Below are 242136 nucleotides of genomic sequence, written 5' to 3' on the forward strand. Positions count from 1 at the left end.
GAAACAGAACGCGGAAAAATTTTCTTTACTTCTTCATTGAGATCCCTTTAGCTTTGATCTATCTTTTAATAAATCTTGAGATAAATATCTTCACCCAGACTCCACACAGAATTCAACTTGTGCATTTCTGCATTCAAAATGATGATATGAAAATATTCATTTTTTAAAATCGGGTGAGTAAAAAAATATATATATTTTTAATAATATCATTTCGTATATGTGGCTGTACATTTTGTTTATTTACTCTGATATAATTAAAAAAAATTGGCACAAGCATCGAGCGTGTTGGAAAAAACATTCTCATTCCTTTCATCAAGAAAGTTAAATCATTGCAAGAATTTCTTTTATCGCTTCCACCCCTTAAATCCACCCCTTAATAATTCTTAAATTCCTTCCATTAGTCCAAAATATATTTATTACAAAAAAAAAAAAATCCTCGATTCATCTCAAAGAAATATAGTTTTTCAAAATTTACACAAAAGCTTCACAAAGGAATTAAACAACTACTACAATTAAATTTACTTAATTAATTAATGAATTGCATTACAAACGACGCCATTAAAAATTGCAATTTACTTCTCGAGTGCAACCTAATATTTATCGAATAACAAGGCTTTTACAACGAAAAGCGCAGGGAACAATCAGGCCAAATGAAAGTCTCGTTTTATATATATATATATATATATACACACGTCGAACAAAAGAAACACGGAGAGAGAATCTTTGAAAGAATCTGCCAAAAACTAGAACTGTATAGTCCGGCAGACGAAGCGGAGCCAGAAGTGGCGCAAAATTTCTATCCCTTGTCCTCGTTGGAAATCGAATGGAGATTCGATGTGTTGTAAAATTGTTGTTGGGGGAAAAAAATATTTTGGAATAGTTATTTAAAGAGGATTCAATGTTTTAATTGGACGACGAATTTCCTCGGATTAAATTTTCTAGACGCGATTCATAGGACGAGGAAGATTCTACACTTAAGCCGAGGTTTAACATTTTAAACAGGACACTCGAAAACTTTTGGAAAGTTTAAAGTTCCTTATGAAGATTCGATGAATAATCGATTTATATTTATGATACGAGTGAAGAAGGGCGAGAAATTTTACTTCTCTCTTGGAATTTTCATCGGTTTTACAGATTTTCGTGTATAAATAAAATTCTTGTTCATGCAGCTTCTGCAGCTTCATTTTAAAGATAACATTGAATCAAAGTTTATCGTCAATTTATATTTTATATTTCCTTTCCTCGGAATTTTTTTCTCGGTTTTTTTTTTACACATTTTCGTGTATATCGTGATAAATAAAATTCTCGTTCATCCTTCTGCAGCTTCGTTTCAAAGATATAATATTGAATCGAAGTTTATGACGACTTCCTTCTCGAAAATTTAATGCTGCAATTTTCAATCCAGTAATTTTCTCATCACTCGTGTCTTAAAATACAATTCATTACCATATAATACATAATTTTTTTTCTTAATGAAACGTTACAACTTTAAAAAAAATGTATCCTCTTTTTGCAAAACCTTTTGCTCCAAAAAAATCATATCATACTCGTCTATCTACAATCCAATCCCCGTGCATTGGTAGATATTGGCCAGATGTTTCGGTCTCCCGGCTTAATTCAATTGTGCAGAAGGGATGCGCATGTTTGGCGAGCTGTTTGCATTCGCGCGTTCAGACGTGTAATTTAAAAACCAAGAAATTTCGTCGTGTAAAAAAAGAAAGAAGAGAGACACAATTCTCGGACGATAAACCGTTCTCGATGGTGATTTTTCCACCATTAATGGAGCGCACAATCGCTCCGTTGTGTTATCGTTCAACGTATTTACGTTTTTTTTTTTTTTTTGCAATAAAATAACTTGATAAAAGTTTAAATTTCTGCTTCTACTTATTATACAAGAAAACGAAGTTATATAGGAAGCAAACGTATTCTTTCGTCAGAGAAGTTGGTGAAGAAGAGAATTTTAGGATTAGAATTTGAAATCGAGAAACATCAATTATCAAATGATGGTCGCTACGATACGATAAATTGTTGCTTTATTTAGGGCTTGGGTGACTTCGACAATTTTTATCGCAATTTAAGTCAAGTTTCCTGGTAGTTTAATTATATTGTTTGCACACAGGATGGTAATACATTCTTGTTGACCCTGTTCGTAGTCGATTCAAAATATCGACAGAAAAGAAAAGAAGCTCGTTTATTAAATTATAATTTAACTTTAAATCGGGATAAGTTTTACTCGTAATCTTAACTTTAACTTTTCGCTTCTTTTGCGTCTTTGATCCCCTTCAAAGGTGATTGCAGATATATTTTTTTATTCTCACTCGTCCACACATGTTACACACATCGCTTATACGGTTATTCGTATCGACTGGCGTCGCTCAACTGGTGCGCCTTTCGGAAAACGCGCGCACGAACATGAAATTAAAGTAGGCAATCGCGTGTGAAATGTGAAACTCGTGTAAAATCCTGGGGAATTGAAAGGTCGGATAGGATAAGAGTATCATTGGAAAAATGAACAGACGGGGAAAATTGAAAATGCTGGTTCAAAATATACTTTTAACGCTTTCATGGAAATCCTAAGTTTAATTTCGTTTCAACTATATATGTATTAATGAAACGTTATGAATATAAAATTGAATCAATCGACGCGAAGTGGAAAAACTTTTTGATCAACGATCAAAATGAGTATATGCATATAAATTAAGAATAACTCAAAAAGTTTGAACCCACCACCGTTGAAAAAATTCCATTATATTTTTTTCACCATTAAGCGGCTTAAAAGTTAACGCCATCGAACGCCCCCCCCCCCCCCCCCCCCCCCCACCTACCTACGCTCGATTAAACGAGAATCCGCGGCCAAAAAGTTGTTCACCGAGAATTCCTTAAGAAAACCAACGTGTAATTAAACGAATGAGAAGAAGTTTTTTTACCTGACTTTTTTATTCAACCCAGTCTCGTTCGTTACGTAGCTTTTATCAATCTACCAGATTCACCAGATATATATATATATTTACAAAGTGGTTGAATTTATCTCGAGGATTCCGCCCTTATAAAACTCCAGAGGAGAGGATAGAATAACCGAGGGGGAGGAGATAGGATAACGGCGAGAGGGAAGGTTTAAAGCTTTTTGCAATTTTTTGTAGACCGGTTTGCAAAGACGAGAGTAATCGTGGACGACACGATGACAGAAACGCGATTCTTCCGAGTTTCTCGAACCGAAACGCGGGCAGCATGCCAACAGGGTTAAAAGGGAAACGATATTTTTTCAGCGGTATTCCCAAATGTATTTTCCACGTACTTTGAATGCGAAAAGGATTTGCCGGGTGAACGATAATTTTTCCAACTTCGATACGAGTATTAAGAGAGCAATCCGTTTCTAGGTTATGTTCGCCATGTTTTGAGATTGATACTCGTTGGAGAATAGTTTTAGTTTATTTAACTAATGTTGTTAGAAATTGTTGTACGTCAGATAGGTCGTGGAAATATTCATTGATTGTATCGTTAAATAATATTTATAATATTATCGATAATAATTTAAAGCTTGAAATTTAGACTTGTAATACAAGTCGAATATTGTTTCATCAATTTTATCGTAAGAAAGAAAGATTCAAGTTTAAAATTTTAAGAGAGCAATTCATTTTTAGGTTATGTTGGCCATGTTTTGAGATTGATTGACTCGTTGAAGAATAGTTTTAGTTTATTTAACTGATGTTGTTAGAAATTGTTGTACGTTAGATAGATCGTGGAAATATTTATAGTATTATCGATAATAATTTAAAGCTTGAAATTTAGATGTAATACAAGTCGAATATTGTTTCATCAATTTTATCGTAAGAAAGAAAGATTCAAGTTTAAAATTTTAAGAGAGCAATTCATTTTTAGGTTATGTTGGCCATGTTTTGAGATTGATACTCGTTGGAGAATAGTTTTAGTTTATTTGACTAATGTTGTTAGAAATTGTTGTACGTCAGATAGGTCGTGGAAATATTTCTAGTATTATCGATAATAATTTAAAGCTTGAAATTTAGACTTGTAATACAAGTCGAATATTGTTTCATCAATTTTATCGTAAGAAAGAAAGATTCAAGTTTAAAATTTTAAAAGAGCAATCTGTTTTCGTTTTTAGGTTATGTTGGCCATGTTTTGAGATTGATACTCGTTGGAAAATAGTTTTAGTTCATTTAACTATTTTCAATAATAATGTAAAGTTTGAAATTTAAATGTAATACAAGTTGAATATTGTTTCATCAATTTTATCCTATGTGTAATATTATATATGTGTAATGAATTGCGATTTAATCATCGTCAGATTCAAGTTTAAAATTTTAAAAGAGCAATCTGTTTTCGTTTCTAGGTTATGTTGGCCATGTTTTGAGATTGATACTCGTTGGAGAATAGTTGTTTATTTAACTGTTGTTACAAAAAACTGTTGTACATCAGATAAATCGTGGAAATATTTATCGTTATATTGTTATTCGTTAAACGTATTTGTTAAATAATATTTATCTTAATGTGAAGCTTGATAAATTGAAGTTGTAATACAAGTTGAATATTGTTTCGTTAAATTTATCCTAAGAAAGCAAATTATATACGTGTAATGAATTATGATTTCATAATCAGATTCAAGTTTAAAATTCCACGATTGTAACGATAATTGTAACGATAATTAAAGATAATTTTAATAATTTGTTTTTCAATGAACAAGATTTGTATCAATCAAACTTTGATCGATACATCATTTTCAATAAAGCTGTAAAACGTTAAAGTATTAAGAATTTGATCGCTTCATCAACAATTCAATATTAAATTACAAGTAATTTAAGTTTGCGCTGGATGATGTGGCGAGATGATAAAACGAGACGGTGCTGCATCTCCTTCCTTTTAACTTATATATCGCTTATAACTTAATAAATAAGCCTCAACCGATACTTCTTTATACCAACTTTTGCGTTTGTTTTCTTCGTCTCTGGAATCGATCTTTCAAACGTGTTCCACAAATACAGATATTGTAATAACACCATTACGTAAGCACGTGATGTATTCACTTTTTTAAGATCGCACCACTTAAATTATTATCTAGGTAGCCACTGTTGCACGTCTGATTGGGTAAAAATTTAATTTATGCAAAGTTTTCGTCGAAAGAATTTTTTAATCTCTACGTAGAAATTCGAATATTTCATTTCGGATTCGATAATTTCATGATCAATTATTTAATCGAAGCACTTACGACAATTCAAATTAATATTAAATTTTTTAAATATTTAATCCTTCTTTATTTCGAGACTATTGCAAACATTTTCCAATTTTCTCGATCTCTTTCTAAACTGATGAAAATATAAAAACGAGGTAAAAAGCAACTGAAGCACGACACGAATACAATAATAAGTTTTCAATAATTTCGACAATTTCAAGTAAAAAAAAATGTGCGAGGAACTATGAAAATTCTCGAGAATTCGCATCGAGATTACGATCAAAAAGCACGAATGCACGATTTTCTATGTTCAAACTTGTCGCAGATTCTCTGCATTTTCGATTCGTGTACTAATTTTTCATCGAGTTACAATTTATCGAACTCGTTCTAAAAAAATGACGCAGTAGAGATCTCCTTTCATGAATTATTCCAATATTTCGTCCGTTGAGTTTTTTTTTTATTAATGAAAGAAACACAAATCGAAGTTACAAATTTCCGAAAAATTTGAATACGATGTGATAAGTTTAATTTCAAGATTGAGATATGTACGAGTGAGAATGTTTTTTCTAAATGGAGGAATGAATGGTGATAAAATAATTGAATATTAATATTAAAGAATAACTAATTATAATAGTTACTAATAATAAACGATTATTACGAGTATCGATCCACACGATATATATTTCTATGTGAAATTATTGGAAAATTACTGAGAATTTTCTCGACAGAGGTCAAATATAGATAATAAATTACCTCGCTGCACAATAATAATATATCTCAATTAATTGAAGCGTCAAAGGATACCTTTTTCCTCCCAAATCATCCCAAATTCTCGTCCATTTCATAATTTTTCCCTGCCTCTTTGCCCGCCAAATTCCTCGACAATAATCCATGAAATATTAAAATCTTTGATTCGTCACTGAACACAGTGTAAAATATACTTTAATTTTATAACGATTTTATTCTCGAGGAAAATTATGAAAGGTCAAGATAAAGAGGACACTGTGACATATATATTACATCTTCTCTTTGATACTCTTAATCCTTTGAAGATTACATTTTCTCGGGATAAGTAAAAGTTGCTTGTATGAAACTTGTCTTATATTAAATATATTTATCATCTAATTATTTGATAACCAGAAAATGTATGCGAAACGTTGACCGTAAAAAGAGTAAGAAAGAATTTACAGTATGCGTGGAAACAAACTGGTTACAATTAAACAATTATTGTATCATACCGTTATATCAAGAAGCTCAACGAATAACACCGAGCATAAAACTTATAAAATGGAATGATCGATGGAATACAGCAATAAGAATAAATTCGTACGATAAAACAAGTTCGTTTGGAAAATTTTTCAGAAGGAAAGGAAGAAATCCACTCACAAAGATGAACAAACTTGGAAATTTTTTCGCAAATTATTTTTATAAAAAATTCGCGTCACGTATCGTGAAAGCATATCGAAGATCTATTTTTCTTTCCGTGCATCGCTTTAAATACGATATGCAACTGAGTTTACATACAGGCAAATCGATTCTTAATGCAAAAATATTTGCACACTGAATTCCGGAGCTCTGGCTGGCGCGCATATTACTCGCCCATCTCCCTATCGATATCCAATATTTGCACATCAGCGAAAAAAAAACTACACAACATAACATCAGGCAAGCTGCAAAAGGCTGTACAATACGAAATCTCTGTAACGAATCGATAATTGCGCGCATACGTATGATTATACATTTGGATATACGAAGGAATATATACGGCAATAAGCTTTATTTTATCTCTCTCTTTTTTTTTTATTGAAACTGGTTCACGTTGGAACGAGACGTTTCTGAATAAAAGTATAAAAAAATATAATCCAGAGAGTTGTTCATAAAGTATTCGAAAAGAAGTTATTTTAATTACAAATCAAACGAGTGTTCTCGTTCCTTTACGAAGGGACGATCTCTTGTTGTTATTGGAAAAGAAAATGCTCGATTATTCGATATATAATACTTGCTAAATAACCGAATAACACACGTTGATTAAACAGGATTACTGGATGTTACAGTTTTAATTAAACGCTCGATACAACTTCGTTAATTGTTGCCCAATCACGATACACGGTTGTCGTAGTAAGAAATTCCGTTTCCCCTTTTCGATTCGATTTCAGTAACTTAGGCGAGCTGTCCACGCCAAATGTTTGTCCGTGCTCTCGTTCCAAGCTTTACGAAAATTGATTGTTTTTATATAATTAATTTTTCAGCTTTGAAGTTGAATCAAAAATTTTTATTTCGTACACGCATTTTCTATATGCTGATTGATGATGCTGATGAAAGATTTTTGTGATGATCTTTTGAGTTGAGAAAAAAAGATTTTATGACTGAATAAAAATTCTCCTCTGAACGAAATATATAATCTCGAAAATATTAAGATCAACCTGATACGATCAAGTGAATGAATCAAGCAATATTTAATAGAGGGGAAATTAACATTTTTCCTGCATATGGAAATCGAAGGAAAATTATTGTATCTGCATTTCCATTCTCGCTTTTCGAATAAAATCAACGATTAATTCCGAACTTCCACTTCCTTTTATTGCACTCGACCTTTTCCCTTAAAATGCACATTTCGAACGTTATTCAAGATTCGTGTTTGCACGAACGTATAAACCCATGGAATGCAAAGAGCCGTGAGTAACGAGATATAAGATCTTACACGATTGTTGTGTTACACCTCTCGCGTCTAATGTCGAGTTGAAATGCAATTTGGAAAGCGAGAACGAAGTTAATGGATGGGCAGAATGAAATTCGAATTTACGAAGGAAAGGGAATTAAGGTTGCAGTCGAAAAGAAGCCATTCCCTTCTTTAAAGCGGCGTGAAAAGGTTCGATCGAGCCAGTTTTTGACGATGTGTAAAAAGTGTGCTTCGAATTGTACGAAGGATGTTTCGAAAATGATTAATTATAAATCGTAATTAATTAATTTAATTTACTGCTTGTGAAATTATTGAGATATAACAAAATTATCGATTGGAATAATGAGGTATCGAAGATTGTAAAATCGATAGATGAATGGAATAATTTTCAAGTAAAGAGATCGATTTGATCAAGTCGAATTCAATCGAGAGTCGAATTGAATCTTGCAGATGGATTTTCCAAGCCGTGATAAAAAACAAAAAAAAAAAAAAAATAAAAAGATCGTGTTTTCTCGATATTCAAATCGATCATATTTTATATTTGCTTAAACTGGAATCGAAATTAATTCGATTCGAAATAATCGAATGAAATAAATATATGATATATGCCAACTCGATCGAGACACGAATGTTCTCAGCGATTTTATTATCCGTCTGTACGCAACAAATCGACGAAAAAAATGTACGAATGGGTGAACATTCTCCCCATTCGAATGTAGGACAGCTGAAACAGCGAAAAGAACGGGCGATTTTCTGGCAATATGTACTTTGGGACACTTTTTCGGGATTGCTGATTGTCGCGCTATTTTAAAATTATCCGTAAGAAAAAAAATTTAAATATAACAAATATGTATTGCATTTGTTATTGGATTGCAAAGTGTTATTGGCCCTTGTGTGTATTTCTTGATTTTTTCTTTTGAAAAATCGTTTACAATAATATTATCGATTTGTTGAATTCTCGATGCACGTTATTTTAGAATCGACTGTTAAAAAATATTCTGGAAAACATGTAACAGCATCTTTTTCATACGTGTATGACCGGATTGTTCAAATTCCACGCATTGTCCAAATTATTATTTAAAATGTGGACGTGAATAATTCCACGACGTTGGAAAAAAAATATTAGAAAATAAAAGAAATTTCCATTTTAGACAAATTTTAGATTCGTATTCGCATATTGAATATTAAAAAACTATGCTCGATATATTTTTACTAGCAATATAAGCATATACATATTTCATTCTAGTCTAATCTTCGAACTACAGTAAAATTGCAACAATTCAAAATTCACGTAATTATCATCATTTATGAATTATAATTATTTGTTTAATTTTTTTACACAATTACCAATAGATATTGTTTTAATTTTATTTTAGAAAAAAAAAATTGCATTATTACAGCGTTTCTATTCTCAATAATTCTGTAATATTTTGTAACTAGACATTTTCCTCTAGTAACTTTCCCTAGCTCCATCGAAATTTCACGTAATCCTTTTCTGCGTTTGATATTCTTTACCATGTACGAAGAAATTTTTATTTCCAACCAAGTTATGAGCATCCCCCGCGAATATTCAACTCGAATATATTGAAATACCTCTCTTTAAGCTTGAATTTAATCTCTAGATACAAGAAGAATTCGCAAAACTTCAAATCCTTTTTTTTTAGTAAAAAAGGATATGCGAGATAACTGTTGTGCAAGTTTGCCTCGAAAAAGATTTCGTATTTTCTTCTTGTGTTTCGAGAGAAGATTCAAATTGAATCGAATTGCAATCTCTATTATTATATCTATTAAGAAATAGAGAGGAGTGGGGATCAAATTTAGATTGATCGAGTTATAATATTTTAATTAACTTTAATCAACTTTTATCAAAAGAACAAGTCCAGTTTTTATGCATTAAACAAGCTGTTATCGCGGCCACATTGATAATTAAAATCGTAATCTGGCGCATTATTAATTAAGAAAGTTTGCTGGCAGGAAGGTTGCAGTGCGAGATCGATTACGATATCAAAGTGTAACTGATACCACTTCCCTGTGAACATGACACCGCTGTTAAGCCAACTTTTACTTCCCCTTTAATGATAATAGCCTCGATTTCATATACTGGAATCGTCACGTTTCGCTTCAATCTGCTCTTGTATATCCTATATCAGAAGAATTAACTTCAAAAGTTTTATCGTCAGTTTTTGCTTATTATCTCTGGCCAATAGTTTTTATAATGTAATAAGTATGTAGGCTTAAAAATAATATAATATTGACTATATTGTGCTTTGATAACGAATAAAAAAAATGACTTTTTTCTTATTTTATTGTAAAATAGAAAGACGTACAAAAGAATATAACGTGCCTTCTTTTCATCAGTCTACTATATTATCTTATTATAGTAGCTCCATTATTATAATGTTAAATCTTATATGGAGAGGATTATTGGACAGAATGAAACGAAACACCATGGATCCACAATTTTTCTTTTTTAAATTAAATCCTAATTTAATAGTGTACCAAAAAAATGTTTTTCATTTAAGCTTTGTTGTAAAATTTGAAGTTGTACAAATGAATTTTTTTGTGACAAGTCAAAAATTGTTTTTCCAATTAAATTACATTCTAGTTTCGACGAATATAATAAATAGCTTCTCACTATTAATAACAATGTGTCTCAATGAAGACAATTTGATTTGATTTCATTTAAAAATTTGAAAGATGCAAAAATTCTTTCTTTTCTCTTGTGATGTAATTAATCGTAACCTGAAAGATCCTGTTCTCGTGTCCGTTATCAGAATGTTAATAAAAGGGTTATCAGAGTGATAAAGAAGGGTGTGGAAATGACCAGCGTAAAAAAAAAAAAAAAAAAAAAAAGGTATCGAAAATCTTCGAAGACACGAAAGTATTCCTTCCTTCTTCTTTTCTTCTTTGCTTGTGAACGCGATAAGAAGAAATTTCTCTTCGAATTCGATCGTTACGCGGATCGCCGACTCGATTCCGTTCAAACAGCAAGAAGAGAATTTTATAGAAGATTCCTTCGTTCGACCAGAAAGAAGGAAAGTTATTGAACTTTTTTGAAGAAATGTTACGAGACAGCTTCTTCTTTCCAGATAAATGTTGTAATCATTTTGATCATGAAGGATTCAAGAGATCTTTAAGATTTACTTAAAGATATCTGATCACTTCGACTTAATTTAATAAATTTATTAAATTAAGAGATGATTTAATTGATATTACTCTCTTCGTTTATAAGAGTGAATTATAAATTGATGGAACTTGATTGTTTAGAAGAAATAATGTTAAGAAGCGACGAATAAATTATTTAATCGCAAATGGATTTATCGTAAAGTAGTTTCAAACAGTATTTCACGTTCTTGTTATTATTTCATCGAATAATTCTGAAAAGGAATTTTAAACGAAGTTTAAAATTCAAAATTCACCGAGTGAACTGAAAAGTAAGGAGATTACAAAACAAAATTGCAAGGTTATCCGGAATCCTATCTCTTAATTTCTCTGAATTCAATTCGAATCAATTAGCGAGGAAAGTTTAAAACGTACGAAATGAAGGAAGATACGTTTCTTCCCGAGTTTTCTAACTTTAAAGAAGTCAAATGTAAAAGCTCGAGGGAGGAGGGAAAAAATTAGCCTCTCCTCAGGTTAGGACTGGTTTTAGATTCTCTTATCAATTTTTAATAATCAGAGAAACGCTCGTAAATCGTAGAAAATTATCCGCTTTCTCGGCTGCCGAAAGATATAAAGGATTTGCAAAACGACTTCACAGGTTTAATGGCTTCAGGAAAGTATTCGAGTTTTACAAAGAAATTCATCTAATCGAAATTTTCTGGGCAAGTAATTTTAAATTATTTCTTCCATCGAAAATCAATTTTCATAATTTTTTCACGAAGATATTTGAATTCTATTGTGATCTGTGGTAGACAGCAAACTTTCTTCTTTAAGTTTTAAATCTTTTACATCTATTCATAGCAATTTGTTTCTATTCTCTAATCATATAAGACGATCTTTAAATTTCATCAATTGCTTTTAATATTCGTATAATTCTTTAATTCTTTAATTCTTCACTTTTGATCCATACTTCTGATGGCGTAAATAATATTTAAAATACCTATAAATCCAGATAAACTTTTTGATTGACAATTCGTGATTCAAGATAACGAAACAAGTATTTAAAAATATCGGTATTTTATTTGTAACACCAATAAAAATTTTTCGATTGAGAAAATTGTTGTTTCAAATGTTTCTGATAGATTATTATTTTGCAATTTATTAAAAATATTAAATCGCGATTGAAAATATTGATCTGTTAACAATGCTTGATGAAAATATCACTGACGAGAAAATGATTTATCGCACGAAGAAATAAACTATCTTTCGCTATATAAAGAAATGAAAACTTTATTTCCTTCGAATAAAGAAATCGACAATATAATTTTTATGAAAATATATTCGATGAATCAACATAAAATTAAAGTTGTAAAAATTGAATTTTCTATTCAATCTAATTACTTCTTTACTCGTACATCGATAATTACCTTGTGTTATTTTTATTGCCTCGTCACACGAATTGACACGAATTTACAAAATAAACGTTTCAAAGAACGTGAGAGAGAGAGAGAGAGAGAGAGAGACTTTCAGAGGTAAAAAAGTATCACGATTAAAAGATTAATCTCGCCCGTTTAAATTCGCCTCGACGAATAGCAAAGTTCAATATCGCGTTTGAAATGAAGAAAAGCACGATCGTGAGGCGTGCTTTGAAACAGGAGTCGTCCTTTGTGCCACCGTGCACACGGACGAAGTTAATGACGACAGTTATTAACAGGGCCAAAGCTAATCACGTTACGATCGATTCAAGTACAATGATCCAACCTTGGAAATAGCGCGAAGGCTGGCGAAACGAATGCGTGACGAAAATAACGCGAGTGCGAAATTAACTTTCGCTATTTTGATTTAATACCAGCCCATCACCTATCCAACTTATCGATCGACCTACGAAACGCGTGACGAAGGTTGATTATTTTCAGATCTGATTATCACAGCAACGTTTCAACTTCGAAATTTGCCGGGCTTGAATTTTAAACGCGTATTCGAGACAGGTGGTGCAACTTCGTGAGAATTTTCTATAATCGCGTTACTACGAAACTTTTCTGAACGATGAAAAAGAGATTTCTCCATATATTTTCCGACTTCTCTTTTGCACATTACTTGATTCACTGTTTCAAGCGTCGTCGCCAATACGCCGCGTGGCCATATTGGATTTTATCGATAACTCGATATATCGACAAGATGGATGAAAATAATCGAAATTTCGTATCCTCTTTTATTCGAGGTTATTGTTAAACATGATATATCGATAAGATATCGATAACACATCGATAATCGATGTTCGCAGTTTTATTATAGAAACTCTCTTGGATTTTTGGCGCGATTTTTCGAATTGGAATTAATCGATCGCGAAAGAGTTTCGCGTGTTACGGCGCGAGATTTTTTAACGAACGAACGGATTAAAATGAGAAAAGTTTAGGAGGTGTGATAAAAGCCGGTGACGTTGAAACTGTTGTGCGTCATTCATTTCCTTCTTTACCGTACTTTTACTCCTTATTATTCTTGCTTGTGGCACAGAGAAGCGTGATGGCTCGGTCCACACACCTGGTGTTGGTTAATTAATGTTGCACATTAATGCAAACGTCAATGAATGTTGCGAGACATGTCATGGAGACATTGTCGAGCTACTTTCATCTTTCATGAAGGAAAAATGGAATGATGTATACTCTTGTGTAACACAGAGCCAACAATTATTAGAAAAAGAATAGGGCAGAGAGGAAGAAGTGTGCAGAGTGTTAATAATTTTTGTTTGCACTGAAATTCTTCTACCGTGATTCTACCGACAAGAAGACTGGTGGACATTTTGAAGTGAGATTGTAATTAAAAGTTATAAAAAAAAAAAAAAAAATACTACAAAAGTAATCTTTTGACATCTTTTTCAATTGTTTATTGCTCGTTTCATTTATTCGTTTTATTATTATTACAACTTTTCAACGATATTTCTAATAATACATATCTATATTTTTTTCTTAATTTTGTATTATAATTTTAACAAAGAGATCGTGTAATGATGATAGAAAGAATATATATATATTGGTCAGGTAAATCTGTTTATAATTTAATTAAATGTAATAAGAGTAAGTTATTTTTAATGTTATAATGTTTTCTGCTAGAAAAAAAAAAAGTCTTCCTTATTTAATATTTTAGATTGAAAACAAGAAAGAAAGAAACGAAAATTCATTCGGAACCGACGAAAAACAAAGAGAGATTAAATTTAAAATTAAAATTGTTTTCATTTCCTTTGGCATTGTTGTACGTTTTATGGAAAATTTTGTTTCGCAAAATGAAATATTAAATTTTTAAAACTTTAGGGAAAACGTAAGATGATTAAAAGAGACACGTATTATTATTTTTACAACGATTATTATAAATTTTCTTCCGTATTGTTATAATGATATAAATAATAAAACTTGATCAAGATATTATATTCATATTTCTTTCAAGAATTTTAAGATTATATACCGTTCTGATTGAAATAATTTTCAATATAAATTATGTTGTTACTTGCACATTTATTTAAATTGAGAGAAAATTAATAATAACAATAACGATAGAAAATAATATTTATACGTTTATTGCTAAAAATCTTATGATTACATTTATTCAAATTATATGAAGGTTAGGTTGAGTACAATATAAAACTTATTTTATGTGGGTTTATAAAGGCTTTATCGGTCGGGAATCTGGAAAAATTGGGTGAATTCGATTTTATTGAGGCTACGAGATAAAATCGTAAAATCAAGATATAAGAAAATATTCCATAAAACTTTTACTTTTACTTATTTATTTTTCTTTTCCTTCTTTAAGACTTTAGACAAAAGAAAATATCAATAAATTGAAAAAAGTGAATACTTAAAAAGTCTTATGAGATACTACATTCAAATAACTGGAAGAATTCAATTACTACAAATTATTCTCTCTATAGAATAAGAAATTTACAAAAATTTATCAAATGATCTTTTCATCTTCTAAAGCCATTTTCTTTAATGAATATGAACCCACCAAAATTGAAAAACAAGGGAAACTGCCGCTAGACATCTCCTCTATAATCTCTAATGCAACTCTGAGCCTCTGTATCGTTCGAGAGAGGGGTTGTCTAAAAATACCGCGTCGCGTTTAATTCCGGTAATTGGGTCGGATGATCTTCGGTTCGAGGGTTTTCTTACGCGCAGCCCTGAAACATGGCGGGAGGACGGATGCGGAGCATTATTTTATAACGGTTTGAAACGATAAATACAACGGGTGTCCACGCATTCGTCCGAGTTTGCACGAGTATCGTTATATCAGATGATCTTCTCGAGTGACAATTATGCGGATTCGCTCGTTTTTCTTTCAGTCTGATTGGTTTACGGATACGTTTACGGATAAATTGATCGAATAAAAATATAAACTCGCAATTCGTTAGATATAGATATCGCAGAAATTTCGTCAAAAAGGTTCATTGTTCCGAGAGCTCGATTCGCATCGAAATACGATTCCTTCTTTTTTTTTTTTTTTTTTTTGAGAATCGTCAAAGGACGATCGCGATCAATTGCAATCGCGATCTCGCATTTACGTTTCATGAACGCGCCAATCAAATTTCCATTGCGGCAGCGACAAACGCGTGGCACGAGTGCAACGCAAATACCAGAGATAACATGGATCGGATCGATGAACGATATTCCCTGTGGCGCACGTTATGCCGGTTGGAAATTCGCTTTATCTTGAAGCTCTTCCGTAGACTCATCCCGTAATTATTTTGTTTCGTTATCATTGTTATCATCGCGTATAAAATACTTTTTCGGGGGGAAAGAACTCTGAGGATTCTTTCGTAGGAGACGAATTTTTTAACGGGGAAAAAAGGGGAGGGAGGGGGAGGTTTGGATTCCCGATAGAGGAAAGTTTGACGAGGCAATATTTCCCGATAAACAGTTGTTTTCCGGGCAAATATTTGAGCATCCATCCGATATGGGGCAACTCTTAATCGAGTTTCGCGAGGGAATCGTTCGATTTGTCATCGAGAGATAATCGTGGCAGGTTGAAGAAATTTTTGAGAGAGAATTGCAAGAATTATTTTCTTTTTGAATCTTGAACGTTTATTTTTGTAACGAAATAATTATTGAAACATTTAAAATCGGAAAAAATTATATCCAAAAAAAAAAAAAAATGAAAAATAGTAAAATATTAGGATCGATTTATATTTTTCTCCGAGTTTTATTTTCCGCGTAATGAAAAAATTGCTGTGCAAACGGGAAAATTTTAAAGACAATTATAGAGAATAAAACAAACATGAAAGTTGGTATACAAAAATGCCGGATGAAATTTATTAATTAAGTTACAAGCAATTTAATTTTTCAATTTTTTAGATGAAACAAGATGCATATACAAGATGCTTTCTCAACTATGATTGAAATATATTCCAGAATTAAATTTACAACAAAATTTTTTAAATTAATAATTGTTCACCAATACTTTTTAAAAAACATTCTAAAACTTTTATAAAATTTAATAAATTTCTACATATTTAAACAACTACTTTTAAACTTCCTATCTAACCCAATAACTAACCTAAAAACCAACTTAAATGCTTGCAATATTCCATATAAGATAGAATTATTATTCAATGTCGGTTGGTTAAACTTCTTACTTAAAATATACATACACATACATACACTGGCCAGACAGATCAAATTACCGGTAAAGCGAGGATCGTGTTTTCGTTGAACCGTCCGTCACGAGGCACCCAACCGACCGTTTCATATCTCGAGTCAGAATCGAGAAGAATACTACCACCACATCTCTGAAACGAAATTCGGGATTTGATCGGAGATTTTCCACGCACGCGTGGATTCCCAATCCCTTGATTTCCATCGTCGAAACTCGATGATGCCCAAATTCCAAACGAGTTGGGCTTTGCTTGATCCACCATCGCGTTTAACTCGCCGATTAACTGCGATTAATCCACACGATGCGTGATCGATCGGCGAATTTCTCGGTTGTTCAACCTCCCTTCCGTATTTCAGCCAGGTAAACGAGTTGTCTTACCGGGATTAGTGGATTGCGTGGGAGGGTGTCTCGCGATAGGAAAAACGGATCGCTTCCTGGAGGGCGGGAAATTGATGACGAAGGGAAGAGTAAATGAAGGAAGAAGGGGAGGATCCGTGACGTATCATCCGGATTTTCGGGCGGTAAAAGGTGGAAAGGACTCTCGAGTATTCGAGTGGCCTCTCCACGTGCACTGCATGCAAATTGTGTTTAGACGTATTTAGATTCGTAATTGTATACCGTTGGATGTAGGAAGGATCCTCGGGATACTTTTGAGTGAAATAATAATCTTGATTCTATGTATTTCTTTTTTTTCTATAAAGATAAAATCTGTAAATTTTGGTTGCTGTTAGACGTTTTCAAAATTAATAGACGAGGTTAGATGTTTAAAGGAATTTTTTTAAAGGTAATCCTTTTTGCGTCCAGCGATACAATTGTCGAGTTTTTTTATTATTAATTTATAAATTGAATCGGATATTTTATTAAATTTATTTTATCGTTATTTTAATTTTATTAATTAGCAAATATAATCTTGCAATTTTCATGTTTATCTTGTAAATTTAATTGCATTACATTTAATTTTAAGATGAAGTTTATTTTACACATATGTAATAACATTTATGAATTGTAATTAATTAAACGATATCTATTGTAATTAAAGTTCTTTCAGATCATGTTACATTGAACGATAGAATATCGATTATGTATAGAATATGAAATTATGTGTGATTTTTCTCCCTTTTCAAAAAGGTATTTTTGTAGCATGAGAAAAAGAAAAAAAAGTGTCGAAAAAACGATCATAAAGCATGACGTGAAATCTATCAAAAACTGTTATAACAAATATAAAATATTTAATACAGGATGTCGTTTCGATAATTACAATTTGAAATTAAAAGATCCCAAAAAAAAAAAAATGTAGAAGCTTTTTTATTTTTATCGCGTTTTATAGTAAAATACGATACAACGAAAAATAAAAAATTTGTTGACTCGACTTTACACTTTTTAATTTCAATATAATTTAAAGAAATTTCATTGAAATACACGAGGATGGATATACATCGTTCTTCCTCCTCGTTTTTGACAATTGCTTTGGATGTCACAAGTTGGAAAACGCTCTTAACCTTACAACCTAACTAAATTTCTTTTCCAATTACATTTCCACCAATCTATCAACTAAATTCGTATCAATCCCAAATTACCTGTCTTTGAAAAGCACAAGAAAATTGGCGGGAAATATAAACGCAACTCGTCATCGCTCGATCAGCAGAAAACAAACAACGATCCAACTCTATCTTCACGAAACATATATATATATATATATATATATATACATATATACTTACAAGATGAATCGTGAGAAGGTGTCGACGGAAGGAACACGTACGAATTTAATAATCGAAGCGTGCCGCTGGGTCAAGTACCGTGCGCATAAGCGTCGATCTCTTTCACCGTCTTCGAACGCTATGAATGAAAGCGAGGATATAAAGAAGGACGGGGAGATCGCGGGTGGTGGGAGAGAACGCAGCGAAGAAAACAAGGGGCGAAAAATGGAGATTGAACAGGAGGAAAAAGGACAGCCTGAAACAGAGACAGGAAATAAAAGAACGAGGGGGAGAAGAAACGTTGGATAATGTTGTTCGAGATAAGCTCGAGAAAAGGCGACGCGTTAAAAATGAAACACGACGAGCGAACGAGGGGCAAAAATTTTTTTCTCTCTTTCGTGGAAAAAGAAATGGGAATGGGAAAGCGACGATGACGGAGAAGAAAGACGGATCGGCGTGAACGAGTTGAGAGAGGGAGCGCGAGAAAGAGAGAGAGAGAGAGAGAGAGGAGATTCCGCGCAGGCGGAATCCACTGCCAGGGTCACTCGTCTCTCCTTCCGCGGATCGCTCTTGTTCTCGGATCATTCTCTTCGGCGGAGGAGCGCTCAGTGCGCTGCAAGCGCTTCGAGGTTGCGTGTCGACTTTGCCGCTTTTCTCGCTGGCGAATGTCGATCCTTCGATCCCGACGAGTGTGAAAAAGTTATTTTTTTTTTTTTTTTTTTACGAAAAGCGAAAGAAAGGGGATCGTAAGAGAGTTCGTATTATTCGCGCTAATAAAAAAAAAAGGAAACGAGTGATATCGACGCGAGTGCGTAATTTTGGAGACGCAGCATTTGGTGGCAATGAGATAAGAAGAGGAGAAAAGTGTAAACATCGAGCGAAGATCGGCTCGAAAATTCGTTCGAGTAACTCTTGAAACAGCGAATCGAAGAATCTTGAAAAGTGCGAGATGAAGTGTGTTTGAAAATTTTGAAAAATTGGGAAGAAACAGAAGAGGAGAATGGAAAGAGATTGAACCTGCGTAAAAAAAGTAACGATACGTTTCATTAACGAAAAAATTATTCTATTCCTCGAGATCTCATAATTTCGATACAATTTTCGGTGTAATTGATAATAATGCAACTGTCGTTTCTTGCTCCTTCTTCATTCTCTTTTGGGAGCGCGCGTGTTTGAACAGAGAAAAAAAGAACTTGTGTCAGGATTAAGTGTAAAATCCTCTTAACTCAAACTGTTGACCCGAAAAAGCGTTTTTCCTCGTTACGGATAACTTAGCCTATTCTTCTCGCCCTCCGAATGATATATCTGACTCCTCCTCGTCCAGATCAGATTGACGCGTCGACATTTTTTAATATCTCTATCTCCACCACTCGACTACTTACTATCCCCGTTCTACGAATCGTTTATTAAAATTGGTTTTCCCATTTATCCACTCAAGTTTCATCAGAAGTTACGGTGAATATTAATCCGGTTAATTCCGAGGAAAATATCTGTTTTCTGGCGCGAGGCGAAGTTTAACCAACGTTAGTATTCCGTATCACGTATCTGACATTTAGAGAATCGTGTCGAACGAGTGATAAAGTGACGACTTGAATGTAATTTTATCGTCAAAATCAATTTCTTAGAAGAAAAGAAGAAGAAGAAGAAGAAGAAGAAGGTATAGGTTTTCGTCACAGGCGTCGATGCGTTAATTAAAATTTGATAAACCGCATTGGCGACAAAGTGGCAAGAAGGATAATTATTAATGGAAGGAATTGATTTTTGCTGGGCGAAATAACAAAGTTTCCTCGCAAGCGGAGAAAGAAATATAAATCGCGCGGAATCAGCTTCATCCGAATGAAATTATGTTTTTAACTAATGTGAATCGAAGAGAAGAACTTTGAAATTATTCAGGTATTTCTTTCATCTTTAAATAACCATTTAAGTCCAAATTATTAATTTCGAAATAATTGGAAATAAACTATATTTAAGAATAGTTTCAAAACGATTGAGACATAAAAAAATTGTTAATTTCAAATTTACTGCTTTTGAATAATTCCTCAAGAATAATTCAAGAAAATAACCGAATCGATGAAATAGATCGATAAGCAAAAAAATGAAATAACAACGAATCTCCATTAAAGAAAAAAAAGTGGTGTTGGTCGAAGCAGAATAATAAAAAAGATTATCCCGATCATTTTCGTGATTTCGAGACGGTGGCGCCCTCACAGCGATTCGATCGTGGCTGTCAACGATCGTGAAAGAAGAACCGCCTCGGTTTTGTCTCGTTATCCCCGACAAAGGAATAGAAGGAAACGAGGACACGATCTATTCGATGTTTGGACTTCCTGCTATTTCTCTCGAGAAACAGTGGAAAAGAATGCGGGAGAACGGAGAAAGAATTGTAATCGACTTTCGTAGCGAGCGGTTTCGGATCTCTTATGTATAGCGTCGTAGTAAAGGGAATAGCTGTACGAGAAAATAAAGTTGTAAAATTATATTTATCCGCAAGAACGAGAATCGTTCGTAATTTTGAAGAAGAGAGAAAAAAAAGGATTAAACCTTTGAGTATTTCTGTACAAATGAACAGTGATGAATGGACGAAAATACGAGATGAACAGTGTGTCTATAAAAGAATAAAATAACCGGAATTTTTGAGGTTATGATCGACGAGAGAAATGCACGAGGCATGGGATTTCGTTTGAATTAGTCATTTAAACGATTTTAAAGACGAGTGTAAAGATAGATCTCCTTTAAGCGAAAGATATATGAGACTGCAGGGAAATTATATGGAACAATGGCAGATCTCTATGTGCGGTAACCGACGTAAGAGATTTAATGTGCAATCTCGAATTGTTTCTTTGTGATCAAAAGAAACTCTCTCTTCGTTCCGTTGGCGGAGATTAGCGGCAAGATTTTTCTTTTTTTTTTTTTTTTTGTGTGTGTTTTAAGAAACTTTAACCAAAAGTTGATCGTCCTGCAAAATCGAATGCAGTGAATTCTCTTGCCACTGTATTCGCTTCGAAATATTTGAAAGAACGGTGTTACATGCTATACCAAAAATCGATAGGAGGGGCACGCTACAGCATCTGACAAAAATCTCTGACAGATTGTTCAACGCGACATGATTCACGATTTTGATTACTTTTGCGTACAACATTCCTATTGTGATTCGTTCTCATATATTCTAGTGATGATTGTCATGGAGAAACGAGTAATTATGTCATGATTTCGGATACGAGTATTTGGAAATGCGAGTTAACACGTTCAGCCAGGTGAGAAAAAATGTAAAACGGAATATTTTTTCTCTTATTTTGATTAAGAGCTTTTTCATATTATGCGGTTTTCGTTGATTGGAAATAAATGTAAAATAAATGATCGATCGAATCAATGCTCATTTTCCACGCCATCGTGCCGTATAATCGAATGGCAAGAATATACAAGAAGAAGAAAAAAATAGAATAACAAGATCATTATATCGATAAATAATTTTCATGACGATATAAAAAGGCTCTAACTATTTTTCTATTTCTAATCAAATTGTTACCAAAAAGTTGTGGAAAAAGAAATAGATGTTTACGTAGAATTTTCTTTATTTTTTTTTTCGACTAAAGGAGGAATATAATTTATAAATAAAAATAACAGAAAAAAATACCATAGTGAAGATATCAATGTTTCAAGTTTTATGGAAAATTCAAATGTACAAAAATCTACAGAATACATATTTATAATATGCAAAAAGGCATAAAATCCGAAGCAAAATGTGCAAAAAATTATAATATGAAAAATGGATGAAATGAATCTTAAATTTAATTTCATTTTATAGTTGCATTTATATAAACAATGTACTAAAATCAAAATTCATATTTTCTAACGTATAATTTTGTTTTCTGCTTACAAATTATAGAATTCTGAAATTTTCAGGAAAATTTCACCCTGTACATTTTATCATATATCAAAGTTGAAGTTAATATTAACTTAAATTATTTACCATATTAACCATCACATTATTATCTAGATACAACGTTGTTTACCTTAGAAGAAAGTTTGCTTCCAAGTTATATACAAGTATATTACACAAGCAATCTCTGAAACAAGTTCAAAATCACTCATATATATTGCATTTTAATCGGATAAAATAAACGGCACGAGTTAGACGAGTTGACTTGAAAGTTGCTTGGTGTAAATACAATTTAAAATCTCGTTTAGATTAATCAAATTGAATTCGAGGATGTTGAACCCGCGTAATTTAAAACTATTTGAGAAATATAAACCTGTTGTTTATACGACTTGCAATATCCTTTCTACGCTTGTTCCCAATCATCGATCAATTTGACACTTGTATTTAAGTAACTTGATAACACTTTACCAAGCTTGTTTGACTTGACTTGAAATATTCTTTCAAGCGAAGTTGACGTTCTTCCAACTGTTCTTTATTTCAAAATGACACGTCATGAACGATCAATTTGCATGGCGTCCACTTCAAAGAAGCTGGCAGACGAGTTATTGAAAAATAAATGATTATGATAAATATATCGATACCGATCTAAAGTAAAAAATTGTAATTTTAAAAATGGAGCATTTTGGATTGTCTTTTGAAATTTATGTTTTTAAATTAATTCATTTTGACTGAACAATTTGAATGAAACTTTCAAATCGAGTTACTTGTATCAATTTGATCAATTTGAACGAGATTTAAAGGCGACAAGAAAATTTGAAAAATCTTCATTGAAAATTATTTTAATGATATAGAAGAATTTCATCCATATTTTGAATTAAAAAGACTTAAACACAAATATTTTACAATAATTTACAATACTTTAGAATCGTATGCAATTAGAGTGTTATTACAATAAATAATTAATACAATAAATTATCGTAATTAAAACACGATTATCCATTGTTAAAATTAATTATTCAATCTACCTACATATTCTAATATAATTACCTTTCAATTACGAAATAACGTGTAATTTGACGAGATATTTGTCTCTATTAATTTTATATTTTCACGAGAGAGTTTATCATAAAATATCGTACCAATTGTGTCGATTATATCTGACGAGTGAAACTCGTGTAGCTTCAATAATCAATTGCATTGATGTTAAATTATGAGAAAATGTATATAATGCGAGAGATAAAAAAGAAAAAAGTAATGTGCAGAAGCTTCGTTGTGCGAATTGAGGTAAAGTCGTATATTTGGACCGACAAATTCACCGTATCAGGGTGAATTATTCAATCGGTGTGAATAGCTAAAACAGCGAGAGATTCGCTCGTCCAATACATATGCAAATACCGATGCGTGCCAGACGTTTATTCGACCGCGAATTCGAGCATGATCGTTATTCAGACGTGTTATAGAAAATTATTTCATATTTGATTGTATCATCCGATATCTCGTGTTTTGTTATTTTAATGGAAATTTTGAAACACTTTTCACTCTTTTCTCGCGAATCACGGAGTTGAATATTTACAATTTCTTCTAAAATTATTATTTTTTCTTTTTTTTCCAAACATGCTTAAATATTTCGTTACACGAACTTTATATAATATACAGCTCCGTTATAGAATATTTTACACGCGAAGGGTACAATAATTGATGCGTCACGAAATGCTCGACCATTTACAATGATAGATGACAGAGTCAGAATTACTTATAAATTTGAAGCGGATTTTTATTAAAATTTTTATTTTATCATCTAACTTAACTATTTTATTTCTTAATCGATATTATTCGATTCTTCCAATAATTTAAATAAAAGCAAAATTATCTTAAGCTTCGTTTAATTTTGCTTTTTTTTTTTTACAATATTCACAAACAAACGAAAAATTATTAACAATTTCAAATTCTCATTTTAAAAAATTCTTTACCTTCGATGTTAAAAAGAAGCAAGCACCCAGAGAAGCACGACAATCCATACAAGTACGTCCCCACTTCGATGGAAATAACAATGAAAATGTGAAACGAATTTGATGTAACGCTTCCGTGAAAAGCAATAATCATCGTGTGTGTAATACGACGATGGTGGGTGAAAAATATTTTCCCTCGGAATAACACATTTCGACGTAAGTACACTCTCGTATAACGGTATAGCCAGATCGAGAGGATCACGTTTTCACGATAATGCGAGGGCAGGGAAAATAAAATGGCGGTTCTACACCGTGGAGTAACGTTCCTAAATTTGCGATTTACGATCGAGATTTTCGACATCGATCGGCTTTATTCGGGGCTGGTCGTTGCCCAGTCGTTGAGCAGAAAGACTGAAAAGCCGATCGCTGGGTATTTTCCTCTTATAAAGGAGAATTCTTTTTTTTTTCTTTTTTTCTTTTTTTTTTTTTAATGTCGATTTTATGGGAATGGAATTTTTTTATTTGGGCTTTTAGCTTACTTTTATTACGAGTTGTCGGGAGATGAGGAGGAGGGGGAGGGAAGAAATGAGAAGGAATGTGAATTCTAGGATATATCTTTCTTTCTATGTCAAAAGCACGAATATATATATATATTTTTTTTTTCTTCGAGTAAATATATAAAGAATGTTCCGCGAATCGAGGACAATTTAAATTGGCTAAGATTCTGCGTGCAACAATGAGTTAAGAGAAGAAATAATAATAAAATTTGTTTGTTCGAAATGAGTTAATTCATGAATATGAATCATATCGAATTATCTAATGTTATCGATAAGAGATTGCTCTATACGTGAAAATAAACAAAAGATAGATAGAATAAAATATTTTATCGCTTGTTTCGCCCTCGATTTTTAAGAAAATCGGCGTTTTATATATTGGCACGATTAAAAAAACTTCGAATCTCTCTTTTTGTTCAATGTTCAAGATCTGAATTTGTTCTTAAATGAATTTTGCAATAATCGATAAGACTTGTTGTTGAAGAATGTTGATTTTTCACAATTATTTGATTTTTTTTCCCAGAAAAGAGGAAAAATTTCCTCGAGGAAACATAATCAACTATTTTACAATTTGAATACAATTTTGCACTAAAATGTGAACATTTTATATAAATCTGAACTTGTACTTCGTGTATCATTACAAAGTTTTGAAAATTGTACTCTCTCACAGTGTTGTATTCTGTTAAAAAAGATTTATACGTATATAATCTCATTATTAGATTGCCTCATAATAATAATACAATACTTTCAAAATAGTTTGAGCGTAACGCATGTTACATATTTTTATCAGGAAAAAATTTTATTCACAACAAAACTACAGCACGTAAAATAACCTGATCGTTTCCTTCTACTTTCCTTCTAACGTTAATTTAAAATTACAACAATTAAATATATTGATATTTCATAACAAAAGTTGAGCATCTCTAAAAAATCTCTATATCAATAAATATATCCTCTTGCATTTAAAATACAAATTTTCAAGAACTGCATATTCATGTCTCTGGCATAAAGTGGGCGATATTGCATGGAACATATGTGCCCGAGTTTAGTTTTTAAAGAAGATCGTTAATGCGTTACGTTAACGTTGAGAGCCATGTGTTGTGTAGCTTCAAAGTCGTTCAAAAGCGACTCGAGTTTATTGTTGGACTACTGTTATTTTAAAGAATTATTAAATATGGAATATGAGAATTCTTCAAAGTGATTTTTCCTTTTTTTTTTTTTTTTTTTTTTGATTTTTGAAAGATATCGAACAAATGATTCGAGAGAATTAACTTTGAAAATTGATCACGTGTAGGCGTGCACTTATTATTAGACAAAATCTAAAATTTCGTTTACTGAATCTGGCCAACCATTGCCATCCGTGTTTATAAACAATGTCAAAACTGTTGATATTGCGATAGTTTGTCTGCTGTCAAAGCAATGCCAAATAGTTTATTTTTCAAAAATCATTAAATCGATTTGAAGGAATAATATTCATTTAAACAAGTGAACGATTCGAATACGTTATTTTGAAATTGATGTTAAGAAAATTATCTCGATCGAGATAAGTAGATTCGTCAGAATTCCTTGCTTTTTTACTTCTTAAAGTCGTAAATTATCAGAATAAATCTTTACTGGCATCTTAACTTGCTTATAAATTTAACTGTCTCGAGTGAATGGATGAAACAGAAGTGTGCCTAAATGCACACTTATATATACTTTTGGGAGCACTTTTGCATAAATTTTTATCTACCTTGTGATATGCCTTGCCTGTATTAATACTTTATCCATCGAAAATTTCTCTTTATATTAAATCTGCACGACAGGTTTCGATTTTTTTTATTTTTTATTGGCAAATCTCTTTATCTTTAACCATAACAAACATACAATTCTAAACCAACGTTGTTCTTTCAATCTTTTTGAAAAACTGTTCGACGAACATCGAATTTGAGAAATTTTATGAAATCTTAGAACGAAGAAGGAAGGGATGCGTGTCTTGCATTAGGCATTAAATTTTTTTCAGTAATTTTGTAAAATAAAATATAAATTAACTCGTTTGGAACAAAATTTAAAGCGTGTGTGAATGAAGAGTGTTCATATTTGATACATCATTATGCACTTTAGAAATTGTGCTTCGCGAACTTTCCTCTTACATAAAATACGAATTCTCGTTAATCGGTGGAAAAATCATAAATAAACCCTTACATGAACTCGTATGAACAAGCTGGTTACACGAAATTGCTTGTTCGACAAGTTAATATAAATGGAGTTCTACTGTACAACACGCAACTTTCCTAGCTAGAAACGTTAATTTCACGTTTATCACATCATCCTTAATATACCATGCAATTTAATAATTACATTATTTTACAACAAAAAATGTCAATCGTATCGTTGAAAATTAATAAAACAATTAATATTTATGGAAAAACAAGAAATCATTCCAATTTTCATCTAATTTTCGTTTCGTTGGAACAATTGCTTTGGAGGAAATAAAGAACGTTAATATTTCTCCATGGTGAAATCCATTTAAAAAAGCTGTTATTAAAACTTTTTCGCCGGATAAACGATGCTCGTAAAAACGAAAAATAGGAAGTGTTATCAAAAGCAGTTTACATACAGAGTGTGGGAGATACATTGGGTGCATTTTAAAGATTCTCTCACGTTTCATTATTGTGAGAGTATTGTGAATTTTAGGAAAATTCTTGCCAACTAGAATGTTAACCGCACTTATCTCACGTCTGAATTTCATCCTATCCTGTGATACACACCGTGTATAGTATACAAATTCTTGTCAAACTCGAGCTCGTAATTGATCGTAATTTATTAATTATCGATCGATGACAATCGTTTAAATGTAATACAGGATCTGAGAGTAAACATGATTATTTCAAGTGAATTATTCCCTTTTATGGGGGGGGAAAAAAATGGGTAAAAGTTGTATGGTATAGAATTAATTATTTTGGAATTTTCTTTGAATGGAATCACGTATTTTTTAATATGGTTTATAGTGAAAAATTATTGTTCAAATTTTGTAGAATAAAAGAAGTTTGGAAAAAAAAACTAGGATACCCTGTATACAACGAACAATTAAAAGAGAACATTTTTCCAATCACGTTATACTCGGCAATGCTATCGGACTGAACAGTTTTCCAATAGAAATAACAGGAATTGTGTAATTCGTTGCCATAATTAATTGTGATTATTGGTTAAACTTAATTAACTAAGTTAGGCGATAATTCGATTAAATAAATAAATAAAAATATATAGCTATAATATAATTAAATATTCTGCGATATTCTCCAGTTCGCTATTTCTTTTAAAAATACATTGTACGTATGGATAAAAATATTTTTCGCATATTCAATTTTGGCCATCCATTTTATTCTTTTAGATTTCCAAGAAATTTGAAAAAATATTGAAGTGTCTATAAGTTCATTATACGATCATTTCGGAAGGGATATTCTTCAATTTTTTAAATCTAGTAATTTTCTAGTAATTTATTCTTTATATGTATATAAAGCTTGAAAGAAAAGCTCGATGAAAAAGATTTTTCAAACAGAAAATTTATTTCACAAAAGTGGGGAATCTTAATCTTGAAGTCTTAAATTATTGACGAAGAATTTTTAGATGCATCCAAAACTGGGATATCTCTAAATTTTTATTTGAAAAATTTGATTTGACAAATCAAAATGGAACAATATTAAATGTATTGAAAATTAAGAAAACTAAAAATAAATCTGAAAATATAATACTGAAAAAATGTAAAATACAACTTTTTTATTTCATATCTAATCATTTTTCAAACAGCACGAATACATGATCAAAAAAGATTATTCTACTATCACTCTGCTCACTAAAATTATCAAAAAAAAAAAAAAAAAATTGTATTTAAAAACATAAAAGAAACTTTGGATACAATATATTTCAATTCCTGCCTTTTACATATACAAAAATTTTTACTCGAATCAGAATTTTTAAATCAGACTCCCAATAAAATGATGTTCGAATATTTTTACGATATTTTAACTACTAATACTAATATATTTTTTTTCTTATCCTGGATCGAACTCTTCTCTATATTTGGACTTATCCGCTGGGATAAGTAAACAGCTTTAGCTCCAAATTCTATTTAAGAGCTATTTCATGGTTACCCGAATAAGAAGTTTCCTCTTTATCTGATAGATCCAATTTTCAGCTACTCTAACGCGTAGATTCCCAAGCTATGGAGGATTCTCAAGATGATCCCAGAGTAGTTTTTCGAAAGAGTCGAAGTAGATAGATTTTTATTTAGAATCTTAGCACATAGAAAAATACTACTATTCATTTCAATATGCAGAAATGCAAGAAAGGAAAAGTGGCTTGCGTGATAAATGCAGATAGAAAATTTCCATAGAAAAAATAACATCATGATGATTCTCTCTTCGTAAAATGTGACGAGGAAGCCAAATGGTGTCTGATTGAAGAAAATTAGAGAAAAACAAGAGGAGATAAGATGGATGAAAACGCATCTCCCTGGCGACACTTCGTCCATTTTCCTCACAAACTTTCTCTCTCTCTCTCTCTCTCTCTCTCTCTAAGAGAGGAAAAAAAAAAAAGAAAGACAAACGAGAGGAAGATCCACCCGTTCAAACGATAAAGGCGAAGATTAACCAGGTAAATAAGCGTTCTTGATCTCCCTCTCGAGAGTCCAACTATCGTTGAAGGTAATCAGGATAACGGGACGATCTTAAGCGCCATCAGATCCACGTCTTTTAGTCGACAACTTAAATTGTGTCCTTGCAATAAGTGTCTCAACTTTCTCAGGTTGACGAGAACGGTGTTCCATTAGGCGCCGAGTGTTTCGAATTCGGTGGAACTTCGTTTGCGCGAGGAACTTACATACTTAGGGGGTTGTTGATTATCTCTAACTCGAGATGAATTTCTACTGTGTCTGGACTGCTATAGGAATACACGACACGATATAATTAAAAAATTATTGTATTTGAATTTATAACATTTTAACATTGTGCATTTTAAATATTTTTAAAACGAGCATGGGTCATTCCATTGATCGGACGAAAAATTGTAGAGACTTTTGTCGCATGAAGACTCCTTTCTCCTTGTTCCGGCAAATTAATATAAATGGAATTCCACTGTACCATTGTAGAATATCTAGAACTTTGTATACTATGAATATTAATTTCGTGATATATATTCCTTGAAGGTGCAATATTTTGAATATAATATTTGGTAATAGAGAAAAAAAGATTTATGTAATTTCATTTAAACGAAAAGAGAGACGAGATTCTTATTTCGAATAAAAAGTTTTTTGTCAGTTTTCGCTATTGTAATTAAAATTGATTAAGTTTGTCACTTCAATCTACAGCAAATGACACATTTTTTGAAAAAAAATGGTCCAAATTTTGTACTCGATTTTTGCACTTGATTAATATATAACTTGTAGAATTTCACACAATATTCAAAACTACGATTAATATGTTTGCAAAAATTTTGGTGATTTTTAGACTTTGGATTTTGGATTTTCCATTTTAAATTTTTCAAATGACTATCAATGTTGTAGAAAATAGGTATATTTATATTTCAGATGTTTGGAAATTTTCTTGAAAAATTTGAAATTTATTGGAATGGAAATTTTAAATTAAACAATGGCAAAGAAAGATAAAAGATCGTGCGGCTCGACGGGGGAGAAGAGAAAAAAATATTCTCTATTTTTTTCCGATTCTGAGATTTCACTTTAACAACGAGTAATGTCTAAAATATTCGTGATATAAGAATTTATTTTCATTGAAAATAATGTCGTGAAAAAAAGAAATCAGATAGAACGAAGAAGAAAAGAACGAATAAATACGTTCAATAAGATAAAACGAAGTACAGATTATTTTTTTGAATCATTCTTGAATATTAATAATAATATAAAAATTCTATTCTATATCTGAATTTCATCAGCAAATTTTTTTGCCTCAAACCATTTGAAAATTATTTTTTGACACCAGATAATTTTGTTTCTCATTGTATAAAAATAATTTTCAAAAAGAAGAAAATTTGGAATTAGATTAAAAGTCACAAGAACTCCTAAAGAATTCTTAGCAAAATTCTCATTTATAAAATCATTAGAATTGATAACATGATAAGCATAAAAAAATAATGCTTAAAAAAAAAGAAACAAAAAATTGATTGCATTAAAAAGCAACTTGCAGCACTCGTTAAAAAAAAATTTATTATAAACTTTTCCATCGTTAATTTGAAAGATTAAATTACAAAAAAAGAAAAGAATATATAAGAAATAATATACTTATACATAATTAAAAATTTCTGATTTATTTATAAACAAAAAACAATTACCTCCTATAAATGAATTTATGTATTTATAAATTGCATACTTCCAATTTGGCACTATGACATGATATCCTTACACGTTCTCATAACGATTCAAAATATTGTCTCGCGAAATGATTTTCTCTAAAAAATCCCAATTTTTTTTTTTTAATTGCAGCGATGTCAACATCGATTAACACGTTACGCGCATTGTATCACGCAGTAATATCGATCAATTAAATTCGAAAGATGAAAAAAAGTAAGAATTTTTATTTTTTTTCTCTACCCACCTCAACATTCAACATATGAAAAACCTATCGTCGGCTCGATAAAATGATCAGCTGCTGCTTTCGTTATTGCCAACCCACTAAAAATACGTCTAGCTTCTAGCTTCGGGTGTTCTCAACTCTGACTCAATTGTAGGAACTTCTTATCTAATTTTAAACACTGTGAAACACTGTCCACTAAGAGCGAATCTCTCTTGAGACAGACAGAGAAAGAGAGAGAGAAAGAGAGAGAGAGAGAGAGATCTGCGCGGCCTTGGCGATTGTGAAATTTGGATCGAGCCTGGTGAACTCGCCAATCTCGCCACATTTACGTGAAATTTTACCGATTCAACCGATTCACTTGCCGTATACAGTTGCATAATTTAACCGTGACATCACCAGAAATCCCGCTCCTCGCTCTCGAACGATCAAATGCTCGCAGATTTTCCGCTCGAGTTTCGAACACGACATTTGGGAGCCCATTCATACAATCGTATTTCGCGATTGGACAGAGTTAGACTTTTTTGCTAAGAAAAAGTAAGATGTTTATTAAGACGAGAGATTTCAAAATAATTTTTAACGAGGCTTAAGTTCGAATCTTATTATTAAATGTTTGTTTATACAAATTTAAATGTACAAGAGTCATAATTTGATTTGATTTTGTATAAAAATTTACAAATAGAATTATTATATATCCTCCCTTTAAATTAGACTAAGTTTATTTTCTCTTTAATTAACTACTAGTCTGTATTATTGTATAAAACGATCAAAAGATTAATAAGTATTTTTAATTTTATTTCAATTTTAATTCTTAAAAAAATTTTTTAAACGATTTTTAAAATAGGTGATATCATTAAACGACGAGGATTCTCTAAAAAATCGCGACAGTTCAAAAATGGGTCGTGCGTAAGAACGACGAGAAGAGGTTTCGTAGAACTCGACCACGGTGAACCGAAAATAATCGCACATGCTATCGTGCAATTTACAATCTGGATCTTTTTTAAAAAAAAAAAAAAATAAAACGAAATATCACGGGCTAAGTGAAGCATAGTCATAAGGAGCAATTATACGTGGATTCAAAATTTCGAAAACTGCTGTTCTCTCCCTTTTCTCTCGAGTATCATCGAGGAAGTAATAATAACAAACGAATAGAATGAAATTTATTTTTCTTCGCGCGAGTAAAACGAGACGCGCCGTCTGATCTTAAACGACTGTTACCACTTATCGCATTCCCATCTCGTGGCGCGGTTACTCCACTTTCTAAACGAAGGCTAAACGACATTTCAACATCTGCGCCTCTTTCTCCGCGTCTCTTGTTGCAACGAGTTGTTGTATTTTTGACAATGATGGGCGCGAAGCCTCGACTCGTCCCATCTGTTTCTGTTTGAGCGGGAAAAATGGTATTTAAAAGTGGAAAAAAGAATTAGACACGCGGAATCACGATCGTAAAAAAGTAAATTACGAACAAACTTGGCCTACTTAACGAACATTGACAACGACTTGTTTTTGACTAAAGTACGTTTATACTTTTTAATTTACAAAGAATCAATTGGACAAATTGTTACTGCATTTATCTATTTTTAATTTTTAGAATAATAGAAACTTTTTTTTAGCGTTTGTAATATTTTTCAAATCAATTTTCCACATTTTTAAAAAAATATCCAACAAAATGAATAAAAGCTTCGTTTCTTTTTCTTTCTCTATTGCAAAAATCATCATTCCTAATATATTTAATTCCACGTCCCATATTAATAAAATTTTCCCCCTAGATATTCTGTTTCTTTATTGAATCAAAATGAAATCTAAAACATTAAACTAACAGAATTACTTCTCGTTTCTTCTTTTTTAAAAAAATTCATCAATTAAGGAAAAGCACTCGTTTAAACTTATCCTTATTGACTTACAAATTTCCTTTTACGACGAAATGCAAATCTAAAAGCCTGACGACACGATTCCGCTTGTCTAATGGGCGATATAAGAGGAGACACGTTAGATGTTGTTCACACTTGGAGGTTATTACTTATAAGTGACAGTAATACCGTCTCATTTCCTGGCTGCTCCACTTTGCAACGAGATCAGTAGCCTCGACACCATATGACCGATTTACCAAAGTCGATTTAATGCAACTGTTACTCTTGTCTCGGGAAATTTATGGAAAAAGATTGATAAAGAAGAAAAAAAGGGAAAAAATAAAATGTTGATCGAAATGCTTCGCGCTGTTGTGTATTGGGTTTATTTAATAGTCAGCCAACTGGGCCGAATCTATTCTGATGAATGTGACGAATGTTCACTGTTGCGTGCTGAAGGAAATATAATCTCTATATCTACGTACATTTTACAAGCTTCGATGAACACCAATTTATAATACCGTCAATTTGGCAATCGATGATACTTCTACGTCATTTTTAATTCTCTACTGATGCCATTTTTGCCAATCTTTAAATGATTCCCGCAAATAATTTTCATGCTTGCAACAAATTATGTATATTTTATAATAATTAGGATTTTACTTTTATTTTATCACATTTTTTTCGTGTTATTAATAAAAGTGCAATATTTCCATTTATTTTTAATTTTCAATTTATTTGATATCTAATTTTGGCTGCGAACAACAATCGAGATTTCACAAGTCGAAATTTTCTGCCGAAAAGAAATTTTACACAAAACTCTTTTGAAATAATTAAATTCTATGAATTCTTTTTTATTTAGAATTATTAGTACATCTTTTATTTTATTTTATTTTTTTTCTTTTTTATATTATGCTATTTCTTTAAATATCATTTAATTACACTATAAAATAACTAGATGCATCCTAGTGATATTTTGATTTTTGCACAGTGTATTTCGTTTTAAACGAATATTAACCTTGAAATAACAGATTTATAATATAGTTTACTTCTTCTTGATAAAAAAAAAAAAAAAAAGAATGAATTTTTAAAAAACTCTGCAGTTCAACATCCGTTGAAATTGTAAAATATCACCAGAGAATAATTTTGACATTTATAAATATTATTTACATAATGGGATATTCATTTCTTATAATAGATTTGTGTTACAATGACAGAACGAAAGAGGAATGCAAATGTTGTTTGCAAATGGCACAGCGGTTAATAATTTTTTTATCAATCTATTCCATTTTACTACATCAAGATTTTAATTATGCTACTTGATAAGCGAGATGTAAATACAGATTTTTATCAATGAATTATTCTTCTGACCACGTAAACATGTTTCATAGACGTTAGAACAGGAAAGATTTATGTCTAGAAAAGTCATATGGAGTATTTATACGCATGTTTACTCCTTGATTGAATTGATCTTATGAAATGATTAAGAGATGTAAAGCAATAAAAAATCGACTCCACTTTATATATATATATATATATTCTTCTTACATATTCCATTTTATATTATTTATGTATAATATTGTAAATATATTTAAATATACCTAATTTTACTATTCGCATATTAAAAGTGCATATTTGTTGTTCTATCTTTAAAAAAAAAAAAAATACAAGCATTTTACAAATCATTTGATATAAAAAGCTCTGTGTAATTATAACGATCTTATAATGTGCAAAAATGCAACTTTACACTTTAATAAAATTAAAACTTGTTAAATATCATAAAACATCGATTACAACGATTGATTTATTTTTTAGTCGTCTTATAAGAAATCACTATTATTAAAAGTTGCAAGATTTAATAACGTATTAAAATTGGCGAAAAAACATTGGAAAAAATAATGCTTGGTTTTACGATGAACCGAAATAATAATTTTATAATAAACATTTATTCTGTAACAGTAATTTCTAACTAATTTTTAAAATTACAACAAACCTTTTTTCAATATTCAAATAACTTGCCCCTCTATACATAAGTAACTCATTTCCATGTAAGGTAAAGAAAATTGAAAAGCTAATTTTATGATAATGACATAGACGACACTGTTTTTTGAGTCAACTTTAAACTTAACTAAGAAAAGCATATCTTCATGGAATATGGTAACGAAATTATTATTAATTCTTAATGGTTGACACATTTTTTTTATTTAGCATACGTTTAATGTGCATTTAGTACGTTCTTTCGACTGTGAAGAGTTAATATAAATAAATGCTAAGAGCACTCGAATGAACGAGACATAACTCTTTTCCTCGAGCTTTGTCGCATTTCTCATCTGACAAATCGTAATAAATAACTTATAAATGATAATTTAAGGTCGACGATGTCTTAACGAGTTTATTAGTCCTCTTCCCGAGTAATTATAACTCGTTCATTAAATTAATGATAGCGACCTCGGTTCCAGGGTGAAACTATTGATCTCGTTATTACATGTTATTGCATCCACACTTTTGAATGATTTCACGCGTAAATTAATTATTTAACTCCCTGTTACTATTTAGTGAAAAAAATTAACAAAATTATATTGCTAAATCGAGCAAATAATGATAATTATATTATATTCAGAGAAAATATATATCGTTTTCCAACTTCATTAGCATTATTCTTGATAGAATATTTATTCAATTTTCACCTCTTTAAATTTTTTTAACGTTAAATAAACTATGATTAAAAATAAAAATAGATACGATCTATTTTTCATAAACTGTAATTATTAGAATATGAGATATCCTAATAACTTTTGAATTCATAGAAATTTAAAATTAATGTTATTTAATAAATTTATAACTAATTTAAACTAATGTTTAAATTTATTTACACATGAATATATAATTATAAGTAAATAAAAATAGATATATATGGCATATATCTTCCGTAAGTGATACGTTATAAAATTTTACTATACGAATCTTGAAAAAAAGTTAAATTGCTAAAAATTTTCTATTATATACAAATCTTAATACCGTACAACAGAGTACAAGAAACTGCAATGAAGCACAAGCATTGTGATATAGTAATGTAGGACAACAAAATACTGCCCTATTCACTTTTATATGCGAGATGCCGTAGCAACGAGTCGTTTTCATTAAACTGTTAATTCAGACAACAATGTATGCAGTCGTTAGCCTTAATCATGATTAAAGAGACATTGCTAATGCACCATGTACTTACTCGGTCTTACTTGAAATAATTCTCGAATAATTTATTCTAACATATCTTTGAACGTACGTTCCTTTCAAAGATATTATTTCGCTACTTCGAAGACTAGACTACGACTAAAGAATATTTAGTAGAAAATGATGATAATTTTTATTCTTTGAAGAAACTTATTGCATTACAATAATACAACACAATAACAATTTTTCAAAATGTATACAAATACCTTGAAAGCTAAAATTTCTAATAATTTGGTTTTGGTTTTTTTTAGGTTAGAATACCGTTTCTCAATATTTGTGAGTTAACAAGTTTATTATTAATCTTTTCGCTGCCAAAAATGAGATATCAAATCCATGATAAAATTATATATAGATTTTTTTTACTACGATATGATGAAATATTTCACGAGGTTATGTTTATTGTACAACTTTATCCCTTTTTGATAAGGTTGTAACATTTCGTTCTATGTTCCTAATTAAATTTATCAAATTTAAAATAAAATTATTTTACCAATATATTATCTATATTTAATCATATACATCTTATTGTTCTTACATAAAATAAATATATAATATAAGTTAAAATATTGAAATCATATTGAATCAATTATTAATGAAATATTATTAATAAATTCTATGTTCAATATTATCGATTTGATATATTATATCATATCAATATTCAATAATATTAAAACATAGGCATTGTTTTTATAAAAAAGTATCATTTATTAATAATACAAAGTAATTTATTATAAATTATTATCGAAAAAAAAGAAACTTGTAACATTAATGCAAATAATAATTTTCAAATAGCTTACAAATTCTATCATCAAATATATTCAAATATTTAAAAAAATTTATTGATAAAATTTAGATTTTTATTAAATAACTAACTATTATTATAGAAGATCATTTTTTTTATTAAAAAAATTGTAGATTTATATTTCGTCAACATACTACATAAAATTCACATTTCAAAATTCACACTTCTGTGAATCTTGTTTAATAATTTTAAATAATTTAAAATATTAGTTTACAATGGAAAAATTTTCAATAGTTCGCGATATATTTAAGTTTTTAAAATAAAAGCTCTTAAATGATCTTCGTTAAAAATATGTTGGAAATATTAGTCTTTATTAACTTGGCATTCACTTTAAATTTAAATGAAAAAAAATACAAAAATAAAGAAAAAAAATCTTAACGTTATAAATTAGATTCTAGAAGAATTCTATAGACTTTATAATGATTCAAATAATATAAAACTAATATTAAAACTATTTATTTCTAAATAATAGCATTCAAAATAACGGTCCAAAAAATAAATTATTTATAACAATTATTTCTTATTTCAATTTCAAATTAAATTTGTATAAATTTGTAAAATAAAATTAATTTTCGCATTATATAACGAAATTTATTAACGATAAGTAAATGAATATTAAAACTAAAATAGATATCTATATTGCTATCAAATTGATTTTTTAGTTTATTAAAAAGAAAATAAATTAATATTACTTGAGACAATTTATTAATTGAATAAAATTTAACGGCATATCCCTCAAAATTAAGGATTTAAATATTGCCAATGAACTTTTGTAAAACATATTCGAAAAAATGCAAAAAGAAATTAAATTCCTTCTTATGTGGATTTTCATTTTATAAATTTCTTTTGTTTATATATTAATTTTAACCAGAACCAGAAATAAATCATTTATTTGCTTCTAACTAAGCATTTTTACTCTGTTTTATTTTTTAAAACAACCATTATTACGAAATTGCATGCAAATTTTCTAAAAAAGATTTAAATTGACTCTTTCAAATTTTCATGATTGAAGAAAATAATCGAACATCGATATATCAAAAAACATTGGAATTATATTGACGCACAAAATTGAAAAAATGGAAATTAGGAAAAAACAAATTAACGATTGAAACATGCCAATTGATACTTGAAATGATGTAATGGCGATCGATCAAATTAACAACGATATCATGCCCTTTATATCGTTCGAACAAATTAATATTTATCAATAAATGTAATCTTAACCATTAATTTTTTAAAATTTTTCCATAAACAATTATACTATCTTTTGAACATACAATTATATGTACTTAACACTAAAATATTAAACAATATATATATTACATATAAATTTCGAAGATAATGTTATTCTTACTATAATAATAGCATAAAAGTATTAAAATAATATAACATATAAAATCTCAAGTGAATTAATTAACATTTATAAAAATTACGAAACAACAGTACGAAGATATATTGCAAAAGAATCATAAATATATTCGAATCATTAGTTTATTAATATTAAATTATATTAATATTTAATTAGTATATCTTTGGTTTTCATAATATCATAATATCTCTGAAATTAATTTTCTTATGATATTTATATTAATAACATTCCATATTTTAGTAATTTTCCATTTTAATGATATTTTATAATTTATCTTAATCTCTATTATTATCTTTAATTATTTAATCTTGTGCATATTTCAATCATAAATGTTCAATCGAATTTAGGTTATATAGTGAGATGCTTGTTATGTATAAAACTTATATATACTATAGTACATTATAACATTACCTTCGAAATGAATTTAAGATATGTATTTTTATTGTTTAACATTTCTATAGGAAGAGAATAATTTATCATATGTTATCGTACATATAATGATTAGTCGCCTCAAAAGATGTATTCTATCCATGTATTATTTATAGAAACTTCTAAGATTTCTAACTTACAGTTCAGTAGAACGTCACAGCTTCTTAATCCGATCGGCCTTCTTGGTATACAATAGCAAGCAAACTTTGAAACACTCTCGATATAAAATACAGTTTCGTTTTCATTCTTATTACGTTTTTATATTTCATTAAAACTCGTTTGTTTCACTGAGCCGTTAATATCAAAAATTTATTATTAGTTAAAATATCATTCAAAGTCACGAAATCACTGAATCACAGGTATTGGATATCTGCGTATACATATCCTCCCTTCCCTCTGTGCTACTGTTTACTTAATAAGGTCAAAGTTAATGTCTACATATATTCGAATATATGTTAAGCAGTATATGTATAAATATTTCTCTTTTACGTTAGAGAAGAGTCAACAAATTTGATAATTTGATGATCATCCACCACAAAACTTGAAAACTTTTCACGCGCCGTTTTTAAATGTTTCGCGATAAAGAACACGGAATATAACTTTCGATACACGTCGTATTGAGTTTTGAACAGAAACATAATGCGACACTCCCGATCTCTGGCGGTATTTGTTAGAATTTTTTCTTTTTCTCTTTAGAAAACATGTGAATAGATACAGTGACTAAGATGTTTGTACATCATTATCATAAAATTTATATATTTATAATTAATTATATTCGAATACATTATATTTAATAGTACTTTTATAAGTTTACAAAAATTTGATACTGTTAAAATTTTACAAAAAAATGTTTCATCAAAAAATAAGGATAATATTTACAAATACTTTTTGTAATCATGATATATGTGTACATACATGTATATTATGATGATGAGATAAATACTTATTAATTATAAGATAATATTTTATTCTATTCAATAAAAGTGATTTTGATATTGCATTTTAACATACTTCGCAATTTTTGATTACAGATTTATGAGAATAGAAGCCGAAAGGAAATCGAATTATCGATTGCTGCAAAATTACGATACGTTACAGATGCAAATACAAGAAGTTTACGAAACTTTCATCAAGACCAAGCAAATTGAATTAAATTCAATAATATTTAAGAAAATAGAGGAACAACAAGAAATAAGATAGCATTTTAAAGTTTTGATAAAATCTTGTTCATCATGTTACCAAAACCATTGATTCTCGATTCTTACAAGATCAAAAGATAGTGAAAATAATGAAGTAAAATAATAAATAACTTTTCTAAAAATTTAATGCATATTGAAATCATATAATGCAGAATTGAATTATGCATAGATATAAAAGTGAAATAATAAAGATAAATTCATGTGAGTAAATATTTCTTTAATATAGGAGAAATTAATTGATATATAAAAAGAATATATATGTATAAATATAACAAAGATAAAAAATAATCAAAAATGGTGACATAAAAGCTAAATGAAACGAAGAATATTAATGAAGAATCGGGCGAAAAAGTGAAACGAAGGTAGTTGAAAACGATGGAAATAAACCTCGAAGTTTTGAACTTGAATCCTAGTTACTACAATGCTAGTCAATTATCGAAAAATTTATCAATCGAAGAGAATACGATAGAACCATATGAGTGTTCACAAAAAATCAATTCAAGCGGTCTCTTCGATTTCATTATTTATGGTATATTAATAAATTTGATCGGAATTTTTGGGATATTTGGCAACACGATCTCGATGATCATTCTTTCGAGGCCACAAATGAAATCATCGATTAATTATTTGCTAATTGGTCTAGCCAGATGCGACACCATGTTAATTATCATTTCGGTAAGTAATATTATATCAATCAAAGTATATTATATCAATAAATATTTAAAAAATTAATATATTAATATGTTAATAGATTAATTAAAAATAAAAGTAAAATAATCATGTTCGAAAAAATATTGCTAACAGTTGATCTTGAAAAGTTTCTAAAAATTTATGCAGGCATTATGTTCTAGATACGAGAAAGCTTAAAAAGTTTGCTAAAGTAGAATTTTAAATCATGACTATTTATGAAATAAATAGAAGATAAATAGAATTTTTTACACAATACACAATTAAATCGGAATGTTTTTATTATTTGAAAAAGAGTGTTAATTGAAAAGAATTTTTTTTTTATTCTAATTTCAATTGTGTTCATTATTCCACTTGAAGAATGAGCGGAAACAAATAAAATAAGTGAAAAAAAGCTTATGACATTTTCAGATATTGATTTATGGCTTAATCGCAATTTACACATATACTGGCCTGCTGTTCGACTATAGGTTCATCGTCTACCCGAAGATAGTCCGATTCTTATATCCATTATCGTGTATGGCACATATAGCAACGGTATATTTGACTCTGACTGTAACACTTGAGAGGTATATCGCTGTATGTCATCCCTTACAAGCTAGATCTTTTTGTACATATGGACGAGCTCGATTAGCTGTGGCGATTATTTTGATATTTTCTTTTTTTTATAATTTACCAAAGTAAGTAATTTTGACATTCATTAGATCAAAATTTGAATAATTCTGTTAATATACTTATAATAAATAATTTTTCTTTTTTCTATAGATTTTGGGAAGTAGAGTACTACACAGAAACTCACTGGAAATACAATGTTACTATATATTGCGTGTATCCAGCTGATTTAAGAAACAACAATTTATATGTCACACTTTACGTCCATTGGATGTATTTCTTTATTTGTTATCTTTTTCCTTTTCTCGCTTTAGTGATCTTCAATGTAGCTATTTATCGAAGGGTAAGCAAAATAATCTTTTTTTTATATTATCTAAAATGCGCAAAACTTTGATACCGAATATTTCATATTAATAGAATCATATAAATTCAATATGTTTTAAAAAAAATTCTTTTAATTGTTATTACAAAGTTCTCTAAGATTTTTATTCGGCATATTGTATATTTTATTTTCTTCGTGAATATTATATTTGAATACAAACAATTTTAAAAAACTATTATTCTATTATTTGATAAATCAATCGTTCGAAATATAATAATATTTTGTATCTATTTGATAAAAATATTAACATTATTAAATAAGTAAAATTACATTTTAACCACGAAATTTAAATCCAACACGATTTATTTAAATTATTTCATTCAGATATTATCAAGTAGCAGGTAAAAAGCAGAAACTATGATATGAATGCATCATTACAACATGTTATCACAAAGAGAAAAAAAGACAAAAATAAATTTATGAATGCATAAATAATTTAACTGGAATATATGCTTTAAAGTGGAACTATGAGTATACCTTTTATCATGGCCAATTTGTCTTCTTCTTTTTTTAAAATTTATTCATTCAAAAGCTCACGAAAACAAATACGCTTTATTTTATTACGATTAAAACAAGTTTTTATTAAAACAAGTTATTACTTATACACAATGCAATTTGTACGAATCATTCATTTCTTTAATGAATATGAACACGATAATTTCAAGAACTGTTAATGAAAAAATAAATAATAAACTTTTTTATTTAAAAAATAAAAAAGAAAAAAAATAAATAATAATAAATAAATTTTCACATAGCTTCGTACAATTTCTTACAAAAAGACAATTTCTTAAAAAATTGTCTTAATAATATCACAAAAAATGATTTCTCGAAATTTTTGATATCATAAATTGCATTTCTATTTTTTTTTCTTTTTATTCGTTAATATAAATAAAATGAAAAAACAATTCATTTCATTGAGATTTTGGAAAAATATGTTGTAAATTCGAAGAAGATTCAAAACTTTAGAACAAGTAATAAAATAAATGACAAAATTTCTACATATTACATTTATATTAATTATACATCTACATCTATATTAATTATATATATTATCTATTTTTGAAATTAGTTAATTAGCTAATCAAAAAATATATATATTTTTTGATAAATGAGAAATTTATATTCTTTTGTCATCATCTTTTAGTATATATTATTTTATTATTTTAATTTAAATTTAATATTTTACTTTTTTTTTTTTTAAATTTCTTACTGTTTCCATATGTTTAAATGATAGTATTATGTCTTTAAATTTTTGTGATTTATCATTATTATATTTTTTAAAAAAATTTTTATAATCAAAATTAAAATTAATAACAATAAAATAGAGAAATAAATAAGATTGAAAGATAACTTTACTTGTATTTTTTACCATTTAAAACTAAGAAAAAAAAAACATTATAAAAATCAAATAAAAATAATAGTTTGAATACATAAGATTTAGATTATTCTTAATGCATGCTCCTTTTTGTATTGTAAATTAGTAAAGAGAAAGAGAACTGAAAAAGAACAAAAGTGATAACAAAGCTATTACGCTATTTGATTCTACTTAAAGCTTGCATATTTTTCGTAAGTTTATTACATTCATTAAAATAATATATAGATCATGCAACAATCTAAAAAAGTAAAAATATTCAATCATTACTGCATTTAAAATAAACTTTAATTATTTTTTAATTTATTTTTTCTTTTATATTTTTTTAATTGTTATTTATATTTCTATTATATTTGTTTCGATAAATGTATTCCACAATAAAAAATATTCATTTATATTTTTCACAATTCGTATAATTACAGAAAAGTAAATTTTTTTCTATAATTTAGTTTTTATGTTTATTTCAATTCAAATAAAGTTAAAGATTTATTATATTAAAAAAATTAATTAAAGATGTTGATAAAAAATTTTAAATACTAATAATAAAATTATAATATCATTTTTCAGGTGAGAAAAGCGAATAGAGATTTGCAACAGCTTTCACGACATCAGAGACGCGAAATTGGATTGGCAACGATGTTACTTTGTGTGGTGATCGTTTTTCTAATTTGCAACATCCTACCGCTCGCCTCAAATATTCACGAGACTTTCCTCAACGATCCGCCACTTTGGCTGGTACAGACAGGCAATCTTCTTGTAACAATTAATAGTAGTATCAATTTCATTATCTACGTGATCTTCGGTAGAAAATTCAAGAGGATATTTCTAAAGTTGTTTTGCAGTTCAAAACTATTCGGGCCTGGAAGAGATAGTCCAGAATTCCATTATGACGAATCAATCGTTACTAATATGACCAATATAGAATTAAAAAACTCTATCAGACATCATCTTAACAGATCGAGTACTATCAATAGAAATAATAATATCTCAAATGGTAGTACACGACAGAGTGTCAAAATGTCGGGAAGACCTGCCAGTCCAGGACCTTGTATTTATTATCCTGCAAGAAGTCCTAGTCAGATGTCCAGAACATCAAGTGCGCAAAATGGATGGAGTAAAAAAGATATAGATTCTACGCTATAAAAAAATTTCAAATAATTTAATTCCAATAAGTCGACCAGTTATTAATCAACAACAACGAATACTTCTTTATTAGACAAAATGAGGAAATTTTTTACAAATGAAAACCATTTGAATCGAATACATTCGATTAAGTTTGAAAGTATAGATATTTATCTTTATCATCGATAAATATTGATATTCAAATAAAATCATCGAATAATTTTAAATTTATTTTTATATGCCATTAAATCTAATAATAATCCTATTAACTTAATAAAAACTAGAAATATCTTAAAATTAAATTTATTAATTGATTAATGATTTGATTTGATTAAATTTTTGTTGGAATTATTAACATTGCGATATATTTTATTATATTCATAAAATTGCTTCATAATGTATATATTGTATAAGAAACATCTGATCATCAAAATAAATGAAATTATAATATGTAAAATTATTATGTTTAAAAGCATAATAAATATATTTAAAATGAAAATAAAGTTTAAAAGATATAATTGTCGATATCAAAAAATATTTAGAAAAAAAATATTGTGATAATAAACTTAATATTAATTAGTGTGTTTATGTATCTATTAACTAAAACATATGTAAAAATAAAATTATTTAATATAAATAGACAATATAATCTTTGTGTAAAAAAAAAATATTTTTTCCTTTTTCATTAAAATGCACAAAGATTTTAGAAAATTGTAAATATATTCATAAACTATATTATTTTGATATTTGGTGATAAAATCTTAATGAAATTTTTCATTCATATATACTTCATATATGAAGAACGAAATATATTTCTAATAATTATCTTTTTAAAAAAAATTTGTGAAAAAATAAATGATCAAAAAAATATTAAAATATTGGAATTATAATTTTTTAATAAAATTTGAACATAAATATTATGCAAAATTTGTTTATTCATTTTGGAATGATTAAAAATAATATTGTAAATAAATATTCAAATTCAATTTAAATAAATGTTAATTTGTTTTTATATTGAAAAACAATAAATAAAAAGATAAGTAAATATTTAAATCGTATAAAATGAATTCGAATGTTTCAAATATTATTTATAATAAAATATTTATATATGTGCGCGAGTTGTCTGTGTCTATTCGAAATATTAATCACAGAAAAATATTATATTTATTATAATTCGCTTATTATAAATTACTCTAAAATACTAAGGTATATTATACTATCAAAATTATACAAAATTAAATAATAAGTGATATTTATGTTTATCATTATAAGATATGTCTTATCTTTATATAAAATAAATATATTCTATACATTCTTCTTCGTTGATATTCTTTATTCAAAATATAAAATAAAAATGTATATATATATGTTTCAATAGATTTTTATTTTAAAAAATATTTTTTATAAAAATCTACGCCTTAGTAGTTTAGAATATAATTCAAATATGTACCTGAAATCATTTATTATAAGTAAATCTTTTAGATTCTTTTACATTCTTTCGAAATAAATTCTTCTATAAATTTCGTATAATTTTGTTAAATATATTTAACATATTGAGGGAAACATATTAAATATTAAATATATATTTCGTTCCAATCCTTGTAACTTACAAACATAAATTTTTATAGTTAATACAAAATGTTATAAATAACGTATAAATATAGTAAATAAATTAAGTTTAATTTTCAATATATATTAAATAAAAATAAATATAATTGATTTGATGATAATTTTTTTTATGTATTTCGATTGATTTAAATTGAAAACATAAAATTATTATGAAATAATGAAATTGTATTATTTTTAAAATATCAATACAAGATCAAAAATATAGGATCAAATAGAGGGAAAAAAAACGCTCTCATAGTTATATGATAAAATTTATATGATAAAAATTAATATAAATCATATAAATATATATGTTGTATTTTAATCCCAAAATTTCAATTAATAAATAATTAAATTCAAAATTCTTGTGATTTCATATATATGTATGAAAATAGTATATATGTATATATGTACATATAGATAATAAAAATAACCATAAATTCTATAATCATATGGTTTTTTCTCTAATGAATTTATTTATTTTATTTATGATGTATACGTTTCTTATGATGTATATCTATATCATGATTTATATCTATACAGATATCTATATAGATGTTCTAATTAGTTTTCACTAATTTAATATATTTTTTATATTATATTTTAATAATACTCTATATTGATTATATATTATAAATTTTCAAAAAGAAGTTTATAAAAATAATAGAGATATATAATGAAATTAATCTTTATATTTACATATTTATTTAATTTATACATAACATTTCAAATATTCAAGAACATATTAAATTACAATATATTTTTTCATTACTATTTAGCATGAAAAAATAAAAATATACAATAGGGCATTATTAATCATGAATAGTCAATCATTATTAATCCATGAATAATGAATAATTTTTTATTCCTAATAAAAGTAATATAACACAAAAATTATTATTACATAATGTGTCTATACCATTTAATGTTGAAATCACTTTTCAGATACTTGCTTACTTTTTTTTGGTTTAAAGTATAAATATAAACCTAAAGCAACTAATCCACCAATAGTTGTTAAAGCTACCTGTAAAAAAAAAAATAATGAAATTAAGATTTAAATATAACTTTTAAAGTTTTTAGAAAATCACACGGTAAAACGTAAGTTTTGAGGTTACTTACATTTGCTCGACCTTGTGTAGTACTACTATTATAATATTTTGCAAATCCGGTTATTTTTGGCTCTGGATCAGTTGAACTTGCCATTATATTTTAATAAAAAAATCTATTTTAATAAAAATGTATATAATATAAAATTCAAAGTAAAATATCACTTATCACTTTGATATAATTCGAATCAATGCAAGTTCTTCCTTACGCTTTTTTACTTAAGTCTAAAAACCATCACTAGAGGGTGCATATGATACTTGGCGGTATAAAAGAATCGTATTAATAATTCTTATTTCAAAAATTTTCAAATGTTTTATAATTAGCTACGTTCTTTAACTATTTGAATTTAAATTAATATTAAAATTGAACTTAATTAATAATGTTAAATATCTTCATCAAATATTTAAAAAGGAATGGATATTTAAAGGAAAAAAAAAGATGCAAATATTTAACATGCATAAAATTTGTCATTTATATTTCAATATCTAAATAATTTTTATACTTGTTTGTTTCATGATAAAAAATAAATTATAATGAAATTTTTGATTTATATATAATTGTAAAATACAATAGAACTTTATTGGAATGAAATTTTATTTAATACTTGATTAAATAAAATCTTACCAATTAAATCCATATTTAAACATAAATTTCTATTCTTAAGGACGAAAAATAGTTAGATACATAGATAGTTTATAAACTATTATATGATCTCTATTGTCCTCCAATGAATTTAAATAAATGAATTTTACTGCATATCAATGACTTAATCTTCATATACAATATAATTACATATAAATCATATGTTGAAAAAATATATTGTTATTTTTCTTAAATTATTCATCTTATAACTTCTATAAGTAACAAAATATGTAAATATAAGTATTATAAAAATTAGATTAATACCTAATATACATATTATAGTTACATATTATTTAAAATATATATAGCATTTTAATTAATTATTGCCCATTTCAATATTATATTTAAATAGTCTATATGCATTGGTAATTAACTAAAAAAAAAAATTATATATAATATATATATATATATAATGTATTATAATATAATAATAATAATATATAATATTTACCCAAATTTTATGTACATTTGAATCATTTAAAAATATTTCATTTATAAAGATATCAGCAATATCTTTTTGTGAAATAATTTCCAATTTATGTAATATTTTTAGAGCTAATTTCAAAGACATTAAATATAGTTTATTAGTACCATTTACTATATCATATGTTGCTTTTGACATTGTGCTAAAAGAATTATAATTTTATATTTATCAAAAAGTATTAATTTTAATAAAATATTTGTAATAATTACCTGCTAGTTTTTATGAATTGTAGAGAATTTTTAGTTCTATCAATTTCTTTAAATTGTACACGTATATTGAATGTATGTAATAAGTTTATCATATCTAAAATTTTTTCTGTTTCATTAAATATTTCAATAAACTCATCTACTAATAAATATCCTTCTTCTTGATAATGAAATATATGCACTATTTGTTTAGGTAATGCTAGAAAAATTATAAAAAAATTATATCTATTGATTAAAGAAGAATATAAAAAATATAACTAATTAATTAATTTGTATAGTAAAACATACCAACTACTTGAAATAATATTTTATGATTCAGGGATAAATATTCTGGAATATATGTGGCATTTTCAATAGTATTTAATTCAGTTTTTTTTGAATATGAATTTTTCATTTCCATAGCATTAGCATTAACTTCAAAATTTAAGATATTTTCATAATTATTTTCCTGTTGAATCTTATTACATATTCCTTTTTCATCATTATTTTCAGAAATAGAATAAATTTTATTGCAATTTTTTAATTGAGTATCTTTAAGTGGTTTACATAATATTTTGGTAGATATATTATTTATTTTATTTGAATTTACTATTGATTTTTGATTATATTGCACTTCATTAAGTTCTATTATTGGAGATGAACTATATAATGTATGAGAAGTAGATGTATGTGTTAAATGTTTTCCATTAATATTCGTATTTGCTAACGTAGAATATTCTGAACTATGCTCATGTAATAAAGTTGAAGATATATAATTACTTGAATCATAATTTGGAAAAAATGTAATATTTTCATTAATAGTTTTACAATTGGGAATTTCTCCTGATACAACAAATTCAGTATGTTTTTTCCATAAAGATTGATTAAAATTAGAAGTATCAATTGTAATTGGCTCATATTTGTATGCATTTTCAACATATTGTAAATTACTATCAATAAGAGTTTTCTTTGATGGTGAAAAACAATGTTTCTCCATTTCTTTATTACGAATATTATGCTGTACAGCTTGATCATCAGTAGTAATTTTAGATGTTGTATTAATAACTTCATCTACATTTAAAGATTTTGCATTTAATGTAAATGATTTTTCCATTTCTTTATTACGAATGCTATGTTGTGTAACTTGATTGTCAGTAGTAATTTTGGATGTTGTATTAATAACTTCATCTATATTCCAATTAAAAGATTTTGTATTTAATATAAATGATTTTTCCATTTCTTTATTACAAATACTATGTTGTGTAACTTCATCATCAATAGTAATTTTGGACGTTGTATTTATAACTTCATCTACATTTAATGCAAATGAATCATTATGATTAAGTTGATTTGTATAATTAATCTTGGAATTATCATTCTCACAATTTATCAAATCATGTTCTTTGATAACAATCGCGTCGCGATTTTTATGTAACACATGTAATAATTCATCTTCATTAGAACATGAAGAATTTTCTTCTTGCGTATCAAGTATTTGTAATTTACCTGCTAAACTAAGTCTAAAAGGATTTGTTTCTTTCAAAGATGTTTTATCATTTATTGAATCTTCCATAGATATTAAATCAGAATTAATATCATTTGCAAAAGATTTGCAATTATATTTTTCAAATCCTAGAGGAACATTTGATATATCTTGGTTTGATAAAGATTGATTTATTGTATCAAAAACATTATTTGTAGACATTAAAAAATTACAATTTTGAATATTAGAATTTTGAAAATAATCAGTATAAGATGATTGCTGATTTATAGCAGTATTTTTTTCTCTATTAATATTTTCATTTGAAAAAAATATATTTTTTTGTGTATTTGTAATATTTGTACTTGAGGAATCTGTAAATATTGGCATTCTTTTATTAGTATGTAAAAGTGCATTTTTTATTATATTTAAAGTACTTTCATTATTCATTAAATTATCATTTACATTTTTTGTAGAATCTATTACTTTATTAAGAAGTATATTAAGTGTTGAACTTATTTGCATTTGTATTTGCATGTTTTCTTGCCATAACTGCATAAATTTTTGAGGACTTATATCATCATTAAGTTGATCATAAAGAGATTCATCTTGTATAAACGGATTAGTATTATTCTTATTAAAAGTAGATATATTAGATGTTGAATTATTTTTAAAAGTATGATCTTGAATGTCTTCTTCTATTAGTAACTTTTTTTGTTCATCAAGTGATATACAGTCTGATGAAGGCTTAAAAAGCTCATCATTTAAAGTACTTTGTGGTGATATCAAGGGCATATTAATGGCATTATCAGATAAATTTTCATTATCATTAGATGTATTAGTTTCTTCTTCATAAAATTGTTCCGGTGATAATATTAAATTTTCCTCCACATAAAGCAATAAATTACTCATATCAACTTTATCTACCTAATTAAAAAACAGTAAAAAAACATATCAAATAATATTCTAATACATGCACTTATATTTATTATTTAACATATATCTCTTTAAATTAATTAGTTTGGGAAAAATTATCACTTTATGAGTTATTACAGAAATTATAAAACTATTGGTATATAGTGAAATATAGACAGTTGATTTTTTATCTAAATATTTTTATTGCAACAAAAATAATACAAGATTTTCTATAACATAAAGGTCGTATTTTTCCCAAAAAACATAAAAAAGAATCTGTTAAATCTACTAAATTGTATAAATACAATACTGTAATTAAATAATTACAGTAAATAAATGTATAGTAAATGGAAAGATAAATGCAATCATAATGAATATCATAAATTAATAACAATCATAAGTTATTAATATAATCATGCATAGAACTATAAGACAAGTTTATAAAAGTATTGTAAATCTTAAGCTGTAAAAATTATTTGTGAATTGATTTTGAAATTTGGTTAATTTTTTAAATTATAATTCATTTAATAATTGTTATAAAATTAAAATGCATATTTTTGACGGAAATAAAAAGATATATTCTCAAATTTTATTTTTAAACAAAGGTCAGACTTTTTATTAATCTAAAAATATATCATATAAATGATATGTTTCAACATCTAAAATATGTAATTTTAATAAATTTATGATCGCGCTACACTAATTTTTCCTTAATTAATTAATTAATATGTGTGCGCTCATTTATGAAAATAAATTGATATTCGAATTTTTCTTGAAAATATACCTAATGATTAGATATGATTCTAATCGTAGCTAATTAACAAATTTTATTATTCATTTTCTACTATAACAATAATGTACAATAATAATATTTTACAATCATTAAGTATTAGACTATTATTATTTAAAATATTTTAGAATAAATGTCTAATGGAATTCTTTCATATAAACATAAGCTCCTATTAACTGAACTAAAAACCATAAGTGATTATAGATTATATCATATATTTAATTATACACAAATTATAAAAAAAAAAAAAAATCAAAACAAAAGTAAAAAGTAGTTTAAATTTAAAAAATTAGAAAACTCAACTTATTCTGTAAGTATGAATAAATATTTTGTTTAACAATTTTTTTTAATTTGTGCATTTCTTTTTTCAATATCACTGCAGAATTTTTTTGTAAAAATTTTATTTCATCACTAAACAAAATTTCAATCAAGCGAGTTCGAAAAAAATACTTTTTCATATAATTTCCTAATTAATTTTTGATTTGAGTAATAAAATAAAGTTTTTTACAAAAAATCCAGAGTAATATTAGATAATTACAAATAAAAATATTTTAATTAAAATTTAAAAATTTGTATTATTCAATATTTATTTCTCAACAATCTTTTTGCATTAATTTTGCTTTATTTAACATTTCCACTAATGTTTTTGCTTTACCTTGTAATTTGTATGATATAGTATTATTTAAATTAAATGTATATTTATTATTTAATTCTGAAGTCATTTCAGAATCTATTATAGGCATCTGATTTTCATATTTTATACATTGATTCATTACATTTTCTGTTTTGTTTTGATTAGCTATTTTATCTGTAGCATATATAATTTCATGAGTATCACTTTCTGCATCTTCATAAATTTGAATATCAGTAATTTTATTTGAGTTTTGATTATCTGAATACATAACTTCATGATTAGTTTTTGCATCTTCATATATTTTTATATTACTTGTATCTTCAATTGAGTCAGAATCATTTATTTCTTCTATTTTTAGATGTGAATTAAATTCTTTATGATCAAATTGATTTTGATTATTCTCATTAAATGGTTTTTTAAGAAGATTACAAGCATCAGCATATGATACTTGAACATCCCATTCTTCTTCATCAGAATCTATATCAATATCATTTAAAATTGGTATGTTAGAAATTTCAGGTAGTGCCAGTTCTTTTACAAATGACATTTCCATTTGTGTGATTTCTTCACTTAATATTGATTTTTCTTTTAATGATTCTTTTGATTCTTTTTTTTCTATATCTAATGACTTTTTTACAGAATTATATTTCTTTATTAAATCAGATTCTTTTGTTAATGTAATTTGTTGTGATAATGTTGAATCCGATGACATATATTCCAATTCTAAATTGTTTACAAATTCGGGTGATTTTGATGAAGTTACTGGAATTTCTTCTTCATCTAAATTACTAATCATAAATGATTCCGGTGTTGGTTCTTTTACTGATATTTGTTTTACTTCTTCATTTAATATTAGTTTTTCATTTAATAATATTTCTGATTCTTTTTTTTCTATATCTAATGATTTTTCTACAGAATTATATTTTTTTATTAAATCAGACTTTTCTATTAATGTAATTTGTTGTGATAATGTTGAATCCGATAACACATATTCCGCTAATTCTAAATTGTTTTCAAATTCGGATGATTTTGATGAAGTTATTGGAATTTCTTCCTTATTTAAATTACTAATCATAAATAATTCTGGTGTTGATTTTTTTACTGATGATATTTGTGTTTGTGTGATTTCTTCATTTAATATTGATTCTTCTTTTAATAATTGTTCTGATTTTTTTATTTCTATATCTAATAATGATTTTTCTGAAGAATTATATTTTTTTATTAAATCGAATTCTTCTGTTTGTTGTGATAATATTGAATCTAATGGTACATATTCTGTTAATTCTGTATTGTTTGCAAATAAACTTTTTGATGAAGTTTCTGAAAATTCTTTCTTATATAAATCTAAATCATTATTTATAGATTTAAATGATTCTTGTGTATATAAATCTATTATATCTGCTTTAACAGAATATGGAAGACATTTAGGGCGAATTTTCGAACTGGATTCATTTGATGTGTCTTCTTTATTTATATCATTTTTATATACTTCTTTGGTATATTTATCATTATTATTATTATTATTATCATTATTATTATTATATTCAGATGATATAGATTCTTGTGATGTGCTTAAATCGTCTGAATCTATGTTTGAAATATCGCTTGATGTATCTTTTAATGACAATAATTTTTCTAATAATTTTTTTTTAGGAATTGCTTTCATACAAATATAATCATTCTGTTTGTAATCTTCTGAATGTATTTTAAAATTTGTATTATGAAATATATCATTGTTATTTGTATATTTTAAATTATTAACATTATCAATTTCCTGTGATAAATTAATTGATTGAATTTCTTCTATATTTTTAGGTACATTGGATAATTTTTCAGACAATTTTTCATCTGTTAACGTTTCCAATATTTTCTGAGGTATAACAATTGTCATATTATTTGGAATATTTTTTTTACGTTTTTCAATATTTTTTATAATTAATGGAGATACATCTGACATTTTATTAATATTTCCATCTAATGTCCATTGTATGTCTTTATCATTCAAAGTTGAATAAGAACTATTATATACTGCTTTTAAAAAACAATTTTCAGCTATTGGTATATTTTTTTTTCTAAAACTTGTTTCATGTGATGTTTCGTGTGTATTCACTTTAAATACATTTTCTTGTGAATATTTTTTTTCTTGTTTTTTGTCAATAACAGACCAATCTGTATCTTCTGTTTTATATACTTCGTTGCATATACCAATAGACTTTCTGATATCATTAAAATCTAATTCATCTTCTGAAGTATGTACATCAAAATGATAAGCATATTGTTTTGGAATATTGTTATGTTTTTGTAAAATATCGTATTTCTTATCTATTATCACATCATTATTTTTTCTATTTGTAGGAGATAAAGCAAGTGATGAAGTATCAGTATCTGATACATCATCATTTTTTGCTTTTTTAGCAGATAGAGTAATCAATGAAGTATCAGTAGCTGACATATCACTATTTTCTTTGGTTTTAACAGATAGAGATAAAGTATCAGTATCTGAGATATCATTTTTTATATTTTTAACAACTGATGAAATATTAGATTTAGTACTATCAGACTTTTCGTACAATTTTTTTACAATAGGATTATTTAATATAAAACTAGATTCTAAATATTTTTTATTTCCTTTTTCATTAATTTTACTTGTATGATTATTATTATTAATTTTAGAATGAGTAGATTTTATTTTAAGATTTAATAATTCATACAAAGATTCTATTTTTTTTGTATTTTTTTTCTCAGAATTTATTGTAAAGCTATTCATTTTTTCGTTTGAAAAATCATTTTTGCAAGAGTGATTATATTCAAGAGATTGCGATTTCTTGGCTTTTTCTTTATATAATATTAATTCATTATATAAATTTTCTTTATTGTTATTTATTTTTTTAGAACTATTATTATGAGATAAACTCACATCAAAATTTAAATTATATAATAGTGTTTTATTTTCAGAATTTGTTTCCATTTCGCGATTACTAAATTTATATTGCTTAAGACGTTTTTGACATTCTAAATAATATTGAAATGGAAAATTTCGTTTTTTCATACAAACCATTTTTCCATGTTCTGCTAAGTTCTGTTCAACTAACCAATCATTAATATGTACATCTTCTTCTTCCAATGTATCAGTCAAACTTATTATCATAGAATTATCCTAAAATAAAAAATAACTACTAATGAATGATTAAATTAATAATTGTTTTTAAAAAATATTAATAAAAATATAATTAAAGTAAATATCATCTAAATTTTTTATATTTATATTAATAATATTCTTACCTCTGTATTAACTGATGCAATTGTCGCAACTAAAGGTATTTTAGATGTTCTTACTGCAAAATAATAAGTAGCACCACGAGACCATTTAGATCCTTTATATGGTCTTGTATTAATTAAACCACATGGTATTGCTTGAGCTGGTAAATTGGAAAACATTCTATGCAAGTAATATACTGCTCCTGGAGAATATGTTTTTAATGTTCCATAGTCGTAAAACATTACCTATAATAAATTGTTATCAACTATTATTACATACAGTTTTACAATCTCAATCAGTTTTATATATATACTTACAGTGACTTGTAAATCTGGTTTTACACTTTTGATTATACCTCTATGCCATAACCCATTATATATACATGCACAATTTAAACCTCTTTCTAGTACAACTAGTGGAATCACATATTGCTCATGATTCATTGTATAAAATTTACTGCAAAAAAACAATTATTAATATAGATATTATGAATTATAATACAATTATAGTTTATTAATATATATGAATAATGAATTATAATATAATTATAATAATATATAGAATTGTTTATTTTAATCATACATACTGTAAATCATCCATAAACTTTATAAATATTTTTTGTTTTTTACGAAGTTGTATCCAAAAGAATGAGGGTGTAAATACTTCTACAACAAAAACTTCTATGAAAGGTTCCTCATTTTGTGCTAAATCTGCAACATTTATGTAACCTACATATTCTCCAATACTCATTACATTATCTGGTATTAATATTTTACATGTATCAGGTGACTAAAAATTTAATATTATCAAATTAATATTATTAAATTTTAATCAATAATTAATAAAATCTTTATATAATTTAAATAAAAATCTTTACCACTTCTGCTGGAAGTGCTTCTTCATCAATTGTTTCATAAATGTTATACCAATCTGTAATATTATTAATTTTATCATTCTCTTTTATTTTATTTGAAGGTATTTCTCTTTTTGCATAATAGAGCATAAAATCTCCTGCATTATGAGGCTGAATACAATGAAAGATATCAGGTAACTGTGATGCAAATTCTCTAACACTATTAAAACCTAATTCTTCATAATTCAAAGATACTTTATATTCTTCTAGATATTTCTTTGGTAAATCAGCACACCAAATTCCATCCTGATGATTTTGTATAAGTTTTTCCAAACGAAATTTGATTCTTTCATTTATAAGTATTTCAACATTTTTCTTATCTAAAACATTTTCTTCATCCTTTTCTATACTATTATTCAATTTCATCTGAATTTGAGTATCATTATTATATTGAGTTTTTGGAGTTTCATTCTGGAGACATTCTGTCTCTTGATCTTGATATTTAAATACAGTTTCTTTTATAAAGCTTGATGTAGATTTGCTTTTAATTGATTTTGAATAAAAAGAATCAGAATGTGAAAACTCTAAAATATCTTCTTCATCATAATTTAATATACCATTTGAATCTTCATCTCCAGCAACAGTTACAGATAATGATTTATATTTTTCTCCATTTTGAGATATAGATTTAGAATTAGAAGCCATATTATTACAATTTTTTAAATGATTAAATCCTTTAATTTTAGCATGTATTGGATAAATTTTAGTACTTGTTTGAAAAATCGTATGTGATAATTCCTGTAATTGCTCCTCCATGTCTTTCATAGTAATGTTTGCAAAAGGCATGCACAAATGAATTTCTTGAAGGACATAGTATTTATTTACGCCATCTGGATGATCATTAACTAAACTGATTATTCTACTTAATATCTCAGCTGGTATACGAATTCGAGGAGGAGCAGTTGTAGGAAAATAATGATTTGGTTTATAAAATTTTCTTCCAAAAAATGGTTTCTGGCATTTTTGACCAGCTACTAATTTACTAACATGTTTGGATTTTTCAGAAGCAATTCCTTGTATAATAAATGTATTATTTTTATTTTCTATTTGAACTGTTTTTGACATACTATATAGAAAAGCTAACAAAGAACTATATCCAAGTTCTTTCCATGGTATATGTTCACCTTCTGTTTCATAATAATCATTATTTAACTGCCTTAGAGTACATCCTCCTTTATGTGTAAGTAATAATGCTAATATTGTAGTTTGAGTATTTTCACGTTTTTGTGAATTTACTTGCATTTTAAAATATTTAATTTAATTAAATAATCTTTGATTTCTATCAACCACTCACCTATAAATATTCCACTCTGTAAATAAGTTGAATAATTTTTTATATTTTTTATATTTTAATGTACAAAAAATTATATGAATATTAAAATAATTTTTAAAATCAAACTCACAAAAATTGTAAACAATTATAAAAATTGTAAATTATTAGATAATTTATTAATTTATTTTTAATTATAGTATTTGCCTAAGGAGATAACAATTTTTTAAATTATTTATATTAAATATTGAATTTTTTACTATAATTTAATTCAGATTTAAATCATACCAAAAGCTTTTTAAATTCACGAAGAAGCCAAACACCATGCTACTAAGTACTCGAAAAACTAACCTACCTATAAAACAGACAATAGTCAGTACAATTCAAAACCTTATATCTCTCTATTTGCCGCGCAAACTATCAAAATATTTACAATAATATTATAATCGAATTTTTAAAAGTATAAAGTTATATATTAAAGAAGTTACAATGATGTATTTAAAAAAACATTTTAACTATTAAAATTTATAATTTAATATTTACATTAAAATTAATATATAACCACATAATATATAACAACACAAATATTAAATACATGTCGAAAAAAAATATACTATATTATAGCCAATCAGCAATTGTGTCTTTTCTTATCAAATTATATATGATTTTATATAGATTTGGAAAAATTTGAATTATATTATAATAAAATATTTTAAATATTATTGATTTCATACAAGAAATATTAGTATAGAAAATTAATACATAATATTTAAAATTTGAATATGTCTTAATACTTTTAATTGAATATTTAAATATAAAATTATTTAAGTATCATCGATATTATTAATCAATATTATCATTATACAAATCATATAATTTTATTCTATTAAAATAAAAAATTGATATTTTATTAATATTAAGTAAAAAATAAAACTAAGAGGACTAATTAAAAGAAAATTTCATATATAATATTTTGTAGATTGTTACGACCTCATACGTAGAAGTTTGTTTATTTAGTCTAAAATAATAGGAGAAATATAAACATCTCTAGATTTCAATTTTTGTTAAAACTAATAATGTGTATAGAAATATTGTATGTTTTATATATATATATATAGTTACATTATATAGTTATATATACATATATAGTTATTAAAAAGTATTATTTTTTTAATAATATACAAATAATTAATAAAAATTATATAATAATTTTTATAAATAACACTATGTAATAATTTATTTATATGAACAACGAAATAAAAGAACTTAATAATAGGAAATGAAAAAAAATTAAAAATGTTTAACATAAAAAGTTTTATTTTAATTTTGCTAATAGAAATTAAACTTTCTTTCTCTTTTTATAATTTGTAATATCTTTCTAAAAATAAATCTTATATAAATGATTCAAAAAAAATTTTTTTTTTAAATTTATTTCTAATTAACTATTCTGAATCTTTTAGTTATTTTTGAAAAAAAATTGAAATTATTTTTTGTTATTTATAATATATTTAATTAATTCTTTTTTATAAGTTTTTAATAATTTAATTATTAATAAATAAATTAATTCTTTTTTATAAGTTTTTAATAATTTAATAATAATTTAAATCTAATAAAATTTATAAAAATAATTTTTATATTTTTGGCGATATACAAAATTATATTATTCTGTTAAAATATGAATTTTTATTCATTTTATATTTGCATTTTTTCATTTATAAGTTTTTTGTGATTTATACTTTTCATATTTATATTAATAACCAAATATATTAGTTTTTTCTTTATAATTTAATTATTTCTCAACCACAATTCTCTTATCTATTTGTTGATTAATTATATCTGATTTTCTCTAATAATAAAAAAAAATATAATTAGCTATAATTAAAATATAAATCTTTTTTATTTGAAAATATCATTTTTTTTTCTTTTATCTTATATTTTCTCAAGCGAATATTATTCAATAATCGATGTATATTTTTTAAAATAATTTTTAATAAAATTTTGATTTTCTTTTAAGTTTTTTTTTTTTAAATATTTATAAATTTTTCTATTTTTTTCTAAATTTACATATATATATAAAATTTATCAAATAGATTTAAATATTACATGTTATATAAATATTACATAATAATATTTTCGTATCAATTTTTTAATATAAACGAAGATAATTATTATTGAAAAACAATATGAAAAATCGTCAATTTCTCGAGTATTAAAAAAAAATATATATATGTATTTTGTATAGCAATATAAAAATAATTATAGATAGTGTTTTAAGTAATATTAAAAATTTAGATTGTGTCCTATCATTTTGCTGCACAATGTACTTATACATGTGTTAAATTAATTAATTTGTTTAATTAATTTTTAATTTTTTCATTTTTAATTAATAAAAATAAAATACATATAAAGATATATGAATAATAATATATATGTATATTAAAATGTTTAAAATAATAATAATGTATATATTTAAAATGTTTAGAAATAACTAAACTAAAGATATATTTTTAATAAGTAAGATAATAAGATATAACACTATAAAATATATATTATAGATAATATATAAATTATTTTTTTTAATTTATAGTAAATAAAATTGTTGTATTGTTGTAAAACTTTTGTAAATATACTAAGATAAAAATTTTATACTAATGTTTTGTTAACATTACACTTAATGAGATAAGGAGTTAAGTGACATAGGAATTTTATTCCAATGTTTCGTTGCTTGAATATCGTTGATATCTTCACTAGGGGTTAATATCACATCATATAGTTTATAACCGGAAACTTCAAACTATAACTATATAAAACCGAATCGTGAAAATTTAAATTTTTTTAAAATAAATAATTAAGAAGTGAAAAGTGAATTTAGAAGTGAGAAATCAACTCAAAAAAGCAGTGAGACTAAAGTATAGTATTGAGAACAATGTATAACTTAGTTAAAATAACGTGAACGAATATCACAAATGGTTGAATAAAATAACCAATGAATAAGAGTCTTTATATGTCTTTTATAATATTTTACATTATTTAAAGTCATATCAAATAATAAGATTGTGGAGAAGTGTAATCCATAATACTAATTTTGTAGTGAAATATAAAGACATATTAGTGTCCGCCCTTTTTCGCTGTAAAAGATGGTACCATCATGTTTCGAGGTGATCCTTGTCGGTTTCATCCTTATTTTACCATTTTTATACGAAATGAGCAGGACCTTTCGTTATTATTTCAAGATTTCCTTCTACTGTGGATATATGATGATAAATTCATTTTTATTGCTCCCAATTCTGATGTTACGACCAAGGAACGTAAAAAACTATCTGTTAGTAATTATACTAATTTTGAAAATATAAACTTTGTTTACTTTACTATTTTTGTGTTTTATTTTGTTCTTTTTCTATTTTACCCATTTCATTATTCGTATTTTTATTTTGATTAATTTTTTTTTAAAAACGATATGTTGTAGGACAAATTTATTGAACGGTGGTGATATAGCCTATGAGCGGCAGTTCCGATACAGTGATGATAATTATTTGAAATACACCCTACAAATGTCATATAAATTAGAAAATAATATAAATTATAAAATTAATTTTTTTAAATTATATATAATAATTTTAAAGAGAAGCAAATTTAAATATTAAAAATATATAAAAGGTAAAGTGTTTATATAAAAATGTTAAATGTAAAATCTAACAAAAATTTAAAAAAAAAAATTAAAAAACTTACATATATAAAACATACATATGTAATTTTTAGTATTTAGATATTTATATTTCAATTAAAATAACATATAATTATTATTTAAGTACATATTTTAGTTATTATATTTAAGTTTTATTTTAATATATGATTTATTTTATATATAATTTTTATATATATTGTTATTCTTTATTCAATATGTGTAATATATAGCAAATAATTAGTAATGTATAGAAAAGAATAATTAAAATGACTTATGAAAATTATATACCATATCTTATACAAATTAAAAAATAATCCACCATTTGTCAATAATTTTGTCACTATTATAATAACTTATTTTATTTATACTAATTAATAATATTTTATTAATTGTAAATAACATATGAAATATAATTTTAGATTAGGATCACTTATGTGTTCTTGGCTTACTAAATTCTTAGGAGTACATTGGGAATTAAGGGGGAAAGAACATTTAGAACAAGAAAGAGCATGTATAATAGTAGCAAATCATCAAAGTTCTTTAGATGTATTGGGAATGTTCAATATATGGCCAATAATGGGAAAATGTACAGCTGTAGGAAAAAAAGAAATTTTATATGCATGGCCATTTGGTTTAGCGGCTTGGTTTTGTGGAATGATATTTATAGATAGAATGAATTCAGAAAAAGCCCATTCAGTTATTAATAATGCTGCAAATTATATTAAAGAAAAAAAGGTAATTTAATTTATTTGATGCAAAAATCTAAAAAATAATTTATAGTAATATTCATTTTTTTTTACTATTATATATCTTTTATATAGATAAAATTATGGATATTTCCTGAAGGAACTAGACGCAATACTGGTAAAATTTATCCATTTAAAAAAGGTGCTTTTCATGTTGCTATACGTTTTCAATTACCCATATTACCAGTTGTATTTTCCTCTTATTATTTTTTATCTTCTGAAGAAAAGAAATTTGATTCTGGTAAGTTTTTGTCATATAAATAATAAAATTAGTAAACAAATAACAAATATTAATTAAGAATTAATAATCTTAAGGTCGTGTTATTATAACAACATTACCTCCAATATCTACAAAAGGATTAAAGACAGATGATACTGAACATTTAATGGAAATAACACGAAACATTATGATGGAAGCTTTTCATACAACTAGTCGTGAAATACAGTTTTCAAATGCTTCTGCTACTTCCTAAAGTAAAGCAGTTATTTTATTGTATAAATAAATTTTATATTCATTCATATCTTGATCATAATTAAGTCTCAGCTTGTAAATCAAAAACTAGTATTCTCTATTTTATTTATCAATACTTTGTTAAATTTAAATATTTTAATATTTTATGAAATATTTATCCATTTTGTATAGAAAATATGTGCTAAAAACATTTAGTTATTGTTAAAGCTGATTTTAATTCACAATTTCTTTTATTTATTTTCATCAAATCTTCTTTCATGTAAATCATAATTCATCTTTATATAAAATTTATGAATTTTATACATATATGAAAATAGAAGTACTAATTTTTTCTTATTTAAAAAAATATAATAAAACATTTTCTAAAAATGAAAATGTTTAAGTATGAACAATAATTTTCATTTTATATACCTGGATAGTTTAATTAGATAGAAAAATTCAAAAAATAAAAATCTGTATTTCGTTCAACGATTTATGTGTAAATCACGTAACAAATATTGCACTTCGAAAGCGCTAAATAGGCTAGACAAATCTATTTTCATGAAAACTAATTATATTTGTAAATTTTTATCTTGAAAACTATTTTATGGATTTATATTTATATATTATCAATAAAAATAATTCTGCAATATAATAAATACATTAATATTCAAAAAATATATTTCATAACAAGTATTTCAAAACTATAAATTCAATTTATTTCACTTATATGGTAGTTATGTGTACTTACAGTTTTTGACTTAATTCGTTGGACGAATTATAGATTCAAATTCTATGTATGTTTTATAATATAAAATATACTTTATTTAGTATTTTATAAACATTTTTAAATATATATGTCATGCTTTCACTCATTGCAGTAGTGCACGTGATTTAATATATAAGTAATACTATTTATTCATATTTTACACTTTTAATAAAGTTTTTATATGAATTATCATTAAAGAATTTTAAATCTCATAATGATAAATTTTAAAATTTAAATTTTTTAAGATTTGAGAGAAAGCAATAAATATAAACAATATTCGATTTATTCTAAAAACAAATAGTAATTATAAAAAAAATTGTATGAAAAATGTTCTGTCTCGCACATAAATATTCGCACATTCATGTAACTTTTAATCCTTATAAATAATAATTATATTATTTATTATATGTAAAATTGGATTTACTAATAGTAATTATATAGCTTTTAATTACTTTCATAATTGATCAGTAATATCAATATAATCAATAATCAAAATTTATTAATATTTATTAATATCAATATTTATTATGGTAAGTTATATTGAATTTTTGCAAAATTTAAAATATTATACAATGAATTGTTTATAGATTTATGATTTTTTATTAATAAAAACTTATTAAAATGTATTAAAATTGGCAAAAATATTATTTTGAAATACAAATAAATTCAGGAAAAAAATTTTTATCTTTTAACAGTTTTATAATTTGCATGTCAAAAATATTAATAAATGTAAGTTTAATTTTAAGTCAGAAGCTATATTTGTAAATACAATAGTAATAACCTCTAAATGAATTATATATTATAAAAAATATATGTTTTCTCCTTTTTATAAAAGTTTTTATTTTATGTGTATAATAAAATTCCATTAAATAAATATATATCAATTTGAAATATATAATCGAATTAATTGTAATTGAATTATTATTATCCAAATTCCTAAATCTAGAAATTTTAATTATACGAAGAATATTTTTATAATAAATGCATATCATTTATATATAATCATTTATCTAAATTAAATTAAATTTTAAATTAATTTAAGTAAAACATATATTTATTTATTTATGTTATTATTTATTTAATATCTCAAAACTATTTAAACGCTACAGTTTACTGTTATAAACTATTGTACTCAATTTTGTCACTAGTATACAATATTTGTAAATAAATATATATATCATATTTACTGATTGGATATTTTTCTATTATTATATAAAAAACTAACCACATCAAAACAAATAAAATTTATGTTTGTATTAAGCAAAATAAGTATTTTAAAGTATTAAAATAAATATTTTACGACATTAAAATAATTCATTTATATCATAAATTAAATAATACTATTATAAATAAATATGGAGTAATAATCTAAAATAAGAAAAATATAGAGTAATAATCTTTTGCATACGATATATATAATAAATATTAATGGAGTTATTATATGTTATTTAACGATATATATTTGAATATGCATATTTTATTATATTTTTTAAATTATTATATTTGCATACATGCATGTTACATATTCTAGATTAAATTTTCTATATTTTACAATTATAAGTTTGCAGAAAAAATTAATTTTTTTTATATTTTATATTTTAATTTTTATATGAAAAAATATTGTATTATATTTTTAATTTATTGAACTTTCGGAACTTATTAAAATATTAAAAACTTTTTAAAAATTTTTATTCTAATTTGGACATTTTAATTTTTTACTATCAATTTATTAAATATTTTAAGATATATTTAACGAAAAATGTAAAGTGATATATTTTCAATAAGTGACATATATATCGAAATATATCGAAATATATTTTATTCGAAATATATTATTATCACTTATAATATATATATCATTTATTAAAATATATACATAATTTGATATATTTTAACAATAATATATATACATATTGTTTTAAAAAACACAAACATATATTCATTATTATCTATATTATTGCATATATTAATGCAAAAATTAATGAATTAAATGTCTGTTTAAAAAATTACAAAATAAAATATTAGTTTTGTTGTCTACATTATTTTTGATCTTAAAATAAGATTTGTATAAGATTAAAATACATGAACTAAAATATACATATGAATATATTAATATATAAGCACTTCATGTTGTATTAAATATGTGAATTAAATTTGTAATACTTATATATTTTTGAAAGGCATAATTATGTATATAAGCTTGTTTGTATGATTTTTATTATAAGTAATGATAAATCAACAATGTACATTGGAAAATTGATTTACAGTATATTAATAAAAAATAAAAATACTTCATAAATTTATAATATTACAATAATTATTGAAAATATAATAATTTTCAATAATTAAAAATAATAAAGATTTTTATTTGAATAAAAATACACAATTTTTAAAATACTTATATAATGGATCTAGAAACATAATTTTGTTTACAAAATCAATAAGTATTCAAACTTATATATAAAAGCATTTTTATATTTTAATATTTTACATATAGATTGATTTGTACATTAATAACTTATAAAATAATAAACTTATATATTCATAATTCATAATTCAATTAAGAATAATCTGATAATCCAGCAGCTTTTTTCTCCTGACTTTCTGTCCATGCTTTGGCTATTGTCTTTTTTATTTCATCATCTCCTTCTTGATACATCTTCTTCATTAAATTCATCAAACTAGTACCAGGATCATTATCTTCACCAATGTCTGGAACTGAAGATGTTTTTGATTCCTTGATTCTTTTTTCTATTCCTGTTACATGTGACCAATGCTTAGCAACTTTTTTGGCAAGAGACACAACCACCATATCCGTTTTAGTTTTAACAGTACTGTTATCTGTATTAATATCTTCACATAAATTATTAATTGTTAAACTATAATTTTTATTATCTAATCCAAGAACATGCAAATCTAAAGATTTTTCAGTAAAATTACAAATCACAGCTTCTTTAGGTAATTGATGTACATCTTTCAATGTAATGTACAATTTTACTGTGGTATTTGTTTGATCCCAACCATAATTATTAAGTTTAACTTCGTAACATTTTTTAGAGGAATTAGATACTACATTAGATGATATTGTTTGAGATATTTTATTTTCTTCAATTAATCTTGCTAACTCTGTTTGTAATTTTCTAATTTCAAGATTAAGAATATCTTTACTTCTCTGACGACTTGCTTGTTGAAGTAAATTATTAAATTCTTCAATATCCAATTTTAACTGTAAAACAAATTATGTATGTGTATATGTTGTTTCTAGATTATTCCTTTAATGAAATTTCTTTATGTAATTTTATTATATATAATTTATTATTATAATTATATATTATAATATATTTATATTATTTTATATATAATATTATATTATATATATTATAATATATTATATATATTATAATATATTATAATATAATATAATATAATATATTATTATAATTATTATAATTATTAAATAATTATAAAAAAATCTAATATTTTATTTTTATCACAATATATATTTTAAGTAATTTAGTGATTATGTATAATTCAATATTTCGAAATATATTTTATTTTTTATAATCACACACACAACAATTATCTCCTTGTACAAAAATGTTATGTCCTTCTATTATTATAATAATAGAAGTAATGTAAAAAATAAAAACATTTTTTTACTTACCTCGTCAGCTTTTTTCGACATTGTTTCTTTTAAAATAACCACAAATAAAATTTCAATACGTTTATTAGTAAGAAAAAAAGTTTAGCACTTGATTATATTTTCGATTATAATGTTGAAATCACAAAATTTGAGATTTTTGTGTCATATAATTCACTTAATCGACTTGACGATTGAGAATCAACTGCAAACGTTTTACAAACCGCTCAGTTGCACGAACGCACGAACGATAGAAATCTCTGGAAACTTCAAAAACCTGTAAAATGTAGAATAGAAATCTTTTTACTTGGAATTATCTATATTATAGTATTTAAAAAAAAATATACATTGTTAACATAAAATATTGTGAAATGTTTTTGCAATTTTGTTTCGAAATTAAAAATTTTTATTAAAATATTTATTAAAATTTCATGTTATTATTAAATTTTTAATCAGTATAATACATGTATGCTGAATCAAATTTTCAAAGAAAAATAAAAGTTTGCTTCCATTGTATTTTAAAATAGAAAGAAAATTAATCTTTTAATATTAAAACATTGTAATTGATTATCAAATTTTTCATTTTTTAATGAAAAACATTTGAAATATTGTAATTTTAATATATCATACATTTTTTTTATAATTGTTAATTGTCACGTCACACATAAAAATATCATATAAAATATTAGAATACATTAAAAATGAAATAATAAATATTAAATAAGAATTTTATTTTTTTGCATGGCAAAAGCAAAGCAAACATAATATTGTATCGTGATTGGTTCATTCAAAATTGATTGATATCTTGCGTGTAAAATCTGTTTTTATATAAGAATTAAAATGGATAATATTTATTCATTAGATGCTTCGCATGTAGAAAAGGATTTGGAATATAAAAAATCTATTTGTAAACGACGATCTTCTGTTTTCCAAAGTCGTCAAATTATATTTGACGAATGTGAAGGTTAGTTAATCCATTATTTTTTTTATTTATAATATTTCATTTAAATAATTTCAATGATATATCAAGATTTTATATATTATGATAAATCAATGATGTATTTCTAATTAATTTTTAATATAAATGATGTTTTATAATTAGGTGCAGAAGATAAAGAGACTAAAATTGAGAATAGAGAAGTTATAAAATGTGTATCTAATACAACACAAGAAAAAGTTTTTAATTTAGAAGAATATATAATTAATTTAAAAAATGAAAGAAAAGAATGGATAGAAACTTTGAAACAAAGAAAAACACAACGAAAAAATCTTACAAAACAAAAATTATGTTTAGAAAATCAAGAACAACTTTTAGATTTGAATGTTTTATCAGAATATGAAAAAACCTTTGTTACAGCACGACCAAGTTATCAATATATTTGCAAAAATTATGAAAAACTATCAGACATGCTTGTGAAATTATCAATGTTATATAATTTAACTTATAAATTAAATCAAAGATTCATTTTACAAATGGAAAGAAGACTATGTAAGATTACTGATAAAATAATCAAAATATCAGAATCATGATATTATGAAGATTGCTATACATTAAAAATAATCTTTAAAACAAGATTAATTATATAATGTGTTATATAAATGTACAATTTTTTTATATTATTAAAATAAATATAATTATACATAATTGAAATAAACAAATGTTTGGTTTTTGTACAAAATCAATTCATATTTTACATATAAATATATTTATATTATAAGTAAAAATAAATAAAAGAACAAATAAAAAAAATTTTAATGAAATAAATATTTACTCAAATATTTACTCAAATAAGTACTCAAAGAACAAATATTTTTCTTTGGTATTAGGAAATTTATGATTCATGCAATAGAAAAATGACAATAGAATTATATTTGTATTGAAACAAACATTTGTTTCAATTCTTATCATATTGACACAATTAATGTTTTAAATAACTTAAAATAGAATACAGAAACCAATAGAGCTGTCATCTATGCAAATGAAAACTTTTTCGTCTTGTTGCTTTTCTTTCTTTTTGAGATAAATATTCTTTTCTTGATGTACTATTATGCAATTCCAGTATATGATTTATTTTTCTAACAATTTCTTCAGCGGTCATTGAATCAGCTTCAAATTCATGATTTTTAAATGATGCAGATTGATGTAAAGATTGCATTTGTCCAGATGATACTGTAAAAAAAGAAAATATTTTTGAAATTATTAATCAAGTTCTATTATATATATTTGCATAGATGAAATGAGCAAACCTAAAATGTCAGAAGTAGAAGAGCGTGGTGTATAAACTAATGTAAAAGTTGTTTTTGATCCTTTTGTTTCTGTTATTTCACACCAAGCAATATTATCTATTTGATAACTAACAGCTCTTTGTCTATTCCAAAAACGACCTGCACCTTTTCCAGTTATTATTGGATTAATTTCAATCTTTTCACCTGATATTCCTAGATATATTTCACTCTTTGTTCTGACTTTGTTAATTATGTATACTCTGTACAAAATATATATTAGTAATTATTAATTATTTAATGAATTTAATAAACAAAAATTACCTGTATGATTGATACAATGGAGCTTCCATAGCAGTGGTATGTCCTTCCATTTTTGCCAAATCTTCAGCAACTTCTTGTTCTTCATTTTGACCTTCTAGAAAATCTTCTTCGCTTCTTAATTCTACCCAACTAAACATATTGTGTCGCGCTCTATCACTTGGTTTCATTTCTGCGAGACCTAATGTTGTAAATTCAAATTTAGATATTGTTTCTTTGGGATCTAAACAGGGTAAATCCCAATCAACTTCTCCATCATCTTCAGTAAAATATAAGCCATATCTTGTAATATCATCTCTGAAAATATTAAAATATCAATATATTCTATATTAATTATAGGTTGATTAAATATATACTACATTCATATGGAATTCACACTTTAAAGGATGATCTGGATGTTCATTTGCATATTTATAACAGATTAATCCAATGAATTCTAATACTTTTGCTGTAGCAAGTACAATCATATGGAGAGGATATGTTCTTTGTTTTTTAGGTAACATACACATAAATATCCTATATTTTCTTATAGGAATATCTACTTGTGCCTATAATAAAATTCACATTAATGATATGATAATGACAATTAGCAATTTCATTAAAATTTATAGAACTCATAGATACATACACTACCATCAAATTTAGCGTATTCTATAAATGGATTTTGTGGCACATTTGGACATTTTTCAAGTTGTTCAGATAAAAGAGAATATCTTTTAGTTTGACCAGTCTTTTTACGAAAATCTTTTCTTTGAAACAATTCTGATTGTTGAGTGACTGGTACAACAGAATCATTTTTCCACTTTACACTGATCTTAGCAGCCTTTTCTCTTTCAAGATCCATTTTCTCTAATCTTTGAGCAGTATTTGTACGTTCTCTATGACTGTATTCCATATCTATATCAATATTAAAATCATATATCTAAAGCATAGATATTTATTCCAAATTTAAATGATTTTTTGATATTTATTTCTATATAATAATAAAATGAAATATTTTTATTTTTCATGAAAAAAAAAATATTTTTTTATTTTTAAAAAAAGATATACCCATTTGTATATCATAAGATTCTGCAAGAGCATCTAGATCTTCATCATCGCTTTCTTCCATGCCAGGATAACATTGTAACATACCATTCGATTTTAATTGTTTAGGAATATCTTCTCCAAGCATCACCATTTCGCATTGGCCTTTAAGAAATATCATAAGAGCAAATTTTGTCAAAATTTATAATTTTGAAGATTATTAACAATACATTAAAGAATCTTTAATGTTTAACCTAAATAGAATTTACTATATACCTGTGTTGTCGGTTGATAAAAAACTATCCCTGATATGTGATAAAAGCCAATGTTCGTTATCGTAGAATGCCATTTGATTTTTTTTGATATTTTTGAATCATGAAAAGATCGTTCTCAAAATGTCGTTTCACCGTTGTCTTTTCTTTTCACTCATATTACTTTCTATATGTAAACACACTGTTCATGCCATTGATGACAGGTGGCAGCATCTTTATCCATAAATAGCAATAACGATGTAATTTCCATATATAATTAAAAAATCTTAGTATATTTATATATTTAATATATTTTTTAAAAGTTTATCTAAGGTATATCTAAATATATGTGTAATAATAAAAATCAAACGAATTTTATTTTATATATTTTTATTACTAATGTGTTATATATACAATATATATATATATATATATATTTATTTTTGTATTTTTATATGTTGTCTTTTATATATTTTTGCATTATGTGATATGTATGTACGTATATATTTTTTATTTTAATTTTCAAGAAATTTTCTTTTTTAATTTAATAAAATTTATAAAATTTAATTTACTAAACTAAATTTAAATTAAGCTTTCTTAAATTTCTGCATTTCTTTTTTTGAATTTTTTATTTTGAAACATTTGTAAATAGATTCATTTACTGAAACAAATATTTTTAAATGTGAAATTGCTATATTAAACTCTATTTTTTTTTTTTATATATATACATTGGCGAAATTTAACTTGTTAATAAGAACATAAAACATTCAAAGAGATATTAACGTTATAAATAAAAAAAGTAATATTGAAGGATATATCATTAACTTTGATTATGCAGCTAATTTTTCATTATATTGGAAAAGCAATATTGAAAATTAATTAATTATTATATTAGTATTAAAGAATTCTAAAACTAGAATTTAAAATAATTTTCTTTTATAAATTTTAATAAGAAATCTTTTTGATTAATTATTCATTAATGATTATCATAGAGAGTATTTTAATCACAAATCAAGTAATAATCAATCAATTTATTCATAAATAAAACAAAATTATAAATAAAAATTATAGATGAATATAATAAAATAAAAATATTATAATACTATAAAATTAATATAATTTAATATAATTTTAATATAATAATTATTATTTAAGATATTATTTTAATATTATAATATAATAATATAAATAATTTCATAATAATGTAAAATTATTGAAAAACATATTGCATATCGATTGTATTAGTCTGTACGTGACGTATTAATCATTAATTAATAATGAATTGAAAAGATTATATATAAAATATATTGTAATACAAATTGTTTGAGATTCTAACTTTGACATACGAGTTTAAAAGTATAAAATTTTTTAATAATTAATAATTAACTAAATTTTAATATTATATTTCCAATATAATAAGAAGTATGTATTAGGAGTTGCAAGTAAATAGTACATCTTTTCTTTCCTACTCTCTGTCTATGATATGAAGTTTTGCATGTGTGTTTCTATTCAAATCAGAGCTTTCATGTTCATCCGTAAGATGACGCCATTGACACTAAATGCTTACTTCATTTGTCTAATATACAAGTAAAATGTATTTATTTTATATTTCTGTATATCATATCAAATTCTATATTTATTTTTGTATTATTATAGATCATATATATGATTATTAAATTTTATATATTAAATATATAAGTAATTTTATAAATAAATATATTTTCATATGTTATATATATTAATATATATTCATAAATTTTTATTTTGTTGTTTATATTTTATATATTTTCTTTAAATAAGTATCAAATAATTAATATACCAAATCTTGTAATTAGATTCGAAAAACGAGTTTAATTTTTGTGATGAAAAGATAAGTATCTAAGAGATATAAAAAAATAATTAAATACATCAATTTTTGGCAAATTTTTACATACCATTTTCTTTCAAATTACATATTATATATAAAATATTCTTCCAATCACAAAATCAAAAAATTCGTGTTTATATAATTATATTTAAAGAAAAATTTTACGTGTCACTATTTCTCCAATTATATTCTCCGATACAAAATTGTAACGGATAAAAATTAACGTAATATACGTTCTTTCAATAATTAGATAGTAGAAGAAATAATAATCAGTTCTACAGTTCTTTTATATTTTTTTATCTGCAAACAAGGAATTTAATTAAAATATGATATTTAATACTTATAAAAAATACAAATAATGTATACCATGTTATGTATAATATAAACAATATATTTTCTTGATTTATTCACTTTAATTTTTTCTTTTCACTTTCTCTTTTTCTCTTTCTTTTGTATTTCATATGAAGTAGGTAAAGGTAGATAGAGAGAGAGAGAGAGAGAAAGAGAGAGAGAAAAATCATATAAAGTATTCGCAAAATAGAACGAGAAAAAGGCACTTTTGATTTTGGACGCGAAAGATAGAACATTTAGCCTGGGGTTAGAGAAAGAAATATTCAGAATATCAGACCGAAGGAAGAGTACGATTAAAACGAGCAGAAAGGGAAGTGTTCCAGAGGAAAAATGAAAAAAAGTGGGAAATCGGAGAAAATGAAACCGCGAATTAAACGGCGAGCTGGTGGATCTCCACTTACGAAATATTCGACTATTTCAAAATTTGAACTAAAAAAAGAAATGTAATCAGTGATTCTTCTTGAAACTTCTTCACGAAATATCATAACATATTTATTTTCTCTTTATTGAAATATCAAAATTATTTTCGAAATCACGGGACATTTGATATAAGAGCGATTGTTAAAATTTTATTTTAAGATAATTTTTGAAAAAATTCTTGAAAAAAAAAAAGGAAAGAAAAAATTATTATCCTCTTCTTCTTATATAATTTCGTTACATAATATAAACGCTTTTATTAACTTCTCATTTTTCATTTTTAATTGAAAATAATTTTCCACGATATCAATTAAACATTCGATACTGAATAATTGGAAGAATAAATTCGCAAACATTTTGGCTCGATATTAAATTTCAAAAATTAAATATCTACATAATGTACATGATGTACAAATTTACACATCGTAAACATATAAAATAATTAAAAGAACTAAATATGTCGACAATCATGTTACACATTAGAACAAGAATATATTTGATATTGGCAAAGATGAAGATACAACAATGGGAAAAAATTTTCTTCGTCATAGCCACTTTCCACGACGTAGTAAGCGTAGAAATTACAACGTGCATGTAATAACCATGGTACACTATAAAGCCGACAATTAACCGTGCTGGCAGTTAACGCCATTTGTCATCCTCTACGTTACTGCCACGGAAAATATCACCGAGATTTTCCAGTAAAATATTACTCGAGGATTAACGCGATAACTCTCTGAAGGATGGTGGTCAGTCGTACTAAATGCTTGAAATACGAGCCTCCATGCTTCGATTCGGAGCATGGCACCGGATGCTGCTAATCATTTCCTGAAATTATCGAGCTCCATTATTTGTATAATCTTTTCCAAAACGAGAATTAATCGGGTTAATTAAAAATCGATAGTCTTTCCTTTACGAATTTCTTGCTTATTAAGGGATAACCTAAACGTTTGATCGTAGAGAAACAAATAAAAATACGAAGATCGAATAGATAGAGAATCGAGGCAGCATATCAAATTTTCTTTCTTCAAAGAAGAAGAATGAAACGTGAAACATTCTAAAAAAAAAAAAAATCTCCTTTCACTCGCGTAGTATTAAAATGGCGGAGAGAGAGAAGGCTTGGACGTGTTTCGAAGCAAAACGAGAAATCGTGGGTAATCTAGGATGATATTTGCAAAGGTGTTATATTATGCGTAACTACGTTGTACGAATGTTGTACTCACAACTTCTTTGATATTATGATTCTTCCTTACACGCGAGAAATATCCATTCTATTCGAGAGTGGTGTGCAAACTTATATTCACACCGATACAGAAATCTGAGTTGTTTGTAAATTGTTAAACGTACACAATGAAAAATATTTTAAACGAAAGTTGCATGCAATTATTACTATTATTATATTTCTTTTATGAAGATTATTTTATATTTATTAATCGTAACGCGATTAAAAAAGGGTATCGAATGTTGGGGGGAAACAGTTACTCGAGTCAGTCGATAACGATAAAGTTTCATGAATGCAAAGTTTGAATAATATTCATGACGTAGAGAATTGTATGAATGAAATTTTACTGTAGCGTTCCATTATACAAACGTAATCTGAAATTTAATTTATGTATCATAGCTAGAGGGAAAAATTAACCGGGCTCTTGCCCAAGAAGAATGAACAATTTATTTGTATTAACTTTCTTGTTCCCTGACAGGTACATACATACATATGTATAACCGGTAATTCTACATTACACTGTTGTTTATGAATGAACTCGGCATTGATTATTAAATATTAAAATATTTCTTTTATATCGACGTACTTGCATATCTTAATATATATTATTACATTCCATTTCCAAGCTTCAATAATCATTTCAATCGAGAGATTGTTTTCACATTCGTCTAGAATAAAAATTAAAAATATATATATATATATATACATACTTATTAAATTTATATCTAAAACATGAAAAATAATATCCAATCTTCGTACATCTTAACTTTTATATTCCTTTCGTTGCGATTCTTCGAAAGACTATTCCATATTTTTATAAACGTTAACACAACTGAAAAATCATATACCCAACCAATATAGTTCAGATGATAAAGCGTGCAACAGTTCAATAGTTCAGCTGTGAGTTCGTATATTTCAAAGTCCCATTGCATTAACCTGTCCCTGTAAATGAAGTGCGGATAAAACCTTCTACCGTATAATATCTGTAAGTAATATCCACACACGCACACACCGTGTATATATAATCGTACGAGGAGTCGTGTGGTCGTAATGAAAAAAAAAAAAAAAAAAAAGAGAGGATAAAGAGGAAAAGAGGAAGAAGAAAAAGTAGAGAGGGGGGAAAAAAAGGAAAGAGAAGGGAGGGAAAAACCTGGAAAAGCCAGAGGCTGCAAAACTGTTGAACAGGAAACAATATGCAACGCTACCAACTTACCAGAAGAAACTTACCAGCCAGCTACGAGTACTACCCCCGTTTACCACGCCTCGGGGCTATTTGCAATTGTTCTTCCCCCTCCTTTCCCCGAATCATCGTCTCAGAACCCTCCCCCCATCCCCTCTTCGCTTGCTTATGTTATATATACAGCTCCTTCCACCTTAGATCCCTCCCCTCCCTCCCCGTTTAATAAATCTTTCTTTCTCTCCCGCGGATCCCATCCCCTCCCGATACCTGCCACTCTCTCTTTATTATCCCCTGCTCTTTCCCGCCTTTGTCATTTGTTCCTGTCTCTCTGGCTCGCTCCATAATAACAGGGGGGGGGAGGAGAAGGGGGAGAGAGGGGGAGAGCGAGAGAGAACTCGGCGTTATTCGAAGTACAATGGCCTCGGTCATAAATTAGCCTCGAAAACGGTAGCATTAGATCCTGCTGGATTCACCCCTTTATACAAACCGGGCGTACGCTCGCTTAATCGAGCATTCTCGATACGATTTTCGTGCATGCCTCCCTCCCTTCCCCGCGCTAAATTTTCAGCGTGCACTTTGAAAATTATGCCGGGACGCGAAGCGATACGAAACAGGGGTAGTAGTAGTAGGCCTGCCGATTTTCCAAGTAAATTCGCGCGAAATAGCGCACCACCACTCGTTCCCTCTCGTTGATATTCTTCTGCCGCCGTTAATCCGGGCCCAACCGAGCTCGAATATTTCGCTATTCCACGGGAACGGGGGAGGAGGAGGAAAAAGGAAAGGAAAGGAAAGGAAAGGGAAGAAAAGAAGAAAAAAAGGGAAAAAGTGGAAAGGGGAGGAGGGAAAATTTTTACACGGATCGAGGAACGTTGTCCAGGGAAAAACTTAAAAGGTGGTTTGTCCTTTTTTCTTCTAACATTTGTATTAATATACGTAATTTTTTCCCGTAAGTGTTGGTTGTTATCGACAGATGATAATTTTAATCGTGAATAACTGTTACTGAAGTAACTAGACGAGTGTGTGAAGAATATTTATAAGTCGCTAGATACATTTGTTTAATATCGCCATTCGTATTATCTAGGGGGAATAATTTTATTTCTCGTTTTATCAAAATAAACAATACATTTTGATTTATGCGGAAAAATAATTAATTTCCCCTCGTAATAAAAATAAGGGAGGGTTTTTTGTGTGAGAAAAAAATATGTGATAAAATAAATATTATTATTTGAAAAATTAGATAGTAAGAATGACTTATAATACGATATATGATAATATCCATGAATTGGATAGATCATAAAATCCTGTTGATCGAGATAAAAGTCAAGAAACGAACGAAATTGCATCGGAATATTTCAATTTTTGAGGAAATTAAATGAAGATTAGATGGAAATTTATCGAATACATGTGAATTTGTCCGATTCATGGCTAAATACGATTGGATAATTGATAGAGGACTATCAAATTGGAACATGTTGATCAGTGAATACGTTCAATAATCGAAGAATTAATTAAATAAACTTATTACGAATAGATAATTAACGATAAATCAATTTTTTTTAAAAAAACGAGGCTTTGAAGGAAAAATTTTTATTACACGTTTTTTTTTTATATACATATACATACCCATTTCGTTTATTGATTAATTAGATTTGTCGAATAGGGCATAAGTTAGAGATCCAAGCGTAATTGATTTTTAAATATCTTTCTCGATTATGAATTTTACTCTTATGATTTTCATCTTATCTCGAAACGTATCAAAGTTGAATGGCGATCAATTATACACTTTAATCGTTACTTTTGATTAATGAAATTACATTACAATCGATCGATAAAAGTTTCGTTCTTTGGATACAATTTCGTGATGATACGAGATAAAGGAAAATATTAAATTATAAGATATTCAAGTTTTAATTGCTGTTAATTGCAAAAATTTGAAAAATTTAAGAATTTCCCGCAAATCGAGAAAATTTTCCATCAAAAATAAAAAATAATAAATTACTCTACGTATAATATAACTCGTATATTTTTATCTAATAAATTAGATTATATTTCTTAAAATAAACTTTTCTGTAAGACGAAATGAATGTTGTACCGATTTCGATGCAATAAGAGATTATCAGCGTACGTCGGTTTTCTAACTAATTACAAACACACTGATTTTAATTGGTTTGGCGTTAATTCGTGGATGCGCAATAAAACGATCGCAACCTGTCCGATAAGTTTCAACGAGCGAGATATCGATTTTCTCGCTCCCGATCCTCCGACGGTATTACGTGAAATTAACGCAATACCACGCCATTCAGTGTAAAAGCACCGCGATGCTTATCATTTAATCTTTGCCCAGATATCGACGTCATTTCCAATCTGCTTAAACGCTGCTCTTCGATTCTTCTTTTTTACTCGAGTCAAAATTACGATCAAACCTTTATCTCAAAACTTATCTGTGACTCGAGTTATTTGCCACACTAGTTCCTACTATATTTATCTCTCCAACTAAGAAATAACACAATAGCCTTCTAATTCGAATTTGCGTTTTCATTAAAAGTGGACAAATTCATTCGTTGAAGCTTAATCCGCAGTTATCATATAAAAAAGAAAATTCTGATTTCATTGGAATTTTTTTCCTGATCGTGATGGATATTATGGAGTGATTTTTTTTTATTTTTTTGTTTGTCGTGAGAATCGAGGAGGTGAGAAATAAAAATAAAAAAAAAAAAAATAGGAGAAAGTAATTGAAAACGGTGGAAAACTCTTGATTGCGAACGATTTGGCCGTCTATCCCGAAAATACTTTTCAAGAGACCCTAGTTCGGCCTGCGAAGTTCGGTTCAAAGTTCCTCCGTAAACTTATCGGAGATTTGCTCGTGGCGGGTAAACTTTTTAAGGAGATCGTTCGTTCTATCTCAACTTTTTTCTCTCTCTCTCTCTCTCTCTCTCTATGAACCGTGCTATCTATACTGAGAGAGTGTACACTTGCATATAAATATCAGAATAAAACGAGAGAGAGAGAAGAGAGAGAGAAGAGAGAGAGAGAGAGAGAGAGAGAGAGAGAGAGAGAGAGAGAGAGAGAGAGAGAGAGAGAGAGAGAGAGAGAGAGAGAGAGAGAAGTTGGTTTTACGATTATTTTATAATAGTTAAAAAATAAAAAAAAGAAAACTTGCTATTTTTGATATAGAATGTCACGTATATCATCTTATCTTTGTTACGTCGATTACTTAATTGAATTAAGAATGTTGCAATAGGAATACACAAGATTGTGAGAAATACACAAGATTGAATCTCTTTTTATTGTTTTAATCATGTATTAATTATGCAAAGTGCAAGATACTTTTATATAGCAAAATATATATTCCATTTTCAATATAAATTTAATTAAATCTTGTACAATAGAAAATGTGTCTAAACCATAAAATGAAATGGAAAATTAAATTCAATGAAGGTAAAAAATCATCAATGACTTTGATTAATACTCTCTAATTTCTATTTTAATGTTCACTCATTTGTAAATTTATAAATATTTCTTTTTGGAGGGATATTCGTTTATTATATTATTTAAAATTTCTTATAATTATAAAAATCTTTCAAGACGATCAAAATTTTCGAAAACTTCGAAACTTTCGAGAATTTTTAGGATTGCAAATCAAATTTAGAAACGACTTTATGATTGAAGAGAAATTTTCAATTAATCAGTTTGGAATCGACAATTTAACCGAAATACGATATATAGTTTTGAAATATAGTATAAACAAGTTTCCAATATTCGCATATAACCTATAAAATTGTAACGAGTAATAAAAAATATGGCACAGCACAATACGTTTCCACATTTATATTTTTAACAACTTTTCACGAAACAACTACCCTCATCCACGTCCATCCAATTAATCCTTGTATAATATCGCCTCAATACCAAGCATCGTGTCATAAATCTTAAATGGTCTACAGACACGCAGTAACACGTTGCTACGCAGTCGTCGAAGCGATGGGTTTAAGCGAAGGTGCAAAATCGACAAACTATCGACAACGAGTTAAACCCATCGCTCGATGCCTGCATCGCGACATACTATTTCAACATATATATATAGGTCGCTTTAGAGTTTCCAAGGGTCGTCTGCCGATAACCCAGAAAAACGCAGCCTGTGGGTTTTTCCACGGGGTGTGCCCATTCATCCCTCGATAGAGTGACTCTATCATCCTTTCCCAGAAAACCTATCGCGTCGAGAGCGTGATGGAAACGGGGATCGGAGTTGATTAAACACCTTTTAAGGAGGGTGTTCACGTTTCAACCCATCGCTACGTCAAACAAATTACAGACGAAATCAAAATCTTTCTTCGATTATATATATTTTATTTTAAATGAATTAAAATTCTAAGATTTTTAAGATAATATATAAGAGAAAGTTAAAAATTGCATTTTATATCGAGGCGATAAGAAGCAACGTTTTGATGATGCTTCGTGGAAAAAGTTGCTTATTGCGAAATGTTTTTTCCATTTCGGCTTCAAGTATAGGCAACAAATTCAGCTTTGAAATTGAAACGGAAGCGATCCCCAGATCGTGTAGCTTTAGCGCGAACAAAATAGAGTTTTTATCCGTTGGAAAACATTGTGGTAGAAAAAGTTTCTTGTCGTTGTTCCAGCGGAGGTATAGCTTGAAATGCGCATCATAAAACGAAATACCTTTCTCCATCTCGCTCGCTTAAGAAATATTTTTCTCCACGAGATCGAAACAACGAACAAATTATCAAAACCACCACGGATAACTAACTCTCGATCCTGCTACACTTATCCTTCTATAAAACGATGCAACGTTTCGATGGAACATGGCCAAACCTTTTTCGACCATCCTTCCACGATTTAACGCGTTCGTTATCATCGAGGAAAATGTAATTCTGTGCCATCCACGATTTCCATCAACAACAAAGAGTTTTTGTTGACGCTCGTCTTCTAATTCTCGCATTGCTTCTAGACGATTTTGCTTGACACGATTTCGATGGAACGAATTGATCGTGTTACAGGTTGTTTGTACATCGATCGGTTTCAATTCGGGTCAGAAAATTATTCTAGGATATAATAATAGTATATAAATGTAAATGATAATTATTTTGCGCAATTTAAAATAACGTATCGACGAATTGCTTATAAAAAAATCTGTAATCTAATCTTCTTTGGAATAAAAAAATCGCGCAAAGATTAGAGTTCCAAGATATTGAGAGGTTGAATAAAAATCAGAATGATGGGGAGATTATTTTAATTTCTTTTTTTTTTTTCCCTATCGATCAGCGGCCACTAATTTCTCCTTTCCCTCCATGCTTGAAATCTCTGGTTTTTCGGTAACAAGGAGAGAAGAGTGGGAACGATTAAAGTCGATCCCCATCGGCGAGGGATCGTTTGTTGTCGTTTGTCGTCGTTCCTCTCCGAGGAGGGATACAAAATAGAGAGGAATTCTAAAGTGGAAAGGATCGGTTACAGCGGGGGATCTTTGAAAGGAAGAGGAAGAAGAAGAAAAAAACAAGTTTCGTCGCTTTCATGGACGATCCCCCCCTTCGTAAGAATTTAACTGGAATTCGATTCGAAAGTTTCCGCGCGAACGTCAATTTTGTTTGAGCTCCTTTCTTTCGTTACCTGGCTCGATCGCTGGCTTCAACGTGGAATAAATAATGCGTCGTTGCTTGGAAAACAACGAGTTTTTCCCATTCGCGATTTTCCAATAAAAAAATTAATCGATAATCAATCAATTATTGAAATTATTTTTTCATACTAATTTTTTTACAAATTTTTAATTCAACAGATTCGAGAATAAAAATTCAATTATTGAACTTATTGAAATTATTTTTTCATACTAATTTTTTACAAATTTTTAATTCAACTTTTTCTTTTGAAGTAAATAAATAAATTTCTCATAAATATGATTTTAAATCGAGACCAGATTCGAGAATAAATCAAAGATTATTATTTCCAACTTGGAATTTAAATTTCCAACCTCTTGTATCCCATGTAGTTTCAATGATTTATCCTCGTCATCCCTTGATACCTTCCACCTCTGTGAACATTCGACCTCCGAACGATAAATTACTTTTTTCCAATTTCAATTTTCTCGCTTTAAAAAGCTTTGCACGTAACGTCATTTTCCCTCCTTTATTCCTCTCCAACTGCATCCCCAAATTGATCAACTCTTTTTTTTTTTTTTTTCTTCGAAAATGTTGAACAACGTCGGTGTGCTCGATGACGCGCGATAAAAGGGATCCGTGATTCATTCCTCCTCTTAAGGGAACCCAAGTGGTGCCAAGTAGAGGCTTTGGCTTCAACACTTTGCCGGTTAATAAATTGGGCCGACTGTCGCGGAGGATAAGCGCAGGAGAAATCAGGAGGATAAGCGAGCCCACGATTTAATTCGTTGCTAACACACCGTTAAATCTTAACGACTCGAGCCAAGATTTCCCTTCTCTTCCAAACCAAGCCAACTGCTGTTTCACCGCCTCCCATGCCCTCCTCTCTGCCCTCTGTTTGCCTTCGAATTCATCTAATCTTTTTCTCAAGGAACCCTCCCTTCCTGAACAAAACTCTTTCACACGCTTATAAATCTTAATCACGTTTACGAATCTTCCTTGCTATATTTTGCTGATAAAAATTGGAAGTTCGATAGGCTGGATCGAGGAAAAGACATTGCCCAGGGGGAGTTAACGAGGGGAGGCTTGAAAAGCGCCTTTAACTCTTGCTTGCCCGCTTTCACCCGATCCGGCGGAATTGGAAATCAAGCGTTCTTCCGGCGAGAGCAAATTTGTATTGTCGAGCAAAGTTGTTGTGCGGGATAAAAGGCGAAAACTCGAACCTGTGTTGCATTGTTTGATCGCGATTTCGATGGAAACATGCGAAAATTTAAAATTTATAACACGAGATTAACGAGATCCGTTATTATTTCCCGGATAATTTTATATATTTGGCGGATTTAACGAGGTTAACTGTTCTCAAGAATTTTTAATTTAACAGGTTAATTCTTAATTTTTATGTATGACAAAAAAAAAATATCTATTCAAAGCGAGATATCATTTGTTAATATGACGTGATCGATGAACGTTTCTTTCTTCCACTGCCTCTTCTCCCAAGTTTGAAGAAGAGGCATCGTTAGAGGGCGCATGTGGAAGAAAGAAATCGTATTTAACGGTGCTTATTTCAAAAGTTTCTCGAATCATTTCAAATAAGAAATTTAAGTTTCAAACAAAAAGTTTAAAGTAACAATGTACCTTTCTTTTTTTTTTTTTTTTTTTTTACAGAAGTACGGTTATTAAGATGGGGCAAAATGTAATTCTTCCGTTCCCTGCTGTTATTCCCAACTTTTAATAATGAAGAAAAATTGTCTTTGCCCAGTAATAACCTATTAAAATTACACCAACTTGAAATTGTATTAACGTAAGGGTAACAAGATTTAAAAATTGAAACCTCTCACGAATTCAACAAGAAATTTAACCAAAATTGCATTTAGTAAGATCTTATTCTTACCCATCTTTTTATATTTTATAATTATATAATAAATATATAATTGTGTGTTAAGATTTCGATCGAGAAACTCACTATGATATTTAAATAGAAAAACATCCTTCATATTTTACAATTTCTAGTTTCAGTTTATATATCTGATTTTAATTCATAATAATTCGATTTCCTGTCGATTTGACTTACGGAATGGAATATGACTCTCAATCGATCGAATTCTCGGAGCAAATAATTACATCGCAACAGATGGATTCGTTCGTCACATCGAGGGATGAAAATCTAATAAAAAGGGGCAGGGAAAAGAAGAAACTAACGAGAAGGAATAGAATAAACCGTGAAAGCGTTATGAATGTATACTTTGCGGCCCCCACATTTCCTCCCCCCTTTGTTTATTCGCTTTCACACGTCTCCATCCCTTTCTCTCAACCACGTTTCATTCTCCCGCGCTTTTAAAATTATACCCCGCAGTATCTACTTTAACCGAGCTAATAAAATACAAAAGTATCTCTCTCTCTCTGCGTTTCAGCGTAGAAAAGTTTTTCGACTCCTGCCGGACAGGATAATCACATTCCTCTTTTCATCTTCTTACGTCGCTTTTCAACGCTTTCCTTTCGCCACTCTCTTAATTCGAATGATATTTCAAACATTTTCGTACGGCAATTTTTCAAAGAAACACGATTCCTTTTCATGCCTTATATTCTTTCTTCTCCGTATTCGATTTCTATAATAAAATTCCCAGATTAACCCAAGCTATACAGATCCAACGATTTTTGATGTAAAAAGAAAACGAATTCGAAGTATTAGTGGTTATATAAAAATTTTATTCCACGTCTTATTTACAACACATTCGAGGACACGGATTTCGTACATGAAAAAAGAAAAGAATATTTTATATCCAGCTTCCTTTTTCCATTTTGAGTTTCTCCGCTTTTGCAACTGTATTTTTTCTACTTATCGAAAATCAATATCTTCCGTTCGTCGATTGACCAAGCTTTCGCGCGCCAAATTCTCCCTTTATTTCGTCCATCCTTTTTAATCGAATAGATGTTCCATCTGTATATATATATATAGAGAGAGAGAAAGAAGGAGAAAGAAATAAACGGGGAGGATTTATACCGGCGCGTACAGTGAGCCGAAAAGAGGCGGTACGAATGGGAATAACGAATGGGATAATAATTGAAATTAGGAGGTGGCGGAGAGGCTAATACACCGACAAGTACGACGAGCTGGCAATTAAGTTGTGACGTATCGCCATTGCGGTCCCCGCCTTAAGCCAATTTCCACGCAGTGATGGAACGCGATTCTTCCATCCGTATGTCGCTTCGTTAACCCTAACCCATCTCGTAAATTATCGTCAACAGTCGCATAATGCCGGCAAATTCGTTTGCTCGTTTTTCTTCAACGGCGGTGGTGGAGTGGATGAAGAAATTCTCTCGAGCGGGTTAGGGATTTATTTCAATCCCTTTTCGTGATTTCCTAATTTTTGTTACGCTATTTCTTTCTTTTTCTTTTTTTTGGAAAATATTTTGAACGAGATCTCGAAAAATTGCAATGAAAAATTACGCGAAAAAATGAGAGAGAGAGAGAGAGAGAGAGAAAGATAAAGCTTTTCTAAAGGTTGGTTTTCAAAGAAGTTAATTTTTTAAGTTAGTCAAATACGCAGGATACTCAAATAAATATCGTGCAATTTTTTATTAAATTTTGTCAAAGTCTCGCGTTAAAAAAAAAAGAAATAAAAATAAAAAAATTATACGGTCGAAAGTGTTTTTGCGGATTATTTATTTTTTACGACGACTCCGTTGCTGCGTAAATAATTTTATTTTCTAGGAAATAAAGAATTATAATTTATTATCGCATTCTCTCGGGTTTTTTAAACAATTTTTTTTACTTTTCCTTTTTTTTTTTTTTTTTACTGCAATATATCGTACAACGTGTCTAAAAGACGTAAATAAATACAGTTGGCAGCGCGATGCCAAACTTTTTCCCCGTATCTGAAAAAGTATTTCGAGATCAAAGAGTTAATAACGTTTTCGAGCTGAAAATATTCCAACGAGTTCGCATTTTCAATTAGTTCCCGTGTTCACGTGTTGCGCATTCGAATCAAATTTTATCTGGCGCGGAGGAACGCTTATAAAGTGTATCGTTATCTTCTGAAATTTCAGTTATGCGTCCCAAGTTTGAAAAAAAAAAAAAAAAAAAAAAAAAACCCATTATCCTGGACAATGTTTAGCGAAGCCGATATTAAACCTGCCGTTGCGTTGAACCGATCCCACTCCCCGGGGTTTAAAGGGTTGAACACGTTTTCGATAAAATGCAACGCGTTCGATAACGCGCCTCCGTATCACGGCTCTTAATTAACTATCTCGATTTCTATCTCGCGGAAAGAATATTCGGATGGATTAATTTTGAAAGATCGTAGGCCATTCCCTTTGACGCTCGTCTTACCGATCATCGGTAAAAAAGTTACGAGCGTCGATAATTTCTTTCGTTACTTTTCCTAACCTCTCATCTTGTAATAAATTAACCGTAATATAATAACACAATGATAATTATAATTCGACAATACGAATTATTATTTAAAATTTTATTATTCATCATCACTATTCATTATAAATTATTATTATATAGATCGTTTATTAAATTACGTACGATAAATAATATAATACTTTACTTTAAAATGCATGGTCTCGATATTAACAAATTCCTCAACAGTGAGAGGAAAGGTGAGAGGGGCAGAGAATTTGATTGAAAACGAAACGTCGGGATCCCACGAAGAAGGTGCAATTAAGCGTGGTTGGAAAAAGGGAAAACAGAAGAAGGAGCAGAGGAGGGAGTGTTTAACGATGACATTGTTGGGGGCGCAAGTGTTCCGCGATTAAAACTTTTACCCAAGTGAAAAGTGAAACGACGCGTCCGACAAGAATCTCGACAGAGATCGACATCTGAATACCGTGGTCGTTTGTCAGGCCATCGTGGATTCTCCCTGTGGGCGTAAACTCGCGCTTCACACCTCTTAGACAAGACTGAATTACCTAAAGCGATTGCAAACCTTTGGAATGGTTCGTTGCCAGCCGGCAAAGAAGCATTAATCATTTTGAGAAACGTTTCCTCGCGATCCGCAATTTTGTAATACGAATACAATCGCATTAATACCTTGAGAAACACATTTGACGAAATTCAAATCTGTTGATAATTTTTATTGCCATACACTTTTTTTCTTACCATCGATTTAACAAAAACAAAAGTTGATCTCTGACAAGTGTCACGATGCATCTTCCTTAACGCCATTTTTCAGAGAAAAAGATGCGAGATACTCCGTGCATTGCACGTAAATTCGTTGAAATTAGCATAACAAAAAATCTTAAAATTCCCCTTTTTATTCGTGCCACGGAGATTACGTACCGAAATTTGTCCCTTTATCTGTATCGAAAAGATTAACTTTATCTTCGATACCCAGCCCCATCTTCTGAGATCTGCGCGACTTAACGCAATACTCGTGCATGCCCCATAGGGAATTCACACGTAGATATGTATCTAGATTCGGCTTATTGCCTTTATTCTTTCTGGTGTATTCGATTTTTCCTCCCTTTCTTTTCTCTTTCGCGATATCGAAACACGATGTTATATATAACGGGTGGGCAAAATAAATTTGATCACTTGGAATATTTGGTTGTTAATAACAATACCAAAAGATTAATCTAAAATGAAAGAGGAATAATCTCGATGGATATGTTCGTAAAGGATATAAATAGAATAATATAATTTCTAATCGATAAATACAGCTCCGTATAATCCTCCATAAAAAAAGTAGTAAGCTATTTATGCGGGAAAATTAAAAGGTATTTTAATCTGAATTATGAAATTTCTAATTAATTTAAAACTATGTAAAATTGTATAACGTAACATTATAACGTAATAAATGTGAAATTTATTATGCAAAAGTATTCACGTGTTATTTTATGTAAAGGAAAATCTTCTTGATTACGTGAAATCAACCTTTAAATTTTTATAGAAATACTTTTTTATAACGGGATAATAAATACCATTTATAATTTGCATTATATATATTTTTATACTATCAATTATTTAAGAAAGAAAAATAATACTGAAATTTAGATTAATCTTGTTTCTTCTTGAAAATGATATTTCATTAAAAAAATTGTTTCATGTATGATCCATTAAATATTTATAATGTTTCATATAAAACAGAATTGTGTTATTGATAACACAATTTATTAATTTGCATATCATAAGTTTTATCATAAATACATATCACGTAATAACAATTCTTTGATACCAACAACAATTTAATCCTTACTTTTTTTTGACACTTTTTCGAATAATATTTGCGCCACGTTGAAAAATTTATCGATAGAAATATCATTACGGAAGACAATCATTGTTTTATCGGTAAAATTCACTGGAATAACAAATATTCCGGTGAAAAGAATTCTTTTCTTCCTTTCTATTTATCCCATCTTTTCACCGGTAGATGATTTCATTGTTCACTTGCAAATGGTATTGTCTCGATATTATCGAACGAATTCATTGTTCGTTTTAATCCTGAAATTTTACCTAGACAATTTTCTTTGTCTCTTCTGCCATTTGCATTCAGCTGAATCGCGAATGGGGATCTAGCATAGCTAGTGCTCCTCTCGCCAAGATTTTCTTTATCTATTTTTCTAAAGCGGCTGTATTAGTCTCCGCACTCAATGACTAAATGTTTCTAGACAAAACTTGAAACTTTTTACACAGTAATTACCTACTAAAATGCTACATAATTATAAGAATAACTCATATTTCTAACATCCCTTTTCTTACGTTTAATCCTCTTCATTTAATTAATTCGAATTAAACGATTCCCAATCCTTTTATTTTCTCTCCTCTTCCTTCTTCTGTTAGATACTCGATTCAGTTGATAATAAATACGCGATGAAAGGTTCGTGAAAGTATTTGAACGCATAACAGGAAAATTCATCCTTCCAATTATCATAATTCTCATAATTCTCTACCATCAAAAGTATCCCCTCTATCATCAATTTCGATTAATTTTCCAGCATCAAAAAAAAAAAAAAGAAAATTAATTTCACTATCCTTAAATATTTCTCCAACCATAAAAACAACAATACGCTCCTCATCTCACCTCCACTGTAAAATTCCTGATGGATAAATAGCGCCTAGGCGTTATTTGCCACCTGGCGTCCTCCTCTCGAGTTGCGCGAGATCCGAGTTTGCCGGAACGGAAAATTTCGTTCGTTAATTAACAATCTCGTTATCTTCGCGGACGATTGCGCAGACCGAAGCGCCCGACATTAATTTAGCGTAACGTGCTGCTCTATGGAGCAGCCATCCCCAGTGTTTGATTTCCACCCCTCGAGGAAAAATAATTGTGTCTATTGGAAAGGAACCGGAAGGAGCGATATCGGCGCCGCTTAAAGCGAAACCGTTGCTGCGTAAATTTTCTAGCAGGGATGAAAATTTAGTTACGTTTCGTCATTTGTTTCACTTCCTGTTCCTCTTCTTTATGCGAATTTTATAAGCGAGCTTCTCCGAGCATTTTTATTCTTGTTTCCCTTTCCCTTCGCTTTTCTTGAAAATTTTATTTTTGGTTTTTATTAATGGATAAGCAACTTATATAATCGTACACGATCACAGCATGAATCATAAGTTGTAGATAAAATAAGATGATAAAATATTCGATTATCCTTTTTGAGTTTTTATGGAGTGAAAAGTAGAAAGATAAAAATTAAATCGAAGATAAATATTTTCATTTTGAATCGAATTTGATTATAAATACGTTTATATTTGTTTGTGATTTGTACAGGATGATTGTCAAATGACTTCAAATAATTTATTTGTTCACCGTCAGAAAAAAATTTTGCTTTGAACAAAAATTGGATGGTTTCGATGCTGCGCAATGCTGTTAATCTTTTTGTTGTTATTTTGCATTTTTTATGGAGGTATAACAGCCATCTTCATTTTTTTTTTAAATAGATCGGATGCAATATCTGTTATCGAATTTTCTGAAAAAAGTATTGATAAAAACATTTAAATTTGGAATGATACAAAATGATTTGGATAAATAAATCTTTCAATAATATATATATATCCTTTCTCGCTTACGTTTAGTTATTTCGATTTCAAAATTTTTTTTTCCCCATTTCCAATTCTCGAAATGAATTCTTAATCAATCGAACTTTTATCGAGCATGCTTGTTGTATCAATTATTTTAACAACAATGCTCGTTTACATCGAACGAGTTAATTGCTTTTCTTTCCCTCGAATGCCAAGTCTTTTAATCTTATTAATCGATTTTGCGTCAAGCTTCCAAAGCAGTTTCGAAAGGAAGACAGGTGAAAGCGACACGTGGCCGACGGAAACATTTCAAACGTATTACCGCTGATTCTGCGTTTGAGCGAGCAAATTGTCCATCCGTAAATGGATTGGACGTAAATTGAGGATCTTGCAGCAAAAAAAAGAGGGACAGATTCATTTTTATTAAAAAAAAAAAAAAATGAAAAGAAAAAAGAATTCTTCTGGAAAAAAAAAATAATAATAATTACACACAATCCCTGGCTATAAAAATTAGGACAATTGTTCACAATTTTCAATATTTTTTTTTTTTTTTTGAGATCTTCAGTAAAATTTAATGGTTTAAATGGTGGTACTTGACAATAATTTTTATTAATTATCAAAATATATAGCATATATAGCATATGATTAAACAGTAGAAATATTCATACGTTAGGTTTTAAGAAAATTTACGCATTTTGAATTGATTTCAATGAAAATTTTTGTGTAGAGTGTTTAATAATTTTCTCGATGAAAGTACGTGAAATTAATCCTAAAAAATTTTTTCATGTTTTGTATAAGATTTGAACTTTTTTTTTTTTTTTATACAATAAGTTTTAATAAAGCATTAAAACTTGAATATTTTATATAGTAAAAAATAATATTAAAACTTCAATGTTTCGTATAAAATAAAATTATCAATATATATATATATATATTGATTTTGATAAGTTATTAGTTTAATTTGCATAAGATGTTTACGTTTATAATTAATTGATATTAAATTTCCAATTAAATTTAAATTTAAGCCTTCAAATTTTATTGAAAATATCAATGAATTGTCTTAATTTTTTAGTCAGGGATTGTATTTTCATGCAATAAATAATAGTTATCGAGTTTTTAATATCAATTTTTTATTTCAAACTTGAAGTTGTGCCAGATTTACGCTAAAACACCAATCAAATGGCAACTAATGGCATTGACAATGAACAACAAAACACAGTTCATCGATTTATGTTACCCTTTCATTATTTTTTAATTAAAAAAATGGAAGAAGAATATATCGACGATTTTTCCTTCGAACATAAAAATTATTCTACATTCGCGTACGTGCGAAAGAATAATTCTCCAAAATCTGCAATAAATCGCTTATTTTTTATCCGATCCGGTATAAAACTTGCATCAAACAGAAATCTATTACGCGCAATAACTCAAAAATTGTCAAAAATGGATCTCCGTTTGTTGTTGCAGGATTTTCAATTTTTATAACAATTTTCCACGTTCGCAAAATCGATAAATTCACTTGGAATGTCATAAAAGTCATAATATAAATTCATAGAAAACCGAACTGTACTATATTTAAATTAACCAGTGTAAATTATTTTCGATACCACCGATCGAATTCAGTATCGAAGATAGAAAAATATAAAGATATACGAAGAAACCTATTTTCTTTCTCAAATAACAATTTTTTTATCCACTTATTGTCACGTGATGATTCTCAACCCCCTCCCCCACGGTTTCCAACGTATCTCTTCCAACGTATTTGCCCAAAGTTTGACCAGGTTTGCTTGTTACGTCTTTAAGACAAATTCCAAATGTCGCTTCTATCCGCAACTTCTTTCTCTTTTATTCGACGAACCGACGACGATCCCCCGCATCTTACTCCTCCAACACTTTGATCCCTCTCCTCCCCCCTTCCCTTCCCTCCTCCGGGAACACGTAACCATTTAAACTTGCCAGAGCCAGTCTGGAACGGGAGAAAGATGTCTTCTTCGACGATTACACAAGTTGGTTCACTCGAGTCAGTCTGTTTGGAACGCCGGTTTTATCGATTTTTAAACGTTATCTTGGAATTCGATGGTAGCGCAGCTGTGCTTAACGTGCGCCCAAACTCGACGTGGAATATCTCGGCCTGGTCCACGAGCTTCTCTCCACGGCGGGAAGAACTTTGAACTCTGGAACGTAAATATTCGTCAGCAACAGGTCTCTATGATACCTGGTCTCTATGATACGAGAATCGAAGAAATCGTTTTGTTGCGTTCGAGTAACAAGTTCGATCAAGAACGCGTTATTTGTTATTTTCGTGTCAACAAGGAACGATAAAAATCAACGAGCCGTGTTTAAACAGATTGGGAGAAGAGTATAATCCAATACGAATTTCGATTCCTTTGCGTGCCTTTGCTAATAAAAAAAGAAAAAGAAAAAAAAAATGAATCCATATTGGAATTTATGAATTCGTAGCTTAATGGTGAAAAAGATTATCCATTAACCATTTTCACGAGTCGGTTAACGAAACGTGAATTCGTATTGGAATTTGTGGAAGTCGTGAGTTTTACGTCGAATTATGGGGAAAGGGGAGGTGAGAAAGAGATCAATCAAGATTATTGGTCGGTGAGAAAAAATTATTCGTTAATTCTTTTTACGAATAAAATATGAATTTATAATTCGTGATTTTTACGTCGATAGGACAAAAAATTGAAAGAGTCTTTCTTTTAAATGGCGGTCATTTTTTTTCGCATTGCAAACATACAAAAAAGATTTGGTTTGGTTTTTGGCAAATGAATCTTTTAAGTGTTGCAATAATTTTGATATTTCGATTCTTTCTTTTATTTTTTTCTTAAACAAACTTTTAAACACGAGTTGCTTTATTATTAATTTATTAATAATTTTATAACGATATTTCGGTATATTGAATATTTTATACATAATAATTTATAATGTAATTTGTTTGGCCTCGAGAAATTTATTAATATAACTTAGATTTTAATAACTCAAACACTATTAAACTATGAATTAATTCCGGATTTTGTTCGCATTTATTAAAAAAGAAATTAACATTGATTTATTATTACATTTTAATATAATAATTATTTCAATTTTATTCATTTCTGTATAATATATTTACATATTTCAATATATATTGTATTATAGATAATTTTATTTTGAATACCATTATATTAAATTGATGGGGAAATAAGAGATATTTTATCAGTGCAGAAACAAATCAATTTATCAATAATGTATCCATGTAAATTTAGTCTTTAAATCATTTAAATCTTATATAATTATTGTGGAATATTTTATGCCATTATCTATGCACTAAATGTTTTTTATATCTCTAGAAACGAGTGCTGAGAATTTACGTGTATTAATATATTATTCGTTCATTCATTTTTAAACGATACAATTCTCAAATTCGATCAATATTCGATTGGATATTGTTTTCTAACACGTATTACTCATTTATTTCATTTATAATAACAAAGTTTCATTCTTAGAATAGTTACATACATATTTTCTTAATAAATTCATACATATCGAATGAAATATAAGCAATTGGAAAATATAGATTTTTTTTTGCCTTACAAATACAGCTACAATTACTTAACAATTTATATTAATTAAAATCAAATAAGAACAGGATTTATAAGGAATAAAACATTTGAAATTGTTTATTTGTCGTAATTAAAAATCAACATATAGTTTGAAAAAAATATAAATTCAATATTTTAATATCTTTTCATTCAGTAATTTGTCAATTATTTATTGTTTTTTCTTTTTTTTTTTTTGATTATTTGTAATTACAAGAATACTATTAATTATTTGCAACTTCTTCTTAATTCTGATCAAGCCAATATTATTTGTTCTTTAATTTTAACAATATAATTAATTTTTACCTCTTCCTGATCATAAAGTTTTCTTCCTTGAAACTACATAGATTACAGGGATTAAAATTTAACGTTGATCATTATCATAACGATTAGAATATTATATCTGTAAGAACGTTGTCTCGTTAAGAAATATTTTTCTGTCGTTATTGATTCGAATTTAAAATATAACACCAATGAAATAGAAAAATTACAATCTTTTGGAAAACTTTTCTTCGTTTCGTCAATAATGTGAAAATTAGATAAATAAATAGATGAATATTTATTCATAATTATTCAACACAATTATCCTAATTTTCAATCATCGATAGAATCCAATTTTTGTCCCCTATTAAAAGACCCCTCCCTGAAAAAAAGGAGAAGAAAGAAAAAAATTGCTGGTCTAGATTTTCGCCCCATTCTGGCGGGCAATTTCACCATCTCATATTTCGTAATGCGTAATATTATCATGGCGCGTGACGATGTAAAAATTCCGATAGATAAACATCGACTAACAAAGCGGTGGACGTGACTACGCATTAAACCGAGGGGGGCAGGATCGAAATCGCGAACGACCGCCTGTAAATTACTTTTTTTCCTTTTTTTTTTCACGCGGCGATAACGAAGGAAAACGGTTGAGAATGAAACGGGTTTCATTCTCCCGGGGTGTTACACAGGTGCATACATACACCTTACCACTGTCGCTTTCTGACCGAACGACCGATTTTCCATCCTCGTCGCTTCTTCTTCCTTCCGATCGGCCAATCTGTTTCGATCTTTAACGCTGTTCCTCCGTCGGAGCCCTGCACAGGCCTGCCCGCAGCGTGGAAGCGCAGTGGAACGACCGTGCATGCGCGGCCACCCACTGCGCACGCGCCACCCATCCGTCTTATATCTATAAGGGTAGGTACCCTCGGCGAGGCCAGTCAGTTCTTGCCCGTTTTCGCTCGGGTGACGATCGATCGGCGGCCATCCCTCCGTGACCTTGTTTCCCACGATCTCCACGGAGAGATAAACGATCCGTACGTGAGAGAAAACCGGCTCTCTTTAACGGGGTTAAATAGAGTGTGATTGCTTCTTTTTTTTTTTTATTTTTGGTGAAGTGCAGTTTATCCGTTGTGTTTCGCGCCAATCCAATCAAGTTGAAAAGGCAGGCGAAAGTGTCGGTACGAGAAGATTCGGATTCTGGCCTTTTCTTCTTTTCTCTCTTTTGGTTTTGACGAGGATGATGAACGATTCAACGATCCCCGTTGGAATTTTACACGGCTTCTTGGACAAACGACGTTTTTCTATCTGAATCTGGTGGAACAGCTTTGGTGGAAATCACGCTTACGGTCCCTTGGGGGGTTTCGCTATCTATCAAAACGTGCCCCTCTCCATCCCACAAGGACGATCAGCCTGTGTCCACGAGTCGTGAGCCACGATACGAGAGGTAAATCGCATAAAAAACGTAACCAACGATGACTCCTCCTGATTTGTTAGTTTCCATAGTTTTGATCGATAGTTATGGACAATTTGTTACTTGTGTGAAAAATTTAATATCCCTGCTTGTAGTACATCTACGTATTTCATTTCATCAATTTTTTAATGTAAAATTGTTTCCTCTTAAATTTACATATTTTATTTCCAAGCATCATAGAAACATCATTAATAAGAAGCAAATATTTATCAATATTAAAATTTAAATTGCTCTCTTCCTTTCTGATGTGTAATTTTGAATAAAATGCATCAAGTTAATATAGTTGGATTTTAGTCACCTCTGTGACCAACTATATAATGTATTCAATATAACAATTATATAAAATATTCAACAACATTTCACGTTCCTCCTCTTTCTCGTTCAACATTCATCCGAATTCTAATTTCATATTAACGTTATATATTTAATATTATCATCGAAACTAGATGAAACTTCGCGAGCATCAAGATGAAATATCGAGCTATGAAGTGAAACGTAGCACGAAAATGTCGAAGGTGTGTTCAGGTCGCGCATTTCATGCGGCACAATATAACTTTGGGCTTGGAGGGAACTGAGCTGGGATTACTCAAAATGTTATTCGCTATTCGGTTGTAAATAGACGATTAATCGTAACGTGCTCGTGTGTGCTGTATACATACACGAGATACGTTGTCCTCGAAATCGCGTATCAATCGTTTTTTCGATCGTGAGTTATTCGAGTAGGAAATTCTTGTCGTGTTTAGTGTACACTTTCCGCGAAACGTTTGTCATTTTCGATACGTATGGATTTTCTTCAACTCGAAATTTTTTGACATCTCGATAATTATTGTTTTCTTGATATTTTACTCATATTTATAATTAATAGTAACAGTGGTCGTTTTTTTTATCTAAGTTTTTGGCAAAAAATAACAGTATACATGTGAAATTCATTAAAATATATAGTGGTACTTGAATCTGTAAAAGCAATAAAACATAGAGATATTATAAAATATTAAATAGGAAATATTTTATGCAATTATTTTTTTATCTAGAATTTTAGTTTTTCATTTGCTGTTTCCTATAAAATACAAAAGCTTAAATTATTTTTCTTTATATTTGCTTTATATCGCATTGATTTTATGTGTTTCTATGTGTTTCTGTTCTTTATACGATAAAAACTTTACAATTTTGAACAATTTATATTTAAGTTTTTAACAATTTAAACGATTACAATATTTCCAATAAATTTTGTATTACAGTTTGTCTACATATTATCGTATTAATTAAAATAAGTCAAAAATTTAAATACAAATTCAATTGAATTAATCACTGTTATTTGAATAATAATAAATTATATTCTTTAAGTTTTTTTATCTGTGATTTCGAATTACATAAATATTAAAGTGTTCGAAGATTCAAATGTTAAAAACTTTTTAAATTTCGAAAGATTTCAAAGTTATATGTCTGCCACATTCTTAATTTTCGATCACGATTTATTTTGATGTTAAAATTCGTTTCCATTCTTTCTCCTCTCTCGCCATCTATTTATGAATAGCGTGAAAACAATGTCGAATTGCGCATTAATGCTCCGGGATTGATCAAGTAGATTAAAGCAGATTCGATTCAACTGGATGTATAGTTTGCACGAAGCATGACGAGTGGTGAATGAGTAAAATCGAGCAGAAGAATCTTTGTGGTTGAAAATTAATTCAAGTTCGATTAAAGGGAGGACTCGAATCTAACGAGCAAGCTTTTTACCTGTGTTCTATTAAGATCCTGCAATTTATTTCGCCGACCATTGAAAACTCGACGAATTGCTGAAGTAGAAACGCTTTCACAGCATAGAAAATGTTTCAACGATAGATTAAGGAAAGATATATTTTTGTTAGATTTAAAAAATCGATCTATTTAAATTACACGATGGATAAGATTGTGTAAAATTTTTAGATTTAGACATTAGATAACTACGAAAATTAATTAATGAAATTATAATTAATATTATTAATTATAAGATTTTAAGATTTCGAGATTTGAGTTAATCTGAAGTTTTATCATTTTCTTCGTTTGTTTGTCATAAATATATTTCTATTAAGTTTGAATATGAGCTTTTTAATTTTACTTGAAAAATAAAAAAAATGAAATATCCAAATATTACAACATTTGTATTTTATGAAAAATATATGAAGATATATTCTATAAATAGAATATTTTAATAGATCGTGTAAATCTAATTTTAAATGCACTTTTCCTTCAAATACATTCTTTGAAGATTATTAATATAATTGTAAGTGATATAGAATGAATGAGACTGTGCATGATCATAGGAACGTATGATGAGTGAGATATAGATAGATATGGAAGTGGACGAGTGTCATGGAGGATGATCGACAAGTGCGTGCGAGGTTAGAGAAACGATATATTATTTATAGGATTCAATATTGTGATATTAAAGTAAAACTTGTTAGTAAAATTTAAAGTGTTAAGTGCAATAAATAAATATAAATTAAGACAAATATACAATTTATTTAATATATATTCCCATAATAATAAATCTATCAATTTGATTCGATTCGATTAATTATCGCGATTATTTGAAGTTTCGATCATTCGTTCGATTCAGTCCAGTGTCTTCCATTTTGTGATATCAAGTTCGTGTTCTTCTCTTTTGTTTCTGTGATTATTTTTCTTTTTTTCCCTCGTTATCAAGAATTATGTGTATCTTTTGTTTAATAACATCAAGTTTACGTTTTTCTACAATAAATTGCATTTCTATTTCTACAATTCATTAGAATTCTTTCCATTCGTCAATATTCGCCAATTTTTGAGGTTGGTAATTGTTAAATAGTCGTTAGCTGATGTATATTAAATTTAATCGTAGAAGAAAATGTAATTTTATATTATTTGTATAAATTTTCAGTTGTTTCTTGAACTTTCATTATTTTGATGGATTTCTGTTTGTTCTCCGTGTAAACCAGTCAATCAAGATGCTACTGTACATGAATTGGCAGTTATGTCTTCGGTATGTTGAATCATTTTTTTGATTTTCAATTTTTTTAGTTTTTATTTAATGAGCAAATATTAAATCAAATTTTTCTTTATCATATTTAATACAATATAATTTTAGTAAAATTTCATTTTTTTTAAATAACTGTGAATCAGAATTATACCAACAATTATATTATTTGTGCATAAAATTTCTTGCTTATATTCGATATAAAAAAGTGAAATAATGATATCTCGAAAGGGAATAAGCCGAAAAATGTGATAAATTTACGAAAAAGTAAGTCGAAAATGATATTTTTAAGAAACTTTATTTCCAAATAAATCAATATTAAATATTCATTGATTACGTGTAACTTATAATATGATCTCACTTATACATATGTAACAAATATTATTGTGTTGTTTATATTGTTGTATTTATTTATATATACATTATATTACATTACATTACACTATATATGAGTTACGTAAAAGTTACATGTAATCAAAAAATAAATTAAAAAGAAGAAGACTAAAATTTCTTTGTTTGAAGTTTCGTTTTTTGAGAAAATCGGATTTAAAAATTTCTCAAATGCAGAAAGATATGATTAATATGAAATAAATAATAAGTATAGTATATACAATATAGTTATAATAATTTTTTTATTCAAGTTTTTGTTCTTCAAAAAATTAAAATTGTATGTAAAACATGAAATTCATTTACTCAATGAATATTTTTTGAAAATTTAGTTTTCTTGCATATAAACAGTTGATAAGTAACACATATGCATATTGATGCATATAGTGTTAGGATATGTATAAGCGAAATTCAATGATATAATTGATTTCAAACAATAAAAAATATTTTAACGAATCAATCTAAAGCTAAAATCAATCGTTGGTTTGAAAAAATTGCTTAAAATCAAGCTCTTTAACATATTTCAAGCTCACTAGTATCCATGAGAAGAGGAAGCTAATCGACAGCTTGATCCTCTATAGTAATTAGTAGCCATATGTGCACTGCTAGCATATGGATCAAATAGGGAATATCAATGTACTCTCAGGTTACTGTATATCGTCATATTGACAGAACAACGAAGACTGAGAGTCTGACTCGGAAATAATAATGAGCCATGGCAATGATAATGTTCATGAATACAAATGCAATGAAACTGGGCTCATAATGCAGCCAAGAGTACGCATTCATGAATTTTCGATATCGATTTATTTGGAAATGAAGCTTTTTACGAAAAAAAAACATCGTTTCGTATCATTTTCGATTCACTTTTTCACATGGATTCAATCTTTGTTTGATAATATTGTGTAAAATTTGGCAATTCAATTATTTGATATGAGTATATCATGAGCAAAAATTCTATACTAATGAGATCGGAAATATTTGAAATTTCACAAATTAAAAGTGATTATCATATCATAAATTTGGAATAAATGGAATAATACATAATAGAAATGTTTTGGAATAGTTAAGAGAAAATAATCAGCAGATTATAAAATTATGGTAAAAGCAATTTCAAAATCGACTTATACAAGTGTATTTATAAGTTGAAGCTTTTTAATATGCAAAGTATCTCGGTATTATTATATTTGCAGCGAAAAGAATATTTCAGATAAAAATTGAATGAAGGAGAGCATATTTTTATATTATTAATTCTTTCATGAGAGGATAATAAAGATCAACTTTTTTAAATGGAATTATATATTTTTTAATAGATCAACTTGACATTCTTTATAAAAGTATTAACTAACCATATATGTTTAAAACTTATCAGTTCAGCAGATATCTCAATTTGAATTTTATAAAACTTATTGCACGAAAGACAAGGAAGAACGTGAAAACAATATTATTTTCTATATTCATGTTTCTCATATTAAAAATTTCAATTTGAAATAGAAAATATCGAGCTGTATAAATATATTGATGTGATAAAAAAATATACAATTCCATTAAAAAAAGTTCATCCGATTTTTAAGTGTCCACTCACCATAGAATTAATAATTAATATACTTCTCTCGACTTTCATCCAAAACAATTTTTCGTTACAATTAATAAAACTGAGAAAAATCAAGTGAAACATTGGAAGAGATCTATTTTGATCCGTGAGAAATTCTATTACGCTTTGAAAAGAAACAATTTATAACAAAATTCTTTTTATATCTCGTGCCGTATCGCTTTTTAAAATCGATATTAATTTTGAGCGTGAGACTCAATGCATGGGAGAGAGAGAGAGAGAGAGTTGGAAGATTGAGAAGGTCGGTCTCACGATGTTGCGGTTCGTTGGCGCGGTTTGATCGAAAGGGTATTTCCTCAGCATACAAGAGAAAAGTTCTTCCGGAAAGATAAACTGCTCTTCTCCCTTAGCGTTCCTCGTTGGAAACTTAGTCGGAACTTTCGCGAAAGATTCACAAAAGATTCTTTTTTTTTTTTTTTTTTTTTTCCTTCTTCTCTCCTCCTCCCTTTTCCTTTCGATGTTCGAATATGATTCAGGGAAGGGCGGTTAAAGTTTCCTAAAGCGAGGAAATTTCAAACGTACGTGCAACGTTAAGCGAGTTATTGGGGAAAATTAATTATTGCTCGCGAGCTTCTAGTGTTCTTGAATTAAAAGTAACGAAATCGGGGCGAAAAGTAGAGCGAGTGGAGTATCAAATGTAATGCTCGTGATTTTAAGACGATTCGTGTTAACGTTTATTGTGATTTAATTAATGACGATTAACACGTAATAAACCACGAAGCGTTTTATACTTGGTTCGATTATCGAAAAAAAACGATATGTATGAAAAATTTAGATTTATTTAGAAATGTATCGTGTCAGGAAAGTTTTTAAGTATGTACATATTTCAGTGGAATTTATTTCATCGTGTGATTTTCAATGAATTAAACGAAATAATCATAATTTTGTATATTTCAAAATTTATTAATTGATTCATAACATGGATGTCTATCGTTTAAAAACTTTGACAGAATTTACAATCATATATCAACGCGTATTCAAAACTTTATCAATACTTTACAATACTCCACTTCTTCTCCAATTCCAATTTAATTTAGAAAAAGTAAAAAATTCTTTAAAGTTTCGTGAAATCTAAAAACCTGAACCCTTATTCGTTTCATCCTCTCCATTTGTCCAGCTCTCTCTTCGAAATGAGAAACAAAAGAGAAAACGATAGAATCATCCCCTCTTAACGCCACCGAAAAATTTCGCCCAACCAACTACACACACTACATTCGAAGCTTTAACGAGTTGCCACCTCTCTCGCTCCTCTCTTTTCCTCCCGCGATTAACTCGATCCCAGAAGGGGGTAAATTAAGATCCCTCGAACGAGGCAACCTCGGCGGCGCGAACGAAACAATTTCAACGAAAAAAAAAAGGGCCTCCCCGATGATATAAAACTCGCCCTTCGAGAAACGAATTGCACCGTTGCGGAAAATTGGGTCGCTCGAGTTCGCTGGAAAACGAACGCGCCGTCGAATCCTCCATCGATACGCCGATAATTAAAAATCGGTGCTGCCGAATTCACCGAGGGGAGAGGGGGAGGATAATTAGTCGGCGCGAAACGTTACCGTGTCTGTTTTGCGCGGCCCAACCTTTTGTGATCCTCGCTCTATCGTACTATTGAAAACTGGGTCGAACTTTTGCTCCACCCCCTCCACCCTTGCATCGTTGTGCTATCGGCGGATCGATCCTGGAAATTATTAGGTAATTATCGCGGTGCGCTGAGGATAATTTCGAAATCGATTAGAGGGGGGAGGCGATGATGCGAGGATCGCAAGTGCGAATTTCCACGATTAAAAACGCTCTCGTTCCTCTCGTCTAAATTTAATTTTTTTCGTTTCCAACGGTGGGTGGAATTTTTATTTCGTAAAAATATCGCTCGTTTGATTGAACAGTCGAATATTGATCTTAAACATCGTGAATTAATCGTAAATGTTATTGTTCAAAAATTCATTGGTACATATATAAACGATGTGATATGTGTTATTGATTTTAGAGATATATATTTACTAGAATTTTTACAAAAATTTTAATCTGAAACGAGACAAATATACTTAATTAGAGATTCAATGATCATATTATTTGGATATATTTATAACGACTTATATCATTCCATTCCAAAATAATTCGTGTCGATTGATTATTCGAAAAAAAGAGGCAAAAATTTTTTAAACTCAATGAGCGATGTTCAAGCAGCTTGCAACGTTAAAGAGAATTTTCCTCGTTCCTTTCGATACGCACATCACATGTAAACACACAGAGATAGAGATTTCCAAGCCAATTTCGAGTCGAGTAAAGAAAATTCGATTCGAAGCTGGCCAAGAACGAATGGATAATTGGATAGGAAGTGAAAACGAGGGGAAATTTTCCAGGGGATCGACGCTTTGCGAGGATGTCCCTGCACGAGACGCGTTTACAAGCCTTCATCTCTTAACATCTCGATCCTGAACCATCGACGAGGATACCGATCCCGCGAGGTGTTAGCTCGAGGCGCGATAAAAATAAAGGAAATGGGGGTGCCCGATGTGGAGCAGGCCAAGAGGCGACTCCAGGATATTCTGAGGAAAGCGCAGAAGCTCGAGATCCCCCCGCAAGAAGTGATCTCGACGCGGACCGCCCAGAAGCTTCTTGCGAGAACGAAGAACGTCCTGGCATGGACGATCTGGATCACAGTTTTTATCCTCCTGCTAAGCGGAGTGGTCTACGCCCGTTGGCCAACGAGGCAAGAAGTCGAGACCATTAGAACTGTCCTTAGGCGAACGGTGAGTTCTGTTAAATTATTTCCTTAAATTCTTATTATTTCGCCCCTCCACGATCGATACCTTGTTACCCGCGCGAAAAACTCGGTCGGTAATAAAAAAAAAGGGGCAATTATAAAATTCTCGTGTTCTTCTCGTGTTTTTCCTTTCGATGCTGAAGTTTAGTTTCTCGATACTACGAAATTTAATTCGATATGGTAATCGATATATTAATAATTAGTTGGAACAGTTAATTATTCGGTATTACCTTTGTCGAGTGATATATATTTTGAGGTTATGTTCTTTCCTTGCTCGTAATTGAAGATACTTCTTTTTCGAGGATATAATAGCGTGTACTAAGCGATAATAATATTTAACATTTAACGTTGCATATCAAGGAAATTTGTTGAATTTTCATTTGAAATCGAACAACAAATAGCATTAGCAGATAATATTGCTTCGCGAAATATTAAACAAATCATTTAATTGCAAACAGTAAATAACTTGGTTATTTACTTTTCGTATGGAATATTTGTGTCGTTTCGAAAGTAAACCATTTCTCGAATAATTTCATTTACAACTAAATAAATAATAATAATTTTATTAAATCGCTTGCCCGGTAAATTTTCGAAAAGTCTCGCGTTATCGAACACAACGTATATAGGCGTATTGGAAGGGATGAAACTGCGACCGGAAAATGAATGGAATTGGTAAGCAATTGGTCGAACTGAACTCAACGAGAGTTCGATGGGAACGAGGTACATCGAGTTTCTGTAAAATAAAACGATCGAATGTAATCGTTGATATTTTCTGAAATAATAGAAAGGGTCTCTTCAACGGTTGTCTTACAAGTGTACTTATAACGTCGTTGACTAGATGATCGAAAGAAATCGAGACGACGATTGTACAAAAATTGATCGACTTTTATCCCTGAATTGCTATTACAATGAGAATGAGTTATAAAATGGTTAATAATTGTCCATTTAATAAGAGTTGGGATTTTTTTTTTTTTATATCGTTGTAATTGTTTTCGATTTCGTTTGGTAAGCAGTCTCTCTCTTATTATCACTATACAGAACGTTACAGCATATATTTCGAAATCATCCATGTAGAATCGGTCATAAAAATCTTTGTACAGGATGTTTTTATAGAAATAAATGGAAACACAAGATTCTTGAAGGAATTTTAAGCAATTTCTTCGTTTGCAAAAATTTTCGTTTCGGCTATCAACGAAAAAACCAATTGACCAATCACGGAGCGTGTAGACTTGTCGAGCCGCGATGATAGTGTTGGGTATGTGCCGCTGACTCGAACAAACAAGTCCAGACATATATATCGAATATATTGAATATTTATAAAGTAAAATTATATTATTCACGAATAATGATAAATAACGAACAAGTTATTATTAATTGTTATTAATATAAGTAAATTTATTCATTCAAAACAAAATTGAAACGAAAATTTTTGAAATAAGTTGCTTGAAATTACGAAGCTCCAGTTAAATTGTATTCTCATATTTTTGAGATACGTTGTATATTTCAAGGGAAATCATCCGATCCGAAAATTCTGATTTTAATAGAAGTTTGTACACGTAGAGAATAATAGCAATTACACGTGCAGCAATTTCTTTTATGACGGAAAATCTCTTTGCGTGAAACCAACCATCAAAATTTTCATGTTATAATTTAATGAATAAAATTTCGTCTGGGAATATTTTTTACAATGAGGATTACAAAGCAAAAGCTGAAAATTTTATAATTTAAAATTCTTTTGTATTGTTACAATGTGACATTGAAAAAAAAAAAAAAGAAAGAAAAGATATTAAAAACTTTAAAATTTGTTTTCATAATTTCAAAGTAATATTCTATTCTAAAAAATTACCCCATATATAATTTATATTTTCTTGTATTACAATTTCACATAATACATTGTTTTGATAATTTAAACATTAGTTATAAATAACACACACACATATATATATTTTAATAGTACTATTATGAAATACAAATATCAAGATTATATATGAGAATCTTCGTTTATCGCTCTGACAAAATAAGCAATGAATTCTTAAAGTTTCAAAGTTTGCCTCTCTCATTTCTAGTTAAAACTTTAAATAAAGATATTCATTTTCAACGTTCCATTATGCTATTCTAAAGAGTATTTCCAGACAAAATTGTGTATATGAAAAAATTGAAATAACATTGGATTTGAAAGAAAGAGAAATTGCTCCAAACATATTATACTCTATAAATCTAAAAACCAAGATTCATACTTTCACGCGTATAAAGATAAATTCTTTCCATAATTGCCATATTTCCAAGTTTCATCCCCCCCTCCAATCGTATCTAACGCAACATATTTCAGAAAATCATTCAAGTCTCACCCCCTGTCGGCCGAAAATTTCAGATTCACCAACTCTAACGGAGCAATAACGATGAATCACGAGTCGCGTAAAATGAATTAATAGGGCGTTATATAGGCAACGGTATTCGTTTAAATTACAAAGTTTCAACGTATCGGTATGGCCAGCCTTAATAATAACGGGATGGTAGAACAAGAGGCTGATAAATGACACCGCGGTAAATTAGCCTTTCGAAATAAAGGTGTAACGCTTATGGGTGGAAGAGAGAGAGAGAGAGAGGAGAAGGGCAATCTTTCGAAAGAGATTTCGAGTTGATTATAGCGAGCAGGATCCTAATTAAGCAAGTTGACGTTGAATCGGATGAAGCTGTAAGTTCGTTAGCTACTTTCGAAGTGACCACTCGCTCGAATTTACGAATAATTCGTAGATTCTTGGAACGCGTTTACTCCACGAAAATTTAAAATGGGAAAATTTGTCCGATTCGCACGAATTCGAGACAGCTTTTATTCGCGTTTGAAAAGGCGTGAAGGGTATAAAGCGTTTTTGAAGTTGAAAATCGAATTATGAAATTTTACATTCTTTCAAAACTGTCGTCAAAGGGGTTAACATTTTGGAATGTGAAAGAAGATCGATTCTGAATTTTTTTTAAATTTCGAATCGAAAGAACGCATGTTAAAATATTATGTTAATGGAGTATTAAGTAAATTCGTATCATTTAGATATTTATATTTCGAACGAGGTAGCGAAGAAATATGTTTAATCGACTCTCCCGTTGGTTTTCACGTTTATTTTCACATACATGCACTTGAAACTTCACAGTCGATTTTTTCAAAAAAATACAGCTGCTTATTAAAAAAAAAAATTCTGAAGAATTATTTCTCTTTGCTTACCACGATGTACCAATATGTGCCTACGTCATATAATCATAAGTACACTCTGGATGCGCATATTTTAAACGAGCTTGATGATTAATTGGAACCGATGTTGGTTATTTAAGTAGATAAACTAGCTTATATATTTTAATGCTGCATTAATCGATTTTCGATCGATATATATATATATATATACCAATGATTTATTTTCCATTGTATCAATTGCCCTCGAAACGTTTTTCAATTTCCATCCAAGTCTTCTTGGAGTTGACTTTGAGGCAAACCTTAACTTGACAAAGATTATGATAACGACAGCTAAGTAGATACATGCTAAGGTCTTTTTCAGTTCTGTTGTGAGTAGCTGGATTCTTTCTTGTTTTCTAAAGATAATAATTCGTTTAATCGATCAAATCAATCGTCGAATTATTTTCGAATTTCTTCCTTTCAATGGGATTTCAATCAAACAAGAGTCGTTGAAAATTCGTCTAATTTTAAATATCCTCGAATTCTTATTAATTTTTTTCGAAACGTGAAATGGTATATGAATAATAAAATACATGTAAGAAATGTATTATAAAATCGATACGAGGTGAATACAATTAACCTTTCGTTTATTATGAAAGAGAGTATGTAAAGTAAAAAAAAAAAAAAAAAAAGGAAAAAAGAATTAAACGGCAGTTAGACGAAAGCATTTGGCCTGGGGTTGAAATCCAGGGAAAAAATATTCGGAAAAAAATAAACATTATATTTCATAACCAACATTTTCGTGCTCACGTCTAACTGTTTCCACGCGTGTAACAATGAAGTTATTAACCGTACGTTCAATTTACCATTTTATTTTTTTTCTCCTTTAAAATAAACAAAGGTTTGAATTACTTTTTTTTTTTTTTTTTTGCATATAATTTATATCCAACTAATTTCACATTCCCCACATGCATTTTCCATTTTACAATCTCAAGTTGCAATATTTTTTCACGAACTGCGTATCGTTATTTCAATCACCGCTTTAATCAAGCTTTTCGTTTATTTAACACTAAAACACAAAGAACGAAATCCAATAGAATAAATAACTTTCTCTCCTTGATGATTTAGCCTTTGATTAATTGAAAAAAAAAAGAAAGAAAAAAGAAAAGATTCTAATAATTAATTATAGAAATAAATAATTATTATTTTTTTATTACATTCACGAGTGATAAAAATGTCACGCAAGATTTAAAAAAGAACATGTTCATCTTAACAATTAAAAAAGAAAGGACATAAATTACATAAATTAATATCGAATATCGCTCAAACTTTTAAATTTTTACCTTTAAAAATACGTAAAAAAATATTAAAAAATGCCACGAATGGTGCTGAGCACTTTTTGAGCAAAATATATTTCGCTGTCCTTTAAAAAAAAAAAATATAGAAAAAAATAAACAAGAGTTTTCGTCAATACACATTCGATTATGAACTCGATCACGGATAATCGAGCACGTTATTTATTCGACGATTATCATAGCATTATCATAGATCGCGCCTCTTTAAAATCCCGCTAAAAGCGCGTCGTGTTTCGAGAAGGCATTATTACGATAATTAACCGAGTCAATTATCAGAAATGGAATTAAAAAAAGGGTGGAAAAGGTTTGGATCGTGACGAGCCAGCGTGACATTTTCGAAACGTTTCTCGTCACCAAACGCCCGAGGCGTTTAATAATCCATACCGATGTTGAATAAATTGGATCCGTAACTGCGTTACAGAACGAAACAAATCGACAAAGCAAATTGTTTTTTATGGGCGCGTGCACGCTCTAATCTCTCGTCCACCGTTGCCACACCCCGCTCTCTATATCCTCCTGCATCCTTTTAATCCGTCGAAATCACTTTCCACGAGAGAGAGAGAGAGAGAGAGAGAGAGAGAGAGAAGAAAGAAAAGAAGAAATTAACTAACGTTTCATCACGTGTCGTTGTCACCGATTGATATTCCTTCGCGTGTTCGCTTCAATGAATTTCTTGTTTGGTTGGAAAAGATTTCTACGATTAGACACGCTTATCTAATTTCGATAATTGATAATCGCTGAAAAAAATTTCGTTCATTCTTCGTGAAAAAGGATTGGCTCCACTTTTTTGAGTTATATTGGGATAACGAAATAACTCGGTTAAGAGTTACTTGCGACTTACAGTGGCTTATATTGCAGCGAATAAATTTATAGTTTTTGAGATGTTGTTGTAAAATTGTTGTTCGCCATTACACATTGAATTTGTGTACGCGTTTATTACGTTTATCCAATTGTGTTATACTGTTACTACTGTAAATACATAGTGGCAGTACAACGCTTAAAATGTACAATGGATAAATTAGTATCATCACTGCATCTGGTCGTTATGTGGAAAATATTGGCTGAAGATATGATTTCTTGTAAGAAACAAAGATTTCATTGCAATACGATCAGCTTGAATCTTAATGCAAAAAGAATGAAAAATGTTGAAATTGTCACATTGTTGTTCGTTAAATATGCTCGTATAATTCGTTAAAAAATAAAAAAAAAAATGAAATATGTACAACTGATTAAAACGGCTGAAACATTTTTGAGTTAATTGTAGCGTGGTGCTGAAAATGAAACAAAAGACGAAGGAAAAGGAGCGAGTTCGTTTTTAGACTAAAATTCTCACATTCTTATTTCTTTATTAAAATAGAATTGGCATTGAGAATGACATTCACGCTTTGCGAAATCCGCTTTGGAGAAAAATTTGCTGAAAGCCACTCTTAACTCTCAATTTCTAAAAAAGAATTCAAGGTCTGTGTTTTTTTTTTTTTTTTTTTTTTTTACAAGAAAGGAAGAAACGAGTGAGCAGAGAGATGCTCGAAGAAACAATTAAGCGATTATGGGAAATGTGTTATCCTTTTTTATTGATCGTTGTATCGACAAGCCTGGTGTACAGGAAAATTTTATTCAGAGAGAATAACGATAACGCGATACACAGCTATAAAATATGCAGACATAAATATGCGTGGCGACATAATATTCTACTGATATTGCAGGTTATAGCATGGTGTATGAATATAAATCTTGAACACGACACTATTAGCGAGCATCCTTTTATAATACTTGACGTAGCGTTCAATTTTCAAAATATCGATATCGATGTAAAGATCGGAATTTTCTCTTCCGAAAATCGGAATAAGAGAGAAGAAGTGAGAGGCGAGAAAATTGGGAGAAAAGTTTAAGGATAATAGGATTATCAGAGGGGATAGAGGATGAATAGAGTAGAGGGTGAAAGAGAAGAAAGAGGTAAAAAGAACGGAATAGAGGGAATAAAAGTAATGAAAGGAACACGAATAAAAGGAGGAGGAAGAAAAGCATAAAAATAAAAGAGGTAAGAAATTAGATAGAAAATAAAGAGGGCATTGTTGAAGAAGTAAAAGGACAGATTAATTTTTAAAAAATCAGGAAACCACGTATAATGGTCTTAATCTTGTGTGAGGAATTAAGCTTTACACGTGTGAAAAATATGTATTTATACACGTATATTATATTGTATATAAAGTTAAATATACACGTGGGATAGATCGTAGAGGCGAGAATAAAACAAAATGTATATACAAAAAAAAAAAAAAAAAATGTGTATTGAAATTAAGTTTGCGTTGAATGAAGCGAAACGTAAATGTTTATTTCGCTTCGTCCAATAGAAACTTAAATTACTCGTAAATTAATAAAAAAAACTCTACTAGAGTTTTAAAATATTCCACGAATAAATCGACACCATGTATAATTACTACTTTTACACAAAGTGTTCCCTACTTTTTCAACTGAAATGCAGGATCATAATCTGCTGAAGTGAAAATAAGAAGAAGAAAAAGAAGAAAAAAGAAAGTTTGAACTCTTCACACGTGTAAATATATATATATATATATTCGAGCAAATAACCTATGATTTTTCCAAATTTATCCAAATTTAAAAATTGAAAGATAAAATATACGAATCGAAAAGAAAGTTTTCAATCTGATTCTCGTGAAAAAATTCTCGAAAGGAATCGTGAATTCGAAAGATTCGCGGGAAATTTGAATGTGGAACAGGCAAAATCGAGGAGGCGTATTTCGATAACAACTCTATCGATACCATCGCCATCTGTCGATGATATTGACGCACTGTCGAGGATTATTCGACGTTACATTATTAGACAGCTTATTCCACCACGGAATTACAAATCCTCTTCCACGCCACGGGATAACAAACTTGACGAAATAATCCGCGCGTATAAGGTGTCATGGAAAAAATGAGCCTCCACCGTGCTGTTGGATTGATGCCAACCGCGCTTATTAGTATCCGGACTCGTCCCGTTTTAATTTCGAAGCTGATACAACCGGTGAAATCTGAAGTTCACTAATATTGCGATAACCGCTTTTTTTTCGACGTGTAAATTCACATATATACGTGTTTCAAACGCTATTTTATAACATCTTAGATTCTCTGTTTGGTTTAAATAAAGCAGTATTTTAAATTAAAACGGAAACGGTAGTTGGAATATTTTTGAAGAATAGATAGAATTAGGAATTAAAGACACTTTTATGCAGGACTAATTCCAGTAACTTTCTCGTATATACTATTTAATTAAAAGAAAAATGAAATTCAATATCTTCATTGGATTTTGAGAAAACAATTTGCAATATATTATATTTTGTATATTTAAATTTTTATTTTTCTAATTCAAATCGAATCGAATGTATTTGCATGTGGAGATATTCCAGTTTTTAATATTTTCTCTTCAATTATTTCAAATTTTCTTGAATCAATGTACTATATAGAGAGCCTTAGGAAGAAACGGAGATAATTCTATCTTAATTCAATTACTAACCATCTCTATAAAAAGCCGCAGTTACTGACGAAATTAACATTTTAACGAACAATACTTTATTAATTTTTCTAAATGCGTTATTGTGTTACATGTTATTAATTCTATTTCTCCAGTTCTTCAGTCACTTCATAGAAGTCTTAGACACTTGAAATTAAAATAAAATTCACAAATATTGTGATCGTGCGTTTATTTAGCAATAGATTTTTTTCTCCTAGCGACTTCTGGCACATAAAAGCAAAGAAAAAAAAGTTAGAGCAATTGTTGTTATGATAAATTTTTAATTATTCCATCCTCTCATCGTTACTTTCAACGACAGCCTAGTTTTTATTCGTGCATAAAATATAATTGAATATTTATACTCGTATCAGAGAAATCGACATGTTAAAAGCCACATTTCTCAAAGATGACATCTCTGAGAGGGAATTTACGCTCCCGGATAGCAATAACGTTACACGTGCACGATGTTGCACTTTTCTCCAAGAATAATTTTCCTGTCTTGAAATTCCTTGCGCGTTATCCCCCGATATCGTGTATATACGTGTATATATATTCGTGTAGGTGCATTTTTCCGTTAAACCCTACATATCTGCCTCGAGCCTCCGCGTTCCACGAATTCCATCGTGGTTTCTATTTTTTCCAATCATCGATTCTTTCTTACGTTTCGCTTTCAATTTCTTTCTTCAATTTCTTTTTTCTCCATCCTCTCTCCAGAAATCCAATCGTTTTGAAAATCTAATGGACGAAATTATCTCGTTACTTGGAAAAATATTTTGAGGTTAGGATAATTTTATATACGATAATTACATAGGATAATTTCCATCATTAAATTCGTAATTAAAATACGATAAAATGCGCGAAAATAATGAAAAATAAGAGATTTAATTTAATTAAGCGATAAGAATATTATGGTTATTCGTAAAATCTGGATAAATTAATCCTGAGAAAATCGTCACTTTGCAGCGTAAGCTTTAGGATAATTATAGGATAACGATCAATTATAACTCTACCCTCAGTTAATTATTCTTAGAAATGGAATGGGATGACGAGAAAGGGAAATGCAAGATGGAGGGGAAATTTTATTTGTTTTCTGGGAAACGCTTACACGCGTTAAAGATTTCCGATTAAATGCTTAATTAATCCGCTTGTTTCTCCGGGCGTGCACAGTCCTCATTATCTACAAATCTATCTCGAATGGTAAATTAATTGTTGCTCGTTCTCGAGCAGTTTGGTCGAGATTCCCGTTTCCAATCAGCCACTATTCTGCGTGTCTCGCGTTTTGTTTCTCCCCGCCACTTGACGCCTTCGTCGTCGAGGATACGGATCCCAACTCGAGGCAACTCGAAAGACGAAAAGTCTTTTTGAAAGTATAATTTCAACGAAGAGGGATCCACTTCGTCCTCTTTTTCGAGAAACACGATTTCGAACGAGGATACTTGGCAATAATCTAACCTAACCTAACTTTTTCGAAACGAGAAAAGAGACGTGAAATGTTGAAAATGTATTCGCATCCTGGATGAAATCTAATTTTCAAGGAAATTTCTGCGAGACGAGCTTTCTTCTATAAAAAATTTTAATCAAAGAAATTTCGAGTGATTTTGAAAGGGAAATTATTAGTGTTAAAAAAATAAAATACATCACGACAATGACAAATTAGATCAATTATTGCAATTATTGTCTCTTATCGATAATTTGGTTAACAATAAATAAGATAAGAAATAAAAACTACTGTGATTTTATTCCAAGATAAATCATGGAATAAAGAAGAATCGTGATAAATTTTTATCACTTCGCTTATGTATTTTTTTCTTTCCCCCCCTCGCATTTAATATCTAAACCGATTTTCCTCGCATATCTGGATGGACCAGTATCCATTCTCCAAATGGAAGTATATTGTTCATTCTCGCGGCAATTCCATTATGTAGTCGAAAGAGTAACTTGATTTTTGTAAAGCTGGCGCCAAACTGGGACACGGTCTTTCGATTCGACTTTGTGTTAACGTTGAAATTAATAGAATTCGTTAAAAGCCGTTGAAAGCTTTTCGATATAGGACAACAATGTCAGGAAACGTTAGTGTTATCGTCTTTGCGGGAAATAAAAAAAAAGAAGAGGGAAACGAAAGCTCGATCGATCGCTCGATCATCGTTAATTAAACGCTGCTTTATCGCATTTGTAATTGTATTTTATATAATTTATACAAAGATATTTCACACCACGATTAAAAAGCAAGGATGGTAAATTTTGTAAATGCTCTCGAAACTATGAAATAATTGAGAACTCGACTTACGAATCATCGTCACATGTTTTAATTCGTATTGGTTACGAAAATCTCAATAATAATAATGATATTTCCACATGATTCATCGCATCATTCGATCGAATAACCGGTTTAAAAGTTTCGAAAGTCAGTGGAAGACAGTTCCACAGTTCGAGAACCGAATCTCGTTACGATTAATTGTCAAACATTAACAATCTCCAGCATTCTCTCTTTTTTCCTAAATCCACGATTCTTCGAAAAGCTGAAACTGGCCCGTCGCGAAACGAGGAGATCGAGTTGTCGACGAGAGTAACTCGACGCTAGTTGGCGAGGCTGCGCCCGAAATGCTCAATTTCCATGGAAATGGCAGCGAAACAGCAGGCACTTTTTCCCTTCTCCTTTTATTTTTCAACACTATACTCTCCCCTATCGAATGTCCACCCGGTTTATCCCACTTTCGCCCCTCATCCCCCATCATTTCTTTCGCTCGCTCGACGAGTTTTCATTTGCTCGATTACCGCGCGTGTTGTTTTGTCCGCGGAAAAAAGCAGTGTCCGGGGGACCATTTTCAGGTGGAAACAGAACAGTTTTCAACGTGTTTTTATCGAGGCTTCTGCTAAATCGGCTATTTTGTAACCGGTGTTTCGATCGATCGATCGATCGAAAGAGAAATTCGATTTCGTCGGGAAATATATTGGGTTTGGTTAGCGTCAATTTGTATCGAGTGTTGTTAATTAAGAAGAGGGGAGAATTCGTCATGGGATGAAATATGGATTCGTAATTTTTTTTTTATCATTCCTGAGTTTAATTATAGAAGTAGAAATTGTATAATAACTATAATTGGGTATTTTACGTTATACAAATTTGAGTTTGACGAGATTTTTGAGATTATTATTGTTCTCGATTGTTGTTGTTGAATAACGTTAATATTTAATTTTGAATTTCGAGCGAAGTAACGAGAGTTTTCGAAAACTTTTTTAAAATCGTAAAAAATTTTGATTTTTTCCTCACTAAGAATTAACTATTTTTTATACCGTTGATTCATCGATTGGGAATCGCTTGAGATGAAAATTAAGCAGAGGTGAAACTAATATATTTCACGTACAATTTATTATCGAACCCGAATTGATATAAAAATCATATCGAACAGATTCATCTACACTCGATTTGATCCTTGATTCTTCTTTCTTTTTATGGAATTCTTTCAATGCTCTCCCTTCTTTTTTTTTTTTTTTTTTCTCTTTACGCAACAACAAGTATTCAAGGAATCATGTACAGAATCACGGTTCTATTGTGCAAGGTTACGGACGTGATTGCGTAACACTCGCTCGTAAATTTCCGCGTGGAGCTGCTTCCCACCGGAGGAAATCTCCGCCCCTGGAAAACCTTCCCTCCTCCCCGACCTAAGAGAGAAATTTCGCTTTATTATCGACCTCCAACGTTTTCTCTCTATTAGAACGTTTTCCTTCCTCTAATGGCACCCCTGTGACGAGAATTTCACCTTTGGAGAAACGGTGTATCTTGCCGATAAAATCGTCCATTTCGAAAGGAGAATTATTCGAACGAAGTTGAAACGTTCGATAAAATCATCGATATTCCTATTCGAAAGTGTACAAAAATAATTCGTTTTAATCTTAAAGCTTTAAGGAAATTAATTTCTTTTTTTTCTTGGACGATTGAATCTCGAGCTTCCTCGAGTTGGCAATCACTGAATTGGCAATAATTGTGTATGGAGGGTTTAGGAATTTTAAAAATTTGTAAAATTTTCGCAGAATGTGACCGATTTATTATTTTATTAGGTTAATAAATAAAACTATTCATTAGATAGAAAATAAATGCGAGGAAAAGATTTATATTTTCGAAAGTTTACAACAATTTTACAAATTTTTTTTTTTTTTTTATTCTTTTCGCTCGCATTATTCGAAGATTATTAAAATTGATAATAATTCTTCGTCGACATTTCGTAGAAATTAAAATTTCTATTAAACTTGCTATCCTCGTTGGAAAATGTTTGATAAATTATTGCGATAATAGTACGATATATCGATAATTTGGAAAAAGTGGTTCGTGCAAAAATGCAGACGATCCATTCGTTGGAAATAATAAAACAGAGAGCGATAAAATATCACTTCAAAAATCGTTCGCTCAGAGAACATCCTCTCCCCTAGCGCCAAGAAATCGGAGGAAAAATTGCAACGCGTGGAATTATTTCTCCCCGCGCGTGGCCACCAGCGAAACATTTTTCAACCCGCTTCGTTAATTCTCGAATTTCACAAAGTTGTGTTCTCAACTTTGTTCAGCCCGTGAATATAGAACAGATACGCTTTTTCCATTCTTTTTTTAAAATTTCTCTCTCCTTCTCTCTTCTTTTTCCTTTTTTTTTTTTCGTCCACTCTTTTCGAACGAACAATGCCAAACCAAAAAAAAAAAAAAAAAATCCAGCATCAAAAAGAGAAAGAAAGAAAGTTCTCACTCGTTCTAAGATCTTATTCTTTCGTTCCCTCTCGGTAATTGTTACATTTTACCTTGTAATAAATCGAAACTGTCTCCCTGGAACAGTTACCCAGGGATTTTACGAACAAGGGAAATGTAAACGTTATATAATACACGGGAAATATATTCGTTTTCTCGGTTCACACTTCTTTCGCTTCCAATGATTTTCGATCGTGTTTCGTTAATAATAATAATTTCAACGTGAATGAATTCTGACCGAGTTGCTCGACATTTGATGGGAAATTTGAATTTTAAAAGATAAACACGTATTAATTGTTTTTAACGTAAGAAGATATATAAATCGAGCTATCAGTTGCGGTTAATTAGTAATTTTTTTTTTTTTTTTTTTTTAGTATTCTTGTGATAATGATCGTTTCCTAATTATAAATGTATACATCGTGGAGGTTGTATACAATTTTCTCAAGTTGATTGGTGTTTTCTATTTCTCTTCTAATTTATATTTGTGTGGGATATTTTTCGATATTATCGTAAATATCGTTGAGCGTAATAAGATTAATCCAGCTAAATTCGTGTTAACTTTTTGTTCAAATTTTCAAAGGTTTTATCGTTTAAAAAAATTGCTCGATATAGTAACCGATAGTGAGAAAAGAATGAATTTAATGCAATATACGATACAATATACGTTTTATCGTTACAATTTGAGGAAAACAATTTATTTCCCAAAACTTAAAAACTTATAAACTAAATGATTCTTCAAAATCGCGGCTAAATTTTTAATTTTAACGAAGCTATCGCTAATGCAAGAACACAATTTCACAAGGATTCACGTGCAAAAGTGCAAACTTTACGCAATATTCCTCTCTCCCTTTTTCTCTTCTTTCGCTTCGATTCCCCGACCAACGATCTAGGAAATCGAAACGAGGCGAGAGGGAGGAGGAGGAGGATCTGCACGAATTCACTGCCGTTCGAGGACAGTGAAAATGACAACAATGCGAGAATTTTAATAGAAGTTACTCGAGATATGTCGTGGAAAATATCGGAGCGAGAAAATTCCAGGCTAACCGATAACAAGTGCATTCTGTTGTTTCTGTTGAAAGGCGACCAATTACGAGAGGAGAAAAAAAAAAAAAAAAAAAAAGGAAATAGAAAGAGGAGGAAGAATCGTTTGGCGGTTAAAATATGGACGAAAGAGGCGAAGTTAAATCGTTCGCGTGGAACTGGTGGTGGAAGAGAGGGGGAGGGGGGGGGGACGAAAGAAACATGGTCGACCGGTTTAGTTGATTCCCTGATCACGAATTCAATTCTCGGTCGAGTTTTTATCCCGTTTTCGCATTACGTTTCAATTAAACGCGTAGCTTGCTTGGCTCCCTCGTCTCGCCGCGCGAATAGCGAAATTAGATTTTCGCTCGAAGCATTTGTGCCCGTTGTGTTGGTTGTTGGAATTTGGGATCGTGTTGAGGACGATGCCTTTTTTACGACATCGCTAATTTTTGTTATTAATCCTTCAACTGACTTGCTTTTTCTTTTTTCTTTTTTTAAACGTATTATTTATTTTGCTATCAAATGAGCCAAGTGTAGCAAGTAAATCGGGCTTATGTACATTTGTCATGGGAGAAAAAAGTGGAGAAACGAAAAGGAAGATTAAAAATTGAGTCAAAGTACTTGAATTTTCTTGAGAATTTAAAGGAAATTAGTTTAAATTTGTAAAGATCGCTCTTTACAATTTTTTTTTATTTATGTAGATTTACGTCAGTTAAGTTCGACGAATACTTTCCGTCAGGGATTGCATCCATCTTCTTGTTGTTCTCAATTCGAGAAACGAGGAAAGATAAAGAATCGCTCTTAAAGAAACGTCCGTTCTTCATCGATTTTGACAATTGCAAATTGGTAAAAATTTAAAAAATGCTCGATATTTATTCTCGATTAACCCTTCTAATTCATCCATAAAAAGAAAAAACTTTTAACAACTTTTCCGAATCAAACCGAACGCGATGTAACGACTGAAACGATAAGGATCGCGTTCTGCAGTATCGACAGCGCAGCCAAAATGGCGCGCGTGACATTTCTGCGCTTCGAGGCCGGCACCTGCGGTTATTTACATCGCGTGACGTATCGGCCGCGTAGAAAGCCGTGCATTTGCCGCACAGGTTCCGTGATTGCGTACAATGCACACAATACGCCACGTATAGCGGCGTTATCGCGTTTCAGTTTATAGTTGCCACCGCTCCTAGTCGCCAGGCCAGCCGTCTGACCACCGACCGACCGTCTCCCCTTGCGCCGCTTAATTTTCTCCATTACCGCCGTGCTTCTGGCGTGCATCGCCGCGTTGCACCGCCTCGTCCCGAGATTTTATCTTCGTCCACGCGTGCTCGGAGGGATCACGAATATACGATCCAGCCGACTGGATGGAATCGAGATTCGGGCCAACTTTACCAACTTATGATAAATTTTTGATTTGCGATTCTTGATTTTTAATAACGGATAAAAAAAGTTGTTTTAATCAAGGTATTTAAGGTGTTGAAATTCGAGTTTTATCGAATGTGAAAAAGAAAAAAAATATGTCTTTCTAATTAAATGTCTTTCTAGGTTCTAATTACAAGTATAATTGTACAGTGGTGTTTCAATCTCGTGTGAGTTAAATCCAAATAGCTGACTGATCGTAGACAAATTAGAAATACAATGAACTCGAAAATTGAATTGTGATATTTCTTTCGAGGAGACCTTTAATCTCTCCGCACAGATGTGAAAATCGCGCTTATTCTTTTTTTTTTTATATATCCCGTATACATATAAATTAAGCTTTTCCGGATTATTGATTATCGAACTAGCGCTCAACAATTTTTCTACTGTGATAAAGTTGATACATTTGTCGAAACGAAAAGCGATGAAAAATTTCGCTAGCATATTATCGATAGAACGATTAAACGGTTTTTTGGTCTGTTTTTCACGCGACGTATAATATCAATTCATCGAAGGTCTGGTCTGTATAATATCGATCTGAACGAAAAAAAAAAAAAAAAAAAGAAAAAAAGTGGAGGCGACAAAGTTCGAAAACGGGACCTCGAGGTAATTATTGAAACGTCCAAGTTGTCATTCAGCTTTAAAGTTACAGAATATCGATGCAACCTACAAAGCCGTATTGCCGTATAGTTTTGCTATATCGAAACGATTAGAATTCATGCGATAGGATATTTTCTAAAAGACTTTGACAAATAATTTTTATTTAAACGGAAAAGTTTTTTTTAGTTTTTATCACCAATTTTTATGGCGTCTTTTTCAAACATATTTTTATCGAAACGTTATTTGTTCAATTTGTTCGATCTGATAATTTAATGAAATCGAGTTTGTTCGTAAGATTATGTTTTGATTATAAATAATTATTGTTATCGTTAAATTTGTTTAATAATTTTTTACTTAAATATATAATTCGATTTAAATAAATTCCTATTGATAATACGTTTGTGTCGATCCAACTCATATTATCGAATTCAAAATTATAACCTAATAGATCATTAATTTAATTCTCAAATAAACACTTATCTTACTGTATTTTTGCGACTAAAATTAGTGCACACAGTCTGGAAAATAGTTTAATTATAGGCATGCAATATTACATTTCAATAAAATAAACAAAAATTGCGAATCCTTCTTATTGCACGTGTATCCATCGACTCGTTTTAGACAATTAGAAGGCACAAATTGATAAACTTGACTGGCGCAATTCGATTGGACGAAGTCAAGTGGATTTCCATTGGCCAGCGCCGACGCGCAGCCGATCTGCGCAAAAATCCGTTACATCGAATCACACTTGACCGCTGTTTGCCAAAATCCTATTCGTTTGTTTTCGGTTTACGGCGAAACATTCGGATCAGTGGCGATCATTTCACTGCTGTTTACTCGCCAGATTTGCGAATAATTTGAGTGAAATGAGACTAAACTAGCTGGCTTGCGTTTTACGAAAAAAAAAGGATCGAAGGGACGATGAGATTTGTGGCGTGGACAACGGACTTTGAAGAAACATTTTATCACTTTTCTTTTCTTGACAATATCAAATATTGTTCAAGTTGAATCGTTTCGCGAACAAGCGCAAACTTTTTTCCTTTTTCTATATAGAATTATATAAATTATATACACACGAATCTTCGTTCAAATCGTAATCATCATGTCAGATAAGATTCTTCTAATATTCAAATAGTTTGAAAATCATTCGGTCTGTCACGAAAAATTAATTTATGATTAATTTATACGTTCAATATCGCACACCATCGTTCGAGGCAGGCGCAACAAGCGAACAAAGCGTCGTATAGAAAATCACAGGTAACGATGTCGTGACTGATATTTCTTATTTCTCTTCCGGTGGGAGAACTCGAATTGTTCGCTTGTAACACGTTTCCAGGTTAAAGAACGTCAAACGGTTAACAACGTCGAACAACCGTCCGAAGGGCAGTGCGGTTTTTCCGCCTGGTTAACTTTCGCCCCCCTCGTGTCACATTTTTTTTCGTTTAGCGAAAATTTCACACCCACCCTCTCCCTTCTTTCTTCCTTCCCCCCCCTCCTTCTTTGCCTCTCGGTTCACTCACCCTTGCGAAAATTTCTCGCGGTGAAACGAGCACACACGAAAAGTGCATCGTTCTCGAATCTTCGTTTGACTCGAAGTATTTTGTTTTGCGTTCAATTAAGAGAATCGGAAGAAGAAACTTGAAAATCATTTTCAATTCGTTAATTCGTTTAAATTGGAACGAATGTCGTGTGGATCCAAGGGAAAGGGATATTATTACAATAAATAATAGAAAAATTGTTACATCAATTTTATGCTTTCTATATATTTATAGAAAGTAGCTTTACTCAGATATGAAGTACTCTGACAAATTTTGTATCAAATATACTTTTATTTAATTAATCAATCAAATAAGTTCTCCTTGGGAAATAATAAAATTGAAGTAAATTAACGTAATATATGCATTTCACAAGTTATCTTAACTTTTCTCTAAAGAAAACACAAAGTTTCATACAAGGTGTTAATATATTCATAGAATATCTTTAGAGGCTTAATTCTAATGCAAAAATGTTGGTTAAGACCTATTTACGAAGTCATAAGCAAACCAAGCTTTCTGTCTCAAAATGAACAGAGAGAAAACGTTCAATTACTCGAATAAATTTCAACCGACAATCTGTACAATTTTCTTTGTCTAAAACTATTTTTAACGATCAAATACATGTCCCAGTGCACAATTATATCCTGCACGGCGAGGAACCAATTTTTACGCAATTGTGCACGAATTTTTTTTTATTTAATTGCGGCACGAAATCGTGTTCAAGAACTCGGGGGCTCTCGTGATGTCTTTGACCCGAACGTAATAAAGAAGAGAAAGTCATACGCGGCTCTCCGTGGTGTACAAGCGCGAACAAGGAGAATTCGTGGACAAAAAGGGGCGAGGATTAGAAGGGTGGATGGCCACGTCCGAGACTGGCATACTCGTGTGTGCAATTTACATGCATAATTGTGGCTGGCTTCGTTACGAAGGCAACCAACCCCAGCCTGTTGATCGCCACTCGTTCTACTAATTAGTATTTGAAATAACGTAAGTGTGCTATTTGTAGGACGTCCAATTATCTCGACTCGTTGCCAAGTTCGCTTTACGAGCATCGCCGTGTTATTTTTTTTTTTCTTTATTTCTTTTTTTTTTTTTTTTTTGCGCTAATTACTAGCTTTGAGTCTTAATCTCTGCGATCTTTCGTCGCTTATCGTGGATTTGAAACGATTTGGGGGGGGGGGAGTATGGTCGATGGGGATATTTTAAATTAAAGGAAAGGAAATTGAAGTGATTCGTAATTTATCATGTTGTATTGTGATAAGGTATGGAAATAAAAGGAATTTGATTGATCCTTAATTGGATAATATAAGAATATTTTGCATGTGAAAATAAACGAGGTACATAATTTTTTTTTCAATGATGATCCAATTCAAGAACATATTCAAGATTTAAAGATAGGAAAACGTACATGTCAGAAATAAAAATATTTTATTCTACATTATTTCTATTTATTTTCACACACATTTATTGCTATAATTTCGATTTTCGCTTTATACATAAAGCAACAATAATATTTCGCAGATATTAAGATATTAAGAAAAAAGGAGTACATATAATAAAATCAGAATTAGAAAAATATAAAATTTTCAAACTCAAACTTCTACACATAGATTATATTCCTGACTATCAAGATTTTTCAATTAATAATTAACCAATTGCGTGTATCTCATTCTCCAAATTATACCAAATTACTTCTTAATTCTGTCTGTAACCATAAAGACACCCGATATATAAAACGCCGTTCTCAAATGCGAAATTGAAATTGCGATACGTCGACGGAGCAATACAACCGATTATCATTCTACCTTCCTTATCCAGTAGATTCCTTTCCCAGTTGCGCGCCGTGCAAGAATCTCGACGCAATTAATACGGATGCGAAGGTATGCGGACTTTAAGAGCTCGAGATATCTGCTGCGCATGCTCGAACTCGAACAAAGAGAGAGAGAGAGAGAGCGTGTCGAAATTACGTGGCGCCTCGGCCGATAATGTCGCGCAATTACGCAACCGTGCGTACAGCTGCCAGGCAATTTCGTACGCGACGCTTGTTAATTAATTGCACTTTACACTCATCTTTCGTTCGCATCGCAAATTGCTTACGGATAGACTTACGCACGATCCAAATTTTGATAACGATCAGGCTAGAATGTGGGAAACAATTCCGTTTAAGCACACGTGTCGACGAGTTTTGGTTTAATGTAGAATGTTTCGCTATTATGTAGACGATACGATCTTTGTATGCGCGTAACGAAACGTACATATTCGAACCAGTCGATTGATCGAGTGATCCTTTTGCGAAGGAAAGTGTAACGTGTTTTAGTTGGGCGAATATCGAGAGACAAGATTCGAATCCTTTGTAGGTACAGTAGAATATCTGCTGAATATTCTAAGTGAACATTCTTATATAGAATTTTGCTATAAATATTTCTCTATTTACCTTATCACAGCAATGGAAATGGAATTTAATTTGAATTTAATATTAAAATATAAACGTGTAATTATCGTTAGTGTTAACTATTGAAACGAAATCGGAAATAATTAAGAGATTAGATATAATTCCTAATCATTGATATTAAAAAGTTAAAGAACGAAAATTATTTGCAAGAAACACATTTTTATTAATTTGTGCAATTTTAAAAAGGATTCCTTAATTTTATTATTAAAAATCCTTTTATCGTAAATAATCGACTATTTTCTTGAAATACAGAATAATTTATCTAAAAAGAGTCTAGGACTAGTGACATATTTTATTTGCTGCAAAGACTGCTAAGAAATTTTTTATCGCCAATATAAATATGTGACGAGAAAGAGCTAATTGACATCGAATGGTCCCAAAGAAAGCTCAATCTCTTTACCTTCCCTAAAATATCAGCTTACGTCTTTTCATTTTCACATGTAAATTTTATACGTCTGATCTATTTTACGACCTCGCTGTATCATGTTTCCACCGACACGTATTTGTATATACGTGTCTCGGACACTGAAGTGCCAATTATCCAGAAATTAGCGAGAATAATTCCGTAACTGTGTCTCGTTTTTCTGCAAGAACGAGTTCATCGAGTTTTCCTCGTTTCGTTTTCTGGCTTCTAAATAATCGAATTTATTGTGACAATCCTCTTCAAGACTTTCGAGCATATCCCGCATTGATTTTTTCTCGCGATCGTTGGAACAAATTACTACGGTTGCTACGATAAGAAAGATGCATATAATCTAATGTCGTGATAATACACGTGAGCGTGTTATTTACCGGTAATTAACTCGTGCCACCACGTATAATCGAATCGATTCTTTAACGTCGGCCGTCTCTATTAACCCTTTTGCGACTATGAACGAGATACCTCGAGGTTTCACGATGTCGTAAATCCAACGTTTACGAGCGAAATATCTCGATGCCGTTCATAAGATATCTATTTACTGGTAGAGTGGATTATTGATATTAGATTTTTTTTACACGGATGAAGATAAAGAATAAGTAATTTTTAATATATCAAAATTCAATTATCAAAATTAGAATTAAACTAGGACAAAATACGATATATTGCACATTGAATGCCGTCTATATTTATAAACGACAGTACGTGCATCAGTGTGTTTATTTATCGTTCCTATAAACACATTATGCCAGCCAAATGTATAATGGATGAATTAATATCCATTCGAAGAAGAGTTTGACCATTGCATGGATCCCTCGAATGTTATTAAAATATATCCCATAAAATTCGACTTTTTACCACAATTTATTTCATTCACGAGAAATCAAAAACAATACATTTTACGTTATAAATCAAAAATTTAGCTGTTCTTTTGATTTTATTAAAATCGGAGAGTTATATCTCCGAAAATCAGGTCATTTTGCACGCAAAATAAGCGATTCGAGGGATGGATCGAAACGAGCAACGAGCAATCAAACAAACACGCTTCGTTCGCACGCACACCTTCGCGCCGTCCCTGTTCATATTTCTCCCCCTCGGGGGAAAGCGAAAAATTCTGGTGGAACAGAAATACGCGTGATAAACGACGAGTTGGACCTTTATGGGGCGCGGGGGGATACGTTCGACCGCCATTTTACCCCTTTATTTTCGAGAAAATAACTTTTACACTCGCGCGCCACTCGATACACCGTCATCGCTTCATCGATTACGAATTGGAAACACGGGCGTGCTACACCCGTTGACCATGTTTTCAAACGTTGAGGACGCGATCGAGGCAAATAATTTATCTCCGCTCGCGCTACGCGACCAATTTACTTTTTCACTTCTCGCTGAAGGAGATGCTGCTTGCACACACACACACACACACACGTATCGATGCTTGTGCACACGTTCGCAAATGGGAACGAATTGGTCATTGGGGGAAGGGAGGGAGGGGCGCTTGATGAATTCACCGTCGGCAACAAATAATTCGCAATGGTGGCGCTGCCATCGGTAATGGTAACAGGATGGTAACCGATAAGGCCGCGTGTCACGATTTCCACCCGCTGTCTGTACAACGTGGAAGTACAGTCTGTTGTGCCAGTTAATCGGACAACGAATGTTTTGCGTTTTTTTATAGATTAAAATGAAGTGAATCTTTTCATTAGCTTTGTCTTTTGTAATTCCAACATTTCTATCGCTTTTTACTAAATATGAAGTATTTCGATTATTCTATTCTTTCCTTTTACATTATGATGCGATACTAGCGCCACTATTAACTAATATTTGCTTATGTACTCATACTCATTTTTTACTTTAAAATAAAGTGAATCTTTTCATTACTTTCGCTTTTAATAGTAATTCCAACATTTCTATCGCTGTTACTTTTTACCAAATATGAATTGTGAAATGAAGTGTTTCGATTATTCTATTCCTTTCTTTTACATCACGATGCGATACTAGCGCCACTATTAACTAATATTTGCTTATGTACTCATACTCATCTACTTTTTTACTTTAAAATAAAGTGAATCTTTTCATTCGTTTCTCTTTTGTAATTTCAACATTTCCAGCCTGGTATCGCTTACCAAATGAATGAAATGAATTGTGGAATGAAGTGTTTCGATTATTCTATTCCTTTCTTTTACATCATGATGCGATACTAGCGCCACGTGACTAATATTTGCTTATGTACTCATACTTTTCATCCACTTTTTTACTTTTCAAATTAATTGTTACACGTAGAAATTGATATACATAATTAGAAATGAGAAATCAAAGGACCAATTAACAATGATTACATATATATATATATATATATATATATATATATATACAATCTCAACCGTTCCTAAAGAAATTAAAATATCTTGGCGCGATGTTTGCTCGATGATAGAACGCAAACATTCGACAGACGGATCCGTTGTTTGGATAAAATATGAGGTTAGCGCAAAGTCGATGCAATCTGTAGGCGAGTACAAGCGCGATGCTTGTCGAACAACGTGCATGCGTGTGTATGATAAACAATTGGAACGCGTGACGCACGCAAAATTCAAAATTCATTTAGCCGGTGAAGCGTGTGGGTGCGTCGATACGTGGAGTTTCTCTCGCGTGCATCGTTGCACATTTATGCAGCGCATGCAACGAGACAAACTGAACTTCATCGGCCGCCTGCCAACCTGGATCCCGTCACGATGTATGGATACGTACTGACGTTGATTCGATTTCGCCCTCCTAAACGAGCAAATCGTTTCATACCGTGTTTCGCAGTGTTTCAACGTTTATGTAACACTAACAAGGATCCTTCTCTCCTCTTTAACGTCCCACCAATTTTTCTCCATCTCTCTCTCTCTCTCTCTCTCTCTCTCTCTCTCTCTCTCTCTCTCTCTCTCTCTCTCTCTCTCTCTCTCTCTCTCTTTTATGTTCCTTTAACGCGTCTTGAAACCTCGTCTCGAGTAGCTGGGATTTAAATATTCTAGAGATCATTCTGCACGAGTAATCGAAAGAAAGCTCAGTTGGAATGGATTGTTCGTTGTTGAGTTAAAGAGGCGAGGATCTTTGTGGAAAATCAAATTTTTAAATGAATTTCGAAGGATGTGCTCTGCAGAGTGGAATTTATATTTTACAATAAAATGAACGATTTGTCGCCTGGAGAATCGGATAAATAATTTCTTTGTATTTTTGTTGTCTCGAATAACGAAAGAGAGTGAAACTAGATGAATTAACAATTCGATATTTATATACACATTTTTCAGCTAATGTTCAATATTCAACCTGTCTTGTTCCTGTATCAGATGAAGATGAATTATCGATATGTTGGATTAATTATTCTTAATTAAATATTCAATAATAAATCAACCCTTTTAAGAACATCTTATCGGAACGATTTGTTATAAACTCATTTTTTCCTCCAGCGAATAGGTATTTTTTTTTTTTTTTACATGAAAAACAATAGAGACATTAAACGATCGTTGTTAAAAAAAAAAAACGAGCAAAATGACCACGATCACGCAACGGTCAAACGCAACCATTAACGAAGCAACGATCTGTTAATTCACGCTCGCATTTGTTCGCAAGTTGTCGAGTTATTTTCATCAAAGCGACGACCAACAATCTCGTCCAGGGATTATCGGCCATCAAGGAAATCGTTTTCTTTTTTTTTTTTTTCGCGTGTCGACGAGCTTGCTTCATCACGAATTTTGACGCGATAATAACTCGTCGGGGTGGTGGATGGAAAATCTGACTTGTTCACAAAACATCACAACTTTTATCCTGCCTTCGTTCGTGCAGTTTCACGATGATTCGCGATTAATTTTCTCGAAAGCGGGGGAAGATTTATGAACGAGCAACGATGGAAGATAGAAAGTGTCTATTCTGAAAGATGAAAGAATAGATCGATAGATCGTTTAACTGCAGCGAATAAAGTGCAGGGGTCATCGTCGTGCAGTTGATAACGAGTGATGTATCGATAATGCGAAGGAAAAACGTGAAGAATGATACTTTAATTTAAGGTGAAGATCTTTGTGCTTTCGAATTTTCGAGTTAATCAAAATCTTTTTTAAATTTCTCTTTCTTTTTTTTTTTTTTTTTTTTTTAGTTTTGTAGGTACAACAACTTCTTTTTTACAATGAAACACGAAAGCACGAATGGAATATAACAACAGATAAAAAATGGAACAAATTATATAGCTCGTTATTCTTCGATTTTTATGAAATGGTCAATTCGTCAAAAATATTTTTTCTTTTACCACGTTTGAATACGATATTTTTATTTGAAATTTTTTTATCATTGTATAAACTAGTTATCTTTTCAGACCACTTTTCGAAGTTTGAAATTACATTCATTTTTATTAATTGTTCATTTTGTAAAAATATGGCACAAAATGGCGCGTACACAATCACGTTTAATTTGTAGAATTTTAAAGTTTTTCTATGCTAATTTTTGATTTGACGTTTTATTATTTCAAATAAATTTTATTCACATACAAACAAAATATTGAACGCGCACAATTTAATAATTTTATTAAATATATATTCTTATTTTGAACAACAATTGTTCATTTTCCAGAAATGAAATTAACAATTTTTCTAAAATACACGAAATAAAATATGCAAATCCGAACAATCGACTTCTCCTATTTTCACAGCCGCATATTAATCCATCCAATCTGAAGATAAAAATCTCAACTGGAATTGGAAACCGCATTTTTCGAATTTTCGCCACGTTTCAGAGATCACTCGAGCGCAGCGATGAACCGATATAATTGGAGGGCGTGATAGATGAACTCTCGATTAGCAGGCGTAGATAGATTAGATATTTCGTTTTGTATGCGTTTGTTGTGCATGTATAGAAAATGCATAAAGCATAGTTGTGCAAATCGTCGCGCGATTCGTAGCCAATTTAACCGGCACGAAATGGCAGAGCACTCGGGGGCTCGGCTTTGATGCTATTGCGCCACTAGTACGCCAGAAGTGGTTATGGTCACGCAATGGTCAGACCAACTAAATTCTCCTTCATGCTTCGAACGTATTCGAACGAACAATCGATTCGAAGCAACGGGTTCGTTCGATCGAGCCGATTTCAGAATGAATGAAATTTTAATAAAAACGAAAGCAAGATAAAAAAAAAGGGGGGGAGAAATTTTTGAAAACAATTTTTTTTCTCGAAATTTTCGCGAATGCAAATATTTAATAATTACGATGAATATTAATTACTTATATACACATATTTAATTTGGACATTTTATACATTTTATTTATTTTTTATGATACGAAAACAATGTCAAATGGAAATGTTTGATTTAAAGGGATAAAGATTTTTTTCAAGATCATTTTTTTTTTTTTTCGTTATTGATTCGTTATTTTCATTATTGATTATATAACAAATCAAGACGAATTTATAATACTACGATCTTCATGTGATGTTGACTACTAAAAATTTATAAAATTGATGCAAATATATGATGATACAATTATCTATTATTTCTCATACTCAATTTAAATAAACGAATAAGTTCATCAAATTACACGTATATTCTTATGAAAAGTAAATTAGTTAATTTGATACCGATATCAAGTGGATACAAGGAATACAAATTCTTTTTCTCTTCTTTCTTCTCCTCATAAAAGAGAGACGAGGAAAAACCGAAATAAGATGAACAAAAGAGTTCAACACCTTATTGGGAATAAAATATTATTTGTGCGGGGAAACTTGTGTGGAATCGATATAACAAGCTCAACAACGGTTGTTGTGGTTTCAAAACCGCTCGTGATTTAAAAAGAGGGAGAAAAAAAAAAAAAAATCGGTGGAATCAAAAGAATTCAGAGGAGCGAGGTGGAACCGTTTTTAAAACGTGGTGGAGGATGCAATCAGTGTTTATCGACGGGTATAAAAGCCGGCTGAAGCTTACCAGGGTGAGAAGGTGACTGTAGAAGAAGAGGAGCGTTGGCTGATCGGCTTCTACTCCGTCCGAGAGAGAGCTTTCCTGCGGAGTTCTTCCTTTTTATCTGCCATTTATCTTGTTCGCCCAAGTATACTCGCCGTCTGCTATGCCAGCCAATCGAGCCTCATGAATTTAACGCTCCTCATCGTTAGGAGCGCGATTTCCTTTCCTTTTTTTTTTCTTCTCTTCTCTTCTCTTCTCTTCTCTTTTCCGCTTCGATCGGAAACTTGCGCCACGTCCGTGGAAAAACGCTCGTAATCGAAACTCTTTTTCTTTCGAACACGTGGTATTTTCTCAATTTGAGGAGATTATATATATATATTATAAAAACGATATCTATGATATCTTAATTAGTTTCTTCGTTGATTAAACTCGTCTTCTTTTTAGAGGAGAATAATTTTTTGAAATCGATAAAAATATCTTTTTTTTTTTTTTTTCTTATAATGAGACAGAATCGAAGGATGCGTGAAATGTATTGTACGTCCAAGAGTTTAAAAATAATTTTGTAATGTTAATATCGTCGTCATTAAGTCGAGTGTATCATGATAAAGTGAGACACGTAAAAGAAATTGTTTACAAATAAAACGAATGGAGCATTTCAGATTTACTTTTGTTCGTATAAATTGTATCTATTGTTTTGTTGTATTTAAAAATTTCATTGTTCATATTTTTTAATTTTCTTCTTCTTTTTTTCTTAGTTTATTTATGTAATATTTTTTTATGGCACACTTTATTCAATAAAAATTTAATACCAGGGTATTTAATTAAATGTCCAATTAACTTTTTAATTCTTTAATAATTTTTATGACGCTTACTTTAAAATCGTTCTTAATTGATGAAGCTAATGGATTTTTGCAAATTTTTCATTTATTTTTCGAAACGGACATTCTTGTGATGTACGCTTCGTATTTTTACGTTTCAACCCTTTTATGATGCCGTGCTAACATTTTAAACGAATTTCTGCCTATTTAAATTATAAAATTTACATTGCAAATTTAACAAAATGTAACTACACGAATACGTACATTATGCCATTATTTCTGCTCTTTCATTATTTCCATTCCGTACAAACAAGGTCAATCATCTTTTCTTTTATATTTATTCGTTTGACATTTAATTCTTTTAAAAGCTTTGTAAAATAATTATAAATATATTAATATATTCGTGAAACACTTTTAAACGTTCAATTCACAAAGCGGTATACAAAAATATCGATCGACGATTATAATAAGTTTTAATTAAATCTTAAGTAATTGTTGAATTATTTATTTATTATCAAATTATAAGCAATTCAAATTGCATTAGATTAAACTCATTTCATTTCATTTCAATCCCGATTAATTACAACTTGATGAACAATCCAACGAACAATTCTTCATCGATACTTTTCTGCACCAATTTTTATCTTTAATCTTTAAAAATCGATTCTTCAAAGATGTCTCACGAATTTATATGATATCCAATTTTTACCAAGGAACCATAAATTTAAAGAATTGTACGTAATATTAATCGAGATTAATCAGTATCACGAAAACCAAAAAATATCTCGTTTGTTAATCAACAATCTTCATCTTTCAACGTCTTCTTAAGAGCCGTTTCTTTTTACTTTTTCCTTCCCTCGTTTGTCTTTCTCTCCTTTTGACAGTCAAAAACTGTCGTTTTTGAAACATCCTCGAAACGTCTCGAAGATTTGTTTCAAACAATCAAAAAAATGGATAACAGACACGAAAAGAACGATCGTCTTTCACTTCCAAACTTCATCTCGTGGCAGTTTGTTTCTCACTTGATTGTGCTCTTTACCTTTCTTCATCCGACACGAAAACTATTTTCGAAAACTTGTGAATGATTTATCTTCAAAAAACGTGCTGTGTATAAATAATATTTGTTAAATGTAATACAATTTGAAGGATCTCGAACAATTTTCTCTGAAAGCTCACCGTGTATACGAACATCCAGAAGGAGTTAATGTTAAAATTGTGTTTTGTGACGTTATTCGAAAATTGCAACAGTTTTAATTTTTCGAAATATCGATTATTTTATATATTTAAAATATAATAAAATTGCGACAGAAACTGTTATTATTAAAACGAATCATATCGTCAAATTACCTAATAGAACTTATACAGTCCACCATGATCACAAATTTTATCGTCTAAAAGCTTCGGTTGTTTGCCCGTAGAAAATGATATTTAACCAATCTCTCCCTGGCTCAGTGTTGATGAACGAGCCAGTGATAGAGATGTGAAAAAAAGAGAAGAAAACTCGAACCACAATCTCTTCTCCGCCTTTCTTCTCTCCACCAGAAAAGAAGCTTTCCATCCTCGAGTAAATTTTTCCTTTTCTCTCTCTTTCTCTCTCTCTCTTTTCGTTGAAACTGGACGGCACGATTCTTTATCCACAGGTTTCATACGAGAGAAAAATACAAAAATTGTTGCGATCGAAACAGTCCTCCGCATTCCTGCCTTTATTCCCGGTCGAAAATACGCACGCAATAGGAAAACGGGGTTAGAGAATCTTTTTTATCGATCGAGCCTCTTCTTCCCTTGCTCCACTGTTATGGAATTTTATCTCGGCCACAAACCTTTCCGCCGGTATTCGGGTGTTCTCGGACACCTTCGGCGTTCGCGCTGCAACTTTCGAAATGGGATACGGGATGACCGCGGGTCATATTCGTATTTTTTACGAGACTCTGTTAGATTGTTATCTACAGATGAATACGGCTATGAATTGTCGAAATTGTTAACTTTTATGTATATAAAAAATTTTAAATTTGTTTCTTAGCATGTCTGCTTAAGTATTTTTCTAAAAATCCGTCTTCACGATTATTGATCGATTACATTGAAACAAAAATTTGTAAAGTCAGGTAAGAAACGTTGAATTTTACGAAGTAAGGGAATAGACGCGACTCTTCCTCGTGCATTTGAATATTCTCGTTGTCGAGGAGTTTCGATTCTACGCGGCATGCACGATTGGACACATGTGGGGGACACATGTGGCACGTTTTATTCTCAATTTCGATCTAATTTTAGTTTACCATTACAAAAACGGAGAAACGAGTTGAATTGGATTTGAAAAAAAATTATTGAAATCACGATCGATCAAAGTTACGTGTTCTCTAAACTGTCGACGAACCATCATTTTTCCCCGTCCTTCGAGAGATTTCCTCTGAAAATACGTAACGCAATTTTTCCTTTCAAGACTCGGGAAAGAAAGCTCTTTAATCTAAAATACTGTTCTTTGTTGATAAAACGTCGGTAATTTTTTTTCTCTGCAATACGATAAAAAAATGGAAAGATTCCAAATTTTACTTTCCTCTAATGCGTAATGAAAATTATTTTAAGCGAAGCCTTAAAATTTAAGCTCTAAATAAAAATTCGATTCACCCCTTAAATCAAATTTAGAAACTTCTCGACGAAACTGAATTTTAATGGATAAACACGTATCGCGGAGAACGTATCAAGAATTCTATTATATAACGATTATGCGCGTTATATCGCATTACATCGTGCATTAATAACTCCAGCGTAATCAATTCTATTTAAACGATACGATATATTGCTTACAATATTATCGTCCAGCCAGTTAAATCACCCCGTCGAACGGCAAAATCGAACAGGCTCGAATTACGACGAAACCGACATTCGAACCATTTTGAAATATTTTTTCAAAATCGAAACGAATTAATACGAAATTAATTCGAAATTAGGACTCTTACACTTTATTTACGGCGATGAAAAGTAAGCCAATACACAGTGGAGGAGCGCTGCTATACGTTTCATTTGAAAACGCTGAAAGTCTCTGGGCTTTCATCGCCGCCCTCTTCTCCTCCAGGAGTTTCCGCGAATTTCTCTCTCACGAGGCGCGAAGGAGGGTCGAGGTGTGCGCGCGAGAAGTAATTGCAGCCAGGTAAAGCCGCTCGAAAGTATCACGGCAAAAGAAAGTGAGGTAGGTAATTAAAGAAGACCCTGGCAATTTCTCGACGAGCATTTCTCCCTCTGACATTTGCATCTCGTCCAGGGGATGCGTCCTCGATTATGTGCGCAGACCTTCTCTCGCTGGGCAATATTAAAAAGCTGGTCTGACCTTGAGAGAGTTTGGAAACGATGTATCGATCGATGTGTACAAATGATAAAGTGATTTTTTTCTTTTTTTTTGAATATGAAAACTGTCACGTTGGTAAAATGGTTTAAAGAAAAGAAACTATTTATCGACCGATGATAAAATCGTACAGATTTTTCTTATATTAGATCGAAAGAATTGAAGAAAGAGAAAATTTTAGAAAAAGTTAACAGGTAAAAATTATATTTCTTTGGGGAGACTGCCAAATTGAAATTTATTATAATAAATCACACAAATGGATAATAAAAAATAAGAGAAAGCAAGTTTGAAGCAAATTATATAATTGAAAGCCTATCTTATTGAAAGTACTTTTTAATTTACAGTTTCTTTGGGACTCGTATTTTTGATCTGTATAAAAAAAAAATATAATACTGCGATTTTATTAGCTGAATAATATTTCAAGTATGAGAGAGCATAGAGAGAGCACTCAAAAGAGCGGAAGAGAGGAAATCTTTGACGCTTTAGCTTCCTGTTGACGAGTCGAAAGACAAATATGCTCGAGAACGACCTCGACGAACTCTTTGTAGGGGACGACGAATTGCTTTAAACTCAAAAGTAACTATTTGCGCTTAAATTTATTTGTGTTCACCGCTCAAATCTCTTTCTATCTTATGTTTCGTCGTGCCATCCGCGTTTCTCCTTTCCTTTTATCCTGATCGTTTACGATTTTACGTCTCCAAAGTATACACAGAGTACTTGAATTTCATTAAAATAAGATTAAAGTTCACCCTTCTAATCCGTTTATAATGCAATGTTCGATTACATAACGTAATACAAGGAAAATAGATACGAGTGGGAAAAACGAGATACACGTAAAAAAAGATTTATGAATGTTACGTGGATTAATTCGTATGATTCGTATTTTATATAGTATATATTTTCTTCGTTCATTTTCAATTTTAATTTAACCATTTCTTAAAAATGATTGTCATTTTTAGGAGTGATTATTATGTTTTAAATTCAACAAAAATGATATTATTTTACAATATAAATTTCTATGTAATTGTATTGAATCATACTGAAATGTTTGAATTTCGTTCTCGATGGCACGTATTCGTGAAGGATTAATAATCTTTGCTTTAAATGTGAAAAAAAAAAAAAGAAAAGGAATAATCAATGATTTCTGTAATTCGTATCCTATTTTATATATTTTATAGTTTTATTTGTGCTTACTTATTATTAAATTCGTTATAAATAATACTTTTCCAGAAATAACTTATTATTAAATCACATTAAAATTAGGAAAGCTTTGAACCGTTATGATGCAGAATCTTGCTATTTAAAGCTTGCTTTTTCATTTATCCTAATACGATTTTCGATTCCAGAAATATCGTCGAGTAAAGAAAAGGGTAATTTTCAATTATTTACATAATTATAATGATTTGTTATCACGATATATAGAGATTTAAATTTATTATAATATATTATGTACATATATTTAGATATATAAATATACAAAAATAATCTGAATAAATATTATATTAATAATTACACGATTTTTAAAAGCTGTTGATAAAAACTATAATATAAACTTTTGCTATTCGTGTATCGTTAAATTTATTACTCTGTATCAGTATTCTTAGCGCTTATCTTTTTTGCGAATATCTCGTAAATTGGATTATAATTATAATAATAGTAAATGGTAAGTTTCCAATTCTACTGCACTACGAAAGAAATGCAAGAAAAACCGAAAAAAAAAATACAGATCGAAAGAGAAACATTAAGAGAATGAAACGTTCTGTTCCAGTCTCTGTAATGATTGCATTAAATAAAATAGTTGATTTTCGTTGATATTTACGAGGGCAGAGACGAGTTGCGCTGCGTGCACAGCTTTTCTCTTATTCTTCAATGGCGCATTGTGCACAAGCGCGAATACAACAAAAGCGCACCCCGCTGCCATACCGACAGAGAACAAGAAAGACGCGGCAACCGTGAAAAAAGAATTGTGGAACGGTCGTAAAACAGTCGTAGCGGATCTGTTTAATAAAAGAGGAGAGGTCTAGGAAAACGAAGAAGGTCCAGAAGTCGAGACAAATGTACGTACGAGACAAGACTGTTTCCATCTATTTTCAGTAAAAATATTAGAAATTGCTGGTGTAATTTACACCACACTTCGTAGAAAATATGAATTTTATATTTTAAAAAGTGTTAAACAGTTAAACAAGAATTACGTTTTATGTTTAAAATTATTGCTTAGCTAATACTATAATTAAATATATATATTGTTTCGTCAACGTTTTCTGCGGTAATATTTTTCTACGTTTCTTCTACTTCTACGAAAGATTTATCAAGGGTATACGTAAGATTAATAATTACAAAGAAGAGAAGATAACGAAATAAATGCTAAAACTAAATTTTACACAGAAAAACGTCAGGAGATATTTATGAGTGCAGATACATCTTCTCCAGAGATCAAATCGCTTGCTGATATATATTATATAATATAGATGTAGATATGGATTATGGATTAACATTATTTGAACTAATTGGGAGATTAATTTGTTCGGATAAGGGGTTTCTCGGGTAATTGGCCCGAGAGAATTAAATTTGCGAAAATTTCATGGACAAATTGAAGCGTTAGTAACAAAAACGTAATTTTGGTTTTTTTTTTTTTTCATTTATCCCTAGATTTCCATCTATAGCGACGAGGAAAGGAAAAACGTTATTCACGGATTGTTAAACTTAATTATTATTAAAACACTAAAAATACATCATCACGATATTAAGATAAATTCCATATATAGCGTATCTGCAAAGATAATAATTATCCATAAACGATATTTTCCCCCAGAAAAAAATATGTTTCCGCCCGGGATCGAACCGGGGACCTTCCGCGTGTTAGGCGGATGTGATAACCACTACACCACGGAAACCACTCGATAGACACGTTTATTTCTTTCAATATCTACTTAAATTTTATTTCTCTCATCCTTCTTTTCCTTTTCTTTTCTTTTCTTTTCTTTTTTTTTTTGTATCGATGATATTCCGTTTAATCGAACTAATAAAAAAAAAAAAAGGAACGCGCTATCCATCGAATACAGGAAGAGCGGAGGATGTGAGCAGTAAATGCGGTTGCACGGTATTTTATGTCGCATGAAATTGAAATGTCACGAGCGCCGTTTCCGTATCTGATAACAAAGCGCAATAACATACACGAGTGCGCAATAATACTACACGCGCGCGCACGATCTATCTCTACGTGTTTACCCTCGACACGCACGCGTACCAGTCTAATTTTGGATGGAGAAAATAAAGTCGACTAGAGACGGTCTCGTCTCTGGTTTTTTTTTTTTAAGAAATTTTCCTCGAAGAGATCGAGAGATCGGGCAAAGTCTTGAGGGGAAGAAGTAGATTTCCTTTAAGAAGGAAATCCAGATTTTAAAAGAGGTTTTCGCGAATACGTAGAGCATAATGAATTATTGCAGGGGAATAAGTTTTCTTTTTTTTTTTTTTTTTTTTTTTCTTTTGCAACAGAAAATCCCTTTGAACAGATAAAATACCTCTAAAAGGTTCTCTCAGTATTCTTTCGCGTCTTAAGCACAGGTTTTTCGAGGAATACTTTTTTTATAACGGAGTATTAAAATCTGAGCATTTTTTTTACACGCGCGAAATTTTTCTTTACTCTCGTAGCGTTGAAAAAATTATATTTTACGAAAGAAAGAGAAAAATTGAAATTTTAAGGTTCCATTTCAATATATAGAAGCCATCAAAAAAGAATTCGTAATTTCGATATTCGTGTACTGTACTAATTATTAACGATACTTTTACGAAGTTAAATGCATTAACGTGTATATTTTATTTATTTCGTGCACGTACAATCAGTCACAAAACTTTTCGTAATATATTACGAGGATCTTTCGTGAAAAATCTGATTTTTAACACAATTTTTCCTACGAATATTTTTTTTACAACAAGATGATAAAGCACTAGATGATGAACATTTTGAGTAATTTAAAATTTTGTTCCATCTCATGTTAAAAAAAAAGAAAAAAAAGTATTACAACTTTAAATGTTGCTTTCGTTCTTTTATGATTGTACAACTATTTCTATTTTAATACGATTTAAGAAAGAAAATTTTATCCTATATCGAATTATTACATTAAATTATATCTAAAAAAGAAAATAGGAAAAAAGTATTGAAAGTTTAAGAATTAATTTCCCTATCCCCTATTTCCGTATACCACAATCTTTCATGATCAACATATTCACATTATTTAAATAAAATAAATAAATATTCTCTGTAAAATATGACAATTAATAACTTTATTGTCATTATTTATTATACTTTGACTGAGTGTATACCACTTCTGTGACCGATTATACTCCTGTAATACCACACACATTATCCTAGTACAGGATTGCCATGGAATAAACCTCGATAACACGTTCCTCGTGTCAAGCAGAACCTGTTTCGGCTCGAATCGAGCCACGCTTGGACACACATGTGCGTTCTATTGTTTGCCTTTAAATATTCACGGTTTAATCTAAACTTCCATCTTATCGTCGTGGCCTCGATTAACGGATTGATTGTCTGTCGCTCGTTTCAATCGAACGACGAAATTGTTTCCGGGATGACTCGAAATCGTATAGCTTGTCCTTTCCGTCGTCCACATTGTCACCAAGTTTTATCAAGCTTTGCATAGAATTTTTCCGTTTCTTTCTCGAAACGAGAAGTTTTTTCACAACGCGAAAGCGTTCAGGCGAGGAATTTTTCCCCCCCCCCTCGAGAAAATAATCGAAACGAATAGATAGATTCTGCTACTTGCAAAGATTATTACGTTGCTCGGAGGGTGTGATGAGACTTGGTTATTATAGGGACGAAGAAAATTTTCCACCCCTTCGAAATTTATCGCGGTGGAAATTTTTTTTTAGCTTTTACTCGTTGATTTTGAAATTTACTTATTTTCGATACTGTTTGCTGTTTACTGTTGTTGTGTCTACGATTTAATTTTAATTTATGCAAGGAACAATTCTCGAATCTTGTATATCTGTCAGTGTAATTGAAAATATTAAAATAGAAATAAATATTCTAATAATTTAAGAAGAAAGATTGTGTTATTTAATTCTTGTTTTGATGAAAATTGGCGTAGTTTCTGTTGCTTTGTCAATTATTAATTAAATTCTATAATTTTCTCGCGTGTCAAGGGAGCTTCCATTTGCTCCAGCACGCTCCAGAGTTCTAATAACCTTTCTAGAATCTCCATCTCTGAATGTTGAAGCGAATCGATTTTTCTGTTGAATTCTTTTAGAGCTTCTTTTTTTTTTTTTTTGATATAAAAATTAAAATACACACATTTGTTCTAAATAATTCTTTTGTAAATCGTTCGTTATGTTTGTACAAGTAACGTGAAAGTGCATAAAAGTTTTTAATAATGTAATATTTATAATAAACAGCACTAACAATTAAAATTGTCTGACATTGTATTAACTAATATTTTTTATTAATTTGTCCAATTTTCTTTTTACTTTTATCCATTTATCAAGATGAACAATTCACTTTTAAAATAACTAGTTTATTGATACAATTGAAAATACAAAATGATTAATCATTCATGATTTAAATTTTTATTATTACTTATCCGCATCGTAATTAAAAATAATATTCCTGTGTGTATTTCAACGTTATCCAGTTGTCGATCTAGCAAACGTGTTATCAGAACTCTGCTTGTTATCTCGATGATTCTTGCGGAAGTATCGCTGTGCATTCACTGTCGCCGGATTTGCATATCATTCTCATCAATCAGTTATATACCTTTACCAATAACAAGTTAAGCTATTGCATCTTTATAAAAATCTGTAGAAAATCTCAAGCAACATCTTCAACAATTTTTCAAGAATCAAACTATATCGTAATTGTAATTGCATCAAATTAATCAAATTATGATAAACTAACATATTAGTTAGTGTTAATAAGGGAACGAAACTAAAAAATTCTTGCCAATCTAATTAACTTACAGACATTCATGTTTACGATACTAACGTTTCTGAATCTTTGATATTTGTCTTTATTAGACTTAAACATCAATAATCATGCTGAGAACGTTCCAGAAGAAAAGAAATAAACAAAAGAAACAAATATTAATCGAAAATCAATAATTAAAAACAACCAAATAAATCGAAATAAACCAAACTTTGATTCAGATCTAATCGTTATATTCTGTCTTTTCGACAAATTTCGAGATAAAAAGAAAAATCGGAAGAAACGCTCGATTCAAAGGCTTTCGTTCACCACTCATTACGAGGAGGATCAAATCTCGGTCGGTAATAAACCATCTTTATCGATCGAAAACTCCATTCATATAATTTCACCCTCTTTTTTCCTTTACATTTTGCAATAATTTAACGTTTGAAAATAACTTAGACCTCGAACGAGCAAAGCCGCTCTTCAACGAGCGCGAGACCGATCGTTTTGCCGTTTTACGAGAACATTATCGTGTGCAGTTTCTAACAGGAGTGGGGCGGGGAGAGGCCGGAGTGATCGAGGAAGGGTTGGAAACTGGCGGTTGGCAATCAACGAGGAAATTTATAACGGCAAATCGGCTTCGGTTACGACATAATTCTCCCCCGGCTGGCGATGCATTAAAACGGACGCATATTTGCGGCGACTGTTTCCTCGTAGCTGTATTAAAATATTGATTAACGCAACGTTGCGGCGGCCGGGCGTATACACGGGTCAATGCAAACGGCTTTGCTTAATTAATTAATCGGTACGCGCCACTTTCCCTAATGAATTTGTCGCGCGGCCAGGAATTCCCTAGGACCGCTGACGAACAATTTCTGCCGTTCTATCGATTTTTATATTTTATTTACATCTACTCTTGCTTTTTTTTTTTTTTTCATTTTTTTCAATTCGTCGTTTACGACGAAAGGAAAGAAAATTTTTGCGTTCAATCGTTAGGCATAATATAGGAATAGAAATGTAAATGGAAATTTTATTTTTCGAACGTTGGCAGTGGAAGTTGAATCTTCTAGTCTAAAATTGTTTTATACGAAAATTTTTGCGTTATTGTAATTACGCGAGATAATTTTCTTTTGAGAGAGTGAAATCAATTCCAAAGGTTTTGCCACTTTGTCAAGTTTTAAATATAATTTTGCTTTGTATTAATATTTTGATCATCGATTTCACTTTCTTAAAATCATATTCTATTGAAAAAAGAATTAACCGTGTATGTAATCTATTATGCTTCGTAAAATCTTTCCCAAAAATTCTTATCTTTTAATTTTTTAAACGAATGAAACTTTAATGTAAATGTTTAATAGAATATTTCACTAGAAGATAATATAGAAATCTTTCACTCTATTGTTCAAACTCGAAATAAATCGTATTTATTTATTAAAGGTATTAAATTTATACCTTGTACATAACAATATTTATTATAATTGATCACCAATTCGTTCAATCTATTATTTGACATCGTATAAAAACACATTAATATAATCTCATTTACGCTTAATTTATTACAATTACAATCCATCGAATTAGAATTAATCGAATACCATTGGAAAATTGTCAAAGCGTGAAACATTGTAAAAATGCATGGAAATTTAAAATCCAAAAAAAAAAAAAAAAAAAATTTCTCAACGTTGAAAATTTTTTCGAATCCATACTTAATTCGATTGTCACGAAATATATAAATATATTTGTAATAGATGAATTTTTATGCCAGAAAATATTCTACTCAGATAACGGAATAGTTTGGTTAATAAATAGGATATTCGAGGATTGTGTTGCAACGAATTAAAAAAAAAAAAAAAAAAAAATAGAAGAAGAATAGAAAAAAAAAAAAGAAATACGACGTATAAATGTCAAAATACATGGACACATTTTTTTTTTCTATTATTTATTCGACCATTTCGTAATCACAGTTTTCGACTGTGTAAAACAACTTCAACGCATCGGCAACCTTCAATACGATGTTGCTCGCGTTAAATGCAAAAATATATTTTTCGCGCAAATATTCGCACCGATATTTCATCAAATTCTGATTCGCGCAAAATTCAATCTGCCTTTACCCATTATTCTGAATTATATTTCCGTTTCTAGTTTTTATTTATTTTTCCTTTTTGCCTGCACAGAACATAATCCTCGTTGTGTACCAAAATTTAATATCTTTGTGTATTGTGTACATGCGTTATAGTGTGTGAGAAGAATATTTAAAGAAATATAAAGAAATTTTATTCAAGTTTTTAACTTAATATTTAATTTATGATAATACAAATTTTATTATAATACAAATTGAACTAGAATAATTAAATATGTATAACAGCAATGGAATTGAATCTGAATTTCTCTTATTCGAATTCAAGATAGGTCACATATGCATATATTGAAACTACACAGCAATATTTGCATTTTGAAATATGTATTCTGTCTGGTTCACATGTCTCTCATATTAGTGCATAGAAATTTTATATTATAATATATATCAATGTAATAATATATTTATTGTATAATTACATTGTATAATTAGTAAAAAAAAAAAAAAAAGTTCATATATTTTAGAAGAATGTGTAATAATTATTTGATATAATATGTCATTATTATATATAATAATGTACATCTATATGTGATGCTTATACATGAAAATTAAAAGACAAGTTATATATTATTGAATATTTAAAGAAGGAAAATAAATATGAAATATAATATAAGCAATAATAATGATTCAAAATAATTTTAATAGTAAAATTTTTTTATGCAAGTTTAAAAATAATGATAAATTTGATACTATTAATCAATTAATTTACAAATACAAAGTTAACAATAACAGAAATTTTGCAAGATTTATTAAATGAATGAAATGTATTATTCTTTAATATTCTATTATCTGTATCTGTTATGTATTACATCCGTTTCGTACTACTTATTGATCATCATATTTATTTATTTATTTATTTTTTTCGATGAAAATTAGAATAGAAGCTATGATATTCGAATTTTTTATGGAACTATATAATAACGTTGTCAAAATAAAAACGATTAAAGTAAAATATATAAAGAATAAAAATATACAAATAAAATTATTAAGGACAATTAAGAATATGAAAAATGATGAATTTAGTGCAAGAACATGTTATTTGGAAATGATCGATAATGATCCTATTGTGATGTGACTGGAAAAATTGAATAAAGAAGAAAAATAAAAAGAGATCAAATTAAAATTATCTATGGAATATTGATTAACCATTATTACAGTATTAATAGAAAAAAAAATGATTAGAATAATTACTGGGATTGGTTGGAATTTGATAAAAGAAGGCAAAAGTCGTGAAAATTCTTTTGCTTGAAATTCTTCAAAATGGAGGACGACGATAATGAAAATGTGTCTTTCCATTTTGGAATATTCTCGAAAGTAGTCTTAGAGACGGTACAAAGAAAATATAGCTTCAAAGAATTACTTGTACCAAAAAATCTTCTAGCAGCTAAAAATACATAAAATCTATATATTCATTGTGGGTTTCAAAAGTATGAAATATAAAAAGTTATTGTTCTACGTTCACGCGAACGTATTTGTCTCTTTAATAGTTCACATTCGTTCGCGCAAAATAAAATTTTTTATAAACACGATAAAAAAAGGGAGAAAAAAAAATGGAGCTTAAATAAAGATTTGTTTTATTCTTTCTTTAAATATCTTCAAATAAATTTGGAATATTTTTGCTTTTTTCTTTTTCTTTTACATTATCACCTGTGCACTCAAATTTTTCCATGAACGTTCGACAATCTATTTAAAAAAAAAAAAAAATTGATTCCTTTTCTTTTAGATCATCTCCCAATATCAATGATCCACAATTTCCAATATTTTCTTGACAAAATTTCACAGTCAAGGATCAAAATGAAATTTCAAAATGACGATGAACAAACACGACTGCATTTCACCAAGATGTTTAAGATTCTGACGTCAATGGACGAAAGAAGCAGTCGGAAAAGAATTGGGTCAGAGCTGGAAATGGATATACATATGTATGTACATGCTGGCAAACTATTTCGCGAATGTACTTTCACGTTTGCCATCTCCTTCTCCTCCCTTTCTCTCTTCCTTTCTCTTCCTCTTTTTCTCAATCTTTTCTGATTGTAAGTAAAAAGAAAGAAGAAAAAAAAAAGGGAAAATTCATTCGAAGCGTGCTTCTTCTTATCACGGACAAGAAGAAGCTGGGATTAAACTGGTGATCGTTTCTTATTCTTATTGCTCGTGAATATTAAAATTTATTAAGTATTTCCTCGTTTTCTTATGCGATAAGATGATGGTTTCGAGAGATTCGTGAACTTTTTTAAGCTTTGTAATTGTAAATTGTAGAAAAATTCGAAAAATTCTTTTTATTAATTTTATTTATTGTCTTTTACGTTGAAAAGTAAGTTTTCTGCCATTTATAATAAATGAGTAAATAAATTTATATTTTGTTTAAGTCGAGATTGTATAAAAGAAACGATTGAAATTGAAACATTGTGTCCATAATCCTCTGATTTAAACTTATATAAAATAGGAGATTAAATAGATAGAGAAGATTAAGGGAATCTTCATCTGTAATATCTGATTCAAATTTCAGAAATCATTTGTTGTATCTATAGAATCAAATAGGTCAAACAATCATTTTTATTATTTATTTATTTTTTTTTTATTGTATATAATAATACATTTATTTGTGAGAGATGAGATAATTATTTTAAATAAAATAAAAAAATAAAATTATGTAATCTTATTAGACACAAGAAATGTAACTTAAAATATTAACACAATTTCAAGTATTATTATTATTATTCAAATAATATTACTTAAAGTGATACCAAGTATGAAAAATATCAACTTTATTTGAATAATTGAATAAGAGATTATTCCTGTAATATCCAATCCTATTATAAACGAGGATATATATTTTGTTATTTTGTATTGTAAATGAATATATATATATAAACCATACAAAAGTTAAATTAATTAACTTAACATCGAGATGAATTATTTGATTTTTGAAACGTTAATCCTATTAATCCTACAATAAAATCAGTGTAAATTATAAAATCAATAACATTTTTTAAAGAGTGGATTTCTTTAAATTCTAGTATCAATTTAACTTCTAGAAATTTTCCATGTACATACAGATATTTAATTTTCTTGTGCCCAAGTTAACAACAATATTCAATAACAAATTAAAACATTGTATCACACATTCTATGTAAATTGTTCATTTGTATGTATAAAGTGAATGATATTAATATTAAATATTAAAATAATTTCAAGTTATTGAAATATATATATATAAAATAGTACAAAAAAAAAACAAATAAATATACTTATTATAATAATTCTGAGGAATATAGTATTTTTTCAAAACATTTAGATAAATACAATAGCAGTTTGGATTATTTAAATTGCCACACAATCGTGATTAACGTCATATCTAATAATACTAAATAATACTAATTAACCAATTAATTAATTCGATATTTATTCACCACATTTTAATAGGATATTTGCTTGGAATACGAATATAAATTATTATAAAATTTACGAAGCAAAAACAAAACAGACAGAGATCGTTCTGTCTCCGTTACACTGCTATCTTTCACCCTATCTTCGTCTCGCTTCATCTAACGAGAAAACATATCGAAGTGACGCACGATTTCGATGAAATTTATCAAGAGAAATAATTCTCAAAAAAATCACTTCAAAGGATCGAAATCAAAGTTCAGGATTTGAGTATCTTCTCTACTCTTCTCTCAGATTTTTTCGAAGCGAGCCGAAATAATCGATTGGCGGGCGTTAAAAAAAAAAAAAAAGAAAAAAAAAGAAAAGAAAGGTCAGAGGAGAAATAGGTCGAGGTTGGAAAAGGATGTGGAGAAAAGGGAGTAGGAAAAGTGGCGGGGAAAACGCCTCTGATGCCATACGTCGGATCCATCTACATCGGTTCCCACTTATCGATCTCGAAAAAGCCCGCGTGGGAAAGCTTCTTCGATGGTTGACTGTGTTTCAACCGAGAAATGCGCGGGATCCGCGCATTCGAAATATTCGGATCACCTTCGATCGCTTATTCGTCGTTTCGTTGCTCCTTCCTCGTCTATCGCGTTATTGTTCGAAACCGAGTTTTGATTCGTTACGAAAAATCGAATGCAACGCTTGTGTTTTTCTATGGGAAGCATAGAATAAAAAGTCGAAACGATCGTCGTGGAAAGAGTTGGAGGAGCTGCAACTCTTAAATTTGTACTTTATTGTATGTCTTGTTTATTCGCTGGGGAATATTTTCACGCGTATATTTGAAAATAAAAATTCACCTTTAAATAAATACAAGCAATATATTATTTATCGACTATTACTCGGAAATTCGAGGATACAAATCATCGTATAAAAATAAGATCTATTAAGTGATGCAAAATTTGAACGCAGAACAATTTAATTTTGTGACTTTTTTTAATTATTGCACAAAAATTCTCTTCACAGAAAATCTCTTATCGTTCACATCAAATTTTCTAGAGATTTTTTTCGAGATATTAAAAAAAGGAAAGAAAGAGAAGTTTCTTATCTATATGGAATTTCACCAACACGCAACGATCACTTCGAAAATTTGGTATCGCGTTTCCGCGTTAACGCGTTATTCAGTGGCGCGAGACAAGTGCTCGATAGAACGACGCTTCACTGTAAACCGAGTGCGTAATTTACAATGGTGTATCGTTGTATTATATCGGTGAGATAGAGAGAGAGAGAGAGAGAGAGGACAAACCGCGAAACGCGTTTCCGATTCGAAGTCGCGTTCTCGATTTCTCCTTTTATTGGAAAACGTGGTGTTGGGATATTTGTATTATCGATGGTTGCGCTCTTGGCTTCTTCTTTCACGATGATTTTAAACGTTGTCAAATTTTCTAAAAATAAAACTTTTCCAATTTTTCTTTTTTTGAAACCTTGCTCCAAGAAAACGGAGTTTCGTGCATTTAGATTATCGAAAACTTTTCAATTAATTGAAAGATTTAGATTTTTACCGTGGTAAAATTAAGTTTTTGGTATTCACATTCTTTGGAAAAATATAAATTTATGATAAGCAAACGATGTACAGGACATTTATGGTAAGAGTTATTCGATCGTTTAGTCGATCGATTATTAATAAATTCTCAATTAAGTTTTCTAATCACCATTTTTCACACCAATGACAGATCGTTCAATTGCGATTATTTTGAAATAATTGAAAAGAAAACTTTCAAATTCATTTAATTTAACCAAACAACGAGTAGAAGTGTTAAAAAAATTATCTATTCGAAAATCCTATTTGCCAACCAATTTCGAAGGAATTTCTTCCTCCGCCATTACAATTTATCCCCCCAAGTATATTCTTCAATTTTCCGATTTTAATGCGAGAGTTGACAAGAACGCGTTTGTCCACATTTGAAAATTTGAGTAACAATGGGGCAGATATTCGTGGAGATAATTGATATTCTCGATTGGCCGGAATAAATACGCATTAATAAAATAACAAATTCGCGGCGATCGATCGATCCCGCCATTATTATTACACGCATTCGAGCGGACCTCGTTAATAAATGGCGGCTCGAATTACGTGATCGAAATGCAAAAACTGGTTGTGGGCGAGGCGCTGCTTGTGGAATAACGGAACGGAAAGTGTGTTTTCCACCTTGTTAAAATCGCGTGTTCCATCCATCTCGTTCGAAATTATACACGCCGATGTGTATGATTAAAAAAAAAAAAAAAAGATGTGTATTTCATCTATGACCGATCAATTAATTACAGAGTTTCCTCTTCTCGTTTCGTTTCTTCGCTCTTACTGTATTTATAGTTTGTTCCGAACGATTTTTACTTCGTAGTAAACAAATTATTTGATATTTCGCTCGGACTGATTAACTCGTTATTTGATTTCGCTGTGCGAGAATATTTGATTTTAAGCAACGAATTGAAATCTTCTCTGAAACTCGCTCAATCTTAGCAGGTAGCAACGACTTGTTGTTAATAAAAATTCAATCAAAAAAACACGTTTACAAAAGTTGTCTTTTGTATTACGACAATACGAATTACATTGTATCATTGATAAATTATTCGATTTCGAAGATAAATCGATCGATTTGTAAAATATTTTCTCTTATTTTGGTGGAAGAATTTTGAGGAGGATGATGATTAAATGAGATACAACTTTCGTTTTAACATTACAAAAAGTATTGATTTAGACCAAGCTAGATCAATTTATTCTTACGTAATACAATCTTTCATACAATAAAAATCTCAAACACCCTCCACTTCAACATATATAACGTGAAACAAATAAATCGTGCCTCTTCCTGTTCTCCAAATTTATTTATCATTCATTCAAAAGTCAAGCCCATACGTATCCGCTTAATACTTTCCTTCGATTCGATAATTCGATAAATATCTTAATCTTAATCATTCGAGATAAGACACACCCGATTCCCTTTCCAGGATCAATTCGCGGCAGCATAATATAAAATTTAATATAAATTTCATTCTAAATCGGCGGGCACGATTGGAATTTCAGCGTAAAATTTCATTGTAAACGGAATGCTCTTTTCTCTCTGTCTCGAAGAGAGAATGGTCGTCGTAACGAGAATTTTATTGTGGCCTCGTACGGTGCGTTTATCGAGGGGGGGAGGAGGAGGGCAATTATCGTCGTTGCCATTAATTTCCACTCGATCGACACGGGGATAATGGGGGGGCCACGAAGGCTGAAGGCGGCACTGTCGGGCGGCGCTCGTTTTATTCCCTGCCAGTCACCGCGGTCAAGCGGAATTATCATTGTTCCCGCCGTCGAACAATCATTTTCCTCGAGTGGGTGCCGCGCGTCAATAAACGCATTTCCGTTTTCGACCCGCCATATCTCGTCCATCGCGGTGATTATTATTATTCGACGAGCACCATCCCGCCTTTCGACAAAGGATCGGTTTATGAGTGTTGCTCAAAAAAAAGTGAGGGAGTGACGCTCGAGTTGCTGAAGAGACTTTAATTATTGAATAATAATGTTGTTCGTATTTGAGGTCGTCTCTTAAAAAGCTGCTATGATATCAAGAAATTTAAGTAAGTAGCTGTAAAGAAAATTGAACCATAAACTCTGTCATTGAAACAAAAGTATTGAATTAATATATTCAATTGATTGAGCAAGTGTAAAATGAATTGCTAATGAAATAGTGAAAATTAAATGAAATTTTCTTAATTTTAAATTATTATTAATTAAATAATAATGTCTTGATAAGTAACTGTAAGTCCAGAAGTAGTACAAGTAGTAATGGAATTTCAAATGGGTTAAAGAATTTCAACTTCAATATTTGGAGAAATTGATTGAATGAAAAAATGTTCAGAAAAATGAAACAAAAAATATTAGTTCAGATAGAATGAATAGTGATGGAATAACTTGGAAATGATTTTAATTATTGAAAATTGTTGAGCAGAGCTCAATCTCTGATATCAAGAAATTCATAATTTTACGTATCAAGTTAAAAAAGGTGATGGAATAATTTGAAAATGATTTTAATTATTGAAAATTGTTGAGCACAGCTATCTGTGATATCAAGAAATTTTAATAGTTTTAAAGTATCGAGTTAAAAGGATGGTTGAATAATTTGAAAACGATCTGCTCTTTCGACTGTGCCTGTAATTGAGCTCGTCTCTCAAAACTGCCATCTATTGGTACACGAGATGAGATAATTTGGAAACGATAATTTGCTCTTTCGACTGATTTGACGTTTAATCGACACGAATTCGATCTCGTCTTCCGGAAACGGAGCTACAAATCTTGTCCAAAATAATTTCCATCTATATCGTTCGCGATATTATTGAAAGTTTTTAACCGTACTTATTAATATTACGAACGAAAATTACAACTCCAAAAATTAACATAATTATTATTCATCGTCATCCATAATTCACGGATAATCCTCTTAAGAATTCTCATCGAAGCCCGGCCGCTTGTTCTCCGTTCGCCTCTTTATATTTCTCTTCGAGGAAAATTGTGGCCATCGTTCGATGACCGTTTTCGTTCGCACAGGTGCAGGAGCCGCGTTCGATCGTAAAAACGGAAGGTTTACGAGAAACTTTTATACGAGTCGCAGAACGCACGTATTTATAAAACGGCCTGTATTCGAATCCACACGCACGCGCGCGATAAACGGAAAAGATTTTCCAACGTCCTCGTATTACGCCTCCGCGTCGAGGCGAATTTTAAAAGAAAACCGACTCCGTCAAGGTAGCTCGGTAATCTCGTTAAGGATGAAAAGCACGTGATCTAGGAATCGGCCATTTCTTGCCGCGATACGAACGCGATAAATAAGGATAAAACCGTGATATTCTTAACTCGGGTCTCATAATATCACTTTCGTTTTTGCAAAAGGATACTCACATTTATATAACAGATCCTGGAAATCTTGGAAATACAGGATTTATTCTACGATAAATGTACATATCTTTGATGCTTTGGCAAAACTGTATTTCCAGGTTAGATTAGAAATATAAATACTCTCTCTCTCTCTCTCTCTCTGTTTTCTTCTTCTATTTCGATCGAAATGATGGAACAAAGGAGAAGATAGATGCATCATTGTAGGCAGGGCTCGCATGATTTAGCGAGCAAAGAGAGAACGTAGCTTTATCTAGGGGTTGGGGGAGGGTGAAAGGGCTTGGGTCAACGCGCATCGAGCACGCTTGATCCCTAGGCGACACGCTTTCTTCTCCCTGAAAAAACAATGGCGACACACGGAGAAATAAAAAGGTTTCGAAACCTGGATTCGCTTTTGTCTCTCGCCGTTTCCCTCGATTCTCGTGCGCCATCGTATGCGGTAAATAAATGAATACCGCCCGCATACGATGAAACGAGTTCCCTTTTTTTCACGCGAGTCATACCAGTGTGTGTACCTTGATCGAACAGATTTTGACAGTAGGAAAGGAAGGAAGGATTGCGAGCCAATTCCAGAAAGGATTTTCTTCTTTCAATCCTTATATTTTTATCGATTGAATCTTTTTCATATAGCGTTTGGATTGGTTCTTTTCGCTTCTTTCTTTCAAAATTTGTGGCTTTTGATGCAGTTACATATATACTTATTTTTTCTAGATTCAATTATATTCCCGTTTCTATATTAATTATCTTGGATAGATTATTTTATCGTAGATCATTTATACGCGTATCTTCTCCCCAAGATTTTTATACAACAAAATTTCGACTTGTTTTACTCACGTGCACACGTTTCATCGTATCGATGAAAAAACCAAACGAGTGATTAATTTGTCGAAAAATTTTGTTCTCGAGGTGATTCGGCAAAGATGACATGTTGCACGAATGCGTGTAACATTTTTTCAAGAAAGAATCTCGCGTCGAACGAGAATAAATAAGAATCCAAGAAGAGGGGAATCGGAGAGGAACGAATTACAGAAAGGATCGAGAATTCGCAACAAAATGTCATTGAGAGCATGCACCATTATCCGGGAAAAGCGTTCGTCCTTGCGGAAGAAGAGCGAAGGAGCGGTTGGTGTAATTAGGAAAGTTGCAGCCACGACTTGGCCGTTATTAAAATCGGGCAGACCGCGTCCCTTAAATCGAAATTTATATCCGAGTCCTCCTTTCGGGCATACGGTCCGGAAAGCACGAATTTATCATCGGAAATTTCAGACAGACTTTAATTAACCCGTTTCGCTTCATCACGGCCCTCCCGGTTCCTCTTAATTTTACTTCGTTTCGGCCGAGTCGCCAAGTCGCGCGAAACGCGCACTCCTTGTCTCTCGTCCGGCTTATCCATAAACTTTCCCAATGTTTCCTTGATGAAACATTCGAGAAATCCTACCACGACTATAAATTATTAGGTCCAATTAAAATAGCGATTTCAAGCGTTCGCCTTTCAGATACGCGTGATTCTATCCATTTTTGTTCGAAATAATTTCGAAACAATTCGTGATATTCGATGATATTTGTATCAGGTGATTCGTGGTGATTCGTCGCAAAAATATTACAAATTGATTTTGTAAATTTTATATATGTAAAAAAATCAGAGTTTGTTCGAAGCGAGAGAGGAAAGCGAAGATTAAATTGATGATAGAGGAACATAGCTAATGAGATAATAGAATATCCATTTTCATATAAAAAAACGAAGAGGAAAAGCTGAAAATTTTATTATCAAAACCTAGTCAGAAAATAGAGGAAATTATATATACTTTAACTCATTTTTTGTTTCATCCCGATATCTCAATCGGTTACAGAGATATAAGGACATAAAGTGTCCGTGGCGCTAGGGAAATTATGAATGGATCTAGTGACCTAGATATTGTTCCTAGAAACGCGTACTGCTTCCAGGAATCGCGTGTGTCGCTCGTCTGGAGCTTGTGATTGGTCAGTGACGAGGTGCGAGCGAGAGGTCCGAATACGCGACGCAGAACGAAGATAACAAATGGTTAAAAATTATCCTTTCCTTTACACGACGATATCTCGGGAACCGGAAGTCGTATCGAGATCAATGAAAAAGCGTTTCAAAGGGCAAGGTTCCGCGCTTCTGACGATCTTTTATTCGTTGATTAAAAATCATTATCTTCGGAGTTATAGCGGTTTAAAATTTCGATAATTTTTAATAGAGTTTACTCGTTGCTTCGAGGTAAATTTACGGCGCTATATATATTCGTTTCTGAAAGATGGCTTGTAACAACTTTATTAATAGTGTGTTAAAAATCTTAAATCGATTTAAATATTAGCCTCGAACTCTTTATTTATTATTTCACCGACTATAATGACAAACACACTTGTTAAATATTAAATATTCGAGAATGTGGAGTTGGTTAATCACGCTTCGATGGGAGAAATAAACGAGAGAAATAATTTGATTATCTTTATCTCAAAAAGACAATAATAGAATACGAATCTTCGTCGGTACTCCATGGATAACGCTCCACGGCTCGCTATTTCGAACGAACAATATACCTCGCAGCATTTTTCTTTCTTTCTTTTTGTTTCGGCCGCGATGAAATTTTTAAACTAAAAGTTGGTCTATCGACGCTTGTAAATAAACCAACGATGCTTTAACATGGCGCGGTCTATTGTCGTTTGCATCGCAAACGACATCATTTCACAGCCTCGTTACCGTACTGTACACCATACTATTTTCTCTTTATTCTCTTTTCTTTCTTTTCTTCTACTCCTATCTTTTTCTTTCTTTTTTCCTTTTTTTTTCCTTTTCTTTCTTTCTTTCTTTCTTTTTTTTTCTTTTTTTTTCTTTTTTAAAATATTCGCTCGGACTAGACTCCTCTCTATGGATGCCAAACGCAGACCCATTATAATACGCGACACGCGCCGAGCATTCGTTGTCATTTATCTCTGACACCGTGCACAATACGCGTAATCCTCTTGCGCTTTCATCCCGTATTCTTTAATATCGCTGCTATTTGACACAACTTGATATATGTATATATATCTCTTCTTACAAGTATTCGCGAAACCAGCGTTTATTTATTGCCGAGGATACGGAATCGTATTTGATACGATTTATTCGAAGAAGTGTTTCGAAGAATTACGATCTTTCGAAGAGACAAAAGATATTTATTAACGTAAGGTGGTATAGTGATTTTTGGATTTTTCTTTTGGCAGTGAGGAAAAAAAAAAATATTCTCACACAATCAATTATTTTCATTTTTATTCAACCAATTTGCTAGAACCAAAAATCTGTAATACTTATTTTATTTCTACCGAATTTAAATGATACACAATTTTGAACTTTGATAATTACATTTCTAATAAATCACAATAGATTTCCATTAAATATGATAGAAATTGTGCTGTGGAGCTCGCGAAACTTACGAAAAAAGAAAAGAGAAGCAGAATGAAAAACTATTCGAAAGAAGAAGCTGCCCAAAGTTCGAACACCGATTACGAATGCAGTGGGTCACTGTCCAAGAATCTCCATGTTTCACAACTTAGATTATCCATGCTGAATTAGAGCATCCGATTCTCAGAGCCGATCTCTCCCCTTTCCACGGGCGAAAGAAAACGAAACCGGGAGACGCGGACGTTTCCATCGGCGAGGAGAGGCGAAACTTTGACGGAACTTCTCTCGAGTATTCTAGATGGAGAGAGAAAGAGATCTGGAAACCACGCGCGTAATACGCGGAATATTTCCTCGAGAAGTTCGATCTGTGGCGAGAGTTAAGTAAGAGATTATTCTCTCTCTCTCTCTCTATCTGTCTGTCTGTCTCTTTCTCTCTCGGTTCGAGAGCTTACCGGTAATTATTCGGGAATCAAACGAAGGATGCGTCTTGTTCAAGCGGGGACGACTGTAGGGGGGCGAGAAGGGAATCGTTGAGAAATTATAGCGAACTGTTTCAGCAACAGTTGACGAAGCGCAAGTTTGCCAGCGACACCGGCTAAAAGAGGATCGCTGATCGAGAAATTTGCATTATGCAGATCGGTGAATTTTGCGAATCGTTTCTTTCGTTTTGTTAAAATATTTCGAGTTTTTGAGAGTTTGAATTCTTCTGGAACTTTTTTGAAACTTTCTCTCTTCTTTTTGTTTAATGGAACGTATGGTGTGAATCATAGGAAAAATTGTATTAGAGGATCTATGTAAGGTTAAAATTTTGTTGTTTCTACTTTCTGCTAAGCTGCAGAACTTAATTTAACTCGAATTATTTGTTGTTATGGATTGTTATTTTGATTCTCTGTGATACAGATTGAAATGTTGAAAATGAATACGAAAGTTAGTATGTAAAAAGATATATGTGTCAAGTTGGAAATAATTTAAGTTTATTTTGTTTCATTTAATGTGTTAGTAAATATGCCTGAAATGCTATTTTTCTATACGAATCTTTACTTCTTTAGGCTTCTATAATTTATAATTTTGCATAAGTGTGAATAAAGTATAATATGTCATTAATGGTGAAAATAAAGTCTTCTTAATGATATTTAACTTATTGAAATCCAAGTTTTATTATTAAATTTTTTGAAATGATTCAAATCACTAGAAAATTAGAATTTTCATTTTTTATTCTAATAATTTAAATTACTTTTTTTCTATTTTGTTAATTTACTATAAGTCAAAGAAATTTGAAAGTAAACTGAAGAATTATCATTTCATAAGAATTCTTAAGGAATCTTTATCTTAATCAACAATATATCTTATGTATATAATTTTATATATTCCTTTTAAAATATTTATTCTAATAATAGATAAATTTATACTATTAGAAATTCGAAAAAGATATTCTTTCAACTATTAAAAAATAGATAATCATACAATTTTTCTTTTCTCATTCTTACCATAAAGATCCAACAACCTCAACAGATTGGGTGGCAAATTTGCACCAATAAAACATGGAAGAAAATATGTGTTACATAATATCGCCTGTTTACAAGGTATTACTTTACATGCAATCATCGTTTCGCTTGGTGAAAAAGAAACACCTCTAATTAAAAAATTCAATTTTCATCGAGGGTAAAAGTTGATCTTTATCCACTCTTTATCCACTCTTTAGGCTCACGTTAAACACTTAACTTCCCTTTGTCTAAGGATTAATGCTTTCGCCGATTAGGGTGAACCCCTTCCTTAGAGAGAAGCCGAGTATTATAGCGGCTCTGAAGCTTTCCTTCATAATTGGAAGAAACGACGCCTCTTGGCCTTAATCGACGATCCCAGTGGCAAGCAACGACTAATTATTATCCGATTCTCCCTCGAACCACGCGAGATACTTCTTGGATAAGTTCACCAAGTTAACGATAAATTTGCTTTAAGCTAAACTTTTAATGTAAATTGAATCTTGCGACTGGAAGAAATTGGAAGAAATAAGTGTTTCTTTTTTTCCAAAGTCTACTTATTTCTGCAATTACCATTTTTTTTTTTTTTTTTTTGACTTTTATTTATAATACAGCATATTCATTCACACAGTACATTTTTTCTTCAACTTATATTCAATTATTATTCCAATAATATTTATATTTCACGTAACTTGCTTCTTCGAGACAACACAGATTCATCCAATTATAATCCTTTTATTATAATCTTTCGTATTATAATACAATTTTATTGATCAACATTTATCGATCTTGTTATTTTCACAGATTGCTTCTTCTTCTTTTTTAAATTCATTTCTTTAAACAAATCTTGCTAAATTATGTAAATTATTAGTTATAAATATATCAAACGTAAGTTTAAACGAACATCCTTGATTATCTTCCGCATATGGAAATGGGTTGTTTAATTAACCTCATTCACAATCGATTGCAAAGCAAGTGCTAATTAAGTGTCTTGGCGCAGTAATCAGCGCGCAAAGAATCGATGAAACTTTGTACTTTGCCAATCAATTTCGATCCTTCCATCTGTATTCTCTCTCGATTCGTTAAACTCGATGAAATTTCTTCTCCACTTTGAATTGCGCGGATGTAACCGCGCGATAATATCGGTGGAGGAACAAAACATTGAAACGAGAATGCAATCTCCGTTAATGGGTTAAAGCTCGCCAGAAGATATTCTAATTGCGCCAGATCATAGAAGGAAGTTATTACAAAATGGAAAAATATTCGTTCGAGCGAAAATCGTTCCATAGCAAAGGTAAAGAATCAAACCGATTTCTTACCGATCAATCGTCAAACAAGTAAATTTAACATGGAGATATGATGTGAAAATTAATCAGATTTAGTTCGATCGAGATTGTCGCATGAAAGAATCCAATATCTAAATGTTTTTTGGATCGTTAGATGTGACTCTTTCGACTCATCAATTTCTTCGATTTTTATCAATTCTATGTATATTTATATGTGGAAGCATGTTCTTCTCGTGAGATTCTGATATATTAATATTGCGCATGAAAGAAGTTATATGAAAGAAGACTAATTCAATGCAGAATCGTGATTAGGCTAGTAATATTTTTTTGATCCATTCAAAATTGTCTTTAACAGTTATCGAGGAGGATCCGAATTTTTGGATAACTTGGTTATTTGTAACCAAAAAGTTTAAAAATCGTTATTTTTTTAATCGTGTCAATCATTTTAGAATAACTTATCCTTGATCCCTGTTATTAGCCTCGTTCGTTTTAACATCACGCTTTATGAATAGCGTATTTCTTTTTTGACCGAAATAGAGAGACATCTCTGTTCAAAGAACGATCCAAGAATCGAAATCGAGTTGAAAAAGCTTGATTCAACTTAACGGATTCGTGAGCTTATACGAAGAGTGTTCAAGAAGGGGATCCATTTTCCATCATCATCGAATCACGGTCACGGTTGTCGTTACATTTTAATCCTGTTACAAAGCACTTAGCTGGTTAATGGCTTACGTTTCTTACTTTCGTCTTGCGTTTGAACGGAAGTGGCGGAAATTGCGCAAGTTTCGCTACGAGAAACTATCGTAAAACTTGGACCCTGTTTAAATCGAAGGTGGATTAATCAAGATCCAGATGTTTTCAGTTAAAACCCTCAAACAGTTTTCTCTCCTCGCCGAAATTTCGAACAGTCTGATCGTTTCTTTCAATCGTCTATAAAGAATATGAGATACGTTGTTGTTGGATAAGATATTTCTCGAAATTGGTTTCGAAAGTTTTTGAAAAATTAACAGGAAAGGAAGAATGTTTTCTACGTTATTCAAAGAACGGAAGAGAATTTTTTAAACAGAATATAAATTTTATAAGAAATAATATACAAAATAATATTAGTGGCGGGATTAAATCCAATGAATAAAACATGAATACAAGTGAAATTCAATGGAAGAGATTCATTTCGTAAGAATATTATTGAATTAATAATTAAAGTAATTCATTTTGGTATCGAACAATTTCGATACACTATATTTTTTCTTTATTATCCTTATAATTCTCGTATTAATCAATAAATTAAATTTCCATCCTTTTCAGCACCAATGAACATTTCTTGGATTTCATTGAAATTAAAAGACAAACGAATTTCAATCCTAATTTGACATTCAAGAAAATACAACAAAGCAATGGTAAATATAATTCAAGCAGAACGGACATTGCATTGAACTCTTTAAAGATTAAGGGAAAAATTGAGAAATTACTTTTTATAAGAATTATACATTTTAAAAAATGGAATAAATATCTTTGACAAAGATCACATAAAAATTTTTCCTTCGTGGAAAAAGAAATTTCAATTACCTTTAAATAAATTAAAAAATGTTTGACAAGCATATTAGATTTATCGAGACAATCTCTTAATAATACGATCATGGAATATTTTCAGGTAAGGATGTTTCAATATCTCGAGGATTTAATTAACGTTATAAAATGTTAAGTTTTCAGATAACGTAGCCACGAAATGGTCGACGATTAAAGGCCGCAATAATCTTATAAGGGACGGCCTTTCGCACAAACTGCGCTGCTCCTTCGATTTTCGTTTCCATGGGGAAAGATATATGAGCGAGAGCGTAAACCGACAGTTACGAAAGATCTAACGTCGTTCTCCCTCGACAGTCACGTCCCTGTCAATCATCCCTGCCTGGAAATTTACCGATAAATCCCCTCGAGGTGTTCATTATCGATGCGGCCGGAATTATTGTTCTAGATACGCGGCCGATCGTGAAGGAGAGAATAAATTTCGCGACAAGCGACTTGTGCGGCCCAATACGAAGAGAATTTTTATTATTGGAGGTGTGGAAGAGGCGTTGCTTTCAACCGACGAGTTGTATATATATATATATAATACTGATCCTCCAATTATTTGTTAATACAATTTTGAAGAATGTATGTAACTAAGTAAATTTCTAGTATTGGAATAACAGAAAGGAAAGTATTGGATAATATTTTAGAATTAGAATTAAATTTCTGTATTTTTTTAAATTTAGATCCATCGATGAATAAAATGTCTGAAAGATTGGAAAAACTAAAGCAATTTCAATTCAGAGGTATTTTTAGCATTATCTTGGAAAGGATTGGAAACAACGCTTTCTTTGATATATAGCTTCTCAAAAGAGAAAAGATGATGATATTGATTAAAATTTGTTAATTGTTTGTATTATACGTATTCGCGACATGCTATATGACTATTGATTATTTCAAATATCATTATATTATATAAAATTCTAAATGTACAATAATAATAATTTGCATAATTATTACTTCTTTTTATTAACAGATCAAAATACTTTAAACGGTATATATAAAACTACAAATTAATGTTATAAATAATATTTATTATAATACAAATTTAACTTTTCTTGTATATGGCCAAACAATAATCTTTCTACTTATTCACTCTTACTTTATCTGTAAAGAATTAATTTATGTAGGGAATATCATTACTCGTATGCGTTGCAAAATGAACGAGCAGGCAGATACCTGGCATTCAATTTTTCCATTAAATCAAATTTTCACGGGACAAGATAGATACGAGTTTAATTAAACCCTGCAGGCATGTTTCTTTTTAGAAAATTACCATTTCGCTAACGGTTAAATATTTCATCCATTAAGGCAATTTTTTTCGAAACGCAACATGTATAACCTCGTGTTCATCGGGATAGAATATTTGGCTCGACGTGCATTAATTTGATAAAAATATTTCATTTCTGTTCCGTCCCGAATATTCCATTCTTGCGAAAATTGAAACGAGAATTTCGAAATAAACTGTTACGTTTTTGAAGAAAAATTTAAATGAATAATTTGTAAAAGAAAAAAAAAGAATAAACGAATAAAAATCGATTGGATATTAAAATCATCAATGAAGAATTAAAGTAAAATAAATATTGAGCGAAATTATTTCTTTTTTATATATTTCACATATTTTACTGGCATAAATATATTACTTTATTTATCAGATCATTAACTAGATTATATATTTAATTATTTTTGACATAAAATTATAAGTTTATTTATGAATAAATTCTTGACTTTTGGATAAAACAGGTTATAAAGATGATTATCTATATTAATTTAACGAACACAATTTTGATACATAAACAGTCTGATCCTTCTGCATGATGCACAAGATTCATGTAATCAGTTTAAATATTTGAAGCATCGTATCCAATAAAAGAATTTGCTTATAACTCATTATATATTAACTATTAATTATTCTATATTGAATGAATACAAAACATGTTATGATCAAGTTTTAATGTTATTCATTTTTTAACATTATTTCATTTAATAGCTATATTCTATTTAATATTCTATTTAATAGCTATAAAATTTATAAAGATTATAAAATTATTTGCATATTTTGAATGAAAATGATGATTATAATTCCTGATGTTACAAGAAAAAAATGTTTCTAAATGTTAAATATCAATAAATTTTTAACATTTGAAATTCCTTTCTTTAAGGATTTATTTTATCCTTTGAACATCGATCAAAATAAAATAGATCAAATAGGCATTGAAAAAGTTCAAGCTTTAATTTAATTTTTCATATCTATTTTCAAGAAATAAACAAAGTTATTTGAAATTTAAAGAATTATATAAAAACTATAAGTAATAAAATTTAATTACGAATTGAAATTCTATCGAAAAATATATAATTATTACATAACAAAAATCTTATTTACCAATATTATCAATTCTTCTTTTGTTATAACAAAAAAATTCACATATATCAGCAAATAGAAAGAAGAAAAAAAAATATCTATCACATTATTTCACTTTTTCACCATTTTGTCTTTTACTTAACCTATGGTTACGAAAAAACTCACACGTGATTTGGATGTAAAGTCGAATATCGAGATTCGATATTACTACGAATGCTGCGATCCATCGCAACTCGAGAAAGTGTTACCAGTGTGTCCAAATGGCCCAATGGCTGATGTGATGACGTAACAGAGTAGGCCTTCTTGAGAGAAACTTCAGTATTCGGCCACAAGTGGCGCGGCAACACGTTCTTTCGACGACGTTCTCGATAACTTTGTAAATTATGCATGACACGGTTTGGCGTGAACCTCTCGATACATCCGTTCCACGGGAGGAAAAAAGTTGAGGATAAAAAGAGTCAAAGAACAAGTAAATGGCGTGGAGGAAAAGAAGCTTAACGGTGCACGATCTTGTCGAAGTAAGATCTTCGAGAGGGTCGAAAAGAGAGAGATCCTTTTTAAAATTCAAGAGAACATCGTTCGATGCGAATTTCGACTAGTAGATGCGGTAAGTTACTAACTGCTCATCAAAAATGCATAGCATAATTTTTAGAAGAATAGGCCAATTATTTTTTAAACGTAAATTAGATTTATAATCAATGGAAAATATATGAAGAAATTTGATAATATATTAACTATGTCGTTACTTCTATATAAAATATAAAATTAAAGGTTATGTTTGTCTAAATCGTCTTTAAAACGTATCTACATATATTATTATACAGTATTTCCATTTATTTATACACTTTTTGTTTCTCTACTTCTGTTTTCATTTCATATATTCTTTGTTTTATTATTTCTTTCAACTTTGTTTTAATATTACTATTATAAAGACAACATGTATTCAATGTTTTTCAATAAAATTTTAATTGAGCTCAATTGACCGTTGCTTATCAGGTGATTCTTTTTGCTTTTCGTTTTTTTTTATCTTTTTTCATTGTTTTCAACTCATATTTTTTTGTTTTTCCTCTCTATATACTTTCTTTCTTTCTAAGGATTTGCATATTTCGCTATATATAAAGATTCGCTAACGCGTAACATTATTGCATTAAAGATACACATGATTATTATCTTATTATTACTGTTAATATTGATAATATATATAATGTTATCATCATTGTTATTATACTATATTTATTTAATTGAGAAAAGAGTTATCTCTATATTTCTATTTCATATAAAAGAATACAATATAACCTATTTTTCCTTTAAAAAGAAATTCAAAGAAATGTTTCACATTTATTATATAACACTACTATTTATATAATTTATAATTTATATATTATAATTTCAGCTTTTCTGTTCTAAAATTCTAAAAATTTTTTTTATACAATAAATAATAATTATTAAATTGATAAATCTTAATTTCAATTTTTAGCGAATTTTTCAAAGAGATATAAAAATAGAAATTCAAAATCTATTTTTATTAAAAAAATTTTTCTTTTATATTACAAATAGTAATTTAAAAAACTGTCGAAAAATGAATCTGCACTCTTTTGTCTACTTTAAAGTACCGAACATTTTAACATCAAGTATATAGAAGTTAATTTTCTCGAAACTTGTGTAAGTAAACTTACGTAGTCTATCTCATCTACGATACCCATCTCCCCCTGATTTACCCTAATTTAAAAACACACGAGCTCCAGCACCGAGATAAAAGCAAGTCCTTGTAAAAGAAAGCATCGAGACGGAAATCCTGATTGCGATACGAGTGAGACACCTGGACGGAAGTTTTCTTCCCTCTCTCTCGCCATTGTTAATGGCTCTCTTATACCTTAACCTCACCGTTTTATCTATCCTCTATGAAAGTGATTTTAAAAGAAGTGAAATTTAAACGAGTTCCCGCTATTTGTTCCGAAAAGTTGATCAACGTTTTTTCAACGACGTAGCGATCTCTGGTAACACGAGCAAGAGGGCGCCTCGATCGATTACGACTCGATTTAAAACCGTTCTCGTGTTGGCGCAGGTTGGACGAATTGTTTTGTCAATGGAAATCGATCGGTTTCGAAGCTAATTTATCGTTGGTGCAAGTGCACTCGCGTTTTTTCAGCCGCTCTCTGGTTTTGTGTATCTTCGCTCGAAAATAAATACACAATGAAAGATAGCCTGTTTTTTTTTTGACGCGATTCGATTCGCGAAATATCGATTCTCCACTCTGAACGCAAACCTTCCTTGAATAAGGACACGTTAATTTTAAATGAACGAAATTTGAATGGGATTTTATATGAGGCGTACGAATATGGAAAATACAAAGGTAAATATTTATAAAAATATATATATATATATCATTGATTTCGATTATTTTTTAATATATTGTCAAAGTGTTACGATTTAATTTCTTTTAATCTGCCATCAATTCTCCGTAGCAATGAACCTAACCTAATTTAACGGTTTCGAATGAAATTGTTTTTGCGAACAACGAACGACTGCAAATAAAATTTTTCACAAACAAATATCAGAACGATTTGATAATACGTTAAAAAAATTATCAAGCTTGGTACGTTTTTCTAAATAATTATCAACATTGAAAAGTTAAATTCGTATAGCTAAATTCGATGTAGCGATATGCAGAACGAAATGATTTCAAATGTGGAGCATTTGTCAAGATGTGTGAAACGTTTGCATGCATGCGAACAATGTGTTTCACAGAATTGGAATAAACGAAATTTATCCGTGAGGCTTCTTCGAGTTGCGGATGCACGTATCACTAAGGTGAAATCTGGTTGGCGATCCGTCTAAAACGACAAACACGGCAACCCCTAATCAAGCTCATTGCGGCAAAGCTTGCACGTAATTAAACATACGCGCCACGGTGAATACAAACGATGCCTTTATCTCGAAACTCGATGAAACTTCCTTTGAAGTCGTTTCAAATTTTGTGATCAGAGGATTGCCCCATCTCTCTCTTTTTTATTTGGGCTTGTATACGAGTTTTATTGTGTAAATGTACAATGTTCTAATATGTACAATATCAATCTATCTCTCAGTTTATGACACAATTTTTGATATTTTGGAAAATATTGCTTGTTGACAGTGAAAAGTAATAAATTTTTTATTTATTAATTATGAATAGAGCATGGATGCATATTTTAATGAATATGAATGGAAATAAAGATCCGTCTTATCTTTTAAATAATATGTATTTATTTTGGATATTTTATATTTGTTTACGTATCATTGTGATAAATTTTTGTGTATTTAAATTTCCCATAAATATTTACATTAACATGCATAAACATTTACATATAGTTTAGTTATTGAGAGGTTTTTGGATTATATGTGCTTTATTTTATGCAAGCGTTTAACTTGCAGAAGAGAATAATAGACATGATTATTATGCATTATATACATTATTATACATGCCGGATAATAACATATTTCAATTTTATGTGTTACATTTGTTAAATAAATTTTATTATACATTTTTATGTTATATCAATTCTTAATTAAACTTTTAAGCATTTTGATCTTGGTAATAAGATTTATTTTTATTTATTTATTTTTATTTTTATAATCTGTCTGATTAGATATTAAATTAAAAAATTTCATCTACGTTTGTCTAACTTAATGCTATCTATTTCTGAAAGAAAAAGCAATAAAATTCTATAATAAAAAAGAACTTTTAAATTTAAATTTTGCAAGATCAAAAAATATTTTCATGAAACTTTATTGTAATTAAAATGACTATTAACATTTCAAAGCATTAATTTCAAATTGATAATAAAATTTGCAAAAGATTTATTAATAGAAAAAGTGATACCCATTGTGATAGATATTTTTTTTTAACACTATAGTAAAAATATCAATATTTTAACTATTATCATTCAACTTTTAAACATTTCGTTGTTTTTTTTTTCTATAATAAATAACTAATTTGAAAACATTTTATATTTATATTCATTGAACACAATTTTCATAATTTTGTTAACATAAAACTTTTGTCCATCTGCATTTAAACAATCACGATTTTACAGCAAAATAAGTAGGCAATCTTGGTCACGATTATTATATGATTTACCCTCGTTAAACAGCATGCCACATTTTCCTCGAAGTCAAACGATAACGTCTGATCGATCGCCGAACATAGATAGAAGGGAGAATGTGTCACGTGCTTTGAGGGGTGAATAGTTTGCGGTTCGTTAATTTAGAAACAGCTATACCCAATGCCAACAAGCAAATTCGTTGCATGTTTGACGTGTAACACGGGAAAATTTATCGGTAAATAATCAAACTATACAGTGTTTCCCTCCTAGCAGCCGAGTTGTCGAACTCGTCACGCGACAAATACCGTTTTCGTTCTATTTTATGCATACAATATACTGCTTAATGTCCATTCCATTTTCTATTGGAATGGGAAAAAATTTGAATTTTCGATTCCAGAGGATCAATTCTAGAAATAGAATGAAATAACAATAAAAGTTGGTACATAAAAATGTCGAGGCTTATTTATTAAATTGTAAGATTAATTGAATAAAGAGAGAGAGAGAGATAAAGCGATACTCAAATAAAACGATATTTATCTTCGTTACGTTATTGTGTTATTTTTGTCTTGCTTCATTTAACTTAAAACTTGTTTGTGACTAAATAATTAAGACCCAATCAATATATATTTTTGCGTATCCATTTTTTTCCAATTATTTTAGATCTCACCTTCTATTATTGTATTCACTTAACGATTTTATGACGGATATATAGAATAAGTTAAAATAAATAAACTTTTGCTATAATATAATTTTCAAGTTTTTTTTTTTTTTAAAAATTCAAATCGTTATGTATTCATATACGAATCATAAACAACTTATTTGTTATAGTACAATGCCATATCGTGTAAATGAATGGTACAAAATCGATGTATAATATTCTATCGTATTGTAATAATACCTATTGCATCGTACAATTAAAATTTATTGCTTCTTTTTTCATTTAATGATAAACAAAATTTATCTTTTTCTTCTCTCAATTATATAAAATATATTCAATACACGAGCACCATTTCTGTTATAAATTGTAAATACACGTCAATCACGCTTAGTTTTAATTTTAATGAAAACGCCGCAAACCTTGGTGAGGGAAAACGTCGAAATAAATCGCGTCTTCAGCCTGACGAGGCTCGCTATAAACGCCCATCGTGTTTCCCCTCTCCTTAAGTGCCCTTCAACGTTTAATTCCACTAGATTTAACAGAATTCAGCCTATATATATATATATATATATTTCAACCGGTGAAGCCAGCAACGATCTCTCCCCCTCCACGAGCTCCCCCATTCACCTGATCCCGAAGAAAGATTTCCCCTCCCTTTTCTCCGTCGTGCGGCGAAAATAAATGCGTGATTCCTCCCCTCCACTTTCCTTCGGAAACGCTTGCTCGTATATCAGTTGACTATTCGGTTGTCTGGCTCAGATACGGTTGACGCCACCACGAGCCCCGGAAAATTCTCTTAAACTTTAAGATTCCATTAAGCCGCGTACACAAGGCCTGTCGCCGCCAGCCTCGGCCGCATTATCGAATTTATGAAATCAATATAAGCCAGTTAACAAGCCTGCATGTCGTATTGTAGTGTATTTGGAATAATTTGAAGCTTATATTATATTGCTCGGTTTCTTAGACAGGTGATGATATTTTGTTTTTTGGGGGGGGAGGGAGAGGATTAAGATTATTTATCAGAGTGATCTTTTGTAATTTTAACTCGTGTTTCGTACATTGAAGCAAATTTTTGGTTCCAGTTAATTTTGACAAATCAAATATATTTGTACACACATTTAAGATGAATGAGAGAAGGAAGAGAGTAGTTAGTTGTTATAAGATTTCAGCTGTGCATTGATGAAAGAAATAGAAACTACGAGTCAATATGTATAACCTTACTTCCTTCGAATCTAATCTTTAAATGTTTCAATCTTATTATCCTAATAGTGCTTCACAAATTCTACTCGATTCTACTTCCTTTTTTTTTCGAAATTTGATTGATAAAAGAAAGAAATTCAATTTGTTCTACTCGCGCGATACGCTCGAGCCCATCGCTACTACAACATTTCTTTCAATTAAATCATCGTGGCGAAATTTCTCGAGTGTACCGGCGAGTGTACAAAGAAAAACGAAGGAAAGGGGAGGGGCAATAACGAAGGACGGTGATAAATAGCAGCGAACCACACAGTGATTCATAATTAGATTTTAATCAGAACGAATCACCGGACACGGCGAGTCGAGACTTACCGTATCGCTGATGCACTAATTCACGACGCATTAGCTCCACCGCATTCTCCGCTCGCTTTAATGGCTTCTGCCGGTTGCTTCCTGGAGAGAAGACCCTTGGCCGCGTCCAACCTCTCTCTCGACCCTCCCCCTCGAAAAGGAGGACAATTTCCACCGCGATGCTTCTCCCTCCGTGTCAATTTTCCCTCTCCATTGAATACGTACAATGGAATGGTCAATTATCCGTCATTTCCTTATATCCTCGAGTTTCTCTTTCTGAAACTTTGTGAAACTGGGCAAAGAGAGGTCGATTCGCGTGTGTTATTGAATTATAATAATTGCAAAGGTTCTTTGTAGTGAATTATTGATACAGCAGTACAAATATATCTTGATATACGTGTGTAATATTATATTATTTCAATTTCTTATAATTATTTTATATTGTTTTATTTTTTTGTGATTACTATTTAAAAGAAAAATAAATAAATAGAATTTTTTTGATTATAATCAACAAAATTACATAAATATTAATTTCTCACTTATTATATGACGTGTATGAATACGAATATTCTCGACACGAATTTCATAAAAATAATTCATTACGTATATATAATGAAAAACATATTTATTTCAATTAATTATTTCAATTCCATGTTGAAAAATAAAATAATCATTATTCGCGATATTGCAACATACTAAAATACATACATTTACAAATGAAATACGTATTCGTAAAATGAAGTAATTATTCCAAATAATATTTTAATACAGAGAGAAATTATCAAAGTTGATTGATCGTATTTAATTCACGTTTAAGAAAATAATTCTATTTAAAAAAAATTAAATTTCAACAACTTTTTGGATAAAAATGTTGTCCTTTTATAATTTTCTTCATTCTTGTAGTGAACAAACTACAAAAAAAAAAAAGAAAAAAAAAATCATAACAACCAGATTGAACTCATTGAATTATTTTTCACCAGAAGTCAATTCTTGTGGAATTACTAGATTACTAGATTATGAAGAATGATATATATATATGATCATCTCAAAAAAAATTTCCACAATCTAATCGTTTCTTTCATAATTCAATCTAACTTTCCGATTGTTCGAGACAAATAATCCATTTTATCGATAGCGTCTATTGAAAATTAAAATTACAAACGTTCATTACATCGTATCTAACGAAACGAAACAACAATTTCGTTCGAATACCACGGAACAGAGAAATTCACACTACACGCAACGATAGCATGAAAGAAACAAGCACAACTCCCCTCCCCTTATGATAATAAAGATGGCGCTTATTCCTCCATTTACGATCACCACTCACCCCCTCCCTTCCTCTGTATTCTATCTACACACGCGTATCTCCCAAGCAACGGAATTCATTTGAATATATTTAATACATACGAAGATCAGAAACAGTCGCCAACTTAAAACTCTCTCCCCCTCCCTTCTCGTCGAAAACACCGAGCGAAATCTTTTCACGCGTGCGTATTTCACACACGCACGCAAATTGCGTGCAAAGTGTACGCGATAATTCACGTGATAAATAACACGGGCGATGGAAATGGACCGATCGCATCGCAGATGCATCTCACGCTTGTTTACTCGTTCACGGGATATATATATATATATCACGCCATCCTGGAACGCTAATAGAGGCGGTTTCCGAGTTTGGACCACTTACAACCCTTCGATCCTTTCCAGGGTTCTCGTGGGTTACCGCTTATATACCCTATCTACCCTATCGCTAATTTCGTCCGCTCCTTAAGGAAGGCCTGTGTTAGACCTTCCTCCTTCGATTATTAGCTTCTCCATTAAGCTTCTATCCTTTGGATAAACGGAGGAAATTTTAGGAGGGAGGAATTTCTTTTTTCGCCGTTGGATACATTTCTCGTGTAATCGAGAAATTAAATTTTAATTTGAGAAGCAAGTAGGAGAATCTCTTTTAATATAATAACGTAAGGGTATAAATTGGATATATCATTGGATGCTGTTGTTGTTCGGCTACAGCTCGATTTTCTCGAGACATGGGAATTTTGTGTTTATTTTTGACAGACGTTTTTTCCACGTCTCGATTTTCGAAGAGAAGAAAAGGGTGAAGGAAAAAAGACGACGAGGAGACGATATTCTGGAAAATGATCGGTGAACCGAGTGGTTTTCGAATTCTGTGTGTATGAGAAGTCCGATGCGCCAGTTCTTTCTAGCGAAGAAAATCTGAGAGATTTTTTTTCATTTTTCAACATGGCTACCTTGTAAAATCGAATTTCACGTTGGCGAAAGAATCGTGAATTTCCGCTTTCTCTGACCATAAATTGCAGCTCGTGGAGGAAAATTTTGCTTCATAGCACGTCGTTATAGGATCGAAATCGAAGCAAACTTCGATTGAGAATTTTGCAACGAGAGAAGGGCAATTTATTTTTTTTTTTTTTTTTTTTTTAGAGAAATAATTTCTTTATGAAATTATTATTTTGAGTTAACGTTAAAAAAAAATAGTAATTCAAAAGGTGGATATTTTCGCGATAAATCGGTAATTTTTTATTTCGATTTATGGTGAATTTTTAAAATTTGTCATTTGTAGTAAAATGTCAGAAATATATCTATATATATATATATATTTGGTTTGTGTTGAATATTACACAATTTATTGATTCATTTTTTTATTTTATTAATCAAATATGCGAGAATATATATTGAAATTTCCAGTAAACATAGAAAAATATATATATATATATATTCTGCATTTGTATAAAACAGTAATGGGGTGAGATCCAAAATCCGCAATAAATCGTTCACTTTTTAATCCGATCTGCATTTGTGTGCGTACAACTTTCAAATATTTTTTTATGCATATTACACGTAATAATTCAAAACCACTGGAAAAAACTGTCCTTCTCTTGTGGCAAAAGATAAATCCTAAATTGCAAATTTGAATCGTTGGAATTGTAAATTTCTTTTATTTATGAAGACATTTACAATTTCAAAAATAAATTTATTATCTATGGAAAATGTATGAATTAAATTTCGGCTTAATTATTATCGAGATCTAAATTAAAAAGAAACAATGTAATATAATTTTAAAGTAATTAATTTATCGCAACGAATTTATAGGTAAATTTTACGAGGATTATCTAAAGAATTTCTCTGAGATCTCAAATTTTATCACCCCGTATTCGAATAAAAGAAATTCAGAAATGGATTTAAAGAGTTATTTTATACGTTCATTTTAAAATATCAAAATAAAATAAAATATGTAATATTAAATTTAATAAGAAATATTATAATTAACAATATAATAAAAAATAGGAACGAGAGATTTCTAAAAATATGTTTAAAAAGTAAACCAAAAAATAGAAATCTCACAGAAGATTATCAAGATTGGAAAACAAGATTGTAATTTTAATTTTCTTACATTATCCCAATAGACGTACGTACAATTGTCTTTTTAAGCCGATAATTTTAGCTCCGATTTTTATTTAATCACTAAAAAAAAAAAAATTTGATAAAGGAAGATAATCATTTATAAATTATCGGTAATAAAGTAAAGATGAAGTAACAATTAGAACGTTGATATAATACGAAAGAGAGAGAGAGAGAAAAAAAAATCAATCGAAAGAATAATATTTATAAGCGAGACTCCAAGTGAATTTATCGAAAAATCGAAAAACAGATGATACGTGCAGTATCTAAGATCATGCTCTAATCTTGAAACTATCGAAGCATCGATATATACGAGCATAAGATAAAAGTTTCGAAATTAGCCCACTTAATCCAACGATACGTTCCAAAGTATGGCTTTAAAGTTCAATCGAGCTTCAAGAACCTCAAAATAAGCAAGTTTTCTTACTTTCCTTCTAGAATAGTTGGACGAAGAAAGAGGTCGAAGAAAATTGAGAGAGAAAAAAAAATATAGATGATGCAAAATGCAATGTTTCGAGGCTGGAAAATTACTTTTTTTGTTTACAAACAAAAAAGGAAAGGAGAGACGTATGTATTTCAAAAAGAATGTTCTTCAAAGCGGGATAAAAATTGTAAATGCTAAAGAAAAGTAACAAGTGTAATTGCTTTTCATTCCCTTGCTTCGTATGGATATCTGGTTCCTTGGAACTACGACGCTGAAATCGATCCTACAACTTTCAATTTACTAAAACTTGTCAAACTTCATTTTCAAGCTTCAACGAAAGGATGAAACGATCTTTGCGACAGAGAGACGATTTTCATCAAAAGCAGTTGTTGAAGAGGATCCCGAAGAAGATCTTAAGATATATAACAAATTTTTTTTACAATAAAATTATTCTACGATTAAAAATATATGTATGTAATTTTAAAAATTAATAATGCTCGATACAATAAAAATTGTAATTATAATACTTTTCTTAAAAATAAACATATAAGTATCGTGCATTCCAGATCAGTTGAATCATAGTACACGTAGATATATATATATATAAAAATATAATATAATACGATTCATAGACCACAAATTGAACGGTATTGAGTATTATAAAAACTATATAAAATAAGTATTTTTATAACTCGCGTCAGCTTTCTTCAGCTTTTATCATATGTCTAATTATCATCATATGTGTTACAATTAAGAATGAAACGTTGAAAATTGCTCTTTTTCACTAATGGAAAACGAGAAAACATTTCCTCTATGAGATAAAATGTTTATATTTATAAAATTTTAACGAAAGAGCTTACATAGAAATATGCCACAATCTTCGAATGTTAATAAATGCGTAACGTATACATTGAACATTTTCTGCTTTTTCGTACATCTTAAATTAATTTCAAAAATTGGTAAAGTACAATATCGATTAACTTAACGAGTTAATCGATCAATCAAGCCACTGCTATATTACAATCTCATCCTTATCCAAATAAAATAAAAACTTTCATCAATCCACTCTTTCGGAGTTTAAAAACGATGACCGCTGGCCGGTCGAATTTTTCGTCGCGTCGAAATTCTTTTCGATCGGATGCTCGATAACAGAGGGCTGGCGGCCATTGCTCGATCGGTACGTTTTCATGCCGGTAAAGCGACTGAATGGGCATTGTGCCGTGGATAACGACTGTACAGCCACGGAACCACGGTCTGAAAGGAGAAGTATCGCATTGTCCTCGGTGACAAGACGCCTCTGGAGAAGGGGAACGTGAATAGAAGAGAGGAGGGGAAGAGAGAAAGATAGCGAGAACAAGCGGCATTCGATACCCACGTCTTGAAACTTCATCGCGATTCTTACTTCTTGCTCGATGTAAATGATCCCTGGATGCTCGAATTTGGCTTGGTCGTACGATATTCTCGCTCCATGAGATAATCCAATCACGTCTCGATATATTTGTATCTCGTTCTCGTTGGATAAAGAAGAAATCGTTTCGACTCGAGTCGTCGACCGAATTCTCTTCCCTTTTTAATTTCTTCGCTTCGTTGTCCGGCACAATCGAGGTTCGAATTTACATAATCAAAATGGAACGTCTGAGATTACGACAAGTCCCCGCGGAGTCTGGAGAGAACGACTCTGCATTGGCATATTTTACCGCAAAACTTTTTTATTAAACAAGTTTCCGTGAGAATAGGCTGCTTCTCCTTCTTGGAAAAATAAGCTTGCCGGTAATAAAAATTTTGCTTGTTCTTTTTTTTTTTTTTTTTTTTTTTTTACATCGTATTGCATTTTTTTCCCTCGATAAAGTTGAAGGGGTAATTAAGAAATACGATACTACATCATCGTCTTTTTTTATCTTCGCATCTCGTTGAGGAAAGATACGATTAATCGTGGCGCATTTTATCTATTGTTTTTTAATCAATTCATTGATTGTCCTGTTAAAATTTTATTAAAAATGTATTGATACAGTGATTTTGTTTTTACTTGCTCGCCTCTTAAATTACGAAAAATAAATAAAGGAAATCCGATTTTTTGAAAATTTCTTCTTAAGTAGAAGCAACAGATGAAATAATTATTTAAAAAAAAAAAGAAATTAATTTATTTGAAATAAAAATGTTTGCAGATAAATGTTGTAAGATTTTATTTGTGAAACTAGATTATTTTATTCGAATGTAAATGATTTACACGGATAATAATAAAAATATGAAAAATGTAAGAAATAATAAAATTTTTTAAATTACGAAAGAAATATAATATAAATAAATATTTTAATATCTACCTATCTAGAGATGAAATAATCATACAAAATCAATTGAAATAATAAATATGTAGAAATAATAATAGTAAAATATTATTTATCTCTCAATATCAAAAAATTATTATTTAAGATGAAATAAAAATTTTTTCTTTTCCCATTGATCAATCGTATTTCTTCAAGATATTTGCGAAGAGGGCAAGGATAATTTCGAAAAATTATCACGTATTCTCATTAAGAATTTTGTTATTACGTTGTTATTTTCTTGATCATCGCTGTATTTACCGTGTTAAATCGGTACACGTTATTTAGAGTAGTCGATAAAATGACACGTTAACGATCAGGTGTCGCTTTAACGAAGAGAATCGATAAATTGCAATTTCCTGTTACAGGTATCGTCCATTTTCAATTAATGTCGACGGCACGTCGATTGGGTATCGTTGGATGTTGAAAATTTTCATCAAACGCAAAAAAAATAAATAAATAAAAATGTTTAATCACTCTCTAAACAAAACCGTGAATCGAAATATATCAAGGGAAACGTAGAAATTAGATATGGTTCAAAAATTTGAATTTTATACTCGCGAAATTCTTTCTCGAAAAATCCAGAGTGTTCATCCTTTTCTTTTTCTTTTTTCTTCTGAAGAATATTTATCTTAAATATTGAAGTAAAAGTTTTAATAAATTCCAAATATTGAAATATTCTTCGAACTCAGATTCGTAATTAATTAATATAAATAAAACTAATCATCTCTTTGATTTGTAAAAAAAAAAAAAAAAATATTAAATTTTAATATTTTCTCTTCGTTACAATATGTTTTTTTTTTATTATTATCAATAACAGATTATTCTTTTGCCAATAAATGTCTTATAGATCGTAAGAAAAAAAATTCTTTTCTATTATTTAATCTTTCAATAATAAATCTTGAAAATCTTGAAGAAGTTAAAAAGCAGTTAAAGAATATTCATTGTCATATTTTTTTTTCTAAAAAAATAAAATTACAAGTATAAATAATCTTTTATTTAAAAAGGTAAAAGATCAAATCGATTATATAAAGCAAGGTGTAAATTCTCAACAAAGTCACGAGTCGAACATTGTATTTGCATTACGAGAATCCTAATCTGTTACGAGCTTGTTACCTAAAAGATTAACAATGGAAAAAATATTTTTGTAAAGGAAACATAATGTAAAAGGAATATACAATGACTCACACACTCATTCTTCATTATCTTTATGACACGAGGAATGAAAGAATCGTATAACACGACGATGAAAACCCGTGTCCTCTAATTCTGAAAAATTCTTAGAATTTACATTTATCTATAAAACACAATTTCAAAGAATTATTTCTGCAAATTAGCTAAAAACGATTGTTATTGTAAAAACAATATATTCTATCACCCAAAAAATATTATTATTCAAGGACGTTTATATTCCTCCTGTAATTGTATCTGCATCAAACAGGAAAATGTTAAAGAATTTTCATTTCTTCTTTTTTCCAATCCTAATTTCAAAACAAAACCAATCCTCTTCGATCCGAAAGTGGTTCGTGCCGAAATTCCAACGCCAATCTCTCCAGTGGAGTGAACTTTTACCGTCAGTCATACATAATTCAGCAGGTCCATTGCCAGTGGAGAAGAAAACAGCAGGAACAAGGTAAGGGCAGAAGGGAAACGAAATAACGGAGCCAGCTCTCTTACGAAGCGAGCCGAAAGCAGCAACAACTGGTTAGAATCGAGTATGATTTTGAGCACTTTCATCTCCAATTCCTTTTTCTTTCTTTTCTCGATAAAATCTTTCCTGAATGAGGCAAAAGGGAAAGAGTTTAAAATATGATCCCGTGGAAAAATAATATCGGAAAAAATTTTCCACACGATTATAAAATGCTTTCGAAATCTTCAGTCAGCTGTGAATTTCTCTTCAATGAGAATCAGGCGAAGCTTCTTAAAGATCATACAATTTATATTATTACCGAAACAAAGTGCAGTTAAAAAAATACGCTCAAAGATGATTCTATACAGATTAATTATATAATGACTAACATTTCGATGGATGCCATTTTATTCATCAAAAATTTCTAAGCATTTACTCTTGTTTCATATTTTACCTATAGCTCGTTAATAAAGATATTTACTTTCCAATTAACTGTTGTTTCCGATCCGGGCAAAAGCTATTTCGAAAAACTGGAACATCGTGGAATAGCCAGCGTTGTTTCACGCTCCTATCAATTTTTCATCTATCTCGGTTTGGATGTACAACGCCGTTTTCCCTATCGCTCACAAACCTAGAAAACCTAAATTCCCGAATGAAAAGATATCTCACGGTATCCAGCATCATATTCGATATTTGTTTCGTATCCGGGAAAGAGATTTCATCGTTTTGTCCCGATATTTTCGCCCGTGAAAAGGGAAGGAAGCGAGAAATCTACGAGAATAGGTTAATTCATGCAATATGTATCGTATGTTCCATCGATTTTTTACCATCTCTCCTTCCTTTCAACGTCCAATCGTTTATTCTCAAGCTCGATCTTCTCGAGTAGAGGAACACGATTGAGGTTATGTTACGTTAACAAATAAAGAATCTCGTAAATAGTCGTAAATGATAATTAGATTGCTTAGATCGTATGTTCCATCGATTTTTTACCATCTCTCCTTCCTTTCAACGTCCAATCGTTTATTCTCAAGCTCGATCTTCTCGAGTAGAGGAACACGATTGAGGTTATGTTACGTTAACAAATAAAGAATCTCGTAAATAGTCGTAAATGATAATTAGATTGCTATTAACTCGATTGTAATGTAATTTTAACGTTGAGGTATTGGTTTATCAAATTATAATAATAATAATTAAACAATAGAGAAGCATCCACTTGCAAAACATCGTGTTCTAAATATCATTTTTCTTCGCCATATATATTCCGACAAGCGTTTTTGTACTTTAAATCCTTCCTAATTTTCTTAATCTTGAATTACTTGGAATATAATAATAATTGAAAGATTTTCATTCGAAGTATTGTATGTTAATAAAAATAAAAAGCAATAAAGTGTTTCGAGAAATTTAACGTGTTACGTTCGTTTTTCTCCTCTCGAAGCTCGTGGCTCCATCTTTAGGGGAGGAAGTAAGCAGGAAGAAAGGCTTCCGGACAGTAAGGAGCCACGGGTGGCCTCGTAATTTTCGTTTAGCTTCCCTGAGACGCTTTTGATCGCCTTCCATTGTCTTCCTTCCGCCCTCTGCCCTCCACCGTTTTGCTCCCGCTATTTTTCCTCCACCACGAACCGAAACTATTATCCCGCAGGAAGGAAACGTCGAGTCGCCGGAAAGTTGTTCCCCCGCGTCGACATCGTGCAACGGTCTCCACGCTGGCCTTATTCGATTTTAATGAAACTCGATGCATCCGCGAGCCCTGTCCTCGGAATTTATAAGGATCCACTTCTTCGAGATCGAGCCGAAAAAAAAAGAGATTGAATTGTGCGACGTGAAAATTTTTTACAAGATTTTTTTTTAAACTTTTTTTAATTGTTCGTGTACGAGAATTTTTGAATAGAGCATGGGAAGAAGAAATATTTCAAATATTCCGAATGTTATTTTTTATTGGAAATGAATTTCGGAACGAAATTTCGAAAGTGTTTTTGAAAGTCCATAACATTAAATAACAGTAAATAATTTCTGGCGTGTTCAAAAATATTCAACTTGAGTGAATGGATTTTGTTCAATGAATCGAGATAATATATTCAGATAATAATTGTGATCAAAAAACTATTTACTTCTCGTTTTACATAAACCAAAAAATCTCTTTTAAAATCAAAAGTTTCACCGTCTTTTCATTTTTTGAATACAATTCCTTCTGTGAATGAAAAGTTTCGTACCATTACGCAAAATATACACAATGTTAAAGATGTAAATAAAACTTCTTCAAATTCTTAATTAAAAAAAAAAAAAAAAATTCCACTTCAGCTTTGTTTTCCCACTTTGTTGTTGCAAGCCGGTCATTTCTTACGTATTCATGGAGAGAGAACGCATGAAAACGCCTTGCCTGGCCACGAACGACAATAGTAAATCGCAGCATTTCTCCTCCACCTCTTCGAAGGAGGGGCGGCCATACTTGAAATGAACTTTCTTCTTGACCGCGTCATAAATATTTCGTGGCTGCAGAACGAAGAAGAAGAAGAAGAACGTTTCCTCTTTCCTCTTGCAGAGCGATAATAGTTTTCGAATCCAGTGCTTCTTCCTTTTTATCTCGAAATTCTACATCGACGAAATTTAAATCCAGGTTTGGTTATTGATCCAATTTGAGAAATTTGATTTGTTTTTCTCTTCTCTCGTACACAAAATTAAAAAAGGGAGCGTGTTATTTTTTATTTTTTATTATATATTCCGGGTTGAAATGCATTGTGTGTGATTGTCACGGCAATTCCTCCTTGTCGGATTTTGCAAAAAAAAAAAAAAGACGAACGATGCATTCGCGCGTGTGTTTGGCTAACGCAGTTTTTGGGGCGTAACGTGTTGGGTAGACGAGATTAACGTTTGTCTGTATGAATTTGTTCTTGCGTTTCTGTTCCTCAAAATTGTTATCTCCCTCCCTTTACACGTCTGCTCCTTTCTCCTTATCGCGTGTAATTTTTGTGCATTCTCGTTTTTTGAAAATTCTCGGTGAAAAAAGGCTGAATTTAGAAAGAATTAATTTCAAATGTATTCTATGTACTTATATTTATGTATTAATTATTATATAAGTTCAAAGAATTTTGAAGTAATTGGAACTCAAAAAAAAAAAAAGAGTTGTATGAAAATTATGGAATCACATTAAATAAACGCATATTTGTTTAACGTTAATTCTAATGCGTAGATATTATACTATATTTTCAAGTTCAAATATCGATGTGCAACACACGAGATAGAATAAACGAGACAAGATTCTTTCTCACTTTTTTTTTTTCACACCGAAATAAATACACAGATATAAATAAATAAGTTCTACTTTTTCGAAATGAATAAAACGGATTCTAGATATTAATTAATATTTCGTTATTTCCCGAATTTAATTTTAAACCGCTACAAATCCATTATACTGAGGAAGAAAGATGTGCGTGTGTATCAATCCCCTTTGTGCCATTAAACATTTTCGTTTGTTCATTTCATCATAGCCTCTTGATACAATGTTATCTACGTTTTATTGAACAGAATCACGCTAAAACAACTCTATAACATTCAGTGAGAAAGAATACTGTAACGCAAAGTAAAATTATTGATTCCATTCCAAAATAGAAGACGTTAATAACGATGTGAAATAAAATATCTTGCGATTAATTATCCATTTGTTGATTGTATCGAAGATAAAGTACGATTGATAATACAAGCGAAACTGACGAAACAGTATATAATTCATCACGAAACTGTATAATGACAAATAAAATGAATTTTGCTGCTAGAATTCGAGCTAACGCTTCTCATTTATCATCTAATTCGTACATCACGTGTTTCCTATGGATATAAATTTTCCTTCCGCTTCCTCCCCACTTAACTCGTGGAAACGTGTCCTCGGCCCTTCATTTATATAATAAAAAATATTAAATCGATCAATTTTGTATCGAGGATTCGACAAAATTCAATTATAGGATCGATTTTTCTTTGGAAACTTTTAAACCCCTTATTGGCATCCATATTCGTTATTTTGTCTACAAATAATTGGATTAGAAATGATTTATATATATATATTTGTGACCATACTATTTATAATCTCGTTGAAGATTATACGAGGATCCAATGATCAATGTCTTTACAAGACCTGCTATTCACTTTGTGACTTGACATCATAAAAGATACATTTGCAAGAAAAAGAAAATTTCTAATATCTCACGTTTTATTACTTTTCCTTTAAAAAGAAAAAAAGCCTCTGAACTATCATTTATCATTAACTAAACTCGTGACCCTTCTTCAAACACTTTTCATTCGTTTCAATGCAAGCTAAGAATTATTAATAATATTTCTCGTTATTTACGATTGAATTCTTCCTCAAACTGAAAATCGTTATTATATCAAAGAAATCTTTCAAACACAACTTTATAAAGCGATATCCTATTACTTAGCTTTTAACACATAATCAATACCGTTCTCCTTTAATTAAAAGATTCGATTGCCTTCGATTTAATCCCTCAAAATTCACGGAATCTAAATAACCGTTTTACAGAGCTTGAAATTAATAAGATACTCGTTTTGCGCGGCAATATATATATATATATATATATAATATGACTACTGGACATTCGAGATTGCAATCGTTCACCGGAACTCGTCCAATATTAAAAGATCGTTTTTCCAAAGCGAGGGAGTCGCCTTTAAAGGGCGTTCGATTCGTGCGAGCGCTCTGTTGGAAGTCCATTTCCTTAATTCGAGCCTTTATGTCGTGGTTTAATGCCAACTGAAAGGGAAAAGGGGATCGCCGTTATATCGTTAATCGTTACTCTGCCTTCTCCCTTTGCCAAGATTAATACTACAACCACGGCCAATAAACGCGCAGCCACGATTCAACCGATAAAAGAAATTGTTATTGCGTTCGAGAGAGAATTGTTTGTTTTTTCTCGAATTGGAAAAAAAAAAAAAGATTTCTCTGATTTCCATTGATAAATAGAGAGCTTGCATGATTTTTTAAAATAGATGGAGAGAAATGTATATATATATTTTTATTTGTTTCGATATAATAATGGATGTTGGGAGATTTTTTTTTTTTTTTCTTTTTGCTATTCGAGAAAAATTCGATACACTCCAGTAACTTTCTTTGTGAATTTTTAAAAGAAAGATTTTTCTCTTCAATTTTTTATCAAAAATATTGAAATGATTTTTTATACTACGAAATATATATAATTTCGTAGAAAATAATAGTTTGTATGTATATTTCTTTTTATTTGTGTTTATTCTACGATTAAACACGGTGGGATTCTGAAATTATTTTTTTAACGAAAAATTAGAAAGAAAATCCAATGTTTTAGAAAGAAAAAGGTAGAATACTTTTAATACCAACTCGTATAGATGATATTTTGAAAATGAATATTTATCATCATCGAAATACGAGAAAATAGAATACATTTCATATAATGGCTCATCGAATAAACAGTTTTTAATTACGATGCAACGACGTGTTTAAGTTATATTTTTATCGTGTACACGTCATAACGTATAAAGAACTCAATCTATTTCCAATATCAAAATTCGATCTATCATCTCAATCAAGAAATAACAAATGAAAAATGGAACGTAGTCATCTTTGATATTTATTGCGTTTCGATTAAATAAAGAATAAATAAAATTTTGTTTACGCCAAATTTAAATGCAAACAGTAAGTTTAATATTTTTGTTTCTGATTTAATTAAAATGAAACAACGATACTTTCAAATAGTATTTTATCCTATTTTTCTTAGCTCTGTTTAAATTATTTTATTATTTTTATCTACTTATGATTGATTCTAAATTAATATTATTTCTTTTCATTTAGATACAACAACGACAATTTGTTCCTGCAGTTATTAAAATGCAATTTTAAAGTAATTACTCGATTTAAACGTATGAAATAAATATTTCAATTACACGTATCTATATTTTATTTCATTATTAAAAAATGAACGTGGAATAATTAACCGAAATTAATTAATATTTCCTTCGACATATGAAGAAAAATATGTTATTTTCAAGAAATTTCGTCCAACAATTATAATTGTATCTTAATATTCACATTTGCATATAAATTGAAAGGAAATAAATTAACGAATAGAAAAAATAAATAGAAGAACGCAAGAAATATTATTAATATTTTACAATAATTGTATTAATAATTTCAACAGGGCTGAAAAAAATTTGAAACAATTTAAAATACTAAAAAAAAAAAAAAAATACCGAAATACTTTCATATTTAGCAAATACTATTTTGAAAATTATTGAAAATGTATATAAAATACACAACACTGTATAATAATACCTGTACGAGTTGATGCAAAAATATATATTTGAAATACTATTTCTTTACTTAAAAGCACACACTTCTCTCACACACTAATACCTTTTTCTCCGCAATAAAAAAAATATCACATTTAAAACACATTATTTGCAAATCTCTCTCACTCGAAGAAAGATAGAGATATTCAGTTCCATTCGTTCCATCACAAAAATCTATCTTCTTCATATTTCAAATATAACTTGCTAACGAACCTTTATTACATAAGCCTGTGAAATTCTTAAAATCGTATAATCACATCACAAGCTGTGTACACTTCCTGTATATAAGTAATTCTTCGTTCAGGCACGGAGAAACCAATCAAGCTCGACGGCCCGCCAATCGAGCTTTGTAATAATCGTTAGCAGCCTTCTTGTTACCGGAATTAATTCAATTGGCCGATCCGTTGCTCGTTGTATCAGCGGATTTTCAACCAATTGGAATAACAGGGCTTATCTTTGCATCCTGGTTGTAAACCCTGTTGATCGTGCCAAATTACATCAACCCTGCTCGTTGATATTTAACAACGGGGGGAGGGGGAGGGGTGGGAAAGAAGGAAACCCCTTCGAAAAGTGTGGACACGAGAGTCGCACAGATCGAAGTTACGGGATTTTCGATAGGAAATTCGTAGATCTATCATCGTCAAAATTGTTTCCTTTTTCTTCTTTTCCAAAAACTCAAGATCATATTTTAAATGACATTACTTTTTCATCTCAAAATTTAATCTCCTTAAAGAGAACGCGAAGAAATTTTTATCCTCCACTATTTTTGATCACTTTGAAATAACGAACGAATTTTAATGCGTGACACACTTTCCGGCTATATTTTGCTTTCTTGTTTTCAGAAAGCTGAGAACTATTCTATAATAACAGTGTAATATTAACCCTCTAGCGTTGGATCTGAGAAGTTGAAATATATATATATATATTAGGTTATATAAAATTAATGTATTATAAAATATACTTAATATTATTTGTTTATCGCACGAAAACTAATGAAATGATAAATAAATCGCGAAGAAAGAGACAATAGATGCGTGCAATAACATGATTTCAATTGTTGCTCTCTACGTTAAAATCTATCTGGTTGAATTCTTATTCGAGAAATTCTCTGTCGCTCTAAAGACTTACTTCCATTTATTCGCCAAAAAATTAGGAAATCGCGAAATTTTTTTAATTTTAAATTTTCTTGGAAACGAGTTTCGATCTAAAATGAATTCTCTACGACTTTCGCACGAATATTTAACCATCTTCGATACGTTAATTGGCGAAGCAATTTCTCTCTCTCTCTCTCTCTCTCTCTCTTTTTCAGAATCAATGGATTTCGGAACTGATTCTTTCGAATTCCAATTACACACCGCAGATGGTGCTTTCCGCCAGAGGAATCAATGGATGCGGATAGATTCTTTTTTTCCCCTTTTCGCGGTAATTAAATTGACCGCGCTTTACTTTGCTCAATCCTGCGAGTTAATAATTCTTGTTCGAGAAATTGCTGTAAAACTCAATGAAATTAAATTTCTGCCCGATATCGGGGAGCAGTGCGGGGAAAATGAGAAACATTTTGCAGAAAATTCAATTTCAGTTTTCGTCGTTAGAGGAAAGGAGACCACGAATGATTCTTTCTTTCTTTTTTCGATCGACAATTCTTTCGTTAATTTGGCACTTTGGTTAATATTTTGGTTTGAATCTTGCTCTCTGGAGAATTGTTATGGTTACTTTCAATTGTCGATTTTTTCTATTAATGGTGCAATAATTAATTAATAATAGATTCTTTATTCAGGAAATTAGCAAAGATCGATTATTGAATAAACATTTTTAAATATATCGAATATATATTTTTTTTTTTTTAGAAACCATACGATCGTGTAAATTACAACTTAGTTGAACAAAAGAGAAGTGAAAAGTGATCCTGATAAATATGAAAATCATCAAATATTTGTTATTTTTTTACATGTATCAATTTTTGCATCAATATCATTAGAGATAAGATAACGTGACAACAATTGTATATTTTTAATATCGTAATAAAAGATAGTGGACGATTGCAAATCATCCACTAATGAAATTCGAAAAATACATCGAAATATCAACATCGAAAGAACTTTCCAAAATTCAAATTTAAATATACAATACAATGTGTTTTAGCATAATAATTACGATATAAAATAATCTTTCTTTAATAAAAATTTGAATCCTTGAATCAAAAATTATTTTTATTTCCTTCTAAACCGTTATTTTGAATTATTTTTGAATTGTGCAATTGATTATTTTGAATTATGCGTGATACTTGTGTCTAATATAATTTCTCTATTTCACTACTATAGGTAACGACGATTTAGAAAGAGATAGAAGAAAGATGGCAAATGTACGAGCATCATAAAGGAGAATTCGAAAAAAAGATTAAAAATTTTTTTCATTTTTCCAAAAAATAAAAATGCTCCTTCTCTCGAGCTTCCGAATTTCTGGCCAATAACCATGAAAACGATAATCGTTATCGAGAGAGAGAGAGAGAGAGAGAGAGAAAAAAAAACAATTTCAAGTATCAATCGAATATCATCGATCGAAAAAAAAGAAAAGAGCAAAAATTAATTTCCGCAAAAAAAAAAAAAAAAAAAAAAAAAAAATCATATTACGATTCGCCTCGATCCTTCATTTATTTGTTATTCAAACCATTTTCACAGTGCTTCACAGTAAAAACGTTTTAATAAACGTGAAGTGCGCTCGAATTACCATGCAAGTTCGTGGCATTGAAAATTCCGAACATGAAACAAAAAAAAAAAAAAAAAAAAAAAAAAAACACGAAATATCGAGTTTGCATTGCAGGGAGAAAATTTCTCGTGGTGAACGTTCCAACGGCCTTTAAAAGCACTCGCACAACGATAGAGAAGGATTCAATACGAAAATTTACGAGATGGCCATCATCGCGACATTTCAAAATACGAAATTTCGAAAAATCCTCCCTTGAATTTAATCCCTACATTTGACGTTTCAAAGATAGATTGATAAAAAAAATAATAATTTTCTTGTTATAATGGAGAGAAAAAAAAAAAATCTACGTTGCAATAAAATACAATTGTGGCGGATTTAAATACGCGCAATCCAAATTTTACAAAAGTATTATTATACCACATACTGGTGGAAATGAAAATTTAATTTTTAATACTGGAATAGGAATTTAATTTTTCAAATGATAAAATAGTTGATCAGAGTTGAGAAACAGGTTGAAAAATTAAATTGGTTTAAAATTTCGAATAAAGTAAGTACTTTAATTAATTTAACGTCCCCAAATCCGATATTCATTTAATTACGATTATTCGATGCTTTGAATGATAAATTATTCAACCTCGATCATTAAAATTTTGCCCAAATCGTTTCAATATATATATATCCTTCCATACTGCATTAATACTTGCGATCTGTGACAAATCACACGAGACTATCGTCATTTGAATAATCGACTTCCTGATAATAAAAACATAACAAAATAAATCCTCTCGTTTACAGAATCTTTTTACGATTTTCCACGATCAAATATAAACAAGAAAAACTTCAATCAGGAATTTTCAAACAAACGCGAGGTAAGAAAAAAAACCTGCAAAACCTTTCACTTTTTTTTTTTTTTTTTTTACATAATACTCGAGAAATTAATGCAATTTACATATTAAAAACCAATCCATGACCCGGACAAAAATGTCGTCCCAAAGGGGCGCAAGTTGGTCCGACGTGAAAATCTCGCATTCTGCCAGCGTCTCGATCGAGAAATCGAATTCTGGTTAGGCGGTCGACCCTCGAACGCGACATCTCTGATGTCGAGGGAGGAGGAGGAGGCTACGTTGAAAAGCCCATCACCCAGCTCCGAGTCGCTTTCACGATCATCTCGCAGCCTCTGCTACTTTGTCGAATAGACCTGGAGGGAAGTCCATCGTGCTGATTCGCGGCGCATATTGATTCGAAAGGTTTCTTCTTCGCGTGTACCTACGCCCCCCCCCCCCTTTCTTCGACGCCCTCTACGTTCATTTCTTTCTCCCTTGCTCGAACGCTGACACATCTTGTTTCTCGTCTCGGTTAAATTCGTGATTGGATTGTAAATTCTTTATTTCTCGTTTTGCTTCGATCATTGTCCTCATCGTTGTGTACGTGTTTTATTTATCGCTTGATTGTATTTAATAATTGTGAATGTATAAAAGAAGTGAAAGATCAAAGGTGTTTCATCTTCGGAAAACAGTGGTTAATTGGATATTAAAGAACGTGTAAAGATGAAAATTTATTATAATAAAATAGGTATATATATATATATGTAAGAAGCATATGTTGAATTTCTATATTATGGAAAATAAATGAAATTAAAACTTTTATGAGAAATGAAAAAATTGATTCAACTTCTTCTAACTGTTAACTATAATCATAAAATTTCAATTAAATATCAACAATTCATCGTTCTAATTCGATACGAACACTATCTCAATAACTAAGTGTTTGATCAGAAACCGAATCTATTGTCTATCATTTATCAATAGTTACAGAAATACTCTGATGCTCTATAATAACATTCAATGAAATTTGGATAATGGAACATTTCTCTAGTGTTCTAACTAGTTTCATCAAAATATATAGGACAGCAATTCTATCTTGATACTTCCATCAAATATATATAGATTTTATCAATATTCATCTCTATCGTGAGAAAGAAAATTTCACAATCTATTAAACATCATATATCCTTCAAAGATTTATTTATTATATACATATACTGTATTTTAAAATTCTTTCTATATATTTCTGTTTATATTGTTGTTATTAATAATTTTTATATTATGCAAATTATTTTATGATTACTGTACCTTTTTCGTGTTCATGGAAGATTAAGGCTGTTCAAATGAGGATAACCGAGGCCCTTTCAGGTTCTAGTTTAAATGATAATGGGCAAGGCACATCGGGGACACTTAAATCCTCCCTTCTGCTTTCCATAAATAATTGGAGGTGGAAATGGAGCGGATTCCCCTGTGTATTAGCTGACGCTCCACAACCGAGAATAGAGTTTCGTTTTCCGATTGCGATTCGATGGAAACTGCTTGGCTTCTTCACAGTTTCCTCTGAATAATTAAGAGCTTTGCCAAAAGGTTTTTCAATCATGTAACACGGCTGATCACTGATTCTTTCGATCAAAATTTTTACCACATGGAAAATCATATCGTTAAATATTTTTCTCCAAGTACCTTCTTGTATTATTCAAACACTTGGGCTTAATCGATTACACTGTTAAATTGTCAATCTTTTAACAATTTATTTATTTTCTTTTTATATACTTATTTGTATATTTTATAAATATTAAAATCGCATTGAGTAAAATTGATTCATCTGTATTGGCTTTTTTTTAAAATTATAAAATTTTAATAGACAGATCATATATTACTTCGCGTATAAAAAACTAAAAAAAAGATTAAAAATTTTATTAGAAAATAGAGGAAATTATATCCTTGAATTCGTTCTTTGTTTCATCCCGATATCTCGATTAATTGCCGAGATATAAGGACACAAAGTTTCTATAGCGCTAGGGTAAAAATTATGAATGAATCTAGTGACCTAGATATTGTTCCTAGAAACGCGTACTGCTTCCAGGAATCGCGTCTGTCACTCGTCCGGAGCTTGTGATTGGTCAGTGACGAGGTGCGAGCGAGAGGTCCGAATGCGCGACTAGGACGAAGCATAGCAAATGGTTAAAAATTATCCTTTCCTTTACACGACGATATCTCGGGAACCGGAAGTCGTATCGAGATCAATGAAAAAGCGTTTCAAAGGCCAAGGTTCCGCGCTTCTGATAACCTTTTATTCGTTGACAGAAAATCATTATCCTCGAAGTTATAACGGTTTAAAATTTTGCTAATTTTAATACGATTTAATCGAATTTTAAGGCAAACTACGTTATTTCTAGAAAAGTACGAAATATAAAGTTACTTATAACAACTTTACTAACGATATATTAAAAGTTATATTAAGTTTTTTTGCCCGATGTAAGTTATATTTTGATTTAATCGATTTGATTTGATACATTCCACGAAAAGAGTTTTCAAACAAGTATTTTTCAATATCATAGTTTCCTTTTCTACAATTTGAATGGAATGTGTTATTCGATATGGGAATCATCGTACCGTATCATAAACTCATACCTGTTGATATTCTCGTCGACTTTTAATTATCAAATAACCAAAAACCGAAAACTGAAAGCGCAATTCTTTATTCTTTATTCGAAGAATCATTCTTTCGATTTTTCAACACCTGTAACCAAATACTTTTTATCCACTTTTTATATATCTTTTGTAGTCTTTCTTTTCCTTCTTTTTTCGTTCCTTTTTTTTTTTTTTTTTTTTTTTTTAAATGATCCAAGATCGAATTGCGTGCTTTCGAGACGCAGAATTCAGAGGTTTTGGGCCAACGTTGTTGATGCTGATGCCCACGCTGTTGTTCCTGTTCTACTTGTCGTGGATATGCTTGAGGCTCGTCCGTCTCGTGTTACAAGCGCAGGATACACTCTGCTCGATCCTCCCAAGCACATAAGGTACACACGGGCCAACCTCGTGCTCATTCAGGATTTAATTGGTATCAGTTACGCCTTAACCATGTTGCGGATACCAGCATACGTTCCACTTCCTACCCCCTTATTAGACATTCGAATTAATTGCCTTTGAGAACGGCCCCGCTCAACAGAGAATCGGCGCCGACTTTTCATCAAAACTTTTCACGCATCGAGGAATCGAATTAAAATACCATTTCACACGATTTTTCGACAAATTTAAATTGCGTACTTTGTTCTTTTTTTAATTCATTGAGAAAAATGCGTAAAAAACGAAACGATACAATGAAATCGTGCGATGGAGGATAATGGTTTAACTATTTCCTTCTTTCTTTTTTTTCTTTTTTCTTTTTTTTTATATATATACTTTTTCAACAACTTCACAGAATTTTTGCCTAGGGGCAAAAAACCGAAAAATATTTCACGAAGTTAAATCCTCTTAACAGCCAGTACGCGGATTCTGGTCTAGCAAATATTTAACAGCGCACTAAAAATTGACCCGAGGTTCTTTTTTTTTTTTCCTCCCCCAATCTTTATTTTCTCTTTATGGCTTTCGTTCGTCGAGTAATTTTCATTTGACGAAAGTCTTTAGACAAAGTTGCTTCTCATCTTTATCGTGTGTAATAATTTTTAATTTGCACCTTCTGCTATCTGCTATTAATCTTGTAATTGATTAATGAAAATATAATGTGACTTACTTATAATATTTTAAGCAATATAACGTATAATAAATAGTATAGTTTATAGTTGTAATATATTATATTACACGTTTTTTTTTTATTAACCCTACTAATTCAAACAGAGCTAGAAAAAAAGAGGTCGTTGTTAAACATAATAATTCTTTTTATCTACAAGAATTATCTAATTGGTTAATGAAAATATGATGTGATTTATCTATACTACTTTATACTTTATCGATACTTTAAACAATATAATTACAATATATTGATACTAATTCAAATAAAGTTAGAAAAAAAGATTAATCATAATAACTTTTTTTTTTTTTAATCTAAAAGATATTACGTTATATAAAGCACTAGGATGAAAGGAGTGAATCGAAGTAGAGGGCTGAATTTATTGAGAAAAATTGCTCTAGGCAATCGAATCTATTTGTTCCGGTAGATTACTTTAGAAAAAAAAAAAAAAGAAATTAATTTAAAAAAACAATTGTGTTTACACTCTGTACGTTGTTAAGTTAAAATTATATTGAACTTGGAACACCCTGCGATTAATATTATATTCAATATTGATATTTCGATCGCAAAAAGTAGAAATTTCCAATCCTTTTCTCTACAATTCTCGACCAATTGCCAATAAACAATATTATTGATCATTAATAATGCGAATAATCCCTTTAAAAAGCGTTTCCACAGCGTTTTTGCAGCATCCGATATTAACAACTTTCGCTTTGAATCAACTCGACATCGCGTCGTCAGCAAGTTTATAAAGTTATGTATAACTTGTTGTGACGTGCGTTTGGCTCGTGTACACAGAGCCAATACTAGTTTGTAGCGATGGGATCAAGTTTAATGTGTATTTACAAATCCAAATCAAATCCAAAGATTTGTTTCATACAATTCGAATATGAATAATTAAATTTAATATTTCGACTCGTTTCGAATTATTCATAAATATTGGAAGTAACTTTTACAACAAATTTGAGATTGTATGAAAATATATAATAAAGAAATATAATATTACTTTGAGGCATAGGTATATACATCATCTTATTAAAATTGCAATTTATAAGAATTACTTTTCAAGTTCCAAGAAAATAAATTTTAAACGAATTGCATTGAATTATAAATATATTATAAACATTATAAACATGCATATAAAATATTTATTCGAATGATTGCAAATATTGTAATAAAACACAGTATACATGTGACAAATGAGAAAAGCTTTATATTTTCAACTTACTTTGAGCAATCATCCCAGACACAACTGGTGTCATCCTATATTATTATTATTTTTTTTTCTTGCGATAATTATTCGATGATTAACACAATTAATTCCAACTATCGAATTTCAATTACCACGATTAAAATTACTGCTTGATCGTCGTCCAACTCTGGCTCGACTCCATCGCTACTAATTTGATACTTGTCGAAGCATGAAAGACGATTCACATCACAACACTCTATTATTTCCTGCAATAACTACTCGATTAATAATCACATTTTCTCAGCTCGTTCACGATTAAAATTATCGCTTGATCGCACCAACTCGTTACTAATTTGATTGATAACAGGGACGACACATCGTTGAGGCCGAAGGTAGGGAAGAAGGTTGCTCGATTTAGACGCGTGGCAACTGCTGACATCACTGTCCTCTGGTAATTATTTGTTGTATCGAGGGTACATGATCTTCAACTTCTTACCCCTCCTCATCCCTCTTTCTTCCCGCCTAACCTTTTCCATCGTTTCTTCTTTTTTTCTTTCCTCTTCTTTTCTCAACTTCTAGCCTCGCCAACTCGATGAATAATGAATCCCCAAGATCGATGGTAACAACTTTCCTGCTTTTCTTTCCTGCCGGTATCCTGGAAACAGCGGCGAATATTACCCTTCGGAGCGAGATTCCAAGGGAAATATACGATGTCACGGGAGAAAGTATCAAATCGGTGAAGTTGGCGCAGTTTCAGACGAGAAATTGTCACGGTTTTAATTGTCAAATGTGATATATCATGTGCGAGATGAGTTGGGGAAAAATGGATCATTTGTTTCATTTACGTTTCATAACGAATATGCTTCACAAGATTCCCGCGTTTAATTAAGTTGCTCTTACATGCGTTTATTTTCAGTAGAGGAAATGACGAATGTATCATTTGCATTTTGCGTTATACCGTCACTTGATTCGATCGATATTATAACATGTATATATATAAACAAAAAGTTATCTTTGTATGTGTATTTAAAAGATATACATATATCCTGCACAATTACCTCATCTGCCAATGAACTTATTTTTCGTGAAACTTTTTTTTCCCCGATTAAAAAGAACCGCGTCTATTTCTTTTCATTTATGGATACTCGAACGAGTCGTGCTCTTTCATTCGAGGGCGGCTCGAGGTGGAGTAGTCAAAAGCCGCTTCCATTGTCCTCGTTTCCAATTTCAGAGAGAACTATTTGCGGGACAATACACTCTAAAGAAGCGTGTTGCGTAATTTTAATTGATAAGTCTTTCTTTACTACGACGCCCTCGTCATAGTTCCCCCTCCACTTTTTGCTCTCTGACGTACCGACCGAGTTCTCTTTCGTCTCGTGACCCTCTAACCTCTTCCGCTGTTGAATAATGAACCTTCGAGTCGGTCAGTTAACAACTTCGCTCCGCATGCCTTCGAGGATCCCAGATTTCGTCTTTCATTTGTCGTGAAACTGTTATTTGTACTGTTGTTTATACACGCGTGTACGATAATTGTCGCTCAAAAAATTTTTTGGCATACTTTTGTTCTTAACCTCTTAACTCTTTCAATGATGATTGATTGGATGCATTTTTGTATTTCAACAGTAGCGTATTTTATATCTCGTAAGCATTATCGAAGAAATATTTATATTACATTATGGCTTTAAAAATTATTTAATTTTATCACAAATTCTATGAAATATAGATCTTTTTATTGTTTATATAGATCTTGTTGGAATTGTATACGGTGCAGTCGGTAAGATAGTTGCATCATAAAATAAATAGGATATTAAAACTACACAATTTATGTTAAATGCAATATTTCTTCAAATGTTGGAAAGAAAAGATGAATTTTATTTATAATAATAATTCGATAATGTTATAGAATAATTTGCTTGTTCAAAATATTTATTTTAAAATTATAAAAAATTAAATAACGATCGAAGATATAATGGAAATTATTTAAATTTGATATTTATATAGTATAAATAGCATAATAAAAAAAAAATACAAGGTATTAATGTACATATTAATAATTTTATTAAAAATGGAAGATTTTTGAACAGCAATGTCATAAATATTAAATTGCATTCGTTTTTTTAATAAAATTATTAATGAACCAATATCTTATACTTTCTTCTTCTTTATGCAAAATATTAAATATTTGTTAAATTCTTTTACATTCTTTTGATCAATTAATTTATTAAATTTTCAAAGAATACAAGAACGATTTTCTAATATTTTAACAAAGATGTATATATTCAATCCTAAATAGATTCCATATACTATACTGCAAGAAAATGTAGTAGTGAACTCAATAATTCTGACTTTGATTTGAAAAATTGTAGTTTATGTAAAGCATAATATTTCATGCATACATGGAACAATTTATTCACAACTTAAAATCTCTTTATAAGGATAAAATCAAACCTTAAAGTTTTAATATTTTTTTTCACATTTCGAAAATAATTTTGTCTGTGGATATTTTTTACAACAAAGTTTTACGATATTAAAATTATATCTCTGTTACAAAGTTATATTTAAAAAAAAAAAAAAAAAAAAACAGGAAAAAATACTCAAACTTTAGGGTTGACCTCTCAAAGTGATATTCTGCTAAAAAAAAAAAAAAAAGTTGCTCCATACGTAACACATTAAACTCTACAATATTCATAAAATTTCATTAAAAAAGGAGCCTAGAATAATATAATTTGTTAGATCCTCAACTTTTTTTCCTACTCTTGACATTTATTAATGAACAAAAATTGTTTTTTTAACAATGTAGTACTTGAGCTATTTATAAATTTTTTTAAATAAAAAAGTAGAGACCACTTGAAAAATATTATTCTTATTAATTTTATTCAATTTCTATTTCAAATTCACTTGACAGAAACTTCTTCTTCACGCTTAATCTTCACTATTGGAAAATTGTCATACAATTTTGAAGTATAAATTCGTTCATTTATGTCAAAGACTTTGATGTGACATTTTTATCTTTATTTTATTCTTTAGCTTGATCACCGTTCAATCAATTTACAGAATCGAAGAAGAAAATTTGGCAATAATTAGATAAAATATTAAAAATTGAAATATCTCTACATATACAAGCAAATATCGAATTTCAATGAGAAAAATCAAAACTCTTTAATGTACGCACAGATTATAAAGCTTTTATAAATCATTACTTTAACACTCATTATTACATTACATTTCACCATGAAATCTTAAAATTCTACAAACCGTTCATTCAAACAATTATTATTTTCCCGCTCGAATACCATTTCAAACCGAGTTTATCACTCGAATAGAAAACATCCCTTTCCATTTATTTATTTCAAGGATCGAAGCAACGTCGAAACAACTTTAATCGAATCGATGAAGCGATTTAAAGGATATCTCGCGGCATATTCCAAAAGTATAGCGCATACATCACTGTTCTGGATTATAGCCCAATATAGCATAGCATTGTGCATATGTGACCGTATGCATGCATAGATTCAAGCTGAACACGAAGAACCCGGGGAAAAGATGTTATTCGAAAAGGCCATTCTTCGATCTCGCCTTTCCTTAATCCTCGTGCTTGGCAATCTGTTCCTCCCTGCTATCAAGAGAGATTTCTTAAAAATTTTAAGACGATTCGAATAACTTGTTAATTTCAAGATAAAGGTTATATGCAATAAAGATTTTCTTTTGTTTCTTGCGAAACAACATGGATTTATCGTGCATCGTTTCATATGTAAAAGGATGTAAGACAATTTTTTTCTTTATTTTTCGAATGAAATTTCCTATTTGGGCCCCCCGATTAATAAAAGCTGGAATAATCGCGTAAAAACCGTTTTCAATATCGAAAGCTTTTCGCCTTTCCACGAATCCTCGTTACGCTATCATTATCAAATGATAATTCTATCGCGCTTAAAATTCGAGATAAATAAATTCCCTGTTGACTGCTACCCCCTTTTCAATTTATAAGAGTGGATTAAACGAAAAAGTAATCAAAATTCTATGATAATCGTTTAATATTGAAAAAAAAAAAGAATCGAACATATAAGATATGTTGCTGAGGCTTTGATATTTCAATTTTTGGTTTTTTTCTTTTTAATACTTTCTTATTATATCGTGACGTTTCCTTTTCTCTTTTTTTCTTTCTTTAAATTCTTCTCCTTATTCTATCTGAATTTATTAATCGTTTGAGATAAGTGCGTAAATACGTATTTATTCAATGTACGTGTCACAGAACATATTAATAGTAATAAATTTTCCTTGGAAATTCTTTCATTTCCAAATATTTTTCTTATTGAAAAAATTACTCTTACATCTTATTCGTTGAAAAATGATAAAACTGAAATTCTAACGGATCGGAGAAGACAAAAAAAAAATCTGAAATGATAAAAAAGAAAAAAAAATTCGACTTTAACGAATCCAGTTAGTTAAAATCGTCTCTAAAACAAATTCCAACAAGGCAATGCCTATGATAATTGCCGTTAAAGCAAACGTTCGAAACGGTCCCATTGATTTTATTGGGAGTGTTGTCATTTCATCGGCTCGTGATAGTGGTAGGATAACAAGGGGATGGAACGACGACCGATCGCGCCGATTATTCAATACGCGATCTGCAATTCTGTTTCGTAACGGACAGCTTTCAACGTGGAAAAAATCAAAAATCAAAAAAGGTGCATTCGTTTCGTTCCCGAAAGAATAGATATTTCGAAAAGAGATTTCTCAAGGGTTGAAATATTCATTTTAACGATGGTTTTTTTCTTTCGAAAAAATATTTACTTCTTTTGCTGCGCGATATATTCAATAAATCTACAGCAAAGCGTGTCAAAATGAAGCAACTTTACTTTACAGGTTATTATATAAAAATATATATATATGTATATTTCATTAACCATATTATAATAATAATTTTGTTCTGTAAATCGTATGAAGCTTTGTTATTTATTTCAAGTGTATAACTAACGTGAAAGTATAATAAATGAAAGCGATTTATTGTGATGGATATTGAAAAATATCGATGATTTATCGTGTATTAAGTGCCTCGTATTTCCTACGTATTTTCAATATTTCATTCATATTTTCATGGAGAATATAATTTTAAAAATGAAACAATAGAACAAATTGTCCACTTCTTTCAATTACTAATCAATTTTGTAAAAGAATCACATAAAAAGAAACATAAAATTGAACAACTTGTGCTAACAATTATAAATCATTCACAACAATCTATTTTTAAGATACGGAATAATATTTTCTGAAGGTGTTATCTCAATAGGAACAGTGTTATCATAAACTCTATTAATTTACAACATCTTCGTTGAAATGCTTGAAGAAAGGCTAACGAAATAAAAATTTCTCCCAAACTTTATGAAGATTGACGATCAATTCTTCTCTTCGATCTTAATCCAAAATCAAACCCTTTACCTTCCACTTATCCTCACCTGGACCCAACCAAAAATTCACTCGAATCTCAAATACATCCGTACACATACATCAATGTATAATACAAAAATGTTGCAAAGCATTCGTCTCCATACTGGAAAAAACTTGAAAAAGATTCGAAGCACTGATCGATATCGTTCGATATTTCAGATGTAACGCAACAAAGGTAACAACCGCAAATCCCTGTTACATTGGAAAGCATTCTCGGTGTGAAGGGATTTGAAAATCGGTCGGGCAAACATCGAGGGGAGGGGAGGAACACGAGCATCCATACGTGTACACAAATGCAATGGATTAATTGGTTAACGTGTATTTGTCTTGTAATAAAACTCGATGCGGTTTGAATAACAATAGGAACACGAATATGGAGTAAACCCAATATTGTTTGACCATCGTTTGCTTGCCTCGTTACGAGCCAAACCCCGCCTATCGGCGATCGCTGCTTAAACGAAACGATTGCGGGGCCCGGAGTTAGGTCAAATCGAGTAACGGAATTACCCTCTGCAGACCGATCCTTGCTTTCCAGTTTCCGTTTCGAAATTGTAGAAAGCTAGTTTCTTTCTTTCTGCAGAGGGAATCTCCCCAATTTTGGAGATTTTTTTTCTCAAAATAATGGCTAATTGGATAGATTCTTTTTAATATATATATATATAATATATTTATACGTTTTGTTGATGTTTGATTTTTGAAAATGATCATAGCAAGAACGAAGAAAATTGTTTAAGAAAATTGTATTATATAGATAAGTAAATACGTTCGGATGGAAAAATTAATACAGGAAATGGATGGAAATATACCATGTTTTTGTACATTTGGAAGAGATCGAAGGGAAATTTATTTTAAATGAAATTCTAAAGTTTCGCGTAAAGGTTCGAGAAACGTGCGTATTTTCTGTCTGAATATTTTCATTGTCGATATTATTCCAGTCACGGTAAAACTTAATATTATATTAGTATAGTTTTCCGATATATTGGCGTCATGGTAATTGACGTCAGATTTCTGTGTTTTAAATTTCAATACAACATTTTCAACTGTGTTTATTTATTTCGATGCAATTGAATTAAACGCATCCCGCTGATAAAAGCTTCGAGTGAATTTTCCCTTTCTTTGTGCAGATCAGAAAAATCATATAAATTTTCTCACCGAGGAATAAAAGTAAATTTCCAAAAAGAACGAATATAAAAACGTGCGACAATTAATCACTACGTGTAAATCTTTCTACTTTCAAATTCTACCTTTCAAATTCTCGATTTCGCGGGTGGCAAAAAATTTTCACAAGCCGAGAATCGTATCGCCCGCTCCTCCAGTTTACCTCGATTCGACGACATTTGCATTTATTTCAATTTCGAGTCACCACCGCTTCTCCATCCCCACTTGAAAGTTCAGTTTCAAGTCGCTTGAGAGACGAGAATGGCGAGGGCATTAGTGTAATTGTCCTCGAGAAAATAAGGGGGGGGGGGGGGGCACGCAAGGAAAAGAGCTGCAAAAATAGAAACTCTCTTACCTTAGTCACGTTCCAACTTTTTTTTTTTTTTTTTTCTTTTTCTTTTGCTCGCAATTTTTCTTCCCGTGTATTTTCCATCGTTTTCGCGATGGAACTCGCCATAGTTTATTTCGACCCTTCCTTCGAGGCAGTTGGAAAACCCCTCCTCCCCCCTTAAGAAGAGAATTAAAATCGAGTTTCAAACCCTCGTTTCGTTTTAACGAATTTTGAATTTTTCTTCTTCCTTTTATTTCTTTCTTTTTTTTTTTATATATATATATATATATTCGGGGGGAGAGGGGGGGAGGGGCTCGCAAAACCCGGTCGAATAAATATTTGACAAGTTTCCGGGTTCAAAGTCGGATGAAAAACAGTTTTCACTGTTTAATTTAATTTCGCAAATATTGCGTGGACGTGAAGTGAAAATGGGTTTTTTTTCCTCCCCCCCTCCCCCTCCCCCTCCCGAGTTTTTTCCATTTTCCATGGAAAACTCGATATGTAAACCGTGAATTAAACGATATCGGATTTTGGGGCACACGCACGTGTAACTTCCTATTTTTTTTTTTTTTTTTTTTTTTTTTTCTCCTCTCGAAAATTCGTACACCGTGTTTGGATCGATGTTGTTGGATATTTACGACGATTTTCCACGGATCATTTTTCTCTTTTCCGTTAATACGGATCTAGATAAGTAATTGCGGGATGGATGAAGGGGAACAACGGATGTAAAATCGGTGCTTGCTCCCCCGTGTTTCAAGGGGATCATATCCCCCGCCCCCCCCCCCTCCCCACCGAGAAGTAATCCTAAAAAATTAATCGTCCGCAAAAATTGCGCGATTTATTATCTATCTTGATGCCGTTTTATCACGCTCGGAGGGTGGAATTAGAATAAATAGAACGCGAGTTTTTGGACGTTGCACGATTCTTCGTAATGGAATTTCAATAATTCGTAAGGTTTCGAGTGTCAGTTTGCTCGAAATCTATTTGCATTCCTTGAAAATTTGGATATTTCGATAAGAGTTTTGTTATTTATTTCGAATAATTTGCAATGCACTGCTGTTATATATATCGAAAAAAATACACGTCATCTTTGATTAAAATTTATTTGAAACGTGGATCCTGCATAGAATCGTATTATTACGATGGAGAATGGATAAGAATAATACGAGAATTTTTATTTTTATTCGTTAATTTTAAAATCCTCTAACTTTACTTCAAAAAAATGCAAAGTACTAACTCATCATCTATGCAAGGATTGTTTCATCCAAATTTAAAACTGCAACTTCTCTCAAAACAGAATGTTCAATCGTTGTAAAATCATTTAACAAAATAATTCGGATGATGATATTCATACAGTTTCTCCTCTCGAAAACTCGCACGCGACAAAAAAAAATAAAAACAAGCGGAGCGAGAAGGGGCTCGATAAAAGTTTGAAGCGATTCATTCGAAAACGAGGAAACCGTTTGGAAAACGATTCTCGCCAAGAAAATTGTCGTCGACGCCAACGCTTGCTAAATAAATATCCCCGGGGCCTTGAACACTTCCATGCTAACCCTGAACGCGCAAAGTCGGGGGAGCAAAGAGCTTAAAAAGCTGAAACTTCGGTCCGAGAACTTTTGCACCACCTCCCTTTAGTGCCACTTTTTTCCCAGCCTCCCCCCCCCCCCTCCTCGCTGCTAGATTTTTCGCCTTCTTCTTTTTTCTCGCCCAGCTATTCTTAACGAAAGAACGACGCTTTCGTTATACGCTTTCACGAGTGGACGAGTTGTTATTTATTTTTTTAACGAAAGTATTAATAACTCTTATTTCGATTAATCGATCGAATATCGCCTTCATATAATTTTCATAAAAAAATGTTTCTCTTTCAAAAAAAAAACGATTTATCCTTTTTTTTTTTTTTTTAAATTCATATCGAATGAACACAATGTTACGACGCCCTCTCTAACCGGTATTATTATTATCGAGTTCTTTGTATTTCGGAACAATACAATTCGCGTCTCGTGCGAATTGCGAGCGAATGGAAACACGATCGTTGAACGCGAAGATCTCTTTGTTGGGGGCAGAGGGCGCAATTATTGTGAAACTCGACTTCGATTAAATGGACCGCAACTTGTCATTTTTCGATCGTCGATTCGAGCTCTGGACGATTCATTGTTCACGATTTCAATTACACGGTGCATTAGCCCCGCCAGCCAAATGCCGCCATATTTTGGAGAATCTCGCGAAAACGGTTAATCGAAAGGATTAATAATTTTAACTCTCTCTCTCTCTTACGTTTCGTTTTATTAAGAAGTACTCTACCATGGAGTTAAACGTAATTGAGAATGGAATAGAAATTTTTCTAATTCGTATATCCTTGCTCGGTTTTGCCTCGAAATTTTTGACAGTCGTATTTTTCTCGTCGTTTTGAAATAGTTAAAAAGTAGTTGTGATATTGAATTATTCGTTAAATGTTATAAAATACCATCTATAATAGTATTTAAGAACATTTAGGAAGTTTTAACATTTTTATTTTGTATATTTTAAAATAAAATTTAGTTGGGCTATACTTATATATATGTATCAGTTCTTAGTTTTCATTGACAACACCGATTCTGAATTAGTTGTTCTCAATGCCTCTGCTTCTTCATGTCCATTTTCCAAAGTCAATCTTAAGTATTCTGGTCTGAACATAAGCCTCTAATTGGCTGTCCAACTTCGACTCAATTCTGTATTATCGACGGAAATAACAATGTTAAAGATATAAACTTGTTCCTCTTTTCTATTTCTATTCTTCTTAAATTTCAAATTCCAACCTATATTTTATATTTATATTTCACTGCTCATTCCATTAAATTTCTTTTCTCGCTATTTTACATTCCATTGCTATACATACATTTACTTGTTACTCGATTGGTAACCTTCTTAAATATAAATACGTGTTAAAAGCTTAAAAAATTCAAAATTTCAACAAAATTCAAATTGAAATATCTACTAAACTCTTACTCTTACGTGCATGGATTAATACTTTGTTATAGAGAAACATTCTGTTCAATTTCCATCCAAATATTTCTTCTAGATTCTTAAAAGAATTTCCTAAAATTTCTGAGGCCAAGATCAAATTTATACAAACAACTTTTTATTCCAGCAATATGTATCACATACGCTGCAAATCTTTCACAATGATAATAAATGACAGTAAACAAAAAGAAAGGCACAACAGTTTGAATAAGAATATTCCAATGGAAATTAAAAATTCGAAAGCAATCATCGATACGAATCTATCAAGGATCTATCGATCGATGGGCCACCGGCTCGTCGGCCATAATCTTTGTTTTCTCGATTCCATCCTCCCGATCGAGAGGCCGGAAGGGGATAAAGTTTCGCGAGATAAAAGTTTCCTTTCGTGGATAGAATGAAAAATACACACGTCGGTGGATACACGACACACACACACACGGAGAAGGGGCTAAACAACCTCCGGGTATAGATTTATAGATGGACGATACCCGCTGGGAAATCAGCATCGTCTGCGCTTTCGAGCGAGATGCCGAGCCGTTGCTGAAAAAAAAAAAGAAAAAAAAGCGCCAACTTTTCGAGTTTTCATTGCCCTCCCCATTGCCTTTTTCCACCACCGCTTTACGGATTTTTTCTCTCTCTCGAATCGATCGATGGATCGTTTAAACAATATCTCGCGCGTGATGACGGAGCCCGATGGAGGTTCCTCCTCAGGGGGGATTCGTTTTCAACTTTTTTCATCCGGAAGGAAGAAACGTCGTCGTCTGAAAAGTTTCTCGAGATGGATACTTTTTATCGCGAATTAAGGGGGGGTTGGATATGGATAGGAAATTAATTATTCGGATCTATGAGGCCACGTGAAGCAGCAAGATGGAAGTTTTTGAGACGAAGTTTCTTTTTTTTTTTTTCTTTTTTGTTTAATATAATAACAAGTCTGTCTTGTTCAAATTATTATGCGAGAATTTTATGCGTGATGTAAAATATCGTGATCGAATATTATTCCATCTAATTACAGGCAATGATAAATTCGAAGCGAGTAGCGGGAATAATCTCTCGACTTGTTGTGTCGATTACGCTGATTCTATTAAAGTTATATATAAATTTGCATTGAACGAAGCTTGACGAGGATAGAATAGATATAATCACGCGCTAGTTCTAGAAACTTTTTAAAATATATCCAACATTTACCAATAGTATTTTTCACGCGACTCATCTTTCGACTCTCTGTTTCAGTGCTCCGGGGCAGCGTCTGGAGACTTTTCGGAGCGCGTGGCGGCCCTTTTACACTCCTCCTCCACCCAGGACGACTGCTAGTCTTCGTCGAGACCACCCCCCAAGTCGTTCCACCTTCCTCCACAACAAGTGAAGAGACGGATGGAAACGAGAAATGCGACGGATGCCTCGACGAGGATATCGATCCTGATGATTAAGAACTCGAGAAGCTTGACGGCTTTGAAATTAAGCGTTAAACACGCGTGATCACGTGACGAAACATTTTATCGATGGTAAATGATCGATTAATTCTCCTCGAGCGAGATAAAATTGTATGATCGAGTGGGTGCAGTCGCGTTGTCGCTCCCTTTTCCTTTTTCTTTCTTGCTTCGATTTCGACCTTTGTCCGTCGAGACAAGGGTTAAGCGATCGATAATATTATCGATTAGTGTTTGGAGGAGGTTTTGCGCAATATTCTATATGAAAATATTACTTATAATTCTTCTTTCGTGTTTTACATAAATTAATTAACTCGTGTTTCGAGCGTTTCGCGTCTTTGATATATATCTCGGGTGATTAGAATTTTTCTTTTCTTTTGTTTCTTTAATTAAACGAGCATGAAGATAGATGAATTATTCAATCTTCCAAGTAGCATTAAGTAATTGCCAAGTAAACCGGGTTGAAGATGATCCAAATGATCGAATTGAGAGGAGAGCAAAAATCTCTCGTGTAAATATGTTTACATTTTCTGAGCCAAAGGAGGAGCTCGAATCGAATCTCGAGGAAAATTCCTTTGGTTGATTGAGCGTAGAAAACATGTTTTCTTCGAAAATGATAAAATTTCTTTGGCCACGGAATAGAGAAAATGCGTGTATTTTGCCATTTTATAAATACGACTTTAAAAATAACAAGAGAATTGGCAAGAAAGAGATTCACAAATTTCTCTTTTATAATCGTATTCATCTTCAATAATAAACACATTGCTCCACGTACCTCAAAACGCCAATAATAAAATTTAAAAAGAAGAAGAAGAAAGGACATTAATACAAAATAATAAGCAAAAATAAGAATCTCGAAATCCAGCTTTAGAAAAATTACAAAGAAATCACACGGTCGTTAAAAATTTGTTCGACTGAAAATGAATTTTCAGTCTCTCGAAAGATTGGATAAAAAGAAATTGGTTAGAAAATATTCGCGCACTTTTCTCCTCCTTCTTTTTTTCGTTCCACCATCCTAGCGATCGCTAGATACCCAATAGAAAAAAAGGATAAACGCGAGAGGAAAAGAGCAGGCACGTGGTCGGATGCCTGCAAAGCGACCACTAGGATCACTAGACGTGCATGGAAAAAGGGAAGTGGAAAATTTTTTTTTCCCTTTTTTTAGAAAGAAGGACGGATAAAACAGTAACGATCTTGGCAACCTGGAGGTACCTGTGAAGTTTTCAGAGAGAAACTCGAGCAAATGAGTGGCACGTAGATAAGCTCGAAAAGCTGTCGCACTCGAAAGAAAGCAACGGAAATAAAACTGAGTGGAGGGGAAAAAAAGTTGGTGGGAAAAATGAGAGAAATATAAGTTAACGATATAACCCTTGGCAGAAAGTATTCGATTCTTTAAAATTTGTATATTTTTTTTTTTTTCTTTCCATTGCTCGCACTCCGTTTCGATGGAATTTTCGAAATATAATTCGTAATATAATAATATTCCTTTTTGCAGAAGATTTTAAAGTTTTCTTCAAATATAATCGTACGTAATTATTCTTCTTTGTTCATCAACTCAACGTGCAATGATTAGTTCAGAAGATACTTTAACTTCAAATTAGTAAAGCTTGTTTAATTGATATTTATTACAAGAGAGAAACATCATCGCCATATTTATATTCTTCCACGCTTACGCTTTTGTTAATGAAAAAGCTCATAAAAGCTTTAGAAATTAAAAACGAAGATACTTAATCCGTTAATTTTAATCCATTTCAACGCGCCATCTTGTACAATTAGCGCACACAATTGAAAAGTCGTTTCTTTTTTTTTTTTTTTTTTTTGGAAAAAAAGCCATTCCATTTTAAAAACGTAATGCAATGCTTTTTGCCAGGAATTGTAGAACTCGACACCCACCGTTATGAAAGGTTTTCGAAATTGCCGGGGATCGATCGTGACGAACCGTTTTACGATGGCTGGAATTGGACGTGGATGAAGCAAGTAAACTTCGATACCTCAATTGGTATATTGCATGAAAAATTGATTGGAAAGTTATTATCAGTTTTATGAAGTTTCGTTTCACGAATTCGGCCGCATATATATATACACACACACATACACACACACACGTGCATACGTGTGCATGTACGAGGAACGAGTGTGCTCTCATAGAAGTTTATGAAAACCGCCGGCAGGCAGGGTGATTCGTCATAATTAATCATATTCCAGTCAAGCCGTGTCGTTTTATTGCGCGCATTTATCGGCGCGACATCCGCCCTTTAACAGGTTTCGAATTTCCATTCGAAAATGGGGGGAGGGGTCGCAAAAATCAACATCGCGTGGCGCATTTAATTGTGCGAATTAATCTTTACGTTTCACCGAGCAACCCGTTCCATTCTTCCCATTTCCAGTTCATTTCATTACCAGAAACACCCAACTTTCTGTTCAAACTTTACAATACTTCATCCTCCCTGGTTGATGACTTTTATTTATTCAAAGCTCCATTTATTTGCTCCGTTAATGAATGGTTATACAAAACAGCACACCGTGGAAATGATGTAAATAATCGAAAACGATTCTAAATTTGTTTTATATTTTTTCAAGTATAAAATTGGTTCAAATTTCTTTCCTTGTGAATCGAGAATATTTGTCCAATTTTTTACTACGAATATACATGGAATAAAGTTCGAGTCTTTGATTTTCTTAAAGTACACGTAGGAAAATGTATCCTTTCTTTTCGATCAAATAAGTTGCGTTTATTTTCAATTAGTGTCAGCCATTTTATCCCGATCTTCCTTCTTTCGTTTTCACTTATATCTCTCGTACAGTGTTCTAAAAGAGGAGTGCTATCCGTCAATCGGGGGAGGAGAAATCGTCGTCTCGCGGAGGGACTTTTGTCTTCCTCCGAGCCTTTCAATGTTTCATGAGAGCCGAAGAACAGAAAACAAAGCGGTTTTCATTATTGCGCCCACTTCCGTCTTGTATTATTCAAGTTGCATCAACGTATGAATTATTCCTATTCTTTATCTACCTGTCTCGAGCCAATACCGGTAAATATCGTAACGTAGCCCCTCTCTCGAATTTTTAACCCCACTTTTCCATCGAAACGAAACGAAATTCGAAGTAGAGCTCGACTCGTTCGACATTTGGAAATCATTCTCTTCAAACCTTGCAAGCATCGTTCGATTTTTATTTCGTTAGTTTGACGATATTTTTCTACACAACAATTCCGTTAAGGCAATTCCGCGATCAAGCTTCGTCTCGTCGAATGAAATTTCACGATTGTTGCGAATAATTACGGAGGTAATACGATGAAAAAAAACTAAAATTTGCCATTCTCGTTAAAATTTATTATGCGACAAGTCGTAATTTTCAATCTTTTATTAATTATCGACTCGTAAACAAAGATAAGAATAACGAAAAAAAGTCTCTCTCTCTCTCTCTTTAATTTAAGGAGAAAAGGAGAAAAGTAGTTTGCTTTTGGAGGGCAGTTATTATCGCGCTTTCCAAGTGATATTTTCGAAAGTATTGTTCCACAATGGAAAAGAGCCAGAGCCTGTATCTTGAATCAAGACGAAACATGGAGTACATTTGAAAGAAAGACAAATGAACCTTCTCCCCCGGCGGCCATGGGCCAAGCGCCAAACCAGGACTCTCCAGCTCTCGTGCCCTTGATTCTCCCCTCTTTTCTTTAATTCTACCCTCCTTCTTCATCTTATCTCTGTCGTATTTCTCTTCATCTTCGCTTTCAGTCGCTTTTCCCTTCTTCCTTTCCTCTTCGATTCCCCCCAGTTATCCGTTTTAACGACCGCGTATCTTTAAGTTTTCAATAACGTAATTTCGCTCAATTTAATAAAAATGTATAGCATGAGAAATCTGCTCTCTCTCTCTCTCTCTCTCGCTCTCTCTGGGAAAATAAATCTACAGTCGGATGGTAAATCCTGTAAAATTGCGGATGGTAATCCCATATGTCAGGATTACGAATATCCATGAAATTGAGAAATGAGTTGACCGAGCATCACTTCACAAATATTCTTAACGGTGAAACGATTTGTAACTGTAATACGATATTTTTTGAAAAAAAAAAAAAAAGAAAAGCTTCGTGAACTTTTAAAAACTATCTACTAACTAAAATTATTAATCTTGGTTAAAATTATTCATTAAAGTTATTCGAATATCGATCTCAATCCTCCTTTCTCCTTCTTTTCGTTTTAAAAACCCCGCGCTGATGCGCTATTTGACCGCCATTTTGTATTGTATTTAATCGTTCTTGCGTGCAATTCAATTAAGCGGAGAACATCAATATAATACAAAAGATCTTGTTTTTCTTTCGTTCCCTTTCATCGATCACTTTTTTTTAATACCTCTTCTCCATACCTTTATTACACAACAATTTCTCTTTTATCTTGTGCAAACGTATAATCCATAAAAATAAAACCGAGCATAAAGGTTATGCCGAATCAAGTTCTTCTTTTCGATCATTATACAACTCTTGATAAGAAATAACAATACAAAATTTTCTCTATCAACTCCAAAAAATAATTATTTCATCGAATAAAAAATTTATCTCTCTCTATTTCAACACGAGGGAGAGAAGAAAATTATTTTCCAATTATTATTTCTCTCGCTTCGAATCGACGTAAACGCGAGAAAAATTAAAATCTGAGAACGAAAATAAAAATTGTCTTAGCGAGGTATTACTGCAACAGTCGAAGAGTTTCCAAGATTTACTCGTTTCGCGCCTCCACGCAGGTATACGTCAGAAATATTTATTACAATGGGACCGAGATTGCTTTAGCCTAGCAGGCAGCGCAAGTGCATGCATCATACAAGAGCAAACACCCACACACAGATGTATACAGTATACATACGTGTGTAACCAACGCAGTTAATCGTACGTAAATACACGCATCGCGTTGATACGAGATTTAGGCCAGTGATCGATTAACGCGTTCCTTCGACGAATCTTTCATAAATATCGAGATAACGTTTCAGACGTGTTTTGGGTGAATTTATATTTGGAACGATGCTTGGCTGTGTGAAATTTGATTTTCGATGTTAATTGGAGGAGATTGAGATTGCAAGCATTATATACAGGGTGTCTTATTTCGATCTATCGTAATTATGTTTTAAAGGTTTCATACGAAACCTTTGTTTCACTCCAGTCTGTATTTTTATAGCGTAAATCGAAAATTGAATCGAAAGTATATCTCTGGTCTACAGTTCTGGTCTACAGTTTTCATATAAAATTTGTTTCGTTACAATACTTTTTATAAATATATCCATTGTACAGGATATTTTTCGGTAAAGCAACAAATTTTATTAACGCTTAACAATTTTCCTTACTCGAACGAATAAAATAAACTTCGATTGTTAATATCATATACGATATAACTGAGCTTCGAATTTTAGTCCATTGGTCTGGAAAATTCTTCTGTTTTCAGTTTTATAGAAAAAGAAATTTCATTCTTGTTGTAAAAAAAAAAAAAACGAAATGAAAGAAAAAAGACCGAATCTCTTTAATCTAACTGTTATTTCACTCTACGATCGACAAACGTTACTTTCAAAACCCTAACAATCTCTTGATCAATCCTCATAAAATTATTCTCCTATTTCTTAAACTCCTTCACGATTATTCCCAAAAATACTAAGAACGATTAACTATTGCAAAATCACATTTCAGAACCCGACGTGTAACGTAATAATTTCGAAACAATTGTTCTCAAAAGCACATTAACGAAAGTTTTCGGTGACAGAATGGAGGCCAGCTGTTGTGCTTTCTTATACATTTTCCTATACCTTCTTCCTTCGGAAGAATCGGCGAGCGCAGCTGGGTTAAGGATCAGAAGGATCTGATTAAATTGCTCCTATAAGATGCATCCGCAGGTGCGACGCCTCGCCAGGCAGATGCATATTCTGAAATGGACGATTTTTTACGGCAGCTTACGAACGAGAAATTGCATTTTTCAAATTCTCCTCCAACGAGAAAGAGAGGGAGAGAGAGAGAGAGAGCTCGAAAATTAATTGGCGAACTCGTGCGGAACCATTTGCTCGTTAAATAATGCCCCCTCTTTGCCCGGTCGCGCGATAACTCGTGTCGCAATTCCACGAGAGAGAGAGAGAGAGAGGGACGTAATTATTTACCGGTGGACAAATCGATATTTGCAAATTGTGCGTCTTTCGAACGCTTGGAATTCTTATTCTGATCCGCGATTTTAATTTTTAATCATTTTTTATCAGTTTTTCGATAAACAACGATGATGACACTTTTGACTGATTCTTAGTTAAAAAAGTTCGTATTTACGAATTTTTATCCGGAAATTTGGATTCGAAAATATAAATTATTTATCAAGTTAAGCGAGATGGAAAGTGAGAAGCAATGCTTCGTCTTCGTCGCGTTTATAAAACCGTTAATAAATGAGCCAGAACCGCTTCTATACGCCAAGTTTTATGGAATCGATTCCTCGAAAGTATCGAAATTGATATAACATTGTATATAACGTTAGAGAAAGTAAGTTAAAGCGAGAATTTTCTCCGTTTTCCATTTTCCTTTGACCGATTTTATTTTTCGATAAAAAACAAAGTTGCTTTTTTAAAAAAATTTTCTCTTGCAGTATCAGAAATTGTTAGCTTGAAAGTAAGCAAAATTCGATTGAAGAAATGTTATTTTTTCTCAAATTGTATATTTATCATGATACAAGTTGTTAAGTAAAATACGTGCCACTCGAAAACCACGCGAGACAAACGAGATTTCAATTGGCAGATTAAACAAAAATCACTTTCAAAATTAAAGCAAGAATATTCTATGAAAACTAACTTGTCGATAGTTTCTACATAAAATCCAAGATCGCTTAAAAATAACGTTCGATATTTAATTTCGCATTACATTTCAAAACGAATTAAATCGGCTCGTATCCGATTTAAAAGAAAATTCCAATTTTTAACATGTCGATAGACAAGCCCTCGAAAAGTATACTGTGAAAGTGCATAATGAGAGAGAGCCGACCGAATCGAGCGTACATCGAATAGAATATTTAAAGAAACTGGTTGATATTTGACACGGTGAGGGTGGATGAATGAATTAATTCGGTCGGCGCCTTCGTCTCTCGGATTTATCTAATTAATTATATTCGATAAATTTATAGAAACGCGGAAAATATCTCGATGGAACAGTAAAGGAGATCAACTGTAAAGATTGCACTCTAGGGTGAAACGAAATGAAGACTCGTAATTTTCTTCTTTATGCTATCCCTGACTTTTGAAAATGGACGGACAAAAATGAACAAGTTTTGCGGTCAAGCTGGAAAATATTAACAATCTCTTTCAATAATTTATAAATTATTCGTCGAAAAATATCTCTTTATTAATTTTAAAATAAATTTGAAAAGTGAAGTGGAAATCTATTATTCAAAGATAGAGATTCAAAAATATGAATTTGAAAAAAGAAACGTCAAATAATATTATAAAATTCTTCAATATTCTCTTCCATTATTGTTTTATTTATTATCGTAATTATTTTCACTAATTTTTTGATCATTAGAAAACAGCCACAAAATTTAGAATTTCTCGTTCCACCCTATTGTCAAACGTATATATATATTTATATATATATACATATATATATATATATATTATCGTGTACACGTTCGTATAACGGGTGTGTACACACATACGTAGCTCGATAAAAACGATAAAGATTTGAACGAAAAAGTATTATAAATATAGATAAATATATATATATATATTATAAATAAGTTATTAAGATAATATATAATAAGTTACTATCCGTTGATACATATCGCACTTAAAACCGGTAGAAATAAAAGAAGAAGAAGAAGAAAGGAAGTCGACGGAAATCGAAAAATCGCTTCGAGAGAGAGAGAGATCGAAAATATTTCGTGGCAAAACGAGAAGGAAACTACGATGGAATTGTATTTTACGTAAAACACGAAATCGTTAATCCCCTTAGGGTCCCAAGTGGAATAATAAAAGAGATATTTAAAATTATTTTTAATAACATTTTTTCCATTCAAATTTTTCAAATGCTCCTTCAATCAATACTTAATTCAAAATTATATTTTAACATTGACCTCATTGATTAGTGTTACTCTAATCCGAGAATTTCGAATTTTAAAAATTTATAATATAATCTATTCCAGAAAAATTCGCAAGACTTTTTTTTTTTCTACAATTTTCTTCAACGAAGAAGAAAAATTGGATCGCATCTGGACGATTGACTCGGGACCCTAAGTGTCATTATAGTAATTATACGTCCATTGTAAAAATGTCGCTGTTTGAAAAATTCGAGAGGGCATCGAGAACGACTAATCGATTAAGCGAGAGGAAGCTCGATTCCCCTTTCGACTTAGATAGATATAAAAATTTAAGCAACGATCGATCGCGCAACCACTGCCACGACTGCTACGAAAACTCGAGGTCATCTTTTGTAAATTTTATACCGGCGAAACGAAAATCCTTTCGATCTTCTTTCCCGCGAGCTGTTTCGCGAGCAATCCAAATCGACGTGAACTTTCATAAGGTTTCAACGAGAAAGATATTCGAATAAAAATCCGTTTATTCCCCCCTTTCGAGCCGATTGTACAGATATAGAGAGGGCGAAAGAAAAGAGAGAGAGAGAGAGAGGAAATATCGCGTGCGTGCGTTTATTTATGCGAGAATGAGAGAGAAAGGACGAGAGGAAAGAATTATATATATGAATATATGCATGTACGAGAGAGAAAGAAATATCGAATGGATGACTTGTGATTTGTAAATGGAGACATCACGAATCTGCATCACCAAGTCTTGCGACACAACGAACATATAATAAAAAGAAGTTCTTCGTTTTCTACATATTGTGATTATCATTAACCTTCCCGATATCCCGTGAAAGATCGATAGCGGAATTAAATATCCCCTTTGAATATTTTGATTCCATTTTCCATCCTGGTTTATTCAAAGGGGAGTAATTTATTTGTTTCGCGCGTTTAATCCGTTTAAACGTCGAACATCAAAATGTAAGCACGATTTATTTTCCGTGATAAAATTATCCTTTGTTACACGAATTCACGCATTGTCCACCATTGGACATTGCACAAAATTTGAAGATGGAAATTGAAATGAAAATTGTCCGATCGCCTCGATTAAAATTGATTATACCATAAATTGGCATCGACTTGGCGTCCACTAAAACGTGTTTAACTTGTAATTTGCGATATACAAAGGATGTGTATTAAAATATCGAAAAAGAAAAAAGTATTTATTTATGCATCGTGCGCGTCAGATTTTCACGATGGTCGCGTACATAAAATTATGTAACAATTAATATCGATATTTAAAATTTGAATTCGACAATGTTCGCGGAATTTATGAAAAATATTAAAACGTTGTAAAAAAAAATATCTCTAAGTCTGTTTATTTTCAAATTTTTTTAAAACAACAAATGATACGTTTTATTTGTCAATGATAGAAATTTAATAAAGTTCCAGTCTTCATCGAATGAAATGATAACGATAGCCAAAGAACGAGTTATTCAATTATCATCCAATTCCTTAATTTTTGATTTTGCTAATAATGTAATTATAACGCGGGTACATGCAATATTTGACAATCTGCCTGTACGATTTTCAGATTTGGAGATGATTAATATTAATTTTTGATTATGAAATTCATTATTATTGTACAGGGCAATATTATTCGCGGAAAAACAATTATAATTACGATGTGAAACTCATTATACGTGATGTTTCTACCGCATCTTTTATAATAAAACATTATTTGTTCCATTCTTTACACATTTGAATATAATTTATAACTTTGTATCTTGCGTAACTCCGTATAACATATAATCGAACGAAATTTCGCGAAATTCTACAAACATTATCGAATTTATTTTAAATATTACCAAAGATAAACAACGTATAAATTCAGATTTTTCAAAATTTTACACGAATTTTTCTTCGAAATATTTTCATTTTTAATCCTCTGTAAACAATTTGAGTTTATATATCCGGGGCAAAATTTAATTTTTAAATTCATTTGACGCAATTTTTACTTTTCCTGATTTTTAAATGAACATTTCACTAAACGAACGATCGTGACAAAGTAGATAAAGTATAAAATAAAAATTTTATAAATAATGGAATGTACAAAATAAACTAATTATTCTTCTGAATTATTTTTACATTCTTTCAATTTAAACTTATTTATTATTATCTTTGAAATGCTTGAAGTATTATAAATAACAGATATTAATATTATAAAAAATTTCGATAATTTTGAAAAATAATTCCGAGACGAAAAGATTTATTTTCATTATTATCAGATGCATTTCTAAATTCGAGGAAAATGAGATTCTTTGATTCGATGAATAAAAAATGTAAAACAGAGTATAATGGAGCATAGAAATGCTTTATTATTCGAATAATTACGTTCACGAAAGGAAAAAACGAATAACAAATAACTTGACAAAAATATTGCAAGTTTAATAATTTTTGAATTTATCATAGCTACGATAATCAGTGCAATAATCGTTGATAAAATTAATGGAATATATCTGTATGAATAACACGAAGATTGAATTATTATCGCGATGAAATAAATATACCTATATATATATATATATATTATCGAATAATCGAAATTTTTAAGAAATACGTGCACGTATATAAAATTATAAAATACAGAATTTTAATTTGAAATATTATATAATTGTTTTTTAGAATCAATTAATTTCACAAATAGAAAAGAAATTTATATCAGCCATAATAATTATTGACACGATTTTTTCCTGATTTTCGAAAAAAATAGAACATCGCACCATATTCCAAATTTTAATTTTTTTATGTTTTACGTACAAACATGAAAAAACTAATATTTTTATTCAAAATTCTACAATGTGTGTTCAATATTACTTCAAATCTTACATATATATGCATACATATATATATAGATACAGTCAGTCAGAAAAATATTCATATACTATCAAAAAAATCCATCTAACTCAAAAATTCTGATTTCAATTAAAAATAAAGCATTGAATATTTTAATATTTTATCGTACGAAGATTGAAAATTATAAATTCAAATAACAGAAACTATAATTTTATTGTGAATATAATTTTAAGTTACTTATCCTAATCTAATCTAACTTAATCGTCATAACGTGTTATATATGTAATGATAATAACTAAATAATAATTTAAAATAAAAATAATTCCAAAACCAGAGAGCATATAAAGAAAGATGTTTCTATTTTAAATATAAATTTTTCTCAGATCCTAATCTAATCTAACCTAATCGTCATAACGTGTTATATATGTAATGATAATAACTAAATAATAATTTAAAATAAAAATAATTCTAAAACCAGAGAGCTATTTTAAATATACATTTTTCTCGGAATACCTCGTATATATAACTTATAACGCCAATATTATATACATTATATAAAATAGATATATATTAAAATAAATCTTAAAGTAAAACTTACTTATTAAATAATGTATAATATTGTTGAATCAATTTGCGTTAGATGAAGTTGCGATAAAAATCTGTAAATCATTTTTTGTATTTGATTTTTTAGAATCGACCAAAAATGACTCAGAAATATACATTAACACTCTACGTAATTCATTATTCCTCGCAGATTGATTTTGATCAACGCAATTTGTCACTTCGACTCTCGCAGGGTAAGAAGGGTTTTTGCGGCCGACCGTGGATATGTGAAACCGCGTATATTTTAAACACGCAATCCAGTGAAACACAATTTTCCTATATTTTTATGCCTCGCGCGGGAATAAAATACACGCATCGAAGCGATAAATCGTGGAGACTTTTCTACCGTTTTGTTTTGGACAACAGTCGTGAACAAAGGGTGCACGTCACGCTTGTTTTTCGATTCAAATCGGCGGTAGAATTTCGCCGTTGAAAATTTTCATTGCGAATCCTCCCTCCCCCTTCTTTTTTTTCGTCCCTGGTTCACGTATGCGCGACCTTTTTTTTTTTTTTTCCTTCATTTTGTTTCGCACAACGAGCAGCGCGGATCGGATCTTTCAACACGATCTCCACGATAAATCATTTCGATTCGAGCAAAATTTACCGTGTACGTGGTCAAAAAAAAAAAAATGAAACCCGGAAACGTTCGCCCGAGTCACTCCCTTGAACTTTAAACAATTTCATTGATTCGGATTAAATTTTCAGGATAAGTAGGATAATTGAACGTTTAATAGAATTTCTTATAATAAGTAAAACTTTGCGAAATTTTGCGTTGAAATAAATTTTCGTTTCTTTGTATTCTTTCTTCTTTTTCAATCGTGAGATTGATTATTAACGAAATTGCAATGAACGTTTATCCTCTGTTTTTATAAATGCAGTGCTTTAAATATATATAACGGATGAAAAAGCTATTTTTTTCATGAATTTTGATTTGAAATTAAAAATCTAAATCTACTCCTCCTTTGGATCTACCGAGTGCGAAATTAAAATATAAAAGAACGATCGAAATTGTATATGATATTTGAGTTGTATATGGTACAAACAAAACAAAAACTAATATAACCTCGAAAGTGAATATATGGTTGGAAATTAGCTAATTTTACTTGTAATCAAAAAATTTTTACCTCAATTCATTCAAAAAAGTGAAACATTTCTAATAAAAAAATACGAAATTAAAATATACAAAAATGATTGAAATTAAAATGAGTTGTATATGGTACAAACAAAAAAAAAAACTAACATAACCTCAAAAGTGAGCATATAGTTGGAAATTAGCTAATTTTACTTGTAATTGAAAAATTTTTAAACTCAATTCATTCAAAAAAGTGAAAAATTTCTAATAAAAAAATTATATTCTATTTCTTCTTTCTTACTTTTTCAGAAAAGATTATCCTACACCTACTTATAGATGGTATTCAACCTATGTGTCAATATTTTATACATTCATTGCCTTGAAAATATAAAATATTAATAAATACAAACTTTAAAATAAAGAAAACTAAATATATTATATACAAAGAGTTATATTTATTCTATTGACCACCACCATATTACCACTACTATTATTATTATCACTATTACTATTGATGTTCATTATGCATGCATTATAAATATATTCTACTTTAAACGGTATTTTTATAATAGTAATTCTATGAACTATTTATTCTAAAACATTTACAGGAAAAAGGATTCTCATGAATCCTTGAACTCAGAATCCTTTAAACTTAAAAATGTCCTAACAATATTCTAAATATAACTTAATATCTTTTACCCAAGATTAGATAAAAGACATGTTAATTTAAAATAGTTAAATCTATCTAAATCTACAGTTTTTTATTGCTTCTACCTATATATTAGCTAAATACTTATTTTAATCCTCGCTTAGTATAACAAATTATCAATTTTTTTATGAATAAAAAAATTTTATATACAAGAAAATAAAATATATATTTTTAAATTGTTTTACTTTTATTTAAATAAAATAAAAGTATTAATTTGTAATAAATATCTATTATAAAAGTAAATATACTTTGAAATAATAAAGTATATCATAAAAATGATCAAATAAAAACAAAATAAATACATACATTAAATTTCTCCTTAAAAAAATATGCCCATATTGGAACTTTTCCACCTTTGAAGTTGCCTCAATAGTATTCTGTTAAAAAAAAAAAAATTAAAATTTTTAAATAAGCGCATAAAATGTATAAAATTAATCAGTTATATTAAAATAAAACAATGATCGAGCGCAAATTCTATCTTAAAAAATCAAAATATGAACTACTTGGAATAATAACCATCAAATAAATGAATAAAGAGAAATGATTTAACGCTCGAAGAATCGTCAATTATAATAATGAACACGTATATTGATTGAATAATAATATAATAATTGATAGATAATATATAATAAATAACATATAATTATGAAAAGAAATATATATTAACATACTGCGCAGCAAACAAATCATCTCACAAGATGGAACTAATCACTATGAATATCGATAGCAAAATGACGCGTCACATCACAATTTCGATTGCCGAATCTCGAATTAGGGAGGGGAAACGGGAATGTCAGTTTGGCAACAAGTCGAAACATGTCGAGCGTAATACGAACACAAACTCTAAATTTCTTGGAAAAGTTTTAAGGAAAAATATTATCAATCTTCAGCGTAACATTGGGCGAAAGAGAAAGAAAAAAAATAAACATTACAGATAATGTCGTTTAGAAACGTAATACGTGATACGTATTATTCGTACAATACGATATAATTACGATGATTTAATTTGATAAAATAAAATTGATTTTATACGTTCATTTACAATATAGATTAAAAAATTATAAAAACTTATTATCTAAATAGATTTAGTTTTGTTAAAAAAAAATAAAACATTACCAATCTTGTAGAAAAGCCATCAATCGTCGTGGTGTCATATAAATCATTTTTTCTTCGAAATAATCTCAATCGAACGACAATATGCACGTAATAAATGAAAACCGTAAAACAAATGTATAAAAAAACTATATTAAGATAAAATAATAAGTGAATTCGAATCTCGATTTAATAAAAGACGAACTATCAATAACCTCAACAATCAAATACATTGATTGATTGTAAAAAAACTCAAAACTAATTAGTTTCGTCACTATAATAATAAATGGATTATTAAATAAACGAAATTGATAGACAATTTATAAATTCGGTAACAGTTTACAAATAAAATTGTTCACTACTGAATCACTGAAACTGGTTACACGTTCACTCGCGATGATGTTCCACAGGAGAATGACGTCTCCCGCCACAAATCGCCTAACAGCTTCCCGATTGGCCGAGATCATAGCCAATTCTACAAATCAAAAAATCGCGCGAAATATTACTTTATTTGATTTAAATTTTCATTAATCTAATTAAAAATATATTAATTTAAATTATTAAATTTGATTTAATATAACAAATTTTAAAATAAAGATAAAAATAGTAATTATTATAGTAAATAATCAAGTTCTATTAGTAATAATAAATTATAATAATTTATTTATATTAAATTATATTACATATAGTAATTTTTAATTTTTTCTTATTGTTTGTTTTTACGCAACGATCAAAAATTGAATACTTTTCCAAATCTATATCGAAAAGAAGATTTATCATTGACTTTAATTAAATATTTATTACTATTATTTGCTATGTAATTCATAATTGTATTGATACAAATTTTCTTGCAAAAAATATGAACGATTACAACGTACATTCTACATAATTATTAAGATTTACAAAGATAATTATTTATCGATTTTTAACATTTTCACTTTAATTTTTAAAATTGTTACAATTTATCATACGAATATCTTATTCGAATAAAAGTGGCACACTTTTATATTATATTTTTATTATTATTGGATCGATCGACGATCAAAATTCAATTTCCAAGTTTCAATCTTGAAAAATATCAATGCCAAAGGCGAAATTCGATCGAGTTCTGACACCACTACAGGAATTGAGAATTTTACACTAGAAGGGAACTAAAATTCGATTCCCTCGGTCTTAAATGACTATTACATCTCATTGTTCGGAGAATTGACTGAGTAAAATCCAGAATACATCGGCGAGAGGGGATAAATCAATTTTCGCGGAAACTACACGTAGAAACGGTAGTAATTAAACGTATAGCCTTCCTCTTCCGAATGATTCGCTCGACGAACAAGCAACCGCTGGAGAGGAAGAGAAGGTTCGTAAACTCGTTCGATTGGTGAATCGCAAGAAAAAACGAATTTCTTTCTTTATTTAATCTTCCACGAAAAAAATTCCAACACGATTTTCTTTCTAAAATATTTTCTCTTCCATAATTTTTCTTTAATTTAGTTTTTTGAAAAATTAAAAAACGATAATCGAGCATAAACTTCGATTTAAAAAATTCCAAAAATCAAGATTTATTAAAATTTTAATTCTCGACTGAAAATACCGTTTCAACTTCTATTATTTGACTTTCAAATGCTTCGATTAACTTTTAAATTTAAATGAAACTCCAACACAAATTCCAACTCTTTAAATACAATTAACCCAAAGGATTAAACTTAAGAATTTCCAAAGCATTTCAAATAGTTTCTTACAGTTTCTCCATGAAAAATTATTTATATACTCACATTAATCTGCCTCGTGTCTCTTTCCTGTTCACAAATAAAATCGACATGCCAACTTTTAAATCTCTCTCGATCGAATTTTTTCAAAGTTGGGAAGATCACAGTTCGATTTCCAACGAACATTTTCCAACACAAATTCGAAACATTTGGAAATACCTCGTGGACGACGATGACTCTTCGACGCGAGGAAAAACTTTGAAAAAAACTTTTTCTCTTCTCGACACACCGGGCTCGATTTTACCTTGATCCCCACACACTTGTTTTATTCTTCTATTTCGTTCAGCTCGTTTGAGAAAGTTGGTTTGACGGCGATAAGCGTTGGAACGGTTCGTTAGGCCGCATACGGGCATCACAGGCTTCCGATACCGAAGTTAACGTTACTCAAGGCGCAAGGCTAACTTTTCCCTACCATCGGCCAGTTAAGAAACCCGATTTTCACCACCTCGACTCGCGTTGACGTTCCTTTCAAACTTTCTTCCCTCGTAAAAACTACCCGTCTTTTAATCTTCGCGCACTTACATCGCTTGCTCGATCACACTTTCCAGATTAATTTTTCGGTTATCTGTGAGAGCGATGGAACAGGATATTCAATTTTTTTGAGTAGTATTTTTAACTTGATGGACAGAAGCTGTACGATGATCATTTTAAGAAAGGATGAAATCTTTATTTTCACAGCTATTTCGAGTTTTCTTGAAGAAAGGGAATAGGAAGTTTCTTTTGAATGAATTCGATTAAATTAGAAAATTTTTTAAATGGTTTAAATCGTTATGAATTTTTACGATTAAAGCTACTGCAGTTTTGTTTGAATCAATAATCAATTTGTATAGAAAATCTACATAGCTTAGGTTTACATTTCGGGTTTAAACTTATTTCCAATCGAAAGAATCTCATCAACGCATTGATATTATTTTAATAAAGACGCAATGAAAATTTTCTTTGTTGTATCGTTATTTCTTCTGAAATTAAGCCACTTGCTCTCCGTTTATGTACCTATTCTCATATCGATAGCAAATGTTTCAGAATTTTTTTTATTCTTGCTTGCAACTGATGATGGACTTGCTATATTCTAGAAAAAAAATTGTATTTTTTAAATATTTTTAAATCGTGTAATTGGTTACACGATCTAAAGAAAATATCATACATCTATCTTTTATTAAATCATGTAATTCACTATTTAATATCGTATAATACGCTTTAATATCCATATGTAGATACAATTTTAAAAGATACAATAACGAAACTTGTGCTCGACTTTTCGTTTACAAATTCATTTACAAAGAAGTTCGTTTAATTAAGTTCTTGTACCAATTTTTGAAGAAATTTTCCACGTTTTTTTTTTTCTTTGTGTACACGCTAGTACAGCAGAAATGAAATACAGTGTATTTCTGTACTACTTCGTTTGTACTAGCTGAAATCACGTTCAAAAAAATAAATCAACAGATTTCGTTTAAAAATTCATTGCTAGCAGACGAGATTCTATATGAAAATTCATTTAAAAATGACAAGAAGATTTCAAATCATCAAAAAATCAGAGGAAAAATCAAATTTAAAATAACAACTTGATACGTGATTTTGCTTATACTTTTTCTAGGTATACAAGAGAAAACTAAAATTTTAAATAAGTATCAAATAAAATATATAAATTCTAAATATAAACTCAATTATGATGCTTTTTTTATTAAAACAATTGTTTCCATTTTCACATTGAATACCTGAATCATTGTTCAAATGAATGTCCAAGTGTATTGTTATGTCTTCTGGCAAGAAGACTGTATCAAATTACACATTACTTATCTCAAAATGCTCAAAATCATGTACATCTTTGAATAAAACAAATAATACTAATTAATTTATTATAAAAGATATTATAACAATAATAATTAATCTGAAAGATCAATTGCAATTTTTTTTTTATTATTATTAAATATTATTATAATATCATCGCATTTTTTATTCAATATATAACACGTTATATTACAAGCAAACTCCATTAACGTTAAAATCATCAACAATTATCTATACAATTAACATAATGTTATGAAAATAATTAGATATGTGTATAATTATCTGTTTCTATGTCTAAACAAAAATCAATTGATCAATTTCGCCAAGAATATCAGCATATTTATTGTAATTACAAAAATATCTACGAGTCAATCCAACTTGTTCAACTTGATTTTATTGTTAATTACAAAAAAAAAAAATATAGTCCATCTTTTCCGAAATTCCTCGGAAACATCTCTCTCTTGTTCTCGAGATTACGAGCTAGTTTGCTCGAGTAAATAAGCGACGTTGTTCGAAATCCACGAAAACGTTTCCCTTCCGATTCTCGTGCGCGCCACATACGGATGAAGCGTATAAAGGATGCCATACATGTAACGAAAAGTCCGAGGGAGGATCAAAGAGTGGGAGGAAATGTTCGATGCCACGCTCGTCCAATGGAATGATTCGTGTTTGAAAGTCGAGTAGGAGAAATTGCGGATCCGAAAAAAAAAAAGAAACATCGGTCGGGTTTACGAGCGGTTCGCCATGAAAAAGCAGCGAAGACCGCAGTCAGCAAAACGATCTTTGAGATTCCCCGAGAGATTCGTAAGGGCCGGTCAACCGAACATACACGAGTCCGTCCGAACACACACGAGTATCCATCGTAGTAAGGTAAGAATGCTTCCCTCTGCTGGCCGAATGAAAGAAACAGATTCCCTCGGGGAATCCGGAAAATTTCACGAGACACCGATGATTTTCCGGTTGCTAAGCTCGATTGCGGAAGGAAATTAAATAAACCGTACAAAAGAGATATGGTATATAGGATGTTTCATAAAATATGGCAATGATTCAAGTATGTTAAAACAGAAGGATTCGTTTTATTTTCGATCGATTAAAATTAATTTTTAAAATTGTAAAATCCATTTTTAACAAAAGTTCTTGCCTGATCGATTTAACTGATATTAATATAACACATCCATTTTATCCTTCCAATCCAGACATCAATGAGTTATCACCTGCAAAAATATTTCCAAAAATTTCCAAATTGTAATATTTTTGGTGAAGGAGGCCACATTATTATAATTTTCCTCTCTCGAATCATCAAAAGCTGGATATCCCATTCAAGATATCGTATCGATAACACCATTAATATTCCAAGCATTTACGTCTATCATAAAACTATAACATCGTATCTTCGAGGGATCCCGCGTATAATAGATTGTTATAAGTCAAAATAAGCTATAACTCGGGAACAAAGGTCTGCGTCAAACAAAAACGTTTACACAAAAGTTTTTTTTCCCCTCCCCTTTTCACATTGAGCAAACAGCTGCCAGCTATATTTTCCACATATTATGGAACACCCTGTGAAAGCAATGCGCATCGTCGAACGTTTTTATCTAAAATTATTCCGTGGAGGGAAATTCCTGTAGGTATGCCTGTAACGAAGCATAAGGCTGCTTCCTGTCGGAAATTCAACGTCGTTGCGCCACGGGGAAGAGACAAAAGAGGAGAATCCTTCTCGCAACCGTTGCGAATTTTGTGGCCCGACTCGCGCGTAAAAGCAGTCTACGGGACTGGAAAAGAAAAATCCAAGTCGACTCGGCTGGTGTTGGGAAAAGTGCAGCTGGTTAGATTCACGTTGAAGCAACGTGGCGAGTCGCGAAACCGCTTAAATCCACGAAAAGCAAGATTCTTTTTTCTTTCCTTTTCTTTTCCACTCTCTTTTTCCCCAGAAGGTCTACCTCCTCCCTCTCCCCCCGGATGCATCCTATCGTTGTCTCTCAAGAATCTCATCCGCCATGCTTTGTTTCGTTTCCTTTCGTTTCGTTTCGCTTCAACCTCGTATTCAATGGCGTATTTTTACTTCGGTCTCAAATTATCCTCTTGCACAAAGGAGGATCGAGAGAAGGGAAATGCAATTTCTAAAGTTTTTCAAGATTTAGATTTTTGGACGAGTTTAAGGTGTTGGCGCCGTCTCTTTGAAGAAGAGTAATTTTTTTAGGAGTCGATTTTGACACGCCTTCGATGAGAAAAAAAAAAGTACGTTTTATAGATTTGTATATCGTGGTGAAAATTTCATTGATAGATAAATTGTTTTATGTTGTTGCCCAATAAAATACTTTTCAAAACTTCAAGACGTTATATCGAATTTTAAAACGGTTATCGTGTTTCTTAAAGGATGATGCGTCAATATTTTTTAAAAGTTATTAAAAGTTATTTAAAAAATATTTTGCTTCAACGAGCATTGTTGCACGCCTGTGTATGTATGTGTGTGTGTGTGTGTGTGTGTTTCGAAAGCTTTCGATTTATCTCTGACAAATAATTTTAATTTTCAAAGTTGGGTAACGTTTACAAAATAAACGTGTTTCTCCTTGTCTCTTCCAACGTTCTCAGCCACCATTTTCCATCTTACTTTTGCGCAAACTCGCCTCGTTTTTCTTTATTCCTTCCACTTTGCTAACAACGAAAGATAATTATTGATTTTCACATTTTTCTTTTTCACCGGTTCTTTACCGACTTGGCAAAGCTGAACTTGGTAGCATAATTGAATTTCATCGAGCAGTACATCTTTCATATTTCAATTTTTATCAAAGCACTCTTTCTGCCCGAGTTTTAAACGGGAGAAACTTTTGAATTTTTCATTTACCTTGAATGAATATAAGTGGGCGAGAGATTAGGCGAAAGATTGCCCGAACAGAGTGGTTTTTATTCGGTAGTCGTAAAGGATATATGGATGAAAATTTGTTTCTTTTTCTTTTTTTTTTTTTATTTTTAAATCTCTCGATTAAATGGACGAAACGCACTTCATGGATAAGTCAGTTTTACTTTCGTAAATCATCAACTTCAGGATTTACTTTCCTCCCTTTCGCCTCCTTGAAGATTACCAATGTAGAGTGAAAAATATAGTAGAAATCCATACTTTAAAATATTGAAATTGAATTTTAGAAATATAAATAAAGAAATTAAATCTTATTATATCTTTCCTCGTGCAAGCCAATTTTGATCAAATTTATATGAGAAATGTAATTAAGAAAGTATAATGAAGTAAAGAAAAGTAGTTAAGTTGTTAAATCGATACTTTTAACTCTATGGATATTTATTTTTTGCACATCTATCTCTTACAAAAAGTTGCCACGTTTTTGTGAGTGTCGAATATTTTTTGACATTTTCTTTTTCTTTTAAATTTTAAACGATTCAAGAAATGCAATCACATGTCTGTACTACTTGATCCATTATGATTGACCTATACTACCTGTAGCTAAGATTGATTTATACTACTTGCCCTGTTTTTTGATCAATAGATAATCTTCAAATTTCTTATATGAAAAAGCAATTTTTTTTTGTTGTCTTTAGATATTTTCTCCATATTAATAGTAGCTATATATCATATATATACATACACGTGCATTTGAAACATGAGTGATATGTGAAAACCACGTATAACTGCGAATGTCGTAGCTTTCACGATTTCATGAATTATTGCTCATATTAACAATGGTGTGGAGTGACAAATGTACCGTACAATTAGTACGAATATAATCGATCTTCTCATTGGTCTTCATAAATAATGAAGAAGAAAAAATATTGTAGAATAATTATAGTTTAGAAACATTTGAATCGTATTTTTAATTGTGACAAAGTATTTAAAATCGATGCTAGAAATAGATTCAAACTTTTTTTCAAAAAGCGAAAGAAAGAAAAAAATAGATAAAATCTGGAATTATGAAACTCGTTATCATCATAGACCGCAGAATAAATTACATTGTTGTAATTCTCGCATTTGTGTATCATTAAAACTTATTCGTTAAATTTATTCTAAAGCAATTTCGTAACCTGTCCCGTCCCTTTCGTCCCACATTTATTTACCCGAATGTTTTTTAATTTAAAACATGTAAGAAAGAAATAATAAATATCCCTCTTCTTTAATCAATCGTACCACGACTCTTGAAACCTTCACTTTCGCGAGTCAACACAGTCAAGATTCGGGCCGATAACGATGCACGTATAATACCGTGGAATTAAATCGTACAGGCCGAGGCAGAACGTATTTCACAGAATGTTTTGCGATATTTGAATAATTACCGCGTTGTATGCAAAGTGTACGTATCGTGCGAGGGAAACCGACGAAACGAAGATGCGATGGATCTTGCGCTCTACACGCCTCCGCCCCCTCGAATGTTCGCCAGATCTGTGGAAACTGCGCGCCACGGGTAAGGCTAGTAACACTCGTTACTAGATATACGTGTACGTACACGTATCTCTATCTACGTAGCTAGTAAATACCAACTATCTAACTAACTGAGCAGTCGAACTTGCCGAGGAATCTCTCTTGTTCCCTCCCCGACTTATCCCTCACGTGTAACGCGTGTTTCCACCGTGAAATATTGAAATAGCCGGCTCCTGCCACGTGTTCCTCCTCCAGTCTACGAATCACCTGAATTTGTCGAACAATCTCGCTCCAATGAATTTTCCCCCAGATTTACGGATCACCGCGTTCAACGGATATTAAAATAACACGTTTCCTTAACGTTGATCTTACGAAATAATCAATTTTTACGAATGAAACTCTGTATATATCGAGCTCGAATTAATAAATAGAAGAAGTGCAGTTTGGGCACTTCTGAGCGTCAACGATTCTTACAAACAATCGAAGCTTATCTCTCCCTTCGAACAATCGCCGATATAAGTTTCGCCATTTTCGCCGCGTGAAAAGGTTCGCTTAAATTCGAGCGAAACTTTTTGTCGGCCGGGATTTAATTAAATTAAATTGCGCGTTCTATTCAGCCGGGGAACGAAAGTGGCTGGGACACCGGAGGAGGGGGGGGAGGTGGAAAAAAAGGAAACGCGTCCTAAGGCCCCCGGGGGACGACGTGTGCAACGCGTGTTTTTCCTTTTTAGCCCGTTAGCTTCATTACTTGCCGACCTTTTCTGTTGCCGGTGGGCAAACAATCAGGAAACTGCTTCCATTTAGTTCAGTTTGGATAAAACGCCCTTTACCTTCGCGACGATAGCCGGGGATTGCTTGCCGCTAATTCATCGCGACGGAAAACACGGTTGGAACATTTAATTATTCGCGATCCCGCGACCTCCCTTCAATTTCGCTTCGTTACTTTTTCAGCAACGATCTTTTCGAAAATTAGATTTCGGTTTTTCGAGGAAGGGATGAAAGAATGGAAAAAATTGTACTTACGCTTTCTACACGTGATAACTTACGCTTCGACTTTAATATTTATATACTTCCAAATTATCTTCCACTTTGATATGATTTTATATGATCTACGCTTACATTCTGTTATATCTATATTCACAAAAGGAGGAATGGAAAATTAATCGATATATATATATATATCAATGGATCCGATGTAAATAAGAGGGATCGAGCGACCCTTGGTAAAAGGGGACGTGTCGATAGAAGAGCATTTGTAACTGCGACTATATACCGGGTGACCAGGGGAAATGGTATTATTCCTGAAGGGGTCGTAGGAGAGCTGATGGCGTTCGCCATTGGCCATTGTTCGTGGCTGGACGAAGGGAGCTATTAGACGCCTAGTTTAGCGGTTACCAGCCCCCAGGTTGCTTTCTACGCTCTCTCAACCTCTGATTCCTCTACTCCTGAGAAATGAGAGACCCGCCTCCGGGAATCGAAAGACTCGAAGACTGTTACCGGCCTCATTGTCGACCATGTCTCATCTTTTCTCCTGCATTTGTATTGTAACAAGCTCTTCTATGCATATGTGTATATATATATATATATATGCATTTCCAGAGTTTACAAGGGGTTCCTTTTGTTGGCAAAACTTTCGATTCTACGAACATTGTTGCCGCGTATATTCGTTAGTATAGAATGTTCTCTTCGGTATTCGGTGAAAACCGACGTTTTTTTTTTTCCTTCCCCTCCCTCTCTCTTTGCTTCCTTTTTTCAGAAGCTGTACCTGTATATATACAGGTAGGAGGTTATATATGGGAACAATGGCACTATATATTGGCGAGCAAGTTTTTCGAGACTGACAAGAATCGGGCGAGACTATCGAGGGGAGAATATGGGGGGGGGAGGGGGAAATGGCGGTAGCCCGCAGGTCGTTAGTCAGGATAATTAATTCTGAGAGCGAGTATTAGGGAAAACTCACGGGTGTTCGTTGGTAGAAAAGCGGGATGGATGGATCATCGTGAGGGTAATTCTCGTTTTCCTTGATTATCCTCGATTCCCTTTTTCGTTTCTTAATGTCTTTCTTCTCTTTCACGGTGGAAACGCTCGATTTATTATAAATGGTATATAAATAGTAGTAGTTGATATTATTCGTGATCTTTTTTTTTTTTTTTTTTTCTTTTTGCTTGTTTCAAATTGTCGAAGTTTTTATCAGAAATACCCTCCTCCTGTCATTTTCCCTTTTGTGAAACGAAGAGAAAGGGAATTGGAATTGTAGATCGGTATTGATAAATTTGAAACGAAAATTTAAAGATTTTTAAGAAATCTTCATTAAAAAAAAAAAAAAAAAGTGCATCGAGGAGAGACTCGAGTCGGAAGATCGAAGACTTGCTGTTTTATTTTCTACAATCCTTCACTTAAACTCGTTTCAACTGAAAAAATTATTTACAATTCTTCAAAAGTATTTTTATTTTTGCCCTTTGCTTATTTAACGAGAACCATCAATCAAAATTTATTATCTTTTATTCTCCTCCGCGGAATAGGATAATACGTTTCAACTGCTAACGAAAATTGAACGTTATTTTACTAAATTTAATAATAATATATAAACCAACGAAAATTAAAAAAATAATATTGAAATTTCAAAATTTCTAAATACACACATATATCTTCATAAATCAATATTATAAACCAATCAAGATAATTCGTAATAAAATATCTTATCTTAAAAAAATATATTGATTCAAATTTTCTTCTACACGCATATTTTAAGACTTTAATTAATAATAATAATTATACAACTCGCATAATTGATTTCTCTTCGTCGAAGAAATCAAACATCATGGAAAAAATTATTCTCCTTTCCTCCGAAAAGATCGTGTACGGTTTGATTCGTAAATACCGCAGCGAGGAATAAAGAAGAAGGGGAAAAACCGAACCTCCCCTCCTCCCAGCGAGGTAGTCCTCCTCTCGAGGGAGGGAAGAGCGCTTCAACCGGAACGAGACATGCAGAGAGAGAGAGAGAGAGAATGAAAGGAGAGGGATGGACGGATGGAGAGAGAGTTAGTCAGAGTCAGAGTCAGGGGTGTTAATTACATCAGTGTGTGCTGGCACGTTGCCCAACCGTTCTTGCCTGTGTATATGTATACGAGCAGAGAAGAGGAGAGGAGGGGAGGAGAAGCTTGAAACTTTGGCGAAACGAATGGAAAGACGAGGGGGGGGGAGAGAGGAGAGGAGAAGATGAGAAAGAAGAGAAAAGATGAGGAGAAGGCACGCGATCAATGAGAGGTTTGGCGCTCCATTGGCACGCTGCCTGTTCTACCTATACTCCCCTCCTACTAACTCTTTCCTCTTCTTCTTCTTCTTCTTCTTGTTCTTCTTCTTCTTCTTGTTCCTCTTCTTTCTAACCTCGAAATTCCTCGGGCATTCAGACAGACAAGAATATGGCATTCTTAGCCGATGCTGCTCGGCCAATGAAACTCCGACCGAATCTTATCCCGTTTAATGTCCAGGTAAGAAGATGATTGGTTTAATTTCAATTCCAGTTTCTACCGAGTTTTAACCAGATTCGCTGGCAAATTTCCAGACAGAAGTGGTTGGAATAGAAATGATTCTCAATCGCGATCCATTGAGGCATACGCGTTCAAGTGTTTGATTTAAAGTAAAAGGAATTTGAGAGGGCGAGGGGAAAGGGAAATTTGACAATTTTAGAAATAAAAGAGTAATAAGTAGAGGAGGATCGTTCTGTTTTATTTTATATCGAAATTGAATTGCTTTTTTTAATTTCGTACTTCGGGGGAAATTAATTGAAGGGGATGGTGAGATTTTGAATGAAATCAAAATCAAGAGAAATAGTGGAAACGTTTCGGTAAAAGAATGAAGATATTACGCGTTGGAAAAATTTTATAAATTCGATGGAAATTAAAATTGTGTTGAAAAATAACGTGCAATTTTGAAGTTCGACGAATCGTTACTTTCATTTTTATTTCTTTTTAATCGAATTTCTTTTTATCGAAATTCTTTTTACTCAATTTATTCAGAAACTGAGACGTTTTCTTCCACTTTTGCTATCGATTAATAAGTAATTCAAAGTTATTCATTACGACAGAAAGTTATATAATTGACAGTTAACATTTTATTAATGTATTTCCAATGAATCATCCTACTATTCGATATTTTATCGATATTACTATAAATATTACTATAATTATAATTTTCAAAATCTATTCGAAATATCAAAAATTTTGAAATATAATTATAAATAAATTTAAACATAATTTATACATTTTTTTCTAATAAAATAAAAGCGAGAAAAGGGAGGGAAGAAAAAAGAAAAAGGATAAAGATGCTTTGTCTTGCCACTAATGGATCGGTAAAGCTATCTAAATAAATAATAAATAATGAAAGTTATACATCGAAATATACGTCTATCATATTTCTAAAAAAAAATAAGTTACGCGAATATTTATGAAAATTGTATAATTATCTTCAATGATCCTTCGATCTTAATTCGCCATGTAAACTGTATTTTTCATTCATTCAATTTTTCCTATCCTTTCCTGTATAACTGAATTTCAACCAACCTCTTTTACATGATAATGTACAAAGAGACGCAGCCCTTTTTTTTTTTTTAAAGAAAACTTTTAGTCTTTCTTATCTCAGTGACCGGCTACATCCTTTATTTCACTCGAAGCGGCCACTCATCCTGGGTTAAAGCTCGTTATGCTAAGATCGTTATCTCTTCCTGTAATACGAAACAGAAATTTCCTTGGAAACGTAAACATCGAGAAATGTTAATGCATCGTGACGTAATTCCAATATCTATCTATACATACAATTTCATCAGAATGATTTTAATGGATCGACGAGAAAAATTAGTAAAATGCAGAAAGGGTCGTTAATTTTATACCGAGTTTCTTTCGAGTGTCGGATGATTTCGAAATAATTTAAATTGAAAATTTTTATCATAGCAACATCTTCTTCTCCGTTAGAGTTTCTCGATTTCTTTCGCTCTTAATGTAGCGTGAGTAATGTTGTAATTAGCGCTAGCCTCGTTATTCGTTTGCGAATACTTACGATTCTTTTCTTACCACGTCCCCGGTAAATTTGCTTTAAATTACTTTAGCCCAGCCTGAAGATTGAAATGGGATTTATGATTGGCGAATGTGCTAACTGTTTCGATGATAAATTCAAAAAAGTTTGGATTATACGAGAAGCAAATATATAGGGTATCCAATTTATAAATAATAAAATTTACAAATATTAAATCCGTTGTAATATAAAAACTTTTGAGTATATTTAGATTATGCAATTTTAAATTAATACTAATCGATGTGAATATGTATTGAATTATTTATTTATATTAAAAAGGATATTTCTAATATCTAGTAATAATAGATTGATTGGTATATTAAAAATTAGTTTCACTTTCATATGAATGAAAGTCTCTATGTGTTTATAAAAAAAAAGACTTAATTTGGAATATTCTTTATACGCTGTAGTTATTTATAGATCGAATTTATATAAATATAGTAAAAAATTTATTCATATAAATTAGTCAGAAAATGAAAAATAATAATGTAATAACCTAATAACATATTCTTATTTGTCTAATAAAACTTGATAAAATGTTTCTTTATTTATTTCGTAAGAAAAATAATATGTTTTCACTTATATATCATATTATAGAAAAAATATTTAAACAGTAAAAAACTAAAGTACGATTAACTGTTAAAATTTCATTCTTTCCACATTTTCATTAACAAAAATCGAAGAAAATTGAAAAGTGCAAATTGTTTACTGTTTCGTTGAAAACACGTTTATCGTCTATAAATAATAAATATATTCGATTCTTACTTATTGTTAGATAATTGTTCGGTGAAAACAATTTTCTCTTCTTTCTTAATTCATTAACCATTATCTCGTGTTATCTCGTGTTAATTAAAATTTCTAACATCGTCTTAACTCGAGAATTTCATCCCTAATTTTTTTAAACGAAAAACTTCACACAGAAAGGATTTAACACGAGATTAAATTTTTTAAATTACGTACAAATTTATGCAAAATGGAGGGGATGAAACGCATATACCAAAAGAATTTGTGGAAAGTATGTGAAAGGTCGGTTTGCCAAATTCGGTTCTAATAATAGGGAAATCGTATCAACAGTGGTCACCGAAGAACCTGTGTCAAAGCAGTATCGGTTAAACTGCAAATGTCTATGTTTAGCGACCAAAGGTTCTACGTGTACCTCGAGGCTTTGCACGTACATGATCGATATATGATCGGATCAGATAAATGAACTAGGTATTCGCAATATCTTGGAAAGCTAGGATATCAGTGTCTATCAAATGTGCTCAGAGTTTATCCGGATAATTCGATTAATCTAAACATTCCTGGATTACGATGAAATTAGAATTGGTGCTAACGATATTCTTATTTCCGTCTTAACATTAATTTTTATAAATGTGGTTTTTAATTGGTAAAATGGCGCTTTCGATAGTTCAAATTCTATCCTTTAATCTATTAATTGCGGTTTCCAATTGGCTCGTGCCAATTTATAATTTTCCGATTGGAATACAGAGACTGGCTAATTAATTATTATAGAAATATTTAAATATCTTATCGATAATATGATTAAGGGAAAAATATTCGTTTTCATTTCAGAGAATATTGGCAGGAAATATTACAATTTCGCTTTTGCATGTATTCACTTTATAAAAATTTGGTTGAGAATTAAATCTCCTTTTGGTGTATAAAAGTTTAAATAAATTTTGTATAAGTAAATGAATTTTAGAATTTATAAAATATGGAAAAGTGAATAAGAATATAATGAAATAAATTTGATGTCTTATTAATCTTATTATTATTTATTCATATGTTTTGTGTTCTATAACGAGATAAAATAGTGGCGATGAAATAGTGACTTTGTTATTTTATCGCAATGATTCGATTCAATTTATAATTTACGTATCTTATCAAAATACATTGAAATACATTTAAAAATTCAACAAATGAGTTTAATCGCAAAATGCTTTTGCTGTTTCAAAATATAGCACAGTTCAATAGTTTAGAACTAACCTTAAGTGCTTAAACTGATATAGATCTTGCATTAAAGCGTAGAAAAATTATCTCGTTCAAAATTAAATTTATTAATTAAATATAATATAATCATTTAATTTATATACGTATTCGGATAAACGTACTCATTCACAACTTTCTACCAAAGATAATTTGCACGTACGAAATATACATAGTAAAATTCCTAGTATTATATTTATTAGGTTATAAGCAATTTAAGTTTGGGAAAACGAAACGAGATGGCGATACTTACGATAGATAACATTTGTAACATTTCACACAACACATGGAATATTGTATATAAAATTACGATAAAATATCATCCATAAGAAGATTATCCAAGAAATAGAAAAAGAAGAAAAAGTTTACCTTTCCTTTCTATAAATAAAATCCTCAAGAAACGAATCGATCGACATTCTCGTTCCCTCCAAAGTGGTTCGTTCGTTCGTTCGTTCGTTGCCGAGTATTAGGGGCACGATAATAAAGATTTCTGGGAAAAGTAGTCGACGATTTCGAAACGATTATTTGACAGGCTGTATAAAACGTTCTTAGTATACACGTACAATTCGTTCCACGAACTGGCGATGCAAAACGTCAGGTCGGGCGGCGAGGGAGGGGTCGGTCTCTTATTCAGAACGCATAAGTTATTCGTTTAGCCTGCACGAGTCCCTTGTACGTGGTTACCGTGTCACGAGAACTGCACACCACTGCGCACACGTGCACGGGTTTCCAAAGTCCCGACCCGAAACTTCGAGACGGGAAAAAGAAAATATCCCGTGTTCCACAAGTCTCACGCGTCTACCTCCTCCTGTATTTTTTGGCAAATGATCGTGATCGTGAAACCATCGTCGGGCACATTAGCGATCCTTCTCTTCTCCCCTCTCCTCCTCCTCCTCCTCCCGCTCCTCCTTCTCCCCACCACCGATGCATCTTTCGAATACGTGCAACCGCAGCCGGTACGAAAATAGGGTCCATTACGTAAATTTTATTCCCTATCGCGTTCAACTAAATTCACTCAGAGTATCTCGTACGTGGTCTGGTTCCGATTCTAAGAAGCTAATGAAGCCACCGGCTTCGTAATTTCGACGATCGATCGGACAATGTAGCTGGTTCGTAACCTGAAACACGTTTACTTTTCGCCTAAGTTCCCCGAGTTGGAACAGAGATAGAGAAATGGAGAATTTCAAAGATATTTTTTTTTTTCTTTTCTTTTTGAAAGAAATACAATTCGAAAGACGCACTGTTACGTGAGTGAGGTAAAATGAGATTTATATTTGAATTTATTATATCATATTATATATTGTGGTTTATTTTTAAGAATCGTGTATTCTTTTCTTTTTACACGATAAAAACGCTATAAGAAAAAGTAATTTATGATAAATTAAATGTAATAATAATAACTTAAGTTGAATTATATTTATACTATACATTTTCGAACGATTAACAGCATCTCAAAAATTCAGAAATTGAATTTATATTTCTTTCCAATATATGTGTTATCTTGCCTGATTCGGGAGACAAATCAAAGAAAGTACAAGATAATATTTACCCGTGTTGGGCGCGTAATTGCGTAATTGTAAATGTTTACTTACGCGATGAACGACGATGGGAATGGCGTGAGGAGCGATGCTCGATGTAATGTCGATCGGACGTGCAACATGCGACACGTGACACGCGACACGAGACATGCGACACGCGGCATGCGCTTGATAGAACCATCGATAAACGACAATCTCTGGGCTAACAAGCTGTACGAACGAAAAGAACGAAACGATTCAAGAAAAGATGCGTATCGAAAGAATTAATTAGAGCAAGTATGGGAAAATTTACGCTTTACGTATAAATTTGTAAACAATGTTTTCAACAATGATTGGAAAATAATGCAAGAATTGAAGGGAATACATCTATCAGGAAGATATTTATATTTTGCATTTTCTTGAATGATATATATGGCAAACGATGATAATATTTATATATATGTAATGTTCTAAAAGGTACTAAGGCGACTTTAATTTATTAGAAAAAATATAAATTAATTTAATAAAAGTTATATTTTCGTTGCTTTATAATTGTTTTAATCTTGTTTTTAACGTTGTTTCGATCAATTTGAACGCATTATCATTAAAAAAAAAGAAAGTATACAATTCGTATTAAAAACGCTTCTAATTAATTTGCTAACAAATCGAACGACATTAATCACGGTAATTAATCTTACAAGAACAATTTAACGAGAAGCTGTCCATCCAACTCGATCAAATTTGAATTGCATTGTGCGTGTATAGACAAACGAGTTTCATCGATATTTATAAAAATCATTTATTTCCCTTATGAAAATTTCATCGTGAGTTGAACGAATTTTCAGCTTGTTCGTAAATTTTGTTTCCTGGGGAAAAATATTCTTCTTTTCTCTAATGAAACGGTGCTTTAATTAATATCGTTGATTATTAAATATTGCATTCAAAACGGACATTAAATCTATGATTCGTTTTAAAATTGTTTCTCCTTTATCCTAACATCATCCATTCCAATCATTTTCATTTTCATCATTAATAAATTGATAAAATATCGTTCCTTTTTATTAGAGATCTGAAAATTGTAAGAATAAGTGCAGATTGAATTTACTCAAATTGAATTTTTTATAAACACATATTCTTGCATCTACCATCAAATATTCGGATATTTTACATCTTTATGCATATGCATCTTTATTTCCACGAAGATTTCTCAGCCCAAATAAAATATGTATCGAAGAGAGACAAAGCTCGCACAGTTTCTTTTCAAGAAAAATCATTGTCGACAAAATTCTTCGAAAGAGAAAAAAAAGAAAGAAAAGAACAATTAAATCTTTATCTCGCGCGCGAAACACAAAGCTGAAAAAGCATCCCGATCACGTCGAAGCATCTGTCAAATCGGAGAGTGGAATGAAGGGACAAAAGAAACTTGTCGCCAAAAAAACAAAAAAAAAAGTTGTCATCCACGATGCTGTCCAGATTCTTTATTCACCCATCGAAACGGTCATTATTCGACGATACTATTTATTATTATTCGTATCGCGTGGCACGCTTTTCCCAATTTTTTTCTCCCCCTCTTGTTCCCAGATTCGTCGCAAATTCGTCCAACGACGGGATTTATCGCTTTTCGCGCCCGATTCTGGTCTATTTGTTCCACGTTTCGTATCGTATCGAAGATCCTCCTCCGTTGTGTGAATTATCGCGATAACTGGAGCGGAGGTTGGTGAAGAATCCCCGTCAAAATCCTCGTGGACGAAAGAATGGAGAGGAGAGGGAGAGGGGGTGGGGGAAAAGAAAGGACGGGCGGGAAAAAACAAGGCGAGGGGGGAGGAGCTCGAATTTTTTTTTCTTTTTCTTTTTTTTTCTTTTTTTTTGAAACGAGCAGATCTCGTCGAGAGGATCGCGATATTTTTGCGCGCGACAGACAAGCGGTGAAAAAAACGTTGAGCGTCCCGTGAGAACGTTGCCACCCAACGTCGCCCTCGTCCAAGGTTCCTCGGCGTTGATATCGCGTCGAAAAAATTTTTTTATCCTGTTTTTCCAGATGGCGCGCCATCTGCGATGAAAGCTTTCCAAAATCCGGGGAGGAGGGAAGGAAAGAAAGGCGTGAAGTGTGATAAAATATCCGAGTGAACATCACGGAAATTTCGACAATTTTGTCTTGCTTGTTTCGAACGAGGATGATAAAATGCTGGATTTATTCGCGTTGCACAAATATTCATTGTACGTATGTGAATAAACAGTAAGTAATTGCATTAAGTAATTTTTCTTTTCAGTTCGTTTGATCGGACTCGCCGACGGCACATAGCCAACACTACCGTCGATTAGCACCACGCGATTGGTCCTTGTTTTTTCTCTCTTTTGTTGTTGATAATAACAAAACTCGTGACGAAAGTTTTTGCAGGGGAAAATGTTGCTTGAAATTATCTCAGGTTAACCGATGCATTTTTGGAAGGAACGTCGATGTATACGGATGCGTGGAGGAAGATAAAACGTTCCGTATTCTCGCATCTCTCGAAAGGATTTGGAACGTAGATAGGGAAGAATAACATGGAAGATTACGCGCGACCGTGTTATGATAAAACGATTTATCTCTCGTTAAAGGATTTTGTGTATTTTAACCATTTACGAGTAATGGTAAAAATGATTTGACGGTGAAAAGAATAAAATAGATTTATAAAAAATAATAGTGGGCTTATTCGAATTTTTCTTGTGTAAATTGATTGATTATTTTAAGTAGTAATAAGGGATATATTTTAGATTCGTTTCAAATGAGTTTAGCGTGTCGTTATGAGTTTATATTGTATAAATGGAAAAGAAGAAAGATTAATGTTAGAAATAAGAGGTAAGTGGAATTGAATATTGAAGAAAGAGCTAATGTAATTTAATATTGAAAAGTTTATAATCGATGTTAAAGAATAATAAATTAAAACTGTTAGAAATTTTATTATTAGAAAGGGGTTTTAATATACATTTGAACGTTTGAAAACAACAAAAAACGTTTGATAAATTGGATCGAGCAATGTGCAAGTGAATCTTGAAAAAAAAAAGTATCGATATGCCAATATCAGATCCATTAATTAAAGAGAACTATTGAATTGAGTATAAAGTTAGATTATTATAGAAATTTTAAAGCATCTAGATATTATTATTCGTGTAGTTTTAATAATATTTATATTTCAAAATCGTTCAACTTCTAGTTGAATAATAATTTATCAAACTCGATTGAATTATTATTAATTCAATAAATATACGAATATACGTATATTTAATTCAATATTTTGTTATATTATATTTCAAATAACATCATGTTTTAATTTACTTGAATAGATGTAATCATATTTTTTTAAATTATTTCCTTATTTTTTTTATTTGAATTCGTTCAAAAACTTTCTCTAATAATCCTCTCTTTTTTTCTTACAAACTCAACTACATACTTTATCAAGAACAAATAATCTATATCACATATTATAATAATCACATATTTACGTAAAATTATTTGCTATTTTAAAAAAAATACCTACTTTATTCGTATCTTAAACGAAATAAAATTAAAAATAATATTATTCTATTTTATCCTAACCTTAATAAAATAATGTCACTATTTCACATAATACATTTAATCCTCTTCGATAAATTCAACAAAGTCACAAAAATCGTCTTGCGTGTAATATTCGATCCACTCTGATCCAATAATTATAAATAAATTGGTAATAAATTGGAAGGAGGTTAACCGTTAATGATGACGCAGGATGACGAGAGGATGGGACGAGAAAATCGTATCCCACGCGAGGAACGAGGAGCAGAAAGCAGACTTGCCGACAACAAGCATCGATGTGTTTGCTGAACGTGGAAACGTGTGAACCAACCGGAGAACCGGCTTAACCGTCGACTTTGCAAAATCTAAGACGAGATCAAACAAACGGTGTCTGCGTTCGGATTACAAGACTTGGTGGCTCGGTCATGTTCTAACTACGCTTGTTATCCTCCGCCGCCATTTACTTTACTCTCCCCTCTCCAACGACTTATTTCACATATTGCGAGTTGAATTTCTTATTAGTGTAGCGAGCGTAACGCGTTCCATTTATTTTTAAAAAGAAAATATATGTTAAATATATATATATATATTCAGACGTAGGTGTAAAGAGTAAGAATTACATTATTGGTAACGTTTAAGCTGTTTTATTAAAATTAGTTTGATTATTAAATGATGACTAATTATAATTTATTATTAGACTATTTGTGCAAATAACGTGGATATTTTTCATTGTATATTTTGACATGTATTATATATTTTTTACATATTCCGAATGCAATTTCTCTTTATAATATAATATTATGATGATTTATGGTAACTTTTATATCTTTAAACTTGTATTATATTCGCTTATTCACTTGCACAGAAAGACATACTGAAATCGGAGTGTTCGATGATCTAAAGAGAGACAATGAGAGCCGTTTATATACGAATATAGACTCGACATATTTGCACGCAACAAGCAATATTTTTGAATCGATTTAACTTTTAACCACGCCGCGTTGTAAGGCGTCCTTTACATCTAATATCATTCGAAAATGCCCTCTTTATTTAATTCCCCCTGGTAAACTTTTCTAATGTAAATTTCTTGTCTGAAATTCTTTAAAATGTATTACTTTGCCCGAGTATGCGAGAGTACGTGTCACTTCTCGTACGAGCCAAGCGAAAAGTTTTAATGGAATCCGCCACCGCGTTCCTCGGCTGTCTGCCTATTTAAATTACGCGTTTCGAGTCCCTCGTCTTCCTCCCCCCCGAATCCAACTATCCCGACCACCGCGCCGGAGAGATCAACCTGAAAAATTTGCCTTATCCGCCCCTGAAACTCATTAATTCTTGTTTTGCCAATTAAGCCGTAATTGAAACGAGTTCTTCACCCCCTTTTCAATATTTTATTCCGACAGCTTGTTACAAAAGCCTCGTCGTTTTCTAAAGTGTTCCTGCGGTTATCCAAAGGCCGTAAGATATCTATTATCTCGTCGAACGAAAATGGTGGGTCTGCTCTTTTCAATTCCTCCCGATCCATTGATTCCCAATTCTGGTTTTCTTTTTTTTTTTTTTTTTTTTTTTTCCTTTTCGAAGAAGAGATTGGCGATGTTTGTTCGCTGTAAATTCGAAAGAGATTACCTTGCCCTATTTATTTTCGTTCCAAACTGTAATTAATTTGAATTTTGAATCTGGAATTTTTTGAATATGTATTATTATACTTGTCAAATTATTCAAACATTTCGACAGCTTGAGCAGATAGGTTGAACTCGATCAGTTGGATTAATTGAATTGATACACATTTAAATTTCTCTATACAGAATTTTAATTGTTCAACTTTGAACTATTTTGAGTTTGTTGTATCTTATTACATGTTCCAATATGTTTGATAGGTAATTTCGAATCAAAAATGTTACTAGGATTTTTATATAACGAACATTCAGTAAGTTCGTTCAAAGTTGACTCATCGCAATGATAAATGAGAAGAACCAGTAGAAGCAAGAATGAAGCCATCGCACGAATAAAATTGTCAAAATAGATGATGGTTGAAAGTTCGAGGAAAAGAAAGAGGGGTCATTTTTGCCTTCGATTGTAAAATTTAATACTTTTTTGAGATAAGATATTGATTTATCTGAAAAAAGAAATCCTAAAAATCAATATTTCCTCTTTCAAGATCAACCACGATCAATCACGATAATCGCAACTAACTAAATCGAGAACGAAAATTTTCAGCCTGGAAACATCTCGTCTCATCTTACAAGAAAATAAACATTCGTGAGCAATGAGACAGACAACAAACGGAAACGCGATCAAAGTTTCCGGAGGAAAGAGTAACTCTCCCCCCCCCCTCCCCCCCATGTCCATTTGTTCATATCAGACTTGTTCCCCGACTTGTGATAAGTTTGCCGGGTGCCCAAGTTTCGCGAAGGAACTTCCATCTCCCCGTTACTTTTCTTCCGTTCACCAGTTTATCCCCAAGTGCAGGTGGACACCAAGTATTCCCCTATTTTTTCCACTTAATTCTTCGGACACTTGGCCGTTTAGTCTTCCTCCAAGAGTTTTCCAGGGGTTCGAGAGTACACACACATTCGTGTCCCCATCCTTAAATGTTTCCTCCTCGTTGAGTGGAAAAGAAAGAAATCGTATCGAAGAAAGAAAGAGTAAATGAGTGTATAATTTTTTTTTTTTTATAAACGCAGGTGGTGATTATTTAAACGATTTGAACGAAAGGTGTGTCTTTTTAATGTCATAGATCATTCTGAACAAGCCTGATCTCTTAGAGATATTCGAATATTTATTCATCTTCTTAGTGACATTTTAACAATCAAACTTGAACTTGGTAAAAAATTAACAGGCTTTTAGGTTAGATTAAATTAGATTTGGTTAAATCAAAGTACGGTCAAAGTTTCAAATCAAGAGTTTGAGAGTTTTTCTTCTGTTTAATGGCTAATTGGCTAATTGAAGTATTAATTCAAAGATAGTAAAGTAAAAACTCATTTTTTTCTTCACTGTCTTTTCTTCTTCCATTATATAATGCATTCTTGTCATTTATGGTTTTACCCAAAATAGGGAGGCTCAAGGAAGTCTTGCATCGACCAATGTTTTTACGACTGTTTGTAAATAAAAAATGTGTATCGTAATCTGAAATTAAAAGTTGAAAGGCGATTCGTGAGAGAAATGAGGGAGGGATGAAATTCATCAAAAGCACATTTCTTATTTCTTCCTCTCCCCATTCCCCTCCATTCTTTTTCGTGAACTCGCTCATTGTCCCCTCTAATGGCGTTTTCATGCCCCCTCGTTCCTTCGTCACCTTCGAAGCAGGGTTTGCTATCGTTTAATCGAGCACGCGATGAGATTTTCGAAATCGGCCATACCATGACGACAATCCGACTATGGTATGCGCTTGAAATGAACTCGCGTGCAAACGACAGATTCGATTTTCGACCCATTTACGAACCGCATTCGCTCGTTCCACGAATTTCTCCTCGAAGAGGAGGGAAAAAAATCGGCGAAATATCTAACGTTCGAACTTGATCGATTTAGACGATTTCAATGTAATTCAACGATTACTTTTTTCCTTTTTTTTTTTTTTCATTTTTAAGGCGCGAAGAGGTTTTTTTTTTTTCACTTGTTTGTTTATCACTTTCGAATCATCGAAATGTTTTTTTCCCCCTCTATTTCGAATTTCCATTGAGTTTAATTTATAACGCAAAAATTTATTAGAAATAAAAATAGAAAAAACAAATCTTGATAGTTTTCCCGAATGTAAAAATGTAAAAACATCTGTTTGCATGGAGCTTGCAACAAGAGAAAAGTTATTTCTGACAATTTTTATTAGTTTATTAGTTTTTTAGTTGTAGCTTGTATTTATATAAAAAAAAAAATTCTATATCATGAAATGCAGCAATTTACTATTGGATTTTGAATTGTTTAGTGTGTTTGGATTTTTATTGTCTTGCATGTTTTTTTTTTTTTTTTTTTTTTTTACATTTTAATGGGAAACGATTTATTCGAATAATAAAATGAACAAGAATTTGTTGACAAAGTATTTTTTATTTACTGTCTTGTTGAGAAAAAAATAATCATCTTTTTATATTCTGGTACAAAGCAAAGGCGGCAAATTTGAAAAATTCGTTCAAAATTGAAATAAATACTTATTGGCTAACTATTAATAGTAATGAGAAAATATACATTATTTTAATTAGTATCTTTTTTCTATGTCAAATTAAAATAATAACTTTATTACTTTGGTTACTTTTTTCATCTTTTTAAACTTCTTAAAGGATTCGTTGTTTTATTATAAAACCTCAATTTTACTTAAGAAAGACGTTTCATTAATCTCCTCGTGATATAATATATACGTGAACCTCATGATATAATACGCGTGTTATGAAATTACATACGTTATAAAATAATTTGTCATAAAACCCAAGAAAATACTAAAGTGAAATATAATTACGATATTATACAATATTCGAATAATTTTGTTACACTTGTTACATTTATTCGTGACAAATGTTGGGTAATTTATTCATCTATTTCTAAATTTTTCTTTAAATTTACATTCATTTGGTGAATACATAATCGTGCAATTATTTCAAAAAAATCATCCATCTATTATATCTGGACTTTTCACATGATAAATTATTTCCTACAATATCGATCGAGTATTTCTATTAATCACCGTATTAAATTTACTCTGAATTAAATATCCATCATATATTTTTCACTCGTCCGATACGACGTTAATTTTTTTTACTGTAAAAGTAAAGTTTTTTTCAAAATTAGGATAGATAATTATTCGATAATTACACAAAAACCTATCATTCGATCATAAATAAATAAAGAATTCGTTCTTTACGTATTATAGTGTTTGATTAAATTTTAATAAAATCTTCGTTCCATTTATTTTAACAATCCATTCTTGGCTCTTCTTTTACCAATCAGAGCTTCGAATCTCTGGGTATTTGATCCTAGTGGACAAAGAGAAAGAATGTAACTAGAAGGAAACAGGATAGATATAGTATATTTTTAAAAAGAAAACCATATTTTGAAATTATTTGATTATCGAAAAAAATTATTATACGTTCAAATAAGATACTTCGTGACCTCAAATGCATTATTCTAAATTTTTTTTTCACGAGTGCGAGAATATTCTTTAATCAAACTCTCCAATAATTCTCAGATCAAATTCTTCGAAAAAAAACTGTTCTAAAACTTTTCTCAAGCTACTTCCAGCATCCCTTTTTAATCTCTCGTCTGTTAAATAGAGGTTTAAAGATTTCTTTTATTGTTCTCGACATACATTTCTTAGAATTCCTTACAATTAATCATCGAATTGCTGACAAAAAAGTCATTCATGACCCATATCTGAATAATAGATACTGAATGTCGTTTATATCGTCAGAAACATGGATCAAAGGTGACCCAGGTTGGCTTAAGATTATCTCGACTGCATTGTCACGAACAAAACAACCATTCACTCATCGATCTTGGAACGTAACAATATGTAGATATATATGTCCATCTACTGTGTGATTCTAGTCACATAGGCACATGTAGATCACATGATTCACTCTACATGTCACTGTTTGTAAATTATGACAATTCAAATGTGAAAAATTTTGAAAAAGAACGAAATAGAAGTTGAAGAATAATGACGATAATATTAAAATATATTTTAAAAAGTGAAACTTCTGTGCAACGAATGATTTTATATATTTAATATATTTCGATAATTTTAGGTTATGTCAAAATTAAAAAATTATTTATACTTAATAATAAGAGTTTTTGGAGTTTTAATTTCAAGTATAATATGTCGTTTATGTTATTAATTGTTCACATATTATGATGGATTAATCTTTATTTAATTAATGATTTGTTTTATTTAATTAACACGCTTTATAATCAAACAAATCTATTATTATACAGGAGTAAGTAATCTGATAAGGTAATACTGATAAAGTAAATTTCATTTTTTTTTTTTTTAATTTTCCTCTTACTTTCATGAAAAAAATGTTAAATCGAGTTTTAATAATATATCTATTTATTATCGTAACCTTCTTCTACTGCTCTAACGATATTAGCCCATTTGCTTTTATGAAATTCCATAACATGAAATTACATTACACGTGAAAACAAACCTGGTGCATTTCACATAATCGTTATATTCGGTACTTAATTAAATGGCGCACAAATGCGATTTCGATGATTATACGAGCACCTTTCTCGCCAGCTAAATTTCCTCTTTGATCTCCCTACTGATAGATAAGACGAAGTTTCGAACATTATATACGCGCGATGAAATATTTCCATTATAACTACCTGCGAATATTAATTACAGTATCGATCTCTATCTACAAACCTCCAAGCGATAGAAGTGCAACTCGAAAAAGCAGGAAGTTATATGATTAGATAGAAGTATATGAAATATAAGAAGTATATGACGTATATAGATAATAATTTTTTTGAAAAATATATAAGCATTTTTATATAAAAATATCTGTCACATAATGCTATTTTGCGTTTTAACTTTTTCTGCTATTATTTTATCTCAAGTTTATTATCTCAAGTGTGTCACTTATTTACCACTTATTTTCTGTATACTTTATACTTTGCTCTGAAGGATTTTGAAAAGATTCTTTAAATGGAAAATATTCTTTCAATGGAAAATTTGAATAAAATCTGGTAAATATTCTATTGATATTATATATTAATATGTATATTATTTGAATTACTTTTATCTGATAATTGTGATAAGAAAAAAAATGATAAAAAAAAAAAGAGCTTCTTTAATCATAAGAAAATCGAATTCTGATATTTCTGATAACCTTTTTTTTTTTTTATTGTATTTGTTCATTATAGCTAATATTTTTATGATATTCTTTATGAGAAAGAAAAGTGAAAAGTGAAGAAGAACATAGTAATCAATTTATCAACATCGTTAAAATAATAATATCAATAGAGTTGCAATATGCAACGTGTGCAGATATAATGGAAAGAATGAGAGATTAAAAGATGAAGAAAAAGGTTGGTTGGAACGTGAACAAAGAAAAAGAAAATAATGAATAAAAAATATGACATAAAAGGAACATTTTTAAATTGTAGAGAAGCAAGATAAAAATGTCGGATTTAGTGAAAGAGTTTTATTTCAAAGGATCTTAGCATCACATTACTATTCTTACACTTCTTGTTACTTTAACATAATACTGGGTGATACTAAATACATTACGCGACACTTTGTTCATCATATAATCATGAATAAATTAAGAGAAGCTTTGCGATTATTTTATCTTAGACTTCACATGTAAAGCTAATTTAAAATTATTTAATTAATTAACATTTCATACGTATACAGAGTGTCTGTTTAATCTCGTATAATGAAATATTTTCTAAAGAAAAAATTAAAATTATAAAACTTTGATTTTGCAAGAAGAATATATTATGCAGATATATTAATAATCAATAGTCAAATTTAATTTTTTAAATGAAGCTTGTATAATATTTTTATCGCACGTTGATGCAGTTCGTTATCTTTTTTACAAAGAAGTACGGAATATTATTTCTCTTCAAAAATCTTTAGTTTAAAAAATATTTTAATACGAGAACAATTACAAGTAAATATCTTGTAAATTAATTTTTCAACGTAAATTTATTCTTTTATAAGAAATAACGAATTGATTGGTGCATTAAAAATTATTTAATTCCATTTAAAAGAACAAAGATCATCTTCATATGATTTCTATACATCTTTCATTCAGCAATTTTTGCATCAAACTATTTTTGCAAAAAACATTCTTTCTTTAAAAGATATTTTCATAATCGTATTTAAATAAAACAGACACTCTGTTAATTATACATTGATTAATTCTATGTTATAATAATTATATATAAAATTGTTATATAATAATCGAACGTTTAAATTTGAACGTTGCTTTTATGAATATTTGAGACGACAAAGAAGAACCAATTTTATTTATTAAAAGAAAGATTAATATCGAAAAGATTTATTAAAAAATTTTGAAATATTTTCCCATATTAAAAATATCTCTACAAAGCGAAAAAAGAACTTTTATGAATCCGTCAGGAAATCAGATTTTAGATAGAAAATTGAAATTTTCAACGAATTTGAAAAACAAGTTTAAACGTTTTCTATTTATCGAGTAATAATTGCAGTGCAGCTTGTCAAAGCTTTATCACCGAAAGCTCGGATGCTAAGCAATACATAGTTTGCATAATTTCACAAGATTATGTTACCACCACTTCTTTTGCGAAACAGAACATCGAAGAAAGAGCAAGAAACAAGAAACTCCAATTTGACGAAAACCTTTGAACTTCGATTCAAAGTGAAATGTAGCTGAGAAACTAGTTACAAATATCCTCTCTCAAAATTCTCGAGATGTCTTTTATTCCTAATAGAATCTTGAAACTTC

General features: G+C 30.5%; 9 protein-coding genes, 6 long non-coding RNA genes and 1 other non-coding gene across 26 annotated transcripts; 7 read left to right on the forward strand and 9 right to left on the reverse strand.

Moving 5' to 3' along the window:
• Positions 1–18915: 18915 nt before the first annotated feature.
• FMRFaR (FMRFamide Receptor) lies at positions 18916–45626 on the forward strand. Of its 3 annotated transcripts, none has more exons than XM_003698853.4 (5): positions 18916–21564; positions 39966–40808; positions 41232–41500; positions 41586–41775; positions 43754–45626. In XM_003698853.4, the coding sequence occupies exons 2-5, from the start codon at positions 40509–40511 to the stop codon at positions 44327–44329; spliced, it is 1335 nt and encodes a 444-aa protein (XP_003698901.1). In that variant the 5' UTR covers positions 18916–21564; positions 39966–40508; the 3' UTR covers positions 44330–45626. The 3 variants fall into 3 exon arrangements, with proteins under 3 accessions (XP_003698901.1, XP_086769993.1, XP_086769994.1); XM_086913867.1 differs by having other exon boundaries at positions 18916–20203; XM_086913868.1 differs by having other exon boundaries at positions 18916–19343.
• A 964-nt stretch (positions 45627–46590) lies between these two features.
• On the reverse strand, positions 46591–47201 carry LOC100872441 (ATP synthase F(0) complex subunit k, mitochondrial). The gene is made up of 2 exons (XM_003698841.4): positions 47036–47201; positions 46591–46940 (listed from the first exon to the last, which is right to left on the reverse strand). Exons 1-2 carry the CDS (start codon positions 47117–47119, stop codon positions 46851–46853), a joined length of 174 nt encoding a protein of 57 aa, XP_003698889.1. The 5' UTR covers positions 47120–47201; the 3' UTR covers positions 46591–46850.
• Positions 47202–47470: 269 nt separating this feature from the next.
• LOC147656652 (uncharacterized) lies at positions 47471–52309 on the reverse strand. Its single transcript, XM_086913865.1, has 5 exons — positions 52175–52309; positions 48644–50741; positions 48359–48554; positions 48117–48291; positions 47471–48038 (listed from the first exon to the last, which is right to left on the reverse strand). The coding sequence occupies exons 2-5, from the start codon at positions 50724–50726 to the stop codon at positions 47982–47984; spliced, it is 2511 nt and encodes an 836-aa protein (XP_086769991.1). The 5' UTR covers positions 50727–50741; positions 52175–52309; the 3' UTR covers positions 47471–47981.
• Positions 50919–64426, reverse strand: LOC100863595 (uncharacterized). Of its 3 annotated transcripts, XM_086913862.1 has the most exons (7): positions 57884–57942; positions 57729–57802; positions 56290–57635; positions 55999–56201; positions 55730–55868; positions 55436–55657; positions 50919–55310 (listed from the first exon to the last, which is right to left on the reverse strand). In XM_086913862.1, exons 3-7 carry the CDS (start codon positions 57565–57567, stop codon positions 52113–52115), a joined length of 5040 nt encoding a protein of 1679 aa, XP_086769988.1. In that variant the 5' UTR covers positions 57568–57635; positions 57729–57802; positions 57884–57942; the 3' UTR covers positions 50919–52112. The 3 variants fall into 3 exon arrangements, with proteins under 3 accessions (XP_086769988.1, XP_086769990.1, XP_086769989.1); XM_086913864.1 differs by lacking the exons at positions 57729–57802; positions 57884–57942 and adding an exon at positions 63229–64426; XM_086913863.1 differs by lacking the exons at positions 57729–57802; positions 57884–57942 and adding an exon at positions 57951–58140.
• On the forward strand, positions 60224–62893 carry Agpat1 (1-Acylglycerol-3-phosphate O-acyltransferase 1). Of its 2 annotated transcripts, XM_086913869.1 has the most exons (5): positions 60224–60753; positions 60829–60917; positions 61700–62015; positions 62102–62267; positions 62342–62893. In XM_086913869.1, exons 1-5 carry the CDS (start codon positions 60733–60735, stop codon positions 62497–62499), a joined length of 750 nt encoding a protein of 249 aa, XP_086769995.1. In that variant the 5' UTR covers positions 60224–60732; the 3' UTR covers positions 62500–62893. The 2 variants fall into 2 exon arrangements, with proteins under 2 accessions (XP_086769995.1, XP_003698870.1); XM_003698822.3 differs by having other exon boundaries at positions 60228–60917.
• Positions 64427–65446: 1020 nt separating the features above from the next.
• On the reverse strand, positions 65447–67799 carry LOC100867912 (calcyclin-binding protein). 2 transcript variants are annotated; one of them, XM_086913872.1, is made up of 3 exons: positions 67517–67799; positions 66911–67163; positions 65447–66472 (listed from the first exon to the last, which is right to left on the reverse strand). In XM_086913872.1, exons 2-3 carry the CDS (start codon positions 66929–66931, stop codon positions 65807–65809), a joined length of 687 nt encoding a protein of 228 aa, XP_086769998.1. In that variant the 5' UTR covers positions 66932–67163; positions 67517–67799; the 3' UTR covers positions 65447–65806. The 2 variants fall into 2 exon arrangements, with proteins under 2 accessions (XP_086769998.1, XP_086769997.1); XM_086913871.1 differs by lacking the exon at positions 67517–67799 and adding an exon at positions 67234–67484.
• On the forward strand, positions 67720–68545 carry LOC105736959 (uncharacterized). Its single transcript, XM_012493883.3, has 2 exons — positions 67720–67850; positions 67989–68545. Exons 1-2 carry the CDS (start codon positions 67727–67729, stop codon positions 68414–68416), a joined length of 552 nt encoding a protein of 183 aa, XP_012349337.1. The 5' UTR covers positions 67720–67726; the 3' UTR covers positions 68417–68545.
• Sin1 (SAPK-interacting protein 1) lies at positions 68419–70941 on the reverse strand. 2 transcript variants are annotated; one of them, XM_003698807.4, is made up of 7 exons: positions 70733–70941; positions 70481–70621; positions 70059–70327; positions 69809–69978; positions 69434–69727; positions 69134–69372; positions 68419–69056 (listed from the first exon to the last, which is right to left on the reverse strand). In XM_003698807.4, exons 1-7 carry the CDS (start codon positions 70803–70805, stop codon positions 68854–68856), a joined length of 1389 nt encoding a protein of 462 aa, XP_003698855.1. In that variant the 5' UTR covers positions 70806–70941; the 3' UTR covers positions 68419–68853. The 2 variants fall into 2 exon arrangements, with proteins under 2 accessions (XP_003698855.1, XP_012349336.1); XM_012493882.3 differs by having other exon boundaries at positions 70059–70352; positions 70733–70926.
• A 20412-nt stretch (positions 70942–91353) lies between these two features.
• On the reverse strand, positions 91354–213856 carry LOC147656653 (uncharacterized). Its single transcript, XR_015293970.1, has 3 exons — positions 213722–213856; positions 212912–212982; positions 91354–91484 (listed from the first exon to the last, which is right to left on the reverse strand). It is a non-coding gene; the product is annotated as an uncharacterized LOC147656653 (long non-coding RNA).
• On the forward strand, positions 94105–157486 carry LOC100866007 (uncharacterized). 3 transcript variants are annotated; one of them, XR_015293963.1, is made up of 5 exons: positions 97238–97440; positions 97532–97633; positions 101981–102370; positions 156502–156593; positions 156900–157486. XR_015293963.1 is itself a non-coding variant. In XM_086913873.1 (4 exons), exons 2-4 carry the CDS (start codon positions 97625–97627, stop codon positions 156508–156510), a joined length of 408 nt encoding a protein of 135 aa, XP_086769999.1. In that variant the 5' UTR covers positions 97238–97440; positions 97532–97624; the 3' UTR covers positions 156511–156729. The 3 variants fall into 3 exon arrangements, 1 of the variants encoding a protein (XP_086769999.1); XR_015293964.1 differs by lacking the exons at positions 97238–97440; positions 97532–97633 and adding an exon at positions 94105–94608; XM_086913873.1 differs by lacking the exon at positions 156900–157486 and having other exon boundaries at positions 156502–156729.
• Positions 135492–135564, reverse strand: TRNAV-AAC (transfer RNA valine (anticodon AAC)). Its single transcript has one exon. It is a non-coding gene; the product is annotated as a tRNA-Val (tRNA).
• Positions 157713–158316, reverse strand: LOC147656654 (uncharacterized). Its single transcript, XR_015293965.1, has 2 exons — positions 157942–158316; positions 157713–157869 (listed from the first exon to the last, which is right to left on the reverse strand). It is a non-coding gene; the product is annotated as an uncharacterized LOC147656654 (long non-coding RNA).
• LOC147656655 (uncharacterized) lies at positions 159510–169819 on the forward strand. The gene is made up of 2 exons (XR_015293971.1): positions 159510–159731; positions 169274–169819. It is a non-coding gene; the product is annotated as an uncharacterized LOC147656655 (long non-coding RNA).
• On the forward strand, positions 161213–162356 carry LOC147656656 (uncharacterized). Of its 2 annotated transcripts, none has more exons than XR_015293968.1 (3): positions 161213–161477; positions 161590–161720; positions 161795–162356. It is a non-coding gene; the product is annotated as an uncharacterized LOC147656656 (long non-coding RNA). The 2 variants fall into 2 exon arrangements; XR_015293969.1 differs by having other exon boundaries at positions 161247–161477; positions 161785–162356.
• LOC147656657 (uncharacterized) lies at positions 182327–206807 on the forward strand. The gene is made up of 5 exons (XR_015293967.1): positions 182327–182790; positions 183039–183112; positions 199157–199428; positions 201224–201330; positions 206475–206807. It is a non-coding gene; the product is annotated as an uncharacterized LOC147656657 (long non-coding RNA).
• Positions 213857–225678: 11822 nt separating the features above from the next.
• LOC147656658 (uncharacterized) lies at positions 225679–229511 on the reverse strand. The gene is made up of 3 exons (XR_015293966.1): positions 229237–229511; positions 229043–229163; positions 225679–226340 (listed from the first exon to the last, which is right to left on the reverse strand). It is a non-coding gene; the product is annotated as an uncharacterized LOC147656658 (long non-coding RNA).
• Between the last annotated feature and the right edge of the window lie 12625 nt (positions 229512–242136).

This window comes from Apis florea, unplaced genomic scaffold, assembly GCF_048593485.1.
Source record: "Apis florea isolate Af1SG1 unplaced genomic scaffold, ASM4859348v1 contig_3517_pilon, whole genome shotgun sequence".
NCBI lineage: Eukaryota > Metazoa > Arthropoda > Insecta > Hymenoptera > Apidae > Apis > Apis florea.

Bases quoted from the DNA above. Each gene is read 5' to 3' on its own strand.
- FMRFaR (XM_003698853.4), top strand. From the start codon at position 40,509: ATGGAAATAAACCTCGAAGTTTTGAACTTGAATCCTAGTTACTACAAT. The intron at 41,501-41,585 runs GTAAGTAATTTT...TTTTTTCTATAG, and splicing joins TTTTTTTATAATTTACCAAA to ATTTTGGGAAGTAGAGTACT. The intron at 41,776-43,753 runs GTAAGCAAAATA...ATCATTTTTCAG, and splicing joins ATGTAGCTATTTATCGAAGG to GTGAGAAAAGCGAATAGAGA.
- LOC100872441 (XM_003698841.4), bottom strand. From the start codon at position 47,119: ATGGCAAGTTCAACTGATCCAGAGCCAAAAATAACCGGATTTGCAAAA. The intron at 46,941-47,035 runs GTAAGTAACCTC...TTTTTTTTACAG, and splicing joins CTACACAAGGTCGAGCAAAT to GTAGCTTTAACAACTATTGG.
- LOC147656652 (XM_086913865.1), bottom strand. From the start codon at position 50,726: ATGAGTAATTTATTGCTTTATGTGGAGGAAAATTTAATATTATCACCG. The intron at 48,555-48,643 runs GTATGTTTTACT...TAATTTTTCTAG, and splicing joins AATATTATTTCAAGTAGTTG to CATTACCTAAACAAATAGTG. The intron at 48,292-48,358 runs GTAATTATTACA...TAATTCTTTTAG, and splicing joins CAATTCATAAAAACTAGCAG to CACAATGTCAAAAGCAACAT.
- LOC100863595 (XM_086913864.1), bottom strand. From the start codon at position 57,567: ATGCAAGTAAATTCACAAAAACGTGAAAATACTCAAACTACAATATTA. The intron at 56,202-56,289 runs GTAAAGATTTTT...TTAAATTTTTAG, and splicing joins AAGCACTTCCAGCAGAAGTG to TCACCTGATACATGTAAAAT. The intron at 55,869-55,998 runs GTATGTATGATT...GTTTTTTTGCAG, and splicing joins AAGTTTATGGATGATTTACA to TAAATTTTATACAATGAATC.
- Agpat1 (XM_003698822.3), top strand. From the start codon at position 60,733: ATGGTACCATCATGTTTCGAGGTGATCCTTGTCGGTTTCATCCTTATT. The intron at 62,016-62,101 runs GTAATTTAATTT...TCTTTTATATAG, and splicing joins ATTATATTAAAGAAAAAAAG to ATAAAATTATGGATATTTCC. The intron at 62,268-62,341 runs GTAAGTTTTTGT...AATAATCTTAAG, and splicing joins AGAAAAGAAATTTGATTCTG to GTCGTGTTATTATAACAACA.
- LOC100867912 (XM_086913872.1), bottom strand. From the start codon at position 66,931: ATGTCGAAAAAAGCTGACGAG. The intron at 66,473-66,910 runs GTAAGTAAAAAA...TTTGTTTTACAG, and splicing joins TGTCGAAAAAAGCTGACGAG to TTAAAATTGGATATTGAAGA.
- LOC105736959 (XM_012493883.3), top strand. From the start codon at position 67,727: ATGGATAATATTTATTCATTAGATGCTTCGCATGTAGAAAAGGATTTG. The intron at 67,851-67,988 runs GTTAGTTAATCC...TTTTATAATTAG, and splicing joins TATATTTGACGAATGTGAAG to GTGCAGAAGATAAAGAGACT.
- Sin1 (XM_003698807.4), bottom strand. From the start codon at position 70,805: ATGGCATTCTACGATAACGAACATTGGCTTTTATCACATATCAGGGAT. The intron at 70,622-70,732 runs GTATATAGTAAA...TATTTCTTAAAG, and splicing joins TTTATCAACCGACAACACAG to GCCAATGCGAAATGGTGATG. The intron at 69,373-69,433 runs GTAATTTTTGTT...TATTTTGTACAG, and splicing joins CCATTGTATCAATCATACAG to AGTATACATAATTAACAAAG.